Below are 288,358 nucleotides of genomic sequence, written 5' to 3'. Positions count from 1 at the left end.
TTACAAGATTTGTACAGTGTTAATCTTGATACTAATTGATTACAATACTGAAAAATCTGATTTGATCCTTTTGATTAATGTTTACCACACAAACAAAACATGAATTTCACATTTTTATTTAAACATTGTTTAACCATATATAAGAATGAAGCAACCCAAGATTTCTTTACAGGAGAAGCACAAAATATTATGGTTGGACAAACGGACTAAGTGAATTAATTAACAGATATTGAGTGGTCATAAACCTTTAAACATATTTTAAAAATCACGAAATACTTTTACATAAGTTTATGATATGTCTTAAGTAGCATGAACCAACAGACAAAGGACCAATTAAATAACATGATATACTCAGTACCGTAAATAACCTAACCTAACCTGAACTAAAATAATAAACAAACTAACTAAAAAATATTCCTTCCCCCTCTCCTTATTTTCAATTTATTTCAAAATAAGGGGAATGGAGTTCTATGCTTGACTAGCCACTCTTGAGAAAATCACATTAAACAAACTGTATAAAGATAGGAATACGTACAAAAATCTGTAAAAGTCGACCTACTACATTTAGATTATTCTACCCAGGTATAGACATTAAAAGTTACTAAATTATTTTTATCAATTTTAAGGCACTTTTATCTCTATATATTTAAAGAATTGACAGGGGTGTGTAATCTTACTTATAATGAAAACAAAATCTATTTTGTTTTTTTTGTTGCTGTTTAAATATAAGTTCAAATTTTAATAGCTACTGATACAATTAGGTTTAGGAAATCTTAACTTAGGTACTGGGATGGTTTAAGACTATTTCATTTTAAGATTTAAGCCTTGTTTTGGTTTTAGGCTATTTTTTCAAACCCTTCCTGAACCCTTTTTGAATGCAAAACCAATGCTAGTAAAACAATAAAATGGTCTGATGACTTACGGAATGATATACAGTTTGATTTAATCAAAGAATAGCTGCGCTACATGAAATCTTACCTCATTAAGCTTGTCCTGACCGACAGACCTCCACATGATGTAAGTTACGGCTGCGGCTATCAGGCTGAAATGGATTTCAATCTCAACTCTGAAAATTAGAAAAGAAACTTTGCAAGGAAAAGGGACAAACAAATCTACAAAACAGGGCAGACTAACATTTTGCTACTACAAATATTCAAAAAATAGTTTTCCCTACCCAGTTTTATTATCTTCAGATTTTTTGTCCCCTTTCCTAAACTTTGCCCCCATTCTAATTTTCATTTTTCTATTTGTTAAGCTTTTAAAAAAAGATGTTTTTATACAGTAAGACTTAGTCAGTAGGGTCTGTTACAGACAGTTCTGGTCTTAAATTTAGTTATGTTAAAATCGTCGTAACGAATGATCTTAATCTTATTTGCTCTAAGTTAGCATAAGATATGTATTTGTTATACAAAATTGTGTCCTATTATGAAAAGAAAGAAGCTTTATTTTGTCCGAAACATAAGGTTTCGATAACTATTAAAGTGATAGAGTTATCAATTGTAGGGAAGCTTCCAATAGGACTGCTGGTAGTATTAGGCAATTTATTTTTAAAAGTAAAGTCATGGGATGGTTTCCGTGCATAACTACTTCGAAAACAAATCTTTTTTTTGCTATGGGCTCAGCCACTTTAATTAGAAAATGAAACCAATACCCATTTGTTTAGTGAAAAGTTCTTTTCGTTTTCAAAAATGCAAAATGTTTATCAATTGTTTTGCTGTATCATAATGCAAAAACCAAACAACCAAAGTATGTTTATCAAATTATTAGTAAAAATAGCCCAAATACTGCTAAGGTAATATAAAGATGGTTTATTGATGAACAGACCTTATGATATTTGAAATTTTCCTCTTATGAGGTCATTTTAATGGATATACAAACACCATGTAACTTTAAATTTTACAGTATGTTTTGCTACTATATTTGAATGACAGTGCAATGTTCTAGATTCATATGCACTGCATTTTGATATCATCTATTATTTTTTCTTTCAAACAAATTTACCATCATATATAACAAGCAGAGATTAAAGACTACAATACGATTAACAAAATTACCCCATGTGAAGATTAAACATAATGGCGAAAAAAATTGGACACTGAAGGTTTATACAAACCAATCAATAAATGAAAAATTGTGTTTATAAATCTACCATAACAAAAATCTATATTACTTTTATGATCTTAATCTAATGATAGATAAATATGATGATTTTGTTGGTAGAAAAAATGTATAAAAAAGAAAATATATGATAATATCTAGATGTTCTAAAGTACTTTATCTTGAGGTTTATAAAGTGTTGAATCAAGGTTTAAGTTATGGGGAAAAGTTTTTCAATATTTTGCAAATTTTGAACAATTTAATTCAGTTTCTTTTTTGCTTGAAAATACCACTCTTTACTTGTTTGTTTACTGATTTGACGCAATTATAATTATGATATAACTACTTAACTTTTGTTCAGGAAGTATATATTTCTGAGTAAAGTTTAACTAACCTATATATGAACTACAGTGCAATTTAAAATTGTTCTCCGTAAACTTTAAAATTATAATTTTAAAATAAATAAACAATTTTATTCTAAGATATGGTAAAATTATCCCATTATTACATAAAAAACAAGGATGACAACATCCATAAAAGCGAAGCTCTGAAACGGTCGGACAAACGGACATTAACACTTGTATAATGTCAGAACTGAATAATCAGAATGCGAATGTATAAGAGTCAAAGCAAAATTGTAAGTAAATTTGTTGAAAAACTGCTTGATACAGGATAATGATTATGGACATACTTACATTTTTAGGACTTGATTATAGAGTTGCTTCGCTTATAATATTGTACTTTGTTGTCCCAGGAATCAGTATACCAAAAATCAGACCAATCGGATAATTAGGTCAAATACAAATTTGTTGTTAAAAATGTAAAAAAAATCAACATGTTTAAAATGGACGTACGGACATTCTGGTAATGATTATAGAGTTGCTACGCTTTCTAACTCGTACCTAACTATTACAGGAATCACCATGCAAAATTTGAAATCGATAGGACAATTCTAACATGCCTAAATTAACGAAAAAAGCTATTTAAAAAAGTAAAAAAATCAACATGTTTAAAATGGACGTACGGACATTTTCGTAATGATTATAGAGTTGCTACGCTTTCTAAATCGTACCTAACTACTAAAGGAATCACCATGCAAAATTTGAAATCGATAGGACAATTCTAACATGTCTAAATTAACGAAAAAAGCTATCCGTGACGGACGGACGGACGTACGGACGGACGGACGGACCGACCCTAATTATAGAAAAGCTTCGCTTTTAAAAACTATGTTTTTGGAGCCGACAAATGATAAAACGGATTTGTAAAACTTTCATCCCCAGAAAAAGTTTTATTATTGAAGATATCAAATATACATATTTTCCCTTTCATTTAACAATCTAAAAAAAATTTTTCTCCATTTGTGAATATAGTTAAGTCAATGTCACTCTTTTATTAGTTAAAATTCTTACCTATACTCTACAATGAATGGGAAAAGATAGGGCATAGACGAGGTCCAGAGGCGTCCCAAGGTGTTGTCGTTGAAACAAGCATACAGAGATATAACCTAAATATGATGCTGTGAGTATTGGTTTAAAAAATATGACGTAACAAAAAAAATTAGCCAATGAGAGGACGTTATTGACCAATGGCGGCATGCGTAGTGGACTCTCATTGGCTAATTTTTTTTGTTACGTCATATTTTTTAAACCAATACTCACAGCATCCTAAATATGAAAAAAAATATTTGAAATAAATCCTGTATTTATAGTGTAGCTGACAGATCATATTGTAATTTTTGAAATATAGGTATGTAAGACCTTCAAAGCAATTTAGAACCCATTTGGAGGCCTAACTTTAGTATTAATAATTAAATTTAAATCAAATACTTTGCTAAATTCAAATAAACCAATTTTGAAATTAATCCTTACTTTAAAAATATGCTAAAAAGGAGCAAGTTTAACTTACAAAATCTTCCAAAAAAAGTATGGAGTACAAAAAAATGGAATGGACTAGAAATTAAAATCTTGAAAATTATTATTTTAACTGTAAAGAAAATATAAAACAAATTAATTTACTACTCAAGTTTTTAATACTTATTTGGGGACTAAATATCACAGATACATTGTAAACGGGGACTCCCTCAAAGAGCCTAGCGAGCACAGAAACCCCTATTATTTTTTTTAATGAAATGTAAATAACAGTATAAGTAAACTAAACTTGCCCTAAAGAGAAAAATAGACGTATTAAAACCTAACCAACAACAACCCCCCTCCCCCTTATTTTTAATTGATTCAAAATAAAGAGAGCGGTGTCTGTTCTCGACTAGGCAAGTTGAGGAAAAACACATTATATTTAATTCTACAAATATTTTTGGACGAAATTATCCTTGTAAAAGTGTAATTCCTACCCATCCCAGAAAGGTAAAGCTTTGAAGTTTAAATGTAATAATGTTGAAGAGACTAAAGTTAAATCAATTATATAAGGATGTGTCTTTCATACAGATATATTTTAGTTATGAGAACCAGAAGGCTTCGCAACTAACTTAAATATTAGTTGAAAATGGCATAAAAGTTGTCAAGGGACAACAGAGAGTAATGCAAAAAATAGTACTGTTTTTTTCCAGTATTTTGTAAGGCAGTAAAAAAGACATTAAAACTAGGGTTTTTATTTACTATAGATAATTTCAATAGAACCTTAAAAAATAGTTTGATCTAAAAGAAAAAAAAACCTTACTTGTCCGATATGCTTGTTTGAAACAGGGAAGGTACTGTTACATCCTTCTAAATAAAACAAAATAATTAATAACATTTATAAAAAAGTTAATAATAAAGATACGAAAACTTTTGTATTTATTTTGTTTTAAAATTATTCCGCAGAGCAAAAAAAATTCCTTCTATTTTCTATCTATCTATCCTAACCTAACCCATGCGACCTCTTGGCTATAAAAGTAATAGTTAAACACAGAACAGCGCTTTTCAATCTAATCTAACCCAGCCCCAATACAGTTTTTAACAATAGAGTTAAAAAACGACTGGTTTATGTGTTTCAATAGCACTAAAAAAGGTTTTAAAAAAGGGGAAAATGTAAGAAAAACAGACAAAAACGGCCTGCTACATATTTAGTCTTACAAACCATCCAAAAAAACGACATCAAAAAATATTAAAATCAGTTTTAAAAACTCTTCAAATCATAAAAACTAAACATACCACAATGCTTATGAAGGTGTTTTGACTTTTGTGTCGGAACCTAAATTGGGACATAGTGCATTTCATTACCCTAGGTAAGGTAACTTCATTTCACTTTTCAATAAAATCTAGAATGCAGCCGTTTTTTAAAAAAATTATATTTGAAAATTTCAAGTTTAATTTTCATCTCCTAGGAGTTACCGCATAATCATGACAAGAAAAGCAAATATTATTTATTTAAAATTTTTAACAAGTTTGCTTTCATAAAGTTTCTCATAAAACCACTCCTGAAGGGAGTTAATTAATGGCCATTTTTATCAGTTGCTTTGCTAAGGTCACGAAAATTCAGTCTTAAATAAATCATATATAGAGAGGTTTTATGAAAGACTTCATAAAAGCAAACTTGTTCAGAATTTTAAATAAAAAATCTTTGCTTTTCTTGTCATGATTCTGCGGTAACTCCTAGCAGATGAAAATTGAACTAAAAATTTTCAAATCTAATTTTCTCAAAAACGGCTGCATTTTAGATTTTATTGAAAAAAGAAATGAAGTTACCTAACCTAGGGTAATGAAATGCACTATGTCCCAATTTAGGTTCTGAGACAAAAGTCAAAGCACCTTCGAACGCACTGTGATACATCTCTATACTCTACTCTAAACCTTAACACATAAATGAAGGTGATCTACTTTTATGTTCCTATAAACAAAATCACTTTTACCAATAGAAAAACTCTAAAGTAGGGATAGATAGATAGTGATTCAGGATGACAGAAAGAATTATCAATATGTAGAATCCTTTTTAGACTGGGCAATGAAAGAATTTTAACGCAGATATTCCAGAAATTAAAATAGATAAACAGATACATAGATAGACTATAGATAGATATATAACTAAATATATAAATGGTATATAAATAAACTTACCTTTATTAAACTGAGAAATAAAAGATTTAGCCCTCAAATCAGATCCTCCAGTATAATCATAATTTCCAATGTCAATTCTATCTCTAAACGCGTAGTCATCACTGAAAAAATAATAATTGTAAGTTTAAACAAGGATGACAACATCCATAAGTAGCGAAGCACAAAAATTGTGGATGGGAATACGTAGAAGTAGATTTAAAGTGTATTTATTAAAATCAATAATAGATTTATTGGAGAAAATAAACATGAAACCTTGTTTTATTTTGTATGATGAAGATGGTCAAAGTAAATTACATACTAGATGCACTTAACAATTGGAAAAATATTTTGAAACTGTTAATGCAAAAAAGTTTTAAAATTGTACCAAAAATGCCAAAGATAAAAATAGCCAAAAACCTGCTAAAAGGCAGTTTGGCCGCCATTGTTTCTTTTCTTAAAACGCCAGAAATTTAGTTTTAATATCTTTAACTGAAAAATTTATGAAAATTGGACCATAAACACCAAAGATATGGGTAAAAATGTGAAAAATATAAAAAATAGCCAAAAACCTGCAAAAAGGCAGTCTGACTGTCATTGTTGTTTTCTTCAAACGACAGGAAATTTAATTTTGATATCTTTAACTGAAAAAATTTCGAAAATCGGACCATAAACACCAAAGATATGGGGAAAATTTGGAAAATATAAAAAATAGCCTAAAACCTGCTAAAAAGCAGTCCGACCGCCATTGATGTTTTATAGTTAATCGTGTTCCTTATTGATGGGAATGTTGTCAAAACATTTCAGCTCTCTATCTTTTATAGGAGCCGAGAAAATCACGTTTCCCCCAATTCATTAATTACGGACGGACAGACGGACAGACGGACGGACAGACGGACAGACGGACGGACATTGTGAATTATAGAGTAGCTTCGCTACTAAAAAATCTATAAGCACACACCCTATTCAATATAATCTTTTAAAATGAGATATTTTTTTTAAAGATCATCGTTTTGTAGGTCTCAAGGGCATTCAAATGAGAAAAAAAACATTAAACAAATGAACTGGTAAATTTCGAAAGGTAAAAAATATATATTTTGAAATTGTATAATAAAACATGACATAAAATTACTTCATTATAGGACGGACAAAAGTAATACTCCATACATACCCAGATTATAGAGTAGCTGCTTGGAAGGGATAAGACAAGTAACAATGAATACATCTTTAATGATGATATAATACAAAAAATAACCATTTTAGAATTATTTGTTAAAAACTTTGAACTTTATTAATTTGAAACAGTCAAATCAAAACTTAATAAAAGTACTCAAATTTTTTAACGATAAAAACTTTGGGTACTAGATATATTTACAATCCCTCTCTCTATAGCTGCGCAACTAAAAATTAATAATTTACCTGTCCAGACCAAAAGAGAGAGGAGAATCCGGAACTTTGATAACATCACTGGATATCTTTTTCAAGTTATCAACATATACATGGTGTATCCATTCACTAACATAGATAGATAGTTAATAATACGGTAGATAGAGAGTGCGACGGATAAAAATAGATTGCTCAGTCTAGCATCCCCATATAAAATAAATGAACTGGTAGATGGATAGTTAGTAAATAAATATCCTACCCAGATATATATGGTGTATCCTATCTCTACTATATATAGATAGAAAGATAGTTTAGACTGACGGACAAACTCTGGGTGTTATAAAACGTTTAGTTATAAAAAAAATATAACAAGATAGACGAGCTTATAAATGGCTTTATACATATATGGTGTATCCATTTACTACGATATTTAGGTAGTTTGGACTGACGGACAAGCTTTAGGTAGTTTCTATAAAAGGTATAATTAAAAATAAAATATGAGGAAAATACTGATACTCACTTAGCTGACTCCCAAATGATGGTTCTAACCCAAAGAGAAAGGTTTGTCGCCACCAGATGGATAAACCCAAACCTAAACAACAAAACCATTAGCAAAAATTATTACAGCTGTTCTTTCCATTGTTGGTTATAAGAAATAATAATATTATGCATTTGCTTTAGGATAGACCTTTAAAATGTCCTTTTTGAAAGAAATAAATCTTTGAAAATTATAATAATTATCATTTTCTGTTTTGCTTTATTACTTGAACTTACATTTTCTTATCAAATGCTTAGCTAACTTAATGAAGATAAAATACAGAATTATAATCAGTGGCGTGCACAGGTTTTGCTACAAGGGTGCGTTGGAATTTAAGGGGTGTTTGACACTTTTACACCTTGGGGTGTAGACGCTTGTCATGGGACTGTAGGGAAATGGACAATTAGCAGATGTAGTATATTGCCGGGGATACTCCACAATTCTGCACGCCTCTTGTTCTAATAATTATGTTTAACTATGCAAAACAAAGGAACCTACTCAACGTTTAAAGAACCTACGCTACTGAGAAAAAATTTCTCTTTAACCCAAAAACATTTAGTCCTTTTAATAGCTCTATTCCGTGTTATTATAGGATATAAAACTAAGCCTTAACACCATTTTAAATTGGTATTAAATTTTGACACCATGGAATCTGTCCCGATTTTGTATAACTTTTGCGGAACATGTTCCAGTTACGTCATATTTTTCTTTCCCGAAAAAGGGAAGGGGGAAAGAAAAAAAAGGGAAGGGGGAAGAAAAAAGAGATGGGAGAAAAGGGGGTTTTCCCCATCTCTTTTGAAGAGATTTTCTTCCCCCCTTCCCTTTTTCGGGAAAGAAAAATATGACGTAACTGGAACATGTTCCGCAAAAGTTATACAAAATCGGGACAGATTCCATGGTGTCTTAAATTTTGGTGTGTAATCATTGCCGCACATTTTTACAATAATGTAATGTTTCATATTCGCAAAACACAGAAGTAAAAAGAAAAAGTATTTGTTTAAAAGTGAGTCAAAGTAGAAGTGGAAATAATATCCTATTCTAACGATATGTTAATGTGTTACGAAAGTCCAACCTAAGTTTCAACTTGTCCTTTATGGCTATACAGATTTTCTTGTAAATATCATATATTAAAATGGTCAAGAATATTAAATAGTGTGCTAACATAACTAACAAGCACAAGCAATAACATAATTTGCTAAATTTAAAGAAATAATAAAGTGTTTTACTCTAAAATCCAAATTTTTGGTAGGTACTGTATAATTATCAAAACCTTATTTTAAGTAAACCCTATAATGTTTAGGAATTATTTCAAAAAAAAAGCAATTGGCCTTGCAGTTTTGGTGGACAGACATATATACATATTCTTATTTTAGAGAAGCTGCGCTACTTTATACTTTTACCTTGCCATGAGTCCAAATCTTTCAACAATGACCGTCGAGTTGACGAACAAGAAGTGCATCTGTAGGAAGGTAAATAGGGCCTAAGTATAAATATTTAATTAATTTTCTTGTAAAATTATGACGAATTGGAGCTTCGACTCAAAGAGCTTAGCGAGTGGGAGGGGGGGGGGAGGGGGCTATAATTGCGTAGTCCTAACTCTGCGGGGCTACTTTGGACCTAATATAACCTAACCTAACCCTCACAGATTATTTCAAACTATTTCAAGGGGTATAGGTTTTTCTTTTGCTCTAATAGGCACTTTGTAAAAATTTGTGAAACTTCAGCCAGAAGGTGTAGATATGTTGATAGATATATTTGAACAGATAAAAATATAATGAAATAGTTTAATACCTGAAGAATAGGATGGGCAATAACAATATTATCAACACAATTTCTGTTATTCATGGTAGCATGCATGGCAATCTCCAAACCATTGAAAATCAGCGTTCCCAGTCCAAAAACTAAATAATAACATATTGCATACATTTTAAAATGTTTTCAAAAAGCCTTGTCAAAGTTTCTTTTGGTGTATATTTATCGCAAAAAATGTAGTTTACCTAAAGCTCCGATCCTTAGGTAGAAGCTTGTTCTTGATACTTTGTTTCTTGAGATATGCGCTCTTTTCAGGGTTCCAATGCTTCCTATAATTAAAGATATGTTTATAAAGTTTATATGTTTATAAACATTTTTGTAGGCTAGGTTAGACGATAAATAAACTAAATATAACGCCAGGCTTGCTCGTGGGTATTAGCGCGAGGAAAGATTTTCTTGATTTTTTCTCAGGGAGATGTTGATACCGCTATTTGTTCATCTTTGTTAATATTTACACCCAATAATATATTACCTATGGATCCAACTTCAGGGTCTCCTGCAGCTGTTAGATTCTCCCTAAAATAGAATGTTCATCACCATCTTTAAAAACACTTATTTAGAGAAAATATCTTTCAATATATAGTATTTGTCTGTATGTCAGTCTATCTGTCAGTTGGTCTGTCAGTCGGTCAGTCTGTCTTTCTGTTTGTCAATAGTTCAGTCTTTCAATTTGTATGTCGGTCAGTCCTTCAATATGTCTGTCTATCTATCTGTCAGTCTCTCAGTCTGTTGAACCGCTGTCTATCTAGCTATCTGTCCATCTATTTGTATGGTTGTGTGCTTGTATGTTTGTTGTATGCCTGTATATCTATCTATCTATCTACCTGCTGTTAGTAAGTGAAGGACAGTTGTCTAGTAATGTAGAAATGTTATAACATATGATGACTATATTTGAATCTTAATATCTATCTATATGACTATATACTATTTATCTGTCTGTCTATCTTTCTATCTATCTGTCCATCTATCTATCTATCTAATTACCTGCTGTTAGTAACTGAGGGACAGTTGTCTAGTAATACAGAAATGTAGATACACATGATGGCTATAATCGAACCAATGTATAGGTACATCATGAAATACGCCTGAAAATGAAAACAGTCATTATATAAAAGTAACAGGATGTCGGTTGTCAGTGTGTAGCAATCTCTACCGAGATACAGATATAGTTTTCATTTCAAATTAAGCTTCACATAGGTCAAGGGAAGGTTTATAACTAATTTTTTTTGTGGAAGGTACCTACATCATTTCAAGAAAAATCGCCCCTAAAAACACCATATTTTTTCTTTCTTTTACTTTTAAAAACTAAAACTGAAATCGAGGATCGACTTCCGACCCCCTTACCCCAAGTGGACCAAGAGGCCTCTAGGGGGGTAGCCGCTAGTTTTTAATATAATATTAAGAATTATATAAAGAATGAAATGAAAAGTAAAAAGGGAAAACAATATACGATGATATTCAAATGGAAGAAATAGATAATTATATAAATAAAATTGAAACAGAAAAACGAAAAGGAAAGATATAAAAAAAGATAAAAGTAAGAGATAAAGTTAGAAAAAGGGTAAAATGATAAAAATAAAGAAACACAGAAGGATAATTAAATGCGAATTTTCTGATATACATATATTATACATCTAAAAAATTAAATCTAAAGAAAAGCTTACCTGAAAAGTGAGAGGTTTAATGTTGTTGTCCATAACTTCTATGAGGCAGAATGCTATCATTAACAATACTAATAGCTTTCCATACATAGCTAAAATAAAATAAATAACTATTAGTAAAAAAAAGACATATAGACAGCTTTGCAAATAATTTTAGCATAACAACAATCACCCAAATTAGTTAACTATAGAATTAGACAGACAGGCGAAGTAGCAACTACCAATTCATAATGAGAATATTCATAGAAATTCTAAATAGATATTTATATGTATAATTATGACTATACGTACCTGATAGAGTAATCCATAATTGTTTGTAGGGTTCTCTCCTCTCCCACAGTTGTCCAGAAAATGGGTTCAAACTCAACTTTGCACTAGCTTTTGTACTACTAGCCTGACCCTAAATATACAGTAGCATTACAGACATGCTGAATGACGGACAGACCGACAAACAGACCATATTTAAAAGTTTTAAATCAATAGGACGAAATTTGTATATCAATCAAACCATTTAATTATATCTTTACAAAATAATAAAAGAAAATGAATTGGACATTCTATGAACAGGTATTTGGTTATTTTTATATTTTATGATACATTTCCAATTGTTTTGGGAGTAATAAAAGAAATTTTACTCATATGTAATATTTTATTAAAAGTCAATTTTATACAAAAGCTTTTATAACGTTTATAACAAATTCTTAATCTTTATCTGTTATATTATTAAGAAGGTTTCGTGACTATCAAAAATATAGGTAAATTGTTTATGCCTATAGTTTACAAAAAAAAACAAGGATAAAACTGTACCTGTTGGCGGGTGCTGGGTGCTTTTGATACTTTAGACATGCCGGCTGATGACTTATGGCTGTAGTTACTCTGAGCACGCTCCGGTCGCTCCATTCCGCTACAAAAAGTTACATTAGTTTTTTTTTTTTTAGATTTTAATACATTTTAACTTTTCACTTTTTTGACTTAGTTGACTTTACAAATAAGTGAGGTTAAATAAATTGTTTTGGGCCTTGTTTGCCTAGAACTTTAAGTATGACACTGAACTTGACTGGAATCTATTATCAAAGGACACTGTAGCTTTAAGAATTTGATAAGAATACTGAGATCTTAAGATATGATAAGATATTTGATTCTAAATTTTGTTGTAGCATCCTTTCATTTGGTAATTTTATTACATCATTATTATTCACAGGCAGCCCTGTTAACATGATCAACTACACACTAGCTGTCTCCAAATACATCGCCATGTCACCTGGTCTCAGCCATGAACATGTACACTACATTGAATATCCTGCTGTGTTTGGTGATAACTTTGCTGGCGTCAACCTCACTGATGGCGTCCATCTACAGGATAGCGCCACTGAAACATTGTCTAATTTCGTGTTTGGTCTGCTAACAAAACTAAACAAACCAACTTCCAGATATAAGAAGAGTCTACAGGTACAACTCTCTTCCCTGCTATCAAAGAAGAATATCTTTAATAGCGACACCATCATCAACACTAACGACGATGCAGAGGATGACAACATCAACATGGAAAATGGAATCGATACAGCCATCAAACTCATTAACCAGTAGATCTATATCCCACGGTTTTTTTATTTTACTTTATCTTATCATGTTTTAATATATCATATGCGTATTTTATCAATTTTTTTATGTTTATTTTATAGAAAACCCAATAAATTATAGAATAATAATAAGAAAAACTATACATATTTTCAGGGACTTAATTATTTATATTTCTTTTTGTAAATTTTGATTTAAAACCCTATATAACTAAGTATTTGATTTACCATTGTGTAAGAACTTTTGTTTAAGAATTTGATTACACCACTGAAATTAAGTTAGAACAAATTGTATTACGCAATAAATTTGCATTAGTTACTTAGAAAATTAGAGGTACATTAGACTACACTTGAACCTGTTTTAACATTGAATGTGTCCTTAAAATTTTAAGACGATCGGTTCAATTATTTACGAGATAATAATTGACATACATTAATAATGACATAAGAATAGACTCAACAGGTACTTTGTGTGATATCACCACTTTTGTTTGTGACCAATCTTTAAATTATTGGTGAATTATGATGTTAGGCCAGAACACTAGCAGTTAATGAACATCAACTATCTTATCTTGCATGTTCTCATCAAATTGCAAATTTTGCTGTTTTATAAATATACATATATTAAAAAAGGAATTTATCTAATGTATATTAAGGGCTAATAGTAAAAAAATAATAATGGGGAAAGTATGGCAATAAACTTCAGACTTTGAAAGAACTGTTGAAAATAAAGACGTCGCAGATTTTATTTAAAGTGTTTAAAATCTATGTGTGATGTTTCAGTAAAAGGACTGGACCGTTTGGTGTACTATTTTTGGGTAAGCTTTGCTCGAATCCTGGTCAAGTTTTATACTATTTTCTATGTCATACAAATAAAAACAGGTCTACGTTCTTTGGTCAAACCGATTTGATTGCGCTTTTAGAGGGAACTGATGTTAATAAAGAAATATGTTTAAATAGCATAATTTGCAGAACTGAATGAACACAATCAAGATGCAAATTTAATTTTGCATGCAAGTTGCTCGCCGGATGGGAAAGCTGTTATGCCTCTTTTAGGTAACCTTAGCTTCTGTGTAACCCAAAGACGTTTTTTTGTATAAAAAAATCCTGGTATAAAGTAGTAAGTTTTTTTTGGTACTCTATTAAGATCTTACTAACAACTGATTCTGAGTTTAGTTTTAGGCTGCCCCCCCCCCCTTTATAATTTATTCCCCACACGGAACAAACACATAAAAAAAGTAGAAGATTGTTTTTTCTCTTACTCAACATAAGTAGCAGTATTTTAGAAAACGATGTATACATAGCATTATATTTTTTTTGCGCGGCTCAAAATCATGCCTTGCATTATTTCACAGAAATTGTCTCGGAAACGAAAATACCTACCTTGATTTGATATTTGACTTAGTAGAGATAGGTGGCGAGGGTAGGCTAGGCTGATCTACATCACTGCTGCTATCAGAGCTAGAGGTCTGGCGGCCTCCCCACTGACTAGTCTTCTATATAGATAGATAGATTTTTTTAAAATCTATAATTTGATTTTTGCAAATAATTCAAATCACACTCAAATTTAAATTCTTTCATTGCACATACATTTCATTTCACTGATTTATTTTTTATTTTTCTTAGATTTGCATCTCTTAAAGCATCTTTTTATACAAAGTTTACTTTAAAAATAAATTATGATTATCTTCAGAAGATTCTTCAATAGATTGCATTCTTTCAATTTTCTATAAACTGTAAATTGTATTTAAGATAGGATAAATTATGGAAGGTTATATCCTTGTTTTTTTAGAACTGTTAATCTTGAAATTTACCAACCTTTTTTTCTCCGTATGTGTTTGGTGGGGGAGGCGATGCTGACTGACGGCTGGGCTTTGGAGCCGTCACTGGTGGGGACTTCTCCCGAGAAAGCTTTGAGCTTTGGTGGTGGATTGAGGTCGCCTGGGTAATCATAGTTACTTTATTAATTTACACTCAAAAAAGTCCTATTTTCTTGCCAAATTTTTTTAGACGATTTTTACAATCTACTGGTATTTTAGAATTCTAACATGCCCACCTAAACGATAAGAGACCCATTAAAGACAATATCCGACTCAAATAATTTCTTTTATAGAAAATATAATACGGCGAACAATTTAAAACATGTGTTAAAGACGTGTTAAAGAAATTATTCAAATTTTTCAAAGCTTGGCAAATTTGAATTAATTAGACTACATTAACCTATCTATCACTGTTTGAGAAAGACATGAGGACAAAATATTGGATATTTCAAAGTAAATATTCCTGGACCAGGTTTGGAGCTGGGCTGGAGAGTCCGTCTAGGCTGTCTTGGTCTTGATACGCCTCGCTACCAGCTGAAATAATGCTTTTGTTAATTTTACAATTTATTTTGTAGTCAATTTTTATTAAACTGTTTATGGAACACGAACGGACTTTTTATAAGGTATGTTTTAAGCTTTTTTTTGTTTAAGTAAAGGTTATAAGCAGGTTAGAAGAGTGATAGGGCCTTCGCAGGGTTAGTACCCCCTCCTCCAAACCCCCCAGATTTACAGTTTTATTTGAAATTTATAAATATTTCAGAAATACCAACTACAAATGTAATCCATAACTGATCAAAATCCGATTAATTTATTTTGACTACAAACCAATTCTGGTCAAGCCCTAGTCAAATTTTGCTAAATTGTTAACACTCCTAGTAAAACCTAAGATAAAAAGCTTATTGCAATGCTGTGAGCAAAAACTAATTAACATCCATGTAATTAAATTTACAGCCATTGTAATTAGCCTCACTATAATATTAATTACGAACAGGGACAAAGAAATTATTAATGGGCCAAAGAATTAACATTGTTGAAGTTTGAATATTTTAAGCGACAATAGCGTGACTAAAGGTCCGCTTGTTGTCAGGGGAATATCGGTTTCAATATCTAACCAATGCCCTATACTGAAGATGTTATCTTGTATGGGTAAGACTTTCAGAAAAAGGTCGTGCATGGGGTTGGTTACCTGTTTGTTGTTGGGGTTGTTTATTAAAATTAATTTCCAGGCAATGCGCGCCAATAAACATTAGTTGTAACAACAAAATTAGGTTTCATATTTTTATTGAAAATATTTGTCCCTTTCTTATTACACCTAGTTAAGCCTACTTTCTTCTTATTATAAAGTCAGTCTCCTAGAAACTTAGCATCTCTTTAAGTATCCTCTTGCCTCGTTTACTAAGTGACTTTATCCCTCCCTCCCTCTTTACAAAAGAAAAAAGAAAAGACGAAAATAAAGTGTATATGTGGTAATACGACACCCAGACGGACAGGCAGTTTACAGAGTTGCTTCGCTGTGACTTATGATAACAAACCCCCTGCACTAATCTTATGATATCACCATCTATCTCATGACCGCTGTTGACCCCGCAACCCAGCGGTCAAACTGGCCTGCCTAAATGTGGGGAGGGGACTCAAACATGCAACTATCACGCGTCCCTCACGCGCTTATATAACCGGGAGGCGCTGCCTCCCCTTTTACCACCGCTGCCCCCACAGCCTGTCTACCGCCGGGAGCTAGATAGCGAGTAATGGATATCTGAAAATACGCATTGACGCCAAAGAGTACAAATGTTACGCCAATTGTGATCACAACTCTCACGTTTATATAAAAATGCAACATATAATAATAGCTATTAAAACAATTTTCAAGCATAACTTTTATCTTTTTAGGATAACAATTAAATAAGAAAAATATTTTTACCATATGAAATTCGTGATCAAACACCTAATTGAAAAAAAATGCAAGACATAGCTCTTATTTTAAGAAAGACTAGGGGCAACGAACGCCCCCAAGAAGCCTCTAAGTGTTCTTAAGGTGGGAGGGGGATAAGTCAACCGCCCTTCTACTTTTTAATTTGAGTTTTAATAAGAAATATTCAGAAAAAAAATTTTGTGGGGGATTTTAAATTGGGAGGGTGGAGATACGCTCTCCCAAAATAGTTAAAAACCTTCCCTGTACCTAAAAAAAAAGCTTAATTGCAAAGGAAAACCAAACAGATGTTATTTTCAAAAAAAATTTATAAAACAAAAATTGGCACATTTGTATGAACACCAGAATTATAGGTTTGAAAGGGGAAGGAAAAAAAGAGAGGGGGAAGAGAGGGGGTAAACTAGTTTGAAGATATCTGAGAATAGTTATGATCGCCATCTTCCACTATCGGGAGCTAAGCCCTAGCGTCCCACACCCCCTTCAAACCTAACCATTGTTATAATCTGTTGTATATATATAGTAAACATTGCTTGTAAATATTATTCAGTTTAAATATATAATTTCTGTATGATTGAATCCTGCTTGTTTGTTTGGTAGAATAATTAAAGGCTAGGGCTCGTTGAATCCGAACTCGTTACCCCGTGGGCCGAGAACGCTCGGCTTACCAGAACTTGGTGTCAGCGTGTTTCAATCGAGCCTTACAGAAACTAGCCTATTCTACCTCTGATTGGACCCTTTGGCAAGTAAGGGGACAATCAGCCGCCAACTGAGAAGCCAACTGACCCGCGAGACGGCCTTTTTAGGTCGAATTTCCATCATTTTGAACGCAATATGTGGGCCTCTGGCCTACGGCAAGCAGATTTAGCCTGCTAAAAGCGCCAGTTAAGATGCTTTTTCCGTGCCGTGTAGGAGTAGCGCTAGGTGCGCAGCCACGGCAATCGGATAATTTAGCTCAGACGGCTACAGAACTGAGTCTAAATTGGCAAGTGTAGCTGGGACAAGCCCCAGGACACCCAGGCCAAACCTACGAGACAGACAGCTGGGTGCTGGTCTCCTTAAGAAGGCAATGTGTGGCTGCGAAGCTTCAGCACACAAGTAAGCCCTACCACTGCGACGGATAGCAGATTTTGAGCCACAGGCACGGCAGGACGGGACATTCCCTGCCGCTGCCTCCCAGGATTCGAACCCGAGGCGCTGCAGGACGGGCCATTCCCTGCCGCCATTTTCGGGATTCGAACCAGCGGCGCTGTAGGACGGGTCATTCCCTACCGCCGTCACCCCTCTGAACCTTGCAGGACGGACATTCCCTGCTGCCAGTGCTTCCAGAATCACACCTAGAGCTCCTAGTGATAACAACACATAAGTGTGTATAAATGTCAACCAAGTGATAAAAATAAATATAAAATTGTTGACCCAGTGATAATTAATAAGCTCTAGTGATTCGAAGCTACAGTCTAAGCCACCATGGTAAGCGATACCACCATAGCTGCGGTTCGGCCACCACCGAAGTTTCTGCCAACCCCAGCCGAACGAGAGGCCCCCTTGTCTCAAGGGCAGGACCTCCACTTCCCCTGCCATGTCAGGGTGAGGTTTCCTACTCCTGACCCTGCCCAGCATGTACAGGTTGATGCCATGATCGATTCTGGCAACCGTGTACCAGGGTCTGCTGTAATTTCTGAGCACCTCATGCACGCGATGGGCGTGCAACGCATGTTGATTCCGGACAACACCCAAATCCTGACTGCTAACGAGGAAGGCCAGCCCCTCCAGGTAATAGGAAAATTAAAAGAGTTATATATGGCAGTCTCACACACCCTTATACTCCATCTATACCACGTGACTGTGGTCCGGAACCTCTCACACCCTCTGAACCTAGGAGGGTATTTTCTCGAGTTCGGAACTAGGCTCTGTTTCGACATGCAACCACCTTGCTTGTGGGTGCGTGGGGAGTTTATCCCACTCCGTGGCGTCCCCATTGACCGGGAGACAGCCGAGAGAGAGCTAAGTTATGAGGGGCCTCTGCCAGGCCCCCTGCCCGAGCAGCCGCGTGTGGTTGAGAAAGGCACACACTGGGTGGACGCTGAGCTCAACGCACACAAGGGAGCTAACCTGCTAGCCATGGGGTTGCCCCCAGTGCCCAAGGTGCCGAGGGAGAGCCTGCCAACAACGTTCCCTGAGATTGCCAGCCCTCCAGAACCAATCTTCTCCGCCGACACCTTTATCAACGGCCAGCCGTGTCCACCTGGCCCCCTCTACCTGGGACCTCCAGCCAGTCCACCAGCCAAGCCCGAGTCCAGACCCGTCAAGTCGCGGTCTGATGTACCCGGAGCCACACTCAACTCTCAGGCCTCAGCCTCTCCCGGCGCCGTGCCCGTCAAGTCGTGGCCGGCTGCCTCCGGAACCATGCATGGCTCCGCTACCTCAGCCTCTCCGAGCGCCGAGCCCGTCAAGTCGCGGCCGGACGCCCACGGAGCCAAGGCTGGACCCAGCACTTTGGCCTCTCCCAGCGCCGAGCACGTCAAATCGTGGCCGGACGCCCTCGGAGCCACACCTGGCTCCGACACATCAGCCCCTCCAGAAGCCGAGCCCGTCAAGTCGCGGCCGGTGGGTCCCGGAGCCAAAGCTGACCCCGCACCAGCCACGTATAGGCTAAGCGCTGTCACTCCAACTGATGGCCAGCCACCCCAGCTCCGCACAGCCAAGCGGGTGGTCCTGCCTGGCCGCGGGGTCATGGCGGTCCCTGTTGAGCTAGTAGGCCATCGCACCAAGGATGCCATCCAACTAGCTGCCCCAGAACAGAGGTTTGGGGAGGATCTTGTTATCCCAGAGGGCCTGTATGCCCACAGGCCTGGCTCCGCCACTGTGTTTAGAGTACTGGTGGTAAATGAAGGGGAGATGCCCCTCTTGCTGGATGCTGGCCTCCCAGTGGCTGGGGAGCTGGTCAAACCTGACATTCTAGAGGTCTCTGATACGCCTCCCCCACGTCTCCACTCGTTCCAAGAGCCTGCTGAGCCTCCAGAAATGCAGGAGTTGTGGGAGGCCCTGGAGATGGAAGACAATGAGTTCCTACGCAAGGACCCCTTGCTCAAGAAGGAGGTCTGGACTATGTTGTCAGAATACAGAGACGTCTTCTCCAATTCTACCCCCGGCTGCACAGATGTGGTTGAGTTGCAGCTGCGCCTCAAGCCAGGGACCCAGCCGATCCGCCAGAGATTTAGGGATCTGAACCCGCGGCAAGAGGCTGAACTGGAGAAACAACTGGACACCTGGCTACAGGAGGGAGTTATAGAGCCGTCAGACTCCGCCTGGAGCAGCCCCCTGGTGCCCATCAAGAAGAAGGACGGGAGCACCCGCTGGGCCGTCGACTACAGAGCCCTCAACAAGTGCCTGGAACTGGACAGCTACCCCCTGCCTAGGATCCAGCAGTTGGTAGAACGGGCTGGAGGGCACCGTGTCTACAGTGCTTTAGACGCGGTGGCCGCATACTACACCATCCGTGTGTCCGAGGACAGCCGGCCCTGCACCGCCTTCACCACCCCCAGGGGCTTGTATCAATGGAAAAGGATGCCCTTTGGCCTGGCTACGGCACCGTCTGTCTATTCCAGGTTTATTGCAGGGGTCCTAAACCCACTAGGCACAGCCAACCTCCAGTCATACCTTGACGACGTCCTGACCTTCCACCAGGATACCTGGGCCCACCTGGCCAGGCTCCGAGAGGTCTTGGAAGCCCACCGCAGGGGAGGAATCCGCCTCAAGCCAGCCAAGACCAAGCTGTTCCGATCCAAGGTGGATTATCTGGGCCACACCCTCAGCCGTGAGGGGATAGCCATGCAGGATGACTATATTGACCGTATCCTGGACTGGCCAGCCCCCAGCACCCCCAAGGATTTGCTGGCGCTGCTGGGGTTCTTTGGATACTACCGCCTGTTCATCCCAGAGTATGCAGACCTCACCTACGAGATGAATCGGCAGAAGACGGCCAAGACCCTAACCTGGACGCCTGAGATGGAAGCCCAGCTGCTGCAACTCAAGGACAAGTTCCGCAAGGCCCCCATCCAAGCGCCGCCCAGGTTTGATTTGCCAGCGGTGTTCCAGCTCACCACAGACTTCAGCAGCCGCGCCATCTCTGCCATACTGAGTCAATGTCAGGATGGCAAGGAGAGGCTGATTGCCGCCGTGGGGCGCAAGACAACCGACCCTGAGACGCGCTACCCGTCCTGGAAGGGAGAGATGGCCGCCATTATGTATGGGATCCGAAAATTCCACGGCATCTTGTCCTACCGCAGCTTCCAGATCAACACTGATTCCTCAGCCTTGCTACAGATGAAATCACTGAACACATCCACAGGGATGGTGGCCCGCTGGCAGGAGGAGCTAGCGGCCTTAGACTTTACCGTCTGCCACCGGCCTGGCACCCAGAATACCAACGCCGACGCCCTCAGCCGCCGGGAAGATGCCAACATGCCAACGGCTAGCGCCAAAGAATTAGCAGAGCAGGCTGAGTATATCCACAACCTTTGCCAGCTAGGGGAGTCCGCAGCTAGCCGGCCCCCTGCCGCCCGACTGGATCCAGCTAGAGTATTGGAGGCCCAGACACAGGACCCCCTTCTGCTCCGTGTCCGCCAATGGGTGGCTGACGGCAAAGCCCCAACTAAGGCTGAGCTGCGTGGCAAGGAACGAGACGAGCAGCAGTACGTCAGCCGCTTCCCAGCCCTGGGGCTTGACGAGCATGGCTGCCTCACCACCACTGACCAGACCCTGACAGGGGAGAGGACAAGATACCTGCTGCCTTCGGCCCTCCAGCAGGACGCGTTCTTTCTAGCCCATGGGACCCCCATGGCTGGGCACTTTGGGATGGACGCGACTATCGCCCGCGTTGCCATGCACTTCTGGTGGCCCAACCTGGCCCGTGACATCCGTCTGATGGTACAGACTTGCCCTGAGTGTGTCCAGAAGGTTACCAAGGAGAGACTGAAGCAAGGGATCCACGTGCCCTCCCGCCAGGGGTATCCACAGCAAGTCCTATTTATTGACCTGGTGGGGCCACTGCCAGAGACCCCAGCTGGGAACCGCTATATCCTCACCTGCCAAGATGGGTTCAGCCGGTTTGTCAGCCTCTACGCCATCCCCAACAAGCGCACTCTCACGGTGGCTGAGACCCTGTTGCACCGCCACCTGGCCACGTTCGGATGCCCCCTGAAGATCCATTCCGACAATGGAATGGAATTTACCGGCCAAGTATTCCAGGAACTGGCCTCCAGGCTTGAGATTGGCCTGACACATCCACCACCCTACAACCCGCAGTCCAACCGAGTGGAGAGGTTTCATAGGACGCTCAACACAGGCATGCGCCTGTTCCTAGACAGAGATGATAACAACTGGGAGCCCCACCTGCCTGCCATCGCCTTCGCATACAACACCAAGGCCTGCAGATCCACTGGCGTGACCCCGTTCCTGGCCTTCTTTGGGAGAGAGGCCAAACTTCCGGTGGACATGGTACTACGGCTGCCAGAGACCGAATATGCTTCAGTTCCAGCCAACGTCCAAGCTCTCTTGCAGCGCTACTATGCAGTGTATGATGCCATCCAGCAGAAGGAGGAGGGAGCCATCCGGAGGAGCGCGGCAGCTTACGAAGGCACGGCCAAGTATGAGGTTGGAGACTTGGTCTGGTACCTGGCCCCCCGCCTGGTGCCAGGGAAGGCAGCCAAGATTACCAAGAGATGGACTGGCCCCTGGAAAGTAGTGAGGCAAGCTACAGAAGTCCATTATGTCATCAAACCTGCCTCTCCAGTAGCCAGGATCTCAGAAGTTACCGCGCATGTAGGCCGACTGCGCAAATACACTGGAGATGTGACTGCCCACCAGATCCCAGCAGACATCCAAGTTGATATGGACGGCGACGAGGATGCCACCGAGCTGCCAGTTGGAGCGGCGGCGCCCGCAGCTAGCGACCCAGGACAGCTCCCAGTGCACCAGCCAGCCGCAGCCGCCCCACAGCCTAGCGGCCAGGATCGTGACCCAGTAGAGGAGAACCTGCAGGAGCAGCCCAACGAACCACCGCCGCCGCCGCCCGCTCCAGAGCCACCCAGAGATGCCATCTGGAATCCTGACGCGGACATGGAGAACCTGCCAGCCAGCAGCGAGCCTGTAGGAGAAGAACCAGCCACTGCGATGGAAGAGGCCGCCCCAGAAGACGAAGCTGAAGCCATGTGCCCCCTGTTGATGACAGCCATCCCCATCCGGGTAGGAGCTAGGAGACCAAGTAACCTGAATCAAGCAGGCGCCCCCATGGAGTTCTATGCGCCCTTTGCCATCGTCATTCCCCCCTTAGGAACCACCAGAGTCCGCCTAGGCCTCCGTGTCCAGTTACCAGCTGAGGCAGAGCTAATCCTGCAGACGAGGCAAAATTTCCAGCGGCGGGGCTTGGCCGTCGCCAACCCACGCCTAGAAGCCAACCAGGAGCTGACAATGCTGATATCCAACCACAGTCAGACCGAGCAACGAGTGTCCCAGGGAGCCTGGGTAGCCCGAGCTGTCCTCCATCGAGCTGTGCCCCAAGAACTGCCTGTCCTGCGCAGGCATAGGCTGTCGTATCCCCAGGTTCAAGGCCTGGTGGCTCAGGAGCCACGCAACCCTTGAAGGGGAGGTTGTGGTAATACGACACCCAGACGGACAGGCAGTTTACAGAGTTGCTTCGCTGTGACTTATGATAACAAACCCCCTGCACTAATCTTATGATATCACCATCTATCTCATGACCGCTGTTGACCCCGCAACCCAGCGGTCAAACTGGCCTGCCTAAATGTGGGGAGGGGACTCAAACATGCAACTATCACCCGTCCCTCACGCGCTTATATAACTGGGAGGCGCTGCCTCCCCTTTTACCACCGCTGCCCCCACAGCCTGTCTACCGCCGGGAGCTAAGCCCTAGCGTCCCACACCCCCTTCAAACCTAACCATTGTTATAATCTGTTGTATATATATAGTAAACATTGCTTGTAAATATTATTCAGTTTAAATATATAATTTCTGTATGATTGAATCCTGCTTGTTTGTTTGGTAGAATAATTAAAGGCTAGGGCTCGTTGAATCCGAACTCGTTACCCCGTGGGCCGAGAACGCTCGGCTTACCAGATATAATCCAACACTAAAATGCTTGCAGTTAAGTTTAGAATTGGTTTAAAGGTTGCCGTACGTCTGCTCACACCCCCGTAATTCCGGACTCCAGAGGCTGATACACCCAGCCTCTACCACATAAACATTTATTATCTTGGATTTTCATTAAATACATGTGACTATATATGAAACTATTTTAAAACATTTATATTAATGTACGGTCCTTTTAAGGCTACTTTCACCAAGAATATAACTTTTTGTCAAATGAACTAGCTGTGTGCTATTATACATATTTAAACTTGAAACTTTATGTAAAAAAAGGTAGTGTGTTTGTATAAAAAAAAATCCACCAACGATTGACAGACTTTTGTTTTCTTTGACAGGGAAACTTTCCATAATCATATTTTTCTTTTATTTATTCCAAAACAAATGGACTTTACCCCTCCCTCCCCCGCCTCACAAATGAAAAAAATTTATTATTATAGTATTTATGTCCAGTAATATCTGAAGAACGGCAAGCTTCAAAAACAAACATAAATAAGGTTTCAAAGTTGTTATTATTCATTACATATATGATAGTATAATAGATCCAAAGAAGGGAAAAATTGTAAGAGAAATGTGTCCCCTAAGGCAACCTATCAAATGGTTACCTCATAGCCATATTCTTTATACTACTAAACAATGATATTTATGTCCATAAAAAGCACAGCAAAAACAATATTACAACAGTTTTCAAAAAAAAAACCGAAAATTATAAAGAAAATTAGTCTCAAAGACATGTATTTTGACAGGAATTGTCATTAAAACCATAATTATTTCATATCTATGTTTTGAATTTTTGAAATCATTAAATACAAAGAATAGTGAACGTACGGACATACAATAGTCATAGTTTTGCAGTGCATCCAATACAATTCTAGGATGCATGTTTGGCTGTCTGTCACTTAAGACCCTATGAAAAATCATAAAGAATACATTTTTTAAAGAAGTTTATTTTATTATAAGAAGCTCTATAAAAACCTTTTTTGTTTTCCGTTATCAAACTAGTAGAGAATAAAAGAACACATTTTAAATTTTAATTGTTGAACATATAGAGATATTTTTCGAATATGGCCAATATGAGAAATCTTTTATTGGGCCAACTGTATCAATCAAAAAAACGAGCCTAAGCTATTAAACATATAAATGTTTATACACAAGAAAAATATATCCATAAATAGCACAAATAATATGCACAAAAAACTATAAGGCTTGGACGTCCTTGATACTATTTATCTGTACTTCTTAATTATAATTTAAAATAAAAGAATTGATGGGCACAACAATTTGTTGTCCTTTTCCTTTTTAAATAGTGTTTGTTAGATACTGGGTTAAGGCTATTGTGTATTCAATCTTTATTGGTTAGTTCACACTGGCAAAATACAAACTTTTCTTATCAATAATTTTAACTTATTCCTGTACGTTTATTTCAGACACTGAAAATTTGGATAAAATAGTGAAAAGTTGCTTCGCTGCTAAAACAGAAAAAAATCTGCGAACAAATATAGTTGAGATTGCTATCAAAAGGAAATATATGAAAAGTGTCAATTTTACGCCTTATAAAAAATTCACGTTTTTATCATTTAATACTTTTCACTCGTATATGGAAAAAAAATTATACATAGATTATGTTAAATTTTTTCAAGAAATCTTACATAAATAAGCCATATTAGTTTTTAATTTTTAACATCAATCAACAAATAAGACTTTTGAAATAATAGGACATTCGTATGGACAATCTTACAATATTTGACAAATACTTATGTCCTATTTAATAAGTAACAAGATGTCAGTCTGTATATTTACATCCAAAATTTCTGGACTAATCGTTAAAAAAATTTTGAGGGATGTTTTACATAGGTCCGATGAAGGTTTACCGCTAATAGGCTAAGGTTTTAAACACCCTCTCCTTATCTGCTTAAAGGATTTTTAGTCATAACAAAACTATATATGGGGGGAGGGGGGCAGAATCCACCCCTTGTAGGGTCAGGGCCTCTAGCAGGTATAAAACTTAATTAAAACTACAATGGACTACAAAGAAAGATACAGATATAAAAAATACACACACACATAAAAACATCTTGATTTCATATATATATTATACAGGATAATAAAAAGGACATTAGAGACTGTTTAATTGTTAGATTAAGATTTCTTAATCATTTTAATGTTTATAATGGTTCGAATTCGTTCACAGTATAATTATTATCGCGGCTACTATAAAATTAAGGTCTGTTTGTTGGTATATTCGTCTGTTTTTCTATCAAAGTAAATAGCTTAAATTATGTGCTTTCATATTGTAATAGTTTACTAGTGGCTTCGCCCCGAGACCTTCTGCTTCAGATAGACAGCCGGACGGATATACAGACAAACGGACATACAGACGGACGGACAGCTGGACGGACAGAAAGGCGGATAGACAGACAGACAGACAGTCAGACACGTTCTACTTTGTATTATAGAAAACAATTTACTGTCCTTTTTTCCTAAAAATTGTTAATACCTGAAATCACTTGGACAGTACTTGCTGTAATTGTTATCAATAAGGGAAGTGTAAAAACAAATAAATGATTTAATATTAGCTTTTTTCAACCTTAGTAGCATTAATGTATAAATATACTTTTTAATTCGAGTCATTGAAAGAGCCATGACAGACTTTAGAGACAGTGTTTAGCAAAATAAAATAAAATTTTCAGGTAAATAATTAAAAATTAAATAAATCGTTGACAGTAAATTTGTATTATAGTATTTTATAGTAAAATAACAATAAACTTTAATACAGTAGTATGCTTGGCATTGTTACGGTATATTATTTCAATGCATTTAAGAACGTGTGCTTGTATGTTCACATGTATGTTGTATGCTTAGAGACTGTAATGCTACAAACTGTTTGACAGCCATACTCACAGACAAATAATTTTTGTACAGTAGCTTTGTGACACAAAATTCACCAACTTTTCTATCCTTTTATAAAATTAGCTAAATAATAAAACTAACTACATTAAGGAAATACAAAATTTATTATGTTCTATGATGATACTAAATGTTGTAAGACGTATTAGGCTTGAGAAAATAGTGTTCCTACGGTATAACATAAATTAAGCAACTTTTTGGCCCACTATAAATAACTTGTAGATTTTCTAGGGGGTTATTTATTATGCTTGACTCCCCTCTCAAAAAAAATGATTAAAACCTGCAAGGGACCTTTATGAAGCAAAACTTCTTGAAAAGTGTTACCTAATCGTCGGTATGAAAAACAAACGAACATACATATTGTACCTTATTTATGCAATGATAAAAAGTTAAAACCTAAACATTTAAGACGTTACTCATAAGTGGTAAGATAGATATTAGTTAAAAACAAACGCTATTAGATTTTTTGCGCTGTTATTAGGGAACCCCTGGGAAAATTACGAAATATAAAATCTTATAGAATGATAATTCACATGGACTGATGCATAACAGGGTTATAAATCAGCGGTTGACTATTTAAGCCTCACCGAAATTTTTTTTGGAAATATTCATTTTTTTTTAGTTGATACATGGATCCTAAGAGAAAACCCACATTTATAACAATCTTACCCTCTTCTTATATTAATATTATTGTTGAAAAAATTATACATTTTAAGATTGTATTAAACATTCAAGATTTAGTAAAATCCTCAAATTATTTTGCTAATTAGTGAGAAAAAGTGTTTAAAAATTTTGAGGCTAAGTATAATTTTCTGTCCAATGTCCCATCCTTGGCTGAAAGGATTAAAACCAACTAAAATAGATAGGATTTGTTTTGACATTCCCTACTTTAATCTACTTATGATATACTCCACCTTATTATATTTTCTTGAATAATAAGATAATATAAAATTACATAAACATCTCCTACTGCCCTTGAATTATTATTAAGGAAAATTTTATAATAATCAGTTTGAATTAATTAAATTTTATGTGCAACACTGTTTTTTTTACACAGAACAAACTTTTTTTCGTATATATTCACTAAATTAAGATTGTATAATGATAAATTATCAAAATATCATTCAATCAATACAATAAATCAAAAACACCAAAAATTGAAATTAAAAAAAAACTACATCATTACCGTATTTGAAAACCCTCTTAGCCTGAACAAAGGCTGGGTTCGGCTCTTTTTTCTCGTGATTATGGTTATTTTGATGGTGGCGGCATTGGCACTTTGGCTTTCCGCCATTTTCCCCGCCATTATGATTATGCTCATGCGAATCACCGCCGCCCGCCGACGACGAAAAATGATTATGTGAATGATCGTTATTTCTATTGCTATTTTGTTGTCCACTCTCGCCGTAATTATCACTCTTTTTTAGGAAAAATTCTGAAGCGGTTGTAAAGTTTTTAACCTTAACGGGGCTTAACGGCCGGCCCTCGCGAAAAGAACCGTCACTTCTACGTTGCATTAACCCATTTCTGTTGTCATTTTCATTTGCCTGGCCGTTGAACCTAAACGGACTGTCTGTATTGCGCAGCGGATTGTACTTTTGCCGACCGCTTTGGCCAAAGCCAGGCGGCGGTGACGGCGATGTGGTAAAGTTTCTATTAGAGCGGCGGTGGCGGTTTGACGGACTGTGTCGCCGATATTGTCCCATTACACTGTCTGGCCGCATTATCGGATCGTTACTGCTGTTATTGTTGGCCAGGGAGGACGTTGGCGGCTTCGAGGGAAAACTTGTGATTTTCTCCGCATCCTGGGCGAAAAACTGATTGGAAAACATTCCAGGGCTGCGGCTGCTATGGCGGTTCCTGCGGCTGCGCGGCGGAACAACGACGTAATTCCACGCTGTGCCCTCAATTGTGGCGGGTTGCAACGGTGCGGCTGCCTAGCCCTCCGGTGCAGCTATTATCACTAATTGCAATTTCTAGCGGTTGAAAATCCTCTCCCTAATTTTTTGGCGGATTTTTTTTCAACGTTTCCGCATTTTTACTGCAGGTCTAAACTTTCCTAAAGCCGCAGGGTAAGATATTTTTGGTTTAGAGTTTCTAGAAAATCATTTTAGAGCACACTATATGTGTCTTTATTGCCTCAAGTAAAACTATACATTTTTGTTATAGCTTATAAATTGTTTTTATATAATAAAAGTAGAAAATGAAGATGTAATTAAAATCAGGGATTTTAAGGACCAGGCAATGTACGGGAACTTCAGGAATAAGACAATGTAGGATTAATCCATGTTGATCTTTAATGAAGACAAACAAAATTGGCCCTTCTTTGGATTAAAATAATTCAATAAAAAGTTTTAAAAATACTGATATTTTGAACCAACCAAGCAAGGTTTAATCAAAGTATTCAAAGTTTGTAGAACAACGAATGAGATATCATATTTCTAAAACTTTGGGAACGTGTATAATTTACAGTATAATGTACCTTCCATTCCTTATAAAAATCTGTTTATAGCTAACTTTATTTCTATGTTACTTAATTCTAAATTCAGTTCTTTCTTAGAAATTTCCTTATATAACTATTTCAATTGTATCAAACAATTGCTTTGTAAATGCTTTTAAGAAAAGTAAGATAAGAGACCAGAATTTTTTTTAAAAAATGAATAGAAACGGTCTATTCAAAATCTATTAATATGTTATAATTCTAACAAATTTCCAAGGAAATAATGACCGACCACTATGTGCTTTCCCTTTAAGTGCCCAGCGAGCACAGAACCCCACCACCCTAATAAAAAGTTAAAAAACAAACAGGAAAAACAACCATCCCCCGTCTTATTAAAAAATGGTAGGCTTTCTGTGCTCGACTAGGCACTTTACAGGAAACAACAAAATACGCTGGTTTTAGTCTATGTTGATATAATATCAAATCATAAGTTTCTTATAGAGAATGAATCTATATATCCCTTTTATGAGTGACTTACTTACGTACTTACAATCTATCTGCACATATGGTAGCTGGCAAAATTTAGGGTGTTCATGCACTTCCGCATATTAGCATACTTTTGTTTAATTTTCACAATTCACATATTATTTAAATTATTAAATATGTGTGTTTAGAAGGGGAGTGTATTTACACCAATCCCTCCCCCTGGCAATAAAAAAACATCCCCATTGTTGTCTGTATTACATCATAGAAGTTTGATTCTGGATTAAGTGTGGTTGTCAAAAATCAGATGAAGCTTCGCTCACCCATATGGAAAATTATGTATTTCTGAAAATTGTATAATGTGTCATATTAGCGGAAATGAATTCACACCAAAATTTAGTTTCTATTTTTATATTGGATGTAAAATATATGTGGATACTATGACAGGGGAAAATATCGCCAATTTAAGGTTGCTATTTTTCCTGTCATGTATTGGTCAGTTCTTTCATCCAGTAGGAGAAGAGGAGATTTGGTAAAGGGAAAGGGTCATTATTTTATTCCGCTAAAAGTTTTACTTTATTAGAGTACATGATAATCTGGTGTAAGATCCAGGTAATAATAAATCCATTATTTCTATATCTTTATAATCGGTGAGATAACAGGGATATACTATTTGAAGAAAAATAAATAATTTTTTTTTATGATTCTAATTAATTTAAGTAGAATGCTAAATAATTTTTGAGGTGTCATGTTTATGTCCCTTTCTTTACGACTTTTACTTTTATTGGTAGTGATAAAATCAAAGCATCCCCATCGCTATATTTAAGAATTAATCCATTGTTTGGCTTTTGTATTTCAAGCTGTTTGACCGTCAAATCACTACTACTTTGCCTCGGACTTAATATTATTTTGTTATTTTACTATTGAAACCAACTACATTATAGAACAGTAGTTGTTCGTAGATATGATTTTATTCGAACCGCTTTTATGGACGTTTTCATCCTTATCTTATTAACAACAACAAAAATGATTGTATTCAATAAATCCAACGAATGTGATAATATGTTCCATACAACATATATCTGCACTACTTGGACATAATTGACCTTGTTAAGCCCAATTTTAATGTATTTCTTAACACCATCCCCGGAATGAGAGTATAATATGTATATAGAACAAGAAATATGATATCCATAGCAAGATAATGAATATACCTTTATTTACACCTATTACTTCAATGCAATGGATCTTGCTTGAAAATTAGTTAGAAAATATACTAGCAACGACCCTCTATTCTTAGTTAAACATACCGAATATAAAAAAAAACATTAATATAAATTTAATAATGGCATATCATTAATATTTTAACCATGTCGACTTTTTTTAAAATTTTTCAATTTATTTGGTTCATTATGTAAGGTTTTTATTTACAAAATGTTTTGAACTCAGTAGCCAAAATGAAATAGACTTACGGACAATTCAAACAATATGAAAGTAGCTATGCTACTTCATAATTGGAAGATGTACCATTTGAAATGAAAGTCTACTAGCCGGGGGCTAGGATTATAGTAACTAGTGGCCTTGGTCACGATATTAACTTTCAGAGCTGCAATATCAGGCATTAAGCTTTTCTATATTTTGTCTTTGTCACAAAAAATTATATAAAATATAACAAATGCCATAATTGGAACAATAAAAAAAACAATGTTGGAAGAATCTGATCCATTATTAACTTGAACATTACACAAGTGACATATTGGTAGGATTGTTCAGTTATTTACTTTGCAATTGAAAACAATTTGTAATTTCTGAATAAATATGTATGTTAATAATTTGTTTCTGAGTTATTACCTTGAATAATAAGGTGTGCATTTAATTATTGTTCGCTATTGGTCACTAATAACTTTCTCGGTAAACATTCATTCGCGTATTGTTATTATGTTATCAGGAAGTGTGCATTCATTACCACATTATTATCATAATATGTTTTAAATGATAAAAAAAAACAATTAGCAAAGAAGATTTGGCTTGTGTTTAACGAAGCGAAATAAAAAGGGGCGCTTTGTCCTGTAGTAATAGTTTGCGGTCCTGGTTCCGTGGTACTTTGACGGAAAGGATAGCACGTCTTTTATTATTATATCATCAAGTTATCGTATGTTATATAGATAGATTTTTAAGTTAAAGGATTGGGGAAAATGTATTAAAGAAGATTTGTTTTTAGAAAACGATAAAAATGGAAGCTTAATGTACAAATGATCAAGAATAATAGAATAATTGGGAAAACATTCTTTTATTCTATGTATTATACTAGCTGTTGCCTCCCAAGTAACAAATTTACTATAGCGTTTTTTCATTTGTTAAGAGATATTATTCTCGAAACAGACAGTCAATCATCGTATTTACAAAATTTTATAACTTAACTCTCTTTAAATGCTTGTAAAAATTATGTTATTTGAAGGGTAGGATAATTATTACTTACGTCTATGATATGTAATTGTGTTATAACATCAATTTTGACCGAACTTAGAATTCGTTATAATGATTACATTTAAGATAATCTAAAGATAATAAAGTTTGATTAAATCTTTAGATACTTTTCATAGCTTTTAAGTATCAAATGCACGTTAAAGAAATAAAAAGAGAAATAATAAAAATTCTCATAATAAATTATCCAATTAAATGTAAGTGGATATCATAAAAAAAAGATGGTTTTACACTTACATTACACATTTTACCAACTTAATATTCTCCATAGCGGTAAGGACAAATAGACTGACAATTTGACAACGCGATTTATTAAAAGAATATTACATGCTTATCGGTCAAAGAATCCACCCTATTGCATAAAAGTAGACAGTCATACTAAGATCTAAAACTAAACAATAGCTGCGCTGCTAATATATTTTTTATTCCTTGAATGAAAAGATGTCTAAGTTTTTTCTTAAATATGAAAGTAATCATCTGATTGCCTCTTAAAGATAAATTCATCTTTTATGCGCCGCAATTATGTTTTGTCTGGACAATGCAATGTGATTAGGCTTTTCAAATTTCAATGTGCTACGAAGATTAAATAGAGATTATATTTACTAGAATAATTTTAGCCTGTTTATTAAGTAATCCCATCAAAACTTTTGCATTATGAAAGGATTAAAATGTTGATTTCTAAGACGATTAATTTTTTTGAAGCCTTAGTTTTTCCACTGATTTTTGAAAATAGTATGATTCTTCCTTTTAATGTTGCCATGCTTGTTACTTGGTTAATTTAGCCTAATTTAATGCACATAAATTCTTGTTTGATGTATATTCATTCCGTAAATTGCAAAGTCTCCAGAGTGATTATTTTTACCAAAAAGACATAATAGGAAATATCTAAGAGATTTTTAATTCAGTGGGAGTAAGCAAAGGAGAAGAAAAAATTGTGCTGTTGAAATAATATGCGATTCTAAAGAATAAGTTGTTAATGTGTAAGTGAATGCACACCCACTGGTTTATATCCTAAAGGGTAACATTATAACTTGTGATGGATAGACAATAGATAGAAAATGCAGATAGTAAGACATAAAAAGATAGACATTCATACAAAGCACCTAGAACATTGTGAGAATATATTTATTAAGTAATAAATTGTCTCTAGAGCGCAGCTACTCAATGTCATACTTTGTTGACTTTATTTAACCCAAGCCATTACACAGTTGTTAATACAAGATTAAATCTTAAACAATTTCAGTCTAAATCTAGGGTAATTTACCTCATCATCAATTTATCATCCACTGTATGATCGCCTATGGTATTCACTTAAAGTTAGGTATGCTTATAAAATGATATACCACATAAGTAAATCTATGTAGAATATATTGACAGGCTAGTTTATTTACACTTGTTTTCACCAAAAAGCTAGTGCTGCATGGTAAATGGAGGTTTTTATTAGTCATGTCTATAATCTAATGTTAAAAAAATTCAACATTGGAACGAAAGCCAACATACTTGTTTTTAAATTATCCTTAAATGAGATAAATCTTGGAAAATTAATAAAAGAAAATAGGAAGTCTGCAGAGACAAGGACGATTAATCTAAAAATTAAATTTTATACATATTTGACTGGAGGAAATTCTTCTCAATTTAACTATGATAAACCTCAAGTGACCCAACTTAACCTAACCAATTTCTTTGTATTAGAACGTTACCGAGTGTAAATTATATGCTGTGTAATTTAAACTAAAAAAATTTATATTATATGTTTTATTTAGTTGTATTTCAAGATCTTTATTAAGTGTATTATTTACAGAAATTGTAAAGTAAACTGTCTGAAAATAGCTAAATTCCATAATACATTTAAACTTATTATATTTGTAGAGATTAAACTGTAAATCATTTTAGATTTATATATTTAATTTTCTACAATTGAAAACCTGTGTCCGTGTTTTAATTTTTTCCCGCGAAAGTTATGGGAACTACTGTAGTTAAACTAATAAGTCTATAATTATTTGCAATCAAAAAACTTAAAATTTTATTATTGTCTTTAAAAGATTTCTTTTTGTACTGTTAAATGTTTTTTTTTATTTTAAATATTGTGCTTTTATTCTTCATTAACCGAGATAACGGAAATTAAGAAGGTTTCTTAATAATACTTGTTTCAGAACCTAGTAATAGTGTCTAACTTTTTATCTTTGTGACGTAACAAAAATTTATCTCTTTTTTAGGGGTTTCCTTTCCCACCTCCCCTCTCATCCTTCGATTTTTGTTACGTCACAAAGATAAAAAGTTAGACACTATTACTAGGTTCCATTGTCTACAAACTTGAAAAAAGATTCCTGGTTTAATAAAGTATGATAATGAAAGCAATATCCTGAAAAAGAGCGCATAAACGACTTATTAACATATGACAGTATGAACAATATGATTTATTTTTGAAGAGTGAAGGTACCCTCTCTAAAAATAGTTAAAACCTTCCCCATTTTAAAGATTATAAAAAAACATTCGGTTTACATACTGTCAAAACTTGCTAAAAGAGAAGCTGCACTCTAACAATATAAACATAAAATCATTGAAGCAACGATAAAGTCATCATCTTATTGAAGAAGGGAAAATTAAGAAATTTCAAGGACAACAAGGACACAAATCAACAAAATTAAGGCATGAAATCTTTTAAATAAACTAGAGGCATTGCCCTTACCACTTTGTCACTCTGTATTAAAAGAAAAGAGGCAACGGCTGAATAGACTGCAAACAACTAACAACTTTGATTTTAAAAAATTGTAAAGGCTAAAACCATCCGGGATCAATATGAAACTTCCCTGAAAATTTTGTTCTCATTTGGTTCAGTGGTATCGATTTAAATATCAAGGGGATTTTAATAACATGTGAGTTATTCTTTTTTATTCCGAATAATTGTACCTAACAAAATTAACAACCATAAACAAACTTTTTTTTCGGGATAAAATCAAGAAATTAAAATCATAAGAGTAATGGTGATTTGCTTATTTTTATCATGCTTATTTTGAATTTAAATTGTAGAAAATTATGGCAATTAAATACTATTTTAACAACAATTTAAGTTTTAATGAAATTTAAGGTTAAATTTTTAAAAAGTTGTCAACTGTTTTTTTAATATTTGATGCCTGTTAAACCTACGAGCTACTATTTTATCAACATAAAATTATAGATATATATAATATCAAGTAAGGTTAAAGTTATTTGATGTATATGTTTCCTGGAATGACATAAAATCAACGGTAATATCAAGATCTTTTTTCTTTTAAATACTGGTAAGTGTTGATACTACTCTTGTAAGCGTAAGAACTTTTTTTAAGTTCACCTAATTAACATGAAAATTAAAGAAAGAACAATGTCAACGCAATCCTTTAAATATCAACAGTGATACGTCAACGTTTTATTACTTATACAATATACATGATAATTCATAACAAGACAAAATGTCTGAAACCAGAGAAAAATCAAGAGACGTGTTACCAAGCGATGCTCCCTTACAAGTTTAATATTCCCTCAATTTTTGAAAATTGTGATTAAGGAGAAAGATTTGTTAATCTTCCGTTGTCATTTATATGAATCCCTATTTTATATGCTAAAAGGAACACATTTGTAACTTTATAACTCCTACGGAGAGTTCTAACCCTGTAGAAGCAACTCTAAAAAATTATTATTTTGGGGTATTATTTAAAGCTTTGCCTTTTTGTGTTTTGTCATACTTGTTGTATTTAAAACAACAAAAGAGTCCCAAATGTCTAAAACATTGATGAACTCCAGCCTTGAATTATGGTGGCTGACAAACATCTGTAAAATAGTTAATGGCGAAAAAATACTTTCTTTTATTTTCTTAAGCACAAAAAACATATTTGTAATCTTTCTTTTTAGATTAAGAATGTTAAAAATCAGACTAAAAGAATTGTGCTGTCTTTAGAATCAAATACAAACAATTTGGGGGCCAGAGCTACATATTAAAATATAATTTCTTAGTAAATGGACAAAGTGTCTCAAAATCAGCCATGTGACGTCATGAAAATGAGGGAGATGAGAGGAGAAGATGAAAGAAAACCCCCAAAAAAGAGATGGATAATCTCTTATTTTTATGACGTCACATGGCTGATTTTGAGACACTTTGTCGAGTTACATTTCTTAACACGTATTTTCTTATTTATTAAAACATTTAAAAATCTATGAAATTACATGCACATTTTGAGAAATGCACAAAATTATCAATCTCTTTTTTAGAGGTTTCCTTTCCCTATTCTCCTCTCATCCTTCCTCTTTATGGTATGTTTATTAAGGGATATAAGTTTTCCGGAATTTTAATCTAGGGAGTAGATTTGAAATCTGCATCAAATTTTAAGGATTTTTTATAAAATTCGTTTTTTGTAAAATTCTTTATCTAACAGCGGAAATACATTTTAAGTTAATTAATTTTGACCAATAGGATAGGTGGATTTTAAACTACCTGCGCTCTAATTGGTTGAATGATGTACGACATCCAATCAGAGCGCAGATTTTTTAAATCCACCAATCACGGATGCCAAAATTAATTAACTTAATTTGTATTTCCGCTTTTAGATAAAGAATTATACAAAAAACGAATTTTATAAAAAATCCTTAGAATTTGATGCAGATTTCAAATCTACTCCCTAGATTAAAATTCCGGAAAACTTATATCCCTTAATGTTTATGACGTCACACTAGACACTTTGCACATTTCGCTCATATTATGATTGTAAGAGGAAAGTTCGGATCTACTGCAGTTCACGGTAAAATATTGCTGGTAAGCAATTTCCAAAAATCTATGGATTTTAAAGGCTGCTAGCTGCCAAACGGCTAAACGTACAGATAAGATCATGCCCGCACACTGTTTTAAGCGGCATAAGAAGGCCTACAAATAATCTGGAATGGCCATAAATCAATAATACATAATTAAAAAAGACCTATTTTACGCGTTTTTTTCAGTGAAGCTTTCCCTGTGCAAAATTGGATCTTGACTATTCCAGATTATTTGTAAGCCTTCTTATGCCGCTTAAAATGGTGTGCGGGTATGATCTGTACGTTTAGCCGTTTAGCAGCTAGCAGCCTTTAAAATTCATAGATTTTTGGAAATATTGCTTACCAGCAATATTTTACCGTGAACTGCAGTAGATCCAAAAGTTCTAAAATACATTATTATTGGAGTAGCTACGCTACTATAACTCTAAGACCATTAATTGGACGCAATAAATTGTTACAGGGCATAAAAATTCATTCTGGAGGCAGTAAAGAAAAAGACCTAAACAATTCACTTTCACTAAAACTAGCAAAATTAATAATACACATAGTCAATTATTCCGAGAAAAAAACAAGTTTTTTTGTCCATAAGTACAATAGCAAGCAGTAGCAAGATAATATTTATCTGTATGTTAAAAGACCAATAATAGTATTGTCAATAAATCATTGAATGTAATCATTCTGTTATGTAACTTAACATTTTTTTCAAATCAAAAGCTTATTTAAAATTACGACGAAACCCGCTACTTCGCTTTCTTTCCATGATCCAATTTTGATTTTATTGTGATAATTTTTATCTTAATTTGTCACAAAAAAAATACCGTTTCAACTTTCTTTAATCAGGGTGTACTTAATTATAATGCTTGCACTTTAGGCTCTTTTGTTTTTAATAATTACTCATAATTTGTTTTGTATAAGCCAAACCTCTCTACAATTAGGATTGGTACATCCATAAAATATAGCTTAGTAGTTAATTTAGACATGCTAGAATCGTGCTAACGATTTCAAAATTGAGTCGATGAGTCTTGTAATATTGAGATGCAACTTATAAAGCGTAGAAACACTTTAATTTAAGCCCGCACTTTCATTTGCTAAAAGTGATGACTAGTACGATAAGGTATAATGTAACTTGCATAGGCGTCCAAGGGGGGGGGGGGTAATGGGGCGATTACCCCCCCAATTTAAAATTTACCCCTACCCTGGGGATGCCGTAGGCACCCTCAACCATTTAGGAGGGGGTATTTACCCCCCCAAACAATTTTTGGGGGGTAAATACCCCCCCCAAAATAGAAAATCTCTAACAAAAAAAATTTTTGCGCGCTCCGCGCGCATTTTTAATACTAAATTTTTGATAAAATTTAAATTACCCCCCCCAAAAAATTTTACCCCGGGGGTAAATTTTGGGGGGGGTAAACAAATTTTACCCCTGCCAACAGATTTCAGGGGGGGGAATTACCCCCCCCCCCCCCAAAAAAAAAAAAAAATTTGCGGCGCGCTTCGCGCGCCATTTTACCCCCCAAAACCGAATTACCCCCCCCAAAATAAAAAGCTTGGACGCCCCTGGTAACTTGCATATCTATAATCAATTCATAGATATTTAAGTATTTCCTTTAAGTAATTTAATGGCATCAATGATTTACAAAGCATTTGTTAAAATTGTAGCTATAAATAAACTGTTTCTTAAAGTACTCTCACTGTTTAGGCGCTAATGTTTGTTGGTCCTACTGTTGAGCTTTGCTTTTATAAATATTGTTATCCTTGTTTTATGCATGTGGAATGTGGATGCAGTAATAAATTATAAAATGTATTTTAAGCCATTAGTAGCACATTTTCCATCAAAGAGCTCATCATCAATATTATTCAAAAGATCTATAAACTATTTTTTTGTTATAGCATATTTAGCTGAAAATACGGTTTTGATTAATTTGAAAATGCCTTAAATCTGAAGTTTCAGATTAATCGATGAATTAATAAAAATAGCTTTTAAAGTCAATAAACTATTTACATTTGAATTATGATTCATATATTTACTGATAGGCACTTGAAAGTCTATTTGGTGTGTCATTACTTCAGCAAAATATATCACATTATAAGAAGTAAAAAGAACAAATTTGTAAATTATTACTACAGCAGTAACCTTCCTTTTCCCTTTCTTCAAGTCTTAGCGATTACCATCCCTCTAAATCGTTTGCTAATGGGTTCTTTTTAGGATGGCTTCGAAACCGATTAATATCCGGTGGGTCAGAACCGGTTCTCAGCCATACTGTAAAAACATTAATAGTATTTGAGACAATTTTCTATAAATATTAAAATAAAAATCATAAAATTGATACCAGCTTTGTTCGCCAGGGCCTGAGGCCCATTGGGGCTAACAACACTGATTTTAATCTTATAATTTTTCATTTTGATATCCGCGAAAAGCTGTCTATAATACGATTCAATAAATAACTATTCTGAAGTGATATTAGAAATTTCTTAAAAATTATCTTTTTTATGTAATACATTTCTTTCCTTTTCTTTTTCTTCCTTGCTCTCTCTCTATCTATCTAATAAATATATATCACTATCTCTTTTCTTCCCGTCTTGCTGTGCATCGGTTTCTAAAAAAAACTTCATAAAACTGCAAAAAATACTTGAGCACAAAAAATCTACTAAAAACTCGAAAAAGATTTTTTTTTTCTAAGAATGCCTTCGATAAAATTATAGAATCAATGTAAAATAAATGATGTATTATGCTATATCCAGATTCCTGTAAAGATAATGATTCAAGCTTTATCAAATCAAAGTGTCGAGTAAGTTTAGAAAGAAATTATACTGTCACATTATAATAGGAAACAACTTCAGACCCCGTCATATGAACCATCTGACATAGAAACTTTATAAACAGATGAAAAATTCTTCTCCTCATAGCGTCACTCGGTGAAAGGGAAAAGCAAAGGGCTCTAAAATAGTTTTATATTAGTAATATTTAATAAAATGAAAAGAAAAGCATTTTAAAAATTATTGCTGAATTCTACTTAACTTGATGGTTTAAGCAAAGTTTATTTAATCATCTTAAGATTTTTATTCAAGATCAGAAAAAAAGTAATATGACGAGAATTTTTGAAATCTCAAAAATGGTAGGACAGTATGTTAAAAACTTTAGAACTTAAGAAGGAAAGAAGAAATCCCCCATTTAATAATGACCCACTTGAAACATAGTTGGCATGTTCTGATTGCACCAGCTAACTCAAAATGATTAAACTGTAGGTTTATCAATCCCTAAATCGCTGGATCCCTATGAAAAGATCCTAGGGAGAAAATAATTTAGTTGAAAATATCTCTATTGATACATTTCTTAGTTTTTATGCCATAAGTTGGAAAAATTTTAATGTAAAGACTTAATAAAAGCTAAAAGTATTAAGTCGTTGATTTAAATATTTTTCCCCCTTTTTATACTCAAAACTTTGTAACTATAGAAAAGACATCATACATAAACATAAACATAAACAAATAAAGAAAATGTCAAAGAATTACTTCGCTTATTTATTCATGGCAAATTCCTACGAAGTGTTTCGAATCAATTGAACAACCCTTTAATATACAATATACATAGAATTGACATGTTATGTAAGCTCATTTTAAGTCCAGAATTTATAAACTTTTGAACACTGCTATTTAATTAGAACGAGATATTTCATTTTTCCTTCCATTTTGCAGGGAAAGAGAGAATGATTTTAGATAGAACAATATGAAAAAGTAATCTCATCGAATATCTTCCAAAAGCATTTTTTTTATAAGAATTGGAGGTAGGATAAATTAATCGTTCATAGTCCCATCCTTTTTCCCTGATTTTTCATTTTCAAGACCAAAGATTCACTTTCTTTCGGGGATGAAAGATACAATAAGGTAAGCTGAATCATTAATACCAATTGAAAATATATCCTTATAGATTGTAAATGAAAATCAAGAAAAACTTATTCAAAAGAAACTATAAGAAAGTCCTGAAACTTTAGATTAGACCTACAATTTTGCAATTTTATCCTTTTAAGCGTTTAAATTTGAATAGGCATTCAGATTACTAAGACAAGGAAAAATGAAATACATAACTTAATTTCAAAATAAAAAAAATGTTCATACTATGCATACCTTAATTCTTAGACTATAAATAAAAGCAGAGGGGGAAATCTTAGATATGTTATTTTGGTGTTCTTTAATTGACGCACATTTTATTTTGTAGTTATTATACACGATAGACTGTATATATATCAAAATTAAATCAGCAATGACTACTTTTTGTTGTTGTTAAAATCATATCATAGACAGAAATTTTTCATTCATTATATCGAAATTAGCATGTTGATATTATTGCAGCCACGACCACATTTTTGTTAAAGCTTTATAGTCGACACATAAAATATTGAAATTGCAGTTCGACAAATGACAGTTTATGTCGATAATTGTTTTTTTGTTGATATTTTGCTACTTTTGCTTATTTGATTGCACATAGTTATTATACAATATAACTTTCTCAAAAGATTTATTTTTATCAAGCGGTACCTTATTAAAGCTTAAAAATTAAGTTAACTTAGGAAAATAAGTTAAAACATTGAGGATCTTATTGGCCTAATCCATAAAGATTAATTTAAAGGGCATAAAATTCGCAACCAAATTGTCTGAACCAACGGCCCTGGGACAAGGAGTATTAGATTATTCCTTGCTTAAAAAGAAGGTGACAGGCTCCTAATTTTCTAACCTTTTGTTAAATTACAACCAAATTCAATACATTGTGTAAAAAGTATGTTTTGATATTTTAAAACTCAATTGATAAGGGTGTTAAAAGCTAAAGAGAGAGATGTATCCTAAAAAAGATATTTGTTTGCATGAGTTTTAATGGATAATGCGAAAAGTAGAACATAGATTTTTGCAATTTGCGAAGGTTCACCTAATACAACAGCTCATTTTAACATTTCATGTTTTTAATTAAATCTTCTAATTATACATAACACAACTATAAAATACATAAAACAATTAGAGGATTTTTTCAGTAATTGAAAGATTTTTCAAATTGTTTTTGAGAATACATTTTCTCCTTTAGTTAAATAGTTAAACCAATACATATGGCATTACAAGACTATTTATTGTCCTTTTGAAAAAACGAAGTTTTTCTTTAATTTACATCAGTCATAAAAATCGTTAATTCAGTAAACATCTTTTGGTGGTTTCCCTTAAACTGGCCTTTGATACGTAACCACCTTCCCGTTAATTTCAAAATGAATTAAAAATAATTTTTTTTCTTGATTTCTTTCCCCTGCAAGAAGACCAATAAAACCTAGCATGACCTAGGGTAAAACAACAACTCGCCAAAAACTACACCCTAACATTATTTTCAAACCCTCCTCATAATTTACACAATACAATGTCCAAACCCTTCAAGACAAATAAAAGACCAACATATTCAATTGTAAAGAAGCTTCACTAAAAGATCTGCTTAAAAATCCTATATTGAGTCTTAAAAAATTCAAAGGGTTATTTTTTATAATAACATGGCTCAGATAGATTTATAATAATCTTGTGTTAAATGATGGCTTTATATTAATTTCTAAAATAATAATCTATAGAATTAATTTAGTTTTTATCGTTATTTTTATTAAACCAAAAATATCTTAAAACCTAAAGACACATCATTTGAAGTATTTAATTTTCACTTAAACCCAAAGTAATTTTATTAGCTTTATTTTCATTCACAAATCACTAAAATCCGTTGATTTTGATGTCAAAGTATTTTTTAAATATTTATTCACATAATCATTATAAATGTCGTAATATTAAGAATCAAAGATTCGTATGACCACTTACTAATTCTAAATTTTACACAAAATTCACCCCCTCTCTCTCACTCCTTTCCTCTCTCTCTCAGAGTTTTGTGTCTTCCCCTTTTCATGAAATACCGCTTTGTTACGCATTTTCTTCCCCTATCGCCATTCGTCCCCAAGTAAAACCCACACAGTGGAATTTATAAAGAAAGAAGGTGTATGAACTTTTTCACTTTTTATTTAAGATAGCTAGCCGGTTCTTTTAGTAAGTAGTAGATGTAAAATTTTTCATAGAATTCAGATATGCAATCGGTTTTTTGTAGACCTCTTATTGTTTGAGTAATTTAAGTTTTTTAAAAAAAAATTAAGTCTATTTTAAGGTACTAAAACGCAACAAAAAAAGGAAAAAAAATGGCCATTATGAACAAAAATAGTAAGATCTTTAATTTGACACCTTACTTTTTGAATTTTGTCAGGTAATTATTGAAAAAATTGATTTTTTTAAACCAACGAGAATAAAAACTTTGAACTTAATTTTATCATTTCACAGGTAAAAAAAATATGGGTTCATATATACTTTTAGAATCAGAAAAATATTACGAATCCATTGTAAGCAAAATTGAAAAAAAGTAAAAAAATACAAAATGAAAAAATGGCCTATTGTATTTTGTTGTACAGGCAACACTTTCGTCATCCCCTAGTTACCCCCTCTTTACCCCCTTCCCATTTTTATTCTCAATTCAAAAAATAAGGTGGTTGCCTGTATAATATTTTATAATATTTTCATATAATTCCTTTATTGTAGTTTATAAACTATATTGTAAACTTTTTATTTCAATTTTTCTTAGAATGGATTTGTAATATTTTTCTCATTCTAACAGTATATATAACGCCTATTTCTTATGCCTGGGTAATGATAAAATTTTGTTCAAAGTTTTTATTCTCGTGGGTTTAAAAAAATCTTTTTTTTCAATAATTACTTGACAGAATTGAAAAAGTAAGGTGTCAAATTAAAGATCTTACTATTTTTGTTCATAATGGCCATTTTCTTTCTTTTTTTTGTTGCATTTTAGTATCTTAAAATCGACTTAATTTTTTTTTAAAACTTAAATTACTTAAAAAATAAGAGGTCTACAAAAAAAACCGATTGCATATCTGAATTCTATGAAAAATTTTACATCTACTACTTACTAAAAGAACTGGCTAGCTATCTTAAAAAAAAAGTGAAAAAGTTGATACACCTTCTTTAGAAAAATGTATTTCTAAACTTGATTTTTGTTTAATAGATCTTTTAAACTAATAAAATATTAAAATAATTTGAAGATATACACGGCAAGAATTAAAGCATTTAAACCTACAAGTAGAAATTTAAAAAAAAAAAAAAAGCACTTTAAAAATACTAATGATTTTATGGTGGCTTTAAAAAGCATAGCCTCTTGAAATACATCATGGCAAATCGAAACTATATAGTAAATTTTAGGGTTAGTTAAAAATAAAATAATTAGTTATCAATACAACTTCTAATTGAAAATATTAATTTACATATAAATTTACAATCTTTGAAGGCAAACCGGTTACAAAAAAAAATTGCTGTGAAAAACGAAACTTATAATGCATCATATAGTTTTTTTCTAAAAACTTTTGAATTGTTAACTTTTTCCCATAGTGCCCTTATAAATCTTTATAGATAATTTTTATCCTTTATTATCTCTCAACCCCCCCCCCTTTTACGCAAAAGAGAGAGGGAGGGAGAGGGGTGGGGATGCCTTCTTGAGCTCACTCCCTTCTTGGAACAAATCTTACGCGATGGACAAGACGCAATTTTATTTGGTGTGAAATCACATACGCAGAATACCAAACAATATTCTTGTCATACTTTATACTTATAATACTAATTGTCCTAAATTATCAGAATAGGTTTGATATGTTTCTTGTGTATGTAATATTCAAAAGTTTGCAGCTATTACTGACTTAATAATTAGGAATTATCGGGGAAAAGACAAGTGAGGAAAATTAATCTTCCAACCAAATTACATGCCTAACATTGTGCCACTCATTCCCATGGCTAGTAATCTTTGGAAAGAAGACAGGAAAATATATCAAATGTATCTGACTAAATCTGAATTTTATTCAAATAATACGTTTGTATGCTTCGCTTTGATTTTTTTCCTGCTCTATTAGAAGTAGCTTTAAAAAGGGATAAAAAAATAAAGTGTTACGATACCGTTTTATTCTTTCGTTAAACTCTATGGAGCAAGTTCATTTTGTTAACAGTATAGATTCTAAAAAGTGTCGTTTTGTATGTCTACATTATGTATTTAATAAAATTTAAACCCATAAATTCATTTTAAAAAAAACTGTTTACAAGAAGAGCAATATAAATCAAAAATTAACCCTCAACTATTTTTTTGTTATCTAATCTATGTACATTCATTGTTCTAATTCTAAATGCTATATCTAATGCTTTTAGCTTTCTTTCCCCAGTTTTTACTTATTATTTGCTATTACTACTTATATTCGTACTTGTTAAACATATAATATACTATGACTTCTTAGAAACTTAATATACCACTTTTTCTTCCCCTTAAATGGTATAAAAAACTATATATATATTTCTTTTATGGGCGAGAAAACGAATTAAAGGGATGCCTTTTTACTTGTTCTTATTAACTTTATAAAAATATGCTATATACATACTTGGGGGGAGGGGGGCGCAATGAAGATTCTAAAGCATAGATAATTTAAATTAATGAATTACTAAGTTTTATTCTGTATAACTGTAGGCCTTCTAATAGGAAACATTTGATTTATATTTGCATTTAAACTAGAAAGAACAATTTATAGAAGCGAAAAAGGGTTTGTAAATTTGTAAAAGATCAAATGTGTTTATCAAATTAAAACTATAAAGAACAATAAGTTGATTTACAGTGACAATTTATAATAAAATGTTAAGACACCTTTTGAAAATATAATGTTAAAAATATAAATAATACTAAAGCCATTTGTACAAATTTTTGTCTGCAATAAAGTTAGTTATAGAGAAGTTACACAACAAATAATAATTTATCTGTTCCTACCCTCAATCCAATTTGACCTTATATGCATGATTGGGAATAAGTATACAGAAATTAAATGAAGCTAGTAATCTTTTAGAAAAAGCCAATAATATTAGTTTAGCTATCATATTAAACAACTAAGTTAAGTTTAAATGACCGAAATTTGAAGAAATAAAGTAATCAAACCCCTGACTTTGAAAAACAAAACAAAAGCAATGTTAAACTCTATAATTATATCTTAACTAAAATAAAATTAATAATTTAAAATCTGGGTAAAAATTATTTCTTTTACTAGCTTAGTATTTTGGGTTTCCTTACATACTCCTTTCTGTCTATGCAAGGTTAAGGAAATCCTAACTCCTAAGTTTAGCCAAGAAAATTTTATTTGTGCTTCTGTTAAAAGTGAAGATGTATCTTGTTACCTATCCTTGTATATAAATAGCCATTTGAGGGAAAATTGATGGGTTATTAAGTAGCTAGGGAAATCTAGTTACCATTTGATACAGCCAGTTCTAGTAATTAAATTTTATGGATACCATGTTCGTATTTTAATAATAAGGAAAATTGACAATTACTATTTAAATTCCTTAATAAAACCTTAACACCAATATCATATAAAAGATCTATAAAATTGAATAGTAATTATTACATATTTGTAGTATTGTAGAAACATACTAGAAATCGAGCACTTCGCTCTGCCTAAAGGAAACTACTGTAAATATACATATGCAAGGACAGGTCAGAGGAATATAGATTCACTCCTTCTCATAGTTACCCATTTAAAATAAAGAAAGGTCTTAAAGAATTGTCTTTTGTCTGTTTCTTGGCTTATAACCCATAATACATGGGCAAACATCCTATCATTTACACTTGGGTGTTGGATATGATCTTATAGTTTCATCAACAGCAGCCTTGACCTTAGAGGGATTGTTCTTTGAATAAAAAGAAAAATTTCCGTCAATGTACCTACCCCTGAGTCCCGGAATTTCTAGCTATGCCCGTTAAACACACACTGCATATAAACATTCCAACGATTACGCCAAAAACTTAAAAATATTAATAACAAACCTAATGCAATATTTTTGTTTTGGCCATTTCTTGTGTATGATAACACAGATCAGTTGTAAAAAAAGGTACAAAATGACGTGTATGTCTCACCAAGAAGCGCAGCAATAACAAGCTAACAATATTAAACTGAACTTAAATAACAATTTCTTGGCAGGCATTTTTATTTAATTAATATATTCTGCAGTATTGACTTGATTTAACGTAGTGGCATAAGAATAGACCATAGTTGAAAAGTATTGGCGATTAAATCATTCAATAAAAATAAATTTTGTGAATTAGAGTAAAACACTTGAAGGGAAAGGGGTTAACTAACTGTATTTCCCTATCCCAATGACCTTGTGCGACTCTAAAATCAACCAATGGTGTCGGGAATTTTAACACATCCAAGTAGCATAGAACAATTTGCTAGCAGAGGAAAAAGGTCATTGCAAAAGGGGGAGGTAGTTATCTGCATATACATCTATACTATAGATCTGTTTTTTGAAGTTTAAATTCTTGTTTCTAGTATTTTTTTGATTAATTAAAGGAACACCTATTCTAGAGGACAGATTTCGATTAGGTCAAGATCAAAAATGTATTTATAAATCTTTCTTGAATAACTCTCCCGTAAACGAAACAAAAGTTTTGAGAAATGTTTATATTTTCAATCTGCACCTTTTATTTCCTCAAAAATGCTTTGTTTTAAAGCGTCTGGTGAGCAAAAGTGGGGCATTTTTAATCCTAAGCCATTGGGGAGAGGGGGGGGGGCTGTAACCTTGCAGGGTGACCCTATTTAATCGATCATAACTGGATATAAGTTAAAACAATCAACACACAAAATCACCCTGCCGCTATATTAAATAAGGAGGGGGGAGGGGGGTTTCTAAACTCTACTTAGCACTTTAAGGAAAATAACCTCACCAAATATTTTCTATAATCTGTAGACAGTAAAATAAACAAACAAACATTGCATTACTTATTCAGATTTATATTAACTTATCTAAAAAAAATACAAATATTGATAATATTAGATTATAGTTTATAAATTTATATTCAAATTCATTTGATTTTAAATAATAACATGCAAATCATATTAAAGATTACAAACTCTTTCAACGCGAAATGAAAATAATAAGGGGACGGGGTAGTTTCTTTCCAATGTAAGATCCCTCTGGGGGGTCTAAACCCTGCGGGGCTTCCCAAAACCTAACATAAGCTAACCAACTGTATTAAACAAAAGAAAAACTGCCCCCTCTCTTATTTTCAATTTATTAAAAAATAAGAATGGCGGTTTTATATGCTCCACTAAGGTCTAAGAACTTCGAGGAAACCGCCGAAAAAATTAAATTTAAAGATTAGTATAGAATTTCAAATTTATGTAAAACTATTAAGAAAAATATTTAAAATTTTTATTTATTGAAAAATAGCATGCACAAACGATCTTATAATGGCCAACAATTAAAGTAGCCGGTAATATCCTCTTAGAATTTTTTTTCAATTTTGTAAATTTGAGTACCCCCCCCCCCCTCCCGACAACGAACAACTCTGGCCGCAGCACTCGGCTCCCTAGCCTGCCTAGCCGCAGCGCTCGGCCCCCTTGCCTGCCTAGCCGCAGCGCTCGGCTCCCTAGCGTATAACCTAACCTAACCTAAAATAGTTGTTCGTTGTCGGGGGGGGGGGGGGGCCCGGGGGGGGGGTTGTACTTCAAATTTTCAAAATTGATAAAAAACAAGAGGAGAACGCCAAGTAGCCAATCTGCTAGGTATCATTTATTTATTTATAATCGTACATAATACTATTTTCCACTATTGATAATTTGTTTAGGTAAAATAGCAGTACAGAAAGTACAATACTTAAACATTCAAAATTGATCTTCTGTTAAAGAATCCAATCTATTTGGTATCAATCATATATCTTGATTAGTTAATTTAAGGACCGCCAATAAATTAGCTTAACACCCTTCACAAATGTTTAACACGATAATGATAGATATAGAAATTTTGTTGTTTCTCTTTTGGTGGCGATTATACTCTATAAATCAATCCAGTTAATTGGTCTTTCATCTGTAAAATGCTCATAAACTTTAGTTTTTTTAACTATTCTAATTTCCTTCTAGTTGAACCATCTCTCCTTTTCTCTAAGCTTAATTTTCAACAACATAATAAGGGTTTTATACATAGTGCGAAACAGGGGTGTCCTGTTTTTACCTTTTATATCCCCACAAGAAAAACAACTATCCTTTGCAAACTATGTGTATGCAACTAGTTTTAGATTTAGTTTTTGTCCTCTCATTTCCTAAATGTAATCTTCTTTTATTAGCTACTAAAAATCAAAGTGCTTTTTTGATTTAAAACATTTAGTCCCCTTTAACTAACTGTTCAGAATAGTTTATGGTTAAAAATTACCTACTCATAATAAGAACTAAAAATATTCTGAAAAATAAGTCTAAAAAAAGAAAATTATATTCCCAAGACAAAACTGAAAATTAAGTTCTTGGCCTCCTTCTTCAATCCCTGGAAAGCGCAACACATTATTACCAGTTATTTCCAAGATATTTAGCTTCAAACAAGTACTTTATATTAATAAATTATAAGCATTTTCTTTTTTATCTCTTTAAAAACTTTCCCTGGAACTATAGTGAGCTTCAACGATTACTTTGTCTTTTTTATATGAGATGATTATAATTCTATGCAAAGGTTGCGTGATTTTCAAAAGATACAAACCCCATTGTAGAGGTTTGGTGAATTTTATACAAAAATATTACATAAGTATATTGTTCAGAAGTTGATTTCAGCATTTAGGACGACATTTGGCTCATGCTAGGGCTTATTTTTATATTCTAAATCGTGAGTACCGACAGTTTGGACCTTAGTATTTAGTATTTTGGGGATGGAAGTTCTATTTTTAATGTTATGGTGAATAAAGAAGATTTTTTTGGGAAGAGGGTGGAGTTTTGGTGAGGTTTTTTTTATCTTTTTTCCTGAAAATAGTCATAAACCTGCCCTAGATCCTAATTAGCTTCCACAATGACTGTTGAACTACTGAGCCAGATTTCTACAAATGCTTTCTAGAATTTACATAAGACAGACATACACTCTCACACAAACACTATAAATACAGCCACTTAAACCAAACTTTTTTGTTTAATAAATTTTAAACTTCAAAGACGACATTTAACAACAACTTTTCTCCAAAAATGATCAGATAAGAACTGACTGTAAACGTGTATACAATGTATTTGGACCATATGTCGCAAGATTTTCCCTGCTTGTATAATGATTACATAATTAGCCATCTACAATGTTCTATAGGTTGTTATACACGACAATATACAGATTTGCACTGAATTCATTGATAAAATTAAATAAATTATTTAGATTATTAAATAAACTATGAATTTTCAGTAATAATAAATTAAATAGGCGAGTAGATAATATACCCAGCTAGAAACGTCGTAAGGAAACTCGCATCCGATATGTAGTATTTTATCGCGAAAATCTTATTTACGATTTTATAGCAAAAATCGAAAAAAACCGCTAGGGATTAATTCGATTTTGTAGTAAAAATCGCGGCAACCACGATTTGCCTAAGAAATCGTAAACAATAGCATTTTATGTGTGTCAACACACACTTACAAACGGACACACAATCAACTTATAATCAAAATCATTGTGTGATAAATATAGTTTATAAAATTGCCGCTAGGTATTCCCATTACTTTATGTAGACAATTTGAATTTTTTTGTTATCAACCAAAATAAATTCAAAACTGGTATGACATAATATCATAATGTGTTAATGATCTATTATTAAAAAAAAAATTTTTGAAAGCATTTTCATTTTAAACAACAATAAAAGTACAAAAATGTCTTAATGGTACTTAAAATAACCAATATTCAGTAGAACACAACTTCCTCTCTATTCTAGTTGTAATGGTAATAGATGCAATATCACCCCTTACAATTATTGAGTACACAATATTCACATAGATTGGGACCCTTTATCTCTCTCTCTCTCTCTGTATGAAATATACAAATTTTGATTAATATGAAAGTGGTTGTATTATGGACCCTTTTCCTTACATTAAACTACACGATGTTAAATATTTTTTAAATATACTTTTTATTCACGATTTTGGCACGATATTGCTTACGAGCCTTACGATATCGCTTACGATTTCGAGGGTGTACCGCGCAGCTCTAAGTACCTTTTCAACCATTTATCGTAACATATCGTCGATGTGCATTGGACGACTATTTAGCGATATCGTAAGAACTCGTGCTCGATTGCTACATGATATCGTGCGCTATAGTAGCGCGATAGTGACGCTACTTTCTGGCTGGGTAAAGAAAAAGAAGTAATTACAAAAGTCAATCAATTCAGATAAAAGTAAATCAGTTCATCTGTCTACAATACTAACATATAAGACCTGAGTGTAACTATTTGTGTACAATGTGCAATTATTGTAAGGTCTTAGTGTTAATATTTTAGTACAATGAACCGACAATAATATTAAGGTCTGAGGAGTGAGGATGACTATTTGTATACAATGTACCAATAGTAGTAGTAGTTATGAGTGATGAGTGTGACCATCTGTACACAATGTACCATTAATAATAGAAAGGTCTGAGTGTGACTATCTGTGTACAATGTATTAACAATAATAGTAAGGTCTTAGTGTGACTATCTATGTACAATGTACCAACAATAATAGTAAGGTCTGAGTCAGGGGCGCAAATTTTTTTTACCCCCCCAAAAATTTTTACCCCGGGGGTAAAATTTGCTTGGGGGGGGGGGGTAATTACACCCCGTGAAATCTGTTGGCAGGAGTAAATTTTGTTTACCCCCGGGGTAAAATTTTTTTTTGGGGGGGGGGATAATTTGATAATGTATTAATATTTAGTATTAAAAACGCCCGCTGTGAGCCAAAATTTTTTTTGTTAGGGATTTTTTATTTTTTTTTGGGGGGGGGGTATTTCCCCCCCATAAAATTGTTTGGGAGGGGGGGGGGGTAAATACCCCCTCCTAAATGGTTGGGGGTGCCTACGACACCCCCAAGGTAGGGGTAAATTTTAAATGGGAGGGGTAAAATGAAAAATATTTTGGGGGTGCCCCCAAATTCGTTTGGGGGGGTGGTAATTACCCCATTACCCCCCCCCCCTTGGACGTCTATGGTCTGAGTGTTACTATCTGTGTACAATGTACCAACAATAGTAGTAAGGTCTGAGTGTTACTTTCTGTGTACAATGTACCAATAATAATAGTAAGGTCTGAGTGTTACTATCTGTGTACAATGTACCAACAATAGTAGTAAGATCTGATTGTCATTATCTGTGTACAAAGTATTCATAATAATAGTAAGGTCTTAGTGTGACTATTTGTGTACAATGTACCAACAATAGTAGTAAGGTCTGAGTGTGACAATCTGTGTACAATGTATCAACAATAATAGTAAGGTCTGAGTGTGTACAATTAAATCAATAATAGTAAATTCTGAGTGTGGCAATCTGTGTAGAATATACCAACAATGGTCAATGCCAGGCGCAAGGATCACAGCCCATATAGACCAGGAGTAAGATATGGCTAATCAGGAAATCTAAGCTTAAAGTTTTGTTTTTAGACTAAATTTTTTACTTTAAATCTTAAGTAGTAATTTTTATTGAAATAATATGCAATTTTTGCGATAAGTGAACTCATTGTACCAAGAAGTTCATATCTTATTTAGAAAGATAAATATAAAAATAGGCTTATTATATGTAAAATCCAATTATATACCTTATCTTGGATTACAAGTAAATAGTTTCACAGCTCTACTTTCACCAATTCCTTTCTTTCTTTGTCATAAGCACTTTGTTCCATGTGACAAATCAAGTGGCCCAAAAAAACTTCTATACAATGGAAATAATTTATGGCCAAACAATTATAGAAGGAGGGAAATTGGACTGTAAATTACACTGATACCCAAAGTTTGTTGGCAAAGCAACTTTGGTTACTTTTCTAAAACTTTGATTGGTTGGTTCAAAACTAAAAGTGTCTAACAAATAATGTTTATCTACAGAAGGGGTTCTTCTTAATCTTTTATACTCAAATAAAAATGTTTAATACTGTCAATCAAAATGCGACAAAAATATTAGGTAAAATAGTTTTTATTAACAATTTTACTGATTATTTACATGATATGCCTGTAGTCGGTATAAATTTTTATTTGTCTGTGCATGCAATGATTTTAGATTTGACCAAAGTGATATATAAAAAATGTAGCCACATTTATGAGGCGAAACAGGTTTCTATTATTATATTTTTACCCTAACATAAGTTGGTTGAGAATCTAAATTTAAAAAATAAAAAATTCTAGAATAGGGCCTTATTTTTTTTGTTACAGGAATCAATAAATGCCATTGAACAATTTGGGTTGCCTCAAAAAGGTATGTTTGAGCTGATGTTTTTTTTTCTTGGGGTCATATCTGCAAAGGGTAGAGCTCAAACCACTCCCCTCGCCAATAGTAGTTTACAACCTTCTCGGGACAAAAATAAGCTTCCATTAAAATTGTTGAAAAAACAGTCATGCCGATTAAAAGACCTTAGCAAACACACATACGCAAACCATTTTCACACAAAGGTACACCATGATAATTAAGATCCCCAACCGTCCAAAGTCGGTCCCTACCTACATCTATCAATACCTCTATTCAATGTAAAAATCAACCTTGAAGTTTTCTTTTTTTGATTGTTTGGGAAAATAATTCCTCCCGTACTTATTGCTTGATTGTTTCAGTGGTGGATAAAGGTTTGAACTTTAAAGTCATTTAATCATTTAAAATTTCTAGCTTTTAAAAACATTAATTAGAAAATTAGACCAACATTCCCAAAACCTACCAAAAATCAATGCTAGGTTTCACTAGTTTCTAATTCAATATAAAATGTTACTACATAGTAAATGATTCTGCTTGATTTTGAATATTTAATTAAATATGTAATTCAATTATGATAAGCAAAATTCTACGTAATTAGCTAAAGCAGTTTTCGTCAAAGGATCGAGTCGAGCATAGATCCCCCTTCTCCACTCTCTCATTATGAAATAAACTAAAATAAATGTAAAAGGGTAGTAGATTTTCGTATGTTTTCTTTTTGGCTAGGTTAAGTTAGGTTATAATGGGTAAAGTGTGGCTCTTCATTGTGAGGGCACTACAAAAAAGGTCCTGCAGTGTAACGTCCCCACGAAGGGATTAGACATAAAGAACCCATCCCCTCTCTTATTTTCAATTTATTTCAAAAATAAGGGGGGGGGGGTGTTCTCTAGGAACTTTTAGGGAAATCGTAATTAGTATTGCTTGTAAATTATTTGAAATACAACGTTGATGTTAGGTCTAATAAAAGAATGAAGAATGCTTAAAAAGTGATTATTCATCAAAAAGGGTCCAAATTTTTAGACAGATTTGTAATAAATGCACGAAAATTTAATCATTTTCTTGTTTATTGCCTAAATATATGCTTCTGCTTAAATCTATTTAATAATTTCCTCTTTTATATCATTTCTTTAAAATTTATATATGTATGTCTTGTAATTCTTAGAAGAAAGAGCAAGGGGCATGTGTGAAAAATTAATGTTTCAAAGAGGTTTTTAAATATAAGATGCTAAAGATGTTTGAGTAAAACACTGTATTACAGTAAGGTATATATTAACTTTGGAAAACAGTTTGGCCTTAAAATAAAAAGTTTATATATCAGGATATTGATTTTTCTCATTTGATTGCAATAACTGCATGTTTTTTATTGAATAAGATGCATAAAAACAATACACACTACTTTTTTTAAAGAAAAAAAAGATTTTGGAAACAAAATGTAATACAATACATAATTTAAAGCTTAATTATGTATGTACGTTATTGCAACATATATTGTTTAATTTTATAAAAATCTGTAATTTTGCAATACATTATACATTTATGCAAAACCAAATCAGTAAATTGCTATGTTAGAGAACAAGAACGATCATGTCCATAAGAAGAATAGTACAATAAAACTTACAATATAGAATGATATCTGTCTGTCCATCTGTCCGTTTAAAGCTAAAGATCTCGTTAGCCGCTGCCCGATTTGACTCGATCTTATTTTCAAGGGAGAAACATTGTTATTCCTTGCTTTTAATTTTAGAAGTTGTGTGCTTCGCCGTTATGATTAGTTTTACCCTTGTTTCACTACCATACAATGTTCAATCCACTCCACTTTTATGTTAATGCTGTTAAACAAGGATGACAACATCCATAAAAGCGAAGCTCTGAAACGGTAGGACAAACGGACATTAACACTTGTATAATGTCAGAATGCGAATGTATAAGAGTAAAAGCAAAATTGTAAGTAAATTTGTTGAAAAACTGCTTGATACAGGATAATGATTATGGACATACTTACATTTTTAGGACTTGATTATAGAGTTGCTTCGCTTATAATATGTACTTTGTTGTCCCAGGAATCAGTATACCAAAAATCAGACCAATCGGATAATTAGATCACATACAAATTTGTTGTTAAAAATGTAAAAAAAAATCAACATGTTTAAAATGGACGTACGGACATTCTGGTAATGATTATAGAGTTGCTACGCTTTCTAACTCGTACCTGACTATTACAGGAATCACCATGCAAAATTTGAAATCGATAGGACAATTCTAACATGCCTAAATTAACGAAAAAAGCTATTTAAAAAAGTAAAAAAATCAACATGTTTAAAATGGACGTACGGACATTTAGGTAATGATTATAGAGTTGCTACGCTTTCTAAATCGTACCTAACTACTAAAGGAATCACCATGCAAAATTTGAAATCGATAGGACAATTCTAACATGTCTAAATTACCGAAAAAAGCTATCCGTGACGGACGGACGGACGGACGTACGGACGGACGGACGGACCGACCCTAATTATAGAAAAGCTTCGCTTTTAAAAAAGCTTCGCTTTTAAAAAGGAAATTGAAAGGCGATTACGTAATAACCCCTTTTCTTGTAGTATTAAAAACAGTTTTTGAGATATTATTAATATTAATATTAATGGTATGTAAAAATTAGTGTAAACGAAAGAGCCAAAACTGAGTTTCAGTTTTGACTGGTATCAAAGTAAGTTTATAAATATATATATAGTTAAATTTAAAAGAATCAAGTTAAAAATACACATTAGATCTTTTCATGAAAATACCCTTTTTCGAAATTCAATCTTCTGCTAACCTAAAAAGTTACTTTAGGGGCCTAGAAATATATGTACAAAATTTCAGCTCTCTATCTCTACTGGTAACCTAGCGCCAGGCATGTAAAATATCAACAGATAACGGTAGCACGGCGGTTTTAACAATATCTCAGTAATGTGCAGGTTTTAAGCTCTTCTGCATATTTCAATTTAAACACATAAGGCCAAAGATATTATATCCAAAAAATCTTTTGTCAAAGTCTACTCTAGACCTAGCGCCAGTCAGTTTTCTAAAATCATGCATTTTATACCCATGAAAAATAAAATCGCCAGCGCTAGGTGTAGAGTAGACTTTGACAAAAGATTTTTGGGATATCATATCTTAGGCCTTATGTGTTTAAAGTGATCGCGAAGCTAATTTTTCAAATTGCATTTTTATTTACTTTTTCTTATGTTTTAAGTAATTTTCATTGAATAATGCCTTAAAAATTCCATAAAGGTAGAAATGAATTAATTAAGAATGCCGAGATCCACTTCTCACAAAAATACCACAACAATCTGTGCACTTATAAGACTAAGGAAAAATCACCCTTTTCTTTGCTTACACATAAAAACAACGAAATTTATACTACAAAAATTTTGTTGTACTACACCTCTTTTGAAATAAATGTTCAAACTTGGTTTACAATTAAATATAAAACCTGCGTTAATTTCGTAAAATCAGTTACCAAATATTGATATATCTATGCAGATACACTAACATATGAAAAATTGTTGAAATCTTCAGAAAATACATGATTTAAGAATAAAATTGGGCAAAAAGAATAAACAAATATCATTTGCTATATATATCTAGCAAAAAAATTAGCAGTCTTACTAAAGGTTTTCCATAAACAGAGGCAATCTTTTTTTTCTCCCAATTATCGGAAAAGAGTCAAATTTTTCTAAATACCTGCCTATATTTAAACCCTAGATATCCAAATTTTGTTTTTTATTTAATTTTTTTTAAAGCCTTAAATTCATATTCCTACAATCAATATACATAAGTTTCAACTAAACATTATTTAAATGAAAAATCCATATAAAATAAACATTCAGGGCCCATTATTTTAAGTAGTTGTCTGTTTCATTCAACAGAGTTGGGGATTTAAAACAAAAAGGTCGTCAATTAAATAAAATCTGGATAATATATAAGTTGATTTTAATTAATTTTTATCCAGTAATATCACTGTTTCATTCACACAGAGTTGGGTCTTTGAAACAAAAAGGTTGTTAATCATTGAAAATCTTGATAACATAGATCATACTTTTCAAGGACGTCCAAGCATTTTTATTGGGGGGGGGGGAAGAATTAAAAATTACAATTTCTGAGATGCCTACAGCATCACAAAGTTCATTTTGAGGGGAGAAATCTTTATGTCATAGAGTTAGTGACGTCTAAGCTTTTTTATTTTAAGGGGGGTAAAAATTAAAAATTTTGGGGATGCCTACCCCTTTATCCTCCACCCCCTAGGACGTCCCTGGTGATATTATGTAAAATCTCGACAACTTGGTTAAACAAGTTTATTAATTTATTGATTTATAATCATACAGATTTTGTTTATAAACCCAACTTATAGCCGTTTGTATTTCCCTCTTTCTTTCTTCGTCCCCTCTCTTACCTGTCATTGTACAAATGGTACCAACAAATTTTGTTAAGTTGAAATATAGAAACCAAACATTTTTAAATATTGTAAAAGTTGCAGTCCCTTCAGTGTATTTTAAGTTATAAGTTTGGACCAATATAGGACAATTTCAATAACTATAATAAGTAAATAATTGTATTCCCATAACTGAAAAGACATGTTATTTTATAAACTGACTTGTTTTAATATCTCAGGAACCATCTTTACGTAATTTTGTTTAGTATTAAAATAAAGCCTTGCTTTAATTATTGTACATCCATATACAACAGATTTATATATAAGTTTATTAAAAGAATAGAATTTGTGTGCTCTTTATCCTATTCCATGTTTTGAAGAATAAACTTTAATACAATCAAGTTCTGTGGTGTCCGTACTCTGTCTGTGTGTATGTGTGTGTGTGTTTAATTCAACCTGTCTGTACTCAAAAAACGCCTATCTTAGAAAACACTTACAGCAAAACCTTTAATTAATTCACATTTTAAAGTTTGTTTCTTTTAAATATCTTCTATAAATTTTAGTTAATTAATTAAATATAATCTAAGCAAGAATTTTACCCCAAAATAAAATAAAACCTTAATATCTGTAAAAACTTTCTCAATTGATAATAAAACTTTAAAATCCCCCAATTATGTGGGGGCCTATTCGTATTTTTAGCTCTGCAGTATGATTCCAAAAGAGAGTACAAACACACAGACAAACATCCTGTTACTTTATTAGTAGCAGGATGTTTGTGTGTCTGTATATTTGTGCCAAAGGATCTCGCTGCAATCAGGTTCTTCTTAACATAGTAGATTCTCATAGGTCCCGGAAAGATTTGTAACTATTTTGGGGGAGGGTACCACCACCTTCCTAAGAGAAATCACAAGAAAACAAAAAAATTATGTTTCTTGATTTAACAAAGAGCATTCAATGAAACATAAATGTCAAACGCAACATAGACATATTTTAAATATAAAAAAAAACATTTAAATTACCATTAGAGGCCTCTAGGGGCGTAGCCACTAGTTAGAGCTAAAAAGCTTGGACTTTATCTTAACAATTTTTAATAAATGAATGTGTCTTTATACAAAATGAATATAATTAAGTCATATTAATGATATTAAAATATACTCTTATTAATATATTGATTGCTAAATATAAAACAATGCTTTGCTTTTTAAAATGTTTTTAGAAAAGCATTTTCTGAGATAAGCATTTTTTGAGATAGGCGTTAATTAAGATGATACATTATTGATGGTCCCGAGAATAGCTTAATTTTATAGTTTCAATTATAATATTATCAATTGCCTGTATGTATCCTGTTCAATGGTTATATTACATTTTATCATACATATACAAAGCAATTAACTGATTTTAAATGATTTTTAACGTCACATATCTAAAGCCATGTAGATATGTAGAATTAGATATTCATATAAATTTTTAAATAAAGGAAAAAATGAAAATCCAGGTACCATTATCAGTGATATTCATTACCATATATGGCTTTATTTCTGTGACCATCGGAAGAAAATTTTAAATCTATCCGTAGATAACAATTTCAACATTTTTTGGTTAGTTTAATACGGTATGTAACAAAAGCTTTTATTTTACTATAAATTTGCAAGTAAACTTCAACTAAAAGATTGTTATTTGTCGATTTTGATAGGTTTTTAGATATGTATAATAAAACACAAAATACAACGATGTTTTCAAGGGAATAAATTCGTTTTTTTAAAGTTTGATTTATTTTTAAATGGGAAGTATTTAAGACTTAATTCTCAAAAAAGTAATCTTAAAAAACATTAATCAGTGACATATATCAACTTAATTCCAGCTTCGTGAACACTTTAAGTTGAAATATGCAGAACACCTAAATTCACCTTCCAAGCCATTCTCTAAGCATTTAAATTTTTTTTTTGAAATAACGGGATTTCAAAACTGCCTTTTGAAAAGGCCTAAAAAATATCTTTTTTTGTCCCTTTTCTCACTGTATATAGTTACAACTTATTAAGATATTATTCTCAGTTAAAAAAAAATTGGCGCTTCCAGCACCAAAACTGGCAAAAACAGGCAGTTAAACTTCTGAACCCCTACTTAACCCCCTGACAGACCCCCCCTCTATCTTGGCTCCTGTTACAGATAGAGACGTAAAACTTTTTTCTGGTTGTTCATGTGTATTTTTTTAGAATTACTTTTCTAGTCATAGCGGTCAGACCGCTCCTTATCCGCTTTTTAGCGTCCAGCCGCTAAATATTAAAACAGCTGTAGAGTGGCCAATTTTAAAGCTAAGAAAACCAAATTTTATGACAAACTATTATTTTTTATAATAAAAAAATACCTTTTTTGACCATCGCCGAAAAACGACAAATAACGGAAACCGCCAATTTTGGTGGTAAAACGGCCAATTTTAAAGCTAAGAAAACCAAGTTTTATGACAAACTATTATTTTTTAACAGCCAATTTTAAAGCTAAGAAAAACAAATTTTATGACAAACTATTATTTTTTATAATAAAAAAATATCCTTTTTTGACCATCGCCGAAAAACGACAAATAACGGAAACCGCCAATTTGGGCGGTAAAACGGCGGTTGGCAGCGCTAAATAATATTTTTATCTGTTTATAGTTACAACTTATTAAGATATTATTCTCAGTTTAAAAAAATTGGCGCTTCCAGCACCCAAACCGGCAAAAACAGGCAGTTAAACTTCTGTATCCCTACTTAACCCCATAACAGACCCCCCTCTATCTCGGCTCCTGTTACAGATAGAGACGTAAAACTATTTTCTGTTGGTTCATGTGTATTTTTAGAGAAAATTACTTTTTCTAGTCATAGCGGTCAGACTGCTCCTTATCCGCTTTTTAGCAGCCAGCCGCTAAATATTAAAAAAGCTGTAGAGCGGCCAATTTTAAAGCTAGGAAAACCAAATTTTATGATGAGCAATTATTTTTTATAACAAAAAAATGCTCTTTCTGACCATTGCCAAAAAACGACAAATAACGGAAACCGCCAATTTCAGCGGTAAAATGGCGGTTGGCAGCGCCAATTAATATTTTTATCTGTTTATGATCACAATAAAAGACTACATACAAAAATTGCCTGATTAAGGTCTGGAAAGGGTCAAGACAGTTAATTGTTTAAACTAATGTAATAGATTTTTATTTTAGTCAGATGCCAGACGCAGACAATTAAAAAAAAATAACATTTAGAAATATTATCAATTTGTCTACAAAGGGTTAACAACAAAATAAAAATATACAAATCTAATTATTAAAAACATCAAGATGATCTTCTCTATAAATTTTATTTGTAAAGCATTGATATTTTTATCAAATAATATGACAATGATGACAACATTAATAAGTGATTAAATACAGACAAAAAATAGGATGACAACATCCATCATGACAAAGCTCTAAGATCAGAAGTAAGGACAATTCTCTTACTTTTGTAATATTTAATCAACCTTAGTAAAAAATAAGATGAAAATTAGGTTTTCAGGTATGATCCAGCAGGATATAATCCTCCTAGTCTTCAAATAACTTTGAATGGCTCCAGTGTATTTATTTTTTTACTCATAGACTTAAAATTGTAAATGTCTTAACCTCTTTTCGAGGAAGCTTTGTGTTTATCAAGATCGAAATTAATTTCCTTATTCACAATTCCAATTCAGCGAAAATGTCATCTTTGTTTGACTTTCCTTTCCTAAAGAGACGCGGCATGGAATGTTGTTTTGTGTGGGGTCTCTGCACGTTACTTTTGAATGATATGTGAGTGGATAAAGATTTCGGAGAATTAAGTCGGGCCTATCATTGGTCTCATAGTGCATGAACAACTCTAGTATGCCAGGTGCTTTAACCATAAGAACTTCAGGTAGATTTTTCTTCATTTATAAATTGTTGTATGGCATATAGGACGAATTTATTAAGTTGAAAGGCTTTAGCCAGCTACACGTGAAACTTTATTATGATTCAAATATTATGTTTTAGTAATTTTTATATGCTCATATTTATGCATTTATCAATGGTCTATAAACCAGATAATTTTCCTTTAAAGCCAAAGTACCCAAAGATTCTTTAACCAAAAGAAAAAAAAAGATTTTTTTAGTGCTCAAAGTTTTAAGTTAACGTATAATATTTATTCTGTTTATTAATTAATCTTGTAATTTCAGGACTTTGAAATAGTTTGTGTCAATAAATCTATACTCAAACCTGCTGTTGAAACTTGATGGTTCCTGGTGTTGGGGGTTTTGTCCATAAGACTAAGATCTCTAGAACTTCCCGCAAATTCGGAAGTCACACTTAACCAAAGTGTCATGGTTAAGACAGTAAAATTAAGCTTATCTTACATGCCTACATGACATATTAAATTTTTTTTTAAATCAGCTGTTGTTTCCAGCTGACCGCAGCCAGTGGCGGCAGTCCATGTAAGCTTCAAATCAATTAAATTTTTTGATAAATATATATTAATTCTTGAGTAGTAATAAACTTCCGTGAATAGTAAGGCCATGACCGTTTGGCCACTTCTTGTCCGATTTTTAACTGATTTTTTATTTCCTACCTGTAGTTTTGCCGTTTTTAAGCTGCCAGAAGCGGAATTCTAAAACAGCTCTAGACCAGCCAATTTTTGTATGTAGTCTTTATTGTGATCACAAACAGATAAAACTAGCGCCTCCAACCGCCGTTTTACCGCCAAAATTAGCGGTTTCCGTTATTTGTCGTTTTTTGGCGATGGTCAGAAAAAGTATTTTTTTTGTTATGAAAAATAATTGCTTGTCATAAAATTTGGTTTTCCTAGCTTTAAAATTGGCCGCTCTACAGCTTTTTTAAAATATTTAGCGGCTGGCTGCTAAAAAGCGGATAAGGAGCAGTCTGACTGCTATGACTAGAAAAAGTAATTTTCTCTAAAAATACATATGAACCAACAGAAAAAAGTTTTACGTCTCTATCTGTAACAGGAGCCGAGATAGAGGGGGGTCTGTTATGGGGTTATGTAGGGATACAGAAGTTTAACTGCCTGTTTTTGCCGGTTTGGGTGCTGGAAGCGCCAATTTTTTTTTTAACTGAGAATAATATCTTAATAAGTTGTAACTATAAACAGATAAAAATATTATTTAGCGCCGCCAACCGCCGTTTTGCCGTCAAAATTGGCGGTTTCCGTTATTTGTCGTTTTTCGGCAATGGTCAGAAAAGGTATTTTTTTTTTATAAAAAATAATAGTTTGTCATAAAATTTGGTTTTCTTAGCTATAAAATTGGCCGCTCTACAGCTGTTTTAATATTTACTGACTGGCCGCTAAAAAGCGGATAAGGAGCGGTCTGACCGCTATGACTAGAAAAAGCAATTCTCTAAAAATACACATGAACAACCAGAAAAAAGTTTTACGTCTCTATCTGTAACAGGAGCCGAGATAGAGGGGGGGGTCTGTCAGGGGGTTAAGTAGGGGTTCAGAAGTTTAACTGCCTGTTTTTGCCGGTTTTGGTGCTGGAAGCGCCAATTTTTTTTTAACTGAGAATAATATCTTAATAAGTTGTAACTATATACAGTGAAAAAAGGGACAAAAAAAGATATTTTTTAGGCCTTTTCAAAAGGCAGTTTTGAAATCCCGTTATTTCAAAAAAAAAATTAAAATGCTTAGAGAATGGCTTGTAAGGTGAATTTACGTGTTCTGCATATTTCAACTTAAACACATAAGGCCTAAGATATGATATCCCAAAAATCTTTTGTCAAAGTCTACTCTACACCTAGCGCTGGCGATTTTATTTTTCACAGGTTTAAAATGCATGATTTTAGAAAACTGACTGGCGCTAGGTCTAGAGTAGACTTTGACAAAAGATTTTTTGGATATAATATCTTTGGCCTTATGTGTTTAAATTGAAATATGCAGAAGAGCTTAAAACCTGCACATTACTGAGAAATTGTTAAAACCGCCGTGATACCGTTATCTGTTGATATTTTACATGCCTGGCGCTAGGTCGCCAGTAGAGATAGAGAGCTAAAATTTTGTACATATATTTCTAGGCCCCTAAAGTAACTTTTTAGGTTAGCAGAAGATTGAAATTCGAAAAAGGGTATTTTCATGAAAAGATCTAATACACATACAAAAATGTTCCCGCTGTGAAAAGTTTTTATTTGTATGTAACTTATTATAGTATTTATTATTTCTCTATAAGTAATTTATCAATTAACCGCAAAAGTAAATATTAAAAACATGTTATTTAAATAAATAATTTATAATCCTTCTTTACAACATCCTTTTAACAGAAACGATTAGATCCAAAAGCTAAAAAACTAAAAAAGCTGAAAAAATAAAAGAAGCAGCTTTAAAGCAAAAACTAAGTTGAAGAATAAACAACAACCATCATAAAAGTCAAGGATTTAAAATTAAACATCTTAATTAGAATAAGTATTGTGAAGGTTATTTACTAACAAGAATAACAAAATCCATGGAAAGTACAAAATATTATTGACAAATGTGCATAAAATTCGCAAATTATCCATCGTAAATTTGCTCAAAATCCTATCATATAAAGTAGTAAGAATTTTTTGTCTATAGCTTAAGATTTCGAGTTTTATATTTAATGGAAGCTTTTTATAGGTCCCTGTGTTGTTTTTTGCTAATTATTTTTTATATCTAAGTTTAGATTCAGGCTATTTTCCTACTTTCCACATTCCCTCGAATACAGAACTTCTAGATGCTAGGAGCGCAGTCGCTAGTACACTGATACAGTACTCTAATGCAATACTTATAATATCCTGCCTAGTTGTTCTATTGACTAGTTGCCTACCTCTCCAGATTATACGTTATTGATACAGAAATCTTTATAAAAACACGTCTAATTTACAACAAGATTTATCAGAAATAGACGGACAAAAACCTAACTCCCTATATGAAGAATAGCTTTTACAAAGCATAATTTCATTCATTAAAAGTTATTATGCACAAACAATTAGACACAATGAAACTTTTTTATCAAAGAAAATCCGCGAAAATTTACCATGCAAAAATTTTTCAATTAACTTTATTATCAAGGACAATGAAAATTGTTTTGAGAAACGAATGGTAGTTAATTCTAGCATCGTATTATAAACAACTTTCCGCTGATTTAAGCAGTTTTTTAGCCCCGAGAAGCCGAAGACACGGGTTACAAAAAAGATTTTAATTTATGATTGTACATTTTTAAATTCTTAGAAAACTGGATATAATACGATGCTAGAACCGCTTCTAATCGGTCTCTAATGATTATGAAAAACATTACATATCAACCCATTAAAACTATCCCAATACATATAAAGCTTACATAGAGAGTACAACCCGAAAGATGCAACTTTTGCTAAAGACAAAAACATACTAATTCATACATAAGATTAAAAATCAATGCAAAAAAATAAAAATGTAAATATAAAGCAAATGCCAAGATTAAATGACATTTAAAGTCCTCAGATGTCTTGTTCTAAAATTTGACATTGACCTTATTATTTTCCAAAATGTTCATAAATGTTGAAACAAAACATAATAAAAGTGAAATTCAGTGTAATGTAAAGTAGACCTAAAAACTAATTAAAGTACCGCACGGATAAAAAGGATAGGTCATACGAAATAAAAGTTATAATATTTCTTTGGGAAAAATTAAGATGTAAAAGACAGATATATTCATTCATAAACCTTTCACACCCCCCCCCCCCTTTTCAGCTGCAACCAAAGGCATAATATACACATGACAATTAAGTTAAAGAATAATCTATCTATCATTATCTTATCCCCTATATCCCTGTAGACGAAAGGTGAATGTGGGGCAATTGTGTTAAAAGTTGTTGGTCGCGTCATATGGCACAACAATTCAAATTTGGATATTCATACGTATGTATGTAATATGTATGCTTTGTATGTGAATGTTCGAATTCAGTGTCCACTCTATAACTAATTTTGTTCGTAAGTAAACAAAAAAACCTATTTGTATTGTCAATATAATTTTTATTACATTACATTTAAGGTTTTATACAGAGGGCTTAGCAGCAAAGCGTCAGCCACCTGTAAGCCAGAGAAATCTATGATTCATAAATTTAAAAATTAGTTGGATGTTTAAAACAGGGATCGGAAGCCTCACGTAAGCCGCGCATAAGCCTCAGTTTTAAACCTGCTTGTGAGCCGAAAAAAAAATTTAAGAAAGAAGGATTGTCTGCTAAAGAGCCGTTTTATACATCCAGCTGAATTTTATAGTGATAAAATCACGATTTCACTGAGGCTTACACGCGGCTTACGTGAGGCTTCCGATCCCTGGTTTAAAACATGTTCAAGGAAAATGAGTTTGTGCCGGGCCTTGGTTTCATGTGGACTATAAATCATTTTATAAAAGTGAACTGATCATTGCTTGCAATTTATCGACTTGTCGTCACTCTAATTACATTTTGGACGGTCACTACAAAAGTGGCTATAGCATGATATTTTGATTAAAGTGAAGATATAATATTAGAACAACAAAAAAAAATTCAGGGCAATACAACATAAACATAAATTATATCTAATAAGTATCAAAGATTATTAGACTCACAAAATAAGAAATACTTATAAAAGTTATACATTTCTACTGCTTAATTTATCAATTTAGGAATTTTTACTTTGTCCCTTACTTTGGATATCATGATCCTAGTTTGAAAAAATTTAGAATTCTTGCATAACGTTTAATTTTGTGTGTTATGGAGTAAGTTAGAAAATAAAGCAATATGGTACATTATAATACTTTACTTTACATGCATTGCATATACGTTCATTAGTAGCGCAGCAGTTCATTTAGATTACGTCCAATATTATTTTTGATTTTCTTTGTTTATTGATGGACTTTTAAAAGAATTTAAAAGCGAAAAAATAAGTGGACAATAAGTCTCCCATAAATGTAAGTTTTACAATTAATTAAATTAAAATAGCTTGGATATCTTTACAAATTCTACTTGATTTTAATTGAATATTGTTGCATATCTATTGATTTGTATCTAATACCTCCCAACAATCCTTAAAAACTGTTTTTTATCTAGATTTTCCTCCATTCCATGAACCTTATCCTATTGACTTCTGATTGTAATTGACTATACCTGAGTAGGGAAACGTACTTATATCATTTTAATACACTAGATACCTTAGTTGGTTGAAACTATGTACTAACATTCATAAAACTAAAGTAAAAATAAATTGAATAAAAATGCCCAAAAAAGTTATGGAAGTAATTAGAAGCTGTATCTTTTGGCAAAAAAGCAACTGCCAAGTCATTTTGTATAGACAGACAAATACTAAGACATCCTACCACTTTTATATAAGAATACAAGTATTATGCTAAATGACTTTAGAAGTTTTTATCCACATATCAGCCAATTGTGACTGTGCATATGTTAAAAAACATAACTCTTACTTAACAAGAAATAATCTTGTTTTTCAAACCCTGATTTTCTTCACAGAGTTAAAAAACAGTTGTTTTTAATCAGTGGTTAAATAAATGGTTTTCTGCTCTGGAGTTTTACAGCGTAGCTACTTATACAATAAAAGTACGCTTGTCCGTCTATCTGATGTTTAATATATTTTATTTGTATAAGAACGGATACTAAGTTACTGAAATAAATTGTGAGATTCATTGATTTTTTTCCGTACATAGTTTAAGAAAAAAAAACTGCTTTAAACTGCAAGGCAAGTATTCTTTATCAATCGCAAACACAAATCTAATGGGTGGCTGCAGAGCCTTAAAATCAACAATTTCAGAATACTAACACACTAATTGAAAAACGACTTTGCATTATTAATGAAAGACTGCTTGAAGTTTCTATACATACTAATTAGTAAAAATAGCCGTGAGTAACAAATAACTAATTTCAAATGACCAACTAATTGATTAATCAAGCCGATTCTTTATTTTACATTGGTGAATAAAACAATAAATAGCGCAGCAATGAACGTCAACAAAATCTAATAGCAACGCAATTTAAATAAACAAAGTGATATCTTATTTTAAAACCATACTAGTTAAATGCCATTACTCATAAAATATAAACAGACGAACAAAATAAGTTGTAGATAAGATGCACGATGGTTAAGCAAATTTTAAAAACCTAGCTATAATAGTAGCCTAATAAATCCCATCTTTAATATGGTCTTTATATATCATGTTTATTATGGAATAAATCATTCTTGTCTTATACCAACAGTACTGTAAGACGGGTGGACAGAAAATAAACCTAGACATTGAAAAGCTTCGCTATTAAATATAAGCACCTGATTAAACTTTATTTTTCACTTTCACTTACACGAATAAATTACATATGCTTAAAAAACATATTCAATTATAAGGCACCATATAAAATTAAATCATCCACGGGGATATATCTTCATATTAGAGGGTAAATAACTAACTGACAAAAAATATAAAGGATGACAAAAAATAGATAATTTCTTTTTGGTCAAAAAGGCACATTTTGAACCCCTCGGCGACTCAGGAAAATATCCAATGAAGCCAATTTTGCATTTTGCCCTTTTTAAGCATTTCTACTAGAGTCTTATATCTACCATATCATGAATAATGATATTGTGAAATAATATCATGACTAAGGTTTTATTTTGATATGACATCAGCATGAGTATTAGGAAAATAATTCATTCTCATTCAAAAGTTTAAAACTAAATTTTTGGTTTAGCAGGTAACCAAAAGAGTAAAAATCAATGTAAAAACTTTCCAGTATGCATAAGTAAGGAAGGGGACATTGGAATGTTAATTAAACTAATGCCTAAAGTTTAGAACTATTAATTAGGGACGACCGACATAACGACGGACCAAGCAAGTTGTATACTTGATGCTCTTTGGATAGGTGTATCTTCACAAAAAATCGTACTGTTACAGACTGACAGACAAACTGAATTATAAAGTAGCTTCGCTACTAATAACATAAATACCAAACGTAAGGGAGTGGGTGGAAACAGGGTCAGCTGCATATTAATAGAAATTACCAAAAATCTGGGAAAGTTTTCTCACAACCAATTATGCATACGTTACATGTACATATATGTCATACATAGGGATTAGGATTCAAGTAATTAATTTACCACTTCATATTTTGTATGGTTATAATATCAATATAAATATCAAAATAATGTATGTAATATTTTAGCCGACATCCATGAACATTAATTCAGTATATGGTTGACATAAATAATATCTAATTATGTTATGACGATAATTTGTAAGCTAGGCCTCTTTTATGTAATGTCATATAGTCGACATAAACCATTATAATTGAATGTCGACAAAATTGATTTAATTTGACATTAAAAGGGGGTATGCTTATAACATAAGTTGAATAGGAAAGAAACAGAGGTGAATTCTTTAAAAAAAATTGCCCCACTAAAATCAGGTTGCCTCACTAAAATTTTATTGAGGCAAAATTATCCGCTCTAAATTTTTAGCGAGCCTCACTGATTTTAGTTAGGCAAGCTGATTTTAGTGAGACAATTTTTTTAAAGAATTCACCTCAGGTCTTGAAATAAAATCATCAGCAAACCTCAAACAAAGTAAGAAATAAGATTTAACACAATTTTTCATAATATCTATCTCAATCTACATTACTATGAAAACTAATTTGTATCAAGGACTATCAACTAAAAGATTGAAATTAAATTACTTTATGGCAAAACGTACAAAATAAAAAAGTTATTATTTTATTATATCTGTGCTATTAATGACTATAATCTCATTTTCATATAATTAGATCATTATGGGTGATTTAATTCATAACATTTTTTTTATAAATTCTTAATTTACAACTTAAATTCAATTAAATATTACGCAGGCAATAATAAACTTTGACAGGGGTATAAATCTTAAAAGAAATTTTACTTTCGTTAAAAGTACACTTCAGGGGGTTTAATCTAGAATTTGACCTTCAATTTATTATCATTGGACTGTAAAATATAAAAGCATCATAAAACATTATCTTATTCGTTGGCTAAAAACCTTTATCAGTAGCAGTATTCAAACTTTTCAATCAATAATTTATATCTACTAACTACCCCACAAGCTTTAATATGCTTAATTTATTAGCGGCAGATGAGCTTAATAAAAATCTATTAAATTTTATATTGATTTTATAATTTTCTTTTGCATAATAATTATAAAATTATGTTTAATGATTTAATAAATCGTTATGTCAAATTTTCATTATTGTTAACTTTAACAAGGATAAAACGGGAACAAGTAGGGCAACTCATATTATATTATTATTAAGACAATTAATAATGCATTCATTAGTCCCTACAGTTGGCGCAAAACTGCGATATCCTATCAATATTGTATAATGTTTAAGTTGGCCGAATATTGCAAACTTTTTTTGATGCAATTTTTTACATTGTTAATGTCGACTATATTGCTTTAATAAAAAGTGATCGTTGATGACTTTATATGACATCATAAATACATCGTTATGTCAAAATGATACCTTCAGGATCTTCCATCAACACAATAATGCCATTTTTAAGTGTATTATATCATTACAGTTTTTATACGAATCAAAGAGTTTTCGAGAAGCTTTACTCTAATTGGTTATTTTTACATGATAAAATTATCATACTATAATTTTAAGTATAATTTTAATGATTCCATGAATAATTTAATTATTTAGTTGGTAAATAATAAAAATCAATAATCGTTATTCATAGTATCACAGGCAGTTTTCCAAGGATAGAGAGAGGTTGTGAGACCAGAGCCAACAAAACAGAGATTAATATCTTTATACTATGTACGTATCTATTTTATTTGATCTTTTCTTATTTTATAGTTCATCTATCTATCTATTTTTCTATCTATTTGTCTACTTACATGACTCGGTGTGATAGCGCAGCCGTTCTCTAATCCAGAAGTGTGGATTTATGAAGGCCAGTTTGATGTCTTGCGAGGCCCACAGTTATCTTGCTGGGCCCACTCACAGTTAAACATTAATTTTCAAAGATTTTTTCCTTCTCCAATTATTCACTTTTTACAAAGTTCACTAAAATCGTTTTTATATCTGTAATAGTTATTATGTTAATTAATACAAACTGAAATAATAGAGGCGGGCTATGGTGAAAAGTAGCTATCTGTCTATTTATCTATTGTTATTATTAAGGAAAAATAGTTGAAATGTGATTGATTTATTATGAAATGATTTATTTTTTAACACTTACAAGGCTGTTGTTTAAGGTAGAGAAATGTTTAGTGAAAAATAATTAAGATTCTAGTTTATATTTCATTAGCATTGATATGTTAATATCATTTTTTAATCTATTTAAATCATATCAATTTGTGTGGCTCTAAATCTAAAAAATATTTCTATTCATAAACACTCACATGTTTATTGGAAGTTTTAAATATTAGATGATATGAAACCAAACTAATTCTTTCAAATGTTTCCCTGTCAAATATGACAAGGTGAAAATTATAGCAAGCATTATAACCCCTACTTCTCCCCTGCTTTAACTCATTATTTTACATTAAGTTACATGGAATAAGTTATAAAAAATCCTTATAATAAAGTAACAGGATATCTATTTGTCTCTGTGTTTGTATGTTTGTACCGAAGGATCTCGCTAACCGCTCAACCAATCAGGTTCTCCTTTACAGGGTAGTTTCTCATAGGTCCTGGGAAGGTTTATAACTATTTCGGGGGAGGGTACCACCACCCTCTCAAGAAAAGTCCCCCTAGAAAAAAATCACACCCCAACAACAACAAAAAAAATTTTTAACTAAAATTAAAGGGGGGGGGGGGTTGCCCCCCAGAAAAAAATCTACCCCTGATATATATTGGAGTAAAGAAAGGGTTGTAAATTAATTTAATCATTAAACTTTACATGATTATAAATACATTTAATATTCTAGAATCTCGGTAGAAAAAAATAGACTTTAGCGTAGTAGGAAAAGGTATCGTAAATAAATCTTATATCATTTTCAAAAGCAAAGTTTTTCTGTAGATAGTACAGTCCCGTCTCTCCTTATATAAAAGTAACAGGATGTCTGTTTGTCTGTACTGAAGGATCTCGCTAACCGCTGAAACGATATGATTTCCTTCACAGTTTATCTTTTAAAAAGTCTTCAGAAGGCCTACAACTATTTTTGGTGAGGTTACAACTACCCTCCCAAGAGAAATCACCTATGGGATTTTCTTTTTCTATTTTACTTTTTCTTTTTAAAACCAAAATTAAAAGGGGGGAGGGTCGACTCTATATTTCCCCTCCCGTGAATTATAAAATTCAATATTCAATTTTATGTACTTTAAGTTATTCAATAAGATATTTAAGTCGAAATTATAATGTTTTATATTTTTCAATAATTAAAGACCTGTCACTCTTTTACTGTTTATGTCCGTTTGTCCGACTGTCTTAAGCTTATTTGTCTAACTTTGCTTTCATGTACGTTACCATCCTTGTTATTTCGCAATAAGCATACAAACAATTAATAAGTCTGTATTTGTTGGTAAAATTGTAAAATGATTTGACAGTAAGAAAAGTATTATTTAACCAAAATTAATTAAGTCTCTCCGGGAGTACGGAGGATTCAAAGAAGATTTTAAATATATAAGAACAATGACATATATATCCAACAGAAGATAATTTAAGATAAAAAAGTAGAGTTTTAAAATTAAATTTACCCGAAAAATATTTCAAAATATCAACAAGCAGAGTTTCAATTATCGTTCATTACCTTATACCTGAGTCACTGCGCTTTTAATAAAATTATTAATCAATCATCATAGGAAAATTTTGTCCTTCGACAATCAAATCAAAATAAGATATGTCTTATTAGTAAATAAACATATATTTTTATTTTAATTTAATATAAACTTTGTATTATATTCTTCAAATAAATTTCTAAAATAAGAATATTTAAGTAAATAAGTCTGTAGCGTAGGAACTTAATTAATTTGATTAGCTTATTAGTAAATAGACATATTTTTTTTTATTTTTTAATATAAAGTTTTTATTCTATTCTTCAACAAAAAAAAAACATTCCCATATAAACAACCCCTTAAATAGTGGATGTAAATATTCATTTATTTCCCGGAGGTAGTCATTTATTTCCCGGAGGTAGTCATTTTTAGAAGATTTTTAATTTTTTTTTGGAAGATTTTTGAATTTTTATTTATTATTAAAAGAAACTTGATATCAGGGATATAAATGATCATAGCCGGGAAATAAATGAAAATTAAAAACCAAAATTAAACCACATTTTAGCATAAAAAAATTAGTTTTTTGTTTAAAGGAGAATGATATTCCTGTCCAGTTTTTTGTTTAGGAATGAATATTTCTTACCCTCGTGATAAATGATGACCTATCGGTCCATCATTTATTCTCTCGGGTAAGAAATATTCATTCCTAAACAAAAAACTGGACAGGAATATCCCATTCAAAATCTCAAATTCATAAGTCTGTAGCGTAGCAATTTAATTAAATTGAAAAGAACAACAAATATTATTGTATTATTATTATAAAAAATCATGTTTGTGGTCCAATTTAAGGGAACTCATAACTCGTTTATTTATATAAAACTTTTTTTTTTAAATCAGTCTATGAACAAGAAAATACAGGAAATTTTTTTTAGTGAATAACCAGACCAGAGTAATTGCGATACAAAAAAATATAAAAGAAGGAAGTAGTAGAACAAAACATTATCAGATAATTCTTTTCTGGCTAGCACATTCCATTTAACTTTTTATTATCATTGTGTTAGTTTTGTTTTGGAAAATAGCTTTTTATTATATCATCTATCTATCTCAGAACAAGGAATTATATTTTAAAAATATTTTATAACGATTTCAAAAAGTAATAACTCTCAGATACAAAAATAACAAAATAAATTGTGCAATCAAGCAACACCTATGACCCTAAATAATGCTGGGACATTACCTAACCGTTATATATGCCAAGTACGAGTGTAGGATTAACAGATCCTAATTATATCAAATTATATTACTTTACTAAATAAACCTTATTTGGCTAAAATTATACTAACTAAATAAACAACCTTCAAATTATCTTTTTTTCTCCAAAAATAAATCTTTGGCTGTGCTGTCCCTTGCCGTGATTATTGTGATGTCTTTAATTGGAAGCCAGACAGATAAATTACTCATGGGAAAATTTTTATTTATAAATAGTAAACAGCGTGGTCCACAAAAAATTAGCTATCCAAAAAACGCTTTATTTTCTGGCAAATTTTGTATCACAAAATCTTCAATTATTTCAAATAAGACACATAGCAAAAGTGTTGGTTGCGGATTGGCTAAATAAGGCATTCAAAAATCTTTCAATTGCTAAGAATAAATGCTTGACAAGGGGTTAGTAGTAAGTGTTTAAAAAAAGATTGATTGTTTAGTTTAATGATAGATTTCAAAGCTAGTTTTAATTTTTACACATTTTAACAGATTTGGTTTCTCAAATTAAACAAATGTGCCATGAGTTTAAAAATTTATAATGAATTATTATTATTATAATACATTTCTTCATTTGTGTCATAAGTATCATAAAAACTTTATTTTGGGACACCTATTACCATTTTTACTATTGTGTCGTAAAATAGTAAAAACAAGGGAGTTAACACTTCATAAAATCATAATTATTATCTACTAAAGACATAAATACAACATATAATCAAATTAGAACTATGCATCTTCAATACAAGTAGGATAAAACCATACATTTGTTGGTAGAAAGAAAAATATTATATTTAGTAATTTTCAATTGGGCGTCCAAGGTTTTTTATTTTGGGGGGGGGTAAAATTTTTTGAAGGGGGGGGTACTTTTTTTGGGGGGGGGTAATTTAAATACTATTACATATTTAGTAGTAAAAATGCGCGCAAAGCGCGCCAAAATTTTTTTTTAGTTATAAATTATTTATATTTGGGGAGGTATTTACCCCCAAAAAAATTGTTTGGGGGGGGGGTAAATACCCCATCCTAATTGGTTGGAGGGTGCCTACGACATCCCCAAGGTAGGGGTAAATTTTAAATGGGGAGGCGAGGGGGGGAGTTAAATGAAAAAATTCGGTTTTTTTTTGGGGGGGGGGGTAATCCCCACTTTACCCCCCCCCCCCTTGGACGTCCTTAGTTTAGTGCTTTTACTCAAAGTGCGTGTCGAGCAACTTGTATTTTTTTACATAAACTAGTGAAAAAAGAAAGGATGTGCTTTTTTCCTATACCTGACCCCTTCAGGTGCCCTAACCTTGTGATGCCTATACCTGCGGTGAAATATCCCTGTGGGCCTATCTAGTACCCAATATAACCTAACATAACCTGATCTAAAGTAATAAACAAACGAATTTAAACCTCTCCGGGTGAAGGAGAAAACGAAAAACGAAGGATAAATTAGAAGTGTACTAATAATGAGCGTAACTTTATTTCAATATTAGTTGCTTCGCCCCTTTAGCGGAGGGTTGAGAACGTAAACTACATAGCCTAAAACCACCCTAAGACATTTAAAAAGTTCCCCTGAAAATTAGACCCTATTCGGACAAGGAATTTCTAAGATCTTTAGTTTTAGACAAAAAAAATAATATAAGTAAAAGTTCTGAAATTGTTTTTACATACATTTTCTGATTAAGTAAAATTTAGGTAATAGATTAGGTAACCACTAAAAACTTTAATTTCTATTATCTTTTCTCTTTATAAAAAAAATATAATTCTTATTACATTAGTTTTTGAGAAAAAAAAACACAACTTAATATTATAAACTAGAATGCAGAAAAAGCATACAGTTTAACCAAATTACGATAATCTTTTAAACGATTTAGTTGATTTTAACTTTATATGTTTTAAATGATATGATATCTTTAAAAAAACACATCTATATAAGCTAGAATTACATATGTATATATCAAATAGATATAACTACCTACCACATAGGGCAACCTATTGTAGCAGACAGTTATACCTAACTTGTTTGTGATTCTAAATATAAACAATCAAAATTAAATTCACTTCACTACTAATTCTAGATTAATGTTATATTTACTTTCAGCATGTCCAATATCTGAATATATACTTTATAATGGGGGGGAAACCAGGATTGTATGATATATCCGAGGGAAGGTTAATTTTATCAATCACTAATAGATGTATATCTATCTATTACAGTAAGGTGCAGCTTGTGCGATTTGTGCGTTACTGTAGGATACAACACACAGACATCCGTAATAACACTCGATACATAGTCGGAGCGTATTTGTAGCATATGGTTTTTAGAACATTTCTTAATCCATACTTTTACTGCACTTAAACAGTACATTTTATGTCATCTATGACTGAAAACTGGCTGTGAATATGGTACACTTGATTGATGTTAGAAACTGGGTTTTTAATATTTTCTCGCCCTATGGTTGACTAAGGGGTAAGGTGGTATGGACTAGTTGCTTAGAAAAGCTCTAAATTTGAATAAGGACCTCTTACCATCGGTGTTTCTGTGAACAGAAGAAAATTTTAGTTTAGCGTTGAAATATTTTTTTCCAAAAATTATAGGAAACGGATTAAAAGAAAATGATTCGGAATACTAATTAAATTAAAAACACTATATTACTAAACAAAGCTATTCTGACTCTGAGGGATGTACTTTGTCCCCATAGGCAACTATAATATAAAAGAGTGTAAGCGACTCAATCTTAAAAGTCGTTTGGAAAGATGGAAAGACGTGAGTAGATACTTTTTGATTTGTCTAACCAAGTTTAATTTTTAAATCCTAAATTTAAATTTTGCTATTATGTAAATTTTCCATCTAATAGTAACACCCCGACCCCCCCCCCCCCCCCCCTCCCACTCTACCTACTCCGTTTAACCCCTTTCATGCAACTCAACTCAGAGAGTCAAGGAGGGGTGCTAACAATTTCTTTTATCCCCCATTTCATATATATGCATACATTCATATATGTAATTTGTGTGAAAACATTGAAGAAAGTTTACATTTCATATATAAACTAATCTTAAAATAGCAAAGTTTTTGTCCAAAGTAAAGAAAAGTATCCAAAATATTTGATCCTTTGGAAAGATTAAAATGTGCCCTGATATAAATGGATTTTAGACTGCGTTATTTGACAACTTAATTAAGTAGCAATGAGTATAGAAAACGTGCATTAAATTAGGTTTAATATATAGTCCTCAGATATTAGTCAATACGTTCCTACATGGTCCGTGGAGGGGATAAGGTAAAGTCAAAAAGAGTGTTAGGTGGGGGGAGTGGGGTATCGTTATATAAGCCAGCTGGGAGAAACATTTTATCGTGGTGTGCGAGAATCTCTCACAATATCACGCATTCTATTTCCATTTGAGCGGCACATAAGGCTAGGGGCACAGCCACGTATAATCAAACTAAACGGAAATACTTTGAAAATTATTCAAAAAGATATTTAAATTATTAGTTCATATATATAATTGAGTAATTGTGTTAACCACATCTACATATATACAAAATCTCACACGCAACTGTACCGATTGAGTTCTTCTTTTTGAATCTTCTTATTTTCTAGCCTTTTAAAGAAAGATTTTTTTTTTATCGGGTTGGCCGTTTCACAGATCTTACTAACCATCCGTAGACACACAGACATACAACCATCTACTTTTCTCCTGATAGTTATCAGTGGCAATGTAGATATAATGTATACTTTTACTAACCTATATAATAAGTAATATTCTTAAATTCCCAACACATTACATACAAATGTACAGATGGAGAAAACTTTTCTAGAAAAAAAGAAGGATTAAAGAAGGACAATTTTTTTCCCAGTATAGAATCTAAACCGATAAATATCATCCGGTTTTGAGCTATACTTAATAATCATGTATCTTATCGTATTATAAACAATATTTAACGAATAATAAAATAAATTCATGAAGTTATCACCAGTTTAGGTGGACCCCATGAGCCAAAAAAGTTCATAAATAGTGTTGACCAATATCTGAGGACTATATCAGCAACCTAAATTGACGAAAAATACCCTATTCACAATATCCACTGTATTGCTAATTTCTCCATTTTACCATTTCCTTTTCAGAACACACATCCTTATGCATGCATACATAAAGCCCCTTCACTCACCTTTAAATTCTTTTGTTTCAACCTGAATTGGCAAAACATATGGTCGGGTTATGTGGCGGGGTGGGAGTGGGGGGTGGGGGCTGGAATGAAATTGAAAGTTATGAGAAATTTTGCATACATATGTACATAATAGCTAGCTAAAAAATTGTAAGAAAAATGCCCCGATTATAATATACATCTAGGTTGATAAAATGTATGAAAAAGTTAGATCTGTCGACAAATAACTTCAATAATCTATGTAGACTAAATTAACTTTTATTAAGGCGGTTATTACCGACATATAGACATGTTTCATGATTTAACTTTAGGTAAATTGTAGAAAAGCCTAGCAGGTAAAAATTATTATGTAAGTTTCCATAAAGTATAAACAACTTTTTGTTATCGGGGCAGTTTTCAGCTGTATTTGTAAGAATGTAAGTTTATATGACTGTTAAACATGTTCATTACCATTACTTGAAGCAGAGATTTTTATAATTTACAAGTACAACAGTGATATAATATATTAACTCGTCCCCACTCCTATAACATAATCTTAACTTCTGATAGCTTCTGAGCTAGAAAAAAAATAACGTTGTTTATAAACATTTTCGACAATTTCAAAGTTTGTTTTATAAACTTTTCACAAACTGCATTTATCTTTAGCATTAAAACATTTGGCGGAACTTTCCATATGATGGTATTTTGAAATCAAAGAAAAGCTTTGCTCCTAAAAAAACCGACTGTAGCTTGTTATTTTGAAGGTAATGTTATGTATCAAATGGGCTAAACATTATACTTTATGGTTTTTATTTAAAAACATTATATCATATTGCCTAATTTAACTACTACTACCATATTAAGAAGCAGCCATTCTGTTAATTTTATCCTTTAAGGTCTCAACCTTTTTTTTCTTCAAAAGTACGAATAGTGGGGCGCTTAAAATTTCTTTTAAGGTATTTAAGTAATAAACTAAGATAAGGATTTCGCTAATTGCTAAACCGAGTTTTTTTTGGGTGGGGGGCGGGGACACCAAATTATGGAGTTTGTTTGATTATTCTGGGTTTAATTTTAATAAAGAGTAATATTGTGGTAGGGGTGAAGCAGTTCAACCCTACTGAGCGAGTTCGATTCAAAAGAGCCCCTAGCCTTAAGGAGTCTATCAATGAAGTACTACAAGTTACTGTTTAAAAGATATATTTCAATATCAAAAAAGGAGGGGGACTACCCGTTACCTCTTGGGACAAAGCCAAGAGGCTAGGGGCAAAGCTGCTTGTATATACAAAAAAATAAAAAATGATTACGCTTTTGAGGTCAATGAAATAACATGGAAACAAATTAACACACACTTTCTCTCTCTCTCTCTCTCTCTCTCTCTCTCTCTGTCTATCTCACCTTCTCTCTCTCGTTTGCTATCAAAATATTTCTGTCATTCTCTTCCTCTTCTATGCTATTTCATATTTCCTTTTAATTTTGATGCTGCGCTCCTTATGAACATAATATCCTTGTCTTATAATTGCCTTTTTGCAAGTATAATATTCGGCAATTTCCATCTGAGTGCCTTGTCGAGCACACCAACTCCCCCCCCTCCCCTATAATTCTAAAATAGATTGCTGGTTAGAGGGTTCAGGATAGTCCATGATTTTTAGAATATTTTTCCCCAGATTTTATAACTCTGCATAATTAATTTGGTTTCATTATGAAACATATTATCAAACTTAAATTAGCCAAAATTCATTTAATCAAGGGCAAAGTTATAAAACTATTAATTAATATAATTTCTTTTTAATTAAAATGGATTTTTTTTCAATGCAGTTTATTAAGTTTTCTTTGAAACTATTTCATCTTTTCACCATTATCAGTTTAATTCATTCTGGGGCTGCTATTCAGCCAATTAATTCCATTTAAAATTGCCGAAAATTAGATATTTTGTTGGAGTAAAACTTTTTTTTTGTGTAACTGATAGGGAATTGGGTAAGAAGGGAGAGAAAAAGTGAAGGGGGTTGAGGGGAAATTATCACTTATAATTGTTTGTCAGAATCACATTCCCTTTTCCCTCAATTTATTGTTTAAGCCAATAAATATTGTTTTGATTCAATATTTTTAAAAGAAATTGATATTCCATAAAAGCAATACTGATAAAATTTCTTAATTAGCCATTATTTTTGCTATAGGTTAATTTTATAAAATTTGACATTACTGCGCTACTTTTATAGAAAAAAATTTGTTAAATTTTATCAATGTTTAACAATGTATAAAATCTGTACATACAGAAATAATTTATATAATTATCTATAATGAAACTAAACTTTCTACTTGTACATATTACTATAATTAAAAGTACAGAGTAATCAAGAACGATATCATACTATAGTTGCGAATCTTCTTATGTGGTTGTAAAAAATAAGATTCAATTTTTTGACATATTGAAAGAAAGCTTTTAAATAATGAGGGATATAATGAGGGATAATATCATCTCCATACTATTCCAAGATTATAAATGTCTTAAAGCTATTTCATTGTGTTTTTGTTTGTATAAAAAGTTGCAATTAACTATTTGGTTACGACCAAAAGAAACCATAAACAAACAAATTTTGTTTTATCAAGAGTGAGGAAAGCCCTTTACTCTTATGAGGGATAGGCCCTGCAGGAAATAGAAACTCGTTTCTCAAAAGATGAAAATATGAAAAGAGGGGGATAGAGAGCTTAATTATCATTTGGGGAAGCATTTTAGGAAGTTTTAACCCCAGACAGACTTTTAAAATCAGGGATACTTATTTTTTCTAAATATTTCCCTAAAATTAAATAAGTATATCTTAAATTAATGTTTAATTTGACAACTGAATTTAAAAGGCTTAAAGCTTTATTTTAGGTTAAAATGTACACAAAAGGCCAACATAATGAATTGTAAAGCATTTTCGCTGTTATTAAATTAATTTTGTTAACCAGTATACTTAAATTACAATTGTAGGTACCAGGAATAGGAGAAGAGATAAGAATTTTAAAAAGTTAACCAAAGCCCTTTAAAAAATCGTATATCCTTACATACAGTTTAATATATATAATAATTACTTTATTTTGCATTTAATTTTCATAGCTGATATAATTTCGACTTGCCTGAGAAAGCTTTTTACCTATGATTTACGTAGTAAATTATCTCTAAAGCCATTATTCAATCTTTAAGATATATATTCAATAATCCCTTTATCCACAGTTTCCAAACCCTTGTTGTCTATAAAGACCCCCTGGACGGCCCCTGAAGGTCGCGGGAAAATAAAAAGAAAATGTAATGTCTTATACAAAAACTCTATAAGGAAATAAATCCGCGATTGTTATATAATTTTTCTAAAAAATGTTAAATATAAAGATGTGATTTATGCATGTTTGATCAAAACAGGATTAATATTATCAACGATCTAGGTGATATGAATATCCCTATGAGAATTATACCTGTTAGTTATCACAATACATAAAAGTTATAGTATTTTTTTAGTGGTGAAACAACACTATAATTCACTTTGTCTGTCCTCAGTCAGTCAGTCCCTAACGGTATTGGGGAAATGTGATTTTCTTGGCTGTTATTGAAATAGAAGGCTGACAATTTTTAGTGAAGATTCCTATGGCAGTATTTTGTCTTTCGGTCATGCCTCAAAAGGCATAAACATTATTATTCATAGGTTTCGTATATTTTTTCTAGTTTTTGCATATTCTATTTCTTCCTTCTTTGTTATGACATTTTAGCATCTGCTCTATTATTCACTTTTTCCGTTTATCCATTTATGATTAAAGTTAATCTAGGACCATTTAATGACAATTTGCTTGTAAAATATAAAGTTTTTATTCATGTCATGTCCTCGCAAATTTGTGTATTGCTCAAGGACGGAGTATATTATATACAAGCTAGACAGTAGACAACAATAATGAGTAATTTTTTTTCTTTGAATACGCCAAAAAAGTCCATCGCTAACACGATCATTTGTGTGTCGATTGAAAAAAAATAGAAAAGGGATACAACACGAAAAAACATAATTTGTAAAATAAAATTTCTAACCATTACTGGAAACTTTAAAGTTGTATATTAAAAATAAATATCTGTCAATAACATTCGTAGGATGATATGTACATTAAGATATATAAGTTTTCCGGAATTTTAATGTTAGGGGGAGATTTGAAATCTGCATCAAATTTTAAGGATTTTTTTATAAAATTCGTTTTTTGTATAATTCTTTATCTAAAAGCAGAAATTGATTTTAATTTAATTAATTTTGACCAATGGGATAGGTGGATTTTAAACTACCTGCGCTCTAATTGGTTGAATGATGTACGCCATCCAATTAGAGCGCAGATTTTTTTAAATCCACCAATCACAGATGCCAAGATTATTTAACTGAAATTGCATTTCCGCTTTTAGATAAAGAATTATAAAAAAAACGAATTTTATAAAAATCCTCAAAATTTAATGCAGATTTCAAATCTCCCCCAAACTTTAAAATTCCGGAAAACTTATATATCTTAATGTACATTCTACTATCCTATTATATAAACTAGTAAGCTGTTTTGTCTGTAGCGACGGACCTTGCTAATCGCTGAGCCGATATGGTTCTCCTTTACAATGAAGTTTGTTATTAATCCAGGGAGAATTTTATCTAGTTTGGGGGATGGTATATCCACTCTCCCCAAAAATTCACCCTCTACAAAAAAATTTTAGTTAAAAACAACTTAAATTGAAAATGTGGATGTGAAATTCCCCCTCCCCACCTAAAATGCCCCTAGAGGCTTCCAGGGGGGGGGGGGGGGCATAAGCTAGTCGGTATGATAAAGTGATTAAATTGACATACACGTCACTTATTCCTGATTTATATGATTGTGTGGTTTTATTGTTTATAATTTTATTTATGTGTCTTGTCTTCTACTTTCGTGTTATTTTCAATGCTTTTTCTCTAAACTAGCGGCTAATACCCTGGTTCATGGGGCTTTGTATTCGAAGGGGAAGTATATCTAGAAAAATAGTTTAAAACCATCTCAAGACTTGAATCTGTAAATAGAATTGACTGAAACCATCACATTACCTATGTCAAGCTAACCTAAAAATGATTACACAATCGGTTCAGAAGCTATTGAGATCTTAAGATTCAGACAAAAATTATAGTACTACTAGCAATAAAACAGATCCAAAAGCGCAAAAAGCATGCAGTCGTAGCTGTTCCAAGCCGGTTAAACATGTTTTGCTTGTTCATCTCTTTTTCTCTCTCAATTTTAGATATTTGGAGAATATGTAGGTCAACTTAAACCCTGCAAAGTTAACAGGGTATAATTTAATATTTTAACAAGGAGTATTATAAATGTGTATGTGCTGCTATTAATATTCACAATTTAATAATGTGGTTAACTTACAGATGGCGCAAAAACTTGGGAAATTCTAACATTAGAAATTTGTAATAATTATTATATAATTCTACTTATATAATATACGCAATTTTTATGCCTGATATTTTAAACTTTTTCTTCATGTTTAAAGAAATAGGAAGGTATACCTAAAACTAGTGAATTTTAGGTATGAATTGTTCTAAATCCCTCATGATTAAAGAGAAAGTCACCCATTCTGTAGATCAAAATTATTGGTTAAAATCTTTAAACACTGCTAGTTTTGAATCATCCCATAGTTCCCAAGCCTACGGATGAGACAATTTAGCTATAAAACTTAATTTTTAAAGTTCAATTACTTTTTTCCTGTCTCAAACAGAAATTTTAGAGGATAATTTAAAAGATATAAATATTTGTAAAGGTTCGGTGATTTTCTTATGGTGAGGGAAACCGCTTGAAGTAATAATAACGACCTTTACAAATTGCTGCCTTACTTCTGCTAAGACCTAACCTTGATTAAAGCTCCCAATAGTTATGCCCTAATTAAAAACCCTTTATCCTGACGAGCACCACTGATAAGATTGCTTAAAAGTCTTGAAGAACTTTTTAGACAACTTACTACTTAAAAAACTAAATACCTAATTACTTTACTTCAATTATTTAATTCCTTTTTTTCTTTAAAATTAACTCTTTTATTTTACATCACAATTTTATTTTGTTTAGACAGGAACAAGACTATAACTGGATCTAAATACACTTGTTTTAAGATTTTCATTGTAGAAGACGACTTTTAATCTAGTATTCATTTCTAATTTTATTTTCTCAGTAGAAATTTTGTTTTATTTTCCCGCCATCCCTTCTTTGTCGACTGTGGGTGGCTTTAATTTATGAATCCTTTTATTCTGTGGGGCTTCCTACACTATATATAACCTAAATCTGTCAAACTAACATTGGAAATAACATTTGAACAATCTGACTTTCATCCTATTTGGTTAGCCGTTTTTGAGGTCCTAGGACAAACGCAGGAGTCCCAAGCGTCGAAGTGGAAACTTACCATAAACTAACCTAACCTATTTTAAACTATCTTATAGGTTTTTTTAATGACTAACCCCTGCGGGTTTTTTTGTATATTCATTTCTTAACATAACCTAACCTATATAGTATATACAAATACTTGATTAATTAATATTTTAAACACTTCGACATTTGGGACTCCTTCGCTTGTTCTGGAACCGTTTTTGAGATCTTTGCATACACAAACACACGATAATTGCTTTGGTATAACTGATCACCTTGGAGTACAAATATTTTTGAAAATTAACAAATTTTTGTTCGCTTTTTTATCACTTTGCTAACATCCAAAATGGCAAACATTGCGTAGGGATGAAAATTTGCAGAAGTAGCGGAGGCTAACATTGCTAACATTGTTTTACTTTGACACACTGATTTGAATTTTGAAATCATCTTCAAAGAAGTAAAGTTATTTAAGAGTTAAATAAGTATTTTGAAATTTAAAAATTTTTCTTTATTTTCTATCAAAAAAGAAATAATAATCTTCAGTAGTTTTCACTTGTATAGTAGCTTAACTCAACTGCTAAGTGGTAACAACCGCAAAACAACCTATAACAACCATATAGCAAAACACTTTTTATGAAGGTCAAGTAACACATATTTTGTGATTGATTTATTTAAGGTTCGTTTCTAGAGTATTTGAAATCTTTATATCACTGTAAAATTAGCTGGAGCTATAAAAGTTTCAGCAATCATCTGTTTTATGAATCATAATAAATGAAAGTAGCCATGGCTGACAAATCACTTATCGATAGACGATAACCTCATACGGGAGAGGCTGTTGCCATGATACTCCTATCGTCAGTTTTAACAACCCAGGATAACTAAGAGAAGTTAAATCTCTCCTTTTCTGTCCTAAAAAACTCGGGTTTAAGTAAGTAACACCCTCAGTCAACCAACTTTCTGATTGCACGACCTTTGTCTGGAAGTCCTAACTGTGCATTGTAATGAGTTGCGCCTGTTATAGTCTAAGGCATTCCCACAACTCTAACTATTAATGTAGCGCACGTGAAGTAGCAGTGGGGACTATTTTTAATGTCTTTAGTTATAACGTGGTGTTAAGCCGAGTTTCGAACCTGTCACCTCCCTAAAGACGAGCGGATGCGCTACGTGTTGAGCCACGGTAATGGATTTGCTGACACATCACTTATATTGCAGTTGCACTATAATTGCAACAATAGGTAATCATATGACGAAGTCCAATCTGTCCCTCTTTTGAGCAAGACGATTCCCTTTTCTCCCATTTCTTTTGAAATGATTTTCTTCCCCCCCCCCCTCCCTTTTTCTTATCCCTTTATATGACGTCATATAGGAATCGTCTTGCTCAAAAGTGGGACAGATTGGGCTTCGTCAATCATATCTATTAACCTAACAACATTATAAACCACAATGAAGCTTCCTAAATTGAATTCAATCTTAAAATAGATCTATGTGCTTTTGTTTTCCTTTTTTTGTGGCTGAAATATTTGTCAACAACTTTGTATTATCAATATGTTGCAAAATAAACTTAGAATGATTGTTTGAAGTCTATGGGAAAATCAGGAGATGTAAGGGATTATACATTTTAAGTTACTAAACTTTTGTTACGGGGATATATCAATTGTTTATAATGGAAATTATGATTGTGAAGGTCCCCAAGTATTAAAATCTTCTATTGGTCTGACATGAAGATAAAAAATAACTCATTTTGTTGAAAAGTTTAGATACCAACTGAATGAAAAGTTCCAAAAATATTGAAGCAAACGAAGAAGTTAACGTGTTTATACAACTTTGGGAACAAGTGAAATTTATATCCCAATGTTCCCTTCATCCCTGGGGGCTGTCATTATATGTGATCTTTGATTGAAAGAACTATAAGGGAAAAATGATCTTTCTTCAGTAACCAAATCTCTATTAGTCCTGAATAGAACGTGCTGTTGGTTTAATCTATTTGTTCTTTTCATCAAAGATAGTTGCTTGATTTATCTTTTTTAGGCTAATTTTACACTGGTCTAATTCATAATAAAACAAGGATGACAACATCCATAAAAGCGAAGCACTGAAACTGTAGGACAAACGGACATTAACACTTGTATACTGTCTGAACTGAATAATCAGAATATAAAAGTATAAGATTCGAAGCAAAATTGTAAGTAAATTTGTTGAAAAACTGCTTGATACAGGATAATGTTTATGGACATACTTACATCTTTAGGACTTGATTATAGAGTTGCTTCGCTTAAAATATTGTTCTTTGTTGTCCCAGGAATCAACATACCAAAAATCAGATCAAACGGATAATTAGATCACATAAAAATTTGTTGTTAAAAAAGTAGAAAAATCAACATGTTTAAAATGGACGTACGGACATTCTGGTAATGATTATAGAGTTGCTACGCTTTCTAAATCGTACCTAACTACTACAGTAATCACCATGCAAAGTTTGAAATCGATAGGACAATTCTAACATGCCTAAATTAACGAATAAAAGCTAACTATCTCGGACGGACGGACGGACGGACGGACGGACCGACCCTAATTATAGAAAAGCTTCGCTTTTAAAAATTGATACATATTTTTGGTAAGGTTAGGGATATGGCCCCTCAGGATTACGGCCTCCTGCAGTGGCTTAAAAATGAGTAAGGGGGCGTGTTAATGGTGGGGGGGGGGGGGGAGCCGGGGGTAGGGTGAAGTTACCCACCTAAGCTTATTATATCTATTTAAGGTCTAGTACAAGCCATAAAAAATCCTGTGTACGTGCTAATTTTATTACTTATGTATGTTGAATGATATATCACAACCAAAATTAAAATAGTGTTTGTTTAATATTTTCGTTCACTCGTCCCTGTCAAAACTGTTCCATGGGTTAATGTCGACTATATGGCTTAGTAAAAAAAGTTGTCGTGGCTGACATAAAATTGATATGACGTTGACTATTTTCATTTTCATCGATTGGAACATTCTAAAACATAAGAAGCTCCCTTTTAACTTTTGGAACCACCAGTTAAATATCTGGGAAATTGTATTGTTTGTTGTTTTTAGTGTAAAAATTAACACTTAATAAAAACAACTTTTTTAACTTAAATTATCACAAAAAAGGAAGCTTTTGTGTGGCTTTGAAACGTGTCAAACGTGTGCCAAAAATATTTTATATAAAGTTAAGCTTAAATATAATAAGGATATGTATGATTACTATTTGTATATTAGATTAGCATGCACAAAAAAGAATCTCTATATGGTGTCTACAAAAAGAATATAATTTCAGAAACATTTGGCCTTTCTGGATACTTTGGCTAAAAGTTTTCTTTAATTTATCCCCTTTTTACATACGCACTATAAAGAGCTTCACAACAAAACTATGTTACTGGTTTTGACTTACCATTTTTTGAGTACCAGAGGTCGTTCATTTTGGATTTATCTGGCTTCTAAAAAAGAAACATATTTGGTAACTAGATAAAGTGTATAAAAATCAGCCATGTGACGTCATGAAAATGAGGGTTTATCCATCTCTTTTTTAGGAGTTTTCTTTCCCACTTTTTCTCTCATCTCCCTCATTTTTATGACCTCACATGGCGGATTTTTGAGACACTTTGTTTAGTTACACATATTTGACACATTGTACCTAGTATCGATAAACAAATTAGGCTTCACCCCTTACCTTTTGGAAAGGGAAGGTCAGGGTGATGAAATGATAAATTTATTATTTGCAAGCTCATGCATTCTCTCATTATTTTTTTTTGAAGGAAGACATTTTTGACAATATAGAGAATCACTTACTTAAGGTGCTTACAGACTAAGTGGGATGCAATTGTATTTGACAAAATAAGACATAAACAATCTCGCAACCTTACAGACTTTATGAATATTAATATTTCAAGAATTAAAGGCAAACTACAAGTGTCCTGTTTCGGTCTGTCTGTCTTTAGGTGATGCACTTTCGTAACATATTAATAATATCAGAAAATAGAGATGAAGAATTTTAAATAGCATATGTAGAATAATTTTTGACTCTGTAATAAAAAATAATTATATCGGGATCTTTTTTAATTTTGGAGCAACATCCATCCAGCTCAAAATTGCAAGAGCCTTGAAACGAATCATAAATTAATATTTAAAGTTTTCAATAGTGATCCATAGATATTTTAAACATTTCCAGCATGAATACATTATGGGAAAAAATACTGTTCTTTTCCAAATTTTCCATATATTTTTTAGGATACTAAAGCTTAGCCATACTTTTGCATAGAAAGATCAATTTATCCTTCAAAGTCCAATCCAGGGATATCTATATAGATTATGAGACAACTTGCCTGAGGTATGGGAGGTGGTATCTTTGATTTGCTGACTGTTAGGCCGACAAGGGCATGTGCTGCTGCTAGGCCACTGCCAGGACGTCCTGAAACATTATATTATTAATTATTTAGAATACTGCCTTTAGGAGCGAATTCAATTGTAAATATATACCTCAACTCCCCATTTATCCCAACACACAAAATACCACACAGGACCTATACTTTGTTGAAAATTGTAAAGCGTTTTTTATTCTTTAAAATTAAAATGATTTATATGGAGGTGCTGTTTAACAGCAATTTTTATTGATTCCTGTTAGACAGAAAATTATGCAAGTACCCAAAGTATTCATTCGTAAGCTTTGGGTATTCATATTTTGTTTGTCGTTATTGGGGATGTATATCAATTCATCGTCTATTGTCTAATCACTTAAGATCCTTGATTAATGAAGACATTTTATAATACCTGGCTCTAAAGAACTGGCGAAATCAAATGGCTCTCTTCTTGTTCCTATAAAAATACAAGTTATTAATTCTGGAATACCAATAATGCAAAACATTTTACCATGTTTTTTACTAGGGTAAAATTTGTTAGTTAATAAATTGAGGCACAGCTACTTTTTTAGCAGGTTTTTGCCTATTATTTTTAAAAAATATTTCCACATATCTTTGGTGTTTTTGGTCCGATTTTCAAGATTTTTTGGGATGACAGTACAATATTAAAATAATTTTTCCATCCAGTATGATATTTAGTTTACTTGGATCGTTGGTCTGTCAGTCATCATACAAAATCAAATAAGGTTTCGTGTTTATTTTCTCCAATAAATCCATTCTTGAACAAATACGCTTCAAATCTACTTGTACGTGTTTCCATCAACAATTTTTTTGGGCTTCGCTACTTATGGATGTTGTCATCCTTGTATTTTTTATGATTTGATTAATAATCAATTAGGAATATCTTTAATCTTCATAAAAAGCAAATGATTAAGAAAAACTAATCTATTTAATATATTTTTGATTTTTTCCATAAATAATTAAGTTCTTATGTTCTAAAGGAGTAGATTTTATGAATAAAGCCATTTAACCATTAATCAGTTTTTTTCTCTAATTAACCCAGATATTTTTATCTGTCTATTCATTAATTTATCTAAATATCTATCTGTCTGTCTTTCTATATATCCATCTATCTATCTATCTGTATACCTGATTCATTATGACGGGATCTCTCTCTAGCATCAACTATTGCTGATCTGAAAGTTATAACATTTTAATAGATGACATTTATATTTTATAAATTGCATCAATACACATTCCATTGCAAAAAACGCGATCTTTGGTTTGTTTAAATGTCCATTTATTTAGCATTTTTCAAGAATTTTATGTGTGGGAAAATTTTTCGAACGTGGGAACCATTTTTTTTATTTAAATGATGAGCTATCGCTCGATCATTTAATACCTTGGGATTTGAATATCCATTTATGCTAAATTTTGTTTGCTTGAATAACTCATTTTGTTAATTTTACTATAGTTGGTTAAAGTTTAAATGAGGCACTTAAGAGATTTGACAATGGACGGTAAAATGAAATAAATCTTTAATGATAGTAAAATAATCTTTCTAAAGTTAAAACTATTAGTTTATAGAATAAGACAATACTTGTTCGTAACCAACAATTGAAATTAAATAAAAGTGCCTAATGTTTTTGAAACAACGTATAAGATTACATGTGTTAGGTCAGGCTAGCTTGTCCCACTAACTAAGGAAACAAAATGCCTTTCTGTTCATATATATGTGTGTCTGCTAAGATCTCGTAGACGACTGTTCTACAATTTTCTCTACAATGAGCTTTTACATAGTTCCAGCTAATTAAGTAAAAAAAAGGAAGAAAGAGTCTATTGATGCTTTAATTTACTTTTATTACCTGAACTGTCCTGCCTCTAGCCCTACAAACATGGCCTCTGCCCGCCGCTCGTCTGACTGGCGGCCACCGCCACTAGCTGCCCGCTGTTTGTCATCCATCGTTCTTGCTCTTTGTTTGGCTTCGTGACGAGATTCCTGAAATTTAAGGTTAGTTTCAATTCCTTTAAATATCTGAAGCCATCGCTTAACCTTTGGGAAGGATGGGAAATTAGACTATATATTATACTATTACCAAATGATTAACGTTCTTTCATTCGTGTTGGGTGCTTTAGATACTTTTATTGAAGCTTGATTGGTTAGTTCAAACTAGTAGTTTCTACATTTCTATACAAATAATGTGGATTAGGTTTGCGTTTTATTCATCATTATCCCTAAAATGGTCAAAAGTAGGCTGCAAATTTATTTTTTTCTACTAATTTCAGTTTACGTAAAACATGTCCTAGGATGTAGGAAAGGAGGGGGCACTTTATAAACCATTTTGCCTTAGTCTTGGAAGGAAAGGTTTACTGCAGGATCTGAGTCGTTATTATATTAAGCTTATTGACTATTATTATGTCGATTTTGTAACTCTGTCCATAACTGAAAAACTATCGACATGATGATATTTTAATGGCACACTTTATGATTCTTCTGTTTACATAATAATTTCATAATTTAATTAATTTTTCCTATCCCCTAATCCCTGTGTTAATGTTTTATTCCTGAGTGATTATCTATACATCCTCATCATCCATATACAATTTTATATTTTTCCTTTTCAGGTAAATAAAATCTTCAAATTATAGCAAAAAAATAAGATTCCTTAGAATGAGTAATTACGCACTAGTAGGCTGTGTATTTTTATGTCCAGTAAGATTTTATAAACGTCTAAACAGAAAGATAACTACGAATCTTGAGGAATGGAACGATGGACGATAATTAATATACCTGTAAATTATAATAAACAAAATTAGTCCTTCAGTAGATAAAAACTATTGTTGGAAGGTTTGGAAAAATTACTTTGTATAACCCAATTAAAATTAGATATAACTCTACAAAGTTATAAAGCTTATAAAGAGTATGTTTTGATTATAAGAGTAACTTAAGGAGGCAGATTAATATATATTTCCTAATACAATAACAAAAAAAAATTTGCTGTAATATAGGCACATATAATATATTTCCAATCAAAGAAACAAACATTAGGCCTAATCAGTAATTTATTGATTCTAATAAAAAAACTAAATAATATAACATGTTTTTAAAAGCCAAGATTTTCTATAATTAGGGTCAGTCCGTCCGTTACAGTTAGCTCTTTTCGTTAATTTAAACAGGTTATAATTGTCCTATCAATTTCAAACTTTGCGTGCTGATTCCTATAACAGTTAGGCACGACTAAGAAAGCGCAGCAACTCTATAATCGTTACCAGAAAGTCCGTACGTCCATTTAAAACATGCTGATTTTATTACTTTTTTGACAACAAATTTTTGAATGTTTAAATCATCCTATTCATCTGATTTTTTGAATACTGATCCTATTACAACAAGGTATAGTGTTGTAATCGAAGCATCTCTATAATCAAGTCTTAATTCCGTCAGTATGTCCTAAAACGGTAACATGTATTTAATCAGTTTTGCATAAAAGTTACTTATAATTATGTATAGACATATGCATTAATATTCATTTTATTTAGTTATTACACTCTACAAGTGATTATGTTTTATATTTTTTTCTTTTAAAAACTTCAATAGAAAGTAGGGGGGTGGGTCAATTCTCCCTCCCCACCCTTACACCTTTCTTGGCCATTAGAGACCTCTAGGGGCGTAGCCGCTAGTAAATATTAAAACAGTTGTCAGCTTATTTAAGCTTATATGACACCATATTTCTAAGTAAAGAGTTTCTAAATTATCCAAAAATCATTTACCTTGTAAACTGATCGTTCTTCGCTGTGTCTTTTATCTAAAATAGAATAAAATTAATTAGATAAATACATAAAACACAATTTCAGAAGAATTTTAAATCTTTTTTGTTACCCTCTGACATTCTTTCTGATCAAATCAGAACTCGTCATTCGCGCCTAAGCTAAGCCTCAAAGTTAAACCCGCTTGTGTGCAACAAAAATAATTCTGGAAATATGGATTGCCTGTTTAGGAACAGATTTATACATCCAGCCTTATTTTAAATTTGTAATATAACAATTTCACTGAGGCTTACACGCGGTTGCCGAGCCTTGGTTCAAATGTTTTAATCGTTCTTTATAATTCTCTTGCAACGTTGCCCTTCGTCTCCAAGTGTAGTAAAAAATATAGAGAGGTGTATAAAGTAGAAGGCAGCCTAAAATGAATTTTAGATATATTTTCTCATCCCTATAGCTCTGTGTAATGCCCCGTTACTTACAAAGTTACAATCTATACATTTTTAAGACAAACGGACAAAGGAAGGACATGATTATAAGTTAGAAGATTTATCTTTTGAAAACACGCAACCTTTCTAGATTAAAGTAGAAATCTTTGGGCTATTGTATAATAAAATATAATTTATTCATCGCTTGATAGGCCTTATTAACAACTAACACTGTATAAATAGATACAATTAGGTTGTTTTATTTTAGAATTCTTTCTTACAGGAATAGTGAAGTTTATTTCTAATAGTTCAACTAAGGTTTTTAAATAAGTTGTGTATTTTGGAAGAAGGTAATCTAAATACCTCCAAACTCTAGAGATAAATAACATCAGGAAACTCCTGTTCCTTTGGCATTTAATATAGTCGTTCTTAAGTGACTTTTATAAACAATTAAATTGTAAAGACATTTTATTTACTAGAGGACAAAGCAACTCAATAAATCTATTAAATGTATACGCAAAACAGATTTATTTTCGATTGTTTCTTCTAGAGAATAGAGACTAAACGTTCTTAAATCATTTGACTTATACCCTGATTGTAATATAACAGTCAGCCAACCCTTTGATAAAATGGCCTATTCTAAAATTCTTAAAATTGGTAATGCATCGATCATTGGACAAGGCATTCCTCTCTAAAGCTTAATATCGAAATCACTTGTTGCATAGCAGTAGTAAGAACATTTTTAAAGTCTTTCGTTATGACGAGTACTGAGTTAAGTAACACACCTTTTATATTCTTAACAATGAGCAGCCTTGTTACTTTTAAGCAACGCCGCCGTCAATGTACCTAATCTTACTTGTTTTACATGTTTATAATTATTTCAGCTCATTACAATTTTTGCAACCTATGCATTTCAAAATTATATTCACAGGGAAAGGGAGAATCCTGTTTACGAAAAAAATATTTATCTGCTATTGACCTATCCAAGTAACCAGTGACATAAACCCTAGTTATGATGTTTTTAGGTCAAGTATGCGCTGCATCATACTAGAGACGTTAAAAATTGTTTCTTTTGTTGTTATGAAATATTCATAAAAACGTAGAGAAAAATAATAAAATGAGAAGTTTAAACTTCCTGATAAAGTTTTTGATATTAAAGAGTTGGACGCTGGAGGATGTTACGGACCGGACATTAAATCAACAGATATAAAATTGTTGTCATTGATATAAAGGCGATTATAATATTACTAAAGGAAGATCTTTAAAGATTATATTACAATGAAAGATTAATTTACTATGCGTTGTTCTATCTCAATTTGGTCATCTCAAAAAGATAGGTGGTTTTTGAGTATAGCCTCTCACTTTTCTAGATATATGAAGTAATAAACCTATTAACATAAAGAGTTTTTAACAGATTGCAGTAAAAAGGACTGAAGAAATTTTAACAAGGATAACCACATAGAAAGAAAAATAATTTAGTAACTAGAGGCTTTGTTAGTTATTGGAGCTAAAAGGGTTTTGAATAGCCTAAAAACCAGCGAAATACTAAAGAAATCTTTAATGAAAACTTAATCACAATTAAATCCATTGTAAATCATTAAACAAATTACTATTTGATTGCACTACCTTGTCTAGAAATGATTGAAGAAAAGTAAATTTATCTGAAAGGGAATGTATATTAGACCCAAAGTTTTTTAAAAAAATTATCTCTTTTGTTCACTTAACAATTTTGGTAAATTTATCTTGATTGATACAAACTATCAGTATACATGAGTTTCAACCACAAAGTTAATTTTAAAAGGGGGTATTGTTGTTTATCATTAGATTGTCCCTAAAGATCCATGTTTATCTATAGATTAGCTTCGCTTAAAAATGCGCTAACAGCAATTTAAATTTCAACACAATAAAATTAAAGCTAACCTATGATTAGCAGTATTTATACATTTTATCAGAATATTAAAGAATCAAATAGCAATCTCGTGTTGGCTGAACTAATCTTTGCAAAATTCTTGAGGATTTTTTATAATGATTCAAGCTAACTTTATTTAGCTAACTTTATTCCTTTCTAAAAAAAACATTAAAAAACATTTTTTGATTTGAAAAGCCTTAATTTTTTATACCCCTAAGATAAAATTTTTTTTTGTATCTATGTATGTAAAGTAAGATTTAGTAAAAGGCTAAATTTAGCAAAGTTGAAAATTTTTCAATGGTTGGTTTTAAACTATTTTGAGATGGGGGAAGGCTCGATCTCCTGAGATGGGTTTTTGAAAAAAGAATGCCGCGTTTTTTGACATTTCTTAGACATGTCGAATAAACAGAGTATACAACTATTTATTTAATTATTTCGCTTTTGTTGGTACGGCTTTCATAGAAGAAAAACAAATTATCTTAAATCTATTTTTGCTGCATATTAATTAATGCATCTTTTTAGAGCTGTATTAGACATTATACAAATGACTAAAATATTAATTTGAAAATTATGAATTCTTTAGTTGTATACTCTGTCGGCATTTACATAATAATGATTGATTGAACGAAGACGATATCGTCTTCGTTCAATCAATCAATGTCTAAAAAATGCCGGAAAAACGCGGCATTCTTTCTCAAAAACCCATCTCTGGTAATGGCAATGGCACCAATATAAAAAGACATAATGCTAAAATAATTAGAGTTGCTATTTAAGATAATTTGCATAAATATCTCAACATTGCACACTGTGATAAATTTATGTAAAAATGAATATATGTTTTATTACTAAGCTTAAATAAATATGGCGAGTTAATTATAGTATTAATACATATACTTTATACTTATGCAATAATTTACAAGGTTTTTACTTATCATTTTTATAACGCAGCTACTCTATAATAGTTTTATTTTGATAATTTGCAAGTACTTCATATGATCCTATTTTCTTGTTAAAATCGCCTGAGAAGTTTAGAGCTGATCGTTCATGTAAGCAGAAACATTATAATGCTTTTAAACTTTGCTTGGGGATTCCTATAACAGCCAGGCACAGTCTAGAAAGCGTAGGAACTCTATTTAATTGACTTTTGTTTTATACGATTAATTTTCATTTTCACTTACTTTTTTTGGGATATAGATTCCAAGCATGATTAGGCAAAACTTAGAAGCAAAGCATCTCTATAATCAATAGTTTGTGTACCCCATTGATTGATAATGACCAATTTGAAACAAAAATACTTGCAACGTTCCAAAGGGGTGTAGATATTTTTCAACACACCCCTAAAACAAGATATTATAAATAACTGCCTTCAATTTTATTTATTCTGTCAATATTTCTATTTCCCTTGTGAATTACTGTGCACGCCAAAGCTTATATCCATTATATGTCTTTATGATGTCCTTTTCTCTCTATTTATCACCTTTTCTTAACAAATTATCTAGATATATCTATCTATCTATTTATATAATTTTTCTTAACGCTGAATGTTAGTTTAAATAATGAACAACACAATTGTACATTTTTGTATACGCTTTGTCAACTTAAAGATTGCATCTAAAAGATTTAAACAGTATAAATATTAATCAAGTACAGAAAAGCTTTAAATTACTTTCTGTAACATTACTTTTCTGACGAACATACAAAAGACGTAGGAATTCCTTGTATTAGAATAGCTACGCTACAAAATAGTCAAAAAGCTAATAAACAAAATATACAAAACATTATGTTTAAATAATGATCATCGACCATATGGCTTTTTATATGGTAACTAATAAGGAGAGGAGAGAGAGAGAAAGAGAGAGAGAAAGAGAGAGAGAGAGAGAGAGAGAGAGAGAGAGAGAGAGAGAGAGAGAGAGAAAAAAAATAGAGATACAATTGCCTTACTTTTAATATAAAACAGAGGTTAGCTTATGTTTCATTTAAATTAAACCACTTTTTAAAAAAAATAATGGGACACTCTCTATCTTTATTTTATTCTTGAATTTTAAACTTTTTTTACATGTCGCCAGGCTGTAATGTAATTTTTATACCATTCGACACTTATAATTGTCATAATCTTTCTACCCCAGTAAAAGAAAAAAGGCGCGAAAAATGGAGTAAACACACAATAATCAACGCATTTGTTTTTATTTTGTTTAAATTTTTAGTGTTAAAGTTTTTATACTATTAGATTATGTAACCCAATCAACACTTTAAAATCTAAAGAACATAATTTCCAAATTTTTGGAACCAGTGCAGTAGTTCTAATGGCCGCTTCCATCCTCCCTCTTGTATTCTGTTCTTAATTATTTTATTTTTCGGTTTGTGTTTTCGTGTGTCTCATTTTGTGTGTGCGTGCGTGCTGGGTACATGGTATTCTAATCATAGCCCCCCCCCGTGCTTTCTCCCATACCCGAGCAATGAAAAATCTGCGCAACTAAAAAATGTAGTGAAATATATCCTTTTAAAAAAGAGACAAAAAGCGGCATTTTAAATGAAATATTAGTAAGCGGTGACTGATATAAGATCAATAAGAAATTCGGACAATATTTTTGTAAAACCGCCAAAAAAGAAACATAAATTAATATTTCTCCAAAATCTTCCAACTTTTCGTAATTTTAGATTAGACTTTATACAAATTTAGATTGTGTTAATTAAATGTTGAAAAATTTTAATTTAATTATTATTCAATAAAAAGTTGCTGATTTGTAAGGTACTTAATTTTCTAAGCTCATGGACTTGTAACAAATTACTTTGGTTTCATTAAGGTATTAAGGTTAACCTTAGAGTAATAGAAATAAGAGTAGTCTTCTAGTAAATTGTAAATTGACGATTATGCTTAGAATATAAATAACAGGGATCGGCAACCAAGCGTCAGTCACCTGTAAGCCTCGGGGAATTCAACCTTTAAAAATCAACAGGAAGTCATACCCTGGTCCAAATAAGACAATCCCTTTATTTAAAAAGTTTCAAAGTATCCAAACGGGTTAAAATATAAGGCTTCGTCGCGGCTGACGTGCGGCCACCGAGCTTTGATGATTATCAATTTCTAAAAACGTTTACATTCATGAAAATTGAAAAAAGTTTGATTTAAAAATTGAAAATTAAACCACAAATCTGAAATGAAAAGTAAATTCAAATTTTCTTTCTCTGTAGGTAAATGCAAATTTAATACAAAAGTTGGTGGAATATCAGGGGTTTACAGATAGTAAATAATTGTATACTTTATATAAGCACTAGCGGCTTAAAAAGAGATAATTAAAAAATAAAAAAAAAGTACTACTGGTGCTTGGTCTAATGTGTTCCCAAGAAAATTATTTTTTTTTTTGGGGGGGGGCGTAATTTTCATTTTTTTTGCTGGGGGGTAGGGGTAGGGGGGTAGGGGGTGTCCCATCCCCTAAGAAAATAGGTTAAAACCACCACAGGACCAATAGGTATATACCCTGAAGAGTAGAATCAGATCGGTTCAGTGGTTACCGAGATCTTAAGGGACGGACAGACAGACTGACGGACGGACAGACAGACAGACGGACAGACAGACATCATTCTACTTCGTATTATAGATAAAGAGATGTCATGTTATCAATTCAATTTCATATTTGCAAATCAGAGGTATTAGAAGGGAGGGGAGGGGGGCGGTGACCACCGCAATTTAATTTTCAAGGGGAATAAAAAATATCTTGGGATTGTATAGGTATCCTCCTAGAAAAATTCTTAACAACTTATTTTTAAAGTGAGCAATATTGACAGTTAGAGAGATCTTTGTTACAGACACATAGATAGACATCATATTACTAAGGATAAAGTAAGTGCAGCTTTTTTTAACCAGAGAATGTGGATTATTCAGAAAGAAACACATGCTTGCAAAAGACATTTTATACAATTAATGCTTATATCAAATTATGAAACAATTATTCATTGAAAAAGCTTTTGTGTTGTCTGATCAAATTGTACAATGGCCAATAAATTGATGTAAATCCCCAATAATGATACACACAATTACCCCTTTTGTAGATTAAAATTAGTTTGAACACTCAACTTTACTAACCAACCAATCAAAATTCACTAAAGACTCCAAAGCTGTTAAGTGAACGAATAAGAAAACGTTATAATACAACTTTGGAGACTAATGTAATAAACAGCCCATTGTCCCAACTCTCTCTGGACCAATTTAATAAATAGTAAATTGTCAGTTGTAAATCATTGTTGTTTGTGTTCTTATTGTTTCGACGCTAGTTTCTGTAAATTTACATATCTCTTAATTCCCAGTAAAATTGAGAATACTTGAAAACTCGCAGTGGCTGCAATTTTTATTTATCGGAAGAAATTCCAGTCAGCATTTTCGGTTAAAAATAAAATTCTTAAAGGCCTTTTATGTTTTACAATGAAAAGAAGTAAAGGAGAAATTATGAGATTATGCGAAACCAGGTAATTTAGGATATTTTATTATTTTAATGTAGGGTCTTTGCCTTAGCCTCCAGGGGTTCTCCACACATACTTATTTTTGTCCTTAAAACAAGGAAATATATGCTTTAGATAGGTGGGCCGGTTGGTATTTATAATTACAGTCTGTCATGAAATATTATTAAATTTTGACTCTTTTTTTTTGGGAGGATATTTTTCTAGGGGCGATTTCTTTTGGGAGAGTAGTGTTACTCTTCTCCAAAATAGCCATAATTCTCCTCAGGACCTATGAAAAGCTACACTGTCAGGGAGAGCTAGGTCGGTTCAGTGGTTAGCAAGATCCTTCGGTACAGACAGACAGCCACTATGCATCTTGTTACTGTTGGTATCCAATTACCTCTTTTTGATTGGTCTAGATATCTGTAACCATGGAAGGATTCACGAGGCTGAAATAAAACATATTGTAGTACAAAATTCCCGAAAAGATATGTATAAAGATTTTTTTTTGGTCTAAAAAAGTAATGGGTCATGGAAAGAAAAAGAAATTATTTTCACATTAGCTTTTGAAAGGTTATTTTAGGTTAAGTAAATGTTAATGATTGCCCCACAGGGTTAGAAGATATGCCTCGCAGGTCTAGAGCCCCCCGTAGGAGCTAGAAATAGGAGAAAAGCTACTTTAAAAATACTACGAAACCCGCAACTTCGTTTTCTTTCCATGATCCAATGTAATTTTAGATTACCACTAAAAGAAGGAGAATTTTTTAAAAAAAAACAAGCAGTCAAGAAGGAGAAAAAAGATTGAAAAACAAAACAGTCAAACAAACGAATATGAATAATTTTAAAAAGACTTTGCTGTGAACAATGAAGAGTTATTAAGTTATTGAAATTAAGAACAATAATTTTAATTAAATAAAATAAAATGCAGGATGTTTCATTTGGACATACTTACATTCGGAGAAACAATCCTGCATAGTGATGAGACGCTGACATCACTATTCCTAATTGTCATAGAATTTACTTTCTAAAATTACTTCTTATAAAAAGTAAAAATACATGCAAAAAGAACATGCGGACATTCTGGTAGAATTGCTACGCTTTCAAGAAATTAATAATTGTGAAATCTCGTGCAGTGTTTGGTATCAATAGGACAATTTCAACATAACTTGACGATTACAAAACAAAAACAAGAATTAAATTTACCCTACATTGTCCTATCCTTGTATTTCCAGATAATAAACAAAGTTTGATTACAAAGTTAAATGTGGTGTGTATTCATTTCCGCACATGTATAACTCAGGAAGAAAGGCGACATTGGGCTGTTTATTACACTAGTCCCCTAACAACGTTTTTTATTCGTTGGTTTAACAACCTTTGGGACTTTTATTAAATTTTTATTGGTTGGTTCATTTAGTTGAGTGTCCTATTGTTTCAATCATTAATTGTAATCTACAGGAGGGGTAATTTTTTATATCATCATTGGGGATGTGATTGTGCATCAATTTATCGGCAATTGTTTTATCCCTCTAGATCCCTTTTATCGCTTCATCAAAACATGCAGCAGCCGCATATTATTTCCAAAGTTTGACCCTTTTTGTAATCCTTATTCCGAGGGGGGGGGGGGGGGGGGGCTTTAATAATTTGCCATGGATATTACAGAAACTTTATACATATATCAAAACAAACAAGATAGGAAGACAACCAGTGTCCATGATTGAAATTCATAACCGCCGTGCTACTGTAACTTGAGTTAATTAAAGACGGCGTCGTTGGTTGAAAACCAGGAAAAATGTGCTCCATTTGAAAATTTCCTCAAATAACTAATTTTGAAGTAAGTTAGAATGTTCTATTTAAATGCAATACCAACAAAAACTTTAGTTTGTCATCGCCTACGGCGGAAAAAACCCCAATCTCTATTCTTTGTTTAATCTCATCTTAAAAGACATTCTTTAAAGAATATGCTATACTTATGCTGTTTTTAACGAATATGAAACACTTCCAAGATGTGATAATAAGCGGAAGTGAGTGCACCATGTAAAATGCATTTTATCACCTCTGATAATAAATAGGGAGAGAGGGGACATTGGACTGTAAATTACACTGGTACCAAAACTTTTATAACCACGATATCTTATTCGATGGCATTAACATAGCTAACAGACCACCATATAAAACTTGTAAAGTAGCTTCACGACAAGTTTTTCCTTACTTTGATATCATAAAGAGAGTCTTTATACATAGATTCCAAGTCAACGCTTCCTTCATTTTGTTCACTGTACTGACTAAAATAGATAAATAAAATAAAATAAATTAAAAATACTAAAATATTTTTATGATACAAGCCTAGGGTATAGTCCCTTTTTTCGTGACCACGCCTCTTAAGGGGCGTTTCGTCGTATTTTCACAGCAACTTTCAAAAAGGTTATTTTAGGTTAGATGATTGCCACGCAGGGTTAGGCAATTGGCCCCGCAGGATTAGAGCCTCCCGCAGGTGCTAGAATTGGGGTAAAGCTACTGTGAAAATACGACGAAACGTCATTAAGAGGCGTTGCCACGAAAGGGACTATATCCGAAGCTTATTTATTGTGGGTGTATATTTATTAGCTGCTTGAACGATCACTCATGTGTGAGGGGACATTAGACTTTAAATTACACTGATATTTAAAGTATAATAACTATGTTCGTTCTGATCTTATTTGTTGGCTCAAAAAATTTGGGTACTTTCGGAAATGATTTATTTGATTGAATTTTGATTGTTATTTGTTGATCCCAAACTAGTAATGTCAAAACTTTTCAACCAATCATATTAATCTACATGATTGTTAATTTTATTTATCATCATTGTGTATGAAAAAGAAAGTAATACAGTTTTTTATTAATATCAAAAATACAAACAGACAACACTGTCAAGATACAAAATTCTAATCTATAAGTGGTTCGCTACTTTGTTTTGTCGTCAGGAGCGCAGCTGCTCTACAACTAATTATATTTACCTGATAGGATTACCAAGATGCCCATAGATTTGATTACTATTGTGTCCTGAACCAAACCTGAAAAAATAATAACAAGTGTAATGTTGTGAATAGCTCAACTTCAAGTTAATAAAATTCATATCTTTGTACATACTACTTTTTGGCTGTTGAATTAGATGACGCAGTTTCCCTCAAAGTTTCCAATTGAACAAACAATAGCCCCTTCCTTACTTTCATACAAATTAGAGTAGAGTTTTTTTGTGATTGATTTTTTTCTTCACGTCAGGTTAGGTAGGTTTCATTTTGCCCTACAAGCTTAGTCTAAGACCAATTTTATTTGAAAATGCCTTAGCTTAAAAAATTTTTGAATTTATTTATTCTAGCAAAAAAACAATGGAAAAAACGTAAGTAACCAATGTTAAATTTTTAATAAAATAGTTTAAGCTCCAAAAATATATTTAAAGATTCTGTTGATAAATTTTCCTTTCATTACAAAGTTTAAGTTGCAATTAATCTATTTTTACAAATAAACAAAAAGTTTTGAAATTGCACTATTTAATTGCACTTTTTGTACTTTGAAATAATTGGTATATAAACTTTAATTTTGTTAGTAAACAAGGACAATTATTTTTTAAATTGTAGCGGCTTTATAGTGTTTAATTAGAGGTGATATATTGGCCCAATGACAGGCTTAATGTATTATTAAGCACACTAAGACTTCCAGACAAAGGGCGTAAAATCAAATAGTTAGTTTTCACAAGGTTACATTTAAGCATAAACTGTATAGTTTTTATTTCTAAAGATTTTAGGCAATAAATCTAAAAAAGAAGACTTCTTAAAAACGTATTACACACTAATTTAAGTTTTTATGTTTATAAAAAGACAAACAGACAGTTGAAGTAAACTAATTAGTAGCCACTAAAATAGAAGGATCATTATCAAAACTAGACTTTTTATATTAGTTGTGAAACCTAAGATAATCTAGAAAAGGTGTAATTACTAAAAAGTATTTTTGCACAATAACTGATTTCTAAAAATAGCTAAAATCATGGAAAGTCTAACTTTTCTTACTTTAAAATAAATAAAAAGTAGCGTTGCATATATTCCATTGGAACATGACAAAATACAATCTAAAGTAATTAAATCAAATCAAAATATTTAAAAATTAAAACCGGTTTTGTTAGCACGATATTACGCACAACCCCGTTCTAACAAAACTGGTATTATTCTTATAATTTTTCATTTTAATATCCGCGGAAAGATGTTTTTAATACGATGCTATATATATATTTATATAAATCTATTCTGCAATGAACTAAAAATTACTTTAAGTTGTGTTATAAGGCACCTGAATAGTATTACACAATTATATAAAGTGTATCACATAAGAAATGGTTTGAAAATCACACCAAATCTTAATTATAATCTTCTATTTGAGGAACATAAGTATTGTTTTACTTTTTTGTGGATTTATTACGTTTGTAATTCATTTCATTGTTCTATCTGTTTTAATTAAGTGCTATGTGTAGTTTAAAGCTAATAAAAATTGTATATGACACTTCATAAATCTTTGATTTTTAATGTTGTAGATCCTTCACTTTTAGAGCGGTCCGTCCGTCCATAACGGAAACTCTTTTCGTTAATTTAGGCATGTTAGAATTGTCCCATCGATTTCGAACTTCAAATGATGATTCTTATGACAGTTAGGTCCGAGTTAGAAAGAGTAGCGAATCTATAATCGTTATCAGAAAAACCGTATGTACATAAAAAAAATAGATTTTTAACTATTTTTGACAACATTTTTATATATTATTGATATCATAAATAATACAAGTAATAAAATAGACATATTATAATTATTCTATCGATTTCAAATTTTGCATGATGATTCCTATGACAGTCAAGAACTATTTGCAAAGCACAGCAACTCCTTTCCATCTGATTTTTGGAATCATGATTCTTAGGACAACAAGGTAAAGTATTATAAGTGAAGCAACTCTATAAACAAATCCTAAAAATGAAAGTATGTCTTTTTACTTATCCTATATTTACGCAATTTTGCAACAAATATATGTACAATTTCGTTTAGACTTAGAAATAAATGTTCTGATTATTAAGTTCTCAAACTACTACAAAGTGCTATTGTTCGTTTGTTATGGACAGATTTTTAAGAAAAAAATCAGTCTTCTATTTTGAATAGCATCGCGGATAAATACTCCCCTTAACGTAGCTTACCTCAGACGAATATTTAATATTATAGAGTATCTTCGCTACTAAAAAGTATTTTTAGTTATTTTCAGAAAAAGTAATGAATCAATCCGCACAACTGCAAAGTGTCATAAATCTGAAAATCAAACTTTTTTTTAGTAATAGCGAGGATATAAAGGAACTCTAAACTACATTATAGTAAGATTATGGAAAATACAAAGTAAGAATTTTTGTGCCTTGATAATAAGCTAAGGAATAACTACCAAAGTGTACCATTTACAATCTTTTAGATAAGGGTCACGAGAAAAAAAAATCTTTCTGTAATTTGATAATATTTTTGTCCATAAAATCTGCCAGCTGGCTACGTTAGGTCACGGTTCAAATCAGATTAATGAGCTAAGTTTTAAATTACTTTTCCAACCATACATATTTACTTAACTATGTTTATTGTTATCTAAACAACATGGATGTAAATGGTAAAATAAGTTTGCCACCCTGTTTTACTTAATTAAGTAGCTTGTCTGTTTCTCTGTATTTTAGTTCTAGACTATATTTAGCTGGTTTTATGTTGTGAAAAATTCGTTGGCCCACTTTCGTGCCCATTGGAAATGGCATTTGTTGGATTTTTACGATAAATCTCTCAAAAACAGCTGACCCAACAAAAACCTGAATGTTTTCATTGATATATACAGTGTGTTTTTTTTTGTGAGAACTTTTTTGAAAGCAATTTTACCCCACTTATAGTTATCAGAATTTAATGATTAATGGCTTATTTTCTTTGTTTTTTAAGGCAATTAATAGAACAACAAAAAAATATTTCAGTTTTTATTTAAAAAGTACAGTAAAATCTAAATTTCAAAACTTAGGTGTCAACATATAAAAATGGTTTTAGTGCATTTTTCTTTAAAAAATGGATTTTCTGTAGTCGACTTTGGGGGGCTAGTACTCCCTCCCTGGTTGAGATATGACCTTCAAACTTTGATATGTTCTAGTACATGTCCCTAATAGTATCTGTATACCTTTTTAGCTCTATATCTCAACTTTAAAGTGTTTAGCAGCCATTCTTGCAAAAGGTTGATTATTTGAGCATAAGAAAAATGCGCTAAAACCAGTTTTAGATGTTGACACCTAAGTTTTGAATTTTAGATTTTACTGTACTTTTTAAATAAAAACTGAAATATTTTTTTGTTGTTCTATTAATTGCTTTAATAAGAAGAAAATAAGCCATTAATCATTCAATTCTAATAACTATAAGTGGGGTAAAATTGCTTTCAAAAAAGTTCTCATAAAAAAACACTGTATTATACTTCCAAGCTATTTTTAAAATTTTCTTTAAAAATGATGAAAAGTAAAAAAAGCAGAAAAAAAGAAAAAAAATATTTCTGTACAATTCATAATGAGAGAAATTAAAGGGTAACACATGTTTTATAAAAAGGTAAAAATGTTATAATGTAAAAAAGCCAAAATGTAAACACACACATACAATATACGTACATGAATGTTTGTATGTAAGCCAAGTTCAAGGGGTGTAAACATTAGAATAAAGGAATAAGTAATTTAATAAAATATCTATCACTTTGCTTTTAATTAAAATAGCACCCCTCAGACAACGAATGTTTTGATTACATGACCTTTGTCCTTATTGATGACATAAACATATATTATGTATAAAACAGCTGCGCAAAGAAAAATAATTTTAGCTTGTTTAGTTATTCCTATATTATAGAAATTAATAGAGATAGAGAGGTGAAAGATATGACCGTGAATTTTTACTAAATTTTTATATTTTCCTCGCAAACCACCAAATATTTTTAAAAATCCATTTTAAACACATATTTAGTCCATTGCATCAACGAGTAGAGGGAGGGAGCAGAAAATTAACTCAAAACCATTAAAAGAATTTAATTTTGAATATCTAATCGCCATACCTGGACCTAAAAGTAGCTTCCTTAAAAGTAGAACTCAATCATACAAATCAAAAGCCTGACTTCTTCATATAATAGTATATGAAATGTCATATGAACAATAACGGGGTCTAATATTAAAAAAAAATAATAATAATAAATTGGTGTAGCTTGTAAACAAAAATCTAATATGGCTATTTCAAAACATTTTCTGTTTTGTAAGAACATGTAAAAATTGTTCAAGGGTAAATAATTAGTTTGAATAATTTGCAACACCAAGTGAATTTAAATACATATTCTATGTACATTAGTCCTTTAACAATTAATTTTTAGATTGCGATTCTTATAACGAGTAGGCACCATTTTATAGGCAAATTAAACCTATAATTATTTCTAAATCAAAATAAGTAAATAGAAAATAGCCTGTATTCAATCAATATCCTTAAATATTCAATATCTAATATGTTGGGTTGTCTGATTTATTATGCTACGTTTGAATTGATGTTGTCATCCCTGTTTATTTGAAAAGATATGTATGGCATGTAGACCTCAATGTTTGGACTTCAGTTTGCACTGCACTGATTTACAATAGTAGAAAGACAAATATTTATTTCATCTAACAAGATTAGATTCATGTATTTAAGTTGCACATCAACCAACGAGGATAGCAACAACCATACAACCAACAAGTAAAGCTCAACAAATAAGACAGTCGGACAAACGGACCTCATTGTCACAAATACCATCATGTAAAGATTAAATTGGGTGAGAGGCTAAATTATTGATAAAAACTTTTTACTTACTACATACTGAGGACTAATGATCGGACGAAACTTCGCTTTTCAAAAACATTTAAGATATACCCTAGACAAACAGACGTTTGGACATGCTATAAAATAAATGCGCAAAAATATTGAACTCGCATGTTTGTTTCATTTCAAGGATTTTATGTTTGTCAACACAAAAAGTTCTTCATTCTTTGGCATGCGAAATTTTAATTTTTAGTAGCGTAACCACTCTATAGCTAGGGTATGTACTTATGTCCGAAGATAATAAGCCCCTTAGAGATAATAGTATTAAAGAATAACATTTTGTTTGTAATTTTTGATCGTGCTTACCACTGATCCGATTATGTTTCATTTTTAGGAACTATCGTGTTAATTCTTAGGATGATTTCCAGCCATTTTATTTTAATTAAATCTTTTGATTGGTTCTTACGCTATTTTCATTTCCCTTTCTACCCTAAAAAGCCCTAAGATGCTAGGGGCAAAGCCACAACTAACTCAACACACTAAGATAAACTAAAAAGTTAATATCCTTCAATTTCTTGACGATAAATTGATATACACCATAAATTATGATACAATATTTCCCCCTTCTGTTGATTAAAATCATTAGTATGAAAGTTTAGATGCTGCTATTTTGTACAATCCAATCAAAATTTAATAGTAGTACCAAAAGTTTTAAAGCCAAAAAAATATGCCTCACTTTTTTTGGGTTACGAGAATTTAATCTGTAAATCCTAATGAAGATAAATAAACAATATATTTATTTTAAAAAAGGTTAAGGATCCCACCCTTAAAATAAAAGTACAATAATGACATCCTGTTATATAAAATAGTTTTTTTTTGTCTGAAGTTTAAGATCTTAAAAACTACTGAATCGATTGAATTCTCCTTTTTAGATAAGCTTCATATAGCTCCTGTGACAGGTTTTAGCCTTTCTATTTAAGTCTTTGGAGGGTTTTAAGCTATTTTTCTAGACGTTGTCTATTTGAATACTGAGCCCCTAGATGCTAGGAGCGTATCCACTAGTAAGTGAAAAAAGCAATGTGAAATCATTTGCTATGACGTTTAAAACTATTCAATAAAAATTTGACTGATAGTTGAAGCAAACCGAATAAATTAATCTAATCTAATGAAAATGCATTTCAATATAAAAAAAACATAAGGAAAAGAGCATTTCATGGAATAGAATTAAAACAATCATAATGATATGTTATTGTTCAATACAGTAAAAAAAAATTTGGTCAGCAGTTCAGTAGACCACGAGCAAACTCTTCAAAACAAGTATGTTCATGCTTAGGTTAGGGTATAAGAGCCCCGTAGGTTTTTAGCTCAATTTAAAGTTTGTAGGGGTACTTCTCAGTACTCGGCAGCTATGCGTCAGCCGCGACTAAGCCCGTTTGAATGGGTTGGAATTTTTTTGAAAAGAGTGATTGCCATATTTAGGTCAAATTTAGCCTTTCAGATAATTCTCAGAGCTGTAAAAGGTTGATATTCCTGAGGCTTAAAGCTTCTTAGGCGCGGCTGCAAAGATAGCCCAAGTTATTATTTTCTTTTTAAAAGCGAAGCTTTATTATAATTAGGGTCGGTCCGTCCGTACGTCCGTAACGGATAGCTTTTTTCGCTAATTTAGGCATGTTAGAATTGTCCTATTGATTTCAAACTTTGCATGGTGATTCCTGTAGTAGTTAGGTACGATTTAGAAAGCGTAGCAACTCTATAATCATTACCAGAATATCCGTACGTCCATTTTAAACATGTTGATTTTTTTTTACTTTTTTAACAACAAATTTGTATGTGATCTAATAATCCGATTGATCTGATTTTTGGTATACTGATTCCTGGGACAACAAAGTACAATATTATAAGCGAAGCAACTCTATAATCAAGTCCTAAAAATGTAAGTATGTCCATAAACATTATTCTGTATCAAGCAGTTTTTTAACAATTTTACTTACAATTTTGCTTCGACATTTACATTTATATTCTGATTATTCAGTTCTGACACTATACAAGTGTTAGTGTCCGTTTGTCCTACCGTTTCAGTACTTCACTTTTATGGATGTTGTCATCCTTTTCTTATCTATGGTAGGGGATGGGTTCCTCGGGGGTAACTATCTAGGAGGGTGTGTGTCTTACAAATAGCCTAAAACCTTATTCTCTTAACCAATATGAAACTTTCCTGAAAATTATGGAATAATCTGTCCAGCCGAGATGCTATACATCCTTTTACTTTAATAAAAATAGTTAATGTTAGTCAGACACAAAACTCGATGTAATCGTCTTTGTCTTAAGAACAGTTGACTCTACTAAAGATTCAAATCAAATGTAGGTCGTCTGCATTTCATTTTCTCATACAATGAATTAATAGATAGATAGATGTATCATATGGAATTTCTCAAATAAAATTTGCATTAGTCTGATTTTTGAAGATTTTGTCCAAGGCAATATTCCTATTAACAAGGATTACAACATCCATATATGAGAAGCTCATTAAATCAGGCAGAAAGACAAATAAAAATCAACAAATGGTTATCTAATTGGAAAATGTATTCTATGTATAACTATTCAACATGTCATAAATACAAGATGTTTATTATAGAAATGCTTACACTTTAAAACTTTATTTTGATTCTTTTTCACTAATAGTTCTTATTGCCCTAGGAATCAAAATTCCAAAATCAAGTGAATAGGAGACTAATTCAACATAAAACATTGTGTAAAAGCTACAAGGTCATGATATATAAGAAACAAATAATAACAAGCTGGTAATGAGTAATGAGTAGAGTTGCAACGTTTTCTAAATTATACCTAAATGTGACAGGATCATCTAGCACGCAATTTAAGAATCTAAATCTCTGATGAGAGATATTCGTTATGTATGAACCTACGGATATACCCTAAATATATATATAAAAGCTTCTTTTTTTACAAATATAAAACAAGTTGATCACAATAACTCTTTTTACCATTAATTTCTTTTTAATTGTCCTTTGTTTAAAAAATCATATAAATGGTTGGAACTTTATAAAAAGCTATTAAAGTTTAGACTAAATCTTCCCGAACCCTTCGAGACTTATACCTTCGGTAACCTTACTCTGCCGGGCTACCCAGTAACCAATCAAACAACTAACCTAACCTGACCTAAAATAATAAAAAAAAAACGAAAAACTCCACCCTTTCTTATTTACAATCTAATAAAAATAAAGGATTGGGGAAATATGTGCTCATCAAGAACTTTTGTGGGAAAACGCCTAGTTATTTTTAAATATTTTTTTCGCTTATTGACAAAATTGTACTTGTCTAAAGTTAAGTACCATTTGTTTAAAATTGAAAATAAGATGTAACAACTTAAAATAACCTTCTTTTGCAAAAAGTTATTCTCACAATTAAATGATATCAAATGATAGCATCTTATTTCAATTATGTCATTCTATTTACTTAATTCTTATTAAAAAATAATTCATATAAAACTTCCATACAAAAAATCTCAACAACAAAAAAACTTATTGATCAAAAACACCACATTTTTTATTCTTACATTAGGTTAGGTCATAATGGGTAAACGTTAGAAAAGCTCTGTATTGATAGGGCCCGCAGGACAGAGAGGAAGAAACTTAATATATTTTTAATTTGGTAACAAGAAGCGCTCTAAAATTTTGCTTACCGTTTATGGTCTGAGGAATGTTTCTGCTTGTGCTTCATTTTGTCACTATTTTTAAATTAATTTCTTTAATCACTTCACTTTATATTTTCATCTGAAACTTTAATCATATTATATATATCCTAGTTGATGCAAATAAAATTCTTAAAGGTTTTAGGTAGATGCCATAAAATTAAAGAACGATTAAAAGTTTTTTTTTGTTAATGTCAATTATAAATTTATAAATTGTTTCCTAAAGTTGTACATATATTTCAAGTTTTACACGCAATACTATTTGAACTATTTTTCGGGAATAGTCCCTTTCGTGGCAACGCCCCTTAAGGGGCGATTCGTCGTATATTTAAAATGGCTTTTGATAGGTTATTTTAGGTTATATTGGGTTAGGTGATTGTCCCACAGGGTTAGGAAATTGGCCCCTCAGGGTTAGAGCCTTCCCGCAGGGGCTAGAAATAGAAGAAAATCTACTGTGAAAAAAAACGAAGAATCGCCCCTTAAGGAGAGTTGCGACGAAAGCGACTATGATCTAATTTTATTCTATAAATATTTGTCAAAACTATAGTGTAGCTATGATTTTAACATAGACAATTTATAATTGTCTAAATATAGACTTTTTCTAGAGTTTGCCAAAAACCACATAAATTTGACCTTAAATATATTATACATATAGAACAGGCACACATGCTACCCGCGTTAATGTGTAATATGTACCATTATACGCTGGTTAGCCTGGATCAAAATTCTAGATTTCAATTTTTAAAATATTATGGTTCCGAATTATATTAATTTCTGTATAGAAGAAAAAAATTCCCAGTAAAGTTTTTAAAGAAAATGCCCGAAAAACAGCATTAATTTTTTTTGTTGGCCTTGGGCCTTTGGTCATTAAGGGCTTCAAAATAATCTTAACAATTTTGTATTTCGTAGTTGTGGAAAACTGTCTAAAAACCATACTAGTTTGTGTAATATAATATTTTTGAATCTTTAAATAGTTATGATGGGTGTGCATTATTAAAATCTAATTCAATTTGCAAAGTAAAAAAACATATTTTAATTAGAAACTGATTTTATAAATAGTTGATCCTATCATCTAAAATATCTCCTTCAGTAGCTAATTTTGTTTTCCGTAATTGGGATTTTTTATCAAGTTTTACTATTGTCCTATCCTTAAAAATCCATGAAAATATCTCAAAAGTCCTTAGATATGTTTAAAATAGATTTTTCTAACCAGTCTATTTTCACACATACTTAGAAACAACATTGTGTACAATATGATACAAATAAATTGGTTAAAACTAATTGCAGGCCGTCATGTGAAAATACACAAAATTAGAAGGAAAAACTCTGTCGGAGATGTTTCAATTTGTTGTTGAGGAATTTATGATTTATCTTCAAGGACTTTTAGCGCACAACACAATCGTGAACAAAACATATGAAATTAATTAAATTAACAAATGCATATATTACAAGTAGTATGTTTGTCTGCGTGTCTCTTAAGGGTAGCCACTGTTTTATCAATTAAGGAAGAGTAAGCTAATATCCATATTTCACATGATTAATATTTATTAATTATTAATAGGCACAGAATTTGCCAAGGCACTGCTAAAAGAGCAGCAAAACATAAACGAAATTGAGGGGATGTAATACAAAAATGATAACCCCCCCCCCCCTATAACCTTAAAAAAAACCTCGTTTCAACACCCTTAAAATAAAAGGCTTTGACGTCCCTGTACGGAAGACATACAGATGGAAAAAAAATAAAGATTCCTAAATTTCTAACTGACGTTTAATTCTTTGATTAATTTTTCTAAAATGCCTCAGGATTAATTTATATCACGAACTTGATCAATCAATTGCATATGTAAACAGGGAAGGATATTTAGCAAAATAAATTGACGTTAATCTTGTATTGTTTGTACTTAAATGGGTAGGGTAATGGAGATGAAATTGTTATTATTAGAAATATTTTTGGCAAACTAACAGTTGCACCCCTAGCTTCTAGAAACTATGAATTGTAAGGTATATAGAATGGCTGAAAAATAGCCTAAACCATACCAAGACTTATTAGTAAACAATAAGAAACATAGAAACAGGCTCAACAAGATTAAAATTATTGAATAAACGTCCCCCTCCTTGACCATTGTTGCACAATAATTAATATTTTATTTTTTCTTTATTCAACTAGACAATCGATATATTTTTACTTGGATGTTACGCCAGATTTTCATGTACTCTGATAAATTAATACTTGCACCTGGTTAAAATAACGTTACCTCCAATCCACCCCCTTTAACCCATCCAATTCCTTCCAAATTGATGAACGAACTGGCCAATATATAAGGTTTATATTAGCCAGGTTCATATTAGCCAGCTAAATGGCGACAAATAAATAAGTGTGCACTCACTTCCGCAAATGTATTACATTGTCCAATAATCAGCACAAACCTTCCTTCTCTTTGAAACGCTCTGGAAGTAATCAAAAAACAAAATGATTTTTAGGTTGGTAGTAAAATATAATGTAGAGCATTTTCCACAAATAATAAAAGAAAAATTATACAATTATTCCTTGTTTGGTTGGCCCGGGCTGAAAAAAAATTGAATAAATACTGCCATTTCATTTTATTATTTTTGGAAGACAGAAAATAATCTAAAAAAAGAGAATAATTTTTTTTTAATAGCTTTGAGTAAGATTTTTTCCAAATTAAGCTTATATTGACATAAATTAAATTTTTAAATTCTTAGGTTTACTTTGTCATTAGTAGTCACAAAAATATTATAAAACTATTTTTCAAATATAGTTATGCAAAAATTATTTTAAAAATGACATGATACTGGCATAAAATTGGTCAGTTAAAATACATACTGGGCTGCCATTGGTAATTTAGTTTGTGTATTGGACTATCACTGGTCATTGTATTGTATGAAGTCATTTTTTATAGGCACTATAAAGAGCTTCCAAAAAAAGAGTTTAATAAAAATTATTAGCCTATAGTTTAGTTTTTTAGGTAGAAATGGAGTGATAAAATGGTTTCGAAAATAAAAATAAGATTTTTTTATAATAACATAATAGTCAAGTAGCTGGACAAAGTGTTTAAAAAATCAGCCATGTGACGTCATAAAATGAGGGAGGTGAAATGAGAAGTGGGAAAGAAACCCTTAAAAAAGAGATTGATTATCCATCATTTTTATGACGTCACGAGGCTGATTTTTTAAGAAACTTTGTCCAGCTACAATAGTCAAATAAAATAACACAAAATCACTTTAAATCACTAAATTATAAACCAATCACTGTTTTCAAAGTCAAAAATAAATTAGTTCATTCATTCTGAATAGAAAAGTCCAATAAGTTTAGGTATTATATCATAAGAGTAAATTGTATCACATGTGATAATAAAATTGCACTACTAATAATTTCCCACTAACCACTGGCGCTACATTTTAAATACTGTCTTCTCACACTAGTAATGGTGGCTAAAGTCATTTTGTCACGGGTTCATCACACCAAAATATAAATCTCATCAGAGCTTAAATTCTCATGTAACACCTTCATAATTAGCAACTGTAGAAATTATCATATATGTGGTTCACCCTACACCATATGTATCATTCCAAAGGAAACTAGTAATTTTCAATGCATCAAAATGCAACTTTACAAAGTGTCTCAAAAATCAGCCATGTGACGTCATAAAAATGAGGGAGATGAGTGGATAAGTGCGAAAAAAAACCTTTAAAAAAGAGATGGATAATCCCTAATTTTTATGACGTCACATGGCTGGTTTTGAGACACTTTGTAAAGTTACATCAAAATTATGAAATTATTATAATTATTTCAACAATACTCAACTATGTCATAGCTTTGTTTTTAAATCTCAATGTATTACGGTCAAGCGGATATTTTGTCTAAATGTCCTAGCTATGCTTGTTATTGCTTTATACCCGTTTTTGGGCCAGGGCATTCTCCCTGCTATTTATTATTAGAATGTTTGTATGTTTACAATTTTCTCCAAGAAGAATGAAAGACAATAAGTATCACAATCAAGTAAAAAAATGCTATTGAGTAAATTAGTATCCTTAAAGAAAAGTATTTTTGTTGGTAGTTTGTTTGACAGACGGATGGACACATTCTAGCTAAAAAGTAGCTGTACTGCAAAATATAATGTATAAAAATAAGAGAATTAATAATGATCTACTAGTCTTTCTAATTCCAAATATATCACGTCTAAAAAGATGTCCATGTTGGGTATGAAACCTGGGGAATTTGAGTTCAACTGTTCCTAAGTTGTTTAAACACATTTACCCATCCAAAGATCTAAAAGTAATGTAGATATTTAAAAATATCTTGATTGGATAGCACAAACTAAAAATGTTCAAACTCTTTCGCAAATGATTAATATATTATAATCTTCATAATTGATAATTTTGTATACAATTTTCAGAAGTAAAAAATATATCATTAATTGTCTTATCCGTTAAAGCCCCATGGTTTTACTAGAAAATTTCTAAAGTTAAAAAGAAATTTGTAAAAAATATACTATACAACTTTCAGTATATGACTTTGAATGCTTTAAGCAAATAATTACAAATAACAAAGTGTACTTTTAACTAGAGTATATATTTTATATTGTGCCGTCTATATTATACTTTGTATGTTATTGGCGCATAACAATATGGTTTCTTACGGTGTGCATACAGTGTACCTTCATGTCAACACTCATTTTATTAAACACAATTTTCTTATGGTTTTTCTGTTACTTTACTTAACCCATACAAAACTTGAATGATACAAATAATTGTCTGATATCCCTAATTAACTGCAATAAGATGTCTGTATGTGTGTGTGTGTGTGTGTGTGTGTGTGTTTTAACGAAAAATCTCGCTAACTACTAATTCGTTATGGTTTTCCTTCACATTGAAGGTCTAGGGAAGGTTCATAACTATTTTGTGGGAGGGTAGCACCACAAATCAAAGACAAATGGCCCCTACAATTTAAAAGTTAATGTCGACTCCAACTTCCGTTCAAATGTCCACCGATGCTCCTAGGGGCGTAGCCGCTAATGAAATAAGAAGACTATGCACACATAAATAAAAATAAACACTCACAATAATAACTGTAGCATTAAATTAAGAAGTCGAGCACAGAATCCCCCCCTCACCATTATTTCAAACTAAATTGAAATAAGGAGGGGGTTGGGGTAGATTTTCGTTTTTTTCCTAGTTGAAGTCAGGTCAGAGGCTTCAGTGTTTGATAGGCACTTAAACAGAAAAAATTCATTTCCTGCTGTTTACAAATGATCAGAGCTTATTTGCTTAAATTTTAATAGTAGAGCTGCTGCTTTGTGTAAACCTAAATGTTTGTATGACCGATGTTCTGCAATTGTGTGTGTGTGGTAAGCGCCACAATTTGAATGCACAGTAATATAATGCCATTTCTCGAAGTAGTACGCGGTCATACGCAATGTTGGAAGAGTTTCAGATTTCGCAATTTGTGAAAAAAATATCTATATATCATAGCAAATTAAATAATCTTGCACGCATCGCTTTTATCTTAAAGAGAAAAAAGTAAATCATCCAGCGAAAACAAGATCTAAAATTTCCGTCACCCTTCCAACATTTATACTAAGACTGCGTATGACTTGGAAAAACGGCATTGTATCCCTGTCCATCCACAATTTCTGTGTCACATTCAAATAAAATAATTCTTTGCGCTGGACATGAGGAAATTTCCCTTAAACTGAATGTAGACCATTAACAAACTTTTTTTTAAAAAAAGGTTAATTTATGTTTTGAAGAGCTTCTCATAATTTGAGTTTTTACATATTTTTTTAATTTTTATGGGGAGGAGGGGATTTATGTGCTTCAATTGTTGATTCCAGGGAATTAATGGAGATACTTTTCAAGATTTAGACAATCATTTTTTAGAACGAACCTAGTAAAAGTGTCTGATTATGACGTAAACAAAATTTAGCCAATGAGAGGCCAGTATACACTGTAATTGACCAATAGTAAAATTTATAGTGGCCTTGCATTGGCTAATTTTTTTACGTCATAATCAGAGTCAGACACTTTTACTAGGTTCAGTTTATCTATATTTTTATCCTAAAAGACAAAGTATGTAAGCCCTTTATAAATATAAATATATAGTTGGTTAACCCCAATTTTTAAGCTCCAGCCATTTATTTTAAGCTTACTTTTATTTTTAACCTTACATGTTATTTTGAAATAAACTTTATTTTGAAGTTTTTTTTTGTAAACCTAGTTGAATCCAATCCCTTCTCCCTACCACATAAAAAATATAAACAAAGATTCAATTGTTTAAATTTTTTATGTGTTAATTAACTTGAATACTGTAACCTCTGGGTTGCTGGTGTTCCATCGCTTACGCTTATAACTTTGATTTTACAAGAATACATTAAAAAACATAATAGCATTTGATGACTATCGCATTAGCTCTGAGCTAATTTAAAGAAGCACATAAAATAAAATAGAAATGTTAGAAATAGGCTAAACATTACGAATTGTTAGGCTAGCCTAAAATTTAGGTTTTCTAATGTCTTTCATAATCCTTTACATCAATTAAAGGTTTAAGAAACCTAGACTATAGCCTAAAATTTTTATAGGATTTGGCTTTTTTAACACTTTGATAAATCTACAAATCTTTTCCTCGTCAATTGGTAGAATTACTAATAAATCAACAAAGTTCCTTCTTACCAATCTTTTTATTCAAATTCGACGAATTTAACATATTTTTATACTAGTTTACATGAACACTAAAATTCATAAAAGCATAAAATGTTATGTTGACGAACGCACCATATGTACATATGTCATTGCTATATATCAACGGTGTTTTCACGATGCAACATTTGATAACATTTTATCTATAATACAAAGTAGAACGATGTCTGTCTGTTTGTTTGTCTGTCTGTTTGTCTGTCTGTTTGTCTGTCTGTTTGTCTGTCTGTTTGTCTGTCTGTTTGTCTGTCTGTTTGTCTGTCTGTTTGTTTGTAGCGAAGGATCTCGCTAACTGCTGAACCGATCGGGTTCTCCTTTACAGGGTAGCTTCTCATAGGTCCCGGGAAGGTTTATAACTATTTTCTTGGGAGGTGGGACACTCCTAACCCCACACAAAAAAATGAGAAATACCCCCCCCAAAATTTTTTTAAAAATTTTCTTTAAAATCTAAAATACGAAAAATTTGTTTGAACAACCTCTTGGGGAAAAGCCCCTAGAGGCTAGGGACGAAGCCGCTAGTTGCACATATAGTAATAGATTAGATAGTTAAAACTCATAAAACTTTTAAGCTTTTTGGTAAAGCTTTAAAGATATTTTCCTGTGTTGGTTTTTTTGTGTTTAAATTTTGTTACTGATCTGTGTATATAATATTTAGTAGAGCAGCTACTCTATAACAAAGCTATGTCTGTCCAATTGTTAACCTGCAATGTTAGCAAATATTACTTTATTTAACAGATCGTAAGCACTTAAATTTAGGGATTTCAAGTGATACATTAATGTAGGCCAAATTGATGTACATCCCAAATGATGATAAAAAGATAACTATTTATGTAAATCAAATTTATTGGTTGTAAACTTTGAACACTTTTAGATGACCAACTGATCAATTTTAATTAAAAGAACCAACGGATTATGACAACGAATGTGTAAACGTGTTTACAGTTCAATGTTACTTTCTTAAAGACTTTATTATTATATTAGAAAAAATATGTTACTCTATTTAACTTTGTCATATTTGTCCTTATTATTATCATTATTATTTAAACAGAAAAATTCAGGGTTACCACTTTCAATTCATTTCTCGATTGTTTTGCTTTCGCGAGCCGGCGCCCGTGCGCGTGCAAATTCAAGTGTAAAGGATACCCATTACCTAAGGGGTTAAAAAATTGTAATTAAACATTTTAACCAAAAACAATTTACGTTATCAGCCCTGTCCAAATGTAAATAAAATCCTTATTTAAAAACATTTTAAATTTAAGTTAAAAGCACTACAGCTACTATTTTTGGGGCAGTTTGTTACATGTTGCTTAATGCAGCTAATTAAAATAGTGCGCAAGTTAAATTTATAGTTTTTTAACGCATTTTTTCACTGTGGCTCCTAACCGGTTCTTAACCTTAATATTTTTCCATGACACTATCCCTGTTTGTCCCTGCGCGAGGTCCAGATTGTTATGCTTGAGATAGTAATGTTATCATGTTTATGGCGAGGCTTTTATACATTAGGTTATGTCCTTTCGTCCGTAAAAGATCGTAATTTTTAAATTTTAGTTTTTAAACATTATGTGAGGATTACTGTAACAGGTATAATCAATTAGGCATTAGAACTGTATAACAGTTACTCAAAAATAGTTCGAATATCGATTTATTATTGTTTTCATATAAGATAAATTGCCCTATTTTAATTTATCGATGTTATCAAAATTTTAAGTAAAGCACCTCTATAATTGTTTTCAAAATGTAAGTGTGTCCATATCTGTAATCCTGCTTTTAAACCAATTTTAAAATCAATATACACCATCTCAAAGATTTCTGTTTGATTTGATTGGTTTTATGATTTAATAAGCCTCGCTTTTAAGTAATTTGTCATCCTTGTTTAGGGGAATTTTGATGTATTTATAATTATTATTCACACATAGATAAGTTTTACATTATTTAGATAACTTTTATGTTGATTAAAATCAATATGCATATCAAAAACATACCATGACAGTGTGATATAACTTCCGTAGGTGCTATTATTGCAAACTAGTGCACAAATTGATATTATAGAGAATTTTCCTTTGATTATTTTAGATAAGTGTTGTTGGTTCTTTCCCTATTCCATTTCAGGGCAAAGTCCCTGGAGGTAAAGGGCACGACCACTAAGTAGATCGTGTAGTACACAAGACGAATTTAAGACACGATGTACGTCAGGGAACATATTGTAATATGCTATGCAAATTAATGCTTTATGCGGAATTTATATTTCTTATTTCATAGCAATTAACATCTATTGCAATAATAACAATTCATTTTTCAGCAGATAAATTTATATATGACAAGAAATACATTTCTGCCTTGTGTATCCAAAATACGAATTTACTTTTTAAAACATGCAATAGTGATCAATTAAAAACTAATATATCAAAAGTTTGTCTGTCCATTCAAACTATACTAAAAGCTCACCAAAAATATATTGATTGTGGATTTTCTTTATAATTTCTGATTCTGTTATTTCTCACTGATAACATGAGTTATTATTCCATTTGTGAAATGTTTAATAAAATCAAAGTTGTTGTTATCACCAGGGATCTTAAGGGTTAAGACAATCGACTATAAGTCTGATATACATTATTTACATCCAATTGTTAAATATTTAATAAAATCAAAGGTGTAATTATCACCAGGGATCTTAAGGGATAATGTAATTAAAAGTCCAATGGATTCCCTTACTCCCTGAGTTATTATGAATCAATCAAAGTTACCAGACTTCCAGCCAGTACAAATTATAGGGTTTAATCGATTTTGAATGGAAGGGAAAGTAAAATCACAAATTAATTCAAAGTTGTAACATTATTGGTGGAAAAGTTTGGACACTGCTGGAATTTTACAATCTGAACCTAATAAAAGATATCTAATGTTTTAAGCCCACAAATGATTTCTAATATAGATTATAATAAATAAATCATTACAGGAAAATTTAATTTGTTTATTAGTTGTCAAATAAGATCTCTCATATTTTCTTCAGATTTTTTAGTAAATCGAGATACTTTCAAAAGACATACACAGATACAAATTTTAAGGTAATTATTTACACACTGTCTATAAAATGGCCCTGTTTAAAGCATAAATACTTGCTAACTATTTTATTATCTTTTCACTAAAACGGGCCTCTAGGGGACTTTCAAGGAGTGGGGAGGGTAAAAACCCATCCCAAAAAATTTTAGTATCGTGTCCAGCCCTTCCCCCTAAACACAAAAAAATAAAACTTTTTAGTCTAGCCAACCTCCCCCCCCCCCAAAAAAAAAAAAAATATAGACATCCTTGGAGAGCCTATATTTAGGATTTCTCTCGGTATAGGTAAGCTAATCTGTTTAACAAAAATAACAATTACTCCAGATAGCTTTACATTAAGGAGAACCCAATCGGTTCAGTGGTTATCAAAATATATCGGCATACATCTAAGGATGTAAGGTCTTAGTAAACTTTACCTTATAAATATTTTTATTTTCTTGCGCATTTCAAAATTTTCTTTGGTTTTAATTTGTGGTGACTTCAAAGATTGGGAAAAATGATCGGAGACATTAATACATTTTTAAATCTAGGGAGGAAGGGGACTCTAAAGGGCTCTAAATTTTATTAGAACCCAAAGTTATATAAACCAATCATCTTATTCGTTGGCTTTCGGGACTTTTGTGAAATCCTGATTAGTTGGTACAAAATTGCTGTGTCCAAACTTTTTCAAAATAATGAACTATTTTAAAGTGAGTATGTTTTTCAACCTATTTAAAAAAAATTACACTATTCTAAGACATGAAGATATATTTCGATTTTGGACATAATTCTGTTTATCATTATAAGGACGTAAATTAATTGATCGTTTATTTTCTTATCTCCCTGAAATAATTACTGTTATATAAAAGTAACATATTAAGTAAAACTTCTTATAGATCCAAAAGTGTGTAACTGTTTTTGGATAAAGTACCTCCACCCTTCTAAGAGAAATTGCCGATAGAATAACTCTTTCACATTTTATTTTACTTGTTCTATTAAAATCTAAAATTGACAGTAAAGTGTTGTAAAGTAAACACTCTCCCCCTCTCTTCCTTCTGCAAGTGTATTAAAATTTAATAATATGAATATCTTTCCTTATCTTTGGTTAACCACTACTTTACTTTAGTTTTCAATCTTTTCAACTAAATTTTTAAACAGCAACAATAACTTAAAACTACGATTGAATTGTACGAAAATCAACTACAAGGATGTAAAAGATCACATTAAAATATATTTATTGTATTTAATTGTATACTTTTTTGAGTCAATTTTAAATATTTAAATTATCTTGTGTGTCTGTTCTTGCTTCTTTTCTCCAGTCTTTCTGTGATGCTACTTTTAGTTGGTCCTCTTTTAGTAGAAAAAATATTGTCCCTACACTTTTTCTTCATCTCTTTCTTTTTCTCCCTCTCTCGCTCTCTCTCTCTCTCTACTTCTCTTTTTTCATCTCTCGCTCTCTCCTCTCTTCTCCTTCTCTTTATCTTTATCTTTTTCTCCCATTCTAAACTTATTTATCACTTTTTATCTCTTGTTATCATTCTTTTATTCTACGCACATATCTTTCATGCTATTGCCCGTCATCGTCCATGTTTTTTCTTTAACAATCACTACATTATGGGGAAACCGAGTTAAAAGTATTTCAAGTTCAAGATGTTCATTATTTTATCTACATTTGCATAATATTCACAAACATTGACTTATTTTCATAACAATTAAAGGAAGCCTTCAAAAATACACTGTGTTAACTAATGAAAGACTACCATAAGTAGACAAAATACACTAAATTTGAAGCCTCCAGCTTTTCTAACCATCATAAAGAATTTCAATACCTAATTTCACCAACAAGAAACAGAACTATAAGCTTATTTTAGGCATAATTTAAAGTTAGGATGCCAGTAACCTCTTTCGTCTATTTTTTTTACCATAACCAACTTTTAAAACTATCTATTTAATTTTCAAAGAATCCTTGTATCCTTGTATCTCTAGTATTAGCATCCTAAACTATCCATTGTCTGAAGAATAATATAAATATTATTTCTATCCTGTATTTATATATCTCTGTATCCTTGTATCTCTAGTATTAGCATCCTAAACTATCCCTAGTCTGTAGAATAATATAAATATTATTTCTATCCTGTATTTATGTATCTCTGTATCCTTGTATCTCTAGTATTAGCATCCTAAACTATCCATTGTCTGAAGAATAATATAAATATTATTTCTATCCTGTATTTATGTATCTGTGTATCCTTGTATCTCTAGTATTAGCATCCTAAACTATCCATTGTCTGAAGAATAATATAAATATTATTTCTAACCTGTATTTATGTATCTCTGTATCCTTGTATCTCTAGTATTAGCATCCTAAACTATCCATTGTCTGAAGAATAATATAAATATTATTTCTAACCTGTATTTATGTATCTGTGTATCCTTGTATCTCTAGTATTAGCATCCTAAACTATCTCCCTTGTCCTAAGAATAATATAAATATTATTTCTATCCTGTATTTATGTATCTGTGTATCCTTGTATCTCTAGTATTAGCATCCTAAACTATCCATTGTCTGAAGAATAATATAAATATTATTTCTAACCTGTATTTATGTATCTGTGTATCCTTGTATCTCTAGTATTAGCATCCTAAACTATCCATTGTCTGAAGAATAATACAAATATTATTTCTATCCTGTATTTATGTATCTGTGTATCCTTGTATCTCTAGTATTAGCATCCTAAACTATCCATTGTCTGAAGAATAATATAAATATTATTTCTAACCTGTATTTATGTATCTGTGTATCCTTGTATCTCTAGTATTAGCATCCTAAACTATCCATTGTCTGAAGAATAATACAAATATTATTTCTATCCTGTATTTATGTATCTGTGTATCCTTGTATCTCTAGTATTAGCATCCTAAACTATCCATTGTCTGAAGAATAATATAAATATTATTTCTAACCTGTATTTATGTATCTGTGTATCCTTGTATCTCTAGTATTAGCATCCTAAACTATCCCTAGTCTGTAGAATAATATAAATATTATTTCTAACCTGTATTTATGTATCTCTGTATCCTTGTATCTCTAGTATTAGCATCCTAAACTATCCATTGTCTGAAGAATAATATAAATATTATTTCTATCCTGTATTTATGTATCTCTGTATCCTTGTATCTCTAGTATTAGCATCCTAAACTATCCATTGTCTGAAGAACAATATAAACAAAATCTAAATTTTCTCACTCTTCCTAGAGAGGGAGAGGTTTTATGAAAAATTTTAGTGCAAGAATTTTTAAAGTAAATAATGAAATGAGTTTTCAGATATTTATCTTTAATTATTATATCCAGTTGAGAAAATAGCATATTATACTTTTATTCCAATCGAATCATTAAGTGTATCAAAAACAAGTTGTGTTTCTTTCAAGAAAATATCCTTAAAAGCTATGCTGACTTTTTATGGAGCTAGCGGACAGGCGGACAGACAAACATACCAATTTATTTACTTATTTTCCTCCACATACCTGTCCCAGGATGTTTGTGTTTCTGTCAGTTTTTGTTTCCAAGCTTTGAAAGCCAATTAAGATTTTAAGTGAGCACAGAAATTACCCTTTCCCCCACCAGTTATCAGTAGAATATAGACTTATATTATTTTTAACATTGGTGAGTCGATAATGTGTCAGCAAAGATAACTTTTTAAATGAACATAGTCGACATAAACCTTCGCCACACATCTACAAGTTTGACAGGACTGATTCAATTGACTCCAGTCAAAACTGTTTACATTCTATCATTATGCAATTTCAAGAGTTTATATCGACAATAGTGCTTTCATAAAGAGTTTATATATAAATCAAACTGCTTTGAATTTAAATTAACCCGCAAGGGGCTAAGAGAAATATCTCAAAAGGTTTAAATATTGTACAATCCAACAACTGTTTATATATTTAAAGAGTAGCTTCACAAAGACGTAAACAATGATTTTATCGTATTGTAAGAAAACAGGAGTTTTTTTGTGAAAAAACTATTGTTTTCTAGTTTATGCCTGTTAGGTAAAGTACATATAAATCTATCTTACACTTTCATACACTTAGATGCAGCTGCGGCAGCGTGTGGCTTAGGGTGTCTGCAGATCCTGCTAACTACAGGTTTGTGGATGTATGGCGATTCTTTTTTTTATTTGATTCTCTATCTCTTGTCCAATTGATATTGTTTGTAAACAAATTTAAGGTCAATCGTTAATATAAAAGAAGGAAATAAAAGATACATGAAACCATGCTTTTCTAATTCGCAAATAAAAGAAAATTAAAGGGGAAAAAATGGACTGTAAATTATATCATACTGGTCACCAAAGTTTTATGAACACCATTTTCCACAGATTGGAATTTAACAACTACCAGTGTCTAATTCTTCAACCAATAATTGAAATTTCGGAAAGTGGTGATTTTGTATATTCCAAATGGGGTGTTCATCAATTTTTCGTCCATTGTTATATCTCTAAAAATCCCTATATACAGAATGCATAAAGCATATTGCTCACATTAAATTCTTGGATTCAAAAGCTCTAGAACCCAAAATTGTCTTCCATTAAATCTGCTGGATAGTTATCACTATGTAGATTTCTTTCTTTTAGTTTTGCGGATTTTTCATAACAAATTTTTCATAAAATGCTATAAATAAGATCATTTTTAACGTTTTTAGTTATGAGGACAAAATTTAATCCGTTTACATTTTGATTTAACGACAAAGCTAAAACAATATAGATATATATGACTCTGTATTTCAATAATTATTTTAGATTCAAATATAATATATTAATAATAATAAAATCATTTTTTTCTCCATCTTACACATTGGTAAATTTTAAATATTAATTAATACTATAATATTATTCATATAATTTTTTATAATTAATAAATTTATCACAAGGCACAATAAATATTGTAAAACATAAATCAAAATTTATGAAAAAACAATTTAACAAGAATAAGATATAAAATAACAAATTACATTTCCTTGTAACTTTTTAACACACAACATGTGTTCTATAAACCTTTCCTTCTCTTAATTTTATGTTCGTTTTAGGTAAAAAAATTAATTTATTTTCTTTTGGAATTAAATTTGTATATCTGTTTGAGATAGGTTTATTCTTATTTCGTTAATCCCTTAAAAAGGATATTAAAATTAAAACTTTTTTAACCCAACAAATGAGAAAGCATTTTTATAAAACTTTGGTTAGCAACTTTATTTAATGTGTAAAAATAATTATAATGAATTGTATATATCATAAAAGCTTTTCATTTCATCTGTGCTTGTTATGACCATATGCTTATTTGTTAATAAACATCATTTAGTATATTTTCTATATATTAAACAAATTTAGGATTTTTTTCAATTGTCAGTTTAATCTAATAAATGCTTAGTTTTTTTACAAAGAGTATTTACAATTTACATGATTAAAAAAAGTATGCAAAAACCAGAAATACTCAAATAGGTAAAAGAAAAATGAATCATACTACCTCTTTAAAAAAATAATTTTTGGCACTCATAAGAAAATAAAAAAAGTCTAATTTTTCCATTTGTTCAGCAATTATTAATTAATAATTTTTTTGTAAACTTTGTTTGCTTGCACTTATGTTTTTTTTTGTAATTGAGAACACCTACCCCTGTTAATTTATCAAGTCTGCTTTTGAATGAAAATAGCTCTCTTTGGAGCAATATCAAAACTAAAATATCAGGAAATTAAGGGGTTATGGAAAATTAAAGTTGTATAGGCTCACAAACCATAATCTATAAAATCCTCAGCCACTACTAATATTTAAAGTATCTGTTGCTGTTAAAACATCCACTGACAGCTAGCAGCTTTCTTACATTTAGTTGTAGCCATATACATATCATAAGTCGCATTGAACCTGCAAAAACTCTTCCTATTTAAACAAAATGTGAAGCCATGTAGCCTTATACATATGTTGACTGCTAAACAAAGAAAAAAAAACTTTACAGCTTTGATTTTTATAGATTACCTATCCCTAAGTTCCTGACTAACTTTTCATTAATATTTACATAATTTCTAAACTTTTAAAAGCTTTGTGAATCAAACTTTTCTAGTTTTAGTTGAGTTCAACATTGTGTGGTGGGGATATGAAAAAGCAAACAAAATAAAAATACTAAATCATCCCCAAATTTATAGTTTGAAAAGAAGCATCAAATAGTTGTTCTGTGAAGATGAAATAGAACAATTGACAATCTTTATCTTTATTCTTAAACTAAATACAAGATATTAATTGGAAGCTTTAAGAGGTTTAGTGATGATTTAAATACTAATTTTATATACCTCTTATATTAGTTCAACAAGTATTATTCTATTTTGAGTTTAATTAAAATGCTTTTTAAAAATTGTATTTAAAATATTGTATTACCAAAATGAATAAAAAGAATATACTATTTTTTACAGAAAAAAAATTATTTTGCAGTTTAACAGACAGTAAGATAATTTAAAGAGTAAATTTGCTGTAAACCAAATCTTATTATCCAACTTACAATATAAAATAAAAAGAATTATCATGCATTCTACTATAAGAACAACCTTCATATGATGGACAATTTTATCAAGAAAAATAACTTACACAAGTAACAAATTTCAAATAGAGCAAATTTGTGCAACTGTAAATTTACAAATTTTTATAAATTTTACTTATTTTAAATTTTTGTTTTATATTCCTCTAGAGTTTTTAAAGATTTGTTGCTATGGCTTTGCTCAATGATTGTGTTTATTAAAACTTTGCTTAACCTACACTTAAAATGACTTCAAAGCATAGTTCCTGTTAAGTTTTCAATAGCTCAAAACTAAAATTACTGAACAATTTTATGAATAAATCTTTTAAAACTCTAGTATTACAAAATATTAACATTATCATAATACTTTTTTGGCACTGGGTTAATAAATATCATTATTGAATTCAATTTTAATACATTTTTAACAGATTTTGCGCGTTTTTTTATTACATTAGTAGGTCACTGGTTTTTCATATATATTTTTATTTTATGAAGAACAAAAAATTATGAGAGTATTTATGACAAAAGGAGGGATGATTAGTATAGGTATCTTGTTATCATTATGAGACATTAAAGGTCTTTATAAAGGACATACTATAAAATTCTAAATAATTACTTATAACTTACCTGACCCCTAGTTAAAGTAACTTTTATATATGATTATTGAACATTAAAAACTATAATCAAATCTTCTTTTTTACATTTATTACCAAATAATTACTTTTTAAATTAAAAACTTTTTAAGTTTTTAAAGATACACCTCTTAATGGCAGTTTTTAGGTAGTTAGACATTAAGATATAAGTTTTAGCGTTATATTAAAATTTAAATTGCAAGATTCTACACTAATCCCCACTCCAAGTTTTTCATGATTTTTAGATGATTTATTTTTACAATTACTTCAATTACAATTAAAATATTTCTATATTATTAATTAAAACTATGTTTGAGCTTTGACTGTTAATTACACACGTAATGCTTGTTAAATTATCCGAGTAATACCAGAGTAATTCTTTAAAAATCATATGTTTTGAAATAGCTATACAATTTTTCAAGAATACAGTTTCCATATTTTATTTTTATTTGGTATTTGAAAGATTTTTTATTGACGTAAAATTATGAAACCTGTCATTCTTTTACAAAAAAAATAAGCCAACGTTTATGACTAAACCTTCAGGATTGAGGGAGAAGACAATGGCAGTTAATTGTAATCCCCAATTTTATTTACATTCTATCAAGAGCAGAATCATACTCATACAAATTGGGGGTAAGACAAATTTCTCCCCCATTGTGGTGTCCCTGTATCGCTGAGAGGCTCTACAACCATCCCGAGGTTTGCATGGCATTTCTGTTATAGGACATTGGCTGTAACCCAGGTACATTGCTGGCTGCAGCGCCAGGTGTCCCACCACCTACAATATTTAATTATCGAATCGTATTATAAATAGCTTTCCACGGTTATAATAATGTAAATTTATAAGATTAAAACTAGTTTTTAGACCCCGAGTTGCCGAGGATGCTAAAAAACTGGTTTTAATTTCAAGATTGTATATTTTCATATTCGTAGAAAAATGGATATAATACGATGGTATATTTATTTTTTCAGTATGGCTGAGAACCGGTTTTGATCCACCGGACATCAATCGGTTTCGAAGCGACATTGAAATAATTATTATTCAAAGTTGCTTCGAATATATTAACCAACCACCCTTAATTTTACGATAAATTGATAATGAGTGGAGTGAAGCAGACTTTTGTTGTTTGTTTATTACTTCAGGTCACATTGGGTTAGGTTATGTAAGGTATATACTGGAAAGCCCCGTAGGGTTAGAGTCCCTGCAGGTGGAGTCCCTGCAGGGTAAAGACCAAAAGCAGGGATAAGGTAATGGAAAACTTTTTAAAAATAAGGAGAAGTACATATTTAGTTTTAAAGGGGTTTAAATAGATTATTTACCTTTAGCACTAGCCGACGGAGAAAGCGAAGGCTCCGAGCCGCCGCCGCTGGCACTAGTGGCCGCTACAGAACCACCGGAGGGTAATGGAATGCTATTCTGGTGTATTGTTGTACTGCTGGTTCGAGCCCCGGCTGTTACTATACTATTATTTTTGGTCTCTTGGGTGGCAGAATTGGGTCCTGGTCATATAGAATATTATTTTTATGCATTTTTCTTTTAATAATTTTTCAATGCATAATGGAGATGATAGTAGCCATTAATGAAGGTCATGAAGGGGTGTGGGACAAGTAAACATCAGTTATACAGTGGCTGCGCTACCAAAAAGCTAGGTGCATAGCCTATAATAAATAGAGGTCAAAAATATCCTAAACTATCCAAACACTTAAATATATCTCCTCTTATAGAAGAGTTGGTTAATATCTTATCATTTCAAGAAAAAAAATTAAAATTCTATTCCTATGCCGACTGGATTAACTCCAAGGGCCGCAGGGTTGACTGTTGTATGCGGATGCGGTCTATTGGCGGTTGCCGACCCCGCCAAAACTTGATCCCATAACGCTTGCTTGCTCTCGTTATTGAGTAGCAGATCTTTCATACAACCTATAATAAAAAAGTTAATTTTGAAAAGAAAAACAATTATATTAATACAACTATAACACTTAACGGCCGCCGAAATTTATGTTTTAAGATTTCGAATTTAAAATTTACATAGAGATAAACATTTTCTGAAAAAATTGTTATTCTAGCTTCAAAAATAAGGAAATTTAAAATTGTTAAGTAATAAAGGACCTACAGGGTTGTTTAATAAAAGGGTGAAGAAAGCGAAAATTGAATCCGACTCCCTTAAAGACGGAAATACAATTTTTAACAGGGTACATGCACAAATTATCCCTCTTGCTCTAATAGGACCCCGATTAATATCCTTCATAACCCTACCTCCCCTCACCTACCAGAAAAATATTGTAAGGCCTTCAAGACTTAAATATATATAATCTGGAAAGCAATTATTAAATAATACGGAATAAACATAAAACTAAATCCTCTTTTTTACCATAATATTAATCATATACGATACCAACCTCTATCTTTGTGGTCCAGAGGGGCACTAGCCAAGGGTTCTGGCAGGATGGTAAGTGTACAGTTCTTCACTCCAGGATCAGCTGTTACTGTACAATTCTTTACTCCATTGTCAGCTGATGCGGAGTCTGTATCTTCATCAAACCTAAGTTTGTCCTGATATTAAGCAATTGCCCAAGACTAATGCAAAGTGGATATACCACAAGGTCTTATTTTTTGTGTCTGGACCAAATCTCGTTTGTTAAGTGCTGGTCATTTGACAAACATCCTGCAGAAAACCAACGCCTTATTACATAGTTTTTGCCTAAAGTCCCAGTGTAAGACAGTATTGATGAGTCTTGAGGCAGTAGCCCCAAGCACATCAAAACTAATGCTGTTAAAAAGGGTATCTCTTGCAAAATCATGACATCAATAGCCAAAAATCTATGCAACTTATTACAATTCAAAGTTTGGTCTTAAAAACAAATATTTTACAAGTAAAAGGTTATGGATTTAGCCTTTAGGGAAAAATATTAATATTCTGTTAATCTTTTGCACGGAAAATCGTCGTAGTGAAACCTACTATATCAACAGTATAATTCTACCTGTTTGTTCGTTGCAGCTTAGACTTGTCTCTGTATAAATTATAAGCACCGGCTGTTAACGTGTTACAATCTAAAATAGATTAAATTATTGAAAAAGCTTCCATAATCATAATGTTATGCGCTTTACGTCAATTGGTCCCCTGCTCTTGCTTTTCTTATATTTTGTACATGTAAATATGTAAAAAACGTTCGATAGAAATCACGAAACCTTGGCAGATTTTTGCTAATATAGACAATTTTCTCGAAAGAATCATTTCAGAATTTACTATCCGCAAAGTACGACTCAAGATATTTTTATTATGAACAAGTCGAAATTCACAAGTTTTTCAAAATTGAATATTTAAATAAAATGCATTTGAAAGATATTAAAATAGTTTCTAAAGATTTTGTAATCCTTGAAGAATAAAGGTACGAAGTGACCAATATATCTGTATGTCTATCGTTATGTAAGTCTTTCTGTCAGTTTGTCTTTCTGTCTGTGTCTTTAGGTCTGATTGTATATCTCTGTTTTTCTTCTGTCTGTTTGTGTATCTGCATATTTTTATATCTGTCTATCAATCTTTTTGTTTGTATATATGTATGTTTGTCTATCTGCATTTTTATCTATCTATCTGATTGTTTGTCTTTAGGTACGATTATTTATAAGTCTGTTAAGTCTGTCTAACTGCAAGATTCATTTTCTGTCTGTTTAACTAACTGTCTGTTTATTTGTATGTTTGTTTGTCTTTCTGTAAGGCTATTAGTCTGTCAGTTTATGAATATACAAGCGGCTTTGCCCCTAGCCTATTGGGGCTTTGCCCCAAGAGGTATAATTACATTTTTTATAACCTGGAGATCCCCCATTCCACTACTATTTTAAATAATTTTTAAAAAATGGCGGGGGATTTTTGTTTTTAGGGGGGGGGATGTCCCACCCCCCAAGAAAATAGCCTAAAACCACCACCGGTAGAAGAGTATAATCCGATCAGTTCAGTGGTTACTGAGATCTTAAGGGACAGACGGACAGACAGACAGACAGACGGACGGACGGACGGACGGACAGACCGACATCATTCTACTTTTTATTATAGATTAATGAATTCCATCCTTATCTACAAATATATGTATTACCTGCAGCTAAATCAGTTGTTGTATTGATGGAAGTTGTGAGAGAGTTGTTACTGGGTTGATGAGAAGTTGTTGTTGTTGTGCCACCATTGGGGTTCAGGTTCAGGTACTTCTGGCGCTTGGATGCACTTCTGAAACAAGAATTTTTGATAGCGCAGTTACGTAAATTCTAAACGTCCGTAACTTAATTTAAGGCATCTAGCGGGGGTTGCACCTAACACCATAAACTTCTCCTTTCCCAACATAGACTAAAAAGACTTCTTAAGACCATTTCGGTCCAGTGGTTATAGATATCTTTCCGTACACATACACTAGGCAAAATCTTGACACGTAACTGATCCCAAAACAGCCATAAATTTGTGTTTTCTGGACGTTTGCAAAGCATTTGATTATATAGAAGTAATCATAATTTGTAGATAAAAGCTGTGAATATATGTAAAAACAAAAAGAATCCTTTTAATCAGTAGAAATAACATAAATTAAGTGATAAGTTAATTTTATATGTTTTTATTATTTTAAATTTAATTGTAATTATCGATTTTATCAAAATTAATTCTTTTAACAAATATTACAACATCCTTAAGTAACAGAACTGATAGATTTAAATAAAATTACTAAAATTTAAACAACAGAGTCATATATCACATGCTCTTTGAGTCTTTAGTCGTGATTTCTTCGTAATTTTAGACTGCTAGGTTTAATCGTATCCGAGAAAAAGATCATCTCTCGCTTAAAATTTCAATTACAGCTTGATTGGGAAATGGATTTACAACGAAACTAAGTCATATACTAGATGCTCCTTTCAGTCACCTGTCTTTAATATCAACCAAGAACCTCACGTTTTTTTATACTGGAAATTTATTTGCTTTTTTAATTTATAATTATTTTGATATTTGAAACTATTCGAAATTTCATATGAAACAAACAAAATAAACAATTTGTTCTTGATTTTACTGGTATTAATTGTTTTATGTTGAGAGATGAAACATTAAGTGCATTAAATCTTATATATTTTTTAGTGTAATAGATGGAAAACTAAATCAAATACCTATGATTGGCCTTTTGACCTAATAAAAAGAAATACAAAATTACAAACTAAGCCACTCAAAGTCTTAAAATTTATTAGACTTGAACACTGCTGTTTATTTTGGTCTCAAATTAAAAAAAAAATGATAACCAAACTATTCCAGTAGGGGCTTGGGGCGCCTCCACCAGAATATAAAAATTCAGAATAACTATATATCACATATTCTTATAGACAGGCCTTTGGCCCTCCGGGTTAACAAAACTGGTAATAAACTTAGAAAATTTAGTTTTTATTCGTAGAAAAATGTCTAAAATACGATACGATACATAGAATATCAGTATGACTTAAAGCTGGTTCTAATCCAGCGGATATTAATTAGCTTCCATGCCATACTGGAAATGATATTGATTTTTTTACTGTTAGATCCTACATATAATAATTTGTTATAATAAGAAATGTTTTTGCTTTTGTGTCATCAAAGTTTTTGTTCCAACACTTAAATAAAATAACACTTATAAAAAACATATTTTTTTTGAGTTATCATAATCCATTACAATTTATTTAAAATTAAGGGGAGATGATTTTCTGTTCTCAGCTATTTTTTTGGGAGCATAAACTGCCCATTTTTCCCTCTATGTGTGGCTATTTATAGTTCTAATAAAGTCATCAACAGAAAAGTTTAAAATGAATAACACAACTTTTTTTCTTATCCTTTTCTTTAATTATGCCAGCTTATTATGTATATGTTGGATATATCTAACTTTGAATAACTGGTTCATCATCTTTAAGTTTAATATCCTTGACACGAAGAGAGCGGCGACATCAAGACACAAGTGTCCTTTCACTTCTGCATATACATCACATTGTCAAATTATTACAACAGCACAAACTGGCCCATCCATTTGCTTCACTATTAACATTTAACATCCACTTGAGTCTTTTTTTAAATTGTATACACTGGGTTAGCAAGGACGTCCAAGGAAGGGGGAGGATAAAAGGGTTTCTATCCCATACCCAATTTTTTTTGGGAAATACATTAGATAACACTCTATAAACCTTTAAAAAAACCCTACTCGGAAAAAAAGCTTGGACGTCCTTTTGTGGGGCGTAAGTAAATGCACACCTAAGACATATTGTGACATTTACTAATTAGAAAACTCCCTCGTTTTATTCTTTCTCTCACTTTTCTTTCAATTCATCTATCAATCTATCTCTCTATTTTTTTTCTACATTTTTTGTTTTTTAGTGTATTATAGAAAGATTTTTTTCTTTTAGAAAAGTCATATAAATAGTTATTTATCCATTTTAACTTTTATATGCAATATCAAAACTACTATTAAACATAATTCCATTATTTTTAGGAAAGCTTAGTACACGTCTCGGGCAAGTCATGAGATTTTTTGAGGATAACAAAAAAATATTTAGAAAAACTGTTAAAAATCATGTATTTTTGCAGGGGGTTATTGCTCATTTAATCCTCCCCATTATCATATTCTTATTTTAGAATTATGGCATTGAAGGTTAAGGATCTCTAGAGCTAATACATATTTTGGTATCTAAGATAAATGAGGTTTAGAGGAGGGGGGGGGGGGGTAATTTTTTTCTACTGGTGATTTAGGTAATGGTATGGAATTGTCACCACCTTTTCCAGACACATTAACTTGATTAGGCCCAATATCCTTTACGATGTTTCCACAATGCAGTATCTTAAATACAAAAACAGCGTACTTTGCAAGAAAACAAATAAGATAGTTTTCTTATTTAAATAAGTTTGATTTTATATACAAATGTTTCCAACTAAAAATATTATTTTTTTTATTGCTGAATGTTTAAGATCTTAGCAAAGCAGTTAATTCAACTGATGATATTCAAACCTCTTTTAGAGTTATTTTAAAAATACTTCACAAATGAAATAAATTACAAAAGGTTAATATTAAATTATCTTTGATATCCTAGTGTATCAAGTACTGGCATGAATGCTGTGAATTTAATTTAATCTTTATAAACTTAATTTTAAAAAAGTTAAATTTTATCCTCACAAACTTGTCGTACTTTTTTCGACAACTACATTGTATGATAACTTATACCACCTATCTTTCTTATATATTGATACAATTTAGTATTTAGGTCATTCTCATAGAAGGGATAATTATTAGAATATGCATGCAGGTCATAGTAAGTTACAAAAAAATACTTTATTGACGTTTAAAACTTTATAGTACACATATTGGTTTTAATTACCTTTCATCGCCCTCAACCACCCCTCCCTCATCTCCTAAATTTATCACATCTTTTGTTTTTAAATTATTGAAGACTTTTAAAGAATGGTAGCTATTAAAAATTGCGAATAGAATCTTTTTGAATATTGCCATCTTGGCGGCTCCAAGACGCAAGCAAATCTGGCAGGGTAATCCAGGTCAAGAGCAAAACTATTTTTTCTTAACTACAATAGGTTAGGCAAGGTAGGGTTGAGATCGAGCTAGCCTAGCTATAGATTACAGCCTAGCTAGTTTTTAATAACGTCCATATTTTTGTAAAGAAAAAATATATATATATAGTTCCAGTATAATTTTTGGAATATTTTCTACAATTGTTGGAATGTTAAAAAATTGTACAATCTTTACATAAAAGTAACAGGCTGATAGTCTGTGTCTGTGTGTCTGTAGCGAAGGATCTCGCCTTCGCTGAACCGTATGTAGTTTCCTTTTTGCCGTGAAGCTTCTTAAAAGTACATAGGAATTATAACTTTTTTATGGGGGAAGTACCACAATGAATTTTCCCCCTCGTTCATATGGACGTAGCCGCTAGTGATGCATGACTTACCTAGAATGAGGTTGATCATTTTCTTCCATAGAGGATGGAGGTCTTGTTGTGCTATTACTGTGAGAGTCTTCTCCACTACCTGCGGTTCTATCCACTCTTATTAACCTAAACACAATTTTTAAAAGCCTGATAATCATAGGAATCACGTGTTTAAAAACAAGTTAATAGCATGAATGTTATGTGACAAAATTACTAACATTTTCAAATTTAGACATACTGAACTTTATAGCATATCATAACTGTAATCATAATATAGGTTCAAACAAAATATAACACCTCCAAATGGACCAACTTTAGGATCATAAAATTCTATGAGTCTAAAATTTAAAAGCTTTGTTCATAAAATTTGCACTACCTTGGTACTTTAGCAGTTTTAAGAGCGTCTGTTATTGTCAGCTTTCCCCATTTCTTCCCTTCTGTCTCATGACCACTAAACAAACATATTAAGATTATTTATAAAAGTTTTACTTACTTTGGCTTAAAACTTTGGATACTAAGCATTGATCTATTGGTACAACTAAGAATTACCATCAATTAATTTATTCAATCTAAAGTAGGAGAATTTTTTTGTTTTATAAAAAAAGTAAGTAAAATTAAAATACCGTATCTAAAGCAATGAATGTAGGCATTTTCTTATTCTTATTAACCCTTACAGATCAATCTCATTTTTTTTGTAGGTAAGATGGAGAGCTGTAACTTCATGACTTTTTAAGTTTAGTAATTATACGTCGGCAAGAGTTGATTTTATTAGGATATCTGGTCTGTGTCGGTCGTGGTGTCCGGTCAAAGTCAGTTGGGTAGCAAAAAAAATTAGAAAAAATTCTAAATAAATCTTAATTTCTACATTATGACTTTTGTGTATAAGGTAGAAACCTAATTTTTTTTTGGTGAATACTTAGATATCAATGACCTTCTGAGAAAAGTGGTGTCATGACCGTTTGACCGCTCCCTGACCGACTTTATGACCGATTTTTGTCCGGCTTTTGCTACAGACATATATCATGAATATGGTGAATCCTAAAATGGTGGGTCCGGCTCTCTGGCATATCTCAATTTTGGCGAACTTAAAATTTTGCAACGCCTTAGTAGAAACAAAATTAATTTATATTTAGAATATATACATTCTGTATTAAAAAGCAATTAAAATTATCAAGAAATTTAATTTTGTATAACAAAAATATCAATTTGATTTTAAAAATTAGCGATGACATCGCAGACAACTTCGTATGAAACTAATGTAAAAATTCAAGTTACTTCTAGGATGTCATGACACTTTTTTTTAGTAGCGAAGCTACTCTATTTCCAAAATGTCCATCTATACTTAACTTTGTCATAAATGGAGTAGGGGAAAGGTGATTTTCTCAGCTACTATTCAAGATAGACACCTGAAACTTCTTGACACCATTCATATAATCATTTTTGAAAACAATGGCAGTTGTAGGTAGCTTTACCCCTTCCGTTTTTGAGTGGGGAGGAGGGGGACGGGCATTGAACGCTTCCTTTAACCTTTTATATCATCTTCTATTACAGCAAGAAGGTTGTGTGCATATTCCCTGGTTGTTAAAAAATTTCCGACCGTAAGTCGTTACCTTGATAAAACAAACAAATAAACTATTAGGAAACCATTGTTCTAGAGTTCCTCAGATGTTTTCTATCTAATTTTATGTGTGAGAGTCCACATCTCCATCCTTGGGGTTACAGGATGCGAACAAACAAGGCAGGATCATGCAGGTGAAGAACAAAAATATTTTTTTTTACTTAAACAAAGCTTTTTACATTACCAATATATTAAAAGATCCTATAGTAGTCCATATCAATTTAAAATATAGGGTTTAAAGTCATTTTCAGGTTTTGGGTATGACCTGCATAAAACTTTAAATGGCTCCTATGAAAGCACTTTTAGACTAAGATAATTTTATTTTTAAACTCCAAGCTTAAACTAACATGTTAACATGACATATTAAAATGTCATAAAAATCTGCCGCTATTTTCCCACCAACCGCTAACTGCAGTGGCAGACAGCTTCCAAGTACACCACTGAAGTTTATATTTTGAGAATTCTAATACAAAATAAACTTTTTTTTTGGAAGAATTGCTCTTCTACCCTCAAAAATAAAGAAAACTACAGCAGCTTAAAATCTTTAAAAAGGGCCTAACAAGGATGACAACATCCATAAGTAGCGTGGCACAAAAATCGTGGATGAGAATACATACAAATAGAATGAAAGAGTAATCTTTAAAATCAAGAAAAGATTCACTGGAAAAAATAAACACAAAACCTTATTTTATTTTCTATAATGATTGACATACCAACGGCCAAAGTAAATTATATGCTGGATTTAATTTAGATATCAATAACTAAAAAAGATTTGAAAATCGGACCATAAACACCAAAGTTATGGTGAAAAATTTGAAAAATACAAATATAGCCTAAAACCTGCTAAAAAGCAGTCCGACCGCTATGAATGTGTTAAAGTTAATTATGCTCGTTAGTGTTGGGAATGTTGACAAAAAGTTTCAGCCTTCTATCTGTCATAGGAGCCGAGAAAATCACGTTCCCCCCACTTTGTCTCCAACCGAAATACGGACATTTTGAATTATAGAGTAGCTTCGATACTAAAGTAAAAGGGTAGGAAATACAGAAATTCTTTATAAAACAAACACTCTTTAAGACAGACTAAAAGACATTTTAAATTATAGAGTAAATTGCAAACAAATAAAAGATTCATTTTTCAGCTCAATTTGTTCCTGCAAACATTTTAAAAAAAGCCTTTCTATAATTTTGATCGGTCCCCCCGCCCGTACGTCCGTCCATACGAATTAGAAAGTGTAGCAACTCTACCAAGAAAGTCTGTACGTTCATTTAACCCTTAACGGTCGGAGAGGGGGGGGGGCGTTGAACGCCCCCCCATCCGGTTTTTTCTATCTCATTTTCTGTGTGTGAAAGATAAAGAGCCCATACTGCTTGACTTTTTAAGTGTGGGTATGACACATAACTGAGAGTTGGAATTTTTTGAATATCTCCATCCTGGCGGGCACAGGATGCCAGCAAACCTGGCAGAGTCATCCAGGTAAAGAACAAAAATATTTTTTTTAATTAAACAAAGCATTTTATCTTGCCAAAATACTAAAATATCCTTTAGTAGTACATCCTCATATTAAATACAGGTGTTCAAGTCAATTTCAGGTTCCAGGTATGATCCTGCAGGTCCTGATCCTCCAGGTCTCCAGAAATCTTTAAAAGGCTCCTGTGGCCGCAATTTTTGACTTATAGACTTCAAACTTTAAACTTAAGCTTTTCTTACATGTCTACATAATGTATTAAAATTTCATAAAGATCCGCCGCCGTTTTCCCGCCGACCGCCGACTGCGGCGGCTGGCAGCTGCCAAATATAGCTGCTGCCGCTGAAATTTATGGTTTGATATTTCAAATATAAAATTTACACAAAAATAAACATTTTCTGCAAAAAAAATTTTCTTCTAGCTTCAAAAATAAAAAAATTACAGCCGTTTAAAATTTTTAAGTAAAAAAGGACCTAAAAACAAAGGTTGTTAAATAAAAGGGTGAAGGAAGCAAAAATTGACTTTGACTTACTTAAGGTCGGAAATTCATCATAACACGGGGGACTTGCACAAAAAAATTTAGCCCTCTAGCTCTAATAGGAACTGAGATAATAAGGGGGGGCGTTGAACGCCCCCCCCCCCCCCGACTGATTAAGGTGCGGCAAGGGGCCCGACTGTTAAGGGTTAAAACATGCTGATTTGTAACTTTTTTGACAACATTTTTTGTATGAAATAATAATTAAAATCGACATTTTAGAATTGTCATATCAATTTCGAATTTTTCATAATGATTCCTATGACAGTTAGGCACAATTTAGAACAGTTTTGTACGAATAAGAAAGCGTAGCAACTCTATATTATCTATCAGAAAGTCAGTAACTCCATTAAAAGATGCTGTTTATCCTTTTTATCTGGTTTTTGGAATAATGATTCCTAGGAAAATAAGTTAAAGTATTATAAGCAAGGCATCTCTATAATCAAATCCTAAATATGAAAGTATGTCCTTTTACTGATTCCTATATTTATGCAATTTTACAAAAAATGTATGTACAATTTTGTTTAGACTTGGAAATTAATGTTAGTAATTTATTGTTTGACTGTTCTTCCTTCTGATTTTAGAGCTTTGAGTTTATGGATGTTGTCATCCTCGTTTTACTTTAAAGTGAACACATTTTATATTCTGCGAATAAATTGACGCCTAAGCTAAAGTCACCCGTTACTGTTGAAATGAAAGATAATCAGAAATAAAATATGATACATGTATAAAAAATCAATATTTTTTATATTTTTATTCTCAAAACTGTTTAATTAATGGTGGTGAATTAACCACTTTTTGGTACGCCCCCCTTGAAACGCCTCTATTATTCTACATTCAAATTGATAATAGTACACAATGTTATTAGGTACATTGTTGTATTGATTTTTTAAAAGAAAAAAGAAATTTAATTTTAAAAGATAATTTAATAACAACCGTTCGAGATTATATTAATCAATAATAATTTTTAGATTTTTTCGTTTAATTAAATTCTTTGAAATTTTGGCGATAGTTCTCAGTGAGTAAACATACAAAATGAATGTTGTTATATATTTTTGACTTTAAACAAATGCTTTAGTTAAGACAAATTAGTTGTACCAAATGATTTTTTTAGTAGAAGAACTACTCTATAACTCAAAATTTTAATGTGTTCGTCTGTAAGAATTGGTATTTGAAAAAGCTAAAGATTTTAACTGCTATATAATAAAGATGGCTAAATTTTTATGGAAAAATTATGGTTTCCTCAAAGGGACTAGTTGAGCAAAGAACACCGCAAACACTCTAAATTACAAATAAATTGAAAATAATGAATTCGGAAATTTTTAAAGTGAAGCTTCTCTATAATTATGGTCGATCGGTCAGACTGTCTGTCCGGCCGTGACAGTTAGCTCTTTTTGTTAATTTAGACATTTTTTCTTATCAATTAAATAATTTTGTATGTTGATTCCTATATAAGTCAAATACGATTTAGGAAGCATAGCATCTGTTAAGTAAATGTTACTAGAATTTCTGTATGTCCATTTCAAACATGTTGATTTTAAATTTTTTTTTGCGATAGTTGGCGATAATTGAAATAATGATTCCTAAGACAACATTGTACAGTGTTTTAGCCGAAGCTTCTCTATAATTAAGTCCTAAAAATGTAAGTATGTCCTTAAACAGTATCCTATATTTAAGCAGTTTTACACTCTACAAATGTTGATGTGCGTTTGACCTACCACTTCAGATCTTTGCATTTATAGATGTTGTTTATGAATGTTATTATAATTTACTGTATATGCACAAATTTATATCCAATAATATTAACCGTTCCTAACCTCTCTGAAGGGCCTTAACCCTGTCAGGATTATTTAATATTTCCTAAACTAATCTAACTCAACCTAACCTAACCTAACCCCTGGGAAGGGGGGTAAATCCTGGAGGGTTTCTGTTATAACTAACATAACTAAACCTAACCTAACCTAATTTTACTGAGCCAAAGTAAATCTAACCCCTGCGGAGGTTTCAAACCCATTAGGCTACTCAATATTATCTGACCTTACCTAACCTTACCTAAACCCTGCAGGGAGCCCTAATCCTGCGAAGCTACTCTATATTATCTATTCCTATCTAAATAAACCTAACTTAACCTAAACTAACCAATGCAGGGGACCCTAACCCTTTTGGGATACTCAATATTAATTAAACTAGCCTAACCTTACCTAATTGAATCTAAAATAGCCTGACTCCTGGAGGCAGCTCTAACCCTGCAGGGTTACCCAAGATTATCTTACTAAACCTACCCTACCTAACTCTATCCTAACCCCTAACATAACGGGTCTACTCAATATTACCTAACATAACCTAGCCTAGCTTAGCCTAACCTAATCTGACTTAATCTATCATAACCTAACCCCTATGGATGTGCTAACCCTTCAAGAGTACTTAACATTACCCAAACTAACTTAACATAGCCTAACCTAACCTAACCCAACCCATGTGGAGGGCCCTATTTCAGCGGGACAACTCAATATAACCTAACCTAATTTAATTTAACCTTGTTTAACTTAATCTAAACCCTGTGGGAGGCCCTGACCCTATGGGGCTACTCAATTTCATCTAAACTAACCTAACTAAACGTAACTCAATCTCTGGAGGAGGCCCTAACCCTGTGGAGCTACTTAATTTTACCTAAACTAATCCCTGTGGAGGAGAGCCCTTACCTTGTTTAACCTAACCTTACCCGTGCAGGGGGCCCTAACTCAGCGGGGCTACTAAACTTTACCTCACCACTGCACTGTGGAGGGCCTCCAGGGCTTTAATCTGATAATTTTTCATTTTTAATATCCGAGGAAAGCTGTCTATAATACGATGCGTTAAATAATTATTACTCAGCTTTAAAAGAAATCAGATTTCAAGTCTTTAACTTCCCTCATGTCCAATTGTTGAAATTTTGAAAGTTTTTAAAATCTGCCGTTTGAATCATATTGTTTGTTACATCTATATTTAAACCTTTAAAGATTTTACTTTTCTATAAACCATTTCAAAATTAATTTATGATATACATTATTTAATATACAACATTCAAATATAATTTTTTTATTTCATAAATAACATTTTCTACTTTTCATCCCTATTGTCCTTAAAGTGTTAACTCAGTATAAACTTTGTACTTTCCCCCCAACTAATTTGTCTAACTACGCCTCCCACAATACAAAACTGTATAAAAGTCGTAAGAAATTAAGACGGAAAAAACTCGAGATATTTGTCATGCACGTAATACGTGGACCCACCATTTTGGGGGTCACCATGAATATCGTGGCCTGTATTACAGCTAGAGACCTAATTTTTTTTTGGTAAATCCTTGAGCAATAATAAACAGATAAAAATATTAATTTGCGCCGCCAACCGCCGTTTTACCGCCTTAACCGCCGAAAATGGCGGTTTCCGTTATTTGCCGTTTTTCGGCGATGATCAGAAAAAGTAATTTTTTTGTTATGAAAAATAAAAGTTCGTCCTAAAATTTGGTCATCCTAGCTGCAAAATTTGCCGCTCTACAGCTGTTTTAAAATTTAGCGGCCGGCCTCTAAAAAGCGGCTAAGGAGCGGTCTGACTGCTATGACTAGAAAAAGTAATTTTCTCTAAAAATACACATGAACCACCAGAAAAAAAATTTACGTCTTTATCTGTACCAGGAGCCGAGATAGAGGGGGGGGCTCTTGGAGCCCCCCCCCCCCCCGATCTATTAAGGTGGGAATTGGGGCCCGATCTGTAAGGGTTAAATTATTCAATTAAACTATGACATACAGTAGTTACTACTCTTTATCTTATTTATCAATGCCCTTTAACCGAAACATCAAGAGCCAATTTCTACCCTTATTAATTATTCAATAAAAAAAAATTCTTGTTTCTTTTTTGTTTTCTTTAACGACTATTCTATCAATCAAAGATCCTACACTTGAAATATAATAACTATAATAGGATGTTTGTTTGTGTGTGTGAGTGTGTGTGTCTGAACCGAAGGATCTCGCATAACCGCTAAACTGATATGGTTCTCCTTTTCATGGTAGCATCTTATAATTTCTTTGAAGATTCGTAGCTATTTTTGGGAGGATACCACCACCCACCCAAGAGAAATCACCACTATAAAAATACCCCTCCCCCCCAAAAAAAAAGCACATATCTACTGTTTATAAATTAATGAATGTGAATAACTTACTAGTCTTTATCTAATCTATCTGTCGAAAATCCTGGACTAAAAATTTCAAAGTAGGCACAGATCTACTCTTTATAGATTAATCAATAAAAATAACTTACTCCTCTTTATCTAATTTATCTGTGGATGATCCCGAACCCAAAGCACCAGAACCAACCAGCTTGGCTATTCTACTGAAACCTGAAAAAAACAGAATAAATTAAATAAGAAAATTATTTTGTTATGGAACTGTATCCCTGTAGGGTTCATCTAGCTCTTACTTAAATAAATTTGCTTCTAAAGAAAAGGGGATAGGTGAGCATATAAATAGCTTAGAACCAACTAAAGTTATATACTAAAAACATGGCTTACTCGGTTTAGCTATATAAAAGGTCATTGCTATTTCGCTATAACAAAGAAAATACTAGTATTAGTAAATTGTTAACATTTATATGCATCCGTGGTAAAATAGCCTATACTCATCCTGGGACTTCCCTGGATGGAGGGTGTAGAAAATAGGCCTAAACCACCCCAACACTATACCTATAATAAGGCTGTCTAGAATAAAGAACTGAATAAGTTCAGAGATCTTAACGGACAAACAGAAAACCTTACTTCTTTCTAAAAATAGGATTTCTCCATAAGAATGGTATTTCCAGCTATAAAAGATATTATTCGAAGCCACGACAAATCTCGGAAATTCTTTTTCATGGAAACTAGAATGAAAAAGTTGGAAACATAAATATTGACGCTAGATAGGACCCAATATCTTTTCTTTGATAGTTTTCTGTAGTAAATTGTCTGCACCCCCCCCCCCCCCCCCTCTTAGAACACTCAAAATAGTTATAATTATTTTTTTGGATAATATTATATTGCATTTTACCCGCTACCTTAACACCCTCTACCCCCCCCCCCCCCATTTTACAAATTAAAGCTTTGGCCTCCCCTGAAATGTTTAGAGATCCCTAACACACCTTTAAAATATCTTAGGGATACTTAACCCCCCCCCCCCCCCCATTCCCATCCTAATTAAGAAAAAGGGAGGAAACAATATAATTTTTGTCATTATATCACTAAGGTTACTGTTTTACACTGTTCTATTTTTAAATAAGAGGTAAGTTTATGGATTGAATATTGAACTAGAAAGGATGTTATCATCTTTTTTAAAGAAAATGTCTGACTGAAAGAATGAGAAATAGTCGACCTATTTATTGGTATGTAGAAATAGAGATAATACACACGGAACTGATTTATAAGAAAACCCGCGCCATTAGCCTAAAATGTACAGTACACTACATGCAGCCTTAGTCGAGAAAGTTTTGGGTTCAATACGTGTCATAGAACATCATACATGAGACGTTGAAAATTATACCTTCCTTCGTTTCCGAACTCATTATCCGTTTAGGGTTCAATTAAGGACAATCTAACAATGGTTATAGAGTTGTTACGCTTTTAATTATGTTCCTAAATGTTACATGTGTCATGATGCAAGGTTTTGAATCGATAGGATATTTCGAACAGCCTATATGTATTTTTGCTGTCGTCAAATAGTTTAAATTTGAGAAATTCATAAAACTTTATATTTTTAATGAAGTAATTGAATCCTTGAACTGCACTTCTTATATAATATTCATCATTTTTTTATGTAAAAACTTTTCTTAAATGTCCTTACAAAGTTTGGGATTTCGACAGGGGTAAAATTATTGGAAAATAAGCAAATGGAGACAATATCTACCAAAAATTCATTTTTTTTTAATGTTTATTTTTTTCCATTGACAAATTACGCCTGAGTAAGCTTTCCTAAACTTAGGTATATGCATATCAAAGAAAGAAAAAATAACTAACTTATTTATCCTTTATTTTTTATGAAACTCGTTCCAATTTGATTAAACCACAACTAATATGACCAAAATAGAATAGACTAGGTCAACATAAAGATTGAACTAAGGTTATACCTAAGGGACCCTATTATTTTTAGTAGAACTACATATATGTATAAGCTATAATACAAACAGCTTTTTCATTCCAAGACCTTTAACTGGAATTCATAAATTGACATGTTAATGACTTTTGCCTAATTAGCACCATTCCCCTTATACTAACTTTCAATGTTAAGCATCTGACACAGCAATATAAGGTACAATTTTGGTGTAGAGCTAAGATTCGAACTAATAACTTTTTTGACGACGAGCAGTTGCACTACGTGTTAAGCCCTAGTCGCGGGTTATTGTTTGGAAAAATAATATGTCTTAATTTCACGAATGCAAATAATATCATCAAAACGCAGGATTTCTTCACCAATGAAATACGTAGTTACAGATTGAAAAATCGAACACTTTTTATTCTTTTGAAGGTAAGAAGTAAATTATCCAAATCTATTTCTTTCTTTCTTTCCCTTCACATCATTATTTCTCACTTCACACACACACACGTGCACATACACACACATACACACACACTCTCACACATATTTACACCCAGATAGACATACAAACAGACAACAAATAGATTAGCAATTTTAAAAAGGAACAAACACGAGGTTGTTTGAATTAAAAATCTAAGTTGAAGTGTATAAATTTTTAAATTTACATTGAATATATACAGAAGAGTGTTCTGGGTATCATTTCAGAAAGAAGGACAGACAAACATTATCAAGCTGCTAGAAGTACTATCAACACTGGAGTAGCAAAACCAGAATAATATGGATCTAATACCAGTTTTTAGGATAATCATATTTATGACATAATTAAAAAATAGCCTTCTATTGAAATGATATTGAAAAAAAAGTTTTTGGAATTTTTTGAAATACACATTAATTTCAAGTAAAAAATATGATGATAGTAATTTCTTCACCAGTTAAAGAAATTATTGAAAACGTTGGCATCTAAATAAATATATGGGTTGTAATCCAACATATATACTAATATTCTCAGTAAACCAGTGACGAAAGCGGACATTTAGAGAGTTTATATGCATAAAAAAAATATTTAAAAAAAAAGTATACACTTAAGAAAACAAAAATGAATTAATATTCCTCACTATGAAAGTTGGATTGGACCATCAATTTTCACTGCAATTATCAACTTTTTCCGATATGCCCCACAAAAAAACCGGCGACAGAGACAGACGACCAACTAATTCAAGTAAAATTTTCTGTTACATATTACGTCTATATCTGCTACTGCTATGTCAAGTGTGAGATAAAAATCTAATTTGTTATTTTATAGTCGTAATCCAATATTCGAGTTTTAGAAGTCGTGCAATCAAATGGTTAATTGTCCGTCATTACAAATGAATAATGACCAATCATAGGCCAGTGTACATTTTATCATTGGTAAATTAAAATGTATACTGGCCTATCATCGGAAATTTGTGTTATATGACGTCATTTTTTATGAGGCACTATAAGCAGCTTCAAGATAAGCGACTGAAACGAGATGAAAATTTACCAATTGGGCAAAATTGTAAATATAAGAGCATTGTGTGATTTAAATAAATTAAAATTTGTCCATGGTCCTAGAAAAAAATGATTTATATCCTAGGATTTCACAAAAACTGCCCACACACACACACATCCTCACACACACAAACACACACACCCAAAGAGACAACCACACTGATAAAAAAGAGATTTATTGACTTTTAATAAACTTAGAAAACCAGATTGTTAATTTTAAAAGCGTTGCTTTTCTACATTTAGGTTTGTTCGGTACCTAATGGATAGATCTTCATTTTTGGGTCAAACGAACTGCAAAAAATAAGTTTTGATATCAAAGTATCAATCTATTATAAAGCAATAGGAAGATTATCTGTCTCTTTATCTACTTGTCTATCCATAAAAATCTACTGAAACCTAAACAAACTGGATAGAAGAGGGATTTTATTCAAATCTAAAAAAGTAGCTAAAACCCTGACCAGCATTAGTAATAACGTGCAGACATACCCATATTATGATGTATATGGACAGCGAAAATTTGTAAAAAATGTTAAGGAAAAAGCCTAAATTGTGGACTAAAAAACATAAATCATCATTAGAAAGATAAAATTGTACCATTACTAAGCTGTACGCACATTAATACAATAATTTTATTCTCTAGAAATAGTATCAAGGACGAATATGTTCAAAAGTATCACAGTAAAAGGTCTGACATAGTAGTTTAGTTAAGATCTCGAAAAGCTTCATATTGTAACCGCGCAATATATAAAAAAAGTGAGATAATGACATTTTAGGAAGACTAGTGACTACTTAACTCATACAACTGATTTAAGATTTGAAAATAAAATGTACGTGTAGAGATTTTAAACCTACAAAATCAAATGGATTGGTATCATACAACTCACACTCAAGTCCAAAACTATCGCAGCTTTAACAAGCCAACTGTATAAATTTCCTACCTCTTGACCCAGACTTTTTACTGGAGCTGGTATCATATGAAATCTCGTTGCTGGTATGAACACTGTTCATCGGATTGGCGGGCGGTGCGGATGGCGAGGTTCCGCCCGCGGTTGATGCGGTTCCCGTCGACAACTGGAATCCTAAAATAAAAAAATATATTTAGATTGATAGTTTAATTTTCATTCGGTCGACAAGCAATTTCAATGATTTAAATTGACTTGGTACTTCATTCACTTGATTCTGTTCTTTTTTAATATAAACCCTAATATTTATCTAAATTTGAATTTCTGTTATCTTTTGAACACTTTGTATACATTTACATTTTTCATTTAAACGCTTTGCCAATGTCACATTGTCATAAATTTAAAAGATAATATCTAAATCAGGAATAAATGGATTAAACTCTAGAAAGAAAGAGACTATTATTTCATTTCCACCTACCCCCACCACACCTGCCCCACCTCGTTGCCCAATGGTGTCTTACAATTCTTAGGTTAAAGAATAGTATTGCCCCCACCCTCCCTCCCCCCAAAAACAAAATTATCTACCAAAGGAGGAATCCTGTTTGATAAGGCTAAAATTATATTTAGAAATATGATGTAGCAGCAAAATTTTGGTCTACTGTTAGAATATCTCAAATAATACCAGGAATTTAAGGATATGGCTTCCAAAAAAATTACATTATATTGTGTAAAATATTAAAAGTTCTATAATTGGAGCATGTTTGTACATAGCATTAAGTAGACATTTTCTTTAAGTATCCATATACAGAAGTAATATAAATATTTTTTTACTTTCCATTTTTTAAAGTCGACCCCCCCCCCCCCCTCCAACTCTACATCTAAAGGCCTCTAGGGGCATTGTAGCTAGTGTAGAATATAGAAATATACAAATGAATATACAACAGTTTATTATTGTTTTTCGATGCCCCCTATAAATTTTTTTGCCTCTCATTTTAATTGTGTAAAAGGTATTATATTTTGTTGTCCTACAATTCTGGCGGCCACAGAAGACATCCAAATTCCAGGTATATCCAGATATATTTCAAAAGATCCTTTTTTGCTCAAATTAGTAAGTAACATTGATAATAAGATTACAAATGCCAAAGGCAGTGTTGCGGAGCCGGAGCCAGGAGCCGTGGAGCCGCCATATTTATCTGGAGCCGGATCCGTAATTTTCGTTAAAAAACGGCTCCGGACTAGATAAATAAAGAGATTTTTCATAAATTATAATTTGGTAACTCTGTTTTGTCATGTGCAAATGCCCCTATTAAGTTTTTCAATTTATCAAAAATTGAACTTTTAAAACCTTCAAAAGTCAAAAATAGACCTGGGAATAAGTTTGTCGAGTTTTTTCTTGATTTTAGGTCGGAGCCGGAGCCGCACCAAAATCAACGGCTCTGCAACGCTGGCCAAAGTTTTTTTTTATGTTCTGACGGATGAGACTTTGAAAATATTGGACTTTACCTATCTAAAAACAAATATTTCAAAATTTTTCTCTGCTTTTGTCTCCCTGTTTTAGACTGTTTTATTTTACTGGCGTCAGCAAAATTGTAAAATTAAATTCAGGTATTTCACAACTTGAAGGGATTTATCATCTCAAGAATAACCACATTGCCACTTTCTTTTTCGTCATATGCAATATTTAAAGATATTAGATACCAAATTGAAAGAAAAGGCAAGGAGGCAAGTAGACGAAACAACAAATAGTTACAGAGTAATTCTTATCTTTCTAAATAGTCAATCCATCAATTGGACCAATAGGACAAAGTGTAGAAACATTCCACCTACATTATTGGTTAGAAAGTTTCCACATTCTGTTTTATTTTATTCATAAAATAAGACTTATATAGATGGTTGGATTTCTGAAGATAAAGCTTTGCGTTGTGAAATTATATTTGACTACAATTAATAGTATAAAAAAATTAATCCATTTGTGACTAAATATAGAATATTAAACATTGATTTCCGTAAGCTAGAAATTCCTTGGGACGAATTATTGTGTCTGATTGAATATCAAGAGTAATAAATCTATTAGTTTGTCTGTGTGAAATGGTTAAATTATTACCGTATAAACCATCTTGCCATGTTGCCAAAATTTTATCTGAATTCTTTAAATCCAGTCCAGACTTTAGTAGAGTTAGGAAAATGCAAAGTTTTTGCAATAACAATGAAAATAAATACAATGTTTTCATACAAGCCAATGAAATACAGCCAAATAATAATATTTGCATCTGCCCTGACAAGACAGTAAACTGTGTATCTTAACTGTATATCTGTATCGGTTGTATACTTTATTGATTCAATTAAGAAGATAAGCATTACACAGGCCATAATTTAAATTTCTGCAAATGATTGATAATTAAGTCTTACAATTATTGATCTTTATCACTTAACAACTCAAATATTAGCGGTTTTTATTACTGCGATAATTTTGAACATAAATGTCCTTGTTTGGTTGAAAATTATATGAATATACTTAAACACCCAAAGATAAATAAATATAACATGTAACAAACTAAATACAAAGTCTAGCCCTTAGTAGTGTTAAAACAAATATGAGAAAAATTCATATTTGCAAAGTTATGACTAACAAAATTACCCCTTCTGTAGATAAATATTATAGGTTAATAAGTTTGGAACAAGCTATTCAGCATTCAATAAGTACCCAAAGTTTTTTTATTCATTAATAAGATAAAAGGTTATGAAAATTTGGATAGTAGTGTAATTTCTAGTCCAATGTTCCCTCCCTCCCTGTTAGAACTAGGATGAAAAAATACATAACCAGCGAAGTTAATCAGAATGTACAGTTAACTGTCATTAGAAAAATGTTGCCTTGGAACCTTTAAGTAAAATTAAATTGCCAATAGACGAAATCTGTAAGAAATACTATTAACTTTGAAAATTTTGAAAGTTTTACAGCCTAAGAAATTTTATATAATTTTAGCTAATAATGTTGTTTGAACAGTAATAATCTTTAGTCTTTTTGTAGTAACAAGGATGACAACATCCATAAAAGCGAAGCTCTGAAACGGTAGGACAAACGGACATTAACACTTGTATAATGTCAGAACTGAATAATCAGAATGCGAATGTATAAGAGTCAAAGCAAAATTGTAAGTAAATTTGTTGAAAAACTGCTTGATACAGGATAATGTTTATGGACATACTTACATTTTAGGACTTGATTATAGAGTTGCTTCGCTTATAAAATTGTACTTTGTTGTCCCAGGAAACAGTATACCAAAAATCAGACCAATCGGATAATTAGGTCACATACAAATTTGTTGTTAAAAATGTAAAAAAATCAACATGTTTAAAATGGACGTACGGACATTCTGGTAATGATTATAGAGTTGCTACGCTTTCTAACTCGTACCTAACTATTACAGGAATCACCATGCAAAATTTGAATCCGTTTGGACAATTCTAACATTCCTTAATTAACGAAAAAAGCTATTTAAAAAAGTAAAAAAAATCAATATGTTAAAAATGGACGTACGGACATTTTGGTAATGATTATAGAGTTGCTACGCTTTCTAAATCGTACCTAACTACTAAAGAAATCACCATGCAAAATTTGAAATTGATAGGACAATTCTAACATGTCTAAATTAACGAAAAAAGCTATCCGTTACGGACGGACGTACGGACGTACGGACGTACGGACGGACGGACCGACCCTAATTATAGAAAAGCTTCGCTTTTAATAATTGAATACCCTCAAAGATAAATCAGACACATCAAAGAATGGAAATTAGTTTCATGTACGCAACACAAATAAAGCATACATCTGTCCAAGAACTGGTAAAGACATTTGCAAATTTAAATCTATTTAATCATAAATATTTGTGTATGACTATTTGGCTGATTTTGCCAATCCTACTTTCATTTTTTTCTCTTCTAAAAGCATGGTTATAAGAGTAGGTTCGAAGCTGGTTTTGTCAAGACTAGTAGGATATTATGTCGACAGGTAATTAATTAAATTTGAATAATGAATTATTTTACAGGATCTGTCAGTCCATTCTATTTCTAATAATTACCTTTCATTAGCCTCCGTTCCTTCTGCCTATTCTTCTTTCCGCCAGGACCAGAGGGACCGCTGGCAGCTGAGGCGCCACGCATCCCCGAAGCCCGCATAATCTCAATCATCTCGAAACGGAAGGCGGAGATATCGTTCTTGATCTCGTTGACATCGTCCTCTGTGACGCCCTCGTTCTCCGCCTTGCGTTGTTGCTGCGTCACGTAACGACGCACCAGGTTACGCATTATGTTCTATAAAAATGAATTGTATTTTTTAGTATCACAGCATATGTCTGTCCTTAAGTTAAAAAGTATCAAATTGGCGGGTAATTTTTATGGTAAAAATAAAGGAATGTTATTGGTTGTCTGTCGATGTATATTTAATTTATTAACCTATTTTTTGTTAAATATATATATTAATTTCAATTTTTAACTAGTATAAAGATTGTGTTTTTCAAAGAATTTTTGCAGATATGGTTATTATTTTATAGAATTGAGAAGGCTTGAATAAAGCGAAATATATTTTCTACTAAGAAGTTTGTTCTTGTTGTGTAGCAGAGATCTAGCCGCTCGTTTTTTTGAGACTTAAATATAATATCTAGAGAAATTATCAAAATATCTTTCTAGAATTCTTTAAAATCGTATTTGTTATAAAATGTTGATAAATTATTAACCTGATATTTCAAATCTCTTTCGCTAGCCTGCTTTACTTTCCGCTGAAATAAAAAAATAAAGTTAATATTAATTTAAAATTGACAAACAAAACACTTGAAAAATCTTTCATAAACTAATTTTAAGAAAATCCTATGACAACATTTTTACTACATAAAATATTTAAATTACAATAAAAAAGTAAGATATAAAAAATATTAGAATTTAAAATACCAAATAGTTTCTATTTATTAAGTTTAACAAATATCTGTTAAAATTTTAAATTATAGGATTTCTAACAATAAAAAATGAATGAAATCACCCATAAATAGCATTGTTCTAAACAAGTTTTTATTTCTTTTGAGGAGGAATGGGTTAAGAATAAAGTTATAAACAAACCAATATGATAAAAACAGTACTAGTGGCTCCGTTCCTACCATCTAGGAGCTCTGTTTCTAGGGATAAATGAAAATACACGTAGGGACCTCAATCGGTTAAGTAGTTATAGAAATCATAAGCTACAGACAAAAAACTTTAATACTTTTTATAGTAGGATAAGGATTTACTTAATTAAACCATCTGTTTGTGATTGTTTTAAATATGCCAAAGTATCACGCCTGCATGTGTTACCTCAAGTAGACACATTAGCGAAATAAGGGAATTCAAAGGTGTCTAAAAAATTAGAGAGATAAGTTTAAATGTTTCTGCTGTTGTAATAATCAGCGGACGTGATTAGACACTAAATTTATATCGTAGTGGATTAAGTGTAATCCATGTCCGAATTTTCCAATCTTCTTGTCACTGCTGAAAATTTAAATTATCCATCCAAAATATTGTTAGCAGCAAAGCTACAACCATGATGGTTTGGTTCTACTTTTCTAACCCCCTTTTGTTTAGTATATTATACTTTTCATTCTAATCCTATATTTTGAAGCTAGCTTACTCAAAAAAGCTTAAAATTCCCAAAAAACAAACAAAGGATGAAGGAGAAAAAGAGATAGGGAGAGAGAGCTAGATCACTTTTTGCTGTAATACTAATAAACAACGTTTGATATAAGTCAATATTGTGAAATATTTAGTAGAAGTGAGGGGACACATGTAATTAAGGTTTAGATTGTATTAGATTTACACCCATGAGGCAAATAGAGACAGTGTATACAAATTAATGCTTCACCACGGACCAAAATTCTTATAAACAAAGAAACTTTATTCAATAGATTTAAATGCTGCTTTTAGCCCAAGCATATCCGAACTTCACACATTATTAAAGCTCATATAGCCTAAACTAAAAGTAGCTTAGAGCAAAACTTAAAAGGTTAACATACAGCGCAAGGATACGCGTTTATATCAAATTTGTTAGCATGTTACTAAATGCATAATATGATTATAATATTTAAGGAAGTTTTAATATTTGACAGATTTTTAGCTATTCTCTATATTTTTGATAAATGATATCCATGCTCTTATACTGTAAATAATATACTTAGTATAACTATAGAATATGTAATAGAAAAACGACAAAACAAATAAAATACTAATATATATTATTAGTAATAGATGAAACTTATTCATATACATGTAGATAGACATTTTGTTAATTTTTTTAATTTGACAATAAATTTAGAAAAATATCATTTTTAGATTAAAATCCTACTGTTTACATATTTCATTAGAAGAAAGATTAATGTAGATACAACTTAAATTTTTCTCATCACGAGTAGTCTTCTGGGTGAGGTAGCTCCTTCAAGTGTAAAGCATAAATGAACTGCAATCTTATGCAAAATGAAAAAACTAGTTTATGAAACGTTTAATGCCTACCACAATAATACAATCCAATGTCTCTACTTCTCTGACTTAGTTAGGATAGATTGTTTAGTGGTAGTTTAAATTTGCTAAAGTGTCTGATTTATGAATTAAAAATTAATTAATAAAACCTTCTAATCTATAAAATCCGAAGAAAAAATATTTTTATCGTCTTTACTCTTTGTTTAGGGTTGATCACAGGACTTTAACAATAACATCATCCACCTCTCCTTGATTGGAGATTTTAAAAAAAGTCATTAGGTAACGTATGTAGCTCAAATCAAAAAGTTCAATAAAAGATCAAATTAATGACAACAAAGGTTAGTTTCTATTTCAGGAGGGGGGGGGGGGGATTGTAAAAGTCCTGACAATTTGTCTAATTAGTCCTTTTTTTAAGGTATGAAAAAAATTTCAACAACTTATCCAACAATATTCCTGTGAAAAAAAGTTTCTGTAACAATAAATTGATATACAGAAAGAAATCTCGCTGTTCCTAATTATATAAACCATATCCAGCAGGATATCATTATCTAAACAATGTGAATAATAAAAAGCGTAGTAATAACAATCATTAAAAACTGAAATATAAATAATTAATAAAAAAGGGGCAATTTTACTCTTATTGCATCTTGACAACAGACGAGACTTTGTTAAAAACGTATTTTTTATGCTTTGCTTTGGGTATGATAGGTTAAGTAGAGTTAAGAAAACCTCAGTAGGCAAAGTGTGTAATTGGAATCAAGTTTACATATGAAGGATTGACAGACAGACGGCCATAGTATTAAATAGATAGTAACTGCTCTGATAATCAACCATATACACCAGGAGGCCAAAGGGGCAATCAATGCTGCACACAATGTAACTATTTTTAAGAATAGCAAAACAGTATTAACAAGATTAACAATATCCATATACAAGTAATTAAGAGTATATATAAATAGAGGCAACTGAGGCAAAAGCAAGGTTTTTAAAGTGCCTATAAAAAAATGACGTCAAAGAATACAAATGACCAATGATAGGCCAATATACATTCTCATTGATCAATGGTAAAATACTGGCCTACCATTGGTCATTTTAGTTGTATCACGTTTTTTTTTATAGGCACTATACGCTGCTTCCAAGTGATCCAGTATTTCAAATATCAGGAAAATCATGGTATAAAGTATATAAAGTTTTTAAACAATAAGATCATTCTAAAGAAGCCTTAAACTTAACATTTTGCTGATATATAATTTTTTCTATTTTGGATGCACAACGTAATTAATGATTATATTAATGGATAAGATAGAAAAGAGAATGCGAGTTTTTATTTCAGGGACAAAGGTATTTGAAAATTATTTAGTATAATTTTTAAATATTAATTTCATAAATAAGTTTTTTTTAGCATTACCTTTATTTTGTAAACCCAACAATTTAAAAACTTTAGGCAATTATTTTTACGGTAGCTTTTAACTGCTTTGATACAATGCATTTTTACTTGCTAGAGAATATTTTTCATCCAATGACTATTCCCTCTCACCATGTTCCACTGTTCCTAATAATGATTAGAACAAATATAGTTCACACCAATTAATCTCTTCTGACCTAATACAACCTTTTACTTTAAGACTAACATACTAGCGGCTACGCCCCTAGAGGCCTCTAGGGGCACTTGAGGAGGGGAGAGTCAAATTTGTTAACCCACTTTATTATTTTAGATTTTATAAGAAAAAGTAAAAAAAAAAATTTTTTAGTGGGTGAATTTTTTTTTTGTTGGGGAGGGGGGGGGGGTGATCCCTCAACCAATTTTTAATTTTAGTTGAAAAAATTGAAAAAAAAATTTTTGGGGGGTAGGGAATAATTTTCTAGTTCAAAATAGTTATAAACCTTACCGGGACCTATGAGAAGCTACCCTGTTAAGGAAACCCGATCGGTTCAGCGGTTAGCGAGATCCTTCGGTACAAACACACAAACACACACACAGAAAAATAGACACCCTGTTACTTTAGTATAAGGATATTCTTATTAAAGAAGAAGGTCTAGGAGCAAATTTAAACGTTGTTTGAAAAATAGAGAAAAAAATTTATGCTGGGGCGATCATTGCTTCAATTTTAGAAAAAAATCATTTGAACCTAACAAAGTTTTTAGGCTATTTGAAGAGTGATACTTTCCACCTCATTTCACGGAAATGGCCCCTGTAATTAGGGGCGACGCAGCTGGTGGAAAAAAAGGAAAAACGACTAAAATGGATTAATTTAATTAGGCTTCTGTTTATAATTACCTTTTTTATTAATTGTCTTTTTCTTAATAAATGGTCTTTTATTATAATCATTAATTGTCTTTTTCTTAATAACGAAAAAGTAAAATTTATAAAAAACAATTATATAATATAATGAAATTTCATTACAGAAAACCTATTGAATTTATATATCTTAACTTATTTAGGTAGCCTTGATTTTCTGAAGTTAGGATTCAGATGCACGAGGAGATTGGAGGTGAGAATCCTTTGACCAATCCTAGATTGGTAAGCTTCGCGCACAGCTGAGTGTATTCTATGTTACATTACAAGCTGACCCGCAATTCTCGTGGAAGCTACTCAATTATTAGGTTCCACGACAAACGTAAGAGTCCCAAACGTCAGAGTGGAAAAACATCAGAGTGGACAAACGCAAGAGTCCCAAACGTCAGAGTGGGACAAACGTCAGAGTGGACAAACGCAGGATTTTTGGGACAAACGTCAGAGTGGACATTTTATAAGTAAAACGTATGAGTCTCGATTTTATAATCATTAAAGCGCTGCGGCTAGGTAGGCCAGGGTGCTGAGTGCTGCAGCCAGAGTCATTTTCTTTATGATTAGGTTAGGTTAGGTTATAGGCTAGGGGGCCGAGCGCCCGCGGCTAGGCAGGCTAGGGGGCCTAACTGTCTATTTTTTGTCATATAATTAAAATAGCATAGACTCTGATGTTTTACTTAAGCAATGTCCACTCTGACGTTTGTCCCACTCTGACGTTTGTCCCACTCTGACGTTTGGGACTCTTGCGTTTGGGACTCTTGCGTTTGTCCACTCTGACGTTTGGGACTCTTACGTTTGGGGTAGGACCAATTATTACATCACCCTGGCCTAGAGCTTTGGCAGGTGTTCCAAGATAAAGATAAGCTATGACATTGTAAATGTGAAAGATAAATAAATTTTGTTAGAATAAATAAAATAAAAAAAAAACTGCAATATTAAATGGTAAATGTTTCTTTTTCTGCAATCTAGTTTGTGAAAATGACAGTCACTTTAGATAAATTTCATTTTGCACATTTATTTTGCCTTACACCCGCAAAAATTTTTACATCTCAAAATGTACACAAAACCTACATTTTTTTTAAATGTTTCAATTTGAAGAGACAGAGTTATTTGTGTATTTTTCTTACTGTAAGTCCGACAAATAGTTCTGATTTTAAATGAGGCCTATTTGAATCTTCCTTTTATTTCCAAACCTTCCTTAAGCAAAGAGTTTTAATTTTCAATTCTTTAACTATTACCATCCCTATAGTTTCCTTATTTTCAATCTATTTGAAAATTTGAAATTGCGGGACCCGAAATTGCGTATGTTTTATTATTTTTGTTAAAGTTCACTTTTATGGATATTAGGTCAGGTTGATTTGCAAGCTTTTTGGAATTTTCACATTAGAAGACATTGGCAAGGATTTCTGGGCCAATATAAAACCCTGTGAAACTTGAAAGGGATTTTGTAATCCAAAAACAACGGGTGCGCAGGGGGTATAAAATGTGCCCGCCCTCTTATAAAACCCAAAATTAAAAATATCTTTGCAAAAAAAAAGATGGAATAAAAATGTCCAATGTGTTGCAGTCTATTTTGAAAAAAAACAGTTATTTTGATTAAATTTGATATTTATGCATTGTTTTTTTTATTAGTTTTTAGTTTATTTTCATCTTAGACTTATACAACTTGAATACAATTACAGGGGAAAAAATCAGGTAAATAACTTTGCATGATTCCTTTTATGATTTTTTTTTACAATTTAATAACATTTAAATGTATATCTTCTAGGTTTTTAGATGTTACAGATACAGTTATAAAAAGCAGAAATTTTTTGCATTTCTTGTGATTTAAAGGAAGCCTGCAAGAAATACCACGCTTTAACTGCTGAAAGACTGCCACAAGTAGACCCAATACCCCAAATTTGAAGCCTTCAGCTTCTATAACAAAAAAGTTCTAGGCATTTCAAAATGACATTTTATGTACAATGAAAATTTTGAAAGAATCTCAATGCTAATGTTAGAAATTTTGAAATTAAACTACGTGGCCTAGAAAAAAAATTATAAGCTTATTTTTACCATAAATTTCGGTTGCCAGTAACTAATTATATTTTTACAATAAAAATACACATTTTTATTGTCAACATCAATAAAAAAAATTAAGTTTAACTTGAATTGTACCGAGTGTACTGTAGCCTATCAGAAGGCTGAATAAGCTAAGCAACCAATCACAGCTGAGCTTGTTTTAGTTTTCCCCTTTGTTTCCGCTATGATTTTTGTTCACAAATGCAATTTAAATCGAACTTTTTTCATAGATTTGACTATGAAATGTGGTGTTTTTATTGTAAATATGTAATCAGTTACCGGCAATCTAAATTTCTGACAAAGATAAGGTTATAACTTTATGTCTAGGCAACGTAATTAATATTGTTTTTTCTTTTATGAGCATTGTAAATCTTTCAAAATTTTCATTGTACATGAAATGCTATTTTGAAATGCCTAGAACTTTTTTGTAATTGAAGCTGAAGGCTTCAAATTTGAGGTATTGGGTCTACTTGTGGCAGTCTTTCAGTAGTTAAAGCGTGGTATTTTTTGCAGGCGTCCTTTAAGATATTATTCATCGGATTAATATGCAGCTGCAGGTCCGTCCCTAGATATTTTCTGCTAACTGCACCTTTATAATATTGTTTGATGAAAAGCGAAATTGCACTTATAGAGAATCACCATTTAGTTAGGATGACTAAACACAAAATTTACATGGTTGTTTAATTTTTATGTATGTATAAATAAATGCTTCTATATTTTTGCTTTTTAAAAGTGGCTGTAAAAAAATGGCGAAATTCCCCCCATCAACCTCAAGGGTTTTATACAAATTATTTATCCACAACTGGATGGCCCTAAAGGAATTATTAGTGTTACATTTTTCCTTTAAAACAATGATCTAATAAATTACATTTTTAGGACGTTTTTTAATTATAAATTTTAAATATTTTCAAAGTCCCTACTTAAATGAATGAATGAAGAAGCACAATTCAATAGTGATACAGTTTTTAAAAAATTGATTTTGTTTTAAAAATTTTAAATAGTGAAAAGAAATATCAAAATAGTAAATTGTTAAATACAGTTACCTAGCTTCAACAGAAATTATTTAAAGAAAGTGAGATAGTTATAAAAGGGATCTTTGCAAATTACAAAATCAAATAGAAATATATATTTTTTAAATTGCATTCAATTGATAACAAAGCAAAACATTTTCACATTTTCCTAAGGATAGCAAGATTAGTTGATGTGTTTTTTATAATAATTCTAAAATAGAAAAATAAATACATTGAAAACACATGTCCGAACAAAACACAAACAATCAAACAGTTTGGATGTTTTTTTTTGTCTTGATTGGTCAGTCTGTAATGCTCTTCCTTTACCTTAGATTGTTTGAATATGGTGTTTTGATGAGGCTTGTCTTAGGAATCTCCATAAACGATATGATTTTAAGAATGACAAATAAAAACCCCTAATAAATATTCATTCTCTCTATAGTTAATATGTTAGTCTAAGATTAAAAATAATTGATATTTAAATATTTAAGTTTTTTTGGAATGAAATGAGGAAATGACAATTCACCAAAAATTCTAAACTAATCTTTATTGCTAAAGTTAAACTTTTTTACTCATTCATTAAAAAAAATGTTGCATTCTCTGAAAAGTTTAGAATTAAATCTAATCTAATTAGTACAAGTACAATACAATTATTTTTGTTTGTGAATTTTGTCCTCCTTGCAAAAATTACAAAGAACACTTGTAGAGTAGCTCTGCCTAAACAATATTGGTAAACACTTCTAATAATAATTAATTTACGACGACAAAGTTTTTTATGTACAGTACACTCAGTAAAGAGTTGGTCAATTTGTCTTTTTCAGTAAAAGTACTAAAATTAAAATATAATCAACCCACCCTAATACATATACTATACAAAAAAGTTGGGGATTTGTGATAACAAAAAGTAGTGAGGGCTAATAGTTTTAATTTGTGTCTGAGTGCCAATATTTTATAATTAAATATCACAATTATTTTTTTTATAAAATGTTATCAAATATCCCAAACAAAACACTCTGTATTTAAAAAAAGTAATAATAATAATAAGCATGCCCTACCCTCACCGTCTGCAGGTGCTCTTTCTTCATCTTGGTGGACCCCCTGAACACTCGTGTCCACAGCCACTTCAGGAAGTAGAACAGAGATTTAGGAGTTGGTATGATGTTGAAAGGGGGCGGCACAGTGCCCCCCTCCTCAAAGTATGAGATCCAAAGCTTACTGCGAGCAAATTTCCACTCTGTGTCAGCCTTCTCCTGAAAAAATATAGTTTTGATGATAAATAACAAATGCAAGATTATTGAATCTTGAATTTAAAAAAAATAATGTTAAAAAGTATGTTTAGTTATTTGGAAATATGAAGTTAAAGGCATTGTCAAAATAAGCTGCATTCAAATAAGCATAATTTTTTTTTTGCATTAAAGCAATAATACAAAATTAGATAGACAAACATAATGACAATAATATAATTTTCAACACTGTCATAAAATGTATTAAACAATTGTCTATTTTCTAAATACAAAACACAGTTTATTTACAATATTTGGACATTACAAAACTATTTACATATTTAATATAAATTTAATTCAAACCTTTTCTTGAACAATTGTGTTTTCTTGAATGAAAAGTTCAAACTGAACTATTTTTACGTTTTTACGTATTTTTTTATACTTTTACTAAGATATTAAAGTTTAAAATAGTCACTAATAATCATCATAGATATTAATTTCAAGACAATTATATTTGATTAAGTTACAATTTCTGACGAAAACCTGCCTACTCATCATTGGATTTTAAATTGTTTAAAAATAATACACATTTAACATTTGAATATTGCTTTAATTTGTATTTCCTTGCTTCACTTCTTCATTAAAGTAGATTATTTCATTACTCCTAAAATTAAATTGGTAAAAGGAAAAATGGAATTAATTATGAGAAAGTATTGTGACATCCTTATCAAAATGTGAGTATAAAAAGCACATTCTGTCAAGAGTTTGACTGTCAGCAAAGAAAAATTACATAAGAGGTATACATTTCCAAGTTCTTTTACACAAAATGCTTATCTTAAAAAGTGCATCAAAAGCACACATAAACATTTTACTTTCCTCTTACTTCTTAGAGGCAAGCATATTTTTTTGGTAATATTATACATTTTATTAGTGCAGTTAGTTTATAATTAAGTTATGTCTGTGTACACCAATCCATACCTAACTCTGGGTGCATGTCACAAAATCTAACGTTTTTAGCTTTTATGTATTATTTTTAGTATATCCACAGTTAATCTAAAACTATTACATTTCCCTAATATCACACTTGTAAAACTTTATGTTTGAAAAAACAGTTTATTGTACTTTTTAATCCAGGCTTTTGTTAACCTCTTATGATTATGTACATTTTATTCAATTGTAACATGCAATAAAGTCACTGCTAATTATTATAATTTTATCAAATTTACAATTAATTGATAATTAGTGTTTTCATTTGTGTTAAATAATAGTTGAGTAAGATTTTACAAACTATTCATTATCTTTAAGAATTTATGTCTCGTTTTAAGTATATCTACTAATAAAATACCCATGAAAAAGAAGAACATTGAGAAGGTACATTTGTTTGAAGATGAAAAAATCTTCAACATCAAAAAGATTGATGTAATCTTCTTATTAGTTTTTGTTTAAAGTAAAACCATGCTTTAAAGAAAAATACTAAAATGTAGATATACAATCCAAATATTTATCATCAACTTATAAACATTTTTAATGCAACTGGTTTCAAGAGCAGTTTAAATCTTATTAAAATAAATTTTTTTATCTTTGTACAATTGCAATATGTAGTTATTCCAATAATCATTTAAGATTTTTTCATGGTTATTATTTATGCTGCAATAAATGAACAATGATTATTCAAGAATCTTTTTATTTGCAGCATAGTGCAATGAGAAATATAACAATAGAACTAATAAAGTTTCTTGTTGTATATAAATATAATAAACACAGCTGTAACTTATGGATATCATTTTTAATACATAATGCATTGTTGCTTTATAAACTTGAACTTAAACTCTATATAATTGGGAAATTAATTACAGCATTATATCCTTTAAAAACTGTTAATGAGAATAAATAAAATAGAGTCATTGTGCGGATAGATTATAAATCACCATTAGATGTCTGTCTGTCAATGTTAAGAATTGGATCTTGCTAATTGCGGATCTAGTATGGAACTCCTTTACAGGAAGCCTTCCTTCGGTCTAGGGAAGGTTATTAGGTTTGAAGTTTAATAACAATTTTGGGGAGGAAACCTTAATCATCTCTTCTTTTTTCTTTATCTTAGCTATATAATGTTGTATGTATTAATAAAAAAATAGGTATAGGATAAGTAATAGAAGACTTATTTTGGATTTAGGAGAGGGCATACAATACCAAAAATCTTTTTTACAACTTGCATATAAACAGAATATGAAAAGTCTATTTCTAGTTTCATTCATTCCAAATTCTTACAAAAATCCATATCTTGAAAAAATTTAATAATTATGGCAAATGTTAACATATAAAAAGCCTTCCTTTCAAAAAAATATTTTTCTCTCAAATAAAGCAAATATGTAATACTTGTGCATTTTAAAAACATAGATGTATACAGCTTTCGAAAGAACTACCAAAACTCATCCTTTAATATTTCAACATAAGAGCAGTAAAACGTTAATATGTGCCAGTACAAACTTGAGGAACCAATCCAAACTTTTAAAATTTCCATAGACAAAAATTATTCTTTGAAAGATGTTATCTGTTAATATCAAATTTGCTTTCTGTATACACCTATATGAGTTCTGTTCATACCTGAATATCATTCTTCTTTCTACCTTCTTTTAAAGCCTTGAACTAAAAATTTCAATTTTTTTACTTTTTTTTATATTGTTAATTATATGAATTATCTTGTTAAATTTAAAAGGAAATTTTACTCATAAATGATTAAATTTGATTCTGCATAAGTATCTAATTAGGTTACATAATTGTAGTTAATGGAAAATTTTTCATTTAACTGTAATATGGAAACTTATTTCAAGAAAAAAAAATTCTTATTCAATCTATATTGAATGGTTGCAAAACCTACCTTTCACCTCTGAGTTATTATTATTTATAACCAGATTTTATAGTAATTTTGTGCTTGATTGTAAGCATTAAGCTTTACAGCAATACTCTATGTACTCATTGAATTAGATATTAATTATCATTTGGACTATATTCTAACAAGAAAAAAGTTGAACTGAAACAGAAACATTTTATGGAGTATAATTTAAATTTCTATTCTAAAAGTTTATATTTTTTAGGCTTTTGAATTTGATATATATTAACTTTAACTTTGTTTCTTCTAACTCTTAGAAATCTTTATTCAGTTGGTTAGGTTAGGAAAAGAAAAAAAAAATATTAAAATAATGAAAGATCATTACCAAGAAAAGAAAACTAATTGAGATATTTGAAGTATAAAATTTAAGAGGATTTTTTATCTAATCCAGAATAACAAGATTAAAGTTAATATAAAACTTTTTTATAATTATGTTATTAATAGATTTATCTTAAAGATTTAAAGTAATTTATATACATAAGTACTTGTAAAATTAAGTCCCCCATCCCTTCGTTTATTTAACTTTGAATTAAAATGTAAAAATATAAATAATAAAATAAAAATCCAATGTTCTTAAATATATTTAGAAATTTTAAATTTCCCAACTATTATATTTTTAAATGTTAATTTAATGTAAAACAATTTGCAGTCTTATTAGTATTTTTTGCAGAGATAAATCTAATATAAAAGTTTTCATTCAGACAGACATTTGTACTAAATGTTTATTAGGTTTTTTTCTCTAAATATTAACTAAACATATAGTAGTAGAAATGGTGGCATCTTTCTATCCCATTTATTTTTTATGTTTAATAATAAAAGTGCTATATGCATTATAGAAGGTCAAGTATATATTAATAATATTAAACAGAAAGCATATGTTAAAAAGTAGCAAAGTATTTTTTCTCTGATTTATCACTTAATTCCAGGAACAATTAACATGATAAACATAATAAACCATCAAAAAATATTGGTAGATATTGCAACTTTGTTCATATCAATCATTTTTATTAAGCTAACCATAGGAAGAACAAGTTTGTAAAATTTGGGAGGTATCTTTTATAGTACACTGCCCCCATCCCCCATCCTCGTGTTTTTCTCCTAACTTTTTTCATTGCTGTTGTGATAATTAAGACTAACTAACAAATACAACTTTAGAGTTGCTATTCTGCCCCACCCCAAAAAACAACAACATATTAATATAGTTTTTCGATAATGTAGAGAGCACTTAAATATAAAAAAAAGAATAAGTCTCGTTTCTGCACATATGTAATGTTTGATAATATATTATAATGTTTTCTTTTAATAAAAATGTTTATGCCATTAGTAGAAGACAGAACAAACTAAGGTAGAGTTATTTTTTTTCTAAACATTGATCAACACAAAGTAAAATCTTCAAATGCAATTTAAGAATAAATATAGTCTAGAGTATTTTATCATTCTTTGTGAAAAAATCAAAAATCATAACTAGAACAAAAATGAACTTCTATGACTTGATACAAAGGGTTTTAAAATAATAGATTTAATGTTATGAGAGGTGTTTTAAAACAAATTATTTTGTAAGACATATCTATAATGTGCTATTAGTGCATAAAACTATGTATGCAAGCATGAATGTAGATTTCTAACACAAAAAGTCATATTTTGGTTGATTTTGAATAGAACTGCAAACTTTTTGTTAAAAACTTTACAGGGTCAATCAGGGATCTAAAGGGATAAGACAATGGCCGAAAAATTGATGTACAGCCCATATGATGATATACAAAATTACCTCTTCTGTAGATTACAATTCGTGGGTGAAACATTTAGACGATCTCAACTTTATTAACGAACCAATCAAAACTCAATAACTGCCAATAATGATTATAATCTATTCTCAGAAACTGCATTGAAGATTTTAACAGTGTTTTTGTTTATTTATCCATTATATTTTTATTTAATCATTTCATATATTTTCTTCAAATGAGTAGGAAAATAAGTTTCTCAAAGTCAAGTCAAGTAGAAAAAACTCTAAAGAGTTTATAAAAGATAAAAATAATAACGGGAGAGCTGTAATGAAAAAGAGTAAAAGGTAAACATGAATTTTTATGACAATTTTTAAGATTTAAATTCTGATAAAATCAACAGAATTAGGGCTTAAAAATTGAAAAAAATAATATGAATTTATGAAATGATTTTAAATATATTGGATAAAACTAATTTTGTTATAAGTTTGTTTTGTAACAAGAACAAATATAAAACTAGTAGTAGAGCTGTGAAGGCATTTACTAAACATTTCTAAATAATAATAATAATAATTAACACCTTTAACTAAACAGAACATGAAAAATTGGGATATTTTTTGTGTGTATTGAAGGTGAGTCAGCAGAAAGGGGACTTGTGACGTCTTGCCTCCAAGGTCTTTTAGAAAAAAGTGTGGAAACCCATAGTCGAAAAATAATTTGATTTTCTGTTAGATTTTTTATAATACCGGGTGTTCAAAAAATGTGTAAAGAAAACTCTGTTGCTGGCAGTATTTCAGGCCATTTGTAATTTTTAAGCCATGAAGATAATAAAATTTACTGAAATAGGGGCTTTAAGTAAAAAATACACCCTTTTTTCAATACAATTCCATGTAGTTTAAACTTAATACATCTTTAAAAAAACGTAATCAACAAATTTCGAACACCCTAATTACTCATATAAGCTTTTTATATACAAAGCATTTTTTTTTCAAAAATCATTGCTTTAAAAAAATATTTAACATTTTTCGGGTATGACCACCTTCTAAATTTTATAAATTACCCTGGAGTTACCCCCACGGTCACAAGACGATTACAAAATGACCGATTTTATGACATGTACACTGTACAGCCTGTTACGCGGTGCTCTTCCAAAATAAAAGTGAAAAGGGTTTGGGGGAGTATTTATATTCTACTTTGTTTGTTAAATACATGAATACGTAAAATAAGGTATATTTTTTTGCATAAATGCTATAAAAATTGTATACATATATACTAAAATTGGCCTTTTACAGTTCATATGTTAAAATATTTTTTTAATGAGAGCAATGCCGCGGAAAAGTTGCAATCGTCGCGTGACCGTGGGCTGCGCTGACTTACCGAGTTTACCGAAATCATCTGGTAGCTGTGATTCATCATGGCGATCAACAGGTTGAGCAGGACAATGATGTTAATCACGGAGAAAGATCCGAACATGGTTAGACCCCAGAACCTTAATAAAGATGTTAGTGGCTCAAATTCTAAATTTTGTTTTGTTTATAGGTTAATCTACAATATATACAATATACATTATAATTTCTGGGAATTTTTTTTATCCTCGATCAGTATCCCAAAGGCTTAGAATTATAGCATAAAACTATATTAGACTTTTAAAATAAAATTATAGGTAATAAAATAATACCATCCAAGGACCAAAATGAGGCTTTCCTAAACTGCAGCTTTATTGTTTAACAAGATCTTAACGTATAAGTACAATATTATAACTTTAAAGAGTCAAAAAAATCAAAAAAAAATCTTTTACTAATATCCGTAAAGACATTGTAAATGAAGTAATTTGTCATGGACAAAATGAATTATAAAGTAGCTTTTCCACGAATAAATGAGTAAATAGTACCTTAAAAACGCGTTGATAACTTTCAGACTAACGGAAAGACATGTCTTTGTACATTGTACATTGAAATAATTACGGTCCTACCTTGTGAACGCCTTGATACCAGTGAGTTCAAAGTTGTCAAGATCTACGAGACCAAAACTCGCCCAGAACAAAGTTTGAGAGGTCTCCCAAATACTAAATATCAACAGTGTCCATACACAATTACCAAGTTTTACATGGTTACAAAATACACATAAATAGAATATAAATAAATGGAAATATATTTGTGAAAATATCCTGTGTATGTGTATAAAACAATATGTAATGCAAAATACACTTTTAATTTAATTTTTTTGTGAGTTTTAAATTCAACAAATAAAAATAACCATAAGTAGGGCAGCAATAGCAAGCTAACATAATTATCAAGAAAAACAAAAGTTTAGTTATACAGTAAGAGTAGAACAATTCAGTCAATCGATGTATTAGAATATTTCAGTAACTGAATAATTTTTTGTGATGGTATAAATTCTTCAGAATCAGGGACCGTTGGTCAGTTGTCAACAGATACGAAAATTTAAGTTATAGGATGTTTCTAAAATTTAACTTTTAATTAGTACCTTATGGAAATAAGCAAATTTGGATTTCTAAAATTTACTGAAGAAAGTATAAAAGACATTAAATAAAAGCCAATTGTGCTATAGGAATTAGTGAACTTGTTGGGATACTCATAAACTTGTAAAGTTTGTTTCTGTAGCAAAGTTGATAAAAGTATCAGTTTATACATTTATAGATTCTAAATATTTCATCTTTTCACAAATTTTAAATACAAATTTATTTTGTTAAGAAGAACTTTTCAAGGAAAACTGCCGTTCTTTAGATATTACTGAACATAAAAACTTACTTTTCAAATCTTCTATAGGCCAAACAATGGTTGATTTCAACTACTATGTTGTTATTTCTCTCATAGGCAAGCTAAAATAAAGATAATAATAGATAAAATAAATAGACATTATATATTTAGATGGCCCATCCGACCCTAAAATTCGATAAACTTAAAAAGAGATTCCTCTCAAACAAGCACCTATGTTAATATTTTTTGGATTCATGTAAAACATGCAACGAAATTTGTCAAGGATATAATTTCTAGAAAGTTTTATTCTACGGAATTGAATTATTCAAAGCTAGCTTATCATAAGTTTTGACAGACTTCACACTAATAGGAAATAAATTTTTACCAAAATAACATAACCACGTTATGTTATTTGTTGGCTCAAAAACTGGTACTTTTGATTAATTGTGATTAGCTTGTATCAAACTTTTAAACCAATAATTTTAACCTACAGAAAGAGTATTTATGTTTATCATCATTGGGAATGTAACAACCAATATATCAACCAATGTCCTATCCCATAAGATCCCTGATAAAAACCAAATGAAAATGAGAACCACATCCAGAGGTTTTGTTGAGAATTTTGGTTAAAGTTTATGTGTACATGAATGATCTTGCCATTTCCGACCTTTTCTATCACAGGGTTCAATATTTGAAACAAGGATGACAACATCCATAAGTAGCGAAGCACAAAAATTGTGGATGGGAATACGTAGAAGTAGATTTAAAATCAATAATAGATTTATTGGAGAAAATAAACATGAAACCTTGTTTTATTTTGTATGATGAAGATGGTTAAAGTAAATTACATACTAGATGCACATAACAATGGGAAAAAATATTTTGAAACTGTTAATGCAAAAAAGTTTTAAAATTGGACCAAAAATGCCAAAGATATGGGGAAATATATCAACATATAAAAATAGCCAAAAACCTGCTAAAAGGCAGTTTGGCCGCCATTGTTTCTTTTCATAAAACGCCAGAAATTTAATTTTAATATCTTTAACTGAAAAATTTATGAAAATTGAACCATAAACACCAAAGATATGGGTAAAAATGTGAAAAATATAAAAATAGCCAAAAACCTGCAAAAAGGCAGTCTGACTGTCGTTGTTGTTTTCTTCAAACGACAGGAAATTTAATTTTGATATCTTTAACTGAAAAAAATTCGAAAATCGGACCATAAACACCAAAGATATGGAGAAAAATGTGAAAAATATAAAAATAGCCAAAAACCTGCAAAAAGGCAGTCTGACCGTCATTGTTGTTTTCTTCAAATGACGGGAAATTTAATTTTGATATCTTTAACTGAAAAAATTTTGAAAATCAGACCATAAACACCAAAGATATGGGGAAAATTTGGAAAATATAAAAAATAGCCTAAAACCTGCTATAAAGCAGTCCGACCGCCATTGATGTTTTATAGTTAATTGTGCTCCTTAATGATGGGAATGTTGTCAAAAAATTTCAGCTCTCTATCTTTTATAGGAGCCGAGAAAATCACGTTTCCCCCAATTCATTAATCACGGACGGACAGACGGACGGACATTGTGAATTATAGAGTAGCTTCGCTACTAAAAAGAAAAATATAGCAGAGTACGCTGAACATGAAAATTTTATTCATTCACCAATGACTGATTGTAGCTCTCAAATTTTATTTATTGTATTCCACTTTAATGTTAATATTTCATATTAGTGTCTTGTAGGGGAATATAGCCATAACCTTTTCAATAGACTTAAATGAAAATCTATAAATAATAAAGCCAAAACCACCCTGGGATATACTTGAATTGGAGAACTCAACCAGTTAAATTCTTATTAAAATCTTAATTTTTACAGATACAAAACTTTTCTACTTTATTTAATAGTATATCTAAATTTACTTTTACGGGAGTCCTAAAGTATAAACATTGCACGATAAAATAATGTATACCCCAAATTATAATGTACATAATTACCCTTTTCGTATTCAAAAGTTTTCTTTGGACATTTTTTTAAAACCAACGAATAAGAAGGCCTGTTAATAAAACGTTGGCAAAAAGTAGACAATATCCCGACCTTCCCTGTTAAGGCACTGTTTTACAAGAAATACATATATGTAATTGTATACATGTATTGCAAGAAATGTTTAGAACTATTCTTTTTAACTTGAAATTGTGTCAGAAATTTGCCAAACTATTACATTGTAAAGAAAATTACTTTTTTATATGTCCGTTCGTCTGTCAATCTGTAAAGCTGTGGAAAATAAGATTTTCTCGGGGGCTTTTTTTGTGTGTGAAAATTTCCTATGTCAAAGAACATTAAGAATATGATCTGCTTGGTTCGCCGGTCTGTCAGTAACATGTGTCTCTTATTGCTTTACAGACATAGACAAAGTAAATTGTGTACTGGATGCTGTTTGGAAAGGGGTATCTTCCAGGGGTGGGATGAAAGACTAAACTTTAAATTACACTGGTACACAAAGTACTATAACCATATTGTCTTATTAGTTATTAGGTTACTTTCTTTGAATTGTCTTATTCCTAAAGATATCTGGGTATCTTAACAAAATAGCATCCAAGAATTTCACTTTTCCCCCATATTAAATTATAGAGTAGACTCGCTACTATAAATCACAGTAACTCATATAGTGAGCTACTAAAAGAGTAAAGGAATTTATAAAAAAACCAAACAGCAATATAAAGATTACGAATAATATTAAAAAGAACCCTAGCTGCCCTAGAATAATATTGAACAGACCCCTAGCTGCCCCAGAAATATATTGAATAATATTGAACAGTACCCTAGCTGCCCCAGAAATATATTAAATAATATTGAACAGACCCCTAGCTGCCCCAGAAATATATTGAATAATATTGAACAGAACCCTAGCTGCCCCAGAAATATATTGAATAATATTGAACAGAACCCTAGCTGCCCCAGAAATATATTGAATAATATTGAACAGAACCCTAGCTGCCCCAGAAAGCATTCAAAGTAAAACATTTCTCTGGTTTTCTTCTTCCGGTCCCATAATCTTCCTAGGGACATGAATACGGGAAAACAAACGGCAGTTTCACTTATTTATAAACAGAGCTTTAAAACATAAAGAATAAATGGTTTGATGTTAAATAAATCATCATAATAAAGGTTCCATATGCCATTATGTCAATGGCTGGAATATCATCGACATAAATCATGGTTTTAAAATGTTGACTTTGTTTTATTAAAAGTTTATGTGGCTTACATATTATCGATATTACGTTGATCTAATAAATAGTCTTAGATGTAGTCTATTTTAAACGGCAAAAAATGTTTGGCACCTTCCCTCAAAGCAGCTTATTAATCACTAATACCCTCCCTCCCCCCCCCCCACATTAACCTTATTTTGAAATATGTAAGAAGGTGGTAGTTTTTCGTTTGCTTGTTTAATACTTCAGGTAAGTTCAGGTTAGGTTATATTGGGTACAGGGTAGCCACACATGGTTAGGATTAGAAAACCTTCCCCTCCCACCTTACTTTCAATCTATTATAAAATAACTAGAGTGGGGGAGGGGGTAGCGCTCAACAGGCACTTGTTGTGAAAGTACCAAAAGTTTTCATGTTTAGTTTAGGTTAAACAAAAATTTTCTACATACTTTGCTACTTTTTTTCCCAAAGGTATAACATACTGAAAGAATATTTATTCTCTACTTATTAAATGATCTTCTCCATTGATCATCGCACATTTTTGTTATTAAAAATGTTTCATAATACTGGGGGAAAAAAACCTTAGTGTAAGAATCTATTAAGAGGACAATAGATGTATTGAAAATAATAATAAGAAACAATATTGCCAAAATTGCAGGGATAATGGATGTAGAATATATTTAGATAGTATGACAGAAAAATTATCGTCAATTTAGCTTGCCATTTCCCTTCTTATTTTATCGAGTAGCAAAGTAGGAAAGAGGATTGTGTAAAAGGGGGGGATGGTGGAGATAGATAAAGGGAAATTTTCTAAATAATATGAAGGGTATAATTTATATGCTAAGCCACTTTATAAGTATCTGGGTGATACACACCTAGAGGACATTTTTAAATACGACTTACATTATCAATTTTGGTTTTCTAAAGTTTCTTTTTATTACAACAGGGAACAATATTTTTATAGAGAAAATTTTTCTTAGGAGGTTAAAGGAACTGTACCCCAAAATAGTTGTAAACCTTCTTGAGACCAATAAGAAGCTTCACTGTTAGATTCAAAAACACTTTAGGGGAACTGAGACAAACAGTTAAACACTATTATTTAGTGGTTTGTCTATGTGTCCTTCAGACTCTCGATTTAAAAAAAAATGTTATTCGTTATCTTTAGATATCCATCGCTTATGATTCCTTTTTAATAACCCTTTATCCCATGATAATGAATGATATATTATGCAGGGAGGGAGGGGACATTAGACTGTAAATTATACTGGTATCAAAAGTTTTCAAAGCATGCTCTATCATTGTTTGGCTTCAAATCGTTTTTGTTTCAATTGTTTAAAGTTGTTTTAAAATCAGTGTCTAAACTATTCAACCAACAAATTCATTTTAAAGAAGTATGTATGTGTGTGTATATAAATAAATCGTCCATCATCTTATCCTTTTAGACCCAAGTAACCAGTATACATTATTAAGGAAAATATTGATGTACAATTATTAGTGAGGGTGCTACAATAATCATTTCTGCTGTATTTAATCTTTTTACCACCTTCAAATAATTCGTCTGTATGTGTAGAACACAAAAAAATGTTTTGCAATTGGACAAAGCCCATATTATCCTGTTGTGACGTCATTAATTTCAGGAAAGGGAAAGGAGAACCCCATTTCCCACATCTCCTTCGAAGAGATTCTCTTCCCCTCTTCCCTTCTCCTAACCCGAGATTTATGACGTCACAACAGGACTATATTGGCTTTGTCTGCTATTGGACTTTCCATATTCTCAGGTTCACAGAAACGTCAAACAAGGGTAACTTTTTTCTACTTCTCAAAATGATTTAATTAACATTTTATTACTCTTAATCATTCTATCAATTAGGGTAACATGGTGTATGTAAGTCTGCTAAGATTTCATATATTGCTAGGCTGAAAGTTCCATTTTCAGGGAAGTTTTTCATTGGTCTAAACAACCTTAAAAGCTGTTTAGAACGATTTGGCCCCAAAATATTATCAATCACAAAATTTTTTTTTAACAACAAAATCAAGGTCCTTCACTTATCTCAAAAGGATTTGCCACTAGATGCTAGGGGAAAACAACTATTGATAACACAGGAATTAGCTCGACGTACCGTCAACTATTTAAAGTTAAATCATCTGGTAAAGAACCCGCATTTCTAGCAAAAGATTGCTTATTATTACCTACCCCTAGACTCAGTATGGCAGCTGTCCCACTTAAATAAAAAATTGATAGGTCTAGAACCTAATACTAAGATCATGAGGAAAACAGTTTATATTTATCCTATTTCATGTATGTAAATATTAAAATTCTCAATTTTAATTGGATAATGCAAATAATGTGAATATTAAATATGGATAAATTTAGTAACAGAGTTAGTGAATAGTATCACTACCAGTGGCGTGCCGAGGGTTTTGACAGGGGGTTTGCAAAGGGCACCTTAAAATATTTACTCCCCCCCCCCCAACATATAATCTAACATAAAGTTAATTGAATGGAGGTGTACGTTTTAGGAAAGTGTAATATATAAGGGTGTTATTTTAGTGGATACACCACCTAGTTGTATTTAATCAACAAATTTAAAGTCAAAGAAGCATATTTTGATTGTTGAATTGGTCTGTGGCATGAACTGATCAACTGTTTTGCGGGGGTATGACTTTCTTTTAACTTGACTTGGTTTTTATTTTTTAATGCAATTACATTGAATTGATATTCTTTAAAGTTGTTCCTTTCTTTGGATAAATAGAAATAGAATCTCTGTAAGCATATCTATTCAATTTATGCTGCCTTAAAGTACATGTATAAATATTTTAAAGGCTTATCATTTAAACTTTATTTAACTGAGAAAAATTATTAAATGGTAAATTTAGCTTTATTAAGCTTTTGTAGTAATGGAACCAGTTAATTGGTGCAAATACATAATCAATCCTAAAATAGAAGTAAGTTTTTTGAGGTCTTGCAAACCACTAACCCGATTGAGTTCTCCAATTTTGTTTAGTTTGAATTGATCTTCTTATTGGTTTGTTTTGCAACACCTTTCCTCCACCTTTGAATATATCTCCCCTAGATGCTAGGGGATAAATATTAGAGAAGTATTTTTTAGTTGACACTATGAGCATATATAAATACTATTTTGGTTCTCATTTTACAGATGAAATATTATCATTATCCAAAAGTTTCAAATAGGTCTTTGGCTATAGATCTTTTAGAATTCAGAAGAAATAATGTATAAAGGAGGAAGACAGTAAATTTATTCAAAAATGTTTATCTCTATGGAGATATTGATAGAGAAAACACCAAAGATTAGGAATAAATTGGAGTGATATAAGTTAAAAAGAAATAAAAGAAGATAAAAAGAGAAAAATAAAATAATAGTAAAATAAAATGTTATAACAAAGAAAAAGATAGAAAAAATTTATGTCAGGAAAAGTAAAGAAAGAATACAAACATAATATTTTGTATTTGTGTCACTGATGCAAGGGGGGGGGGGTACTCAAAAGACCATATGAAAGATTATGGGTATTTAGCCCATATATTCAAATTCTAAAGCTTTTCCAAAGTTGCAAAGTATACACTAACAAGGAAATATATTTTCAACTAGAATATCAAACTACAAAATATTACTATCATATCACAGAAACTTTACTTTTATCTACTACAGATACAGATGTAAGCACAGATTTATGGGCATAGTTACTTCTATTTTAAAAAGGGCGACATTTTTCTTAATAAAGGGGGGGGTTTTTAATGCAACCATCTCGTAATCAGTGAGCAAATGGCACTTAGAATTCGAATTTTGATCTGAAATTTTGCATGAGTAATCCTTGATAGGTCTATTTTCCCTAAATTGAACAAAAAGTTAGAAAAGTAACGACTGGCAGCTGGCAGCTTAGCCGTTTAGCCGTTTTTTGCCTATTTTTAGGGCAAATTCATCATTAATTACGTAGGAATCAACTTTTTAAAACATATTTCTGGTTTAATTCATGTTGAATGATAACAATAACCATTTTTTAAAATTTTTAGTATTAGCTGCTAAACGGCTGAAAACGGCTGGGAGCCGCCAAGAGTATAAAGGGTAGATAGGGCTTGTGACATGTCTAGGGGCAGGTTTCTATGGGTGCTGAGCTCAAAAATGCTACTAAAAATAGTGACAGCCAATCCATATGGCAGCTGGGTAACAGCTGCAGCTCAGCTGCGAGCGGCCAAGAGTAGAATGAGTAGATAGGGATTGTGAAGTTGTGACGTGTCTAGGGGTAAGTTTTTATAGATTCTGAGCTCAAAAATGCTAACAAAAATAGTGGAGGCCTATCCACATGGCAGCTGGGTAATGGACGCAGCTCAGCTGGGTAACGGCCGCAGCTCAGATGAGATAGGCCAAGAGTAGAATGAGTATATGAGGCATGTGACATGTCCAGGATTAGGTTTTTATGGGTGCTGAACTCATAAATGCTTCTAAAAATAGTTTCGGCCAATCCCTATGGCAGTTAAGTAATAGCTGCTGCTCAGCTGCGGGCGGCTAAGAGTAGAATGTGTACATAGGGCATGTGACATGTCTGGGGGTAGGTTTTCATGGGTGCTGAGCTCAAAAATGCTACCAAAAATAGTGGCGCCCCATCCATATGGCAGCTGAGTAACAGCTGCGAGTGGCCAAGAGTAGAATGAGTAGATAAGGCTTGTGATGTGTCTAGGGGTAGGTTTTCATGGGTGCTTAGCTCAAAAATGGTACCAAAAATAGTGGCGACCCATCCACATTGCAGCTGGGTAACAGTTGCAGCTCAGCTGCGCGCCACCAAGAGTATAATGAGTAGATAGAGCTTATGATGTGTGTCGGGGTAGGATTTTATGGGTGTTGAGCTCAAATATGCTACTAAAAATAGTGGCAACCAATCCATATATGGCAGCTGAGTAACAGCTACAGCTCAGCTAGGAGCAGCTAAGAGTAGAATGAGTAGATAGGGCTTGTGATGTGTCTAAGGGTGGGTTTTTATGAGTGCTGAGTTCAAAATGCTACCAAAAATAGTGGTGACCCATCCATGTGGCAGCTGGGTAATGGCGGCAGCTCAGCTGGGAGCGGCCAAAAGTAGAATGAGTACATAGGGCTTGTGACGTGTCCAGGGGGAGGTATTTATGAGTGCTGAGCTCAAAAATACTACCAATAATAGTGGCGGCTCATTCATATGGCAGCTGGGTAACAGCTACAGCCCACAAGCCCTATCTACTCATTCTACTCTTAGCCTCCCCCAGCTGAGCTGCAGCCGTTACCCAGCTGCCATATGGATGGGTCGCCACTATTTTTGGGAGCATTTTTGAGCTCAGTACCCATAAAAACTTACCCCAAGACATGTCACAAGCCCTATGTACTCATTTTACTCTTGGCCACTCCCATCTGAGCTGCAGCTGTTGCTCAGATGTCATATAGATTGGCCGCCACTATTTTTGATACCATTTTTGAGCTCAGCACCGATAAAAACCTACCCCTAGACACGTCATAAGCCCCATCTACTCATTCTACTCTTGACCGCTTGCAGCTGAGCAGCAGCTGTTACCCAGCTGCCATATGTATTGGCCGCCACTATTTTTGGTAGTATATTTGAGCTCAGCACCCATAAAAACCTAACCCTGGACATGTGACATGCCCTATGTACTTATTCTACTCTTGAACTCTCCCAGCTGAGCTGCCGCCGATACCCAGCTGCCACATGGATGGGCCACCACTATTTTTGGTAGCATTTTTGAGCTCAGCACCCATAAAAACCTACCCCTAGACACGTCACAAGCCCTATCTACTCATTCTACTTTTGGCCGCTCGCAGCTGAGCTGCAGCTGTTACCCAGCTGCCATATGGATTGGCCGTCACTATTTTTAGTAGTATTTTTGAGCTCAGCACCAATAAAAACCTACCCCTAGACATGTCACAAGCCCTATCTACTCTTTATACTCTTGGCCGCTCCCAGCCATTTTCAGCCGGTTCTAGCCGTTTAGCAGCTGGTACTAGAAATTTAAAAAATGGTTATTGCTATCATTTAATATGAATTAAACCAAAACTATGTTTTAAAAAGTTGATTCCTACGTAAATAATGATGAATTTGCCCTAAAAATAGGCCAAAAACGGCTAAACGGCTGAGCTGCAGCCGCCAGCCGTTACTTTTCCAACTTTTTGTTCGATTTAGGGAAAATAGACCTACCAAGGATTACCCATGCAAAATTTCAGCTCGAAATTCTAATTCTAAGTGCCATTTGCTCACTGATTACGAGATGGTTGCATTAAAAAACCCCCCCTTATAAAACAAATGTCATAAAACCAACACAATTCAACTAGAATATGAAATTATTTTAGACAATACACCTTGAAAAAAAAACAGTGGTTATCGGCATTCATGTCCCATTTTTTTATTTCTTAGTTATTTCTTTTTACATTTTTGGAATGTTTGAAATAAATACATAGGTTAATTCAAGCTTTTCATTAAAACTAGGCAAACTAGTTTTCATCAAGGAGCATTTTCAACAGATCAATTCTGTAGACTGTATACTTTAGGAATTCTACATGTAGCTACATAAAATATATGTTGTGTTTATGATTTATTAGCATTTTTTCTCTACTATATCTTACTTTTACTCTTATATTTGTGGCAGAATGTTAGTACGGACAATTTAACAATTATAAAATGAGAAAATAATGCCTAATAGTCCAATATTTTGATAGGCAATACAGTTTTTAAAATAATCGGATTTTCAATGATCGTAAGTTTTAATTTAATGATATTATGATTACAATCGCCTTAAAAAAATTACAAGGTACAGCAATAGGCATGGCAAGATTTATTTTTATGTAAAAATAACAGGATGTGTATTTGTCTCTTTGAGACTTTATGTTTAGACCATAATACTCCGAAAATGCTGCCCTTTTCATTTAAGCTTTTTCAGGTGATTTTTTTCATATCTATTTTTGGAAAAGATAAATTGTCTAAAGAAAAATCCACTAAAGATATTTTTTAAATAAAAAATAAATGTTTTGGTCCTCTTCCTTAAAGAGATACCACCACCTCTCAACACCAATTTTTTTTGTATTCATTCTTCAACGACAAAAAAGTTAAGCAGTTTATTTTCCACCTCCTATTCCTAAAACGAAGCCACAAATAATTTTATTTGCCAGACAAAATTTTGTTGTACTTTTGACAATGGGTAAAAATGTCATCTTAAAAATAAAATGTTACAACTTTTTCCAAAGCAAAAAGTAAAATGTTTATTTTTATTAAATATTTTACAGCAAATATTTGAGCATTGCGAAAATAAAAACATTACCTAACAAAAATAATAAAACAAATTTAGCTGATATTGAATACTTATTACAAACTAAGTGAGGTTTTATTATGACGGTTAAAACAAAGTACAAACTTAATATTCAGGTACATCCGTTTGGCAACTTTCTGTCGAGAGAAAAAAAACTTCGTCCTACTTTGTAAATCCGACTTGATACATTTTTGAAGCTATAGTTTTAAATGTACTTAATAGGGAAAAAATAGTATTTTTTTGTTAAAAGAAAAGGAACACATATGCAATTTCTGTTACTCAGATATTTTTGTCCAAAAAATACGTTGCTATTCTGTGAAAAAAAGTTTTACCAAAAGAAAACTAAACACTTTGAAGAAAAGTGAAGTTTTTGTTTCAGAAGTTTTTCACTTAAGAATGGGGAACAATTTTCAAAGTATTCTAAAATCTAAACTATTTTGGTCACTTTGAAGGTGTAACTTTTACTTAACCCTTACAGATCGGGGGGGGGGGCTCCAAGAGCCCCCCCCCCCTCTAGTTTTTTCAATCTAATTTTTTTTGTAGGTAAGATGGAGAGCTGTAACTTCATGACTTTTTAAGTTTAGTAATTATACGTCGGCAAGAGTTGATTTTATTAGGATATCTGGTCTGTGTCGGTCGTGGTGTCCGGTCAAAGTCGGTTGGGTAGCAAAAAAAATTAGAAAAAATTCTAAATAAATCTTAATTTCTACATTATGACTTTTGTGTATAAGGTAATAACCTAAAGTTTTTTTGGTGAATACTTAGATATCAATGACCTTCTGACCGACTTTATGACCGATTTTTGTCCGGCTTTTACTACAGACATATATCATATATCGTGGCTTCTATTACAGCTAGAGACCTATATTTTTTTTTGGTAAATCCTTGGGCAATAATAAACAGATAAAAATATTAATTTGCGCCGCCAACCGCCGTTTTACCGCCGTAACCGCCGAAAATGGCGGTTTCCGTTATTTGCCGTTTTTCGGCGATGATCAGAAAAAGTAATTTTTTTGTTATGAAAAATAAAAAATCGTCCTAAAATTTGGTCATCCTAGCTGCAAAATTGGCCGCTCTACAGCTGTTTTAAAATTTAGCGGCTGGCCGCTAAAAAGCGGCTAAGGAGCGGTCTGACTGCTAAGACTAGAAAAAGTAATTTTCTCTAAAAATACACATGAACCACCAGAAAAAAATTTTACGTCTTTATCTGTACCAGGAGCCGAGATAGAGGGGGGGGGCTCTTGGAGCCCCCCCCCCCCCCCGATCCATTAAGGTGGGAATTGGGGCCCGATCTGTAAGGGTTAAGTTATGTTGTCTGTCTATTCATACCTCTCGCTGTATAGCTATTTATCAAATATAAAACAAATGAAAAGCAGAGTTAAATTTATCTAGTTGATTTAAATTACATTAACGACAGAGAGACTGTCCTATAATTAAAATCAACATTTGAGGGTGTCTCCAATATCTGTATTGCCACCAATCGTCAATTAATTCAGCGGTTACCAAGATCTTAAATCTTAGACGGACAGATATAGTTTTACTTTCTTATTATAGATAAAAGCTTTTTCATTGAAATTTGATGTGCATAAAAATGATGTTATGAAGCTAGTGAGTATAATTAATCACATCTCTTGAGGAATATTATTATCATTATCAGGGCTTGGCAGCTGCACGTCAGCCAGCTATATACCGTAGAAAAGCCGCCGTTTAAAAAAAAACATAAATTAGTTGCATGGTCTATAAAATCGAAATCCATATAGGTCAAGTAATTTTCTTAAGCATCCAAGCGGGTTTTGATTAAAACTAGCATTTGATAAGCGACTAACTTCCTTAAAAAAATTTCAATTACAAAATAGCTTTTCACTTGTTTTTAGCTTTGTATTGCCTATCCATTAACCCCTGATTTTGACCATATTATTTAAAGGTATTGTGCGTTAATAAACTTATTTTCTGCTTGAGAATACTTGAACAAACTTACTCAATTTATCATACATCAATAATAGCAAAAAACGGGGCATATGTAATGCATATTATGTATGAGAGCCTTGAAAGATAGGGTAAACAAGGGTAAATCGGTTAAGAAATTTAATTTAATTCATTGTTTTTTTAGCTCAGCTTTATTTATGTCTTAGATGATTTGGTGCTTGCCCTTAAAATGTCTACTAAACACAGAACTCCTCCCCTTATAAGGGGGCTGGTATTCTTTTTTACTGTTGTTGTTTGTAGCCAGGTCAGGAAGCAGATAAATTTAGTTACAATAGTCCAAGAAATTCTGCGCTCTTTTTGGGCTGCGTCCAGAGGTCAATTGGTGATAAAATAGTGGGTTTGAAAGTACAGTTAAAAAGATGCTCAGTTGTGTGGTCCGCTATGTTACAGTCTGGGCATCGTATGCTCTTTGAAGTGTCGAATCTTGAAATTGTTGACTGCAGAAAAGTGCTGTATCCTGATCTTAATTGGGCTAGTGTGCTCCTCGTCTGTCTTGAAAGTGTTTTTTCTTCCTGAATATTAATTGCAGGGGGTCGTGTATTTAAAACTTTATTTACAGGATACTTATTTCTGCAGTCTCTGTGAGCATCGTCATGGATCTTCTTTAGTCTCTTCTTGTAGTTCTGTTCGACCAGTGGACCATCTCTGAGGTAGGGTTCCACATGAGGGAGGTGGTTGATGATGGTGTTCCTCATGTTCCTGGGCATGGATGGTTTATGCAGCAGGTGATGATTAGGATGAATTGGGCGGTGCATGGAGAGTAGGTACTGGTTGGTAAGCATATCATTGTGTTCCTTCACCGGGAGAAGGTTAGTTTCTTGGTGAAGGTGGCTGACCTGGGTCAGCTTGATGCAACCAGTTGCTACTCTCAGAGCGTTGTTCTGTGCTCTTTGCAACTCGCTCCAATTCGTTGCGCTCAGAGATGGTGTCCAAACCGGTGCCCCATAGTTTAGAACTGATCTTCCTATGGCCTTGTAAGTGTTTACAATCGTCTCCTTTGACTTACCCCAGTCAGTCCCTGACAAGCACTTCAGCACGTTGTTGCGCTGGGTCACGTTCTTCTTGGTGGCGATGGCGTGCTGCCCGAAGTTGAGCATCGGGTCGAAGGTGACTCCAAGGATCTTAGGGTGCTTGACAGTCGGCACATCTTTGCCCTTGATGATGATGGGTAGGGTCGTGCTTACTTCATTGCTGAAGGTTGTGAAGATGGTTGCTGTGGATTTCTCCGGAGAGATTTCCAGACTGCGTTCCTTGAACCAGTTGACAAGTTGGTCAAGGTAGGGGTTGATTTCATGACAAATTTTGTCAATAGTCGGCCCCGAGTTGAGTACCTGGCAGTCATCAGCATAGGATATTAGTTTGATGTTACCGGGTGGTGCTGGTAGGGTTCTCATGTAGAGGTTGAAAAGGAGTGGTGACAGTACTCCTCCCTGAGGTACTCCTTGTCTGACTACCCTGTATTTACTCTTGCAGTTGCGGAAGACAGTATATTGCTGTCTGCCACGGAGGTAGCTGCAGAGAAACTTGATGAGGGTGTCGGACAACTCGAGGTGCAGGATATCTTTCAGAAGAAGCTCGTGGTCAACAGTGTCGAATGCTTTGGAGAGGTCAATGGCAACAAGGATGGTGCGGTGACAGGGTTTCTTCCTGTTGAGGTTGCTTGCGATGTGGTGGTTAACTTCCTGAAGAGCGCTCACTGTTGATCTGTGCTTTCTGAAGCCATGTTGATGATCCTGCAGGTCTACAGCTGCTGAGACTTCTGGGAGGATGAGTTTTTCCAGGATTTTAGCAGCTGGAGACAGGAGAGAGATGGGCCGATAGGATTTACCTTCATCAATCGACTTTCCCGGTTTGAGAAGCGGGATGATCTTGCCTACTTTCCAGATGGATGGAATGATGGATGTGTTGATGGCGATGTTAATGAGTGTGGCAAGATATTCTATACCCTTGTCTCCAAGGTGTTTGAGCATGATGGGAGAGATACCATCAGGTCCGCTTGCCTTGGAGTTCTTAGAGGTTTTAATTGCCTCTTTGACCTGTTGGGGGGTATAGTTGTACATCTTATCAGCCTTCTTCCGTTTTATGTGTCTGATGGTCTGACGGAATTGTTTTGATGGTCTTTTAGGGGCTGATGGTGTGTATTGTCGATTGAGGAGGTTTACAATCTTCCCATTTGCTGAGATGATCCTACCATTGAATTTGATGGCAGTGTTGGTAGGCGTTTTTTGAGGTTGACAGATGCCTTTTATAGTTTTCCAGTACTTCTGAGATCCTGCTTCACATTTTTTGAGATGTTCTTGCCATTGTGATTTTCGATGTTCGTTGATCTCATTTCTTATTTCCTTGTTGAGAAGTTGGTAACGTTCACTATCAGGTTGTTGCACCCGGAGCCTGTCTCGTTCGTTGATTTTATTGACGGTGCTTGAGGGGATGTTGTGGTGAACGTTAACAATACGACCTTTAGGAATGAACTTTTTGGCCGCAGCATTCATGATTTTCCTGAATGCCTTCTCTCCCCTGATGGGGGTTGGGAGTCTGGAAAACTTTTTCTCAGCAAAAGAGGTGAAACCAGTCCAATCAGCTTTGGCAAAGTTAATGTAAACTTTGTCGGCAGACTTGGAGGTGTTTATGTCTGCCTTTAGCTTGATTATTAATGGTAGATGGTCAGAATTTAGACTGGATTTCACTGTCCAGGATGTATATGGCAGTATTGATGGTGTTGCCAATGTGATGTCAGGGGAGCTTTGATTCTGGCTGGTGACTCTTGTGTCTAGATCTTCGTTCAGAATACCTAGGTCTGAGTCAGAGATCTCGTCAGCCAGTTTCCTTCCTCTGGCATCCTCCTCTCCTTTGGAGAACCAGTTGGCATGGTGGGCGTTGAAGTCGCCGCCTGTGATGGTGTGTTTGTTGCCAGCAGTAAAGGAGAGGATATCCTGGAGTGGAAGATTGGGACCATTTTGACAGCTAGATACTGGAGGGATATAAACATTGTTCAAAGTGATGTTTTCTTTGATCCCTACTATGGATATACTCTGGAGTTCAACATCTTGATGGGTTTTGATGTTGTTGGGGATGTTGTTGGTGTGGAAGGGGATGGTGTCTTTGACAAGGAAGGCTAGGCCTCCACCCTTGTCTCTCTTCCTATCTTCTCTTACCAGAGTGTATCCAGGTGTTGAAAAATCTTTCGATTTATCTGTCAATTTGGTCTCTTGCACCATGGCAACATGAATGTTTTCAGTTGTCATTAGGTGCATCAGTTCTGTGTTCTTGCTCTTGATGCCATTGATGTTGATTTGACATAGGTTTAGTTCAAGTTCGTTGTTGGTGTGTTGTTGCTGTTGTGTTTGAGGAGGTGGGGTAGGAGAAGGAGGGGGGGGGGGGTTTGGATGGGAGTGCAACAGGAGCCTTCCCATTGCTGGCAGGCCTTCCTTTCGCGTAAGGATTTGAAGGGGGAGCATTTAAGGTGAAACCAGGAGGTGCATTTGGAACATTGAACTGAGTAGTGAGCACGGGTGATGTTTTTAGAACACTTTTTTTACTTTTGCCTGACCTCGGCTGGCGGCTATAACCCTGCAAGGCCTTTACCTGCAATGTCCTAATCTAACTAGAAAAACCAATCCGTTATTTTTAATTATATAGGTAGGGGAAGGGAATGAATATGTTTTCTACTAGTTACTTTCAGGGAAACCGTTGATTGTTTTAAGATATTTATCCTAGGGAGAGAGGCTATTATTAATCTAAATAGAATGGCTGGTATTTTTGATTTTGAAGTTTTTTTGCCAGATTGAAATGTCATTGCTTAAAAATACAAAGATGGACAAATCAATTAATTTTAGGCTGTAAGATAATTTTACCTGTGATTTTCTTCTGGAAGCACCAATAACAAAATCAGCTTCTCTGCCATCGTTGTCTTTTCCCACTGTGTCATCAATACACTTTTGTTTCTCTAGCTCCGCATAATACCATAGTAGCTGGTTCATACCTATTTATAATTAATATCCAGTTATTTGCTACAGCCACAGTGTTGGTTTAATTAAAAATTTAGCTCTACATAATACTTTAGTAGCTGGTTAATCCAGATTTGTGATAAATTTCCATTTTTTATCTTTTGGTTAAAAAACGAATTATTTTATGGATTTTTCTAGAGTTATCAATAGATTAAAAATGCTAGGACAAAATAATAATATCTTTGAAATGAGGACATATAGTATGATAAATGTATTAGAATAAAGAGTAAAAGAATTAGTTAGACCCCGATATATAAAATGGGCAAGCCATTGTATTTTCTTACATACATTAGGTAAACAAACAGACATTTTCTTCTTATTTTCATTCGTAACTATGGAATACCCTACTCTTGTTTTAGTCTTTCCAACAGTGTAATTGTTTCTACACCACTTATGGATGTTGTCATTCATGTTTAAAACAATTTTTAATGAGAAAAATAGATCAGCACTCTAATTATAAAAAACTAAAAAGGGGTTACTTTGTACAGAAAATGAAAAGTTTTTTCCAAGGTTTTAAATTAATGACCTAAATAAATTTACTGTCTGATAAAAAAAGGAAGAACAATTAAACCTAATGGGAAAAGCTTTCCTGTGGGTAAACTACTCTAAAACTAGGCTATGTAATTAATAAGTTAATATTAATAATTATAACTTACTTACCACATGAGAAAGCAAAGGTGACAAGAATATAAAGAGTTAACCATTTCATTATATCCATTACCATTCTGCTTAGAGATACCTAGATATAAATATAGATATACATGTATGAACATAAATAGATAGATAGATAGATAGATAGATAGATAGATAGATAGATAGATAGATAGATAGATAGATAGATAGATAGATAGATAGATAGATAGATAGATAGATAGATAGATAGATAGATAGATAGATAGATAGATAGATAGATAGATAGATAGATAGGTAGATAGATAGATAGATAGATAGATAGATAGATAGATAGATAGATAGATAGATAGATAGATAGATATATAGACAGATAGACAGATAGATAGATAGATAGATAGATAGATAGATAGATAGATAGATAGATAGATAGATAGACAGATAGATAGATAGTTAGATAGATAGATAGATATATAGATAATAGATAGAAAGATAGATAGATAATATATACCTGCAATGGACCAAGATGTGGGTTGACTGAGAAAATATAAACCAACTTCAGGGAAGAAAATATATTGGCCGCTGCAAACAAACCCTAGGAAACAAGATGGAGTTGTAAATAGAATATATTGGCCGCTGCAAACAAACCCTAGGAAAAAAGATGGAGTTGTAAGTAGATTATATTCGCCGCTGCAAACAAACCCTAGGAAACAAGATGGAGTTGTAAGTAGAATATATTGGCCGCTGCAAACAAACCTTAGGAAACAAGATGGAGTTGTAAGTAGAATATATTGGCCGCTGCAAACAAACCCTAGGAAACAAGATGGAGTTGTAAGGAGAATATATTGGCCGCTGCAAACAAACCCTAGGAAACAAGATTTAGTTGTAAGTAGAATTTATCACACAAAAAGTAGCTGTCTAATCATTGATAGAAACCATTCAAGTCACTTTTTCCTCTAAAGGTGATTGACATACTGACAAACACTGAAGATTATAGAGTTGCTATGCTATAAAAAAAGAATACTACTCATTTAGAATCTGAAATTACAATTTTAAATTAAAAAGGGCAGACTTTTCAGATAAAACTTTGTATACTACATTAATTGTAAACGTGAATTACATAAAGATAGTCTACAAGTTCAAGGGAAAACATTAGAAAGGTAAAAATTAGCTATAAAACAGCAAATTACGCCTAAAAAGCAACAGAAAATTTTATTTTTTAAATTTTTGGTAGAATAACATACTCAAACTGATCATCGATCTACTTGATGAAAGTCGATTCCAAGGATATGACAATGAAAGTTAAAATTTAAAAGTTAAAATTTATTGGTAGTCAAGACACATTTTCTTTGTACCTTACCTTTACAATTTAAAATAACCAATTTACGGGATGAACCCCAAACTGTCCCACTTTGAGAAAGACGATTCCAGTGACGTCATATACGTTTCGTGAAAGAAAAAGGGAAGGGGGGAAGACAATCTTTTCAAAAGAGATGGGAGGAAAGGGAAGAGATTTTCTTCCCCCCTTCCCTAAACGTATATGACATCGCTGGAATCGTCTATCTCAAAGTTGGACAGTTTGGGGTTCGTGAATTTACGGCAGTATTACTTTAAAAACTTTTAAATTTTATCCGGGCGCTACAAACTTTCATTACCTTAAATTTTCAACAAATAATTTGAAGTTGTAATTTCCTTTATAAGCTTACTAGCGGCTTCGCCCCTAGCCTCTAGGGGCTTTGCCCCAAGAGGTGATAAAAAAATTAAGGCGAAATTCTTTAAAGGACCAAGAAAATCTTCTACAAAACATAAAGGACCAAGGAAATCTTCTACAAAACATAAAGGACCAAGGAAATCTTCAGAAAAAAAATGGGGGGGGGATTTTTTTTATTTTTGGGGGGTTGGGGGTGTCCCACCCCCCAAGAAAATAGCTTAAAACCACCACAGGACCAATAGGTATATACCCTGAAGAGTAGAATCCGATCGGTTCAGTGGTTACCAAGATTATAAGGGACAGACAGACGGACAGACAGACATCGTTCTACTTTGTATTATAGATGATAAAAGTATCATATGCATTCCAATGTCCGTTCACTCTGTGGTTTAATATACACTTAATATATAATTAATTCCTCGAACATTTTAAATATTAAAAATCATAGGAGAACCCAGTAATAGTGTCGGACTAATTATGACGTCAAAAAAAATTAGCCAATGAGAGGCCATTATTCACCAATGGTAAAATTTATAGTGGCCTCTCATTGGCTAATTATTTTTACGTCATAATCAGTCCGACACTTTTACTGGGTTCATCATAGGAATACATATTATGTTTATCAAACACTTTGGCAAGTTCAAACTGTCTAAAATGAACAAATTTGTTTAAAAAGATCCTAGAATGTCTGTTTGTTTAAAAATAAATTTTTTTTTAGCCAGCTTTAATTTGTGCTATTTTTTTTCTTAATAAATACCCCAACCCCCACCAAATTTTACATACATTCAAAATTTTTACATCATTGTAGCGTTTAGAACTTGTTTAAACGTCCGATTAGTAAACATCATTATTTAGTTATCAACCCGTTTAATAGTAATCCTTGGTATAACTGGCCTGTAATTATTGTCTATAAACTTTTTTGTACTAGTAAAGTTTTTTTAAAGCAAAACTTTTTTACATTTATTCAATGTTCGAATCTCAAGTAAACTTGCAAAGAAATTTATAAAAGAAAAGCTTTTCTTTATTGATAGTGTTTTGTCTTAAGTTAGTAAATGTTAATATAGTTCAATCGATTTAAATACTTGGAAAATTAAAATTTTACGATAATGTCAAATTAAATTATATTTGTATCTTCTATTAATTTAAACTTTGAACTGAATTTATTCTTGGTTTTATCCCAAAAGGGTAATTAAAGTCATTATAAAAAGAAAAAACTGTTAGCTTGAGATAAGTTCTAGGTTGGCTTTAAAAGTACTTAAAGCTATTAAACAAAAAAAAACAGAAATTGTTAAATTTACAGATCTGAAAGGATACAACTATTGACGATAAATCTATGTAGGTTCCGATTATGTTAAACAAAATTACTACTCTAAAGATTCAAATTTGAAATTTAATCAAGATTTGTAACAGTAGACTGGGATAATTAAATAATACGTTGCTTTGGTACTTATCATAAAAAATGGTTTAAGAAACATTGAGTCAATTTACATTTTTAAATAGTTACTAACCTCAGATATAAGTGTAGGGTCCCAGGCATCCCAATCTTCTCGAGGTATAACCACTGTATTAATTCCTATTCATATTTGCATTCTTTCTTCCTTGTTTAAAAAAATAGAATAGTATTTTTATTTACATATTTTTGTATAAAATTTTAAACTTAGCTTTTTGCTTAGCTAATTGTATTTTTAAATTCCTTTACAATGAAAATTATGCAACCTAAGTTTCGAGTTATTTTGAAATATAAAATGTTAAGCAAATATAATAGTTTGAGATAAATTTACTTTTAATATTTAATGTTGCCTCTTCAAGTTAGAAAAGTATAAACTGTGGGTATAAACTAAAGAATAAACTTTTTTTTGGGATAGCTAGAAGATACAATTACAAAAAAAAATTAACAAAATTAAATAAAAATATTAATATCGGTGGACCAAAATGGTTTTCAATTACAGTGAAGTCCAAAAATATTTATAAAAAGGCAAAACATGAAAGAAAAAATAAAGAAAGCAAAAAGTACTTCTATTAGCCATTACATAAAATGTTATTATTCAGGGAAAGTTACAAGTATTATAAAAAAATAAATCGATGCTTTAGCTTGATTGTCGATTGTCTGGTATAAGCCTGTAATTAACGTGTCATACTAGAGTCCAACGGTTTATATTGCTGCAATTTTAGACTAGTGACAATAGAAGAATGTCTTCCAATTATAATAACATGCGCAAGACACTTATATTCAGTTAGGGTGCCCAGATTAATGTCGTGCCATCAAAGTTTTATGCAGGGCTAACCAGACCTAAAAAAATAATTTATTGAACTTAACCTACCCTACCCAATAGCTAAAATTGTAGGGAAAGCTGGGAACTAAAGGGATAAGAAAATGGACAATGAATTGATGTACATCTCTAAATTACCCCGTCTGTAGATTAAAACTATTGGTTAAAAGGTTTTGATACTTTCAGTTTGTATCAACCAATCCCATCCTTCCATGAGGAAAAAGGCAAATTTTGCTGTATGAATACATATTCTGTTTTTATAGGTTGTATAGCCTGTTCTAATATTATTTCCAGAATAATTATACTTCTCTCTGTTTATTATTTAACGTAATGAAAAAAAGAGGAAAAGTGAACAATATTAATGTAATTCTTTTTCAATTAGTTGAAAATTTTCTTTAGATAAAATTTTTATTTTCTCCTGAATCATTTACATGGATATCTAATTAGAGGTTGTCTTAATAATTCGCCTAAATATCTAACTATGTGTTAATTAAAAACAAACTTATCCCCAGGAGAGAGGAAACATCTTTGAATTATAATTAATCTTAAAATTATAATTTCTATAATACAAAGTAATCAATAAACTATTCTCATATTCGTGGCATAAAACCTTTTGGGACATAATTGATTCAAAGCTTCTAACTAATAATATTTATCTATGCATGGGTAAATTTGTTTATCAACATTGGGGTTTGTCTTATTGTCGAATAAATGTCCTTATTATGATGAGAAAATGTAGAAGAAAAAATTTCCTAATTCTTGTTCTCTCTGGACCTAAAAAAGAAAAAAGATATTAACATGTATCACAACAAAATCAGTTTTTTTGTACAAATTCTTTTGTAACTTCTTTTTAACAGTGTAGCTAATCTGTTGATGACTGTGTCTGTCTGTTCAATTCATCCTTTAATCTTAATTTTCTAGCATTCTTAGACCACAAGAATGTTTATGTTAAAAAATATGATTTTAGTATTTGTTGTCGATTTAGCTTTAGCAGAAAAGATAAAGAAAGCCCTCGACAATAAGTATTAAAGTAACATAGTGACCAACAGATCATCCAACTTATAAAGTATCCGCACTATTAAATTATGAAAATACTCACATCATAATAAGCAGTAACTCTTAAGGCAATTGTAGCAATATATAATGAATTTGTTACAAAATCTACTACGTTCCACATATCACTGAAGTAAAACCACTCTTTTAATCTCTTTAGTGAATGTTGAGACAGGACAATAAAAACAACGATTCCGTCACATTTTAAAATATAAATTGCTTATAATTGTGATAACCCTTCAGTTACTTAAAATAAAATAAATAGCCTTATAATAAAGTAACAGTATGTCTTTCTGTACCAAGGGATCTCGCTAACCGCTGAACCGATCGGGTTCTCCTTAACAGGGTAGCTTCTCATAGATTCCGGGACGGTTTATAACCATTTTGGAGGTAGATACCACCACCCTCCCAAGAGAAATCAAATCACAAAAAAATTTACGTACATACTTGAACGCAACATAGACATGTTATTTAAAAAAACAAACATTTACAGTGTCTCTAGAGGCCTCTATGGGCGTAGCCGCTACTACTTCAATAAAGCATACAGAAAAACAGTAAAATTGACTAAAACAACACTTTTATTACTATCAACATTTTGTAATTATTTGTAGTGATTTATTCCATACATTAACCAGATACTAAAACAGATTTTCGGTGATTTTCCATAGTGGATAAATCGAGCACCAAATAAACCCCTCAACAAAACAATTATGACATTTTTAATTTGATATAGTAACTAAATAGAAAACAACTTAACATCTAAATATAATCAATTACGCACCCATTGTTCCACTAAAATCCAAAAGACATTTACATGAAAATGACCCAAATGACTCAGCTTAAAAGAGTGATTCTCTTTCCTAATATACTCTTTGGGTCCATTATCCCATAGCTGTTTTATCTCATTCCAGATTAAACCTAAATAGAAGTAATATTTATTATTGTATTATAGGTAGCTTTCCGTGGATAGTAAAATGAAAAGTTTAAAACAAGTTTTGTTAGCCCCAAGGACGCGAAGGCCCGTGCTAACAAAACTTAATTTTATGATTTTATTTTAATATTCGTGGAATATTGTCTCTAATATGATGCAATACATGAATTTTCAGTATGGCTGAGAACCGGTTCTAATCCAGCGGATATTAATCGGTTTCGAAACCATACTAGAACATATATCATTTATATGTAATTTACTTTTGTGAGGGGTGGATATTACATCAAAATAAATAAGAAAAAAAAAACAATAACATACATCTTATTAGTTTATGATTTTTTATATAAAATGAAGAAAAGGATCATGGAAAGAAAACGAAGTTGCGGGTTTCGTCGTATTTTCTGTTATTTCTAGCTCTTCGGGGCAATCATTAGCATATACTTAACCTAACCTAACTGAAAATAACCTTTCAAAAGCGTTGAAGCCCGCAACTTCGTTTTCTTTCCATGACCCGAAGAAAAAAGTAATAAATGTAAATTTAGACTGTTGATGGAAACATTTATACAAACAAGGTAGGAAGTCTGTTTGTTTGTACCGAAAAATCTCGATAACAACTTACAGATCAGGGACAAGAATTTAATAATTATAAGGACGGTTCCATCACCGGCCTATCGAAAGAAATAACTCTTAAAAAAATTACACCCAAAACAATATTCCTTATTATTCTTTTTAAAACTAGAATGAAGTGGAGTATAAATCATATTTCAAATTGTTATATAAATGAAAATTATTTAAAGTCTATAGAAAAAAAACCTTTCAGGGCTCGGCAGCCGCAAGCGGATTTTTTTAGGGGCTTTGGCGCGGCTGCCGAACCCTACAAACTTTACGTTTCATTTTTCATCGTATTATCCCAAATCAAAGAAAAGCTTCACTGTTTACCCAATAACAATTTAAAGAAAAAATACATCCTTTTTGCTGTAATGAAAATATAAAAAATGTGTTTCTTCCTTACTTTATGATTCATTTATTATAGAAAACTGTAAAAGGGACATATATTAACATATTTGATCATCCCATTGTTTTATTCACATTCGCAAAACATACCAAATCTGTATATTACAAAATAAGAAAAACAGCAAATTATAATATATTTTTGGCTCCTGTTCATAGGAATCTTAATAAAAAAATATCAGATTTATATTTTTAATAGAAGTTAAGAAAAAACGTATTAATAACTCATATATCACTATATATATATCACCGACAGACAATATAATGTGTAGAATGGATATGCATATTTTTCGGAATCATAACTAAAAATCTTTGATACATGTACGTAGAACCTTGAAAATCAAATTTATTCTTAGCTGCACAGACAAATGGAGTTATAGAGTAGCTCCTTTACTAAAGAGAACTAAAAAAATAAACAATACGCTGATTAGACAATGAAGGGGGAGAACTAGAAATTTAAATTACACATACTTTACGATTCAAATCTGGATCGAATCACTGTCTGTGTTTGTGTCTATTAGAAGAAAGAAAGCTTAATTTATTGGAAAGAAAACTCATTTTTTTTATCTCTTACTTGTGAACAAGAAAAAGAAAAAAAACGAGTTTTAGGTACGAAAGTTGTGTTTTAGATTTAAATGAAGAAAGTTTTAAACGATGATTTTTATCTAATTCTGGTTTAATATGATTCAATCACATTATTATATTTTATTACTTAATCTTGTGACGATAGCAAAGTTTTGTCCTTTGATCCAACACTCAAGCTTTTATGAATGAAATGAAAGATTAGACAGCGAATAATGGCACCAGAAAAAGGTTGTCATACGATAAAATAACCAATGAGAGGCGAGTATATATTTTACCATTGGCGTCTCTTTGGATAACTTTATTGGAACACGTCATTTTTTGGTGCCATTTTGCGCTGTCTCATGAAAGAATAGCGGTCCTTTATTATCTATATGTTTACTCTCTCTAATCCATAATTTAGGTACATTTGTCCTACAATATATTCCTTTTGGGCCTACTAAGAGATGGGGGTTCTAGACAATCTATATTTATTTAATATATAGCTGTCTATAGTGCCCTAGCAAAATGGGGATATATGTCTCTGCTTTTGGCCTACCTATTATATTGACGTCAGGAAATATCCTATACCCCATCTCTTTTCTAGGGGATTTCTTTCCCCGTCCGTATTATATTTCGCTACTGAGACGTCAATAGAATAGGTAGGCCAAAAGCGGTGACATCTATCCCCATTTTCCTAGTGCACTAAACACAAATACTTTACTATACAATACCTGCAATCCATGCAAGAATGAAAGACTCGATGAGTGAGGGGGGTGAGCCACGCTTGGTCGTGTCAGAACTAACTTCCCAACCTTAACAATTATGTCGACGATTAAGTGGTCATCGCTGACATATTTTCGATGTTCTATAATGTTTAGTATCCAGTGAGGGAGGAGGCAATAGACTGGTATTCAACAGTTTTAAGGACGTTCTCTCTATTGTTGGCTTAAAAACCTTGGGAACTTTTATAAAGTCTTGATTGGTTGGTACAAAATGGGATTATCTCAAATTTTATATCAAATATTTTATTGAGTATATATTTTTTTTAGCAATTTACATCTCCCTGCATTTGACAATTGAAATGGTTTATGTCAGGGATATCAAGGGATAAGACAAAGAAATATAAATTGATGAACATCCTCGAAATTTAGAAAATTATCCATTATAAGAGAATTTTGGGGTATAGTCCTTTCCACGACATCCCTCCATAAGGAGCGATTCTTCGTATTTTTCACAGTAGCTTTTCTCCTATTTCTAGCCCCTGCGGGGGGCTCCTACCCTGCGGGGCCAATTACCTAACCCTGTGGGGCAATCACCTAACACAATATAACCTAACCTAACCTAAAACAACATATAAAAAGCCATTTTAAAAATACGAAGAATTGCTCCTTATGGAGGGATGTCGTGGAAAGGACTATACCCGAATTTTGTTTATAAAACTTAGGATACCAATCTAATTTACAGCCAATTGCTCCTTTCCCCCTGGGTTCATAACGACTAAATGACACCTAATAAGAGTTGTCATTACTGACACATTTACTATATGCAGTTACATAACTAATTTGACAGATATTAATATAGGCATTATGACAAACTAAAATGATTCTATTGTATTCTAAAATGTGATTAATAATTACCTATTAAATCCTCTATTCGTTGGGACACAAGAATAAGTAAACCTAAAAATATAATAATTATTATTTAATCTTTAAGTGGTTATGTTTTTTAAATTGAAATATGTTTAGTATATCATAATTAAATTTAATTTTATAGATTAGATTTTTTTAGATTTGATCCAGTTTACGGTAGACTTTTTCTGGAAGCAAATATAACAAAAACTAAAAATTGAAAAGTACATTATTGCACAGTTTACTAGTAGCGCACACACACACACACACACACATGCGAAAATGAATTGTTATACGCGTATTTTATTTTACCATGCTCTTCCTGTGCATCAATTCATTTTGGCTTTTTAAGATTATCCCGGTTAAAAAAGAACTGTTTTGCAGCTGGCAGCTTTTGAAGCTTCTAGTTTTTTTAATTATTCTCAGTAACATTTCACCGTGAACTGCACCAGATCTAACTCCTATTTGCTATTTTAGCTTTTTTTCAAAAGTAAGAACGTACAAAAAAGAATGAGCTTGCTCATGAAATTGACAATCAGAAGTAGATGCAACTTCACTATAGCAAATAATGTCTATTTTCCTTTATTATTGTAATATTTTATCACAAGAGTTTTGTCTTTTTTTTTGTTGATATTGTAGTAGTTAGGATCTTGAATAACATATTACCAAAGAAAACAAGGGTGACAACACCCATAAAAACGAAGCTCAGCATTTCAGATCGTGAAACAAACGAACATTAACAAACATAATGTAACAACGCATTTGATATTCAACATTATTCAGAAGTCTCAACAAAAAAAGTCGAATTAATCTGTCAAAAATTGCTTTAAAACAGATGCTTAAAGTTAATCTATAAATGAAAAAGCTATAATCATCAGGGTCGTAAACTAGAAAAAGCAACACACAAAAAAGTTGTAAAAAAAAAAACTTTTAATATCCTAACTTATTAATATATATTTATATATATATAATACTGTATTGACTGTGTGTGTTTGTAATGCTAATGTTTTATCATTCATAGTATAACTATTAGGGTTGGCAATCCGTATCCGGGATCCGGAATCCGCCCAATTTTTAGCCAATTTTGGAATCCAATTCCGGAATCCGTTTATTTGGATTCTTAATTGGTAGGCTAAAATTAGCGTCTTTAGTTTTTTCTTTCAACTCCGCCTTTTTGAAGGCAAAGATTATCATCATTATATATAATATCTTTTTAAATCTGGTTCGATTCTCGGAAGTGAATTATAGAATACACCAAGAACATTAATTTTTAGGACATATGTAGCACTTAAATTTTTTAATTTAAAAAAAAGCCTTTTAAAATATTGCTAGAATCCGGATTCTGAATCCGGAATTCGCAAAAAATAAGAATCCGGAATCCGCAGGAATCCGCCTTTTTTTTTGTATTCGTGAAAAATACGGTGCTATACATGATTCTTTAGTATGGCTGAGAACTGGTTCTAGTCCAGCGGATATTAATCAGTTTCGAAGCTATACCGGAAAATTAATTCTAAAAGTATGTGGTTGAAGCTGACTGTAATCATTCCTAAATTATGCTAAAGAAGATATATATGAAGAATTATTACTTTTTGTAAGATCATTAATAATGAGCAAAAACGATTATGTTTAATCTTTACACACCTTTGTGGATTTTATATTTATTACTTCCTTAAACCCTTAGCGGTTTTTTCTATCTCACTTTCTGTGTGTAAAAAAAGAACCCAAACTGCGTGACTTTTTAAGTATGGGTATGAAACATAACTGAGAGTTGGATTTTTTTTGAATATCTCAATCCTGGCGGGCACAGGATGCCAGCAAACCTGTCAGGGTCATCCAGGTAAAGAGCAAAAATATATTTTTGACTGAAACAAAGCATTTTATCTTACCAAAATACTAAAATATTCTCTAGTAGTACCTCCTAATATAAAATACAGGTGTTCAAGTCAATTTCAGGTTCCAGGTATGATCCTGCAGGTCCTGATCCTCCAGGTCTCCAGAAATCTTTACAAGGGTCCTGTGGCCGCAATGTTTGACTTAGAGACTTCAAATTTTAAACTTAAGCTTTTCTTACATGTTTACATAACATATTAAAATTTCGTAAAGTAAGAAGTTTTCTTGCCCACCTAAAAACAAAGGTTGTTAAATAAAAGGGTGAAGGAAGCGAAAACTGACTTTGACTTACTTTAGGTCGGAAATTCATTATTAAACAGGGAACTTGCACAAAATGTTTTAGCCTTCTAGCTTTAATAGAAACTGAGATAACAGGGGGGCGTTGAACGCCCCCCTCCCAGACCGATTAAGGTGCGGAAAAGGGCCCGACTGTTAAGGGTTAATATGCTGAAAAATGTCAATATCTAAAGAATTTTCAAAATATCTAAAAATTAAGTACACATATATAAAATGAACATACGGACATTTTGAAAAAGATTATAAAATTACTATGCTGTTCTACTTTAAGTTTTCGTACGAACATCCGTAACGGATAGCTTAAATTTAGGCATGTTAGAATTGTCCTATAAAATTTAAATTTGGCATTATGATTTCTGTAATTATTAGGTTTGATTTAGAAAGCCTAGCAAATCTGTAATCATGTCTTAATATGTCCATACTTAACATCCTGTATTCAAGTAATTCTTAACTTCTAAATAATGATGGATATAAATTGTGATGTTACCCTATATCTATTAATACGTTCGTTTGTTAGACCATCTTATTAGTTGAGCTTCGCTTTTGTGGATGTAATCATATAATGCGAACACGTTGCTTTTGATTTAGAAATAAACTCACCTAGGAAGGTGAAGTATGAAGCTGAATTACAGATGAATTTTATGAAAGGTTTCCTCATGATGGCAGTTGCACTAAAATTTTAAATACGTAAAGAAGGTGTATTAACTTTTTTGCTTTTTATTTAATTTTAAATTAATCGTGGAGAAGTGTATATCCAATTTTTATAAAGCTTACGATCTCAATAACTACTTGACCAATTTGGTTCTAATTTAGCTAAGCTTCAGAGCCCCTAGATAGTAGGGGCGGAGTAAAAAGAATAACACTTTAGACTAAAAATCTAAATTTTTAGTAATAACGTAACTCTCTGACTAACTTTGGCAGCAGGGACGTCCAAAGGAGGTTAAAGTGATGATTATCCCCCCCCCCCCCTCCTTCCAAACGAATTCGGGGCTGTAGCCACCCCCCAAAAAAAATGGACAAATATATTTAAAGTAGATTTATAAAATTACTATTAATTAATTTTTCAAAATTCATCTTTAATTAAAACTGTTAAGCATCCAGGCTAGCAGACTACTCTACAGTTAACGTAATCTTACCTGACCCAAGGACATATAATATAACCCATAGCATAGAATGGAAATAACAGCCCTATCCGAATCACTTCTAGAGACTAAAATATAAATATGAATAAATAAATAACATTATAACAATAAAATAAATTTTATTAGGGATCTAAATGAATAAATCAACCCCTCAATTTAAATTATTTATTTTGATTACAATTCTTAGGAGAAAATTTTACCAATCTTATTTTATGATGAAATAAAGAAAAAATGTGTACTTCTTTCGATAATTAGGTCAATTTGTGTTTTTATAGGTCAAATTAGGATATTATTCATATAAACTTTCAATATATTTTTTTAAATTTTAATGAGAACCTGTAGGAACATATTCATTTGTCGAAAGCCAGGCAATCCTTCATACCACATGGAAGCTAACAGCTGTTGCACATTAGGGTGTGCTACAAACTAAATAAATAAAATAATTAGCCAATATAATCCTTTATACCATATGGAAGCTAACAGCTGTTGCACAACAGGATGTGCTACAAACTTAATAAATAAAATAATTAGCCAATATAATACTTCACACAACATGGAAGCTAACAGCTGTTGCACATTAGGGTGGGCTACAAACTAAAAAAAAAATAGCCAATATAATCTTTCACACTAAATGGAAGCTAATAGCTGTCCTATCAAACAACAAAGAATCTAAAAATTAGGTCACCTTTTTCTGTCTGTATTTGATGGCTAGTTTGAGACGGTTTAGGTGCATTCTTTCTCCATGCTAAACATTTGTAAATTAATAAATATGTAACAATGTAGACAAATATTTTGAGATATTAAATTATCAAAAGCTTACAAGTTGTCTGTCCTTATTAAAATAATTTGTGAAGCTTTGTCTGTAAAGATATGAAAAAAATATAAATTTATTCCAAATTAAGGATAGAAATCAAAATCAATTGATTTAGAAAAAGAATAATATTCTTTTCATAATTCGTATTTGAACAATTTTAAATTATAAGTTTGATAGAATAATGTTTGACATTTTAAAAGGTTTAGAACCAATCAATTAGTATAAATCATTGGAATATTTTCATATTTTCAAAATACATCTCCTTTGAATTTCAATTTCAATTCTTGATAGATTTAGAATAGGTATATAATTATTCTTTTCAAAAAAATTATTGGCAACGCCTCTTAAAGGGGCGTTTCGTCGCATTTTTACATAAGCTTTTCTTCTACTCTGCATGGCCAATTTCCTAACTCTGCGGGGCTATTACCTAACCCAATTTGACCTAACCTAACCTAAAATAACCTTTAAAAACTAATATGAAACTTCGACGAAACACCCCTTAAGAGGCGTTGCTGCGAAAGGGACTAAACCCGATATATTTATAGACAGGGTTTCATTGAACACTCAAGATTGCGTCCATAAATGGCTGGGAGTCTAAACCAGTAGTGGTCATTCTATTCTTTGAATCCAAACTAACTTTACTATAATGATTCCTAATTCATCAACCTTTATCATATATAGAGTTTATGAAAATAAAGTTATTTAAGAAAGATATCTAGATATGATGGATAGATAATCAGGTAGCTAGATAGAAACTTACTTTAAACTCTGGACCGGAAGGATCATGATTTAATAAAACTTCTAATTCTTGACTGCTGCGCGTGTGATCCAAAAGTTCGGTGGCAAAATTCTGACACTGTTTTCGCAGCGCCTAAAATACAAAAATAGGTTAATCCTTACTAGTAGCTTAGTTCAGTGGTAAAGCACTGAGTTACGGTTCACCGCAGTGGTGAGAGTTCGAGTTCAAGTCCCCATGTGACAACTCGAATTTCTTGGTTGTGTAAGATTATTGAATTGTTTGAGTAATTAATAGTCACATTCTTAATATCTATGAACTTTTTTTCAACAGAACTAATATTCTGTTACAGGCTGGTAAAGGCTGAATTTTACTATAATTGTATCGTATCAAATAAGATTTAAAGGACCTATATATAATCTTAGACATGTGTAATATGTATATCTGACCAGGATAATCATACAAAACAATTGAGATATTTTCTCAAGCTGTAAGAATTTTAACATTAGATAACTTATCTCAATTCCTAAGTTCAACCATAAAGATTTTTATGGACCAACTTGTTGGCAATTAGTAAACAGTATGAAGGCTGGCATGTTGAAATGGTAAAGACTATCCAGCAAAAAACAAACTTACAGAAATTTCAAACAGCTAAAAGCAATGATCTTTTTTCTTTAAAAAAATGTAGAATTTTTCGAAAAGTTATTGAGGTTAGCTGTTATGCAATGTTAGGCAACTCTTGGTCTTTTATGTTTGTTTAGGTGTGAATTCCATCCCACACATGAATGTTATTTTGCAATTATCAGAACCTCATAAAACTATAACATAATCTCCGTCCTTTGCGTTTTAAGCTTGCGGAGATAATGGATGCGTGGCCTAAACTGATCTAAAGTAAAAACAAACACATATTTTATTAGAAGCGATGCTACTCTATGATTCGAAATGTCCGTCCGTCTGTCTGTCAGAGACAAAGTGGGGGAAACGTAATTTTCTCGGCTCCTTTTTAAGATAGCCGCCTGAAATTTTCAGGGCTTAAATAACTTTATATTCTTCACATTCTCACCAAGTCTCATTAAGATGTGTCAATTAATTGGGTTCTAGATCGATTCCTAAATTTTCAAGTTTATATTCAAGATAGTCGGTTTAAATCATTAGGGATTAAATAAATTCACTTCTTACACATTTCCACAAAGTTTCATTAAGATTTATTGAATGGATCGATTCCTAGATTTTCACGTCATACATTCTAAAAGGTTTCGTGATTTATTTTAGTTTAATGCTTTTTATGACACTGCTCTATAAATATTTTCATTGTCCGTCCATAAATTTTTGAGCTTCGCTACTTATGGATGTTGTCATCCTTGTTTTTTAATTTGTTTTATATTAAGTGGAAATTTTTGTTGTGCTCGACTATGCACTGTGAGGGAAACCGCAACTTAGAGTAATTTGTAAATACTGGCAAATGTGATGATATGCGTCAGTGAATGGACATCTGAAGGGTTATCCTGATAAATGTTTGCTCAATAAAGTTAATGCAGGTAGAAAACGATGCCTTTTCTCAACATACATCAAGATTTTAGTACAAAAAGGGATGGTAGTATAATCAGAAATCAAGGATGACAAACAACATAAATAAGAGCGATCGACAATCACAAATTAATGACCAAAGACCCTAAGCAACACAAGGCTTCACACTAAAGAGAGAAGGGGGTTTTGTCTGGATTTTACATCTATACTAAATACATTTATTTAGCAGGGAATTGATAACCTTATTGCGAGGGAAACATTCCTGCTTATTTACATGCTTAAGGTAAAAAAAACTTGTAGTATAAATCTTTCATTTTTGGCAAGAAACATGTTAAATACATTTATATAATATATATATTCAGTCTCTTTATGTCAAATAATATCTAAAGAACGGCATGGTTATTAAGACTTGTTTAAAAGCTACTACTAGTTGTATTAGCAAACAAAGTATACAAAAAATTATTTTGTAGGCCACAAAATAGATGTTCATACTAGTTTTGTATTGAATGGACTTTTTCATCAATTGAATTCTATGTATTATTTAGTTCTAGGTTTTAAAGAACAGTATTTAAGAAAGAAACAGAGCAGAATCTCAGGGATCTTAAGGGACAAGACATGTATATACTAAATGATATTAAACTTTATTACCTCTTTTATAAATTCAAATTTTTCGTGAAAACTTTGGACACCTTTTGTTTGTAAATCAAATCAAGATTTAGATATGATTTAGAATGGTAGAACGAGTTCATGAAGTTTGGTGATCTGTATAATTTACAGCCAAATGCCCCATCCCTCCCTGACAAAAAGTCAGACTAAGAGATTCAAATAGAAAAAGATTTATTCCAAAAATTTTAATTTCAATTAAAATTCTCATTTTGCTTAAGAATCTCGAAGAAATTTATTCTTCTTGAAAGAAATTTAAAAGAATTTGGTGAAAATTATTTAACTTTTTTATTTGGAATTCAATAATACTTTTTTTTAAACATAATCTTTTTTTATATTCTTTTATTAAAACAGCTGAGCCTCCCATGTAAGCTTGTAACGTACATTTTAACACTATTTCTTTTTTAAAAAGGCTAGCCTACCTAACTATATTTACTTACCAAATATTCACTCTTGAATTCATATTCTGCAAAGGCTAGCCTCCGTAACTCCCAGGATAACTCGAAAGCCGTCAGGATAGGATCCTAAATAAAATATTCACTATATATAGAACCTATAAAATACTGCAAACGTCAGAACAGACTAGATATTTACTTTCACGAAAGCATAAATTATTAATTGGTTCGGGTTATTATTTTTTAGGAAATGAAAAATTGTTCCAACAAATATATTGTGGTTATTTGGTACTGTAAGATGGGCAAATACATTTTTAATTCAACTTATCCACAAATATGATGGTGAAAATTCTGTCTATCCTATTACATAAAGTAGTCTGTTATTTTGTCTGTAGCTTAAGATCTCCCTAACCACTGACCCGATTGGTTCTCCATTTAAGAGAACCTTCACATACTTCCCGGGGTGGTTAAGGGCTATTTTTCGACTTCTTCAAGTACCTGAAATGCTAAATTCTAACTCAAATGTATGTTTGCTATGTTCTACTAATAAGCTTACCTTACTGGACAGGGCGATGAAAGAAGGTGAAGCGAGGGCACGGTAGGCATTTATCCGAGATCTTAAGTAGCATTTCATTAAATAATTTATATTAATATATTGATTTTATTCTTTCTATTTATATCTCTAAAAAAGCTGAACGCTTTCAGTATTTCCAATATACTAATTCAATTTTGAACAAAGATAAGACCAACCATGAAAATGTAGCTAAAAACATTTTTTTTTATAAATTGGACATTTTATAAACAAGTTCTCACATTCGTTAGCTTGAAAACTTAGTTTTTTTAATAAAATATTGATTGGTTGGTTCAAACAATAACTATATTTACTGGCTGTTTGTCATTTACGGTGTGCATCAATTCATACTCAATTGACTTATCCCTAAAGATCCCAATAAAAAAATATGACAAACTTACATATTGAAGCAATTACAGATATTTGTCGCAATTCTCAAATAGAATATGCTGATATTTACTGGGATTGCGGCAAAGTGGCTAATCGTCTTAAGAAGCCTCAATTTTGATAAGAAATTAAAATAAGAGTAAAATAACTGAAATGAGATAATTATGTATTGTAATTATATATTTTGTTATTTTATGGCTCATAAACTTTAAGATTATTTAAACCTAATTTAGGATTAAAGCCAAGTTTTATCATAAACACACAAGGACTTTACGTACCCTAATTGTAAAAAAAAACTTTGCCTTTAAACCAGTAAATTTGTTTATATTGAAAAAAATCTTTAAAAGTTTAGAAATTTGAAGCCAGAAAAATTTATTGACAAAAAGTTTACCAAGTTGCCAAATCTCTTTTTTATTATTCTCGCTAGATTTTATCTGTCTGTCTGTATGTAAATTCCGTTTTGTCTGAATATGAAAGTATAACTTTCCATCTATATATTTGTCTGTCTGACTGTCTATCTGTCTGTCTGTTTGTCTGTCTGTTTGTCTGTCTGTTTGTCTGTCTGTCTGTCTGTCTGACTGTCTGACTGTTTGTCTGTTTGTCTGTTTGTCTGTTTGTCTGTTTGTCTGTCTGTCTGTTTGTCTGTTTGTCTGTTTGTCTGTTTGTCTGTTTATCTTATTATTTGTTTATCTATGCATTTTTCTGTATGTCTGTCTATCTGCCTGCCTGTCTGTTTGTCTGTATATCTGTCTGTATGCATGTATGAATGTATGTTTCTAATTCTATCAAATGATGCTATCAATCTATCTTTCTATCTATGTATTTTTCTGATGTCTATCTGTTAGTCTGTCTGTCTGTCTGACAATAATTTATTTCAGGGATTGCTCACCTGCTCCCTCGCCCAAATTGTATATGAATGAAGATAAAAAATTACAGGCTAATTACAAATTTTAAATGTTAATAGTAATATCTAACTGTGGGAGTTGTTACTTTATTGTGACACTAGCGGCTTCGCCCCTAGCCTCTAGGGGCTTTGCCCCAAGAGATAATTAAAAAAAAAATTAAGTACCCCCACTAAGGTACCCCAAATAAGGTACCCCCACTACTTTCTGTTAAAAAAAAAATTAAGTACCCCCACTAAGGTGCCCCCACTACTTTCTATTTTTAAAAAAATTGGGGGGATTTTTTTTGTTTTTGGGGGGGTTGAAGGTGTCCCACCCCCCAAGAAAATAGCCTAAAACCACCACAGGACCAGTAGGTATATACCTTGAAGAGTAGAATCCGATCGGTTCAGTAGTTACCTAGATCTTAAGGGACGGACGGACGGACAGACAGACAGACATCGTTCTACTTTGTATTATAGATAATTATGAATGTTATGCTGTCATACGCCATCAATCTATCTATCTATGAAATGTATTCCTGGAATGTCTCAAGCTGTCTTCACTTCTAGATGTAGAACACTCTTCACATGCACACCTGTAACAAAAGTTGTATATTTTCATCAAGAATAATCATGTTTCTTAATTTTTGTTGGTTCAATGTCAACAAGATGAGAGTATAAGAAATGTATATAAATAAATTGTTGAAAGATTAAGAAAAAGTGGTCGATGGTTTGCCTTACATCTCATATAGGCAGAAAAAAAAATTAGTAAAATGTATTTATGATGATTAAGTTAGGTTATGTTAGATGGGCCCTGTAGGATAGTTCCCTGTAGTGATATGGTCCATTAGAGCAAGAGCCCCTTTATACGTCTCCAGCCTTGTATAAAAATAGATAAATATAACGATAAAGTATTCAATAAAAGTATGATCAAATGAAAAATAAGAAAAATTGACGTAAAACTGAATTTTTATATTGCTGCTATTGCCTAGCAACTTAAATATTATTAACTCAAATTATAGTATTACAGAAAAATTATGTACATTGACTTAAATTAATTTTTTTTAAATTATATAATTCGGCGTCAAATTATGTTGATAAAAATAAGTCTTCCTTTTTTATAGATGATTTTGAAGATGTAATTGTATAGTGAAAAAAGTGTTCAAATCAAACAAGAAAAAGTTTAAGTTTTAATCATAAAATGATGTTTTCTGTCTGTCAGTGTATCTGTAACCAAAGACCTTACGAAAGGTAAGGTACCACTACCAACTCATTTAAGTATACATATATTTAAAAAAAAAAATTAACTCAATCTCCATTCCCTCTAATAATATTAATTTGATTGAACTCGTTTTTCGGTTTTCTACTGACGGCTGAAAAGATATTTCCTGTTATTCTATTTTTGTATACGTTACTTGTATGAAAGTTTTTAAACTTTGTTATCACTTGGTTAACAACTTCGACAGAGTTATACTTTGCCTAGGAAAAGTATTCAAAGATAAATAACAGCGCAAAGTAAATTATCTCTTTAATAAAAATTTTGAGAATAACGTTAAAAAGTTAATTAAATATTCATACCCTCTTTCCCTGACGTTATGTTAGGTTAAGTTAGGTTATATTGGGTAAAAGTTAGGGCACATCAGGTACAGGCCAAGCCTGATTGAAGCCCCCTCGCAGAAGTTTGGCATAATGAAAAATAATCTCTAGTCCTTAAATGGAACTCTGATTCCGCAGGGCCCCATTCCTTTGAAGTACTAGTCTAAAGTCAACTACATTCTCTAATAAACATTTCCTCACCTAATATCATGAGGTACAGGAAGAGTAGCTCCACGGTCAAGCAATAGTTTGATTACTTCATAGTTGTCTGTGTGAGCAGCTAGAATTAGCGGAGTGATGTCACGGGTAAAGGTAGCGGTGTCACTTGGTATAGCCTCCCAACTCTAAATAAATGTAAAACGACTTTTTGTGACATTTCACAGAAAAGGTTAAAGTATCAACAATAAATAAGTGAGATAAGATATTATGAGACATAAAACAAGAGAAAGCATTCGTAACACTTAATTGGTAAGGCCTTTTAAACTATAGATATACCTAAAAGGATTAGGGAATTAGATAATATACGTCAAGTTATGATATGACATGGCCATTTTATACCAACCAATTTACCCAGATCATGAACAGTTTCTCTTTAATTGATTTTACAAAGAACTTGGCAATTATATAATGATAGACTTTTACAAGGCTTTTGACACATTTTTTGTGTTCAAATGTCATCATGTTCAGAAAGAATCTTAGGTTTGTATCATGATGCTGTCAATATTTTTTAGAAGGCCTACACTACTGTTTTTTTAATTTCAATTTAGACTTTTTAAAGGCATTTGACACTTACCCATAATTCTCCTTCTTTGTGAATGCTCTCTTCATGTTCTAGCAGCACTTCAACAGCCTCTACATATTCTTCGTTGATAGCATGGAGTAAGGCATCTTTTGTTTCAACCTAAATATAAATTAAACTAACATTGATACATGTTTAAGTGTAGTGCTTTTTATGTTTTACAATGATTAGGCATACAAAACATATTTTATTTTGGCTTTGGATTGATATTTCTAGCCTTTAATTACTTTAACAAATGTAATTTCATAAGAATACATAGATAACCAGTCCAACGGTCAGACTAATCTGACAGAGAAGCATTCAAGTCAATAACCTTTATTTGCCTGTAAAACATTAATATTTTTCATGCATAAAAAATTATCTTTAAAAGACTACAAACATATTATTCCAAAGAATTGTTTTTGGTTAGGCTAGGTTATGAAATGCTTGATAGAGCTCGGTATATTTAAGCACTTCTGAGACATAGCTCACGAAACTTGCTAGAAATAATAAGGATTAGCGGTTATTCCTGTTCCACAAGTTAAATTAAGGTATTTAGTCATATTTTTGCTTAAAAGATTACCTTATTTTCCAGTAGAAGATCGACCATTTCCAGATTTTCATTATCAATGGCCATAAGAAGAGCACTTCTGCCCAGGGGGTCAACACAGTCAATATTAATCTGGCCAGTCTCTTTGCATCTTACCAACATCCTAGGAAAAGATAGATAGATTAAAATCTTGGATAAGAGGAAAACAGATAGATAAAAAGATTAATCATTATCATAAGCAGACTGAAATATAAGCAATTAGATAGGTTGATCTATAAGTATAGAAAGATGTACTGTCAGATAGATAGACAGTTAAGTTAATGTACAAAGGCAAAATTATAATTAGTCATAAAGGTATAGATATATATTAATTAAAGTGAAGGTAGAGAGGTTGATATTTTTAGAAATATTTTTAATTTGATATCTAAAGAGTTCAAACATGCACGAAACAATTTGCATTGTCTGAATAAATATGTTAAATTCATATTTTGTTTGTGAGTAAACCTCTTATATTTATTTTAAATGTATAAAGATAATTTACATAGGTAGACTGATAAATGCTTGATATCTATAATAATATATTCACAAAAAATTTTGCTTATTTTTTTCATTTTTCAGGGAAGGATTATATGTAACATACAGCAAAAAAGAACACCAAAATTAATAACTGTATGTCTACTTTTAACCCTTACAGATCGGGGGGGGGGGTCATATTGACCCCCCCCTCTATTTTTTCAATGTCATTTTTTTTGTAGGTAAGATAGAGAGTTGTGACTTCATGACTTTTTAAGTTTAGTAATTATACGTCGGCAAGAGTTGATTTTATTAGGATATCTGGTCTGTGTCGGTCGTGGTGTCCGGTCAAAGTCGGTTGGGTAGCACAAAAATTTAAAAAAAAATTCTAAATAAATCCTAATTTCTACATTATGACTTTGTATATAAGGTAGAAACCTAAAATTGTTTTGGTGAATACTGAGATATCAATGACCTTATGAGAAAAGTGGTGTTATGACCGTTTGATCGCACCCTGACCGACTTTATGACCGATTTTTGTCCGGCTTTTACTACAGACATATATCATGAATATCGTGGCTTCTATTACAGCTAGAGACCTATAATTTTTTTGGTAAATCCTTGAGCAATAATAAACAGATAAAATTATTAATAGGCACTTCCAACCGCCGTTTTACCGCCGTAACCGCCGAAAATGGTGGTTTCCGTTATTTGCCGTTTTTTGGCGATGATCAGAAAAAGTAATTTTTTTGTTATGAAAAATAAAAGTTCGTCCTAAAATTTGGTCAATCTAGCTGCAAAATTGGCCGCTCTACAGCTGTTTTAAAATTTAGCGGCTGGCCGCTAAAAAGCGGCTAAGGAGCGGCCTGACCGCTATGACTAGAAAAAGTAATTTTCTCTAAAAATAAACATGAACCACCAGAAAAAAATTTTACGTCTTTATCTGTAACAGAAGCCGCGATAGAGGGGTGGTCAATATGAACCCCCCCCCCGGGCCCCCCCCCCCCCCCCCCGATCTATTAAAGTGGGAATAGGGGCCCGATCTGTAAGGGTTAAAAGTTATACAGTTTTTACAAAAGCTACAGTAAAAATGTTCTTTGTTTGTAAATAGAAAAATAAATTCCAACATAAGAGAGGCCATTTATATTTTATGTTGAGAATCAAAAAAAAGTATGACAATATCCATAAGTAGCAACGCTATAAAAAAATTTCTAAAGTATCAAGGACTATTATAGACAAAGACAAATTGAGATCTCTAGGACAGCATATTAGAAATTATAGCAAAACAGTGAGTTATAGAGTATATTCTCACTGGTCAAGTAAAAGTCCGTAAGGAATTTCATATATTATATATACATTTATTGAAAAAATCTATGAATGCTAATATTATTGTCAGTATTAAAAGATAATTGTAACTGAAGATTGCTTTATTGTATCATCAAACATGATGTTATTCATTCTTTGTGAACTATATATATAATATATTTTCCTTTTATAGTATATGGGAAGAAGAAAAAAAAAACACACTATTTTAAAATATATAGTAGCTTCGCTACTAAATGAAAAATATGTGGTTAACCCATGGAGTGGAAAAAGATCAAGGTTTACATCAAAGACAGGAAAACATTAAAAGAAAAGTACTCTAAGTTTTATATAAGAGAGAGAGAGAGAAGAAAGGAGAGAGAAGGAGAGACATAAAGGAAATTGAGAGTGGAATTTTTATTTTTTGCAAATTCGTCTTTTTATTGTTTATCACAATTTTATTTTATTTACAACATAACACAAATATTTGAAAAGTAACTTACAAATCCTTCTATAAAAGTAATAAGATGTCTGTGAGTTTGTCTTTTTGTTTGTACTTAAAAGTCTCGCTAATCGCTGACCCGATGTTGTTCCCCTTTAAAATGTAACTTCTATTTTGGGAGTAGTAAGGTTTTTTAATTGGCTTAAGATTTCGATAACTACTTAATATTTAGTTTTTCCATTTTAGGGAAGCTTCACATTGGTATTTAAAGCTATCTATTTTTTATGGTTAAGTCATAGGTTGAAAAGCTCCTTATAGAATACAAATACTTGGTAAAAGAATGTTTTTTTTTCCATCTGCTTAAACAAAAGATCTCTTTAACCGCTAGGCCAAATAAAATATGCATTAATGTCTGTATACCTATCACTAATTAGTTAGATAATCAGATGAGAAAAAATTTGTTCTATTTAAACGGATTTTAAGGGTTACCTCCAACCCGGCCTAAGGCTAAATAGTTAATAAATACAGAAAACATATAAAATTAAATCCTTTAAAATTTGTTTCTAACATTTAGATTCAACACTTGTGTGAATTTGAGAATTCTTAGTCAGGGATTTACACAGAATTTCATTCTAATTTATAATTTTGTCTCAAGTCTTACATTTTGGAGAAAAACACTTCAAATTGAATATGTTTTAGTAACGTAACTCAGCAATTTAGTTCGGCAAAACATCAATACAAAAAGGGTGGCGGTTTATATCATATTGGAGACGTTAAAAATGGTACATACTGCTACTATGTCAGATGCGTAACATCAATAGTAAAAGAAGGGAAAACAGGTGAAACTTATTGCCATGCACAGTTAGGACTTCCAGACAAAGGTCATGCAATCAAAGAGTTGGTTGTCTATCGGGTGAATGGATGCTTTACATCGCATTTAAAATGTTATTTGGGGTCTAAACCATATTTTAAAAATCATGTCAAATGCATTTTTTGGGGTTAGCTTAGGTTTGGAGTATTATTACATTATTATGTTGATGTAAAAAATAGATTTACAAGTTTTGGTGTAGAAACCGAGTTACATAAGTGCACTATTAATATCAATCAAATTGACAAAGTATTGACTGAGGACATTCAGTCACATCATATCCATCAATCAGTAGCACATTTATCAACACATAATAGCTTTACATTTCTCAATACCTAATCAGGAATACATGGATTGGAGATTAAATCTTTGGGTGGAAGCAGCTTATAGTACCTAATATAAAATGACGTCTTACAATACAAATGACCAAAGATAGGCCAGTATACATTGTAATTGACTAAAGGTAAAATGTATACTGGCCTTTCATTGGTCATGTGTATTGTATGACGTCATTTTTTACTAGGCACTACAAGCTGCTTTCTTTGGGGGGAGGGGGGAATAATTAATTGATCATTATTGTCCCCAAGTTAATGAATAATACAAAATACATAGTTTAGTCTTATATGATTACTAGCGGCTACGCCCCCTAGAAGCCTCTAGGGGCACTGCACTGGTAGGAGAAGGAAAAGTCTTCCTCATCCTATTTTAAATTTGAGTTTCTAAAGAGTAATAAAAATAATTTTTTGGGGGAGAGGGGGGTTAAGACACCCTCTCGAAAAATAGTTTAAAACCTTCCCAGGACCTATAAGAAGCTTCACTGTAAAGGAGAACAATATCGGTTCAGCGGTTAGCGAGATCCTTCGGGACAGACAAAAAACGCTTACTACTTTATATAATAGGATTAAGAGATATAAGTTTTCCGGAATTTTAATGTAGGGAGTAGATTTGAAATCTGCATCAAATTTTAAGGATTTTTTATAAAATTCGTTTTTTGTAATATTCTTTATCTACAAGCGGAAAAACATTTTAAGTTAATTAATTTTGACCAATAGGATAGGTGGATTTTAAACTACCTGCGCTCTAATTGGTTGAATGATGTACGACATCCAATCAGAGCGCAGATTTTTTAAATCCACCAATCACGGATGCCAAAATTAATTAACTTAATTTGTATTTCCGCTTTTAGATAAAGAATTATACAAAAAACGAATTTTATAAAAAATCCTTAAAATTTGATGCAGATTTCAAATCTACTCCCTACATTACAATTCCGGAAAACTTATATCTCTTAATGATTATTAGTCCTTATATTTTTATTTTAAAAATTAAATTTATTGCTGATTTTTATAAGTAAGTATAAAAAATCAACTAAAAAAATGTTTAGAAGGGTTATAGGATCATTGAGTCCACTAATTAATGATTGACGTAATTCCTATGTAATTTTATTAACAATTAACATTATGTAAAAAAAATTTTTTATTATTTTAATATTTTTTTAAATTTTTACTAAAAAATATTTGAAATTGACCTGACTTGTACTAAAATATCTGGATGAGATAAATGGGTACAATAGTCTGTGTATGATATAAATATACCTATCTATAGCAAGAGAATATGGGCCAAAAAGATTGGTAGGTGCCCCCCTCAACATTCAGCTTTTTATTCAGGGATAAATAGACAGGTAAACTAAACATATAAATACAACCTTTCTAGTATATTTTGTAACTATGTCATAAAAAGAGTATAATTTCTTTTCTAAATTAAACATATTGTATTTTCTTTCGACGCTAAATTAAGATGCAATAACGGCATAATCATTCTTATTTTTTTAAATGCAGTATTTTTAAATTTTGTAGGAAACTAGGTTTAAAAATTGATGACATTACATGATTAAGCATGTATTATCATAAATTACTGTATATTGTATCATTTTTGTAGGATAGTTCATACTTTTTTAGTTATCTTTTTTAAAATTGTCATTAATGTTGGCGGGTTTAAAGTGTTTTATTCTTCATTTTTTTGTTTATTAGCCTATGTGATTATCCTTGCCTAGTGAGTGTGTGTGTCATGTTAGACAGATTGGTTTCAGAGATACACATTGGTTGGCTTGTGAGGAGTGAGTAAGATGGAGAGTACCACCAACAAAATCTATCTAAAAGGTATTGCTGTGCCATATAGTAACAAAACCTATCTAATTTTATAGTAAATAAATACTATTTTACTACTTTGTCAGACATCCAATTACTAAATGAAAAAAATAGACAATATTAAAAAATAGACAGACTAACATTCATCCTACTACTTTGACAACTAGACGTAAAATTGCCACAGAGTACGACTTAAAATTATTCTCTAATGATTTTTAAAAAAAATAGAAAAATCCTATAGAAAAAATGCTTAAGCACGCAAAATTTCATATACAGACATAAATCCATCCATCCTACTACTTTTCAGTTAGAGAGTAAAAGAGACTCAAACTTAAAAAGACAAAGGTTTTGGAGACCACTGTTTTGGAGGTCTCTGTGGACCTAAAAATCGTTGAACTGACATAAAAAGTAAAAACTATGTATAAACCTTTTTTCTAGAAAGACATAAAAATTTAGGTTTTGTGAGTGTGAGTCAAAGTTGTTAGTTGTGTATAGGTAAGCTTTCAATTACTCCCATTTGTCTGATTAATGAGTTTAGCTCAGTCCCAGACATACATCCAGGATTGGTTAATCACTAAAAAGATGATAACAAGAACAAATGTGTTTACTATTAACATAACAACAGTAAGAAATCTGAAAATTTATGGACTTTTGGCTCTATCATAAAATTAAAAGTGTTTTTGTTTGAGTATTTTAAACCAGTCTGAACATGAGGGCATATGAGTGTTTGTGTGTTTATGCAATATGTACAGTATTTTTCTTTGGCTTGTTGGTGAGTTTTTTTGTTAAGTTAGCAAGCTTCTATATATTTCCTTAACCTTGTTAACTAATCTCTCAAGAAAGAACTTTGTAACCTTTACAAATAAAAATACATTATACAAACAAAAATATGTACTTACAAAATGAATAAACATATTGATAGGTTTGGTATATCTTTTATATACATATATATATATGGCTTTGACAATTATATCCATAAGTAGCGCAGCAACAAGAAAATCAATTATGCAACTTAAAAACTAATTTACTTTTAGTAAGTATTATGCCAAAACGTTGAGCTTTTTAAAGAATATAATAGCTGCAATTGTTGTTGATTGTTTGTTTTTTTTGCTAGTTGGTGAGTGCATAAATCTGTGGAGAGAAGCTATGTAATAACTATTCCTAAGATCTTAACGAAAAACCTATTTATGGCAAAACGATTTTGGCATAACAGCTAGGTAGATACTAATAAATTAGAGTCAGACATACATACTGGACCTTATTTTATAGATGTAGCGTTTTATGAAAATAAATATTTTGTGTTGTCTTATTTGTGAGATTCAACATTCAATTAATTTGCAAAACAAAATAAAGTACATCAGGGAGGCAGGTAAAAATGAACTGAAAATATTATTGTTGCCCGAATTTCAATAATCTTGATTTGTTGTAGTTTTAGTTTTTATTAAATCCTGATTGCATTGTCGAAACTTTCTTCAATATTTTTAAGGCAAGTGTTATTCTTTTGTTTATCATAATTTGGGGTGTCCTTTGTCTTATCCCTTTAGATCCCTGAATTCATACAATAAATAAATACACATCGCTAGAATTCTAAATTGAATCAAAAGAATCTGAATTAGCGCGCTGTATTTCAGATTTTAAAATGTTATGTATGTATTCAAACAGAGGATGGCCTAAAAGAATAAATTAAATACATTTTACATGAATAACCGGGGCTCAGCAGTCGCCAGAATTTGTGTGGCCTATTGGTGGCCAAGGATAATTTTTAAAAAGGAAAGCTGGGTCTGACAAGAACGACGGCTGTAGATGAGGTTAAAGAATAGCGAAATCAAGCCCTTAACAGGAATACTGTATAAGACTTAAAGATGGTAGTTTTAGATTTATATGTCTGGGGATTGTTGGCGACTAAAAAAAATTGACTAATAGCAGCTGCCGAGCCCTGATTTTACATATAAATTGTAAATTCGAAATACAGATAAATTCAAAATCTATTTCTATTTTCCTCTTTAATATAAAACAATTTTGTTAGGGCTAATAAGAGATTTGTTTAACGTTTGGCTGACTCTAAAATAGTTGAAATATTGAATTATCAAATAGTAAAAGACAACAAGATTAAATAAATAAGATCATCTGTTAGCAAGATCTGTTGGCACAGACACACAAACAAACATTATTTATTTTTATTATCAGAAATATTTAATTTTAAAATGACAAAACAATAAAAAGGAAAAATGTGTAAGGTCTCAAAGTTTCATAATCTGAGGAAACTCTTAAATTGTATATTTTAGACCAAAGCCATTTGGCAAATTTAAATGGTTACTCAACAAAACAACCTGGAAAAGACTTGAATTGATGGTTAATTATGAGTGATAAGATGATAAAATAAACCTTTCACAAAAATATTTTAATAGGTAATAAAAAAAGTTTAAGTCACAGAATATCCATTTTTAACATGTTTTCATTATTTTTTTCTTCATATTGATGTATATTAAAAACAAGACTGGTAACTTCAAAATATATCAAAGTTATTTTTTTTTTCACTTCCAAATCATAGCAGAAAGAAAGACGGATCTAGTGGAAAAGTTGCCAGTCTTTACAACAAATGAATTTCATTTTTTTACATCCAATATTTATAAAATTTAGTTTAAATGTAAGAAGACCAGATTTAGCTGCCAATAAATGGTCCACTTGTTTATAGTTAAAATCCAGGTATAACAGACATTTAAAAATTTTAAAAAAGATTGAATTTGTTGTTTCTTAGATACAATTTTTCTCGTATTCTTTCGAAATCGATTACTATCTGGTGGTTAAGAACCGGTTCTCATCTATACGAAAAAATTATGTCTAGTTTTATATCCAGTTTTCTACGAATATAAAAATGTATAGTCATATGATTATTTTTAGCCCATGCCTTCAGCATCTCGCTGCAAAAAAAATTGGTTTTAATCTTATAATGTACATTTTATATCTGCGGGAAGCTTTTTAAAATACGATGCGAGAAATAAGTATTAATTTCTCTAGTCTGTTGTAGTGTGACTGACAAACTCGATTTTTTTACCTTTCTGATTAAAAACGGGTATGCTACAATTTTTCCTAATGTTGCTGTTTCCCTTACTCTTTGAATAATTCTAGGTTTATATGTGGTAGCTTTGGACTCCTATAGAGTAATAAATTTTAACAGTTACATATTTCATATCTAATATTTCTATTCACTTAAATTTAAAGCAAGCCAACATTAAATACAGTTTTAAATAGAAAATATTTCAACAATGCAGATATTTATAGATTTTAACAAAAAACTATTTGATAAATAGAATTTTAGACCGTAAGAGTTATTGCCTCCAAAATATTAGGACAAATTTATGATTAACATTTAATAGTCGGGCTCCTTAAAAAGTTTAAATTTAGAATTTAAAGTTAAACATTGCGGTCACAGGAGCAATGTAAAGATTGCTGGAGACCTAGAGGATCAGAACCAGAAGGATCAAATCTGGAACATGAAATCGACATAAACACCAATATCTAATATTAGGATGTACTGCTGTAGGATATTTTAAAGCATGTTGATAACATAAAATAATTTGATTTATTGAGTGAGTTTATATTTTTTCACCTTTCTTTCAATCTAAATATATACCAATTTCTAAAACTAGAATTCTGAAAGTTTCTAAATACAAAAAAAGTTTTTTAAAAGGCGTAGTTTAATTTTAATATCATAAATAATATAAATATATGAAATTAGGATTGAAAGTTTGTTAAAAACAGTTTAGCGTATTAAAATCACAAATGATTTGAAGAAAACATTTAAGATTTAGGTTCAGACAACAATTTAGTATTTTAATCTAAGATTTGAATATGATCGGGGAAATTTCAGCTGATAATATTTGTTTTTACTCCAATTTTTTCATATCTATAATTCAATATTATTGAAATAAATGGGACGTTTGGCTATAAATTATAAACCTAGCCAATCATTTTTCAATCTCCTAATCGCTGGTGATGTACATTAATATCTCAGCCATTGTCTTATCCCGTAAGAATCCAAAAAATTTGAGTTGAGATTTTCAATTCTTTTCAGAATTACTACCCTATGTATAGTCCCTGATATTATATCTACAGGTTGAATAAACAAACAATCTTCAAAACTTTATTAGGAATTTCAATGGTATGGAAATAAGATTTCCTACTTCATCAGGTTGGGACAAGTATGATAAAATAACAAGGACAATTACGTCCTAACTCAGCAGGGATCTAAAGGAATAACAAAATGGCCTATAAATTTATCTACATCCCCAATACAAAATTAACTTTTCTATACAAAAAAGTTAGTGGTTTAAACGTTTGGACACTAAACTTAATGAACAGTACCATCAAAAGTCAAAAAAAAATTCCCAAATTTGTAAAAACGAAGCTTCTCTATAATCAAGTCCTAAAAATGTTAGTTGTCCTTAAACAGTATTCTGTATTTAAGCAGTTTTGCAACAAATTTTGTTTAAATCTGTATATTCATATTCTCTTTTTTCCGTTCTGACACTCTACAAGTGTTAATGTTCGTTTGTCTTACCACTTCAGGGCTACGTTGTCATCCTTGTTCAAATATATTATTAGTACTAGTTACTTAGGTAAGAAAATATCATAACTTCAATATTTTAATGAAAAATGATCCTTCCCTTAGAAATTTATTTCATTTTGCTTTTAATTGTACTTTCTAAACCTTTCATTTGAAAGAAAATCTATTTAACAAGGATGATTTTTAGGCAAAACAACAGTGTAATGATTGTATTAAAAACTTATACAAGTAAGTATTTAAATTATTCCATTACTGGTTCGGAATATATGGTTGTATTTTTGTACAGTATTTATAAATTGTAGGTGTGCTAAAAACAAATTTTGTTTGAAAATATTCAATTGTGAAGTGTAAATAGTAATATTGTGTGTACTGAAATGATACTGATATTTATTGGGTTGCAAAAAAAGATAAAAAGAAAATTTTAATAATTTTGTTCCATTATTCAATTTTTTTGCTTCACAGTGGTAGATAGACAACGTTTAATGTTGATCCGCTTACGTTGTAAGATTTTCTTAAGACACAGTTAAGCTGAGCAAAATGTAGTTTTTTTGGTAGAGAAAAAAAGTTATGTTGGGTGTATATAATGGGCTTTAAAATAGTAATACAAATCCAACCCTTTGAATAAATGATCAATGATCTAGTATTTAATATGATTTGCAGGGTTTCGCCCCAAGTTCAAACTAAACACACACAAACACACGATTAAAGACAATAGATTAATTCAATATCTTTAGTAATGATTTTATATGAAGGTTTGGCCCAAAATCAGGACATATATGACATGTATTTGACTATAAGCCTTAGGTTATAAACACACTTGTTACATGTTCATTAATAATTTTCATAATTTTTTGAAAATCCTACATTTTACTTGATTCAGCTGTGCAGAAAATTGTATAATGATATGCCTACCGCTCAGAAACAAACATGATCATTAATAACTTTACAGGCTAACATTATTCTCTTAGTATTTACATATTACAACAAAAGGTAGAAAGTATTTGATGCAATGTATATTACTTCCTATAACATTAAAAAAAAACATATTAGTTAATTAAAAAACCATATGCAAACTTTTTATTTTTACCGAGGTATATATATAAAAAAAAAAAAGTATGTAAACATCAATAAGTAGCGAAGCACTAACGATTTTTGGATAAGGATACGGACAAGGAGATTTAAAGAGCTTTGTTAAAATGAAAAAAATAGATTTATTAGAGAAACCTTTTTCCATATTATAATATTTATATTTGTATGATGACTAACAGTTTGTATTATCTACAAAAACTTTTAAAATCGGATCAAAAACACCAAAGATATTGGAAAAATGTGAAATATAGAAATAATCAAAAAACTGCTAAAAGCAGTCCGACGGCCATGGATGTTTTATAGTTGATTATTCTCCTGAATGATGGGAATGTTGACAAACAGTATCAGCCGTGTATCTTAAATTGAAACCGAGAAAATTACGTTTCCCCCAATCCGGACAGACAGATGGACGGACAGACGTACAGACAGACATTTGGAATTAAATAGAAGCTTTGCTATTTAAAAAAGTAAAATATTCATCTGTGTTTGTCAAAAAGAAACCAAATATTTATGAGCTTCATGTGTAACATATCAATTAGATTTTAGGTTAATAGCAAGGTAAATTTTGATTCCCTACCTCCTTAACAAATTATAGCAAAAGAATCATTTTTTTTATTATAGACCTTATAAAAATAGGGACGTAAGTTGTTTTCTATTTCTAATAGCGCAAAATCAAATAACTAATTCTTTATATAATCATCTAACCTAGCTAATATTTGCCAAAAAGAAGATTGATTTAGAAGAAAAAAAACTTGAACAATTATTGGTACTTCAAATGTTGGAAATGTTAAAAGAAAAAATTAAAAATAAAAAAAAGTCTTTTTGTTATTTAATCTTAGAATCATTCATTTTAACCGTAATATACGTATATCTTATAATAAAAATATAAAATAAATTTCAACCATATGATAAATGTACTTATTACAGACGTCAAATGCTTTGTTTAGTTCAAACTAACAAAAATAATTTAGAGATATGCTGAAGGTCAAATTCTATGGTTCACAAAATTATTCAATAAATAGCAATTGTACTTTTAAAAGGCGTTAAGCGCTTTGTTTAAATCAAACTAACAAAAATAAAAACAAAATGTTGTTAGGTGGTCAAATTTGATAGATAACTGTACTAATGAATAAGAAGCTTTTTATAGCGACTATAAAAAATGACGTCATAGTTGCCAACCTTTTGTCAGTTAAAATACATACTGGCCTGCCATTGGTAATTTAGTCTGTGTATTGGTCATTTGTATTGTATAACGTCATTTTTCATAGCCACTATAATGAGCTTCACGGTACTGGTGAGTACGCTTTAGTGGTTAAAAGAAGAAGAGGTAGTATATAATCGTTACAATGATTAATTCACTGTTGTGCTGTAAGGATGCCAAATATGTAAGTATGTTAAGTATTTATCTATGTGTAACTGTAAGACTTGTGTGGTTCTGATATCAAGTGCCATTTCTACAAACTTTCTTAAAGCATACATTTAAACAAATATTAGTTGTTATTATTAGCAAAATATTTTTATTAAACAAAGTTTGGCCTAAGAGGGACTTTCCCATCGCCCTCGAAGGGGCGATACGGTGCATTAAAACCAACTATAGCCGTTTTTTTTAGATTAGTACACAAGTGATTGTCAGTCTGATACAAAAGGTCTGATTAAGCTCCTATTAAGAAAGCTGTTTACGTTTTTTCATTTTTAATGGCTAAGAAGAAAATACGGGTATAGTCCCTTTCGTAACATCGCACCTTATGGAGCGATCCTTCGTATTTTTCACAGTAGCTTTTCTCCTATTTCTAGCCCCTGTGGGGGGCTCTAACCCTGCGGAGCCAATTACCCAACCCTGTGGGGTAATCACCTAACCCAATATAACATAACCTAACCTAAAATAACTTATAAAAAGCCATTTTAAAAATACGACGAATCGCCCCTTATGGGGCGATGTTACCAAAGGGACTATACTCGAAAATACTAGTTAAACAAAGAAAAGCAAGTTTTTTATCAATATAATAAAAATATCTTCAGAAAAATTTTAGCATCCTTTTTTTAATTTCTATCTTGAAGTCCCGTTTTCATTTTGTATTTGGATTAATTTGTGATGTACTTTTGCTATTCTTTCTCAGATTGTTTAAAGTTTGAAACTATAGCCTCAATGGGAATAGTAATAAGATCCCTCAAACTCCCTAAACTTGGCTCAGAGTAGGCCAATTTACAAAAAGGCATATGACTTGTTTTCTAAACTTTTCTAATTTCTTGTTAAAATTATCAGTATTGCAAGCAAACCCTCTTCACCAAGTATGCGTTGAAGTGACACTAGCTTAGTTTCATGGGTGTTCTTTCATCTCCGCATGTAAAATAGTTTTTTGAAGCGCAGGTTCTTTGCAACTATAGTAAGTCCTAACGTTAGTCCTTTCCTTTATTTTTTTATTTGGCATACTTGATAAATAACAGATTTCACATACGATAGCTTAAAGATATGCCACGGAGAAGGCTTAATAAATCTACAGTTTCAGAATGATTCCTTTAACCCTTACAGATCGGGGGGGGGGGGGGGGAGGGGGGCTCCAAGAGCCCCCCCTCTAGTTTTTTCAATCTCATTTTTTTTGTAGGTAAGATGGAGTGCTGTGACTTCATGACTTTTTAAGTTTAGTAATTATACGTTGGCAAGAGTTGATTTTTTTAGGATATCTGGTCTGTGTCGGTCGTGGTGTCCGGTCAAAGTCGGTTGGGTAGCACCAAACTTAGAAAAAAAATTCTAAATAAATCTTAATTTCTACATTATGACTTTTGTGTATAAGGAGAAACCTAAAATTTTTTTGGTGAATACTTAGATATCAATGACCTTCTGAGAAAAGTTGTGTTATGACCGTTTGACCGCTCCCTGACCGACTTTATGACCGATTTTTGTCCGGCTTTTACTACAGACATATATCATGAATATTGTGGCTTCTATTACAGCTAGAGACCTATAAATTTTTTTGGTAAATCCTTGAGCAACATCAAACTGATAAAAATATTAATTGGCGCCGCCAACCGCCGTTTTACCGCCGTAACCGCCGAAAATGGCGGTTTCCATTATTTGCCGTTTTTCGGCGATGATCAGAAAAAGTAATTTTTTTGTTATGAAAAATAATAGTTCGTCCTAAAATTTGGTCAACCTAGCTGCAAAATTGGCCGCTCTACAGCTGTTTTAAAATTTAGCGGCTGGCCGCTAAATAGCGGCTAAGTCGCGGCCTGGCCGCTATGACTAGTAAAAGTAATTTTCTCTAAAAATACACATGAACCACCAGAAAAAATTTCTACGTCTTTATCTGCAACAGGAGCCGAGATAGAGGGGGGGGGGCTCTTGGAGCCCCCCCCCCCCCCCCCCCCCGATCTATTAAGGTGGGAATTGGGGCCCGAGCTGTAAGGGTTAATTGTACCATCCCTGAATCCATTATATTAATTAAAGAATTAAAGCCAACCAACCCTTTGATTGGTCAAACTTTGTCCAAAAGTCTTTGTACTTTTAATTTGAATTTGTGTTTATTAGAGGAGCTTTTCCCTTTTTTAGAAGAGCACAAACAAACCACCATTTTAAATAAGAATAATATGGAAAAATTATAGTTTAAAATTAGCTATTTTATATAAAAAAGAAATAAAATTAAAAAATAACATTTTTTGTTCACTTTCTCTTTTCAGGTAAACAATTTAAATTTTAAAATGGAAGAAATGTAAATATTTAAGATAAAAATAAAAATAAAATAAACCTTTTTTTTCTGCGTTCGTGTGTATTTTTTCAACATAGCATTTTACATTTCGGTTCATACGCAGAAATTATTAACTGCACAGGGTTGATAAATAAACTTTTTCAGAATTCTACAGGTTTGGAGCAAAGCATTGTTAATCATATTGGACGATAAGACGTTAAAATAATACCTTACCATGCACAGTTAGGACTTCTATTCAAATGTCGTGTAATCAAAGGGCTGGTTGTCTGTTGAATATTACTTACTATAGTGGGCGTTAGAGTATTGCATCCCATTACATGCTCTTTGGTTCTCTATATGATCAAATGAAATCGTAGGAGAATCCCCTCGTAATGAGGTATCTAACTAGGTAAATCATGTGTCTTGGAAAGTCTAGACAAGCCATTAAAGAATAAAATTAGAATAAAGAAAGTGTCGATTATAAAAAGTAACCTATTTTTTCATTGCACACCTTTGTTTAACTTTTCTGACGGTTAAATACCTCAGGGAGCGATTAATATCAAAGTGAAGTCAGATCTTATAATAGGTCAAAGGCACAAACTATTGTAGATAAACAACCCTTTGATTGTTCGACCTATGTCTGGACTAATAGTGCAAGGTAATGGGTTGTGCCTGTTTTTGGCTAAAGCATTCCTCTTATATTTTCTTTGTATTAATATCGCGTTCATAGATGCAATAGGTGTAACTTTTACATATAAGAAAACATTTAAATTATTTCCATTAAAAAATAGGAGTAAAAATTTACTTATGTTTTATTGAGAATCTTAGTTGATTCTCCTTATAATTTATATTATTTTCATATTTCTAAAATCTTTTTAATCTAATGAAGGAAGACAATATTTAAAAAACAGTTATTTCCTTTGGTCTGCTGTCAAATATAAAAGATTAATGTAGATTCTATTATTCCAAACAAAGTATTTGGTAAAGAAATCAAACAAGAAATAAAACACGTCTCCTTGGAACATGTGTTTGAAAACAAAGGAAAACCCAGACAATAACAAATCACTATGTACTAAGTCTTAGTATTGTCCTAGGTATGATTCTTATGTTGATTCTTACGGGGTTTAAATTCTATGCAAAGTTTTAAGAAAGAAACTTTTACCGCCAGAGTGGTAAAACTTAACAATTCTTATTGTATAGAATAAATTAATATATTATAATGTCAAAGAAATTAATTGTTTAGGTTTAAACGTACATAATAAAAGGGGCGAGTATCTACACTCCCCCGTTACATCGTAAAAAAATCACAAAGGGGGTGTAAAGAATAAAAAGTCACACATACCCTAAAATTAAGGGAAATATGAAAAAATAGGAATCTCAATTTTTACTCCTTAACCCATTAGTGCCGAACCGGACATTAAAACCCGGTTCCGAAAAATGGAAAAAAAACCGGTTTCCGGCTCCATAATTGCATCATTCTCAGTATGAATCCCTCCTCTACTACCCTGGCTTTCTTTTCCCCCTGGAGCAGGCAGTTAAGCTTACTTCCGTTTTATGGTATAGCTCAACAAAATTTGAAAATCATGAAATTCAAAATACCCCTTCTAACTTTTTTGTTTTTATAGTAAAGTCGCTGATTTTTTTCGTGAAATCTAATGTTTATTGACAAGTGCATCTATATGTGAATTCGTTTTATTCAAATTATTATTTTTTATATGATTTTTTTATCGTTTTTTTACGCCCTATTATGACCCGGTTCGGCTTGGCCATACATACCCGAAAATTTTAAAACCCGGCTCGGTTTCGGTTTTTATTACCCGGTTTTAACTTTTCAACCAATAAAAATAACAATTAACGTCATTAGTAAGGGTTTGAGCCACCATAATAACCCTAGTAATCTCTATAGGTGTCACCCAATAGTTTTATGATCGTTTTCTGATATGTAACACCCAAATTTTAATGTTCTTTTTTTGTAGTGTGTGTCTTTTAAAACTTCGAGCAACGGGTTTTTTTACCCGAAACGGCGGCACCTATAGCCGAAACACTAAATTTGAAATAAATCGCTTCGTATTATACTTGTAGCTCTTTAGATTACATGAGGTTGTGTAGTTTTCAATTACGGATCGTATCAAATTTCTAAAAAGTGTTCATCTCACTTTTGGCGTTAAAAAATTACATTTTTCGATTTTTGGTCAAAATAACCGGGTTTATACAGGTCAACCGGGTTTTAAAACTGGGGGAAAGCACCAAAAACGGGTGTTAATGCCTGGTTGGTATTTATGGCCAAGCCGAACCGGGTTTTTTTGCAACTTTCCTGTGCACGCCACTAGAGCAAAACAAAAAAATACGAATTCCGTTTTGACCATTATAAAGCTTCCCTGAAACTTACAGCTCGATCGGCCCATAAAAGTGGCGCTCGGCACTAATGGGTTAATACCAACACACTTCTATATCCCTTCTCGATTTTCGGAAGAAGCCCAATCTGTCCCACTTCTGAGCAAGACGATTCCCTTTTCTCCCATCTCTTTTGAAGAGATTTTCTTCCTCCCCTTCCCTTTTTCTTTTCCCTTTATATGACGTCATATAGGAATCGTCTTGCTCAAAAGAGGGACAGATTGGGCTTCGTCGATTTTCGTTTTTGCTTAATGAGTTTAAACAATTTGTTTTCTTTTAATGAGTTTCCAAAAATTGGGCCAACCCCCTGGCAAATCCTGAACATACTACTAGTTTGAAGTAAATGTTTCCCAATTATAAGGATTGCAAATTTACTTTGACGAAGGCCATAATTCATGTCAGGGAAAGACAGTTTTATTAATGTTTTCATACTCACAGATTTTTTCTTTGATTCTATGTAATATTTTGTGGAAAACTATTATCATCAGGGATAAGTCAATAGAAAAAAAACTATAAAACTATCTCCTTGTATTTTAAATAAATTGAAAATATGTTGTAGGGGGAGGTCATTGTAGTGGTGTTAGTGTTTGAAATTAGGTTGAAATCGGTACAGGGTAGCCCAGTAGGAGGTTGCTCTACTAGGGAATCCAATTATTCACCAGTAAACATATAATTTGTGCAAAATATACGTTTGTCTACCAATTTTTTCTACTTGTTTTCGATCCTATCATGCTTTGTGCCATCTAACAGCATGAATAATAGTTAGAGATTAAAGGTGTTCCTACATACTTACAATTGTAATTTTCTTTTGTAACCAACAAACTTATAACAAGCATCTATCTGTATACAAATACATTAATCAGTACGTCGAGCCTAAGTAAATTTAACTATTCTTCTGTGTTTACTGACAAATTTTAAAATTTGTTGGAAATAGATCACTAAATGCTGTATTTGCTGTCAAAGCAATGTCATAATTTGCTATTTTATATTTTGATATTACAAACAATTAATTGAAAATGTTTTCCTTACTATTATTTATTAATATAAACAATTAAAAAGTCAATTATTGCTATTTTGTTTTCTAAGTAATTATGTATGATTACTAGATTAAGAGTACTAATTGAAACAATCCCAAAAGCCATTAAATGTTGGGAAGTAGCGAGGAGAAAAAGTGGGGAGGGGATTAATTGCGAGGGACGACTAAGTAATTGCAAGGAAAAATAAATTAGTTCTGAATATTTCACAGAAGAAAAATTTACCTATTTAAAAGCACTAGAAAAGGCGTTTTACAATGCAAATAAGCTACATTTTCCTTTAACTATAGATATTTAGTTAAAGTTTTAAAATAAGGAGGGGGGCGGGGGGTATAATATTAATTAATTGAGTGGCGACTTATTTATTACATAAGAGAATTATTTTAATTGGTTCATTTTCCTTCTTAGTTTTACATTCTAACAAAAATTTTCGAAAATTTTACTTAATTGTAAAGAAGATGATTAAATTCAACCCACAGTTTATGACGTCATACGATAGAATAGCCAACGAGAGGCCATTATACACTGTAATTGACCAATGGTAAAATTTATGCTGGCCTCTCATTGGTTATTATATCGTGTGACGTCATAATCTATGAAGGGACTTTAATCATCTTCAACTGTAAAAATACTTGCGGGTACAATATTCCGATTATAAATATATGAAATATTGTTATTAACTTTTTACGAAAATTTTCTAAAATAGTTTTGTCTTGCTTTAAAGGAAGGAGATTCGGAAATAAAAGAAAATTACCAAAACAGATTGGATAAAGTTTTATTAAAACTTTGTGGACATTAAATAATTCTAATGTAATAACAGCAGAATTATATTCTCAATTTCTAAGTTTCATATATTTCTACGTTAATTGTTAGTCCCATCGTACGTCCTTAATAAAAAGCAATGTTCCTAAATACCAGCATGTTATAATCGTCCTATCAATTTTAGAATTTGCAGTAATTTTGATGATTCCTGTAAAAGTTATATTGACTGTATATATTTGATAATAACTATAAAATTCATATATGTACATCTATTTCTTAGTATACTTCTTACTGCTGCTTAGTGTTATAATAAAGAAACTCTCCTACTCTTTCTAACATGTCTAAATATTGATATTATACAGATATGTATTTTTATATATACACATTATACATAATCAGGAGCGTGCTCAAAAAAGGGGAATAAATCCCCCCTCCCACCACTATACACATTTCAAAATTTTAAAATTAAATAAGAAATTTTAATTGTTTTGAACTTAGAAGTTAAGGGGGATTGTTTTTTTCAAGTTTTAAAACATTTACTTTTAGAAATAACAAGTGGCTTCGACCATAGCCTTAAGGGGAGAAATAAAAGAAGTTACATGTTGGTTAATCGACCCAAACATCATTTGGCAGGAGAAATCTATTCTTTTTTCATGTGATTGGGGAGATGTCCCACTTACTAGCTTAAAACTATCATAGGTCCAGTATCTATATTTCCTAAAGAATAGAGACTAAGTAGAGCGGGAGCCAAGATCTAAGGCTTCATACAGACAGACAGACGGACGGATGGACGGATGGACGGACGGATAGACATCGTTTTACTTTGTATTATAAATATCAAAATAGCAAAAATCTGAAATATCATTAGATTGTCAATATTTTCTGTATTTTTTTGTACACTTTGATTATAATTGATTTTATGATGCCCTCTAAAATTTCTGGGTACGCCCCAGTTTATATTACTGATGTATTTTGCCTGTTTATTACAGTTTTTCATTTATATAAACATTATACAATTGTGTTAGAACAAAATAACTCAAAATTATATTTTTTGGCTAAAGGAAAAGTTGGAGAAAATGAATTCTGTGTATCCTACGTACTAAAGGTTTAATTTCTATGTGTCCTTTAAGAATGGATAAAAACGAGGAGGCTTAAAGCTATTTGGCGGAACGTAATAAAACCCCTACTCACCCCTAAAACGCATCGAACCCGCAAAATTTAAAATAATCATGTTGAGCCAAACTCACCCCTTTAATTCTTTAATATTATTTTTTTCTAAAGCATATTTTTAGCTGCAATGTAAACTATAAATATTTTGATATTTGTTTATACTATATGTTTAATATAACCCTATTCATTCCAGTTAATTACTTAGACATTGATTGTAAGCTAAGTATACAAAATATATACATTAGGTGTACCTTTCTTTCTTAATAGTATGTATGCCTATTTGCAACATAAGATAACTTTATATAGTAGACTATTGGCCTTTACCTTGAATATTATAACGTGTTATAGGCCTAATTTTTTTGTAAATTGAAAATAAATGGATGGGATTGATTTTTTCCCCTATGCCTAACCCAAGCGGGGGGTCCTAACCCTGCGGGACTACCGAATTCAACCTAGCCTAATCTGACCTAATGTAATAAACATACAAAAGAAAAACAACATCCCCTTATATTATATATTCATTTTAAATTGGTTGGAGGGGTGCCATTATAAGCTTACTGTTCTATTACCAATAAGAGGGATAATGCGAAATCTAATTTAAGACTAGCATTTAATTGGAACATACTCATACCCAACACTGACCTATATATGGCAGGTGTACTTATATTTAGTTATAGTAGGAGTATTTAGAATTAAAATTACAGCTTTCTTTGGGTAGGTTCGAACCATCTACCTTAACTGTTACCATAATAACTTGCCAAAATACAGTTAAAACATATCTTTAAAACCTGACCAATCTTACCTGAAACAAATGGATAAAAATCAGTATAAAATTAAATGATAATAATTATCTTAGGAATGACTAAATAAATTAACATACTAATAAAACAATATCATAAATAGATTTCATGTTAAAATATCTTAAAAGAACTACATGTTTTAGTTGCAACGCTATCTACTGTTATAAAAAAAACATACTAAGTTTGAAATAGGTAAGGCAATTTTAACAAGTGTAAATCATTAGAGCTAACCAATACTAATAGACAGCTGACTCTTGTAGAAAAGCTTCTCTTTTGAAAAAAAAACTTTAGTTGGTCTATACACATCTGAAATTTAAGAAAATAACCTAAATTTGTACAGGGATTTAAATAATGTAAAAGTTACAAAACTGCGAGAAAGATAAAAGTTTGTTGATAAAAAACTTGTTGATAAAAGTTTACATACACTCTAAAACGCACACAAAAACACACACTAAAGATACACTCAAAAGAAAAGACAGTACACAGTTAAAACGCAACTAAAAAATATCATTTAAATTTCTAAGGTTCATAGTAAATAATTAAATAATATGACAATCAATAAAAAGGAGATATAGCTAACCTACCCAAACGAAATGACGATCGAACACCTCAAATTAAAGCTGCACTAGTATAAGAACATAATTGTAGCAAAGCAAAATTAAGAACTTTTTGACAAAAAAGAATAAAAGCAAAAAAATAAGAAATGTGTTATGAATATAATATTTACAAATATTAAAGTTTTTTGGTTGTTTTGTATAAATACTACTCAGCAATATGTATTGAATGATATGATTGATTTCATATTTGGCAGGCAAGGAAAAAAGGTTATTGCTTAGGGGTAGGGAAGAGTATTAAAAAACGAAGAAATAATAAAAAATTCATAAAGAAAGTGATATAAAAGGAGACAACAATGAACTATAAATAGATGTAAATCACAAGATAAACAAGATTTCCTCTTTGTAGAAATAAATATGTACTAAAGTTTGAAATGATTAAAACTCAATTTGAAAGGTCAAATGACGTATCTAAGATTGATTTGCTTAGTGTGTACTTGATATTTTTATACTATGATTTATTTTTGGTTTACATAAATCTTATACAAAATAGGTCAATGTTTTCGAAATTAATTTTCCTTACAACAAATGTGAAACAGATTGTGAAAATTAAAAGCTATACTAAAACATTTTTTCCTCAGTCAATAGATAAAAGTCTTAGTTTTGTTCATTACAACTTTTCAAATTAGATGGAGATTTATTTATATTCCATTGAACTAGATTTACCTGTGTCCTATGATTTTTGCTAATGTTTTTGTTGAATCTCACCCAAAATAATTCAAGAGTTGTAATTGTAGATGGTTTGCAATGCTACATTGGATGGACTGTCAAATTGGCCAATCAATAGTCAATAATAAACAAGATTAAAATGGAATTATTAATGACTAGTAAGGAAAATTTCATGCATTCTAGAATTTTAATTTTCTTTAAAACATTTGTTTCACATAGTCAAATATTGAAAATTAAACCATGTAATGCATTATATAATAATATACATTTATAACACATATTTCAACATTTATTTACTTGTAAATATACTGTAAAATTCAGGAATGTATAGAAAAGTAAATATAATATTCTTTTTATCATATCATTATAATGATAAAAAAAATTTATATTGCATTCATGTGAAATTGATTTACTACATAAATTGAAAATTTAGTTTGTTTCCCTGATATTAAACTGTTTTAGTGATAAAAGTATTTCAACCTATTGGAAAGTGGCAGTGGGTTAAAATCACTCAACTGTTTAGAGTCTTATCTTAACATAGGCAGGATTAAAAATGTTTCCTATTTTTAAAATGAACAAAAAGGAGACAAGGGGTAATAATTTCATAAATTGTTTGAACTTTTTATGTCTCTTTACTTGTGATAAATTCTGAATTCTGTGTGTATTTGTATTGTAAATACTGTAATTTATTATATAATCTACAAACTTTTATACATACACAGATAAAAACAATATTGTCTTTTTCATTAAATAGGGTAAAAAAAGGAAAAATGTATTGTTTGTAATAAAATATAAAATTCAAAGTACACGAACAGAGAATATTTAGTGAAAATTACAATCTGGAAAATACAATGATTAAAGTAGTCACACACTTGGTAAAATGCACACACACAAACAGTTTAAAAATCAAATTATTGTAAAGATTATGTGCAATAAAAAAGGATTGCACTCATTGATATACACATTGTGAAGGAATATGTAAAAAGCTCACTTTATGCACTTATAATATGGAAATAAAAAAAATATTTTTGGTGAAACAAATGTTGATCACAACAAATCAATTTGGTTTTAAAGAAGGTAGTGGCAGTTAAAAAGGTTTGTCTAAAATTCACATTAGATAAATTATATTTTTTTTATAGTTGTGTTAAAGATGTGCTGAAAATGGATTGCCTAATTCTTCGATAATTTCCAAATGTGTACAGCAGATAACCCAATTATTGCAAACGCTATTTTCAGCTACTCCGGAAAAGCAATATAATGTATAAACGATGTATACATTCAAATTTTTAATTTTTCAAATTTTGATTTTTTTAGCTAGTAGCAAATATTGAGAAAGGACGCGGATACTGAGTACACTTGTGAAAACTAAAATTCAGTACATCGTGTTAAAAGAATTGATATTTATTGTTTCTGTGATTAATTAATTGATGAATAAGCCAAAGTTTCTTAGGGCTTGGACCTAAACCACAATGAAGTAGACTAAGACACTTGTAAAGCCACTAAAGCTAAGCTTCCCTTCAAACACATTTTTCATGTTTAAACAGCTATCTCATGAGAGCTCCTAATTATTGCCTCACCGTCAACAAGTATGGCATGAATCCCAATGTAATATAAATCTGCAAATGATATTGGGACACAGGTTCTGCTGATATAATGTAAATACCTATTAGTATCCAACCTATTTTATAATCTCCTTTCTTATACACCAAATGGTTGTTGCGTAAGTTGTTGAAAATTAATTCATAACATGGAGTCTTTGGATACATACCTTATTTCTTTTTTTAACAACAAATTATGATTATAAATTTACTTTTCGGGTCCATGAGAGGCAAAGGAATGCCTTATTTAGCTTTCTCATTATTCCTGGATTGCACCAATCTATACACCCAACATTCACTGAGTTGAGGACCAATACAAGTGTTGTCAAATTTTTATTACTGTAAAGATTACTTTTGTTTGAGGATGGCAAAATTGATTTATGTTTCAATTTGTTATCGACAGATTGCAGAGATTTGTAGAAGCACAGTCAGGTAGTTAATTTTGTACTTTTATGCCAGAGCAAACGATTATTTCAATTTGATGTAAAATCTAATGAAATAATCTATTTGTATAGCTACATTTATTCTTAAACATGAGTAGGGGAATGTACGTCCCTGTCTGCAAGTCTGTCTGTTTGTGTACCTGTCTCTGTGCAGCAAAAAACCTTGTTAACCGATTGTCCTATATGGGTATTTTTATAGTGAAGCTTATCAGTCAAGAGTAGGTTTTATCTATCAACCCTCTACCCTGCCCCCACAAAAAAATTAACCACTCTGTTATTTTTTACTTTTCTATTGACACTAAGATCTAAAGTAACATCTTGATGTCCCCCTTCCCCGCTCTTCAGAGTTTTAGGGCCTCTGTGAGACACACCTGAGAATAAAAAGGCATAATCCCCAATTATCAAAGGTTTCATCTAATTCAGAAATCTTATATTTTAACAAAACTTGTTGAATTTATGGACATTTAACATTAACTATGAAATTCTAAATTATTCTTTGGTTATCGACACATTTTATTGGAAGAAGGGTTTATGGACTATTTTTTTCTCTTTTTTTTCTCAACTAAATCAACTACCTAATAATAAAATGAATTTTCTCTATACAAATCTTGTTTCTGGTTTAAAGTTTTGATTTACATGATTTGTTTTTGGGTTAATGTTTGTTAGTATAATTAGCTTGTTAAACAGATTTTTTACACTTCACTTAAAAGTTAAACAACATGTAAAAAGCAGTAATACAATAAATAAAATTTTGTAGAAAAAGGAAAAAAGGCACATTCTTGTATAAAAGTAACATGATGTCTTTCTGTACATGTCTGGACATGGTTTTCCTTTACATTGAAGTGTTATAGGTCCATATATGGTTTATAACTATTTTAGGGGATGTTAATTATAATATAGAGGATAGTATATTCAGAGGTAAATATAAAAGAGCGAAATAGGTAAAATAAGCAGATATTTAGTTTAGATGTATATACAGATAACTACACCCCCCACCCTTTTTTTCGTCAGCTAGCAAATTATTTTCTGCTAATTGGCTGTTTTAATATTCAGTTTTTATTGGTTGATTTTCAAAGACCCAATTGAGAGTCGGCACAATGTCATTGTGATAAGGAAATACAGTTATTTGACCCTTTCTTCCTCTAGTGTTTTACTCTAATGGCAAAATAGAAAAGGAAAAACATAACAAAAATGTATCAAATTCGGTGTATCTGTCCATATCCCAGAATCTTGAACAAGTTTGTAAGTTATTGTAGGTAAACAGTGTTTTCACTTTTTAACATGTTTACTTTTTATCTTTTATCAACATTGTTTATATTTCGTGATATTTTATATCGAATCACTTTTAAAAAAATTGTTTTATAAATTGAAAACTTTTAATATAATATCTTAAATACATACAATTTAAACTAACAAAAATTTAAAGAAAAATTTATTCTTTATTAATATCTTTTTAAGAGTATGTATATAATTTTATCAATTTTCTGAAGAATTTACTGAGAGCTCCATATTGAAATTAAATTTTTAGCAATATTTTATATAATAATATTTTAAGGGAAGAGGGGGTAGGAACTATGTAGGCATTTCCTTAAAACCCCCTTTAAAAACGTCTACAACCAATTTTGTACCTATATATATGAAGATTTTCTAAAAAATGACGGTTTAGAGGTCACCGAGAACTGAATGGACAAAGAATACTTTACTTCTTTTTACACTAGAACTATTATTGAGAGGATAGCAGCTTTTACATTAATTTTCTATTTTTTTGTATTAAATAAGTAAGATATTATTTTGACTGTCTTATAATAGAAATTCATAAGGAAACCACAAATAATTTTCTAGCTCTCTAGCTCTGACAATAGCCAAGAAAATATAAGTGGTGGGGGCCTGAGGGGTGTCATACATGCCTCCCTGGCTTGAACAAGGTTTAGATAATTTTAATTTTAATTGTAATCAATCTTACTATGATATTTTTTTCAATAAACCAATCCCTATTTTTAAGTAGAACCCCTTTTTACATGTATAAGAATGTATTTTGTTAATATAGATATACAAATGGTATATTTTATTTCACTATAGGAGATATAGATTCTAACAAACAAATGGATGAAGATTATGAAAAATTGCGGATAATTGTGTCACACCCATTCCTACACCCCTGAAGATCATGTATCATCGTATGAATAAGATATTTGTTTTTTGATTGGATTGATTAACATATCTGATTGGGCATCTTCTAGGGTATTAAATCTATTAGAAAATATAAAAGTTAAATTGCTGTACAACTAAAATAACCATAGTTCAGAAAATTTAGCATTAACTGCTGATGACAATCAACAGTCGCTGCCTAGCATCCTTTAATGCAAAATCAGAAGCATGCAAAAGGGATGTGTAAGAAGATTAGCAACCCACCTGGTCAAGGACGTCCAATGGGATGGGGGGGGGGGTAACCCCCTCCAATGAAAAAGCTTGGATGCCCTTGCTCCTGGTGACAATTTTAGCATAGTGTATACACCTCCTAATAGGTCTACACCCCTAAAACCACATACACCCACTTTACAGTGGTCTATACAACCCTAAAGTAGCTAGGGATGCTGTCAAGTTTTTTGTAAAGTCACATCCTATGCAATATAGACGCAAAATCTAAATAACATGGTATTATATCTACGATACATATTCTTTTTTTGTTACGTCTGACCCCTATCCTAGATTAATGTAAGAATGTTTGTGGTTATGTTATAAATTATTATGTTAGTCCATTAACAACCAATAATTTATCATCAATACAGTTACATCTTATCTTCTACCCACAGACAGGGACATAAAAGGAACAAGATGACTGTCAATTCATCTGTTTGTCTGTACTTGAGATCTCGCATACTGCTGGAGCGAAAAAGTCCCCCTTTATATGAAAATTCTTATAGGCATTAGTGATGTTTTTTTTTATTTTATCTTATATGGGGGAAGGGTGCTTTCATCAATCCTTTGAAAAATCACCCCTAGAAAAAAAATATTTAACCCCTCTAAAAAGTACTTTTCTTTCTTAAACAAAAATATAAAATAAGTTCACATTTAAAGGAATCTTCTTATAATAAAATCATCTTTTAACCTTTCAATAATTATATAATTATATGATTTAAAATGTTTTAGCTTTAACATCGATAAATGATGAAAAAAGCAAAACACAAAAACTTAAACTTAACAACGCACAATTTTTGTAATCTCAAAAGAAAAAAAAACCTTTTGCCTAAGATGTTTTATTTATATTAAATCTATATCTGTGAATATATTTTATGCCTTTTACAAACAATAAAGATGTGAAAATACACTACGAAATAAGATATAATACAAATATGATTATAAATCTATATTTAGACCATACCTAGCTAATATCTTATTCAATTTTAGATATTTTTGACAAATTTACACAATTTTGACTTAATAAAATCTACTGGCCGTTTCACATAAAGTAATCTCACCCCCCCCCCCCCCACAACCTAAGGAGGTTACTTTTTCATTTATTACTTTAGGTTAGGTTAAATCGGGTACTGGTTAGGCCACGTAGGGTTAGGGCACATCAATGCTAAGGCCTCTTGCTGGGGTTTCAGAAACTTCTAGCCTAGCCCAACAAATGTTTTTTGCTATTAATATATGCCTTAAAATTTCAAAACTTTAAACTATTTAGAGACTATGTTCTAAACATTAGAGGACAGTTTGACGTACATAGATGTATACTCCAGGTATAGAGTAGATGTACCAATAGATTACAAATAGATCAACATAAAGGCAAGTTAGAAAAGATAAAAAGTAGTTTTATGTCTAAAAGTATAGGAGAGAAAAAATGTAAAATCGAGCAAATTGTTTGGGATAGTTTGAACAATAAATCTTTTGGTTTATAAAAACTGAAGATTTGTTGATGATAGTTTAACGATTATTTTCCACCTTACCGGTGTGTGTACAATACAGAAAACAGGGATGAAAACAAGAACGACAACGTCCATCAGAAACAAAGATTTTATTTAGTAATAATCTAATTTCAAGAACACAGACAGTGGGAATGAAACGAGACAGAAAGTTTGTAAGGTGATCAGAAAGAGAGAGATAGTCTGTTTAAGAAAGTGAAAGAGAGGGTAAGAGATATACACAGAGAAAAAGAGAGAGAAATAATTGAAGCAAAGAACCAAATTATGAAATGTAAAACAGGAGAGAAAATAATGAAAGAAATAACACTCAAAACAGGATTGTAAGTAAACAGTCTCTTTATAATAGACAAATATTTTATAAATACAAAATAAATATTTCATTCTTTATCAAACTAAAAAATCTATGAAAAATATTAAGAGGGAAAGAATTTCTTCATATCACACCTATGTTTGCCTTGAATTAGCCGACTGACCTTTTGTCCAATATAAAAAAAAATTTGTAAAGATAGAACCCCATAAAGATGTTGGAACAAAACCCAGAGTAAAAGATTAATTATAGACGTTTCCGCGAAGTTTATGTAAAACAGCAAGAATTATTATTTTAACTATTAAATAAATGTATCAGATTAATGAAAATGCCTACCAAAAAATCTTATTTTGTTCTTAAATAAAGCATAAAAATAATACAACTGACAAAATTATTTTTTATTAAAAGGGAGAAAAAATGTACTTTTGACTTGCTTAGTAAATGTAAAGTAAAAAAGATAGTTACAAGAACTTTTGATGATTTTAAATAAAGCATTTAATTAGGTGCAAGTTAATGGAAGATATTAGAACAGTCATAAAATCATCTCTCTAATTTTGCCCCTCGGAGTGAAGTGTATGGATTTTTTTTTGTTAAAACATAAACTTCCGTTTTGGATAAATTGTATTGCTCTGCCCAGGTTTATCTAGGTTTACTCTTTGTTTACATACATTCATTTTACTTATTTGTACGTATTTTGTATTGTCTACACTTTGGTATGGAATATCTATTTATTCTAAAAAGGACAATCAAACTCTTTATAATTTGGATACATTTTCAAGACAACAAGAAAGAATTTAGAATTCTGTTGCATGAAAAATTTGTATAAAATGACACGATGCATTTGTACATTGAATTTATAACAACTAAACAGCGCATACAAGTCAACCAAGCTATTAGGTTGTTGTGGGAGAGGGGGGGGTTATAAAATAAACTTTGAATAGCTCAGAGGGATTACTTGACACTCGTCTACTGTTTCAGAAGTTGCTTGAAATATAAAATGAAAAAAATTGACTTTACCAAATGGGCAATATTTTTTTTACTGTTACTTTGAAATAGAGGTAGAATATAGGTGAAATACTCTGTCCGAAGTATGAACTAGTAAATTACCTATATACCTATCCTGAGCCTGCCAACAAATATGGGTAGATGGGTAATTCAAGACGGGTTGCCCACTTTTTATTATATGGTCTGGCAAAAAATACAAAATAGACTAAACATTTTATGCTATTTCAAAATTTTCATTATGAGTTAATATAGCTCTCTGTTTTGAGGTATTTTTTCGTTAAAATGCATTTATTTGGATATCTTTCACTTTATGATATCAATTATGTTGTTATTTCTCAGCAAGCTTTGTAATGGTACTGTGGTATAGTATTTTTAAATAATTTTCTATTCTCATTATGATCAATATTTGAGAAGCCTCTGCAGAAAGATGTGGAGGGGGTTAGCAATAAAATAAGCCACGATACATTAAATAGAATTGTGCCAAAAAGATAAAACTAAGATGGTTCAGTGTTTTCACAATAAGAACAAAATCATATACAAGAAAAAATAGCTAAAAATAAATTATTACAACAATGGAAAAGTTAGGGAGATAATTTTGGAATGAACTTAAACGGCCGGGCTTCGATAAAAAAAATTAATACATCCTACACTTTGGTTTTTTGTTGTTTTATTAAAATGAAAAGACAGTTATTAGATGTGTAATGTCTGAAATAAACTGTGTAATGTGGAACAGGACAAGCAAATTTGATAGGGATACAATCACAATATAATATCTAGGTCAATCGTAAACTTGTTTGGATCATGGACAGAAAACGAAGTAATGGGTTTAACAGTAGCTTTTTTTAGTTAAGGTTAGGTTAGTTTTTTAGGTTAAAATAGGTTAGGTAAATGTTAATGATTACCCCGTTTAAGTTACCCGCAGGAGAAATAGGAAAAAAAGCACTAACACAAACAGAAAGACACTTCATACTGATGCAATCAGATTAGGCCCATTATTTTCATTATAAGGAATAATAATATATATGATTTTTATCCATGATTAAAACTGGTTTATTTACAACGAAAATTAGACGGATTCTTAGTCATTATGTCTTGTATTGTATTATTATAGACACTATTTTTGTTGTTCCCGATAAATTCTTGGATGAAAAGTTATTCACTATATAAAATATTTTTTTCTATTGAAAGAATATTGAACAAAATTCTATATCAATAAGTTATTGAAAAAACATATCTTAATTGTGTACAGTACATGGATAGCTATAGATGTAATGCCACATGTTAAAACATAACCAAATTATCTGCTCAACAAAAATGTTGAATTTTATGGTTGATCGACAACACCTGCCTAAATTGGCAATTTTGATTAAAAAAATTTATTGTTAAATTTTTTTTTTCATTTCATTCTTTTAATATGTCAAATAAAAATAGTTGAATTTTAAAGTACTAGCGGCTTCGTCCCTAGCCTCTAGAGGCTTTGCCCCATGAGGTAATTATAAAAAAATTGGAGCTGCCCAAGTATCAATTTCAAAATTTCAAAATTAAAAATGGGAGAGGGGGGATTTTTTTGTTTTTTTGGGGGGAGGGGGGTGGGGGTGTCCCATCCCCCAAGAAAATAGCTTAAAACCACCACAGGAACAATAAGTATATACCCTGAAGAGTAGAATCTAATCGGTTCAGTGGTTACCGAGATCTTAAGCTTCAGACGGACGGACGGACAGACAGACGGACAGACATAATTCTACTTTGTATTATAGATAAAGCTTCACCTTTTGGAAAAACGTTGAATAATATTTGATTAAATATTAAACCAAAAATCTAAATCCGCTTGAAATCCATTTTTAAATTGGACGGATTGTGTCTGATTGATAATCTAGGGTAGTAAACCTATTATCATTTCTATATATTTTTCCATATAGAGAAAATATTTATGATATTTTGGTTGGATGGATAAGTGGTCCGTTTTGTTATGTCAATAAATACAAAATAGAAAAAGATAGAAAATATGATAACATAAAAATGAGGTTAGTCCATTTTTCGGAGCGAAGCTTCTATATAACTATCTTTGTCAGTCAATTATTTAACAAAATAACAGCGGAAATGTTCAGTTAAGATTCCTGTGACAAATGTTACATTTATATCTAATGAATACATTGTTTTGTCCGTCTGTATATCGATCATGTTTCAAAAGACCCGAATCTTATGTTTCAAGTTTTCTCCTTTTTTTGTGTGTTTTTTCATATTCTCTCTCCTTCTTTATTTTATACTAGCGGCTACTCCCCTAGAGGCCTCTAATAGCACTTTGAATTTTTTTATTTAAAATATCTAATTACAGAAATAATTGGTTTATGTTTCATTCAAGTCTCTTTTTCGGGAGGGGTAATTTTTTTTCTAGGGGCGATTTCTCCTGAGAGGGTAGTGGTACCCTCACCAAAATAGTTATAAACCTTCCCGGGACTTATGAGAAGCTACCCTGTTAAGGAGAACCCGATCGGTTCAGCGGTAAGCGAGATCCTTCGGTACAAACACACAAACACACAGACAAACACACAAACATCCTGTTACTTTAGTATAAGGATTTAAAGTTGCTGGGAATCATATTTTTATAAGACTATAAAACAACCTTAGTAAAGAAATCTTTCAAAATGATTAATAACTTACTATCTATTAGTGTTTTTTTTTATTGCTGCGTTTCTTATGGGTATAATTATTCGTAAAAATTCAGACCACTTAATTGGTTCAAACTAGAATTGATGAATTTTTCATTTAAATCAACAGAAGAAGAAATCTTGTTGATCATCATTGGGGTTGTATATAAATTTATCGTTCATTGTCTTATCTTTAAGATCTCTGAGTTTTTATAAAATATGACTTTTATTATATTATATTTAACAAATAAATTATTCTTTTGCTTCTAATTAAGGAGAACAATTTTCTTTCTTTAACCCTTAACAGTCGGGCCCCTTGCCGCACCTTAATCAGTCGGGGGGGGGGGGCGTTCAACGCCCCCCCTCATTATCTCAGTTCCTATTAGAGCTAGAGGGCTAAAATTTTTTGTGCAAGTCCCCTGTGCTATGGTGAATTTCCTACCTTAAGTAAGTCAAGGTCAATTTCCGCTTCCTTCACCCTTTTATTTAACAACCTTTGTTTTTAGGTCCTTTTTTACTTAAAAATTTCAAACGGCTGTAATTTTTTTATTTTTTAAGCTAGAAGAAAATTTTTTTTGCAGAAAATGTTTATTTTATTTAAATTTTATATTTGAAATATCAAAACATAAGTTTCAGCGGCCGCAGCTGTACTTGGCAGCTGCCAGCCGCCGCAGTCGGCGGTCGGCGGGAAAACGGCGGCGGATCTTTATGAAATTTTAATACATTATGTAGACATGTAAGAAAAGCTTAAGTATAAAATTTTAAGTCTCTAAGTCAAAAATTGCGGCCACAGGAACATTTTAAAGATTTCTGGAGACCTGTAGGATCAGGACCTGCAGGATCCTACCTGGAACCTGAAATTGACTTGAACACCTGTATTTAATATGAGAATGTACTACTAGAGGATATTTTAGTATTTTGGTAAGATAAAATGCTTTGTTTAAATCAAAAACAAATTTTTGTTCTTTACCTGGATGACCCTGCCAGGTTTGCTGGCTTCCTGTGCCCGCCAGGATGGAGATATTCAAAAAATTCAAACTCTCAGTTATGTGTCATACCCATACTTAAAAAGTCAAGCAGTTTGGGCTCTTTATCTTTCACACACAGAAAATGAGATAGAAAAAACCGGATGGGGGGACGCCCCCCCCCCCCCCCGACCGTTAAGAGTTAAGTACTCGGAAGCCGCAGCCGCTTAAAGCTGCATTTTTGGAAAAGAGGCAGCTGCGAGGGCATTATATGTTGCCCAAAATTTCAATCCGAAGTTGTAGTTAATTAACAAAAGGTAATGTATAAGCCGCAGCCGAATATTTTCAAATTTAGCAGCTGTCGACCCACTTAACTTTGTTAATGTAATTTTTTTTGTCTCTGCATTTTGAAATTCATTTTCTTAATTAAGCTAAAACTTTCAGCAAACAAAGAAATATTTAGATTTTTTATATTGTTTCAGATTTTTCCTTAAGAGATCAGACAATGGGCGATAAATATATATACATCCCTGATGATAAAAAACAATTTTATCCCTTCTGTGGATTAAAATCATTGGGTGAAAAGAATGAGCACTACTGATTGGGAACCTAAAGTAGTTATAAAACTTTGGCTACCATTTCAATTTACAGTCCAATTTTCCCTCCATCCTTGTTAATTATCATTTCAATTAAAGGATATTATAAAGACACGACGTCAAAAACTGCGTTTAGTAGTTCTTTGGTGATAAAATCGTGTCAATATTTTAAAAGTTAAAGTTAAAACAGTAAGTGAAACTTCGTTAATACGTACTGATACGATGTTGATAATATGGCATTCATGACCACTGTTGTTAAATCCTACAATCAAAACTCCTAGACTTGAAGTTTAAGAAGGAAGAAAAGGAGGCTCCACAGATTATGACGTAATACGAAAGAATAGCCAATGAGAGGCAAGTATACACCAATGGTAAAATTTATGCTGGCCTCTCATTGGTTATTCCATCGTATGGCGTAATAATCTGTTGAGCCACTTTTTCTTGCTTCGTAGTTTAAATGTAATGATTAAATTAATATTAAAAATAATAGCCTATTTTACTAGATTCATCATGCTATCCTATTACATAAAGTAGAAAAGTTTTTTTTTCTAAAATTAAATATCTCGGGAATAGCAGGTTCAAATCATATGTACTTTCTAAGGAAACTTCATAAATGTCTTTGGGTGGTTTTAAGTTATTTTTCTTGGCTACCCCACCCGTAATATAAAGTAGGTTTTCATGTCTGAAGCTTAAGATTTCAATGACTAGTCATTCGATTATATTTTATATTTTAGGTATATTTTTTTCCATTAAGGTCTCGCTAAATTTTGAACCAATTATGTGCTTCTTCTTGAAAAAACTTTACTTTATTTAATCCACCACCTTCTCTCTTTCCTTACGAATACAAAGCCCAGATACAAATGCACTAGTATTCATATAAAATCACATGAAGGGTTTTCCTAATGAAATACAAATAAAAGTAAATGACATCATTGCAAGAGTAAAGGGTTAAGTTTCCAACCAAGCTAACACCAGAAAATGCAAACATGTACCAAAATAATCAAAAAAAGATTTTTGAATAAAATTTTAAAATCTGAATAGAAGTTTAAAAACAATTTGTATTTCCTCAATGTCAGATGCATGACAAGAAAAGTAAAAGTAGGCAGGGAAAATGTATTGGTCAAAATTTGAGTGCAGCATATAACAAATTGTCAGTCCTTCAGTTTTTTCAGAACATTTTTTTTGTTTTCATTAAACTAGCAACTGATTTTTTTTTAAAGTATCCTAAAAATCATGTCAATTTCATTTTACATTCAATCATTTACATTTTATCCAATAAAACAACTCCTTTCAACACTTAAAGACAATTTTTTAAAGAACACTTTTCGAAATGTATATCTTTTTAGCCAATGTAAAAATTCTCTAAATTCTGAGTCTATTTTTCATAAGAACACCTTTCTAAATGTACATATTTTCAACAAATATAATAATGCCCTAAATCCTGTAACTTTATTTCATTAAAACACACTTTTAAATGTATATATTTTTTAGTTAATTTAATAATACCCTAAACCCTGTCACTGTATTTCATAAGAACACTTTTCTAGATTGAAACTTTTTCTTCTCTTTGTTTGATTTCTCTTTTCTAGTCCAGTGAACATATGTAGAAATCCAGAGAAAAACATAACCAAAACTCGTATTTTTTTAACTTTAAGTAGCGTATCATCGTTATGTTTATGGTCTGTCAAACTTTTCAAAAATACGTAAAATGTAAAGTAACGTGTTTTTTTTCTTCAAAACCCTCTTCCTTTCTCACCTCCCCCCCCCCCCCCGCTAAATAGCTTAAACGTGAACCTTTACTAAAATTCTCTGAAATAAATAGGACACGATCGTTTCTGCCATATCAGAAATCTTTCGTACCTATCTTTGAAAAGACAATGATGTTTTTGTTTAAGTAAGGCAATTTTACAAGTAATTGGTATTCTTTAGCTTAACAATAACAGTTCAACATATAAATTATAGAAAATAATCAGACATGCAATGATATCATAGATATGGAGTAGCTGCGCTACTCACAAAAAAGAATAACATAAAATATATTTACCAACTCATAAAACAAAATATCCTTTTTCATATTTCTTTAATCTCTAAAAATGCACTTTTCTCTCTCTCTATTTGATATTTGCTTTTTTGGCTCCTTTAAATTATTCATATATAGAGAAAAGGAGGATTTTTATTATTGAGAATAGAAATGACAATAAATTTTTTCAGCATGGCTCCGAAACCGTTTAATATCCGCTGGTTTAGAACAGATTATAAGCCATACTAAAAAATCATGTATACCACTATTACAGACAATTTCCCACGAATATTAATTCAAAAATATTAAAATCTTCACCCTTGTGGCTTTTAAAACTGTCTATAATACTATATAAAATAATTCCTTTATACTTCCCATTGTTTTTCATTTTAAAGAAATTTTTAATTAATAAGATGAGATTTAAACCGGAAATAATACTAATATTTTTACTAAACTTACAGAGAATGAGTGACTGATGGACAAAATATAGTTTTTTTTGGTATTAGCCCCGCAACTAAGAACAAATTATGAATATACGTCTAACAAAGATTCTTAGTAAAGAATATCATGTATAGAAGGTAGCAGGATTTGGGATTTAACTGCCTTTCCTCTCAAAGTAAGAAAGAAAGAAACAAATAAATACTCAACCTCCCCACTCCCCAAAGAATTTTTTACGTTTCTTTGTGTTTAACTTTAGGTAAGGTTAGGTTAGGTTATGTTGGGTAAATAGCCCAGCAAAATTAGGGCAAAGTGGGTATAGGCCTCGCAGGTTTAGGGCCCCTTTCAGGGATTAGGCATAAGAGGAAAAATTGCAAATTCTTTCCTTCAATTAATGTAAATTTATATCTTTCTGAAGCATTATGTTGGCGCCAAATACCTTAAATTCTTGACAACAAAAAATATAGAAAATTATCCATTATTATGTATTATTTACTTGGAAATATGTTTAAGATGTTTTTTCAACCTAGCTAATACTTGTTAAGGAAACAGCATATAAAGATTCTTAGGATTTCATTACAGAGGCAATAAAAGAAAAAGAGCATGGCTGATTACGTCCTATAGTACCGAAGCACATAAAAATATACAGGAAATAGTGATTGAATGTAGACGGAGAAAGAGATAGCAAAGAAAAGTAAAAGAACGAGATTTAAATAGAGGTAGAATAGAACAGATTGGTAGATAGAAATAGAGAGAGAAAACAAAGAGATAGCAAAATAAGAAATTTAGAACACGACAGCTTGACAAGCAAACCATAAATTATATCTAACGCTATATTTTTTTTAGATATTCACCAGTATTGTAGATACAACAATATATATTTTCTGAGGACTATTTTTATTAGCGAAGCTACTCTACAATAAGCTTGTTTTACTGATTGGTATGGCTTTGTTATAAAATTATCGTAGGACTTAAACAAAATAATTGAAACAAGAGAACAAAAAAGTGTTTAAAAGTTTAGGCTTCAAAGAAAAAAATGCTTGACTAATAAATTTGGCAAAGTTCGAAAAAAAAAATTAATTATTCATTAATTCTTAGTTTTGATTGTACAAGCTATGCTATCAATGTAATTGATCTTTCTTGTTTCAATATAAGATCATTGATACATAGTTATGGAAAATATACAACAATTTATCTAAAACATAACATTGGAAAATAACTACGCATACATAAACAAAACAAGGGTGATAAAATCCATACAAGTAAAGCTTTGAAACGGTTTAACAAATGAACATTAACACTTGTAGAGTGTCAGAACTGAATAATCAGAATATAAATGTATAAAAATCAAAACAAAATTTGTTGAAAAACTGTTTTAATACGGAATACTGTTTTAAGGACATACTATTGAGACGCTTTCTATATCGTACCTAATCACCATGCAAAATTTGAAGTCGATAGGCCAATTATAACCTGTTTTAATTCACGACTGACCTATCCTAATTATAGAAAAGCTTTTTAATAAATTATATTGATAAATTCATATGTGTAAGTATGTGTATCCAATAAAATTTGAATAACTACTGGACCTATAAGCCTACATTTTTCAAAGAATCTTTGCATTTATCCTTGACGACTTTCAGTGGGGGGAGGGGGGGGGGGAATAAATATATATACGGTTTTAAAATATATTTCCCATTTTTTACTGTAAGGGGGGGGGGGGTAATAATGAAACGACCACCTCGCTCTAAATACAACAAACATTTTCCATAGAAAACATGTACAAAAAGAGAACTAAAAAATTATTAATTATTATTACATCAGGTTAATTAAATTATTGTAAAGTACGGAAATTGAGATTCTCATTACTTCAGTTAATATGTTAGTAAAGATTGAACAACTAAAAACAAAAATAATATTGTACATTTCGGTCGGATTACAATATAAGTCTACTCTATAATTATTGATACCAGTCTATCATTGTTCATTAGTTTACTTTGAATAGCTTTATGGTTGCTTGACGATATTGCAACATTTTTCATAATAAGTACTTTTAAATTTAATTTTGTAATCTGTCTATCCTAATTTATAGGCTAACAAACCTGGTATTTATTTTACGATTATTATTTCAATATTCGTGAAAACTTTCTGTAATACGATGCTAAACATTATTTTACGGTGGGCCTAGGACCTGTTCTAATCCATCGGATATTAATCTGTTTCAAAGCTATACTGGAATAATATTACATTCTTGCACCTGAAAAACTTTTATATCAAACGCTTTGTTAAGTTCAAAGTGTTGTTAATAAGGTAAAAATTGCTTACCTTCTAACACTAGCCACATCTCCTCGCTCCACTGCCAATAACAGCTGTTTCTCCTCATAGGTAAGGTTACCCATGGTCTAAAAACATTAATGAGTTATTGGTTATAATATTATAAATTTTTAGAAAATTAGGAGAAGATAAGCGGATTATTTTTTTAGGGAAGGTGGCACATTGGAATGTATCACTGGTACCTACAAATTTATAACCACTTTATTTTAATCTTGGGTACTTTACTTAAATTTTGATATTTTGCAGGTATTGTCAAAATTTTCAACTAACAATATTTATCTTCAGGTGTAATTTTGTTTATCATGATTGGGAATAATTATCAATTTTTCACCCATAGTCTTGGTTCCTGGTTAATTTTCTTCAGCCTTATTAGGTTTCTGTTCAAATAAAAAAATATCCCTATAGTTATTGAAGGTAAGATATTCTTCCAGCCCCCCCCCCCAAAAAAAAAAAAAAAATTTACCTGATGGGGTTTAGACATATCTGCCCCGGGTTCTTCAGGAGTCTGGAAAAAAAGATAATATAGAAAACTTATAAAATAGATAGCCTATTATAAAATGTGTAAATAATCTTTATATATTAAGAAAATTATTTTTTCCTTTTGGGTTACAATTTGATCGACTAGGTCCAAGTCACGTCTACTACTCTTGTATCACTCTTGTTATTTTAAATACGCCTTAACCCGATACCCTTATCAAGGTTGGTTGTCTGCGATAAATGCGATGTCATTATCTTTACGCCTACTTCAAAAAACTGACTCAACTTCGTTTGATTAAAACCAGACTGAAAAATCATGCATCGTTTTGTGCTATAAGAACTTTTTACCGAATTGAATATAAATCATCGATTTTTATTTTTTATCATTAGAAAAAAATGTTTTTAATGCGATGCGATAAATTACATGAAAAAATAAATACTAGACTTACATGATAAATATTTGATTAATACAACATATTACAATTTATATACCAACAATTAGTAAAGATTAATTCCTAATTAAAACATTAAATACATTAAGTAATTATCTTAAGATGCTTCACAGTATAAACGAAACGTTCAAAATAAGTACGTTTTATTTGAAAAGAGATAATAAATATCATTCAAACTTTTATGTAAGAAAATTAAAACTTTGAACACTAATAATTTAAACCATGAACTACTCTTTATTTTAGTTTTACTTATTCCCTCGTATATTCCGACAACCTGTCCTTTTAAAATCATTATTGCTGCTCTACTATTTTACAACAATATACTTTCTTATTTTAAAACGTTCTCATTTCTCCATTTTCCAAACTCATATCGTTGCATTAAAAGCATATTCTAAGCTGACCAAATGTGATGTGTCGCTTATAAGATAGATTTACAAATACCAAAATTATATCTCAAAAAACTTAACTCAGCATTCTCGTTTTCATATTCAGCATTTTTTTTGTAGAAAATTTAATTTTCAAGAACTTTTGATTTAAGTAAAAAAAAGTTACACCATTGAGTGTTAGAAATGAATAAAGTTTGATAACTATTTAACATACTAAAATAGTTTGATACATGCCTATGCATTTTATTGATTCTAAGCAGGGTTTAAGCTATTTTTCAAATCTCCCTAACCACCAACATAAATGACCAAATTAAATTTCCCATGCGACATTTGAAAATTGAAACCAAAAGGAAAGTGAATAATGAAATTTCACCAAAGAAACACAATTTTATCAGATTTTCAAAGGCAATAAAGACTTTGTTGAAGGTCTTACTTTGGTCACCTCAGAGCAGTGTCAAGGGATAGTTCATCTGATATAAAACTATTTCACCAAACATTACCGCTAGTATTCAAAATATTCGTCGATCAGACAAAGAAGGGGTAATATAGTATCTTTAAACGAATGCACAACCCTTGTGCCTGGCCACCAGCATTAAAATAGTTTGCTTTCAGGGACGTGATATGGTATTTGAACTTTTATTATTCTTTTGGATAATTATATAATTGTTAATTGTGATTTCTTTTTTGGTTTTAGAAAAAAATAGAATAAAAATGGAATCATTCTATTTTAATCAAGCCGCCTTTTCAAACTTTTCATTGGCTATTACGAAAAGGATAAAATAATATTTTATTTTTATTTCTTTTTTTCATACTTTCAATTTGTTTGCAATACCTTATCCCTGTTATAAAGAGGCTATTATCATACCATTAAAAGTCATGGACATTGTGAACTTGCATAAAAGTAATATTTTCAAGGACCTAGAACAAATATTCAAATATTTATTGAGAAACAATTAGTTCTGTCTTTTCAGTTTCTGTGGGCAAATTTTCTGAGAAAAAAAAATATATTTTTCATGGCGTATTTAAATCTGTTTCTAATCAGCGTCGGATTTAGGTTCATTATGTTTTTTCAAAGGTATTTATTTTCAATTTCATAACAAATTTGCAGAGTGCTTCACGCCTCAAAGCTATGTACTAGAAAACTTAAGCAATCAACAAAATTACCAAAAATTGACAACAAATACTTTTAGATTTAGGCCATGTTCTACAACTTGTTATCATAACATCTCTACATAACCTAAGCTGGCCATGTATGACAATGACCTTGCAATAATGGACGCTTGGGTAAGCAAAGGTTTGAATTTTAAATACCTTCATAACTGCATATTTTTCTAACACGCACGCACACGTTTCTGGAATGCAAATCATGGGAAAAATAAAACTCAGGATCAATTTACAATTTTGTTCCCCGGAATAGTAATCATTTGGAGGTCCCTTGAAAAGGTTAAGTGGCTACTTTATAATAAACTAGCGGATGTGCTCCTAGCATCTAGGGTTTCTGTATTCGATGGGACATAAAAGGACAGAAAAATAGCCTGAAACCATACTCTAACTTATTTATAAAAAAAAATTACTTAACACCATCTGAGGACCTATAAGAAGCTTCACTGTAAAGTAGAACCATAGCAGTCCAATGGTTAGTGGGATTATTCGCTACAGACAAACAAAAGCTTACTACTTTATATAATAGGATTACTATCTTAATCCTTAATGTGTAAGATTAAAACTTACCATGCTGAATTGACTGTTCTTAAACAGGGCTGACTCCTCTTCTGGCAATGTTTCCATTACAGGATCCATCACCCTGACAAATCAGCAAATGATTGGTGGATAAGTTTAATCAAGTTCAGGCAGGTATTTTCTTTTATATTGGATTAAAATAGGATATATGCACGCAGGAGTAAGGTATAGCTAACAATCGAAAAAATCTAAAATAATATTTTGTGGGCAGAAGGAAAGGTCGACTATTCTACTATTTGTTACCACCAAACAACAGCTGAAAAACACTTATAGTTTTTGTGATTTTTTCTCGAATTAATTTCTTTGTTGGTATAAGCTGGGATATATGCCTGTTTGTATTTTTTTGCCTTCTGTCTGTCACTAAACGTTGAAATCATTGTCATTAGGACATGACAATCCAAACTACATAAGAAAAATATTGGCTTTAGGATTAATTTGTCTATAACTTACTAATCATTGTATGATGACGGTCTTATGTGTTGGTAAGTAACCAATCCAATCTTTTCCTGACCTACTCGAATTGTAACTCCTGAGGATAATTCTCCATGATAACAATTATTGTTTTCTCACAAAAAGTTTTTATGCATAGTTCATTATTTAGTTCATCAATTTTAGAATTCGGTCCATCATATTAAAAACTATTTGATTTAAGATTATCACTGTTTTGGGTTTTTCTTTACATTTTCACTTAAATTTCATATCTCATCCCTAGAAATAAATATTCTTTGAAACGAATAGTAAAACAGCACAAAAAAGATTTAATTATTTCCTTTTAGAAATGTTAAAGATAATGCCAATAATAAGTTGATTTTTAGAAGCATTGGAGTGCAGAAAGAGTATATCCAGCCCCAATGATGTCCAACCCCCTTGAACTCCTCTACAAACCCCTTGACAAGGATTTTCACCCCACTGATACATCCATGAAATGGTCAATGAGAGTGTCAAGCTAAAAAAGTCACACACCTCTTAAACTTTTTTTTGCAGTTAAAGTAGGATTTTTTACTTTTGAGTATGTTAGATATGTAGGATGATAGACATTTAGGAGGGTGTATTCACCTCCTTGCCAACTAAACAATATCCTCCTGGGTCTGTATTACACCCCTATAATACCCACCTCACACCACCCTCAATTTGAGTTTACCCTAACTATCCCCGCCCATGTAAAAGTTTTTTAGCTAGTAGAAAAATGCAAGGAACGTTGTTAGAAAGCTCATCAATTCTAGTTTATAAAATGCATCTTATAGTTCTCTGTTCTATTATTTGTTTTTAGAATATATATTATGGTCATCCCTATATCTAGGTTGTTTTGTTCATCATACACTAAACATAAGTTTGGCTTCTTCACCATTTTTATAGGTCTGAAAAATTCAAAATTGTATAATTATATTGTTCTTCATTTGCAAACAGCACTCCCAAGGGGTAATTACTCTCGAAAACAGACAGGTAAAACAAACAGCAAACCTTTCCCTTTCAAACTATGACCTCACCAATTTAGAGGTCGAACACAGCTTAAATATGATACAAAAAGATACATTAGCACAAAAATATACATTACAATACTATCCAAATTCAAATCATTCATAAAAATCTACAGCAGTTTCTGACACATGATAGCACTAAATTTTCCTAATCTCAATCTAAGAACTAAACTGCCTTGTTATTTCCCCAATATAAGGTATAATGTAATTTATATAATATTTGAGCCTTATCATAAGGCTAGAAATTTTTTCAATGCTTAATATTGGTAATCTAATTGACAATAATATTTGGATATATACAGAAAAAAGATATATTTGAATTAAATTACAATTCATACTTTTAAAACTTTTTTATTTATTGGCTGCTTTGTTCGTAAACTTTAAATTTCCCATTACATTTATAAAATGTTCTTGAAAAGCATTTACACCAGATATTATATTCTAGATAATCAGCTTAATACAAAAGAAAATCTACAATTTTATAACATAAGTTTTAACTTTGATCCACCCGTCTATCTATAATTTTTTTTTATCTATAGCCCTTTACTTGGAACCGAAATCGACTCCATAAAGAGAGATTTATAAGTTCCTTTTTGTTTGGACATAAGGGAAGGTAAATTTGCTAGAATTTTTTTTTAAATTGTGAATCTACTAAAAAAAAAACTCTGGTCCGTCAATATTTCTTTTTGTAAAAGCCAAGTTCTTAAATAGAGGTAGATATATTTATCCTCACAATATCTTTATCTTATTATACTCAATTAGGTATACCTATCTTATTTTTATCATGCTTATATATAAAGTTAATCTATCTTATAGAATAGAAAGACTTACATTTTATAGAACCTAGTAAAAGTGTCTGACTTAGATTATGATATCAAAAAAAATTAACCAATGAGAGGCCAGAATACAATGTAATTGACCAATGGTAAAATTTATAGTGGCCTCTCATCGGTTAATTTTTTTGACGTCATAATCTGAGTCAGCCACTTTTACTAGGTTCCATTTTATATAATCATACAGAAATGTGAAGTCGACACAAAAATCTTGAAGCCAATTTACGCCACCCTTCAACCCTAGGTCCCTGGAAAATTGTACATGCCATAAAAACACTCTACAAATCCTATAAATCCAGGTGAGTGCCATCTTTGGGTTGCTACGGATTATTTGAATGGGTTTCCATCTAAGTGGCATGCTTTGTTTTGCAGTTCTTGTCAAGGAAGCTTTCGGGTTAAATTGATAAGGCTTGTATAATGTTTGTATTACCCCTAATGAAATATAAGAAAATAAGAAAGAGGGAAAGAATTCTTTATTCTGATTTGATACCAAATCCTAAATGTCATAGTTTGTTGGTCAAAGAAGTACAACAAAATACTTTATGGTGATTGGTTCTAACATTCCTATTTCTGATTAGTTAATGATACAAAGAGAATGTTTGGTGCTAATTGGCTGCAATTGCAATGATACTAACTAATTTGCTGCTTTTCATATTCATAACTTTAAAAGTTTTCTTTTTCAAAGTGTGCCAATGAAATAGGCATTAATTTCTGATTCAACATTTTCCTATTGCTGACAGTGTATATTTGAAATTAAAGTAAATAAATATTCTTTATTTTTAGTACCTATTTTTCCTATTTCTTACTTATATTTGAAGACACCTATGCCTAATTTGGCAGTATTCTTGTAATGTGTCTCTCTTGTGGTGAGGGTAATTAGGCATAAATCAACATATGTCTCATTGCCTTAGGGTATAAAAAGTCAGTCAGGCAAAAAGGTAAAACATGTATTTTCTTGATGAAAATAGGAAAATGATGAAAATATCATATACTTTAGGCTAAGCTTGGATTTGCACAATACGTTAAACCATTTTAGAACAATAGTTTCTGTTCTTTAAAGGGGATTAATGGGATGAAAGGAAATTTGGATTTAACACATATTTTTTTATAATTTCTGAAAACTAACCTTTCCCACATTTAACTAATTGATTTTAGGAATGAATTATTACAAACTATATCGGCGCTGTCACGGAAAGTACCCTCTTCAGCAATGATAATCACCCCCACTCCCCTTTCCTTCTATTCATTTTTTAAAATACTTGGGGGGGGGGGGGTAGGTCTTTAGTGCTTAACCAGCCACTTTAGGGAAATCACCACTATACCAACACTAAAAAAAATGGACCTATAGACAGACATCTTTTATAAAAAAAAAATATTTTTAGAAAAGCAGCATTTCCAAAAAAAATATTCTAAGTAATCACATATAACTTTAGAGATAAAACTACTCAAGAAACAGATAATACTAAATTTGTGCTAATACAGCAACTTTTGCACAATATAATAAGATAATTGATAAGATAAGTAACTATTCTTTACACAGGAAAACTGTTCACTATCATTTTGGATGACTTATCATTTGAAAGAAAGAAAACATGAAAAATATTAAATTCAATTTTAGCTAATCTAAATTCTGTTAATATATTTTTCCTTCTAGATAAACTATAGTTATGTAAAGGAATGATTCATTTACTAAAAAATCTTCAAATCCTTCACTTCATATGTAGAGTAAAAGTTGCTCAGATATAAGTGACTAAATATGATGCATAATTCTTTGATTTAATAAAATCAACTAAAGAAGGCTTGGAAACCCCCTCTGTAACTTGTCTTTATGTAACCAATTACCTCAACAAATAGTCTATTTATTTCTTCTCTTTTTACTTAGAACTCAAAATTTCAGCGAGTAAAATTATTTTGATTTATGCATTGAGAAGACGAAAGTTTTATTCACAAAGAAAAATAAATCATATTTTACAATTCCATTTCTTGAGTTCTTTTGTTCAATATTTATTGTCTAACAAAACGTAAATATTCAACTGATTAATGTAATGATATTAGAATAAAAAGTAAAAATTAACAACTTATTTTAATTTCTTATTATTTCAAAATTCAATTTTTAAAAAGCCAAACAATTAAGATCTCGCTAACAACTAGATCGATTGAGTTTTTAATTACAATAAAGCTTGGAATAGGCCATGGCTATTTCAGTATAAAATTTTGGACTTTAAGAAGATACCAAAAGTATGAATCAGTGATTCAAAAAGAAATGACGACAAAGGAAGAAATACACTTATATAGAAACTGCTCATCTACAAACACTATTAATAATTCCTTTAGAAAAAGTTGAGAGTCTATCTCCTCTAATTTGTGAGATAATTAGAAAAGGGTAAGTAGTGCAAAAAGATTTGATTATTCAGCACATTTTCCTCAGTTTCGTCTCAACAAAAACTAAATTATCTGATAGAATGGTATGAAAACAGTAGTTACCAGTACCCAATATAACCCTAAAGTACATCCTATCAAGATTAAATCCCTCCAAACCCCTTTAAAAAATATAGAACTGTCCTTACCCTATTTGAGATAAAAAAATATCAAAAGGAAAAAATAAAAATAAAAAGTAGGCAGATTTTGTAATATAAAAGGTACTTATTTCCAGACACACCAAGAGAAAAACATAGGCTCAAACATAAAGGTCCAAGAATCAGACAAACAGATTTCTACAGGAATGGAAGTATATCATAGTGATTGGTTTGAATTTTTTTTTTCTTACACATAATATTTCCTTTAGACAATTTAATAACTTGTGATATTCTCTAATTTCAGTACTCAAGGCTGCACCACTAGCAATTTGGGGGAAATATTTAAAATCGTTACAATCATTTCAGTGGTCAATAGATCTTTACCCTTTCTTTTATTTACTTATTAAATTTGTATCAAAGGAGGTTTTTTGAGATTAAAATTTGTCATTAACAATGCTTCCCACCTGTTTCTTTATAGTGAATTGAAGGCAGACATCTACAGTCCTATCCTAATCTAGTCACCAAATTTAGAGACCAAACAAACCAACAGAATAAATATAAAAAAGACAAATATATCCAAAAAATACACATAGATAGACAAGGCTAGGGTTGCTTTCAACAGTCTACACAATGTTTGGAAATCAAAAAAACTTGCTCTGAAAACAAAAATCAGACTTTACATCAGTACTGTGAAATCAGTTCTAACTAAACTAAAACAAAGCAACTTAATGCATTTCACAATAGCTGTCTAAGAAAAATTTGCAAAATATTTTTGCCAAACAAAATATCAAACATTGAAATGTATACTAAGACCAAGTGCAATAGTATTGAATCAGAAGTGAAATATAAAAGACTAAGGTGGCTAGGACATGTGTACAGAATGGAACAAAACAGGTTGCCAAAAAAGTGCTTAAGATGTAACCCCACCACTGGTAAACATATACAGGGATGACCAAAAATGACCTGAAGGCAGAGCACTGAAAAAGACCTTATTAAAATAGAATTAACATGGGGAGAAGCTGAAAAACTTGCCAAAGACAGGAATTCATGGAGGAACTCTGGACTACACATTCAAATAGAGAGACGTGCCTAATGATGATGATGAAATAAAAGTCTAAGCAAACTGAATTGCAATAAAAATTTCTATTATGGTTTTACGGACTGAAAGCCAACGCTAACCAAATGATTAGTTAAATTGTTGTTATGGTTTAGAGTCCTATTCCGAATCATTAGGGAAAACTTTGAAAATGGAGGATTTTTTTCCTGTCAATTATTTACAATTATGTTATAAATTTAAAGTTTTTATTTTTATTCAAAGGCAATAATTTCACTGGTTTGTGGGCAAATCTAGCAACTTTCAACCAAAGTAGAAAAGGAAAAAGAAATATAATGATTCAGGAAGTGTCTTTATGTGTGTCATTCTGTGGTGTGTGTGTGTGTATGTGTGTGATTTAGTGGTTGATCTGATACTCTAGAACTGTTTGCACTCTTTTCCCATACAGATCAAACTGTCAACACAAATGAAAAAAGTATTTCTTTAAATTAAAGGCTTTGATCTGTTCAATTGTGTTGTTTATTTGTTGATAAACTATGTATACAGTTTATACTAGTGATGGCCACTTTTGACCTTGTTTTTATGTTTATATATGCGTGTTTATCTATATAAAAAGTAAAATATTATAGAATTCTTAATATTTTCAGTATAGCACCAACCATAACTCCATTAGTTTACAAACAGAATTAGCCCCAAAGGCCTCACCTAAAAATTTAACAAAACTGTTTAAGGATGGAGGAGAGAGTTGGGTAGTTGCCTTAGTTGAAGAAAAAGAGATTTGACGGTAATTTAGAGTTATTGCATAAGTTTCATAGACTCAATTACAGTCAAACTATATTCTTTTACTAGCGCAAATACGACACTAAAGGCCTCTAGGGGCAAATTAGGGAATAGAAAGGGGGAGGGGGTTGGATTTAAGTCGACAATTAGTTTTCATTTTAGTTTTAAATATAAACTTTAGATGATATTGCAATCTCTTTTTTCAAAACAAATTATAATATCCAAACGGGTTTTAATTTGAGGCTTAGTCACGGTGACACGCGGCTGCCCAGCCCTGTTAAATTAAAAATAACTATGCTACTTAGTAAGTAATACCGCATTATATAAAAAAAAACAATATTATAACTTTTTTATTCCTATATTTTGTGTAAAATTGTGAGCTAAGACTAGTGGATTGAAATTAAATTTTTCAAATACCTACAAAGCTGGTAAAGATACATTCTAAAAAGAGAAAATCATCTTATATGATAAAAATTTACTATTTTGACGCAACCAACTTTCCAAAGAAGAAAAATTACTTTAATGCATATTTATAGCTAACATATTATAAGGTTTGAATTATAAAAAAAATGCACTTTCGTACCAAAATGTGTATAAACCGAACCAGACCAGGTTCTAACCAATACTGTGGTCGGATTAATCCTAAACTATGCTTATATGTAAATGTATGGATGGTCTAGATAACTGACTTATTTTTATTCATGTACCTTACCCTTGAAGAGGTTGTATATCCAGTATGGCTTCGAAACAGTTAATAATAACTGCTGGATTAGAACCGGTTTAAAGCCATAATGAAATATTATGCATTGTATCGTATTATATCCAGTTGTTTTCTACGAATATTGAAATAAAAATTATAATTTAAAAATCAATTTTTTTGGCTCGTGCCTTCGGCATCTGGGGACTAACAAAAACTGGTTTTAATCTTATAATTGTATAATTTTATGGTGCTTGCTTACAAGTGAAGACCGGAGCACCGAAACCCCCCCCCCCGCTTAGTTTTGACAAAAATAAAAAATAAGGGGGGGGGTAGTTTTTAACCCCCCCCTTAATTTTGAAGAAAATCAAAATAAGGGGGGGGTAGTTTTTTCACTGTACAACACGCCAGAAAGTTGAGTGAGGTAAATCAAGTAAATCCAGTATACCAGAGGGGAAACCTTATTACAGGGATATTCATGTTTTGGGGCATAATTTCCTTATTTATTGACTTTGGCCAGTAAAAGGTTTTAATTTTGCGCAAAATTAAAACCTTTTACTGGCCAAAGTCAATAAATAAGGAAATTATGCCCCAAAACATGAATATCCCTGTAATAAGGTTTCCCCTCTGGTATACTGGATTTTCTTGATTTACCTCACTCAACTTTCTGGCGTGTTGTACAGTGAAAAAACTACCCCCCCCTTATTTTTGATTTTCTTCAAAATTAAGGGGGGGGGGGTTAAGTCTTTGCCTTGCTGAGCACTTTTCCTCCTTGCCTTTTCCAGACATTAAAAAACTACCCCCCCTTATTTTTGATTTTTGTCAAAACTAAGCGGGGGGGGGGGGGTTTTCGGTGCTCCAGTCTACCACATGTAAGCAAGTACCAATTTTATATCTGCGAAAAGATGTTTGTAATACAATGTGATAAATAACTATTATTATACTTTATTGTCTAATTTGTATAATATCTGTGTATCTGTGTGTCTATGAATTGATCTAATTTAGTTGTAGCTTAATTACTTTCTCTCACTTCGATAAATGTGAAATCCATTCCGAAAAAAAAATTATAAGATTTTAGTAAAGAATAAGCAAAAATTTTAAGATCTTCTTGTGTGTTGGAAACGAACAGGTTTTTCTGTAGTAATAAATTGGGAACTGTTGACATTTGACAATTATCTAAAAAAAAATTACCTTATGTTAAATTGATAGATAATCTTACATTAATTGTCCAATAATTCTGATACAAAAAAAAATGTTAAAGTAAAATTGCAATGTCAAATGTCATTATGGAAATTTCAGGGGCGTAGTAGAGAAGGAATTTTGCTGCTGTAGTAATAATAATTTTAAGATCCATGGTCCAAAAAGCTTTGGCGTCCTTGAGACATGACGACTTACTCTAATGCCATAAATTCTATAATCAAAAATGCATATGAATGTCCGAAAAAAGTTCTTAGTAGTGAGATTTAGATGTTTGTGTTCTTCTATTGTGTTTTTTTTACGGAAATGATTTAATACTTGGGTATGAGAGTGAGTAAGCGAGTCTATTCTAGGAAGAACATATAATCGAGGACAGGGATAACTTATCTGAAGATACAAAGAAAGTTTCTTGAGGTAAACAAGGTGATTAGACTGTATATTACATTGGTTATAAGCACATTTTTCTATTCAATAAACAATAAGCGCTTTGATTAAATTTCGAGAAAAGAATAAAAGTTATTACATTTGTAATCAAAACAAGAGGCAACATGAATATCTTTATAATAAAGTAACAGGATGTCTATGTGTGTTTGTCTGTATGTTTGTATCGAAGGAACTCGGGAACCGCTGAACCGATCGGGATCTCCTTTGCAGGGTAGCTTCTCATAAGTCCCGAGAAGGTTTATAACTATTTTGGGGAAGGGTACCACCATCCTCCCAAAATAAATCGCCCCTAGAAAAATTATAGCCGCTAGCATATGAATAAATAACTAAACTTTACTTGATTTTGACACTCGAATGTCTATCCTTGGTTTTGTGTTCTTGTAAAAGTTATCTCCCTAGTCGTATTTCTTTTCAAATTTTTTACCACTTCTACGAATATTAAACATAGATTTTAATTTTATAACAGTTTTATAATCGTATCTATTGAATGTCAAAGGAAAGAAATATAATTTAATTTCCTGTATGGCTTTGAAACTGATTAATATCCGCTGGATTAGAACCGGTTCTTAGCCATACTGAGAGATCATGTATAGCATCGTATAACAGATAACATCATCTTTACAAAATGACAGGTTTTCTTTTATTTTATACAAATAGTAAGTCAGCTATGAAGAGTTATTTTTTTTTAAAGAAAGCTTCTTTTAACGAGATTCTATTGTTAATTAAAACCTATAAAATTAGACATTTAATTAATACTTAAGATGTACCATTTCCTTGAAACAACCATCAAATGTTCTTAGTTCTTATTCAAATTTAATTTAATTTAATGTATTTGATAATTCAAAAATGAAAAATCTAAAATTGAAGTTTCTGGACAAAAATACAAATAAACATTGTAAGATATGAGCCACCAGATATAAACTAAATAAACAATTTTCGGATCAAGTCGGTAATACAAAGGAAAAGTAATTATTTTGCAACTTTGAAAGCTAAATTAAACTCTGAAAAGGTCTCTTAAGAGATAAGACATTGGACGATAAAAAATGGCAAAGCAGCAATGATTATGCACAAATTTAGATCTTTATTGGACAATATTATTTTAAATCAATATCATATTCAAGTATCCAAAGGTTCAAAACGTGTTTATAAATTATTCCAGAAAAAATTGCAGTCCCTTCTCAATTGCAAAAGGGTAATTTTTAAATGTGTTTTTCCTAGCTCTAGGCAACCCGTTCATTTTTTTTTCTTTAATATTAATTTAATGTGGTATTCTGATTTCAATGATGCAGCTTTTAAAAATGCCCTAAAAACTTTATTTCTTATTTTCGACTTGATACAAATTTTCAGTAACAAATTTGAATTAAGCTTCTCTTAGACAAATCCTATTATATAAAGTAGAAAGTTTTTATTTTAGTTCAGATCTTGCCAACCTCTAGACTGATTGAGTTCTTACTTTTAGTGAATCATCGCTCAGATCCTGAGATTTTTTTATGCTCACCTTCCACCTTCCACCAAAGTACAAGAGGTGAACCCGCTATTATTCGATAGTCTATTCGTGGTAAAGCTACTTCATAATTAGAATAAAACTGTGCGTATGTGTTACACCGATTTAAGCAGTAATGTATTGATTATTTCTCTCTAAATATAACTATAGTTTCTATACAGATGAGTTTCTTTTACTAGTAATTCTATAATCCCTGTCTGTTTATATAATTTATTAGTTTTAAAAACTCCTATATCTTAGATGAATGCAAAACTTAAAAAGGGATACATTTTAAGCTGTTTTAAGTTATGTTATGTTTCTATAATCAAAATTAAAGTGGACTCGAAAATACTCTATTTGAGAACAAAATAGACTCTTATGTAAGTTTGGTACCTCAGAGTAAATTCTTCCCGCCGGAGCTAACTCTTACTCACTATTTTTAAAAGTTAAAATATCGAGAAATGTCTTTAGTTCAATTGTCTATTCGATGCTGAATCATACTAATTTATGATTTTAGACTTTACCTTATAATAATTTTTTTAAAGTAAATTTCTTAAAGATTGTGGATGCACACAAACATTAATATTGAATAGTTTAACTCTTCCTTGGGAATATATGAGATGGATAAGTTTAGATACTTAGAATTATTATTTTCTACTGCGAATCTACAAGATAAGTTGTTTAATTCTTATGTATTTTTTAAATTGAATATTCAAACAGTTAAAAGAATTTATAAACAACGAAAAAAGATCATTAACAATGTTTAAGGTCTAAGAAAAAATGACAATTCGTAAAAAAAAATACAAAATTATTATTATTGGATTATTTTTTTTTTCTTCAGTATTTTATCGTGTAGGGTGATCGTACTTGTCTTTTTTGTAAGAAATTTAGAAAGTTATGTAAGGGCTTATTTAGTAAGCTGAAATACAAATATACAATATATTATTTTATTTGAAATAAGTACTTTATTAGATTACAAAACACTTTTATAAGAATGATTTAATATTGTTTATTTTTGGTTGCAAAGCTACTCTTTCAACATCCATAAAAGCGAAGCACAGAAACGGTAGGACAAACGGACATTGACACTTATATCGTGCCAGATCTGAATAATCAGAATAAAGATGTATAAGAGTCAAAGCAAAATTGTAAGTAAATTTGTTTTGTAATTACAGGATAATGTTTATGGTCATTTATAGGACTTTATTATAGAGTTGCTTCGCTAATAACATTATACTTTGTTGTCCCAGGAATCAACACACCAAAAATCAGATCAATCGGATGATTAGATCATATAAAAATTTGTTGGTAAAAAAGTAAAAAAAAATCAACATGTTTAAAATGGGCTTATGGACATTCTTTGAAATGTTTCAATCTATGAAAATTCTTGAATGTACCGCCATTATTCTTCTATTGGCTGATTTAAACAATATGCCTCTAGAGTATTTTTTTTATCATAAGGATGTTCAAAATATAGAATATTAAATATTTTAATTGCCAAAAATTTATATAGAATTATACATATATTATATATTCTAAGGAACAGTAAAAGAGAATTTTTAATGAAGACTATATTTTGATTTCTAAAAATAATGATCCTAATTAAAATAGTTTTAAAATGATTTTCAACACGCGAAATATGTTGTATAAAGCTTGGTTTCCCTTACTCTGTGTGTAATGGAGGTCATTATAATGCCCCACCCCTCTTTAGAAATGTAATATATCAGTTAACAAATTTCTGTAGGCACCCTTAACCATTTTAAATCTCCCCTCCTCAAAGCTAAATAAAACATCAGAAACTTCTTGGCTCATTATATTTTTTTACTGATAGTGTTAATATTTCTAATAGTCCACTTTATTTTATGATATATATTCGACATAAACTATTGATGTCGACATAATATTACCCTACAAAGTCTTAATTGAAATCCAAATTAAAACATTAAATCAAACTTATATACCTACCCCTAGTCTCGCCTAAAAACCAAGAAAACTGAAGAAGTAAGAATTAGGTAAATATTTCTTGTTGTTAACCAGTTAGCTTAGGATAAAGTTACAGCTCATTTGTCTATACGGTGTTCACACGTATTCACGCATAGAAAAAAAGTAAAACTAGCAATGGATAATAGTCTAAGAATTAATCAAGCAAAATAACTGACCAATACTAAAATATTAAAAAATATTTTTTCAAAATCGCTCAAAAACCTAAAAATCATTCAAACAGTAAACAGCTATAGATAGTCGACGATGAATCATCATCCGCCCTTCAATCCGGGCCAACAAAACAGGAATTTGTCCTAAAATTTTCATTTTCCTCTTACACGATGCGATGAATGAGCATTCTTAGACTTAAAAGAATAAAGACTTCAGAATAGCAAACAAAAACCCTTTTACATGAAGTAGTTCTTAAATGTGACTAACAAGGATGACAACATCCATAAAAGCGAAGCACTGAAACGGTAGGACAAACGGACATTAACACTTGTATAGTATCTAAACTGAAAAATCGGAACATAAATTATAAATGTCGAATCAAAATTGTAGGTAAATTTGTTGAAAAACTGCTTAAAAACAGGATAATGTTTATGGACATACTTACTTGAATATAGAGTTGCTTCGCTTATGATATAGTTCTTTGTTGTCCCAGGAATCAATATACCAAAAATCAGATCAAACGGATAATTAAAACAATCGAAAATTTGTTGTTAAAAAAGTAGAAAAATCAACATGTTTAAAATAAACGTACGGACATTCTGGTAATGATTATAGAGTTGCTACGCTTTCTAAATCGTACCCAACTACTACAGGAATCATCATGCAAAGTTTGAAATAGATAGGACAATTCTAACCTGCCTAAATTAACGAATGAAAGCTATCTATCTCGGACGGACGGACGTACGGACGGAAGTACGGACGTACGGACCGACCCTAATTATAGAAAAGCTTCGCTTTTAAAAAGCAACAGGGAACCTACACAAACAAATCAGACAGCTAAAAAATCTAGTTACAAAGACGAACTGACATATCATAATCATAAAGTTGCTGCGTCAATAAAATATATGATTTTGTTTAATGGCATGATCTATAGAAAATATGTAAATGTTAATTGTTTGATAGAGTCATAGTTGAGATAAATATTATAATGCACTAACTTCAGAGAGGAAGGGATGGGTTAATAGACAAAGCATTAATTTTATTTATGATAAACAAAATCAACCATTTTGAATTTTACATTTACCCTTTATCATATTTTTTTTTTTATTTTGGTATTTAATTTTAATAAATTCATATATCAATACCAAAGTTATAAAGTAGCCACAACTCAAAATACTAATAAAATCCATACATACATATTATATATATATCTCCTTAAGTCATTTTAATAAAAGGAAAAGAAATGTTCTATTTATTTAAAGTTAGAATTTTGAAAAGAATTATAAAATAATTTGTTTTAATTTTTTTATTTATCTTTGTATATATTTATTTTACGAATATTCTCATATATTTATCCTTACCATATAGCTTTGTTCTTTTTCCTTTGTTTTCTTTTCTTTTCTGCCTTATACGTTAGTTCTAAAGTTTCATTCAATAATAATGTCACAATAGGGTATAAGCAGGCCTTGAAGAAGATTCTATTGTTACAAAAAAGAAAATAAGGACGTTAGAATACAAGGGAGTACAAACAGTCATAATTGATGTATGATAAATAGGCGCACATAACAAATAACTACTCAATACCAATCAGTGGATAAGGGCTTGGAAGGGGATGGCTATTTAAATATAATTAGTGGATGAAATAATTATAACAACTATTCAAATGAAGAATCTTATTGTAATAGACAATGGATGTTAAATTGAATTGCACCCCCTTATTAAAATCATCAAAGTTACCTCTTCCAAATAATCAAAATTTAAGAATAATGTCCAACTTTTAAAGTCAACGAATGAGAACATGAGTATCAGCTAAATTTACAAGCCCCACCCCCCCCCCCTCCCCCTACACCCCCAGTCTCTCCCTAATATATAAAAGGTTTTAATTTTGTTATTTATATTAAGGATGAGATTGATTTGACTACTATTAACTTATTCTTATAATCTTAAAATTTTTACTTGAGGGAGGGGGCTTATTTCGAACCACCCCCCTACCATGACCCTTTTGTAATTGAAAATTGTTTTGATATAATTAATTTCAAGAATACTGATCCCTCTTTATGTTTGTGTGAATATTCTGGCTTATTTTCTACCATGTATTCTTCCATTATATTCTTAATACCATAATCCTCTCTTAACATAGAAAGAAACAATAGTAAATAACCATTAATATAGCCATTGCTGCAGATAAAAAATGATAATCTTATCTTTGCCAGGGATTTTGAGGGATAAGACAATGGTGACTGTAAAAAAATTTACACCTCAAAATATGACGAACAAGAATACTTCTGTGATATATTGAAATAATTGAATAAAAAGTTTGGATACTACAAGTTTGAACCAAACAATCAATCTTCGATAAAAGTTTCTAAAGTTTTAAGCCAACGAAAGTAATAAGTTCAGCTAGGTACTTGCTATCTATTAAACCTATCCAAACCTGCAATTTAGAGTAGCTGTCACTATTGGCTAGGGATACAACCACTAGTTTAAAATTTAAATGTATGTGCAATTTAATGATGCTACTATATAATATAACTAGCGGCTACGCCCCTAGAGGCCTCTAGGGTACTTGAGGAGGAGAGAGTCAATTTTGATATTTTAGATTTTAAAAGAAAAAGTAAAAAAAAATTTGGTGGGGGTGCTGTGCTCCCCCCCCCCCTTTTTTAATTTTAGTTTAAAAAATTGGGAGGAGGAAATGTTTTCTTGGGGTGATTTTTCTTGTGAGGGTGGTGGTACCCTCCCCCAAATAGTTATAAACCTTCCCGGGACATATGAGAAGCTACCCTGTTAATGAAGACCCGATCGGTTCAGCGGTTAGCGAGATCCTTCGGTACAAACAAACAGACAAACATCCTTTTACTTTATTATAAGGAGGATGCAAAAAAGAGTAAGTACTAAATATGTTAAATTATCAGCTAAGCTTTTAAAAATGTTGTTTTTATTTTTCTCTTATATAAGAATGTTAAACAGCTAAATAAGAACGGTCAGATACAATAATTTAATAACAAAATACAATTGTTTATTATAAAATCTAAATTGAAAATAGTTCTTGATAAATTAAACAACCTCTGCGCCCCTACCATCTAAGGACTACAGTATTCAAAGTGAAAACTCAATAGTTCGTTAGTTATTACATTCTTAAGCTTCAGACAAAAAAACTTACTTTGTAAATATAATTGGAAAATAGATTCGCCATGAGCCTTTGTAGGCTATTAATTTTTGCTTTATACTGTTCTATAGTTTACTGTTATAATTTAATTTTAACTTTTAATTATACATTCGTATTTCTCTACATATGAATGTCCTTGATTAACTTTGATTGATACCCTCAATAATCTCATATTTTCGGAAATCAATGTTCTACTTTTATAAAAAATGTATATCTGTCCGATTTATAAATCTATGTCTGTCTGTATGTATGGGTGTGTGTGTGTGTGTGTTAGTGTGTGTGGAGTGAGTGAATGTGTGTATGTGTGAATGAAAGAAATATATTTTCTTATATGACTGAGTGAGAAGGAATAAATCTTAAGGCTAATGGTTTTGTGAACTTAGATACAGACTGATCTTAGTAAGGAAATATTCAGAGATTTATATTTATAAAAATTTTAATGTCTACTCCCCCCCAAAAAAAAATTAAAATTATCTATGCTTTGTAAGTCCACCCTCCAAAGAGACATGGTTCATATAAAAAATTTATCCCACCAAATCAGATGGTTCACCTATGGGGGCATTTTTTAGGGGCGATTCTCTTGTGAGGGTAGTGGTACAACCTAAAAAAAACTTTCAAATCTTCTTAGGACCTATGAAAAGCTACACTTCAAGGGAACCCATCGATAGTTACAGAGATCCTTATTCCTTTGGTATAGACAGACAGACACACACACACATATCCTGTTAATTTTAAATAATAGTTGACATATACTGCATATTTTAGATGCTGTACGTATTGGTGCAAAAAATGGGGACAAATTTCAAATTGTTTTGGCGTGTGACGTCATACCCCCATCTCTTTTCTAGGGGGTTTCTTTCCTCCTTCCCTATTCTTTCCCCTCACTTGTGACGTAAATAAACAGCCCCGTCAAATCAATTTAAAAATTGTCCCCATTTTTTGCACCAATACGTACAGCATCCATATTTTATGTTAAATAATTTGTTTTCTTGATATTAAACATTAAAAAAAAAACATTCAGCAAACTGTACATTAAATAAGCCTACTTTCAAATGAATTAATTGATAAATTCATAATTTTTTTTTTCCAGATTATTCAACGAAATTATATTATTTTATCAAAAGAAACTTGAAACTTATCATTAGTTTCACAAGTTTTGCAAATTCAATTTCTAGCAAAATGTGGGGGATTCAATCTTATTTGAAAATTAATCCAAGATATTGTATGACATAATTTGATATCTGAAAATAATCAATTTCTTTCTAGGTTTCTGACATGAAGTAAAATAAAGATAATATTAACATACACATTTTTTTTCTTATTGAAGAGCAAAGCTCTTAGTGGTTAGGGGTAACATTTCTTGTATTAATATATAGGTTTTGATATCTATCTAATGCTAGATGTAGCAATATAAAAAAAAAATTATCAATCCTATACTAAATAGAAGAACGTTGTTTGAAAGATATTGTGAACTGCTAAATTGATCAATTTGCAAGAAAGTTTATTACTGGTCCAGGGTAAGTTTCATGGGGAGAACAAACTCTTATAATAGTATGTTTGTTCTTAAGAAAATAAATATCCAACCCCTCTCTCCCTTCCTAAAAAATAAAAGAATGTTATTTCTGATATAAATATATATTTAGTCAGTGACCAACTATATATCTATATAGATAAAGAAATCTCAGTGTTAACACTTCGCCTGGCAATCAATTTGAAATATTATGTCTTAATCTCTTTATACACCTTAGCATTTCATATTTGATCATATATTTCATGCTTTTAGACATTTATGTGATCATTTAGTTTTAAATGCTTTTAGTTTTATTTTTGAAGCGAAGATTGCATAAAAGAAGAGTTAATATGTTTAAATTGACTGATATTGAAGACTTCATTTTTAATGCCTGCTGACTCTTAGCAATATACGTTTGAACATCAAACCCAAAACAAGGGCAACTTATAGTTTTATATCAAATACCTTATTAAAGTCAAACTGTATCTAATTAAATCCATAAATATGACTTTACATATAAGGGAGTGCTTTCACTCGTACTTGTTAGTGAATCACTGACCCCCACCCCCCTTTCCTTGTCCTTTTTATCTTTGTCGGGCTCTTCTGACCTAACCTAAAAAGTATAGAAAATAGTTTTAAAAATAATTTGTTTGTGGTCCAAATGAGCTAATGATCCCAATGGGTAAGATTTGTGAATATAATCAGATGTTATAATTGGATGTTAAAATGAATGCCCCTGGTACTCCACCTCTCCTAGGGGTTAGGAACTTAGAAACTAATCTCTAAATAGCATAGTGCTTTATCATTATTACTTAGAAATAATATTATAAAGAACTTTTCTTGTGACATCAAATGTCAAAATATTTATATATGCTGCACTATTCTATAACAAATAAATAGATAAATTGTCTCATATTTATATATAAATACTTTTGTCAATACAGAAACAAGGACAATCAGTCAACTAAAGCAAAGCAAAAATAGAAAAATTATAAGTTTCAATGTTAAAATTTACCATAATAAAACATTGATCAAAGCACAGTTTTTAACATTCTACTGGTTTGCCCAGACGTACAGAAAAACTCTAGGTATAAAGTAATAAAAAGCTGCGCTACAAAAAAATAAAACAAGTAAAGATAAGCATAGCAAAGAAATAGATAAACATAAATTATGTAAATCCAAAGTCTTTGACATCATACTTGTATATACAGGCTATATTATGATCTAAAGAGATAAGACAATGGCTTATAAATTAATGTACATCATCAATAATAATGGTACACAATAATATCTCTCATGTATATCAAATTTAGTGGTTTATAAGTTTGGACACTTAATACCCCAATTAATGAAATTTTGATAAAAGTCAATAAACAGCCCATTTTTCCATCCCTTCCTGGGCTTGTAAACAGAATTTTTCGATGGGTGCGTATGAAGCACACACAATTTTTTTTATACCTTTGTTAAAACTTAAGGGGGGTGTATAAAACAAAAAAAAATTTTCTAATTAATTTTTTGGGTGTTTACAATAATATCGAGGGTTAAATATTGATTAAGAGAGGGTAAATACCCTAGGTTCCACCTAATTTTTGTGAAGGAGGGAGGGGTTGACACCAACCTAAACACCTCCTTGCGCACACTCAGTTTACTGTTAGTTAACAGAATTGGCTATATGCATTATACTCCCTTACATAGAGGGTTCCTTGATGCCTCTAGGGGCGTAGCTGCTAGATAATAGCAATTATAGACGGAACCTGAAACATTAAATGAAGAAATAAATGTACATAATTGTCTTCAGGATAATATTCTTTTTATATAATTGGAGGATAAATAGTTTTCATTCAAAACTAAAGGTCTATACCAAAATATAAACAATAGATTATATTATAATTTTCTTATTCATATGCATATTAAAAGAATATATAAAAATATTTCATAGTACCCACTGAAGCACACATACAGCGCATTTTTTTTGGAAAGGAATCACAATGCAAAGTTTGACAATTCTAGCAGGCCTAAATTAACGAAAAAAGCTACCCGTCTGTTACGGACGTAAGGACCGACCCTAATTATAGAAAAGCTTCGCTTTTAAAAATATCAGTTTCCTTTGGTGTAGTACATATTTTATTCAATTATTAATAAGATGGACAATATTAATTAGATTACACCGTATGTGTACCATTAAAACTTTTTAAAAAGTAAAATATTAATGTTTATCACGGTAAAACTATTTAAAAATTTTGAAATATTGGTCGAAAAGTTTAGGCACTGCTCATAGGCGTCCAAGGGGGGGGGGTAATGGGGCGATTACCCCCCCAAACGATTTTTTTTCATTTTACCCCCCCCATTCAAAATTTACCCCTACCTTGGGGGTGCCGTAGGCACCCCCAACCATTTAGGAGGGGGTATTTACCCCCCCCCAAACAATTTTGGGGGGGTAAATACCCCCCCCAAAATAAAAAAATCTCTAATAAAAAAATTTTTTGCGCGCTTCGCGCGCATTTTTAATACTATATATTTAATAAAATTTAAATAACCTTCCCCAAAAATTTTACCCCGGGGGTAAATTTTGGGGGGGGCAAACTAAATTTACCCCTGCCAACAGATTTCAGGGGGGTTAATTATCCCCCCAAGCAAATTTTACCCCCGGGGTAAAAAAAATTTTTTTGGGGGGGGGAAATTTGCGGCGCGCTTTGCGCGCCATTTTACCCCCCCCCCCCCAAACACGAATTACCCCCCCCCCTAAAAAATTTTTACCCCCCCCCAAAATAAAAAGCTTGGACGCCCCTGGCACTGCTTGTTTGAAGCAACCAACTAAGTATTTATAAAATACACAAATTCAACAATTGAGAAAACTTGTTTATAAGTCTTTTTTTTTAGTTAACAATCAGTTTAATCTTAAACAATGTTTTATATCTTATTAATTTACGCAGCAACGAATAACGCAACCTATATTACTGATAAGAACTAGATGAGATATATGAAGTATAATTGAGTTATGAATGTATTGAGATGACAATATGTACTCTGTCCTACCATAACTTAATTATTCTACAATCAAGGGATAAGGCAATTGATTATGAATTTTTTTACAAACCCAAAACCGATAAATAAAATTACACCTTCTATAGATAAGATGTGATTAAAAAGGTAATACACTGCAAGTTGGAACCAACAAACCAATAAATTTTCCAATTTTTTTTTTAGGTCAAAATATAAAAATACTAATACAACTCCAATTGTAATTTATAGGGCACTGTCCACTCCCTCCCTGGTTACAATCTCTTATTTATTGAAGTGGTCAAGGTTATACCCCACCCCTTATTCAGGAGGATAGGATTCGAGCCCTCTGTACCTTGTTTTTTTGTATGGGGGGGGGGAGTGTTCAATGTTTTTGATTGTAAATTCTTCTTGAGAAGATGGATTTACAATATACAAAATAAATAAAAACTTCTTGGTACCTATACGAAGCTTAACTTTCGACAAGGACCATATCAGTTACAAGTACAAGCATAGACATACCTTTGGGATATTTACTAATAGATTAAATGATTTTCACTTTTAGAATTGATTATAAACGAAAAATATTGTTTCTACAGATATATTATCCCAATCTTGTGTTTAGTTTTATGTCATTTGTTTCTACAATCTTTCCTTACGCACTATTGATTTTCATTCAACATAACATATATTCATATACTTTTAAAATATAATATGGGTTTCATAGAGGGTTCATTTTGGGTTTGATTTTGTATAGTTTTGCATATTCCTAATCCTACAAAGTATAATTTAACAATAAACAAGTATCAACTAAACTTTTAGAAGCATTATTTTTGTATTTATTTGCCATTGTACATTGTACAAATTTGGGTAAATTCTATGACTACTGGGTGTCTTCCCAAAATTCAAAAGTATTCGTTGAAAAGTTTTCACACTGCTAGTTTGGAACAAAATTTCATATAAAAATCAAGATGTTTTTAGGACAACTAAAAAGAGAAGTGCAATATACACGAATAAATAGTAATATTTTGGTTATATATTTCCAGTATGCTTTTCCATTGAGAAATATAATAAGAAAACCTATACAAGAATAATAATACTAACACATTTATGAAGTTTATTTTCACATTATTTATTTTTTAAGCTTAGCATCTAGGTTCTATAAGGGAAGAGGGAATGAAATAAAGCCTATAACTTCATAAAAACAAAGATGACAACATTCATAAAAGCGAAGCTCTGAAACGATATGACAGAGGAACATTAACTTTTGTTGAGTGTCAGAACTGAATATACAAAATATGAAAATATAAGGTTTGACAAAATTATACGTAAATTTGTTGCAAAAATTCTTAAATACGGAATTCTGTTTAAGGACATACTGACATTTTTAATACTTTACTATAGAGATGCTTTGCTCATAATATTGTACCTTATTGTAATAGGAATCAGTAATCAAAAAATCAGATCAATCGAATGTTTTTATCACACAAAAAATTGTTATAAAAAAATCAACATGTTTAAAATGAACGTACGGACATTCTGGTAACGATTATAGAGTTGCTAAGCTTTCTAAATCGTACCTAACTATTATAGGAATCCCCATGCAAAGTTTGAATTCAATAGGAAAATTCTAACATGCCTAAATTAACGAATAAAAGCTAACTATCTCGGACGGACGGACGTACGAACCGACCCTAATTATAGAAAAGCTTCGCTTTTAAAAACAGTCAAAAAATGAACCACAATTGATCATCGTCTATTTCTTTATACTGAACCTTTACTACTTTATATTTAAGACTGTTTTATATTTTTGTAGTAGTTTACACAAAAAGGAATTAACTTACTAATTCAAATACAAAATACAACTTTTTTGTTTGTGATTTTAGAAAATAATATCCTTTAATATCCAGACAAGGATAAGGAACCAATGCAACACTCAGTGGTTGCTTTTTATTCAACAAAATACAACCGCAGACGTCCGCTGAATCAAGAAAAATCTATCCCTGAAAATGTAGCTGTTGGTAGGTCAAAAATCAAAAGTAACAATTAATACCAAAACAAGGATGACAACATCCATAAGTAGCGAAGCACAAAATTTCGTGAATGGGACTGACGGTCATTGTTGTTTTTTTCAAACGACGGGAAATTTAATTTTGATATCTTTAACTGAAAAAAATTTTGAAAATCGATTAATAAACACCAAAGATATGGGGGAAAATGTAAAAAATATAAAAATAGCCAAAAACCTGCAAAAAGGCAGTCTGACCGTCATTGTTGATATCTTCAATTGACCGGAAATTTAATTTTATATCTTTAACTGAAAAAATTTTGAAAATCGGTCCATAAACACCAAAGATATGGGGGAAAATGTAAAAAATATAAAAATAGCTATAAACCTGCAAAAAGGCAGTCTGACCGTCATTGTTGTTTTCTTCAAACGATGGGAAATTTAATTTTGATATCTTTAACTGAAAAAAGTTTAAAAATCGGACCATAAACACCAAAGATACGGGGGAAAATGTAAAAAATATAAAAATAGCCAAAAACCTGCAAAAAGGCAGTCTGACCGTCATTGTTGGGTCTCTAAACGACGGAAAATTTAATTTTGATATCTATAACTGAAAAAATTTTGAAAATCGGACAATAAACACCAAAGATATGAGGAAAAACGTGGAAAATAAAAAAATAGCCTATAACCTGCTAAAAAGCCGTCCGACCGCCATTGATGTTTTATAGTTAATTGTGCTCCTTAAAGATGGGAATGTTGTCAAAAAATTTCAGCTTTCTATCTTTTATAGGGGCTGAGTAAATCCCATTTCCCCCATAGCGTTACGGACTGACGGACTGACGGACGGACTGACGGACGGACACAGTGAATTATAGAGTAGCTTCGCTACTAAAAATGTGGTTACAGCTGAAAGAATTACAATATGTACCTTGCGTCACGAAAAAAAGCAGTACACTGCCAAGAAAATAAAATAACAAGGATGACAACATCCATAAAAGCGAAGCACTGAAACGGTAGGATAAACGGACATTAACACTTGTATAGTATCTGAACTGAAAAATCGGAACATAAATGTATAAATGTCGAATCAAAATTGTAGGTAAATTTGTTGAAAAACTGCTTAAAAACAGGATAATGTTTATGGACATACTTAAATTTTTGGACTTGATTATAGAGTTGCTTCGCTTGTAATATTGTTCTTTGTTGTCCCAGGAATCAATATACCAAAAATCAGATCAAACGGATAATTAAAACACTTGAAAATTTGTTGTTAAAAAAGTAGAAAAATCAACATGTTTAAAATGGACGCACGGACATTCTGTTAATGATTATAGAGTTGCTACGCTTTCTAAATCGTACCCAACTTCTACAGGAATCATCATGCAAAGTTTGAAATCGATGGGACAATTCTAACATGCCTAAATTAACGAATAAAAGCTATCTATCTCGGACGGACGTACGGACGGACGTACAGACGGACGGACGGACGGACGGACCGACCCTAATTATAGAAAAGCTTCGCTTTTAAAAAGGGCGACATATTGACTTTATGGTAAAGTAAAAACACAATAACAAACACTATACAAACATAAATTCAAATGGGATATTTATATTCAGCAGTAGCGCAGCAAAAATAAACTATCAAATGATTGCAAAATCCTTAAAATAAAATAACAGGGTGTTTGTTTGTACCGAAGGATCTCGCTAACCGCTGAACCGATTGAGTTCTGTTTAATAGAGTAGCTTCTCATAGGTCCCGGGAAGGTTTGATAACTATTTTGGGGAAGAATAAAGTGCCACTAGCTGCATGACGTTACTAAGAACGGACATACAATGTTTATATATAATTTTCTAAAACCTAGCATTCATATGGTAGTGTGTTCTCTTTTCCGCATAGTGTTCATATTCGCCATAAAAATACACAACAGTAAACAATTTCGATATGGAATTTTAATGAGGAGAGGTAAGCAAAAGAGAAGGATATTCCAGTGTTAAAATAAGCAGTTCAGACGATTTTATAATATGACACATGTGCGGAAATGATTACACCCCACATATCTTTACTATTCAGATATTTTCATATACATTGCATTACTGGATGTATTATAAGTGGATATAATGACAGGGGAAAAATTCTAGTCAATTTAGGTTACTAATATGGACCGCTTTTATTGGTCAGTTCGTTCATCCAGTAGGAGTGGAGGGAATGAACTAAAGGGGGTGGATGGGGAGGTATCTTTATTTTAGCCAGCTGCAAGTATAAATATAATAAAGTACGTAAAAATCTGGTGCAACATCCATGTAATTATATATAGATTACAGCATATGTAGTAATAATTATTGCCCAATTAACCATGAACAAAAATGTACATATTAATGGGAGCGAAGATTTTCTATATGTACGTCTTTTAAAACAGTAGAACTAATCTATTTTAGGCATGTAAAGCTTTATGATTATGTATCTTAATACATTGATACATAACCTTAATGGTGGTAAACATAATTTTATCTCCAACTGTCTAATTCCCTTACTTTGATTATAATTATTTGTTGAGAAGTTTGAGTACTAGTAGTTTGGAACCAACCAATAAATATATGATAAAAGTACCCAAAGTTTTTTTAAACAATTTGATTTACAGCTTAATATCTCCTCCCTTCTTTTATTTTAAGACTTAAATATATAAATGCATGGTATACAATTCTTAAACATTTAAGCTATTTTTTATGTGTTCATTCTTGTAAATATTATTCATTATTATGCAATTTTATATATCCATATGATGTAATATTTCTAAGGGAAATTATCAGGGAGGGTGGGAGAAGCATTCTGAAGATAAAATGATAAAATTTTCATGACGTTATAAATTTCAATATATTAGTCATTGTATGTACCATAAATGAGAATGGAAGGATGATGTTTTATAAAAAATTGGGTAAAGGGTCATTTTGGTGAACATCATTTGGGATATACATCAATTTATCGACAGATGTCTGATCCCTTTTGATACCTGCGTTTACATTGTATTTTAATATTTACTCTAACTTTTAAAAATAGTATTCTTTATTATATTCTGTTCTTTAGAGTATGTTTCTCTATCTATTAGAAATATCTCTTTTCATGATATAAAAAGAATACACTATTGAATTTGAAAATGTATACAAAGCCTTTTCTAATATATCTAGATTTCAATTTATCTCTTTCTTTTGTAAAAAAAAGGCGTATTAAGACAAAGCCAATAAATTTCTTATTTTGATTTTGGAGTATGTGTTTGTTTCGTGCTATATCTTTAATATTTTACTAATTTTACTTCAAAGTTGCGTAGCTTCTCAATAATCTAGGTCACCCAGTTAAGCAAAGTTGGGCAATGTAATCTTCCTTGTTTACAAAGTACAAAGCTCTGACATTGCCTTCTCCCGTAACCACTTTACCATTAGCAAGACATATAACATATATAGAGGAATACCCTTGTGTAATAATTTACTGTTCATTTTTATCTTTAAAATCAAATGAGATTCGCTGCTCATGGACATAGCTGTCTTAGTTAATTATTACATTATAACTAGATCATATACCCAATTAAATCATTAAATCTTACATATACAATCATAGCAAAGATTTTTATGATTTAAACTAGAGTTTCTTCATAATAAATAGTTTATAAGAATTATATTGCTTTCTCTTATTTGTTGTCTAGAAAACTTTAGGATTTGGAAATTTTCTTGTTTGGTTGTTCAAGCAGAGCCTAAACTTTTCCACCAATAATTATTTACATAATTTTATTTTTAGTCTACATAATATTGAGTAAATATTATTCCTTGTTTGTTGTGATAATTATCAACATTACAGTAACTTTTTTTATGTATACCTATAGATTATTGTTAATAAAAATGAAACTTATTTGTTATTTGTAATTTTTTTGTGTAATCAAAATGCTATATACTTAAAGGATATCTTTGGTCTTCGAACGGAATTTGTGGACTTTTGATAAGAAAAATAGAAAAAGTTATTTGGTAGTTTTAGAATCTTATGAATGTTACAAAATTCCATAAATCATATTATCTTATTAGATTTACAATAAATAAGAAAAAGAAATTTTTATCCTTATAGAAAAACTTTCTTGAATCAATTATTAATATGCTCAAAAATTTGTCTTTTTTATTTTTTAAACATTATATGTATATGACTCAATAGTATATTATAAGTTCATTATTGCCTACAGTTAAAAAAAAGTTATTGTGAAAAAGTATTGAAATTCAACCGTTTAACAAGTACCCTATATTTTCACAAAACCAAAAACACTTTTATCTGATAGCCTACAACACGCTTTCGTTACTGCCAAACATGTAAGCGACCCAGAGTCCTACGAAAAGGCTATAATCATGTGTTGTACGTGTGGGGGAAGGTTAATGTAAAATTAGGATGGGGGGGGGGGTAGTATTACGAGAGAAATCAGTTTTGGGCCAACGACAGCGGAGGGTATTTTGGCTTAAGAGGGTTCCGAGAGAATTATATGTTAGTAAGCGGTGAATATTTTTCGAGGATCTTACTCTTATTCTCTCATATGGGTTCATCTTAATATCTTTTTCTCTCTCACTCTCTTTCTCTCTATTTTCCTCTCTCTCTCGCTCTTTTCTCATATTTTTTTCTCGTATATAATTGTGTAATACTTTGATATATGTATGGATGGATAGACAGATATATCTATAATACAAAGTAGAATGATGTCTGTCCGTCCGTCTGTCTGTCCGTCTGTCCCTTAAGATCTCGGTAACCACTGAACCGCTTGGATTCTACTTTTCATGGAATATACCTACTGGTCCTGTAGTGGTTTTAGGCTATTTTTGGGGGGTAGGAAACTTACAACCCCCCAAAAAACAAAGAATCTCTCCTCCAATTTTTTTAAAACTTATCTTAAAATTAGTGGTGGAGTGGGGGCATCTCCAGGTAATAAAAGATATAATTATACCTCTTGGGGCGAAGCTGCTAGTATAATATAAAGTTAAACAATGATATTTTTTGTCTAAAATAAAAAAAAATTGAAAATAAAACTTATTATCAGGAGTGGAAGGACTTCGTGAAATATCCAAATACCTTGATATTATTTAAAAGTTATTGTAATTCAATTGAGGATTGTTCAGAAATTGAACTCCGGTGCTTCCTCAAGAAGTGACTGGTTGATCACTCATGACCTCACTTATTTATTGTTAAAATAATTGAAAATAAAGGGTTTGAGGGGGAGGAGTATTATTTTTTTTTGTAAAAACTTTACAACAAATTTGGTTATTTTATAGTGGGTAGCACTAAGGGATTAGGGCCCTGACAGGATGAAAGCTTTGGAAAAAAAATTCTCGTCCTTATGTTCAATATATTTTCAAAATAAAAGGAGTTGGTGCTCAACAAACACTTTTTGTGAAGCACCCAACATCCAACAGGACATAGACACACGAGCATCCAACTACTTTCAGTTAATGGGATAGTCCTTATTTCTGAAAATTAGAAGAAAATAAATGTATTAAAACTTTTCTGTATTGTAGCAATTTTATAACTCACTTTGTCCATCCGTCTGTCTGCACTGAGAGAGAAATAGCATTTACTCGTCTGCTTTTTCTAGATTTCATTGACCTATTAGTATTCAATTTAACCGTCGGTTTGTCTGTAATGCTCTGTGGGACAAGAAATTTATTTGAGAAATCTAATTTACTAAGCTGCTAGAAAAGATAAAAGTCTGAAGGTTCTCAAAAAGATTCTCGACAAATAACAGCATTTTCTCTACAAATCATTTTGTATTCCAAAACATCAATATGTTTTTTAAATGAATATTACACGAAAGAAAATTTATTTTCCTCATCTTGACATCTAAATTTCTTGTAACGTTTCATTTTTTATGCTTTCACTTAAAGTACAGAAATCTACTCCCTCTTTAATGCTTATTTACATATTTTAATAGTTACTTATCGCAAGGTATTGTAAAAAGCTTTCCGCGGATATAAAATGTACAATTATAAGATAATTCCAATATTATAATTGTTTATTTTTATATTCGTAGAAAACTGAGGTGAATTCTTTTTTAAAAATTTTCCCCACTAAAAGCAGTGAGGTTCGCGAAAAATTAATATTATATTAATCGGTTTCAAAGCGATACAGGAATATATATTTTAATATTTTTGATAAAATATGCAGTATTTAATTTTATACAGTTTGAACTTTGCAAAGCATTTGATCGAAAAATGCAGTATCTAGAGTTTAAATTGAAAATTAATATCTAAACAAATTTAACTAAAAAAAACAAGTCTAAAATTGAATACGAATCTTACTAAATGTATTAAGCCATATTTTATCTTTTCATTGGCCAAACTTATATATAATTCCATCTATCGGTCGATACGTTTGGTGAATTTATGCGTAATTTACTTATCTTATATCAAAGATAAATGGCTTTATTTTTCAGGGAAAGATTTCTGGCCAAAAAAACAGGTTGAAGAACAGACAGAACAACAGATTTGCATTTTAGTTCATAAAAATAGAACCCCTAATAATAAATAAAATTATTATTAACGACAAGTTTATAGAATGGATTTACCGTTGAAAAAGTCTTATTAAATAGGAAATTAAATTGGAAATATTATTGTAAAAACTTATTTCATATTTTTTTTACTTTCAAACGAGGTTGTCCATATAAGTTTAGCTTAAGGTGTAAGAATCGAACATTGGTGAATAAATAGGAAATATTTTTAAAATACTGAAGTCTTAATTAAAAAAGATAAATTTTATAAAAATGTAGGATACTTAATGTTACGATTTTAAATTTTTCTCTTCACATTAGGAATTAACATTTTAATACAAAAAAAAGGCATTAATTAGATTGACAAAGATTTTAAAGACAAAGTTATATCAAACTGTGGTTACATTATCATTTCTTGTAAAGTATACTTTCCTCTAGTTTGGACAGTATCTTTAAAAATTCCCTTGCAATTTATAAAGATTCATCATTTTTCCTCTCCTCAGTTTCAATTATTTTACTGGATAGATGCAAAGATTGACATGACAGGCGGACATACATGCTTACTAAGTAATAGAGTAGTTTAAATCATTAAAAAAATTAATGTAAAGATAATAAACAAAGAAAAATATTAGTTCTTGTATGAAAACAGTCAACTTTACTTTCATGACTGTAAGACTTTACAATGAAGAAACTAAAATTGAATCTTTAAAGATTTGCTTTAAACCTCAAACCTCAATGATTGAAATAATTTTCCATTTGTGTAAGAATACGACTAATTTCTGCTGGCTTGAAATTGTATTCTATACAAAAGATAATGTAAAATAGTTATTCATGTTTTTTTTGTTTTTTAAGCCCAGGTCTCTCGAAATCAACAAAACGGGTTATCATATAATTTCATTACTATTCACGGAAAATTGTCTGTAATACGATGCAATTTTCATATTTTCTACAATGACTTTTAGCCCCCAAAAATAAAAAAATCCACCTAAGTGGGTTGGAACTTTAGGGAAAAGTAAAGTTTATGGGAAAATGATGTCTATGTTACCGGTCCATCCCGGGATATTTGTATAGTTTTTGTCCTCTTAATGATGAAAAATGATGCTTTTACCTTTGGAGGGGACAACAAATAACTAGAACAATCATAACATCATAAGGGTTAACATTTATTTTTGTCTTTTATCGCACTGATCTTTAAATCAGTGAAATTTATTGGATTCCCTTCTTTGGGGAAACTTAAGTATGGTTCTGAATATTTTTTAGTAGTAATTTTCAGAAAAGCTTCTTTTAAGAACTTGACTGATCAAACCTTTCCAATTTTTTGGACATCGGTGAAAGTTAAACTAAGGCTTGCAAAACAAGAACAAACTATATTTATATAAAAGTTACGCAGAGGACAAGCCAAATGACCACATACATACATACAAAACTATTTCTGTAATGAAAGTTCTTTCAACAAAATACATCTGTACTGTTATTCCTCCGCCCCTAGCTCCTGGCAGAATTATCTCGTTTCTTAAGGAGAATAGTTGAAGGAAATGAAGCAGTGGGTTTGAACAAAGCTTATCCAAGTAGCTTTAAACCTGCAAACTAAGCTGATGATAACATTTTAGACTGCGCGGCTGAAAATATCTTCCAGAGCATCGCCGTGCACGCCACTTTACAAAAAAAGAGACGGTTAGAAATTGTGTTACTTTGTATTTTAGGATTATTTTACTTCCCTGATTTATCTAAATAGAAGTCAGGTAAAAAGTGGATGATAATTTATGTTTTTGTTCAGGTTTAATTGCGAGAATTAATGTGCAGATTAATTTTAGGTATATGGATAGATATTCCAGGTTAATTTTGTATTTGAATATTCAATAATTTAATTATTTATTTAAAATAGAATTTTTGTGTTAGACATTTGAAAAAAAAATCAGGAAAAAAGTTAATAATTAAAAATAGGTTCCGAAAGAATGCAATAGATTATGACTATATAAATCTTTTTCCAATAGGCCTTTGTAATAATGCCTTACTGAAAAAGAAAAAAAAATGTCAATACAACTCCTTGTCGGGAGTATTTGAACTGTAGGTCTTCATCAGTAAGGGGGGGGGGCACTACTTACTTATTCAAAAGGCTTGGTTTGTTTGAGGTCCACTAAAAGTTGTAGTGAAATTGCCAAATATTTTGATAAAACATTGTACTTTATTCTTCTATGTTAAAGAAGAAAGAAAAATGTTAGAACATTTTTCAGATATTTGTAATTTTCAACAATTCATAATATCAGATTCTTAAATATTTTTCCTTTCCTTCATTTTTATTAAATAGTGGCTTCGCCCCTGATGGGAAACTATAAGTTACCCTTTCCTCATTTTTCTTAAAATAGGAGAAAAATTCGTTCACCTCTCCTCGTAATAGTCAAAAACCTGGCTTAGACCTAAACTGACTAGGAAATGAAACAATTGATTCATTATCATATGAGATCCCAATGAAGCAGCTTATAGTGCCTAATAAAAAAAGACAAATGAGCCAGTATACATTGTAATTGACCAATGGTAAAAGGAATACTGGCCTATTATTGGTCATTTGTATGACGTATTTTTTTATTAGGTACTATAAGCTACCTCAAACGTACTAGTTTTACATACAGAAAACTTGTTACCTAATTAATAAATGTTCAGTGTTTTGCGAAGATTGTTTCCGCGTATTTTTATAATTATTTGAAAATTTATATGGTAGCTATTAACATTGCCTTTTTCTATCTATCTTTATTTCTCTTTCTTTGGAATTGGAAGAAATCGTCTTGGTTATTGACCAATAGATTGTCTGAAGAGGCATCCAAGAAAAAGTTAGTTTGAAAGATAAATGCAAAAATAATATAATAACCCTTGAAGTTACTAGAATGTTAATCAGAAAATGGGTAAAGATGCCTCTTAATGATCTATATTATGTACATTAGATATTCGGTTACATACTCTTAACAAGAGATCAATGACTTAAGGATACCATAGGAAAAAAACAAGAATAATATTTTTATAAAGAAATGTCTATACAAGTAGCATATCATTAGATTTTTAATGGAAAACAAATGAATATAAAAATTTTAATTACTGAGAGTTGAAATTTAGCACAGTAGATTCGCTCTTATTAAGATAGATGAAAATTACTGCAGATTGAAATCTAACCAGATTTTATTTCCTTCCTGACGAAAAATTTCTGGAAAATAAAGCATTGATATTATACAACACTTGATTCCAATTATTATGCATTGTCTTGGCGCAATATTATAACTACTTTTAGCTAGTTTTATATTCGACTCGGGTTCGAACCCAAAATCCCTATAACCTAATCCCTAGTATAGATACTTACAACAAGAGTATATTCTCAAAGGCAAACATAATACGTAATACTTTATTTACATAACATCTTATGTATATATAACATAAACACATACATAAACGTTAACAGTTAGGTCATTTAATTGTTTTTTTTTGTTAAATAAAATTATCTTATTTATGAAAATTATATATAAAATTTCTTGTATTACCTATAGATTCCTCAGTCAAAAATGTGTCATACTAATGATGTAAAAAGTTGTACCTACTGCTGCTTTTTCATATGCGTGACATTAATAGTAAGAATTGGGAGCATTGCTTGGCCCAAAACAAACACATTTCATTATTTTGCACATTTAGACTTCCAGACAAAGGTCGTCAATCAAAAAGTTAGTGCCATGATACCTGCTTATTATTAAGGTTTTGCCTAACGTTGTTTTAACTGTCCCCATATGTAATAACCAGGTATATTGAGTTTGTTTCATCCTCCTAACTGTTACATACACATACCCAACCATAAACTGACCTATTTATGTTTATTGTATACTTGTTTGGGTAGCTTTGCCTTTTTATTGGGATAGGGCATTTGGTAAACTTGGTTAAAAATGTATCTAAAAACATTAAAAAAAAAATTTATGGTTTAAGCCACAAATCTTAATCTTCTTTTTTCTTTAACTCTTTATTTCATGCAGAATATAAATTGATGATCTAAGAAAGAGTGGGGCACTTCTAGTTGAAACCAACCAATCATATTTTTTTTGAAAATTATCAAACTTTTGGATAAAGTCCCTTTCGTGCCAACGCCTCTTATTGGGCGTTTCGTTGTATATTCACAGTAGTTATTTCTAGCCCATCCGAGGGGCTCTAAACCTGCGGGGCCAATTGTCCAACCCTGCGGGGTAATCACCTAACCCAACTTATCCTTAAAATAACCTCACAAAAGCTACCGTGAAAATACAACGAAACGCCCCTAAAGAGGCGTTGCCACGAAAGGAACTATACCCAAATTTTTTTGAACCGTCAAATGATAGAATGTATGTTACAAACATTGATTACCATTAGACTAGGTTTACATGTCAACTTTTTTATTACTACATCCTAGACATTGTGTGTAAGTTAACAATATGATATTAGATTGATATACCCATATAAGTAACTTTAGATATGCTTTATGTTTACAATTTTTATTAAAGCAGCTACTCTTTAGAAGAATTAACAACGTAACCAAGTCAATTTGTCTAAGTAAGTAAACTTCAAAAGAGAAAAAACAAAAAAAACATTGTTTGCTTTGAATTAAATGAGACATCTGTCGAGTATGTCGTATTAAGTTATCTGTTTCTTTTATAAACTATAAAAAATAGTTAAAATGCGTGTTTATATGTCTTGATAATCTTAAATGTACTACTAATTAATATGATGGATATCTCTAATGTTTTATATATTTAAATTGTTGATTACTTGTTATTGCTTCGCTATTTATGTAGTTCATTTATTTTCTATGTAGAATGTAGCTTCTTATAGATTTGTAAATAAAGGGAAAAAATTATTTTAGGTTGTTTCAGTGATAGCCCCCCCCCCCCCTCTCTCTCTTTCTCTCTTGGGGCGTAGCTCATATTTGAGGCTAGATCACTGAAACCACTGATATTAGAAAGAGTTAAGGGGTTTGTTGTCTGCTCCTAGTTTATCGGGGTCGCTTTACAAGATCACCCCACTTCATCATCCGCTTTTAGTTCTTATGGGTTCGAATTGAAAATATGGACACTTGCAAACAATCATTTTTTATAATAAAAGTCCCTTTCTTATGTCCTACATATGTTGGTGTGAAAAATGAACATTATATGTTCCCATCGAGGAGATAAGTCAAGGCTTTTTAATAAAAGTTTTAGAAAAAGGTATACGTGATTGAAATTGTGATTTTAGGTGTAAGAACAAATTTTCATTATGTCTTATATAGTTTTAAGAGACTATAGTATAGCTTCTGGAAAAAAAATCTGAAGTAACAACTTTATTGTCAGAAAAAAATATACTGTATTATTGCCTATTTAGATATAAAAATTATTCAACCTTATTTTAAATAACAGAAAATATGTAAATTTTGTTAATTTCTTTGTATTTTTTTTTGTAGTTATAAAATCTACATATTACCCGTTAATTTAGTACAAAAGTGTAAATATAAACTGTAGTTCCAAGTTGACAGAATATTACAGATTTTATAGGACTAGTTAAGTTAAAATATATTTTTTTCGCATTTTTGAATGTTATCCTTACAAAATAACAAATGTCCGTTCATGGTTCTGAACCATTGACGGCCAATAGCCAGATAGAGGAAAATGAAAGATCTTGTAGGTTGTAAGGAGACTAAATTGACTAAATTTCAAATTTCAACCAATTACAGATCCAGTTTATGGATGGAAAAAATTATAATATAAAAATTTTGCCGCTTAAATAAACTAATCAATTATTGGATAGCCTTTGACAAGAAGAAAAATGATTGATTCCTTTTAGCGAAAAAATTTAAATCATAGCTCTAATTTCCTAAACGCAGGCCATGGCTGTTTGTAAAGACACGCCACTTTAGGGCTCTAAAATACAAGTAAAATATGTTTTTTACGTTGCTACCATGGAAATCAACATCCCTGAAAAAAAGGTCTGAAAAGAATCCGTAGGTATTAATGATCCTCATTTGTTCTAAGCAGAATATGTCGACTCGATTCAGGGACAATTATTATGATAAAAAAGGCTTAAGTAGCTGACAAATGGAACTTTAATCCGGACACTAAGGCAATATAATGTCTATATGTCAGCTAAGATCGTATAAATGGCCAGTCCGACCATTTACATGTTATGTATTAATTATAATCATAGGAATAACTTTGAATTATAAAAAATCCATTGATATAACGTCATAAAATCTAAAGTTTCTCTTCCAGTTGCCCATCTAAAACTGTTTGTCTGTCTATCTATAAGACTAAACTTCAAGAGGTGATTGATGTGTTTTCCTATCCCTCCCCCAATGAATAACCTTATTATGTAAACAAAAATGTAAAATTGATCACTACATATTCCATATGGCTAAAATAGCAATCAAACAAACTATATAAAGAACTAGAGTTGGCTCGATATAATTATCTCCCTATTGGCTAGTTTTCTATATGCATATCTATTTCTCAATAAATCTATTTTCCTCACCCGGCATGACTATCTAAAAGAAAGTAAATATTTAATAATCTAAATGATTTTAAAAAGATTTTTTAAATTATATTTTTTTCTTTACATTACCATCACCAAAGGGTTAATGATGATGATTACAATTTTAGTTTAATATTTAAACACACAAAGTGTCGCCACAATCGAATTCTTTAAAACAGAGTTTTCTTAAATTTATTATATTATAAATTTAAATTTTCTTTTTTATGATTAGAAATTAAATACATTGATATAAGGTAAATAGCAACATGAAATTAAAAAAAAGAATTTATTTTTAATAAAGTAAAATAATGGGTCTTATCGTTCTGGGCAATGAGAGTTTATTATGGATTATTGGAGCACTATGAGTTTTAAACAAATATTCCTTGGAAAACTTGAGCTCGTTTATAGACATTTATTTCCTATATAGATCTGACATGGATCTTGAAGCAATTAAGCAGGCCGTTTTGTACATGTTAAAAATTGGAAGATTTCATTAAATAAAAGTTATCGCAAATATACTTAGTAAATAAAACTAGCTAAATATACGTGTAAATTTGTACCTTCTACTATTGCAGATATTATAGAGAATACACTTTGGTTTAATTATCCAGGAATATTTGGATATCAGCCAGAAAAATGGGCAATTATTATTCAAGATAAATTTGTAGAGTAGCTACATTCTCTAGTATTATCCTTTTTTAAAAATTTATACACAAAACAACAAAAAAACAAAAACACTAATAGTTGATAGTTAGGCAACACCTAACAAACAACTAAATTTTTTATTGCACAACCTTTAACTGGCAGCCCTAACAAATTAAATGGATGTGTTTGTGGGCTTTCTAATCTTCCTAAACTTAGTTTTCATATCACGCATCACACCATTTTTTATGTTTCTCGGTAATTAGAGAAAAATGATTAAAATAGCTAATATTTTTTTAATTAACCAAATTGTATTGTAAATTCTATAGAAAGAAGCACAAAAGGTTATTTTTATTCATTTTAAATCAAGAGTACTTGATATGGGGGGAAACATTTAAATAATCAGGAAAGAAAACAGTTTGGATAAGCATGAAAAACCTACAGACAGAGTAGATTCGCCACAAAAAAACTTATTTTTGTTTTAGCTCTTTTTGATTTCTTTTGTTGATTATCATATTTCTAAATGACAAAGTATTCTTTTAGTAACCAACATAATTACAATAAATGTAGGAGGTTTCCCTTAATGTCCAAGGTCTATTGAATATTTCAGTTCAAGGCCCCTCCTGGATAGACCCCTTGCAAGGGGTTAGGCAACGGCGTAGAAAAAAACGCTTTGATTTTCGGATACTAATGGTAAAACAGGGAAAACAAAGCCCCATTGGAAAATTGGAATTTCTTCGTTGTTACGTGAGATAGACAGCTTATTTTTTTGCAAAGATTCTGCTGATTAATGAATCCGTCAGTCAGTCTGTATTGTTCTAAGGGTCATTAGATTTATATCTACATGGCTGTTATTCTTACTTTAATATTTATGCGATTCGCTACTTATGGATGGTTGCATCCTTGTTTGTGTATAATTTAGATACATTTTATAAGCGGATTAAATTTTTATTATAGTATTTCCTGTTAGAAAAAAGCTAGTGAAATTAAAGGCAAAAAATACCCACAAAAAAAAACTTTGATCACATATTATTCAATATGTAGTGGGACAAAGTGACTCAAAAATCAGCCATGTGACGTCATAAAAATGAGGGAGATGAGAGGAGAAGTGGAAGAGAAAAACCCTAAAAAAGAGATGGATAATCCCTCATTTTTATGACGTCACATGGCTGATTTTTGAGTCACTTCAATATTAATAGGGGCCCACGATTAAATTCCAGTTTCACCACTCTTGAAAGTGGAATGGTACATTTCAAAACTCGTATCGGCATTGATGATATCATCACCAAGAGAGGCAAAATTGGAATGGTAGATTACATAAATCATATCGGCGTTGATGATATCATCACCAAGAGAGGGGAAAGTGAAATGGTAGATTACAAAAATCATATCGGCGTTGATGATATCATCACCAAGAGAGGGGAAAGTGGAATTGTAGATTACATTTTTTAGAGGGTCAAAACCGTAATCATAGATTATATTTTTGCTTCTATAAAAAATGGATTCAACTCCCTAACTAATAAAGGAAAAAAATAAATTTAGGTTGTGTAGCTTATTTGTTGAGAAATAAAAAAAATGTCAATTATTACTAATATGTGTATAATTTCTAACCAATATCATAGTCGGATTGTCCGAACAATATGTTACTTTTGGTCAACTACACTTTCTTACAGTGGACATTTTCTTAATACAGTGAAAAAGTGAATATGATATATAAAACAAAATTATTAAAAAAAATCTATTTCTAATATATTTATTATTAAAATATTATGTGAATAAAACAATACGGCAGCATAGAAGAGAGAATCCACACAAATTTAAATAAATTTACAATTCATCTTTTCCAACTTTTCTTTGTGTTTTTCTTTCTATTTTTCTTCATGTTTGCATATCTTGGTTTAGTGCATATTTATATTATCTACATTAAGATTGTCATCACATCTGCAAATTGGCAAAATCGCAATTGTATTTCTAGTTTGCACAAATATACAATAGCATATCAATCACATCAGTTGTTTGGTAAAACGCAATCTGAGCTTTACAAAGTGTCTAAAAAAATCAGCCATGTGACGTCATAAATATGAGGAATTATCCACCTCTTTTTGGGGGTTTTTCTTTCCAACTTCTCATCCAATCACTATTTTTATGACGTCACATTGCTTATTTTTAGACATTTTGTAAAGCTTCTATTTCAAGCTCAGATTGCTTTTTATCAAACAACTGATGGGATTGATATGCTATTGTATATTTGTGAAGTAATTTGCAGTTCTGATTTTTTGTTAAAGTGATACATATAGCAAAAGTGATATCACACTTTTATATACAGAGAAAAGTTTATTGGTATCGCAGCTACTCTATTACAAGGCAGGGGAATCCTTAATTGTAAGGGAATTTTTGTCGCAAATTTAGGTTGCTTAAATAATCATCAGATATTGGCCCATACGTTTCTCTATGGTCTAGGGGGTAAAGGAGGGGACATTTTATTAGGGTATGCAAGAATCTCTCACAATATCCACGTTGCAAAAATTGGCGCGGCGGTGAAAAGTACCAAATGTGGGAAAAGCATAAAAAAGATAGAATGAAGAAGCATCTATGACTGGTGTTATAAAAAGGAAAAAAATATATTAATATTTTTGAAAACACTGGTCCTTGTACCTGATTAAATGCATAAATTAATAATTAACATTTCAAAGTTTGCTGAGGAATAAAATATTAAAGAATCTCTTTTATTGCTAGTAAATGATCCTTAAAATCTAAAACAGAATGAAGCATATAGTTATATCTCGCATCGTATTATAAACAGCCGTATCGCGGATATAAAATGGTCAATTATAGGATAAAAACCAATTTTTGTAGCCCCCCGAGATGCCGAAGGGCTAAAAATAACTAATTTTAATGTTATGATTATACATTTTTATATTCGTAGAAAACTCCATATAATACGATGCTGAATTTTTTCGTATGGCTTAGAACCGGTTCTAATATTACTCAGTTTCGAAGCGATGCGGGAATACACTTTCTTAAGAACAAAGTTACTCTATGAGTGTTTGCGTCTGTCGCACTGTTCTTCTGCATTATTTATTCCTTTCCCATATTTCACCATTTCTGCTCTTCTCCTTCTCTTCCAAGCATAAGCGTCCGGTTTTGCCAATGTGGTGCTTGAATCTAATCAGAAATATGTAATCACCCCCCTTATAAAATCGAGGGGGGTTTAATACAGACAACAAGAGGGGTGTATATAAAAAATCTTAATTATAGTCAATTAGGCGTCCTTGGTTTTTGTAAATTAACAAACGAAGGGTGCAATTTTCTTTATCACACATTAAATTTAAGAAATTAAGGGGCATGCTTTTTTAACTTGACACACTCCTTAGCAGAGTGGTTCAGACCCTTGTCAAGAGGTGTTATTCTATACCTATATGAGCAATTACTTTTTCTGTTTTTTACCTTATGAATTATTTTCGACAGATTTTTTATAAAACGGCTTGCTTTATTGCATCAAGATCCATGACAGATCTATATAGAAAATAAACGTCTATATATGAGCTCGAGTCTTCCAATAGTAGTGTGTTTAATACTCATAGTGCTCCAAAAATCCATAAAAAAAACTCTCATTGACCAGAACTATAAGACCCATTATTTTACTCTATAAAGAATAAATTATTTTTTTAAATTTCATGTTGCTATTTGAATTATACTAAAGTAATAAATTTCTATTCATAAAATAGAAAATTTAAATTTATAAAATAGTAAATCAAAGAAAACTTAGTTTTAAAATAATTTGATACTAGCGCTGCGTCTGTAATGTGTTCAGATATTAAACTCAAATTTAACATTTAACTAAATATTTTAACCCTTTGAGGACGATAATTTGAAACAAAAAAATTCTAGGATCCTAAAATATTTTAAAGAAAGAGAGACAAAATTATAAATACGGTTTTAAATAAAAATAATTAAATTTAAAAAAAGATGGAAGGAAAGGGAAGTAAGAGAGAGGGACATATAATCACAAAAAAAAATTTGAAAAAACGAAACTAAAGTCGTAGTATCTTTTTAAAAAATCTTTTAAGTGTAGTAACTTTTTTTGTAGTTGGGTTGATATTCAGTGGTTGGACAATGGAAGAAAAAGATTAATATTCAGAGATAGGCCAATGGAAGAAAAAGATTAAGATTCAATCTAGCCAATAGCGAGATAATTTTAGAACGCCGCCTCTAGTCCTATCATAAGTACGACACACAGAACTTAAAGGGTTGCGACTAAGAAAAAATTAATATAAATTTTTATTCTAATAAAATTTTATTTCTTCAACATAGAACAACTAT

At 31.4% G+C, this 288,358-nt stretch overlaps 3 protein-coding genes across 8 annotated transcripts in view; all 3 read right to left on the bottom strand.

The window, feature by feature from the left end:
• Positions 1–87,741, bottom strand: part of LOC145318889 (proton channel OtopLc-like) — a 101,459-nt gene extending 13,718 nt beyond the window's left edge. The window contains exons 1-19 of one of the 6 annotated variants that reach the window (XM_080160560.1): positions 42,756–42,963; positions 28,104–28,976; positions 15,389–15,453; positions 14,918–15,040; positions 14,483–14,595; positions 12,330–12,426; positions 11,814–11,922; positions 11,526–11,614; positions 10,846–10,946; positions 10,334–10,377; positions 10,047–10,130; positions 9,841–9,950; positions 9,450–9,529; positions 8,032–8,103; positions 7,545–7,640; positions 6,150–6,250; positions 4,774–4,820; positions 3,510–3,604; positions 979–1,066 (exon numbers count right to left, since the gene is read on the bottom strand). In XM_080160560.1, the coding sequence (XP_080016686.1) occupies positions 979–1,066; positions 3,510–3,604; positions 4,774–4,820; positions 6,150–6,250; positions 7,545–7,640; positions 8,032–8,103; positions 9,450–9,529; positions 9,841–9,950; positions 10,047–10,130; positions 10,334–10,377; positions 10,846–10,946; positions 11,526–11,614; positions 11,814–11,922; positions 12,330–12,426; positions 14,483–14,595; positions 14,918–15,040; positions 15,389–15,453; positions 28,104–28,749 (2,160 nt within the window). In that variant the 5' untranslated portion in view covers positions 28,750–28,976; positions 42,756–42,963. Of the gene's footprint in view, positions 1–978; positions 1,067–3,509; positions 3,605–4,773; positions 4,821–6,149; positions 6,251–7,544; positions 7,641–8,031; positions 8,104–9,449; positions 9,530–9,840; positions 9,951–10,046; positions 10,131–10,333; positions 10,378–10,845; positions 10,947–11,525; positions 11,615–11,813; positions 11,923–12,329; positions 12,427–14,482; positions 14,596–14,917; positions 15,045–15,386; positions 15,454–28,103; positions 28,977–42,755; positions 42,964–70,698; positions 70,889–87,699 lie in introns of those variants that run through there. The other 5 variants (XM_080160559.1, XM_080160561.1, XM_080160562.1 and 2 more) reach the window with 5 other exon arrangements.
• A 605-nt stretch (positions 87,742–88,346) lies between these two features.
• On the bottom strand, positions 88,347–110,831 carry LOC145320037 (uncharacterized). Its single transcript, XM_080162476.1, has 10 exons — positions 110,733–110,831; positions 102,190–102,246; positions 101,406–101,478; positions 99,597–99,645; positions 92,432–92,466; positions 90,529–90,662; positions 89,813–89,859; positions 89,076–89,120; positions 88,631–88,716; positions 88,347–88,406 (listed from the first exon to the last, which is right to left on the bottom strand). The coding sequence occupies exons 1-10, from the start codon at positions 110,768–110,770 to the stop codon at positions 88,347–88,349; spliced, it is 624 nt and encodes a 207-aa protein (XP_080018602.1). The 5' UTR covers positions 110,771–110,831.
• Positions 110,832–127,407: 16,576 nt separating this feature from the next.
• Positions 127,408–248,771, bottom strand: Trpgamma (Transient receptor potential cation channel gamma). The gene is given in 39 exon segments (XM_080160558.1): positions 127,408–128,454; positions 128,997–129,178; positions 129,456–129,597; positions 130,077–130,219; positions 130,659–130,728; positions 131,769–131,896; positions 135,616–135,720; positions 135,971–136,045; positions 143,510–143,588; positions 147,783–147,923; positions 151,826–152,057; positions 152,480–152,521; positions 160,658–160,852; positions 166,814–166,925; positions 167,409–167,501; positions 168,208–168,278; positions 184,501–184,628; positions 185,314–185,392; positions 185,795–185,878; positions 188,503–188,588; positions 190,360–190,447; positions 191,180–191,235; positions 193,555–193,635; positions 194,461–194,502; positions 197,239–197,309; positions 197,775–197,848; positions 198,117–198,206; positions 198,466–198,525; positions 199,355–199,465; positions 201,961–202,044; positions 202,472–202,534; positions 204,298–204,352; positions 205,554–205,696; positions 206,146–206,253; positions 206,714–206,843; positions 245,003–245,079; positions 245,475–245,516; positions 248,058–248,130; positions 248,582–248,771. Coding segments are annotated over 39 exon segments (3,762 nt in total). The 5' UTR covers positions 248,614–248,771; the 3' UTR covers positions 127,408–128,359.
• Positions 248,772–288,358: the final 39,587 nt, after the last annotated feature.

Source organism: Acartia tonsa, chromosome 5 (genome assembly GCF_053477335.1).
Source record: "Acartia tonsa isolate MP-2025a chromosome 5, ASM5347733v1, whole genome shotgun sequence".
NCBI lineage: Eukaryota > Metazoa > Arthropoda > Copepoda > Calanoida > Acartiidae > Acartia > Acartia tonsa.
This window is presented reverse-complemented; position numbering and strand designations above follow the sequence as displayed.

Bases quoted from the DNA above. Each gene is read 5' to 3' on its own strand.
- LOC145320037 (XM_080162476.1), bottom strand. From the start codon at position 110,770: ATGAAGCACAAGCAGAAACATTCCTCAGACCATAAACG. The intron at 92,467-99,596 runs GTAATTGGATAC...ATTCTATTTTAG, and splicing joins TCTAGACCAATCAAAAAGAG to ATAAAAGACACAGCGAAGAA. The intron at 89,121-89,812 runs GTATACAGATAG...GTATTTTTATAG, and splicing joins ATCCCGTCATAATGAATCAG to GAACAAGAAGAGAGCCATTT.